This window comes from Phyllobates terribilis, unplaced genomic scaffold (assembly GCF_046119375.1).
Source record: "Phyllobates terribilis strain yellow unplaced genomic scaffold, ASM4611937v1 Scaffold_10__3_contigs__length_209671492, whole genome shotgun sequence".
NCBI classification, from domain to species: Eukaryota; Metazoa; Chordata; class Amphibia; order Anura; family Dendrobatidae; genus Phyllobates; species Phyllobates terribilis.
Genome location: NW_027362770.1, coordinates 68,894,472 through 69,182,829, shown reverse-complemented (window position 1 = coordinate 69,182,829; position 288,358 = coordinate 68,894,472). Strand labels below are relative to the sequence as shown.

Genomic DNA, 288,358 nt, shown 5'->3' with positions numbered 1-288,358 from the left:
TAATGTCCTTAAAACAAGTCAAAATGAGGTTCAGTATTGTGTGTGACCTCCACGTGCCTGTATGACCTCCCTACAATACCTGGGCATACTCCTGATGAGGTTGCGGATGGTCTCCTGTGGGATCTCCTCCCAGACCTGGACTAAAGCATCCGCCAACTCCTAGACAGTCTGTGGTGCAATGTGACGTTGGTGGATGGAATGAGACATGATGTCCCAGATGTGCTCAATCGGATTCAGGTCTGGGGAACGGGCTGGCCAGACCATAGCTTCAATGCCTTCATCTTGCAGGAACTGCTGACACACTCCAGCCACATGAGGTCTGGCATTGTCCTGCATTAGGAGGAACCCAGGGCCAACCGCACAAGCATATGGTCTCACAAGGGGTCTGAGGATCTCATCTCGGTACCTAATGGCAGTCAGGCTACCTCTGGCGACCACATGGAGGGCTGTTCAGCCCTCCAAAGAAATGCCACCCCACACCATTACTGACCCACTGCCAAACCGGTCATGCTGCAGGATGTTGCAGGCAGCAGATCACTCTCCACAGCGTCTCCAGACTCTGTCACATGTGCTCAGTGTGAACCTGCTTTCATCTGTGAAGAGCACAGGGCGCCAGTGGCGACTTTGCCAATCCTGGTGTTCTGTGCAAATGCCAAACGTCCTGCATGGTGTTGGGCTGTGAGCACAACCCCCATGTGTGGACGTTGGGCCCTCATACCACCCTCATGGAGTCGGTTTCTAACCGTTTTTGCAGACACATGCACATTTTGCAGGGCTCTGGCAGTGCTCCTCCTGTTCCTCCTTGTAGGCGGAGATAGCGGTCCTGCTGCTGGGTTGTTGCCCTCCTACGGCCCCCTCCATATCTCCTGGTAGCGCCTCCAGCCTCTGGACACTACGCTGACAGACACAGCAAACCTTCTTGCCACAGCTTGCATTGATGTGCCATCCTGGATGACCTGCACTACCTGAGCAACTTATGTGGGTTGTAGAGTCCGTCTCATGCTACCACGAGTGTGAAAGCACAACCAACATTCAAAAGTGACCAAAACATCAGCCAGAAAGCATTGGTACTGAGATGTGGTCTGTGGTCCCCACCTGCAGAACCACTCCTTTATTGAGGGTGTCTTGATAATTGCCAATAATTTCCATCTATTGTCTATTCCATTTGCACAACACCATGTGAAATTGATTGTCAATCAGTGTTGCTTCCTAAGTGGACAGTTTGATTTCACAGAAGTTTGATTTACTTGGAGTTATATTCTGTTGTTTTAGTGTTCCCTTTATTTTTTTGAGGAGTGTATATAATCTTGCATCTGCGGTTAGACAGATAACAAACAGGCAATCCCCGCTTGTATTGTAAGTGTTGTGACTTGTCTAACAGACAAAATAATAACATGCAGCCGCAGGGACTCTAATATATTATCCGAGCACTACAAGATACTCGGATAACACCCGAGCGTGCAGGGATAACAAGTTATCTGAGCACATTCGCCCATCACTAATGCCTTTATGTACTGAATTTTTAAAATAAAGAGAATTTTTTTTTTTTTTTATGGTTTACATGTAGGAAGGCCCCATAGATTGATTGCTTTGGTTGTTGATTGAAGGGGCTATGTGGGGGCTCGTACTGTATATAAGTTATGTCAGCATATTAATTCTGCTCAATATTAAGTGATTCAAATAATATTATTATTTTTGATATGTTAATATTGAGCAGAATTAATTTCAGCCTATTGTTCGGCCTCCACAACAGTCACGGTCTCTCATGTGTCCCCTTCTGAAAATTAAGAAAATTAATCTCCCACCCCTGCCCTATTATTTATGGCGCTATTTTATATATAGTTCCATATATAAGGGAAAAATGTGCGCGCCGCGATACACTCACCGCTGTTTCTGTCAGCAGGGGGTGGAGAAGGAGGGCAACCTTCTAAAGTGCCCGGGGCCCTGGCTACTCTTAATCCACCCACGATAACAAACCATGTGTAATTGCAATAATTTTGTGGGAAAAATACTTCATTTTCTGTAACAATTTCAAGGGTGCCAACACTTTTGGCCATGACTGTACTGCCCACTATACTACCCTTTCTAAACAGTATTCCCATCTCACACTGTCCGCCTACAGAGCATGATGGTCACCCCCATACGCATTATCACGTTCACTCCTAAAATACAGTATTTTGTGCCCCACTGTCCCCCATATAGTGAGATAGCCTCCCATACAGTATGATGCCCTCTACAGCCACCATTATACTGTATTATGTTCACCGCAGTCCCCCAAATACAGTATGGTCACAATTAGTCACCCATATGCAGTATGGTCACCACTACAGTATAATGCTCGCACAGCCCCTTAAACACAATGTCACCCACGGCCCCTTTGTGAAGGAAATCTATAATTGCAAGGGAAACTATAATATAAGTAAAATAACTAGTTAAGGCCGCATCCACATACTGTCTCTGCACAAATGAGATAAAATCTGCCTACTCTTATTGCAGGAACTGCGTACAACAGGGGGGTGGGGTCTCCTGGGAGAATACTAGGTGTCAAACATGGCAGCTCGGCCTGGACCACTCTCTTCAAAGATCTAGCAGATGGTTTGTAACTAGGAAAGAATATTTCCTATTGTCTGTAAAGAGACAAGGGGGAGGCGGGGGTAAAACACAGGTATTTGAAATGCCACAACTAAGCCCATCGTCCATTCACAAACAGCAACTTTTAAGTGGTTAATCTCGGTCATCCTGGAAATATGAGCCTATGGTCAGGACTATAAAAAGCTGGGTGACACAAAAAGAAGTGGTTCACATGTGAGGGCTGCCTAGGAGGCTGATGGAACCCATAATTTATTTCTCTTTCCCTCAAGGAAACAGAAGATAACTGTAGACGCAAACGTTTAGGTATTTGTTATTTCACCCTTTTTTATTTGATAACTGTTTAACATCATTTAATATCTTTTATTGCAAGCGCTGTATATTTTTATATTAAAGCTTAACATATTCAATGTTTGATCCTTGTATGCTCTAATGAACCATAGCCTTTCAGAGAGTGGGTGACCTTTTGATTGTCTGACAATGACATAGTTTGGGGACTCATCACCCCATGTGTTTGATGAGTGGTGGCAGCGTGTTAAGAAATCGGGGTGTGTGGGCTGTGTCTGGGTGTGATTTATGCTCACTTTATAGCCAAAAACAGAGGTTGAGAGCTGGATTGAGTGAGAGTAGATAAATTAACCCTTGCAGGCACATCCCACCTCACATGCTGAGAAGTGTGTACGTGACACCCTTATATTCATTATATTGGCCCTGAGAAGCAGTTTGTCCACCATAGCCCCCTTTACAGTATAATATCCCCCATAGCCCTCTATACAGTATGAGGTTACCATTGCACCATCACCCAACATTCAGTAGCCAAATAAGAAAAAAAGTATATTCACCCATTCCAAACTTACTGTCCTCTACTATCATGATTAGTGTCAGGGATTCATGCACCCCACAATCCCGATTACTCATTATGTAGCTATCAGCAAGCGAGCATTGAGCGTATGGTGTACACACCTCCGAATTACAACGCATGGAATATGTGTATATGCTCCCGTACGATCAATGCCAGCTTCACGATACACCAATTAAGATTATTCGCTGCCACCACCAATCAGTTTTAAATATTCAAATACCAGACAGTCCTGACTGTATGCCTGCTTTCTGGTAGCGTATATGGCTTTGGGGGAGAAACTATTACAAAACCGAAGAAACAGAACTACAAAATTTTATATTTAATTCAAAAGGGAGGCAGTGTTTATAAAAAATATACAAAGATTTTACAAAGGGGGAAATACAATACAAAATATACAGTTACACAAAATAAAAAGGGATTAACGGTAAAAAGTTACTAGACAGATCGCAGAGACGATTCAGTTTAGCTGGAAGGGAGGCGCTCCAATGGACCGTTATCGAACGGGACCCGTGCTTACAAAATATGTATCTCCCGGCATGAGTACAGACCCATCTTCAGCTGGATCTTTTATGCTGAAGGAGGGGCCCTGCCCACTCACTCCCCTGTGATCTGTGATGACCTCACATGGGCTGGTCTCCGCCCTTCATGGTTTTATTAAAATCTCCATTTTCTGTGATAACTTCTCGCTGGTTGATCGCAGAAGTTAGCAAGTTACGCAATATTTCTTATTGCGAATTTACCTTTCTTTAGAGACCAGACATAACCTGGCTGCTGTCCGTTATTTTGGTACTTTTGCGTGATAGCTCACTGGCAGGTCGTACAGATACAGAAAAATGTGTGTATTGTTCCTTAGCTAACCCTGCCGCTAAAAATGTGTCCCATCACAATCGGAATTATAGAATTCCAATATTCCATATTTCATGTCGGTGCCTACAAGATTGCAGATCGCACACATGTGCAAATGAGAATGTCCTGGCTATTGTGGAGTGTGAGATGGGTTTCCTTTGAGGCTTAAAGAGCGGTTTCCTCTTTAGCCCGGTGTCTACTCATCACAGGTCTCTGCTAATAAGAGTTACATTTGTATGGTAATTAGCCTGCACAATTGAGCTTGTCACCTCTCCTGTTTACTGGGATTTGCATAGAGACAGCGCTGTAGATTGCAAGCTCTTCTCCTTGCAAGTAAGATAGGGAAGTGGGGATGAGAGAGGGATTTGGAGGGGGAGAGAGATCTTCAAAATTTTGTATGACAATTAGCAATGGCACTGGGCAGGGCGATGCAGTGATGCCATTGCACTGAGTGATGTCAACTGTGTTGCACCGCCATTATCATACAGGACGCAGGCCAGAAGTATCCAGTGCTGGTGTAACCGGCAGAGCATGGAGCAGATTAAAGGTGGCGTTCACATCTATTGTATCAAGTCGCAAATACAATTGAGTGCAGGAATGGCACAACTGCCGGGTTGCAAGCAGAGAGCAGTGTTGGGGACTCATTGACAGTGCTCACCTGATCTGTGTTCTGAATCCTGCCGACACAACACTGCTTGTGATTTTATATTTATTTTTTTAAACTGCACCCTTCTCCACCCCCTACAAAATTTTTTGTTGGAATACGTTTCAAATTGCATATCACATTGGGGAGAGCACCCAAGGTGTCAAAACAGCAGAAACCTCCCACAAGTGAGCCAATATTAGAAACTACACCCCTCATCGAATTCATCTTGGGGTTTAGTGAGCATTATAAACAGACAGGTGAATCAGAGAATTTTATAACATTGGGACCACATTTTTATTTCCACAGCCTAAGTTTTTAATTCTAGCACTAATAGAAAACAGCATAATTTGTTACAACATTTCTTATGACTAAGTCAATACCAAAATGCGGTCGGTAACTATATTTCAGTCACAGCGCAAAGCTTAGGAGAGAAGGAGCACTATATTGGAGTGTCGACTTTTCTGCAATGGTTTACGAGTGTCAGGACACATTAACAGAACCCCCCCCATCCCAGTATTTTATACCATTTGGTAATGAAGAAAAAAATTGTTCAGTAGTGTGCAAAATAATAGCAGTCCAATATGACTAACCAGATTAATCACTGTTTTTGGTATAAATTATATTACCACATGTCAAACAATTTACAAGTTGGTACAGTAGATTCTAAGAAAACCAACAGACTCCACATTCATGATCTGCATGTTTTTGAGTTTGTGTTTTTGAATAATTAATTGAAACGGGATGTGTTCAAAATAATAGCAGTGTGGTGTTCAATTAGCGAGGTCAATTATTCTGTGAAGAAACAGGTGTGAATCAGGTGGCCATTATTTAAGGGTGAAGCCAGCACATGTTGAACATGCATTTCTCCTTGAAAGCCTGAGAAATATGGGTTGTTTGAGACATTGTTGAGAAAAACAGTGTACTTTGATTAAAAAGTTGATTGGAGAGGGTAAAACTTCTAATGAAGTGCAGACAGTGATAAGCTGTTCAGCTAAAATGATCTCCAATGCTTTAAAATGGAAAGCAAAACCAGAGAGAGGTGGAAGAAAATAGAAGACTACCATTTGAATGGATTGAAGAATAGCCAGAATGGCAAAGGCTCAGCTCCAGGATGATCAAAGACAGTCTCAAGTTAACAGTGAGTATTGTGACAGTTAGAAGATGCCTGTGTGAAGCTAATCTCTTAGCAAGAAGTCCCCGCAGTATCACACTGTTAAAAAAAAATAAATAAAAAAAATAACGACATGTACTGAAGCGGATACAATTGTTCATTTTGGCCACAGACAGTTCATCAGACGACCCCCCAAACTCTGCATGCAAGTCACAGTACACTCTGAAGACAGTGAAGCATGGTGGTGCAAGCATCATGATATGGGCATGTGTCTCTTACTATGGTACCGAACCTATTTACCGCATACCAGGGATCATGGACCACTTTGCATATATTAACCCCTTTAACCCCGAGGGCGGTTTGCACGTTAATGACCAGGCCAATTTTTACAATTCTGACCACTGTCACTTTATGAGGTAATAACTCTGGAACGCTTCAACGGATCCCCCTGATTCTGAGAATGTTTTTTCGTGACATAATGTACTTCATGATATTGGTAAAATTTCTTCGATATGACTTGCGCTTATTTGTGAAAAAATCTGAAATTTGGCGAAAATTGTGACAATTACGCAATTTTCAAACTTTGAATTTTCATGCCCTTAACCCCTTTATGCCCAAGACGTATTAATACGTATCTGCGTCATGGGCTTTAAGAGCCTGATACGTATTAATACGTCATTGCGATCGCGAGCGCACACAGGCTGTGCGGGCGCGATCGCCGCCGGGTGTCAGCTGATTGTCACAGCTGACACCCGGTGCTATGTGCAGAGAGCGGTCCCGCACTGCTCCCGACACATTAACCCCCGCAATGCTGTGATCAAGTGGCAAGGGGAGGTGATCGCAATACTCACCTCCTCTTCCGGCCTCCAGCGCTGTCTGCCGCGGCTTCCCGGATGTTGCCATGACGACCCGATGTCATCATGACAACATCCGGGTCACCAGACAGCAGGAAGATTTTTTGGTCATGCGCAGTGCATGACCAAACTATCTTCTCCCTGTGCAGTGCTGACAGCCTGCATAGCACAGGTATGGTGCTCCATTCCTGTGCTATGCAGGCGATCAGAATAAAAAAAGTGAAAGTCCCATAGTGGGACAAAGTATAAAAGTAAAAAAACTGTCAGAAAGTGTAAAAAAAAAATTGTAAACATATTAAAAAAATATATAAAAAAAAAGAATCCACCAAAAATAAAAATATAATGTACCCATCAATAAATATTCTGAAAAAACAAACAATAAAAGTACACATATCTGGTATCGCCGCGTCCGAAACGACCTGACCTATAAAATTGTCCCACTAGTTAACCCCTTCAGTGAACACGGTAAAAAAAATAAAAAAAAAAACAAAGCAAAAAACAATGCTTTATCATCATACTGCCAAACAAAAATGGAATAACATGCGATCAAAAAGATGAATATAACTAAAAATGGTACCGCTGAAGACGTCATCTCGTCCCGCAAAAAACAAGCCACCATACAACTCCATCATCCGAAAAATCAAAAAGTTATAGCTCTCAGAATAAAGCGATGCAAAAAAATATTTTTTTCTATAAAATTGCTTTTATTATGTAAAAGCACCAAAAACAAGCATACAAAAACAATATAAATGTTGTACCGCTGTAAACGTACTGACCCGAAGAATAAATCTACCTTATTAATTTTACCACACGCGGAGCAGAATAAAAAAATTAAAAAAAAAAACAATTCCCGAATTGTTGGTTTTTGTTAATTCTGCCTCCCAAAAATCGGAATAGGAAGCGATCAAAAAATGTCACGTGCCTGAAAATGGCACCAATAAAAACGTCAACTCATCCTGCAAAAAACAAGCCGTCAAATGATTCTGTCGGCCAAAATATGGAAAAATTATAGCTCTCAAAATATGGCGATGCAAAAACTAGATTTTACAAAAAAATGCGTCTTTTAGTGTGTGACAGCTGTCAATCATAAAAACCTGATATGATTCTGGCATCTCTGTAGTCGCACCGACCCGTAGAATAAAGTCGTCTAATCACTTATACCGCAGGAGGAACGGCGTTAAAAATAAACTCTCGGGTTAGGGTTGGGATTTTTTTCAAAAGTTAAAAAAAAAAAAAAAAAAGGTGACGATATGGCTTGAGCTCAAGTGTTCGCTACTTGAGTTTGCATCGGGTACTCGGGTATGCACTGAGTATCGAGGGTTCTCGAGTGACATGCTCAAGTCTCCGCCCCATATGCTTCGCGGCCAAAAAAACCTCGCAGGGATTGCCTGCCTTGCATGAGCGATCCCCGCATGTTTTTTTTTGGGTGTCTAATAACCGTGAAACATGCGGGCGGGGACTCGAGCACCCTTGATACATGGTGCATACCCGAGTACCCGATGCAAACTCAAGTAGCGAGCACTTGCGCTCAAGACTAATGACAACTTATTCAATATGATGACCTAATGTTATCAAATTCTGTGTCGTACCTCTGGGTTCAAAATGTTCACTATACCCCTTGATAAAATCCTTGAGGGGTGTAGTTTCCAAAATGGGGTCACTTGTGGGGGTTTCCACTATTTAGGCACATCACGGGCTCTCCAAATGCGACATGGCGTCCACTCTTGATTCCAGCCGATTTTGCGTTCAAAAAGTCACACAGTGCTCCTTCCCTTCTGAACTCTGCCGTGCGCCAAAACACTGTATTTTCCCCACATATGGGGTATTGGTGTACTCAGGAGAAATTGCACAAAAGTTTTTTGGGGTCCATTTTCTCCTCTTACCCTTGTGAAAATAAAAAAATTGGGGCTAAAACGTAATTTTTGTGGAAAAAGTTTGATTTTTTTTATTTTCACGACTCCATGTTATAAACTTCTGTAAAGGACTTTGGGGTTCAGGGTGCTCACCACACATCTAGATAAGTTCCCTGAGGGGTCTAGTTTCCAAAATGGTGTCACTTGTGGGGGGTTTCCACTGTTTAGGCACATCAGGGGCACATCCGCTAATTATTCAAGCAAATTTTACACTCAAAGATATGTCACAAAAAAGTTAGTAAATAACATTTCCCACATGTCTACTTTACATCAGCACAATTTTGGAACCAAAATTTTTTTTTGTTAGGAAGTTCTAAGGGTTAAAAGTTGACAAGCGATTTCTAATTTTTCCAACAAAATTTACAAAACCATTTTTTTTAGGGACCACATCACATTTGAAGTCACTTTAAGGGGCCTTTACGACAGAAAATAATGAAAAGTGACACCATTCTAAAAACTGCACCCCTCAAGGTGCTCAAAACCACATTCAAGAAGTTTATTAACCCTTCAGGTGCTTTGCAGGAATTTTTGGAATGTGGAAGAAAACAATTAACATTTAACTTTTTTCACAAAAATGTTACTTTAGACCCAATTTTTCATTTTCGCAGGGGTAACAGGAGAAAATGGACCGCAAAATTTGTTGTGCAATTTCCCCTGAGCACGCAGATGCCCCATATGTGGGGAAAAAACACTGTTTGGGCGCACGACAGGGTTCGGAAGGAGTGCCATTTGACTTTTTGAATGTAAAATTTGCTTGAATAATTAGCGGATGCCATTTTGCGTTTGGAGAGCCCCTGATGTGCCTAAACAGTGGAAACCGCTCACAAGTGACCCCATTTTGGAAACTACACCCCTCAAGGATTTTATCAAGGGGTCTAGTGAACATTTTGAACCCAGAGGTATGAGACAGAATTTGAGAACATTAGGTCATCATATTGAATAAGTTGTATGTATTGCAGGTGCTCGAGTGACATGCTCAAGTCCCCGCCCGCATGTTTCACGATTATTAAAAAAAAAAAAAACATGCAGTGATCGCTCGTGCATGGCAGTCAGTCCCCGCAAGGTTTTTTTGGCTGTATAACAGCAGTAAAACATATGAGGCGGAGACTCGATCATGTCACTCAAGCACCCGCAATACTCAGTGCATACCTGAGCACCCGGTGCAAACTCATGTAGCGAGCACTTGCGCTCAACACTAGTCGCCATATCGTTGTCTTTTTTCTTTAGTTTTGAAAAAATCCCAACACAACCCTAGCCCAACCCTAACACCAACCCTACCCCTAGCCCAACCCTAACACCAACCCTACCCCCCTAGCCCAACCCTAACCCTGGCACAGCCCTAACCCATGGGTTTATTTTTTAAGCCATTCCTCGTGTGGTATAAGTGGTTAGACGACTTTATTCTTCGGGTCGGTGCGATTACAGCGATACTAGCAGATTCATATCGGGTTTGTATGATTTACAGTTGTCACACACTAAAAAACGCTATTTTTTTTTGCAAAGGCTAGTTTTTGCATTGCCATATTTTGAGAGCTATAATTTTTCCATATTTCGGCCAATAGTCATGTGACGGCTTTTTTTTTTTGCGGGACAAGTTTTGATCGCTTTCTACTCCGATTTTTGGGAGTCAGAATAAACAAAAAACAACAATTCAAGCATTGTTTTTTTGTTTGTTTTCTTATGCCGTTCAGTGTGTGGTAAAATTGATAAGGCAGCTTTATTCTTCGAGTCAGTACGTTTACAGCGGTACCACATTTATATTGTGTTTTTGTGCTTTTACACAAAAACTATTTTATAGAAAAAATAAGTTTTTTTGTATCGCTTTACTCAGAGCTATAACTTTTTTCAGCTGAGAGCTGTATGGCAGCTTTTTTTATTTTTTTTACATTAGTCTTTTTTTATCGCGTTTTGTTCCATTTTTTGTTTGGCGGTATGAAGTATAAAGATAAAGCATCGTTTTTTGCTTAGTTTTTTATTTTTATTTTTTTACCGTGTTCACTACAGAGGTTAACTAGTGGGACCCTTTTATAGGTCAGGTCATTCCGGACGCAGCGATACCAAATATGTGTACTTTTATTGGTTGTGTTTTGTTTTGTTTTTTATAATATTTATTTATGGGTACAGTATATTTAAATTTTTTATTATTTTTGTCATTTTTTTTTATATTTTTACAATTTTTTTGTAAAAAAATTTTTTAACTTTTTTTCCTTTTACACTTTTCACTTTTTGCAGCCTGTCAGCGCTGCACAGGTAGAAGTTAGTTTGATCGCGCACTGCGCATGATCAAAGTAACTTCCTGCTGTCTGTTGACCCGGATGTCGTCACCATGGCAACGTCTGGGAGCCCGCATAGACAGCGCGGGACGCCGGAGAAGAGGTAAGCGGCGCTTACCTCCCCTTGCTTCCGGAATGCTGCGATAGACTTCGATCGCATTTTGGGGGTTAATGTGCAGGGAGCGGTGCGGCACCGCTCCCTGCACATACTATCAGGTGTCAGCTGTGACAATCAGCTGACACCCAGTGGCGACTGCACCTGCACAGCCTCTGTGCGGGCACAATCGCCAGGGCGTATTAATATGCATCTAGTCCAATAGGCCCAGGGCGCAGATACATATTAATACACCAGTCAGAAAGGGGTTAAAATACTTGAAGAGGTCACATTGCCTTACGCTGAAGAGAATATACTCTTGAAGGTGTTTCAACAAGACATCGACCCTAAACACACCAGTAAACAAGCAAAATCTTGGTTCCAGTTCAACAAAATTGAGGTTATGGAGTGACCAGCCCAATCCTCGAACCTTAATCCGATAGAACACTTGTGGGGTGACATCAAAAATACAGTTTCTGAGGCAAAGCCAACAAATGCCAAAAATTTGTGGGATGTAGTCAAAGCATCCTGGGTGGGAATAACAGTTGACAAGTGCCAGAAGTTGGTTGACTTTATGCAACATAGATGTGAAGCAGTTCTAAAAAACTGTGGGTATACAACTAAATATTAGGTAAGTGATTCAATGGAATGCTAAATACACACAAAAAAAAGCATACATATTGTGAGTTTGTAAAGACAAACACTGACATTCCTATTTTAAGTGACAGGGACAGTCTCTGGGTAAAAGGACGGGTACTCACGGCAAGTGACAGGGACAGTCTCTGGGTAGAAGGACAGCAGGCAGGTGGCTGGTGAGCGCTCCCAGGTGAGCGGGCGAGAGTCTCTGGACGGGCAGGTGGTCACGGCAAGTGACGGCAGAGCCTCCAGGTAGGCTAGCAGACAGGTAGCAGGTGAGCGCTCCCAGGTGAGCAGGCAAGAGTCTCTGGACAGGCAGGTGGTCACGGCAAGTGACGGCGGAGCCTCCAGGTAGGCTAGCAGGCAGGTAGCAGATGAGCGCTCCCAGGTGAGCGGGCAGGCTGGTCCATAGACAGACTGACAGGTGTCGGAAAGCAGACCGTCGGACCGCAGGCTTGCAAGCAGGTAAACAGATATCAGGCAGGAATCAAGCAGGAATCTGGCAGGTAACTGGCAGGTAACAGGCAGGAATCCGGCAGGTGACTGGCAGGTAACAAGCAGGAATCTGGCAGGTGACTGGCTGGTAACTGGTAACGGGACCTGAGGGCTGAAGCAGAGTGAAGGCTTTGCAACAACATTGCTCGGGCACCTCCATTTCGGAGGAGGTGCCTTAAATATGGGAAGTCCTCCGGCAATTGGCCGGGGACTCCTTAGGACGGCGCGCGCGGTCCCTTTAAGAGAGGGGGAGCGCGCGCGCGCGCCCTAAGCACACTGCCGGGGAAGGAGCGCGTGCCGGAACCAGCGGGGAGAGAAGCGCTGGAGGACGCCGCGCCAGGAGCGGGGAGGTGAGAGGGACGGCGTCTCTGCCTAGTACGGGGCAGAGACGCCAATGCTACAGTACCCCCCCCTTTAGGCCCCCTCTTTTTTTGGCCAGAAAGAAATTTTTCAAGGAGAAGCGGGGCGTTGATGTTCTCCCTGGGTTCCCAAGTTCTCTCCTCAGGACCAAACCCCTTCCAATCTACCAGAAAAAAGGTCTTTCCTCTTACCCTCTTGGAGGCCAGAATACTGTCTACCTCAAAGACGTCATCAGTAGAGATGAGCGTTGTTCTACTCGAACTGTTCGCCAATCTCAAATTCGAGCTGTTTTGGGCGGTGTTCGAGCCGTTCGGCGAACACGAACAATTTGAGAAAAATTCGGCTGTTCGAGGTTATGTTCGATAACTGTTCGTGCACCAAAATCATAACTGGATTTTTTCTCAGTAATGATGAAAATTAATGTTAATACGCAGTTTGAGTGTACAGCGGGGTGGGGGGAGGGGCAGGGGATGGATCTCTGCAGGAACAATGAAGATCTCCATTTTTTTTTTCTCTTTCCCACATTTACAGTGGGGAGGTGCAATCTGTCAGCCTATCAGCAGCGCACACACGGAGCCAAGTGCTTTTTTTCACACAAGCAAGGGCATGTGTCATTGGCAGTGTATGTCACATGTCCTTGCCCTATAAGACCAAGCTATTTTCCCCGTCGCCACCATTTTCTCACTGCTGCAGCTGCGTGTTCGACGGCACCGCTGTTGCTGTGTGCGCTATACCTTGTTAATTTCAAGCCAATTTTCGCACAAATCTACAGATAGCTTGGGAGTAGGGAATAGTTGTGATTGCAGTCCTTTTAAGGACTAGGTTACAGCATTTCCTATGACTTTTATCAGGCAGGTCTGTGCTCTTAAATAGATAGGTTGTGGGAGTAAATACTAATTGTAATTGGAGTCCTTTTCAGGACTAGGTTACATCAGTTCCTATCAGTTTTTGCCAGGCAGGTCTGTGCCAGTGCTGTGCAAGTTTTTTTCACAGCATTTGGCTGAATCTAGCAAAGCTAATCCTTTTTGGCCTATTGCAGAGTGTGTTAGTCAGTGGAGTAGCCTATCTGTGTTGCAAGATATACCACCTGTGTATAGAATACCAATTTTTTTACTGCACCTAGTGAAGTAAAATCTTTTGGGCATAGCATCATTCTATTAGTCCATCTATACTGACCTCCATCAGGTTGCAAATTGAATATAATTTTTTTCTGCATCTAGCTCTGAAAAAATATTGGGCTTCTAGCTGTGTGTGGGACTTGTTCTATTAATCCATCTATACAGACCTCCATCAGGTTGCAAACTGAATATATTTTTTTCTGCATCTACCTCTGAAAAAATATTGGGCTTCTAGCTGTGTGTGGGACTTGTTGTATTAGTCCATCTATACTGACCTCCATCAGGTTGCAAATTAAAAGTAATTTTTATCTGCATCTACCTCTGAAAAAATATTTGGGCTTCTAGCTGTGTGTGGGACTTGTTCTATTAGTCCATCTATACTGACCTCCATCAGGTTGCAAATTGAATATAATTTTTATCTGCATCTAGCTCTGAAAAAATATTTGGGCTTCTAGCAGTGTGTGGGACTTGGTCTATTAGTCCATCTATACTGACCTCCATCAGGTTGCAAATTGAATATAATTTTTATCTGCATCTACCTCTGAAAAAATATTTGGGCTTCTAGCTGTGTGTGGGACTTGTTCTATTAGTCCATCTATACTGACCTCCATCAGGTTGCAAATTGAATATAATTTTTATCTGCATCTACCTCTGAAAAAATATTTGGGCTTCTAGCAGTGTGTGGGACTTGGTCTATTAGTCCATCTATACTGACCTCCATCAGGTTGCAAATTGAATATAATTTTTATCTGCATCTAGCTCTGAAAAAATATTTGGCCTTCTAGCAGTGTGTGGGACTTTCTCTATTAGTCCATCTATACTGACCTCCATCAGGTTGGAAATTAAAAATAATTTTTATCTGCATCTACCTCTGAAAAATAAATAAATAAATAAAAAAATTTTTTTCTTAGCTGAGTTCCAGGCGAATTACGCACCCGTCCAGATGGATCTATCTGCTCTCGTTCCTGCGGATCCGCTACGTTACTATGGGGATCCAAGACAAAGTCGTGCATTTGTGGAGCAATGCATGCTACACTTCAAGTTCTACCCTCTATGTTTTCCCACCGATCGGGTTAAGGTGGCATTCATTATGTCTTGCCTGGCGGGTGATGCCTTGGAATGGATCAACCCCCTATATGAAACACAGGATCCGATCCTCCTGGACCTAATGGCCTTCCTGGTGGCCTTTCTAATGGTCTTTGATGATCCTAACCCGGAGGCTCCTGCTGAAGCTTCACTTCCCAATATCCCGGAGCAACCCCGATGGGTAATGTGTGTGGGTAGCGCAATAGTCCTCCAGCCCAATGAGACTACTGCCCACCCAGAATCCTCACAGGGTGATTACGCTTTCCGGAATACTTCTCCCAAACTCAAGAGGCAGTCCAGACGTGCTAGACGTAGAGGCAAGCCGTCACGCCAGGGTCTGTCCTCCCTGAGACCTCCTGACCCCAACCTTGAAGTCCCTACTGAAGCTTCATCTCCCTGTATCCCGGAGAAGCCCCAACGGGTAATGTGCGTGGGTAGTGCACCGGTTCTCCTGCCCGAAGAGACTTCTGCCCATCCAGACTCCACACAGGAGAACTTCCTGCACCCGGCATCAGATGCTTCACCCACTTTAACCGGTGTGCATGTCCAAGGATGCTCCAAAGCTGTGGTTACCTCAGAGTCTGTGCACCTCTACTACCTGGCGGAGGACCCCCTGTTGCCTCCTGAATCCTCCGGGATACCACTCGATGACAAATGGAGAGAGACTTCTCTACACCCGGTACTCGATACTTTGTCCGCTTCGTCCTGTGAGCCTGACAATGGGTACCCCAAAGTGGTAGTTACCCCAGAGTCTCTACACCCCTCCGACCAGGCGGAGGACCTCCAGTTGTCTCCAGAACCCTTCGGGGTGCTACCTGGTAGCGGAAGGACAGAGACCCTCCTATACTCTGTACCTGATACCTCACTCGCTTCGTCCAGTGAGTCCAACCTAGTGTACTCCGAAGCAGAGGTTACTCCCGAGTCTCTACACCCCTCCGACCAGGCGGAGGACCTCCAGTTGTCTCCAGAACCCTTCGGGGTGCCACCTGGTGGTGAATGGTCAGAGACTTTCCTATATCCTGGATCTGATACCTCCCTTGCTTCGTCCAGTGAGTCCGACCTTGTGTACTCTGAAGCAGAGGTTACCCATGAGTCTCTACACCCCTCTGACCAGGCGGAGGACCTCCAGTTGTCTCCAGAACCCTTCGGGGTGCCACCTGGTGGTGAATGGACAGAGACTTTCCTATATCCTGGATCTGATACCTCGCTTGCTTCGTTCAGTGAGTTCGACCTAGTGTACTCTGAAGCAGAGGTTACCCATGAGTCTCTACACTCCTCTGACCAGGCGGAGGACCTCCAGTTGTCTCCAGAACCCTTTGGGGTGCCACCTGGTGGTGAATGGACAGAGACTTTCCTATACTCGGTACCCGATACCTCGCCTGCTTCCTCCAGTGAGTCCGACCTAGTGTACTCTGAAGCAGATGTTTTCTCTGAGCCTCTGCACTCTTCTGACCCGGCGGAGGACCTCCAGTTGTTTCCTGAATTCTCCGGGGTACCACCAGATAACAAAGAGACAGTGACTTTTCCTCATTATGTACCTGATAACCCGTCTATTTCTTCCTGTGAGCTTGACAAGATGTACCTCGAAGCAGAGATTACCCCCAAGTCTCTGTCCCCCTCCAACCCGGTGAAGGACTTCCAGTTGTCTCCTGTACCCTCTGGGGTGCCACCTGAAAATATGTGGAGAGAGACTTCCTTGTGTGCTGTTCCTGGTACTCCACCCGTTTCGTCTGTTGCTGAGGATGGATGGATAGGAGGTAGCATCCTAGCTAACCAGATGAGATCAGTTTTTCCTGTGGACAGTGGAAGTGATCTCCTTGAAGTGAACGACTGGTCATCGAATTCCCTGCGGAAGATTCTGGCAGGCCTGAAGAAGAGGGGGCGTAAGGGGGGGGGGTACTGTAACATACCTGGCGGCGTCCTTGCATGGTGGTCCATCTCCCACTGTGCAAGAGCGCGCACTTGATCTCCAGTCCAGAATGTCTCTCTGGCTTACCTCCATGCTGTCTGTTTGTGTCTGTTTCTGCTGCTTAAGGGCGGCGCCCGATCACTTCCTGCTTTTTGTACCTGCTGTGGGTCACACCCCTTGTGCGTCCTCAGCCTATTGCTGTCTGTCACCTGGTATATAGCTCAGCTGCTCCCATCTATCCCTGCCTGAGCATAGTGTTTCATTCAGTGTGTGCTTGCACTCTGAAGGTGCCAGGTCCCGTTCTGTGTTCTCTTGTCTGCCTTTCCTGGAGGCTGTATTTCCAGGCCTGTCTGAACACGCTCCTAGCCTGTTCCTCCCGCCTTCTAGGGGCCGATTACCTAGACCCGCTCCTGTATCTTGTCTGTCCTGTCTGAACACGCTCCTAGCCTGTTCCTCCCGCCTTCTAGGGGCCGATTACCTAGACCCGCTCCTGTATCTTGTCTGTCCTGTCTGAACACGCTCCTTGCCTGTTCGTCCCACCTCTCTGGGGGCCGTATTCCCAGACCCGCTCCTGTATCCCTCTGCAGTGTCGGTCTCCTCCGTACACTCAGTTCCAGTCTGAACTCTCTCCTATCCTTTACCTGTTTTGCCTCTATGTCCGATGTCCGTTCCCTTCCTTTTTCTGCAGAGTCTGAACTCGTACCTAACTCCTGCCTGTTGTCTCTGTACTCCCGTTTGTGAGTTTGTGGTCCACTCGCTACTTCACTGCAAGTACCCTGTGGGTATCTGGCTCTGCCTTTCTCTTCCTGTCTGTTCCGTGTGAACAGAGCCCTGTCCCCCCTGCTCTGCCTTGCTCACCGCTCCGGCGGTTCTAGCCTGCTCTGACTCCTTTGCCCACTGCTCCGGTGGTTCTAGCCTGCTCTGACTCCTTTGCTCACCGCTCCGGCGGTTCTAGCCTGCTCTGACTCCTTTGCTCACCGCTCCGGCAGTTCTTGCCTGCTCTGACTCCTTTGCTCACCGCTCCGGCAGTTCTAGCCTGCTCTGACTCCTTTGCTCGCTGCTCCGGCAGCCTTGCTCCGCTCTGACCCTTTTGCTCACTGCTCTGGCAGTCTCGCTCCGCTCTTATCCTTTTGCTCACTGCTCCGGCAGTCTTGCTCCACTCTTGCTCACCGCTCCAGGCGGCCTCGTCCTGCTTTACTCTTGCTCACTGCTCCAGCAGTCTCGCTCAGCTCTGACCCTTTGCTCACCGCTCCTGGCGGCCTTGTCCTGCTCTACTCATGCTCACCGCTCCAGGCGGTCTTGTCCTGCCCTGTTCTCGCTCACCTCTCTGGGCGGCCTCACTCTGCTGTGTTTGTCCGCCACATCTGTGGTTCTGTTCCTGAGTCCCAGTGTGTACTGGGTCCTATCCCGCCAGTGTCCCTACCTGCTAGTGCCTCCCTGTCTGCACTCTAGCTGTGCTTGCCTGTACCCCTCTGCCTGTATTGTTCCTGAGTCCCAGTGTGTACTGGGTCCTATTCCGCCTGTGTTCCTACCTGCTAGTGCCTCCCTGTCTGCACTCTAGCTGTGCTTGCCTGTACCCCCCTGCCTGCATACCCGCCTGCCTGCATACCAGTCGTGCCTGCCTATACCCACCAGTCTGTGCGCCAGCCTAACCAGTCTGTTCCTGTATTCCCCTGTGTGGGTCAACAGCCGTGTCCGGGGTCTGTCCTGGAGTAGCACCTGGTCCCTCTGCTCGGTTCCTCCTTGGTGCACTGGCGTCGTATGCCGTCGTGCGACCCTGGTCGGATCGGGTGAATACCTAGTTACGCCCCTCCAGGCATTCACTCTCCGGCACGGTCCAGTGGAATCACTACAATCACACGCACACGCCGCTCAGCCCGGGCGTGTGCATTACAGAGATGTTATCCCTTCCGCATACGACTCCTCCTCTACTTCCTCCACCTCCTCTTGTCCCACCACCTGACTCCGAATTCTGTTTAACATGTGCTCCAGCATGTAAATCACCGTAATAGTCATGCTGATAATGGCATCGTCAGCACTAAACATCTTCGTCGCCATTTCAAGACTGTGCAGAAGGGTGCATAGGTCCCTGATCTGAGACCACTCCTCCAGCGTGATTTGCCCCACCTCTGGATCTCGTTGGCCCAGGCTATACGTCAGAACGTATTGCACCAGGGCTTGTCGGTGCTGCCACAGTCGCTGCAACATGTGCAGAGTTGAATTCCACCGTGTCGGCACATCGCATTTCAGCCGGTGAACTGGCAGGCCCAACGACTTCTGTAGAGATGTAAGTCGTTGAACTGCGGGATGCGAACGGCGGAAGTGAGCACACAGCGACCGTGCACTCTGCAGAAGGCCATCTAGTCCGGGATAGTGGGCTAAAAATTGCTGGACAACCAGGTTCAACACGTGAGCCATACAAGGCACGTGTGTGACATTGCCCCGGCGAAGTGCCGCACCCAGGTTTGCAGCATTGTCGCACATGGCCTTCCCTGGTTGCAGGTCCAGTGGAGACAACCTTTCATGAAACTGGGTCTCCAGAGCTGACCAAAACTCCTCAGCTGTGTGACTCACATTTCCCAGACATTTCAAAGTAAACACTGATGCGTTGAGCCCTGCTGCCAGCATAGTAAGGAGGTGTGCAGGATTCCTTCTGCGCAGTTAGAAAGCAGGTGGCATTACCAGACAGGCTTTGGGTGCAGGTGGAGGACCGAGAGGAGGTTGAGGAGGCAGAAGCAGTGGAGGAAGTTCGAGATAAAGAGGATTAACACACAACTCGTGGGGACGGTAAGACTTGGACAGCAGCCCCTTGTCCTGCTGTCACCATAGTTATCCAGTGCCCAGTCAGCGACATGTAACGCCCCTGTCCATGCCTTCTCGTCCAAGTGTCTGTGGTGAAGTGCACCCTGTCACACACAGAGTTTCTCAAAGAAGCGGTGATGTTGTGTGCGACATGCTAGTGGAGCGCAGGCACACCTTTCTTTGAGAAGTAGTGCCGACTGGGCATCTGGTACTGGGGCACTGTGACGGACATAAGGTCTTAAAAATCCTCTGTGTCCTCCAGGTGGAAAGGCAGCATTTCTGTAGCCAAGAGCTTGCAGATGGTGAAATTCAACCTCTTAGCTTTCTCATGGCTAGGAGGAAATGGTCTTTTACTTTTCCACATCTGAGGGACCGAGGGCTGGCTGTTGTGCTTAGACGGTGTTGAGTAGGGTGTCCCCGGCAACTGCCGGTCTGTGAGGAAGATGCAGGCGGACATGTTAGGTTGCCTTGATCCAAAGGTGGTGCTCTCGATGTCGGAGAGCGCTCAACACTAGCAGGTGTTTCCACTTCCCAATGAACTGACGACCTGCCAATCACACTGGCTGTTGCGGGTAAAGAGGTGGCAGGTCTGCGTCCAAAAACATGTGTGACTGCTGTCCCCCCAGTCACAGAGGATGAAGAGACTGCGGATGCACAAGATGGGGCAGACGGTGGTTGGCCCAGCCGGCTAGGCCGCATTGTAGCACAGTGAGCTTCCCACTGCAACTTATGCTTCATATCCATGCGACGGTACATGCATGAAGTACTCAAACTATGTATTTTTTGGCCTCTACTTAGCTTTTGCTGACAAATATTACAGATAACACGAGTTGGGTCATCCTTATCGATCTGAATAAATGCCCAGGCTATGCAAGGCTTAGAGCCCATGTGACCTGAAGAGCCACTACGACTTGTGGTCAGAGGCAGAGTTGTGGTTGAGGATGCAGTTGTTGACGTGCTTCCAGTACTCCGTCTCTGTTCAGGAAGGCGCAACCTAACCTCGTCGTCAATAGCATCTGTGATGCCCCGCTGCGCTTGGTATCACAGATCCTACAAGAGTGCATTGATGGAATCCTCCACAAGAGGCCCCCATAAACATTCACACATCTCCACCTTCCACCTCAGACCAGCAGAGGGAGCCCGTTAGGGATATAAATAGGGAAGGTGGAGCTAGGCAGTTCAGTTCCTCTGAAGAGTTCCTGCAGTAGAGAAGCCTAAGAGAGGTCAGTCTGCAGTGGAGCTCAGTCTAGTCTAGAGAACGCAGTTAATAGTTCAGCAGTGGAGCACGAGGCTCCTGCTTGCTAGATTCAGGGAGCCCAGATAGAGCTTAAGGTGTGCCGGTGCCGTAAGATCAGTGAAGCGCGGCAAGCTGCCGTTAGTGTGTATAGCCTAGTGAGGGCCCGAGTAGGCCGAAGGCGAGTGGCGAGTTAGTACATAAGGGGCAGAGGAGCTTATCCAGCTCACCCCGAAGCATTTACCGGACACAGGATCCGAGCTTACCGGTATCTCTATGACCCAGTAAGGCATAACCGGAATCCCTGGAGAACTACAAGTCCCAGGATCGCTAAGGTGCTGATATGTAACAGAGCCAGGAGACGCTTAGGCCCCACATACTGGGAGCGTGAACTCCAAGAGAAGGCCCTACCACAAGGTCAGCCAGCGCAGGACAGAGACAAAGTTAAGCCTAGCTCCAGGCAGGTCAGAAACTTACTACGCAGAGGCAAGAAACAGGAGGCCCTACACCCGCTCATTGGGGAGGATCCTGATATGCACCCTTCACCCTACAGTGCTCCGGGATGTGCCTGAATTTCCACCAGTAAAAGGTACTGAAGTGACTACCGTGTCCGTTCCCGTTCTTGCTCTGACCCAGCTGGGTCTCGCCTGTCCTGCATTCCCCCTGCATACGCTGCCCTGAGACCTAGCTCCACCAGTGCGGAGCTATACCATCGAGCTGCCTTATCACCGGCCTCAGTGGACTGCTGCAGCGCTGGTGCTTGTCACCAGATACCACAGGTGGCGTCATGAACTCTTATAAAATTAACAATTATCCACCCTTTTAAAGAGAGACCCCAGGGTACGGGCCAGGGAGCCGACCACCGCGACATCCCCAAGGCCAGGCAAATGCCCGGGTACCGAGTCATCCCCATCCCCAGGGCTAGTCACATCCTCCTCCCCCTCCTCTGCTGACCTCATCGACTGACTGTGGGTTGACAGTAAGTGGGATCTCCAACCTCGTCATCATCACCCTGTGTGTTATCACACCCGTCGCCCTCAGAGCCAACCTCTTCCTGCCCTGACCGAAAAGTCAAGTTGTCGCTCCAATCAGGTATTTGAGTCTCATCATCGTCTTCATTATTGTCTCCACCAACAGGAGTTACAGTTTGGGAACAAGGGTCTACATTATGCTCAGAACCTTCTTCATCTGGTCCTGGATCCAACTTATAAAGATTCTGGGCATCGGATCAGATAATTTCCTCATCTGGATTAACAGAAGCTCTGGAGCAGACCTCCGTTTCCCAGGCTATAGTATGAGTAAACAGCTGGGCAGACTCAGCCATCTGTGTTATCCCATACTCAGACGGGCAGCTGGAGACTTGGGAGCTGTGAGGAAGCAAGTGCGATTGGGGTGACACCTCTGAGGACTGGAGTATTTGTGATGTTGAAATTGAGGTGATGGAGAGCCCACTTGAAGGAGCACTTGATATCCGTTGAAGCACCTGCTGTTTTTGTGCCTCATCTAGAATTTGTAGCGATGGGCGTGTCCGTAAGAATGGGATCGTATCACATTGTCCACGAAAAGAAGTCGACATCTTAGTTTGGCTGGAAGATGGTCTTTCTTCTGCAGATGTTACTCCCCCCCCCACCGTGGGGGGCCTCGACCCACCGGCGGACAGGCACCAGTATTGGGATAGGGGGGCTGGCCGTCAGGGTCCACCGTGGCTCTGGCACAAACCCGGCGACACAGAGGTGGCACAGGCAGGAACGGACTGGCCGTGTCGGTTTCTCACTTTTTGGATTTTAGAAGGGCATGACATGCCTATATCTGTGTCTCCCCCTCCTTTTACTCCTCCACCTCTTTTCTTTTCGCATGACTATATGTACTTGTCACTTTTCCATGTGTTAGTTGTGTCTTCTGAGCAGTTTGTCAGCTTTTGGACACCTTTGAAGGTGTTTTCTATGTGTTTCTATGTGTTTTTGTTTGCCTGCCATTGGTTTTAACGGTGTTCGAAGGTGTTCGACGAACAGTTCGGCGAACACACAGGTGTTCGACGAACCGAACCGAACTCGAACACTACGGGGGTGGCTCAACACTAGTCATCAGCGGAAACCGGAGCAGGAGGGGCACCTGGATTATTGGAAAAAGAGTTAAAGACAACGGGTTTGAGGAGAGATACGTGGAAGGAGTTGGGAATCCGTAGGGTGGCCGGGAGTTTTAATTTGTAGGCCACAGGGTTAATTCGCCTGAGGACTTCGAAGGGACCGATGAATCGAGGGCCCAACTTGAAGGAGGGTACTTTGAGCCGCACATGTTTGGACGAGAGCCAAACCTTGTCTCCCGGATGGAATTGAGGCGGATCCAGACGTCTCTTATCAGCATATCTCTTCATCCGCTCAGAGGACAGAAGAAGAGCGGACCTGGTACTCTCCCAAATAGTAGAAAATTCGCTGACAAGAGACTCCGCAGCAGGGTTGTCCACAGAAACGGAGACAGGGAGCGGAATCCGGAGGTGCTGGCCATAGACAATAAAGAACGGGGACTTGGAAGAGGATTCGCTCTTGTGGTTATTATAAGAGAACTCGGCCCAAGGAAGGAGGTCCACCCAATCAGAATGGTGGGCATTAACAAAGTGCCGGAGATAGCTGGTAAGGATCTGATTGATCCGCTCCACTTGACCATTGGACTGAGGGTGGTAAGCGGAGGAGAAGTCCAGGGTGACGTCCAGCAGTTTACATGTGGCTCTCCAGAAGCGTGAGGTAAACTGAACCCCTCGATCCGACACGATGTGGAGGGGTAGGCCATGGAGACGGAAGATATGGCGAATAAAGTCCTTAGCCAGCTCAGGTGCAGACGGAAGACCAGGCAGGGGAATGAAGTGGGCCATTTTAGAGAAGCAGTCCGCGACCACCCAAATGACAGTACACCCGGCAGAGACAGGAAGATCGGTAATGAAGTCCATAGCGATGTGTTGCCACGGGGCAACAGGTATGGGAAGCGGCAGGAGATGACCAGCTGGTAAGTGTCTGGGAATTTTGTTGCGGCCACAAGATGAACAGGCAGAGAAGAAGTCTACCACATCCTTACGCAGGGTAGACCACCAGTAATGCCGGGAAATGAGTAGGAAGGTCTTCTTTTGGCCGGCATGGCCAGCTAGTTTAGAAGAATGACCCCAGCGAAGAACCCTCTCACGGTCTGGAGGCGCCACAAACGTCTTGCCAGGTGGAAGACGAGTCAAATCCAAGGGGGCCACATTCATCACCTTGGAGGGGTCGATAATGTGCATAGGCTCCTCCTCTTGGTCGGAGGACAGGAAGGATCGGGACAAGGCATCAGCTTTGACATTTTTGTCCGCCGGGCGGAAAAGAAGGATGAAATCGAAGCGGGCAAAGAACAAAGACCACCGGGCTTGACGTGGATTAAGTTTCTGGGCATTTTGGAGATATGCCAGGTTCTTGTAATCCGTATAGATGATCACCGGGTATAGGGCCCCTCCAAGCAGGTAACGCCACTCCTCCAGCGCCAATTTAACGGCAAGCAGTTCTCGGTCTCCTATGGAGTAATTGCGCTCAGAGGAGGAGAAGATTTTAGAGAAAAAGCCGCAGGTTACCATTCTCCCGGAGGAAGACTTTTGGGTGAGCACCGCTCTGGCTCCAGAGGAGGAGGCATCAACCTCCAGGTAGAACTGTTTGTTGCAGTCCGGACGGTGCAGCACAGGGGCAGAGGAGAAGGCTTGTTTCAGGGAAAGGAAGGCCTCCTCAGCTTCGGATGACCATACCTTGGGATTTGCTCCCTTACGGGTGAGCGCAGATATGGGCGCAGTCCGTGACGAGAAGTGAGGAATGAAGAGACGATAGTAATTAGCGAAGCCCAGGAATCGCTGTATCGCCTTCAAGCCCTCCGGACGGGGCCACTTTAGGACAGCAGAGAGCTTCTCGGGATCCATTCGCAAGCCTGTCTGGGAGATAACATAGCCCAGGAAAGGAAGAGAGGTCTGCTCAAAAAGGCACTTCTCGTATTTAGCATAGAGGTGGTTCTGCCTGAGCCTAAGCAGGACCTGACGAACATCCCTCCGGTGTGTGGGAAGATCCGGAGAGAAGACCAAGATGTCGTCCAGGTATACCACCACGCAGGAGTAAAGAAGGTCACGGAAGATGTCGTTGACCAGTTCTTGGAAGACGGCGGGAGCATTGCAGAGACCGAAGGGCATCACACGGTACTCATAGTGTCTGTCCCGGGTATTAAATGCTGTTTTCCACTCGTCTCCCTGACGGATACGGACCAGGTTATAAGCTCCACGTAGATCCAGCTTGGAGAAGATCCTGGCGCGTTTAAGATGATCAAATAACTCAGAGATGAGCGGAAGGGGGTATTTAATTTTAACCGTGATCTGATTGAGTCCTCTATAGTCAATACAGGGGCGTAGCGAGCCGTCTTTCTTTTTGACAAAGAAGAATCCGGCTCCAGGAGGTAGATTTCCGGATAAATCCCCTAGCCAGATTCTCTTCAATGTACTCAGACATGGCCCGGGTCTCGGCTGCAGACAACGGGTAGATACGCCCACGGGGAGGAGTGGTGCCAGGTACCAGGTCGATCGGGCAGTCATATGGCCTATGGGGTGGCAACGTCTCTGCTTCCTTCTTACCGAAGACGTCCGCATAGGGCCAGTAAGGAGCCGGGAGACCTGGTAAATTAGCTGGAGTAGGCGGAGGGCGAACTGGGCGGACCGGAACCAGGCAGGTCCTATGGCAGTCTGGACCCCATCGGAGTACTTCACCGGATCGCCAGTTCAATACGGGTTCGTGTGTCTGGAGCCAAGGTAGACCTAGCAACAGGAAGTGAGAAAGTCCGGACAACACATGGAATGAGATTTCCTCAGAGTGCAGCATTCCCACCTGCAGGGTTATGGGTTCAGTGACGAGCAGGATGGTCTCCGAGAGAAGTCTTCCATCCACGGAGGCGACTGATAATGGTTCAGCCAGGGACTTGGTGGGAATACGGTATCTCTCTACCAGAGACTGGGAGATGAGGTTTCCAGCAGCTCCAGAATCCAGGTGGGCAAGTTCAAAGTGACGGTTTTCTCCCCAAGCAATAGAGACCGGTAAAGTCAGAGACGGAGAGGGCTTACTTTTGTCTAGGACGACCTCTCCGAGCGGTCCTAGACACTGGCGTTTCCCGGCTTCTCCGGGCAGGAACGGATGAAGTGCTCCATACTGCCACAATAGAAACAGCTTCCCTCGGCTCGGCGAGATTCTTGGCGAGATTTGACCATCTTGGTCTGGTCGATCTGCATAGGTTCAGGCGAGGGCGCCCGCGGAGTGACTGATTGAGAGGCAGGTCTCAGGGAAGTAGGAGCAGAGCAAGGAAAGTCTTTCTCCCAGGTAGTCTCTTTGGCACGTTCTTGGATAGCTAGTGACACCAGGTCATCCAGAGTGGTAGGAATGTCCCGACCAGCTAACTCGTCCTTAATCCGACCGGAAAGACCCTCACAGAAGACGGACACCAGAGCCTCATTTTCCCAGGCAAGCTCAGAAGCGAGGGTGTGGAACCGTATGGCATATTGGCTCACGGTGAGACTCCCTTGGCGGAGACGTAGCAGTGAGGAGGCAGAAGAGGTTTTCCGTCCAGGTTCATTGAAGACTTTCCGGAAAGCAGCGAGGAAAGACGGCAGGTCGGACACCAGGGGATCCCCTCTCTCCCACAGGGGATTTAGCCATGCCAGTGCCTCCCCAGTAAGATGTGACATGATGAAGGCCACCTTGGCCCGGTCGGAGATGAACTGGTATGCCAATAGCTCAAAGTGCAGGGTTCACTGGTTTATGAAACCCCGAGCTAAAGTAGGTTCGCCGGCAAAGCGTGGAGGTGCCAGAAGCCGAGGTCCATAGTCGGGTACCATGAAGGGACTGGATTGCGGTACCGCAGGAATGGGCACGGCTGGACCAGAGGTAGACATAGACAAGTCACACAATGCGCCTAGACGAGAGTTAACGGACCGTAGATAGGACAGTACCACCTCCTGCTGAGTTTTCTGACGTAAGACTTCCTGGTGCAGATCAGAGATCTGGGGGCCACCGGGTTCCATGGCCCGAGCAAACTGTAACGGGTCTGGGAGGTGGAACCTCTGTGCAACTATACAAGGGGGCAGTCCTTGTAAGGAAGCGGGTGGCTCCCAGGGAAGACGGGCAGGTAGTCACGGCAAGTGACAGGGACAGTCTCTGGGTAGAGGGGCAGGTAGTCATGGCAAGTGACAGGGACAGTCTCTGGGTAAAAGGACGGGTACTCACGGCAAGTGACAGGGACAGTCTCTGGGTAGAAGGACAGCAGGCAGGTGGCTGGTGAGCGCTCCCAGGTGAGCGGGCGAGAGTCTCTGGACGGGCAGGTGGTCACGGCAAGTGACGGCAGAGCCTCCAGGTAGGCTAGCAGACAGGTAGCAGGTGAGCGCTCCCAGGTGAGCAGGCAAGAGTCTCTGGACAGGCAGGTGGTCACGGCAAGTGACGGCGGAGCCTCCAGGTAGGCTAGCAGGCAGGTAGCAGATGAGCGCTCCCAGGTGAGCGGGCAGGCTGGTCCATAGACAGACTGACAGGTGTCGGAAAGCAGACCGTCGGACCGCAGGCTTGCAAGCAGGTAAACGGATATCAGGCAGGAATCAAGCAGGAATCTGGCAGGTAACTGGCAGGTAACAGGCAGGAATCCGGCAGGTGACTGGCAGGTAACAAGCAGGAATCTGGCAGGTGACTGGCTGGTAACTGGTAACGGGACCTGAGGGCTGAAGCAGAGTGAAGGCTTTGCAACAACATTGCTCGGGCACCTCCATTTTGGAGGAGGTGCCTTAAATATGGGAAGTCCTCCGGCAATTGGCCGGGGACTCCTTAGGACGGCGTGCGCGGTCCCTTTAAGAGAGGGGGAGCGCGCGCGCGCGCCCTAAGCACACTGCCGGGGAAGGAGCGCGTGCCGGAAGCAGCGGGGAGAGAAGCGCTGGAGGACGCCGCGCCAGGAGTGGAGAGGTGAGAGGGACGGCGTCTCTGCCTAGTACGGGGCAGAGACGCCGATGCTACAGTGATGCATACCATTTTGGATAACTTTATCCTGTGCTCTATGCTGAGGACTTGCATCAGGGTCTCCATCTACAGCTGCATAATACGAGATTCAGACAGAACCCTGACAGATCCATTCCCTATAATTAGGCAACAGAGTTACTCTGGACTAAGTTTGGCCTCTATTCAGAGGGGTCTGCTTTTTCAGAGGCGCACAAAACTAAAGTAGACAGCGATTTTGTACATGACTAAAGAGACAGACCTTGTCGGATCATAGGTGAGATGGAGCCCAAAGTGACTCCATCTACCAAATAGAGAATGTTCTGTAGGGAGTTTTGTATCCGATTTAAATGGAAACTGATTGTAAAGCGCACAGGATAAATGTGAACTGAGCCTTATTGCTATCTTTGGGAGGCAGACTTAAGAGATGAACAGCATTTCAAGAATGGCTGTAATTTTTTTTTTACAGCAGTCACTGTTGTAAAATTGATATGACCGCTTTATTCTTCAGGCCAATACAATTACAGCGATGTCAGCTTAATATAATTTGATGTTTTGCAAGTCTGACACACTAAAAACCGCTTTACAAAAATTGCGAACTATAATTTTTCCATTTTTCTGCCAACACTCATCCCGCAAAGGAAAAAAGTCCTCCCATGACTATTTATTGGCACTAGGAAAAAATGGATTCAGCTCACCTGTTTAGGTGTGCGGTCAAAAAAAAGCTCAAAAAGTCCAAAAGGGTTACTGATTCAACATCTAATAAATCCAAATTTGCCAGAACCTTCTAATCTTATTTTCAAAACCACTATTCAGGCATGGAAAAAAAAATAGCTAAATCTAAGAATAGAAAAACAAAATTCAAACAAAATTAAAAATTTCCCACTGTCTTATCGATATTTTGTGTAAAGAAAAAAATCCTGAAGCTTGGTCAAAATTGGGAATCAAAACAATTAAGGACCTTTAAGATGGAGATTTATTCCCTTTTCGGAACTCAAATTAAAATATAAGCTACCTAGCACAGATTTTTTTCATTTCATTTTGGTTAAAGATACCATTCAGGTTCTTTTAAATAGTAAGTCCCTCTTCTCTGAAATTATTGGCCTACTTGTTGGAAATCCTAACTGCAAACTTTTATGCTATTTATATTCTCATTTTAACAATATCTCCCTCGAAAAACAAACCCATATGATTAAATGAGAACTAGATTTGAAAAAATCACTTTAGATCAATGAGAAAAAGGCTTTAAAACTTACATACGCTTCAAACATTTGCATGACTTTACATGAGCAGTATTATAAGATCTTCACTAAATGGTATTTTACACCAATTAGGCTGTCAAGAATTAATACAAATCTTCCCCCTAAATGTTGGAGAAACTGTGGATATAATGCAGACTTGATGCTTGTCTATTAAACTGCCCCAAAATTAAAAATCTCTAGTATCAGGTGTCTCAACTAATTAACCAACTTCTTAACTGGAACCTACATTTATTACCTCAAATGGCGTTACTCTCCATTGAAATGGACCAAGTTCCCCTTTCCGGACGGTTTATTCTTTTACATATTTACATATTTTCCAAGTTGTGAAAGTATCGATTGAATTTAGGAAATTACTTTTTCCATAAAGCTATGATATTGTTCAAAAAAGAATGCTACATAAAACTTATGAATATAAATTTGCAATTGAAAAACAATGTTTGAAAAGTTCCATAAAAAAAAATTAATATTTGGTCTCACGTATTTCCTTAATTTGTATTCTTTGGATTGTAAACCTAACTTTGTGATATGGATATTGAGATATTAGTAAATATGTTTTCTTTGATATTTGTTTGATCTGTATTCTTGCCTCAAAATTGTACAAATATGTTTGTAATCTTTGTTCTCCTTACTCCCAACCCTATCTTCCTGTTCTCTCCACTTTTTTCCTCCTTAATAAAAGTGATTCCTACCCAATTTTCCTTACCTTACATCCCCCCTCTTTTCTGTCACGGTCTCCACACTTTCCTTGTCTGCTAGGTTACTATTGTGTGGAGGCTGTCAGTCTGTTTTGGGTGTGCTGGGTTGTTTCTGCAATCATCTGTGTTCACTTCCCTTGATTAGTCTTCTACTTAAGCATGCTAGCTCCCTCACCCAGTGTCATTTGTACACTTGGTATTGCCTGTGTAGGACTGATCTCTCTGTGCCTGACCCAGTCTGACTATTTTCCCTTACCTGGATTTTGACCATTTGCTTGTTATCTGACTACTCTTTTGTCTGCTCCCTTTGTACTGCGCCATCTTCCTGGACTTGACTTTGGATTGTTTGACCTCCCTATTTTTATCTAGTAAGTAGCTCTAATATTATATTTCTTTCAGTAATATTAGTCTTTTCTCTCCTCTTCTGAGACTGTTATTTCTGTAGTGACTCGCGTCACATTACAATTGACCGTTCACTTTTTTTTTTCCTTTTTCCCACCTATGGATTCGTTACGTACTTTGTGTGATCAGGTGGCGAATCTGACTCAGTTAGTTCAGGATCTGGCCTTGGAACAACACAAACTGGCGTCCTCACAGGCTCAGTTACAAGACCAGATTTCTGGTACGTTTACAGTCCCTCAGAATCTTTCCTCTCCGACCACTGTCATGACTTCTGAACCATCTGACGTATCTTTGAGCCCCCCTGAACTGGCTATAGCACTCCCTGACAAATTTTCAGGGGAGAAAGATCAGTTCAGAACTTTCAAAGAAAGTTGTAAATTATTGTTTACCTTGCGTCCTCGGTCATCAGGGAATGAGTCACAGCGGGTGGGAATTATAATGTCACTTCTGCGCGGGGGTCCCCAGACTTGGGCATTTTCTCAACCCCCTTTTTCTCCTGAACATCTTTCTGTGGACGCTTTCTTTGACGCTTTAGGACAGATCTATGACGAACCTGACAGGGTCAAGGTGGCAGAGACAAGGATCATGAACCTGACACAGGGTAACCACACAGCAGAAGACTACTGTTCTGAATTTCGTCAGTGGTCTACTGAGGTTCTCTGGAATGACGCGGCTCTCAGGTGCCAATTCCTCAGGGGTCTTTCGGAGCCTCTAAAGGACGCTCTGGCTCTGCATGCTCCACCTGGTTGTTTGGGGGAGGCCATGACTCAGGCTATCCGCATGGATCGGAGGATGCGGGAGAGACGCAAGGTTCAACACGAGGTTCCATTTTGTCCACCGGGCCCGGGTCGTTTACCAGAGGTAGAACCTATGGAGGTTGGAGCTGCCAGCTCAAGGGTTAAGGAGAGGAGATGCCGCCTGGAACTTGGACTTTGTCTGTATTGTGGCCAATCTGGACATCTCTTAAAGGATTGCCCAGCACGACCTGCAACGAATAAGCCGTCGGGAACCGCCTAGGTCTGGGTGATTGTCGAGGAGGTCACCCAGACTTACAGGTACCCTTTTACTCCTCTGATAAAGTGTTGTTGAATGCTGAACTTCTGTTTCAAAAACAGTGTCTATCAACATTTACCTTTATTGACTGTGGAGCCGCGGCTAATTTCATTGATTCGGGACTTGTTCAGAAATTAGGATTAGGGACAGTTAAGTTAGAAGACCCTATTCAAATTGTGGCTATTGATAGAACACCGTTGCTAAAAAATCTGGTTCAGTTAGTTACGGTGGAGTTCACACTCAAGGTGGGGTCACTGCATACAGAATTAATCTCCTGTTATGTCCTGGACAATTTACCTGCTGGGATTGTGTTGGGTCTTCCTTGGCTGCGCATACATAATCCGATCATTGACTGGTATCAGAAAGATATTGTCAAATGGGACCCTCATTGTATTGAAAAATGTCTTAAATCTGTGCATGCTTGCTCCGTTAGTCTGGAGGGTCTTCCGGAATACCTGAAGGACTTCGGAGATGTTTTTTCGGAAGTAGAGTCTGAGATCTTACGTCCTCACCGTCCCTATGACTGTGCTATTAATCTCATTCCTAATGCCAAATTACCCAAAGCTCGCTTGTATAACTTGTCTGGCCCTGAGCGGGCATCCATGAAAGCTTATATTAACGAAAGTTTACGGAAAGGTCATATTTGTCCTTCCTCATCGCCGGTTGCAGCCGGATTATTTTTTGTTAAAAAAAAAAGATGGAGGTCTCCGTCCCTGCCTCGATTTCCGAGAATTAAACAAGATAACTGTTAAAAATACTTATCCGCTTCCACTTATCCCTGATCTATATAATCAACTTTCGGGGGCCAAATGGTTTTCCAAACTGGATCTTAGAGGGGCATATAACCTGATACGTATTCGAGAGGGTGATGAGTGGAAGACAGCGTTTTTAACTTCTGAAGGTCTTTTTGAAAATCTCGTCATGCCTTTTGGGCTAACAAATGCACCCGCGGTCTTTCAGAATTTTATGGATGATATTCTCTCTGATTATATTGGGAGATTCATTGTGGTTTATTTAGATGATATTCTAATTTTTTCACCTGATCTGGATATTCATTATAAACATGTCCGTTTGGTTCTGCAAAGGTTAAGAGATAATTGTTCGCTTGCCAAGATTGAAAAATGTACCTTTTCTGTTCAAGAAATATCATTCTTGGGCTTCATTGTGTCAGCCTCCGGGTTTAAGATGGATCCTGGGAAGGTTCAGGCGATCATTGATTGGGTTCAACCCAGCGACCTTAAGGCTCTGCAGCGCTTTTTAGGGTTCGCAAATTATTACAGAAAATGTATTAAAGGTTTTTCTCAGATCGTCAAGACTCTTACGGACCTCACTGGCAAAGGGGCGGAGCTAAAGGTTTGGTCGTCAGAAGCAGTCGGGGCTTTTAAAAACTTGAAGAAATGTTTTATGTCTGCTCCTGTACTTGTTCAACCAGATCTCCAGAGGCCGTTCATTGTGGAGGTGGATGCTTCCGAGGTTGGGGTGGGGGCTGTATTGTCTCAAGGTCCTAAAACTTTAACTAATCTGCGACCATGTGCCTTTTTCTCTAAGAAATTTTCTCCTGCTGAAAGAAACTATGATGTGGGTAATCGAGAGTTACTTGCTGTCAAATTGGCTTTTGAAGAATGGAGGCATTTTTTGGAGGGAGCCATTCATCTGGTCACCGTGGTGACAGATCACAAGAATCTAGCGTATATCGAATCTGCTAAGCGGTTGACACCTAGACAGGCCAGATGGTCTTTATTTTTTTCAAGATTTAATTTTTCTATTACGTTCAGGCCTGGGTCTAAGAACGTGAGGGCGGATGCCCTGTCTCGTAGCCTTGATTCTGTGTCCCCTCCGGAGCCTCCTTCCTCCATTCTTCCTCAGGGTATAGTTGTGGCCATGGTTTCCTCTGAGCTGGAAGCAGAAATTCGTACTGCTCAGTCCTTGGCTCCTTCCAATATTCCTGAATGCAAGTTGTTTGTCCCTGTGTATCTCAGATTACGCCTTTTGCAAGAATTCCATGATTCTGTGTTGAGTGGTCATCCTGGAGTTACTGCCACCCAGAAGGCAGTTGCTAGACTCTTTTGGTGGTCTGCTATGCGTAGGGACATTAAAGATTTTGTGTCTGCTTGTGAAACTTGTGAACGCGCTAAAGTGCAACATTGCCGGCCGGCTGGGGAATTAGCTCCTTTGCCCATTCCAGAAAGACCATGGACTCATTTGTCCATGGATTTCATTTCCGATTTACCTCTGTCTGGGGGGATGACGGCTATTTGGGTGGTAGTCGATCGATTCAGCAAACAGGCTCACTTCGTTCCATTATCCGGGTTACCCAATTCAGAGACGCTCTCCAAACTGTTTATTACTCATGTGGTACGATTGCATGGGATTCCTCTTAATATTGTATCTGATAGGGGAGTACAATTAGTCTCTAGATTTTAGAGGGCTTTCTGCAGAAGGTTGGGGATTGATTTGTCCTTTTCTTCTGCTTATCATCCTGAAACTAACGCTCAGACCGAAAGGACAAATCAGTCTTTGGAACAAATTTTAAGATGTTTTGTCGCTGATCAGCAGGAGAATTGGTCATCCTTTCTTCCTCTGGCTGAGTTTGCCTTTAACAGTCGGGTTAATCAGTCCACAGGAACCTCTCAGCTTTTCTGTAATTATGGGTTTCATCCTCATTTTGGTGAGTTCTCCAGGATAAGTTCTGGGTGTCCTGGGGTAGATGTAACCATTCAAGAGTTGGGGGATGTCTGGAGGGAGGTTAAAAAGAATATTGGGGTGGCTCAGCATCGGCAAAAACCAAAGGCCGATAGGAAATGCTCGTCAGGTGCCGCCTTCAAGGTGGGGGATAAGGTATGGCTATCCTCTAAGAATATTAGATTGAAGATACCCTCGCTGAAGTAGGGTCCTAGATTCATTGGTCCATATGAGATTCTGGAGGTGGTCAATCCGGTTTCCTTCCGATTACGACTCCCTCAGTCTTTCCGTATTCCTAATGTGTTCCACAAGTCTTTGTTGAAGGAATTTATTCCCCCTGTTCTGTCTCCCTCGCCCCCGCCTCCTCCGGTGTCTATTGAGGGAAGCTTAGAATATGAGGCACAAAAGATCATTGTTTCCCGTATGGTCTGGAATTCCCTTCAATGTCTTGTACATTGGAAGGGGTATGGACCTGAGGAACGGTCCTGGGTTCCGGCTCATTCTGTGAGGGCTGATCGGTTGGTCCGGGCCTTTTATCGGCGGTTTCCTGGGAGACCTGGGGGTCCGGTGGCCCCCCCTTGAAGAGGGGGTACTGTCACAGTCTCCATACTTTCCTTGTCTGCTAGGTTACTATTGTGTGGAGGCTGTCAGTCTGTTTTGGATTTGCTGGGTTGTTTCTGCAATCATCTGTGTTCACTTCCCTTGGTTAGTCTTCTACTTAAGCATGCTAGCTCCTTCACCCAGTGTCAATTGTACACTTGGTATTACCTGTGTAGGACTGATCTCTCTGTGCTCTGTGCCTGACCCAGCCTGACTATTTTCCCTTACCTGGATTTTGACCATTTGCTTGTTATCTGACTACTCTTTTGTCTGCTCCCTTTGTACTGCGCCATCTTCCTGGACTTGACTTTGGATTGTTTGACCTCCCTATTTTTATCTAGTAAGTAGCTCTAATATTATATTTCTTTCAGTAATATTAGTCTTTTCTCTCCTCTTCTGAGACTGTTATTTCTGTAGTGACTCACGTCACATTTTCCTTTTCCATTTAATTATGAAGGAAGACCAGCACTTGCCTCATATGTATAAAAACATATTTTTCATTGGTTACACATTTATTGGCACTATTTTGAGGTACATAACATTTTGAGATTGTTTTCTATTCTGTTGTTTAAAAAAGCCAGAATTTAACAAAAAAAAACCCCTTTAATACAGATTTTTTTAAAAATATTTTTACAGTGATACCTCATTTATATGGTTTTTACACTCAAAAATTTTTCATAGAAAAAAAGTTTTTGCATAACCATATTCTGAGAGCTATAACTTTTTATTTGTAAGTTGAGCGTTGTCTTGTTGTTTGAAAGATGAGATGACTTACAAATACAATTTTTATTTACATACTTTTTAGTTGCGTTTTATTTATTGTTCGATGGTGTGATCAAAAAACTTTTTTGCCATGATTTTATTTTTAATGGCACTGACCATAGGGGTTAAGTTGTTTTTGGTTTTTATATAAAAATGTATATTTATTGGAGTAATATTTTTTGTGTTGATCTTTTTTTTTTTATATTTTTACACTTTAAAAACTTGTTGTTTTTACTTCGTTTCTCCATGGGACTTGAACTCCCTGCAAAATAGGATGTACCAGTATGTCCAATACAGGGCCCAAGACATAATTTTCATCGGGCCGCAGTGCTTAAATGCATATTGGGCCACCTCCCAGTTTTTTCGACTGCTGGAACATTAACTTTTGTCAACAGAACCGTGCGCGTGTGCACACAGCGTTCTGTACTGAACGGTGCCACGCACAGAAGACTGGATTAAGTTAGACACTGACAAGTGCCAACTTCAGGACGTTCTTTGTTGGCGGAGTTAGCATGCTCTGCCCTCCTGTCCACTATCAAGTTACAAGCTTTGCAACTTCAGGGTCTCCGTATATCCCATGATGAACAGAGCATTCTACATGTCTCCTACACACGGTCAAAATTGTTGGTACCCCTCGTTTAATGAAAGAAAAACCCACAATGGTCACAGAAATAAATGGAATCTGACAAAGGTAATAAATTAAAAATCTATTAAAATGAACAAATGAAAGTCAGACATTAATTTTTTTTAAAATTCTGTGGAAGCAGGGTGGAAAAGCAAACTCATGAAATAGGCTTGGACAGAAATGATGGTACCCCTGAAAATGTGACAAAAGGGACATGTTAAATCAAGTTGTGTCCACTAATTAGCATCACAGGGGTCTACAATCTTATGATCAGAATGTGGAACTGTATATAGGGCTACAGATACTCACTGTGCAGTCTGGTGACATGGTGTGTACCACTCAACATGGACTAGAGGAAGCAAAGGAAAGAGTTGTCTCAGGAGATTAGAAAGAAAATTATTGACAAGCATGTTAAAGGTAAAGGTCATAAGACCATCTCCAAGCAGCTTGATGTTCCTGTGACTAGACTTGCACATATTATTCAGAAATTTAAGATCCATGGGACTGTAGCCAACCTCCCTGGACGTGGCCGCAGGAGGAAAATTGATGACAAATCAAAGAGACGGATAATACGTATGGTAACAAAAGAGTCCAGGATAACTTCTAAAGAGATTAAAAGTGAACTTTAAGCTCAAGGAACATCAGTGTCAGATCGCTCCATCCATCGTTGTTTGATCCAAAGTGGACTTCATGGGAGACGACCAAGGAGAACACCATTGTTGAAAAAAAATCATAAAAAAGCCAGACTGGAATTTGACAAACAACATGTTGACAAGCCACAAAGCTGCTGGGAGAATGTCCTATGGACAGATGAGACAAAAATGGAAGTTTTTGGCAAGGCACATCAGCTCTATGTTCACAGATGGAAAAATGAAGCACATCAAGAAAAGAACACTGTCCCTAATGAGAAACATGGAGGAGGCTCTGTTATGTTCTGAAGCTGCTTTGCTGCATCTGGCACAGGGTGTCTTGAATCTGTGCAGGGTACAATGAAATCTCAAGACTATCAAGGGATTCTAGAGAGAAATGTGCTGCCCAGTGTCAGAAAGCTTGGTCTCAGTCGCAGGTCATGGGTCTTGCAACAGGATAATGACTAGTGTTGAGCGAACATGCTCGACACTGCTCGGTACTCGCGCGAGCATCACGCTACTCGGGATGTTCGGCGAGCACCGAGCATTTCCGGGTTACTCGGGCGGGAGCTCGGGTCTCCGCCCTGCATGTTTGGCGCTCTTTACAGAGCCAATGAACATGCAGGGATTGCCAGCCAGTCACTGTAATGCTGCAGCCATGTTGGTTGTGGGCATTAGTGATTGGCTGGCCGCACAGAGTCACCTCGAGTATTTAAAACTGGGCGCCGCCATCTTGGACACAGTCACTCCGGATTAGAGAGTGTAGGGACAGCGCTGCTGATTTAGGGAGAGATATAAACTGCAAAATAGTTAGTGTAGGGTCTGTAAAGTCTGCCAGAACAAACAAACAGTCCTTTTCAGGACTAATATCCATCCCAGATACCAGGCAGGCAGGCTGTATAGGAGACACAGTGGTTATACCAGCAAATGCTGCATTACAGTCCTGTGTGCTCCTGTTGCTGAAATTGTTGGACTTAGCACCAGGTGTTGGGGGCCAGGAAAAATCCTTTTTTTTTCATCTAAATCCTCTTTTTTTCCTCCTTCACACTGTACAAATACCCATCTTATTAACCTTTTGGTGTGTCTCCCCCCCCCCAAAAAAAAGCGTGTCTCTGATTTTTCAGACACAAATATAACTGTTGAAAATAGTCTGGTGTAGGCTAGAGAAACAGAAGTGTTGTTTTGCACTTCCACGGTTCAAACCTCTGTATTATCCATTTTGGGCCATTTGTATCTAAAAAAAAAAAAAAAACTGTTTGAGTGTGTCACTCACTGTTCAGCCGCAAATCTATATATTTAAAAAAGTGTGGTATACCCCAGTAAACAATAACTGTGGTTTTACCATCCCACGGTAAAAAATCTCTATTCAGCTTTTGGTAGTTTTTTCCGTAAAGAAAAACAGTAGTGTGTGACTGTTGTGACACAAAAATATATCTGTTGAAAATAGTCTTGTGTAGGCCCGACATCCCAGTGTGGTTTCGCAGTTCCACGAGTCAAATCGCTGTACTATCCAGTTTTGGGCCTTTGGTATCTAAAAAAAAAAAAGCAGTTTGAGTGTGGCGCTCACTGTTCAGCCGCAAATATCTCTATTTAAAAAAGTGTGGTATACCCCAGTAAACAATAACTGTGGTTTTCCTCTTCCACGGTTCTAATCTACTCTTTATTACCCTTTTTCCATTGATAGTGCAAGTGTAAGCTATTTTACTTCATTTACAATGGGCAAGGCGTGTGGCAAGGGACGTGGAAGTGGACGTTCTGGTGATGGTTCGTGCAGAGGACGGGGCCGTGGCCAAGGTGAAAATGTGCCACAACCAACAGCCACATCTTCTCGCTCCCACTTCTTGACCGAATTACTAGGGAAGCGCAGAATAACACCAGTATTGAGAACTGATCAGTGTGAACAGGTTATTAATTGGATATCAGATAATACCACCACCTCCAGCTTGTCTTCCACACGGTCAACTCTTAGTAGCCGTGAGTCTCGACCGCATACTCCTCCTCACCCTGATGCTCCTTCCTCCCACCATGCCGAGTGTCGGCAGACAGCAAGTGATCCCACACTTGGACACTCTAAAGAGCTGTTCACTGGTCCATTTCCATATTTGGGCCCCTCGCCTGATACGCTTGAAGTGGTGGAAGAGGAGATCCCATGTTGCGATGCCCAAATATTTGAACATCCACGGCCACAGGAAGTCGATGTTGGCAATCTGTCACAAGAGGTGGACGATGACGAGACACAATTGCCAGGAAGTGAGGAGGAGGATCGTGGTGCACAAGTGGAAGAGGAGGAGGTGGTGGATGATCTAGTAACTGACCCAACGTGGAAGGAGGACATGCAGAGTGAGGCCAGCAGCACACAGGGGGAGGGAGGCAGAGTACGCCAACAGGCAGGAAGAAGCAGTGTGGTGGCCGCAGACAGAAGGCAGGCAACCGTTCCCCGTAACACCAACACGAGGGACGTTGCCAGTACAAGCGGTAGGTCTTCCAGAGTCTGGAATTTTTTTGAAGACTCTGCTGATAACCCCAAAAAGGCCATATGTTCCACCTGCCATGCCAGCATCAGCAGGGGTGACAAAACTACCAGCCTGACCACCACCAGCATGATCAGGCACATGGCAGCAAAGCACCCGACTTTGTGGGGCGAAAGCCAGGGTCCACGACCAGTGTCAGCGGGTGTCACCACTGCTTCTTCCACTGTTGTGCGTGCAATAGAACCCCCTGTTCTGTGTGCAAGGCAATCCCCTGTCCATACTGCATGTAAAGATGCCCCCTCCTCTCAGTCTTCACTTGTTATGGCAGTTTCTCAAGAAACAGCATCAACGTCCACGTCCCACCGCAGCGTTCAATTGTCCATATCCCAGACCTTTGAACGAAAGCGGAAATTCGCAGCTAACGCCCCACAGGCCACAGTCCTAAATTCGCACATTTCACGACTGCTTGCTTTGGAAATGCTGCCTTTTAGGCTGGTGGAGACGGAATCCTTCCGCAATCTTATGGCGGTAGCCGTCCCTCGGTACTCGGTCCCCAGCCGACACTATTTTGCCCGGTGTGCCATCCCCGCACTACACAAACACGTGTCCCAAAGCATCTGCCTTGCCCTCAACAACGCAGTTACTGGGAGAGTCCACCTGGCAACGGACACGTGGACAAGTGCTTGTGGCCAGGGACGGTACAACTCTCTGACGGCACACTGGGTAAACATAGTGGAAGCCGGGACCCAGTCGGACCTTGGGACGGAACACATCCTCCCCACACCGAGGATTGCGGGCCCTATTTCAGTCAGAGTTGCCCCCACAGTGTACAGCTCCTGCGCATCCTCCTCCTCCTCCTCCTCATGTTCAGCCTCCATCTCAGATAACACCACATCAGTTACAAGCTGGAAGCATTGCAGTACTGCCTCCGCCAAGCGGCAACAGGCTGTGCTGAAACTCATAAGCTTAGGTGATAAACCTCACACTGCTTGTGAGTTGTGGACAGCTGTGAAAGAGCAGGCAGATCTGTGGCTGAGACCGCTGAACCTACATCCCGGCATGGTCGTGTGTGACAATGGCCGTAACCTGGTGGCGGCTCTGAGGTGAGGTGAGATCACACACGTACCATGCCTGGCTCATGTGCTTAACCTCGTGGTTCAGCGGTTTCTTAAATCGTATCCCGAGTTGCCAGATCTGTTCGTGAAAGTACGCCGCCTGTCAGCACATTTTCGCAAGTCGGCTACAGCTTCCGCCGCCCTTGCTGTGTTGCAGCAGCGTTTGCAGCTTCCGGCACACCGACTGGTGTGTGATGTCCCCACACGTTGGAACTCTACCCTCCACATGTTGCAAAGGATTCTGTGAGCAGAAGAGAGCAGTTGTGGAGTACCAGCTGCAACAAGGCCGTCGATATTCAGGTCAGACTCCACACATAAGACCTCAGGAGTGGACCTGGATGTCTGACATATGTACCATCCTGACAAACTTTGAGGAGGCCACCAAGATGGTGAGTGGCGATGATGCCATCATTAATGTCAGCATCCCACTTGTCTGTCTTTTGCAATGCTGTCTGCAGAGAATTAAAGAGGAGGCATTGCAGCCAGAGTATGATGAGATGGATCAAGAAGCCGTAGCGGGCGATTACACACAGCTCAGCCTCATCTTATTCCAACGTGCATTGGGGGACAATGAGGGAGAGGAGGAGGAAGAGGAGGAGGAGGAGGAAGAACAGGAGCTGCTATCATGCGTTGTAGACGGTAGTACCTGTACAAGTGTCATACTGTCGGTTCAGCGTGGGTGGCCTGAGGACAGGGGGGAGGAGGAAGAGGAGGAGGAGGAGAGCATGGTCAGTCGTCATCTTGGTGAGGACACGGAAATCTTGCCCGTTACCAGTCTGGCATGAATGGCTGACTTTGTTACGCTGCCTTAACAGTGACCCTCGCGTTGTCAAAATGTTGGGTGACAGTCATTACTGGTTGGTGACACTTGTAGACCCCCGCTACAAGGAGAACTTTCACTCTCTTATTCATGAGGTGGAGAGGTCTACAAAAATGGGGCAGAACCAGAAGGCCCTTGCTGCAGAACTCTTAAAAAAATTCCCATCTGAACACGCTAGCGGCAGAGGTCACAGTTCGTTGCCCAACCAAGGCGTACAGGCGAGAGAGATGCAACTCCAATCCAGCAGAGGCAGGGGAACACTGTCAACGTTCTGGGAGTTTTCTGACACCCGCCCAGCTTACAGACCCTGAGGCACGGGGTACTCTAACAAGGAGTGGAAAGTTTCAAAAGATGGTGAGGGAGTACCTTGCCGACCGTACCAGCGTCCTCCGTGATTGCTCTGTGCCTTTTAATTATTGGGTATCCAAGCTGGACTCTTGGAATGAACTCGCTCTGTACGCCTTGGAGGTCCTGGCCTGCCCTGCCGCTAGCATGTTATCGGAGCGTGTTTTTAGTGCCGCTGGGGGAATTATAACTGATAAGCGCACTCGCCTGTCAACTGACAATGCTGACAAGCTGACCCTTATCAAAATGAACAAGGGCTGGATTGGGCCAGACTTCTCATAACCACCAAATGACAGCAGAGTAACAAAGTCAAATCCACTGTGTTATTTCGGAAGGTGTATTCCCATGCACCGCTTCACACCCACACATGGGTATACGCTTCCTTGTTTCGGCTGTTTTATCTTCTTCTCCTTATCCTCAGCCTCCACCACCACTATACCACCAGGGCGCCAGCATTGCAAGTTCCTCCGTCCTTATTTTTGGCAGCTTTTGCTTGCAAGGCATAAGCAAATACTATGGGAGACCCACTCCCCAATAATGGGACTTATGTTTGTAATATGCTGTACTGCATGGCTCTTGTAAGGGGCATTGCAAGTTGCTCAGTCTTAATTTTTGGAAGCTTTTGCTTGGAAGGCATAAGCAAATCCTATGGGAGACCCACTCCCCAATAATGGGACTTATGTTTGTAATATGCTGTACTGCATGTGACGCGCCCCCTGGGCCGTGTGTACACGTGTGTGGGATACCCGGTGCCAGGTCTCTGGGGTCTGTAGTCTCCATGGCGGTGACCCGGTCCCGTGGCTCAGGCTGGTCAAACCAGTGGCAGTCTTTCTTAGGTTTTGAGGCTAATTGTCCGACTGCGCCACCCGTGGATTGCGGTCAGGGAGTACCACCGCTGCGAGGCAGACCGCTGAGGCTGGTGTTGTATGCGCAGCAGAGAATGGGATAACTCCCCACGGGAGTATAGCCTCAGGGCAGTGAGTGTGGATGATTGGGGTGATGGTGCACGAGTGCAGCAGGAATGACTCAGTCTTTGCAGTGCAGTTCAGGGTCTTTACTGATGATTATAAGGTAGACCCTCCCGGGAGTACTGGCTAGCATAAGAGGCCTGGTCCGTCTGTGAGCAAGCAGGAGTTCCCCTGGCCAGGTGGAGTTGTAGGCCTCCCCGTCTGTCTGCACTCTTCCTGGCTACCTTGCTGTAAGCGGGTAGAAGTAGCCCACGTCCCTGAGTGTACCGTGTAGTGCTCACTCGTATGGCTGGTGACTTGGGGCCTTCTGTTAGCCTCCGCTCCACGACGGCGGTGCTGGTCCCTTGCTTGTGACTGAGCCTCCGGGCTTCTATGGCAGTGGACCTGAAATCCCATGCCGGCTGTTTTCTGCTGCTGGATATACAAGTCCTCTCAGCCTCGGACTCCTGTGTCCAGTTCCTATTGTCTTCTGCCAGGGCGAGCTCTGCTCAGCTTCCAGCCCCTGGTCTTTAGCTCCTACAGAGCTCCTTGCTGTTACTTTCCCTTGCTCTCACTCTGACTGACTGTTCTCTGTTCTGACTCACTCAACCCCGCCCCAGATCCAGTTTATAAGGGCAGAATTCTCCCCTCCCAGGACTGGGGCAGGAGGCTGTTGCATGTTTAAGGGATCCTGACCAGGAAACCTCCCCCTTGCTCTCCGACGTAATATCTCTATTACTGTGGTGACCATACCCCCTGGGTGCCACACATGGCTCTTGTAAGGGGCATTGCAGTTCCTCATAATTTTTGGAAAGCCTTCCATTCACTGCTTAGGCCAACAGTGCACAGGAGACCCAGTTGCTATAAATGGAAAAAAAGGTTTAGTTAACGCCCTCTGACCTCCATGTCATTTCCAAGGGGCATTGGAGTAACTCGAAATTTTTGGTAGGCATTGCACTCACTGTATGCCCTATAACTGTGTAGCCGAACCGCTCATTTCGATACAGAAACATATCCTACAAGACATCTGGTTGACTGGCCTGATATTGATGTGAATGGTCCCTGTTCCTCCTGCTCTTTCTCCTTTGCCACTACCTCATCCATCATTTATCACCTGAAGCTTTGTTTTAACGGGAGTCATAGAACTTGGATAGTAGCAGGATAACATCCAGCAATCCTCGGAGGAGGTATGATATGCGCCAAAACGCTGACCACCTAAGGCCTAGCCGCTACTACATACATGCGCTTGCATTACAACAAAACAAAGCAGATGCTAACTTCTATCATCCTCATCATGCTCCTCACCTTGGCACTCTCAACTCCCCTGATGGAGAAGCCAGGGCCCACCGGATTTGTCTGATAGTCCGGTGGGCTCGGCCAATGCTGCCCTAAAGCAGGCCAGGCTAAGAAAAGTGTGGGAAAGGTTACCGGGTCAAATAGGAGTGGCTGGGGACCGAGAATGGACACCCGGCCACCCCCTGGAGGCTGGGGAGCAAGCGGGGACACCCGGCCACCAGGCGGCTGGGGACTGAGTATGGATACCAGGCCGCCGACACAGCCATGGCGTGGTGGCCAGATTCCGCCTCCACATGCCTAAAAGGCCCAATTTAAAGTGCAAGCAAGCAGTATGGTATTGCAGCCTGGGGGTGGGTGGGTGGCAGGCTGCATACTTGCGCTTGCATTGCAAGGAATGGGAGAGGTACAATTGAACACTGCCCTGGGACAAGGACTTGAATGGGGATAGTTGCAAGTCTTAAACGACAGGTGCAAGGTGGGAGGCATCTTCGCATGTACCATGAACAGGGGTTTGGCATGCACACACTACAGCGGAATAGGCTCTCCTTCCCACTAAATGCACTGGGGAGGGCACAGGCAATGTTTTATTATACGCGCTTAATCTTATGTATAAGGCACACCAGGACAAATAGGGGCGGCTGGGGACTGAGTATGGATACCTCGCTGCCGAAGCAGCCATGAGGTAGTGGCCAGCTTCGGCCTCCTCCAAACTAAAAGGCCCCATTTCAAGTGCAAGCAAGCAGTATGGTATTGCAGCCTGGGGGTGGGTGGGTGGCAGGCTGCATACTTGCGCTTGTATTGCAAGGAATGGGGGAGGTACAATTGAACACTGCCCTGGGACTAGAACTTGCATGGGGATAGTTGCAAGTCTGCATCTTCTGATGCGGCAAGGATCACTTATGATGGGCACACTTTTAGACAGTGACCTGGGAGTCAGAGATGCTTCCAGGGGTCTTCCCCATGCTGTTCCCATGTCTTTTCAGCACTTTATGCATGTGTCACACAGCACATGGCCAGATAAGGTTGTAAAATGTTAAAATGACATTTCCCGGTGAATGCATTTGTCATAGTTGAAAGCAATACAAAAGTGCAAAAACGCATAAAAAATGCTACTTGTGAACATAGCCGAAGGTGTGGAGGAGTATTTTTGCTTTTGGTCATTTATTTTAACTTATACACAAGTCTTTTCCCTGGAAAGGATGTTCCTTAACATATTTCACAGGAAAAAAGTTTCACTTTCGTTTTTGAACGTTTTATTGTAAGCCCGTAAAAGTGGCTTAATACCTCTGACCACGTTGACAGCAGTGACCTGGGGGCCAGAAATGCTTCCTGGGGCGATCCCCATGCTGTCCCCATGTCATTTGAGCACTGTCACTATCGTTTTGGGCACTTGTTAGGCTTTTAAAAGACTGCCGGGGGTGCCACCGTAAAAATGTTCGAGTCTCCGATAGACTAACATTGGGCTTGTTGCTCGGGTCGAGCACCCGAGTATCACGGCGAGCTCGGCCCGAGCTTCGAGCACCCGAGCATTTTAGTGCTCGCTCAACACTAATAATGACCCAAAACACACAGCTAAAAACACCCAAGAATGGCTAAGAGGAAAACATGGGACAATTCTGAAGTGGCCTTCTATAAGCCCTGACCTAAATCCTATTGAGCATCTTTGGAACGAGCTGAAACATGCCGCCTGGAAAAGGCAACCTTCATACACGAGATAACTGGAGCAGTTTGCTCATGAGAAGTGGGCCAAAATACCTGTCGAGAGGTGCAGAAGTCTCATTGACAGTTACAGGAATCGTTTGATTGCAGTGATTGCCTCAAAAGGTTGTTCAACAAAATATTAAGTTAAGAGTACCATCATTTCTGTCCAGGCCTATTTCAGGAGTTTATTTATTTATTTTTTTTAATTCTGTGGAAGCAGTGTTGTATACAGCAGTCTCATATCTCCCATGTGATGTATATACAGCAGTGTGTCAGTGTATGTCAGGAGTCTTAAAACTCAGCTGGATAAACGGGCCGCGTTCTCTGCAAGAGATTACTTTTTCAGATAACATTTTTCTATACGACTGATAAAAATTGTTTGCATGTTTCTTACTCTAATGGTTTCTATCATATGGGTTATGGTACAGGCCTTTTCTTTTACATGTAACAGTATTTTTAGTGGCCAAAAATTATCTTTCTTTTACATTTTTTTTTTTAATGTTTTCTTTTTTGACCCTCAATCTGCCCCATACAGTAATCTAGTTTTCCAATTGGCCCATATAGCAATTCTGGCCCCATCCTGTAATTATGTCTCCAATCCTGTAATAACATCCCTCAGCCTGTTATGTCTCCTGTCCTGTAATAATAGCCTATGTTCCGTAATGTCCCCAATCCTGTAATGTCTCTCAGCCTGTAATGTTTCCGGTCCTGTAATAATGTCCAAGCTTGTAATGTCAGTCGTCCAGTAATAATGGTCTCCTATCCTGTAATATCATCCCCTTCCTGGTCCCATCTTCTAATACTTTTCCCATCCTTGTCACATCTTACAGTAATGTCCGCATCTTATAGAAATGTCCCCCATTCTGCAGCTCTTTACATACTCGATAGAAAATGAAAAAAGAAAAAAATGTCCTCACCTGACCTCACTCCCTCAGCAAACCGCATCCTCTTCTTGCTCCACAGCTGGGGCGCTTAGCAATGACGTCATGTGTGCCCGCGCAAGGACGCAGATGTCAGCTGCTGACCTCCGATTGCACCACAATAGCAGCCACTGGCCAGAGAGCTGGACGCAAATGTCTCAGGGGCCCGAGAGCCGCACAACAGAGCCCCAGGGGCTGCATGCGGCCTGCGTGTTTGAGACCCCTAGTCTATGTGATGGATATACAGCAGTCTCAGTGTTGCGTTTTATTCTACTTTTTCTATATTGGTACTTGCAATCTTTGGACCTGCTCAACAATTTTAATATAATCTTGATGGGCAGCTACATCATTTGTATTATGCACGGATTTTTTTCCTCATCTGTGGTGACAGAAATCAAGAAAATTATGTATTGCGACACAGGGAGGGGTATGGTGCTGGATGGGAGATATATTCCTTCCAGCAAGTGCCTCTCGCAGTGTGTGTGTGTTTTTGGTTGGAAAAAGCTGAGGGATGTTTTATGGCAACGTCAGACCTGAAAGTCCACGGCCTTTAATCTACGTGGTTTAAACAAGCTGGACGTCAGTTTTGTTCTCCTGTCTGCTGCAACTATTTTTTTCTGCTGCCAGTGTGCATAAAACACTGAGCCTGGACTGAAAACCTGTGTGCCTCTTTACTGCGTTCCTGCCACTGCCTACCAGAGTGAAGCCCCACAATATTTCATGTTAGGCCCAAGACAACTGTTCCACCATAAGGTTGGACACCCCTGGCCTTAACGATATCGCTTTTCCCTGAAGATACTTTTCAGGAAACTCCCAGGTTCTTAACATGATGTTGAATTAGTATAAGTATATGTATTCAACTTATGTTAATATACTGACAACACAAACTATGAAGAAACGTTTTATTAAATATTTGGGATGAATGGTCATTTTAACAAGAGGAACATAAAACAAGAACTTAAATTCAACTGAAAGTCATTATAGCCTGTATATGTAAAAATGGAAGGTATACCATTACCATTTCTTTTAAACAGGATTGTATGAAGCGATTTTTTCAGAGAGAGTAAGGCGGAAATATGCTTTTACAATGTAATGTCCCCAACATAAGTGGCATTTAAGAAAACAAATAACCGTAACTGAGAAAACATTAAAGGGGTTGTCCACTACTTGGACAACCCCTTCTTAAATGCTTTAAGTCTTCAATTGTAAAATAATGAGGGAACGGGGGGAGGGGGCTATGAGCAAAATTCTCCGACGACTGGTGCTGTTCTAGTGATGTAGGCGCTGTACCTGCTTTCTCACGTGACCTCATGTCACATGACTGATTCAGCCCATCAGCAGGTGGAAAGTGTTTTAATTAATGATTAGCATTTAAGAATGGTTTGACCAAGTAGTAGACAGCCCTTTTAAATTCTCCTGGGCATCCCAATCCAAGATTTAAATGGAGTTCAGCTGTATCTTAATTAACATATTTTAGATGTGCAGTTCCAAGAGGCGGTGATGTCCATGTTCCTGGCATGGCCTAAAAGCACAAGAAAAAAAAAAAGTTAAGTCACAAAAAAAAAACATTCTTGTTCTACAAATCACCTACAATAAGCATTCCTCCTGATCTCATGTGGGGATGCCTCTGCAGGCAATATAGAAATCTTCCTGCATCGTAAACCATTAGTAGAGAATACAATCCTGCATGCCCACATCAGTCATCCCTCACACTTGAGCTCAAACCATATAAAAGGAAGTTTATAAAAGGCATAAAATGCTCAAATGTCAAAACTTCTCACATACGATGCGACAATATAAAAGAATCTCCCATAGAAAAGAGAATATAAAGAATAGATGTTTGAGTGGGAACATGCCATAGGTAAAGAAAAAACTTCATTCCCAATTTAAAGGGAACCAGTCATGTCAAAAAATGCTGTTAACCTGCAAATATGGGGTTAATTTGCAGGTTAACAGCACTCTAATGCTATGTGGCTGCCACTACTACCGAGAGGAAATAACTTCATTCTTCCAGGCATCCTCTGGCTTTTACTCAAGAGGTTCAGCTTCAAGCACCGCTCAGCACATAGTGAGTGGTGGCAGCAACTACGCCCTGGCACTGACTGACAGCCACCTCACCACTGATGCACTGTAGAGTCGGCGGTCAGCCATTGCTGGGGTGTGGTTACAGCCACCACTCACTATGTACTGAGCTGTAACTAAAGCTAAACCTCTAGGACTGAAAGCTGGAGGCTGCCAGGAGGAATAAAGTTCATTTCCTCCTGGTCACTGAACTTTCAGTGTAGCAGCTGCATGGCTTTATATTAACCCTATATCTGCAGGTTAATAGCATTTAGGGACATGACTGGTTCCCTTTAAAATATCCTCAATTCCAAAAAAGTTGGGATGTTGTGTAAAATGTACAGAAAATATTGCAAATGATTTGGAAATCTTAGCCATTTTTATTCACAACAGAACAAAGAACACATCAGAAGGCTAAGCGTATTTCCATTTAGTCAAAAAAAAAAATACTAAGTCTATGTGCGCACGTTCAGGATTTGATTGCAAAAATTTGTCCAGCATATGTGCATCTCTTGGCAGGAAAAATGCTGCAGAAAAAAAAAAAAAAAACGCGGTTTGCCACGATTTTGACGCGTTTTTAATGCGTTTTTGTACATCAATGAATGCTTTTTGGAGCTAAATAAAGAGATTTGAAAAAAGAAACGTGTGACATTGCTTTAACCCTTGGATTACCATCAGACCTAAGGTGAGTATATTGGTTATAAATAATGTGTCTGTTGTATGTCAAATAAAGTGTTTTACTCTGTGTGTGTTTATTTAACTCTTTACTTAAATTCGGTTTAGTAATGAAAGGGTCTGACGGACACCTTTTCATCATCAAACAAAAGGGCTAGGTGTGTCAGCTAATCCCATACACCCATTCTCATTAGCATTTCCATTCAAGTCATTTCTGGGGCAGCTGAGAGCTAATATTTTTAGCTTAAGGGTTACGGATCCGGGTGGTGGAACCTCTGTGCCGCGGTGCAAGGAGGGACCCAGAGGGGCGTGACTAAGTATCAACTCAGACCGACCCTGGTCGTACGGCGGCTAACGACTCAGTGACCAGGGAGGGACCGAGCAGAGGGACCAGGTGCTACTCTGGGGACGACCTTGTAAGAGAGCAGGTAGCTCCCACGGGTCAGCAGACTGGGACTGACCGGAATAGCGGATGGACACAACAGGCAGGCAGAAGTCTGGATAGTTGACGGGTGGTCACGGCACGTGACGGCAGAGCAGGCCGAAGTCTCTAGGTTAGAAGGCGGGTGGTCACGGCAAGTGACCGCAGGAGCCTCCAAGTAGGCTTTCAGGTAACAGGCAGGTAACAGGCGAGTGCTCCCAGGTGAGCGGACTAGCAGGCACGGCAGGTATCTGGCAGGTAACTGACAGGTGCTTCCTGGTAAGCAGGCGGACTTGCCCATAGACAGACTGGCGGGTAGAACGGAAGGCAGACTGTCGGGCAGGAGACTAGTCAGACGGGCGGACTGGAACAGTAGTCAGGCTGGCAACTGGACCTGAGGGCTGAAGCAGAGGTAATTATACTGTGCAACAACTTTTGCTCGGGCACCTCCATATTGGAGGACGTGCCTTATATATGGGAGGACCCTCGGCTATTGGCCGGGGACTCCTTAGGACGGCGCGTGCGGCCCCTTTAAGAGAGATGGGAGCGCGCCCTAAGCACAGTGCCCGGGAAGCTGCGCGCGCCGGCAGCAGCAGGAAGAGGAGCGCAGGAGGATGCAGCGCGGGGAGGTGAGAAGGACGGCGTCTCTGCCTGGTAGGGGGCAGAGAGGCCGATGCTACAGTACCTCCCCCTTTACGCCCCCTCTTTTTTAAGCCAGAAAGAAATTTTTCAAGGAGAAGGGGGGCATGGATGTTCTCCCTGGGTTCCCAAGTTCTCTCCTCTGGGCCAAACCCCTTCCAATCAACCAGAAAAAAGGTCTTTCCTCTTACCCTCTTGGTGGCCAGAATATTCTCTACCTCAAACACGTCCTCAGCAGAAACCGGAGCAGGGGGAAGAATCTGGATTGTTGGAAAAAGAGTTAAAGACAACTGGTTTGAGGAGAGATACGTGGAAGGAGTTGGGAATCCGTAAGGTGGCTGGGAGTTTTAACTTGTAGGCCACTGGATTGATTTGCTTAAGGACTTCAAATGGACCGGTGAACCGAGGACCCAACTTGCAGGAGGGTATTTTGAGCCGAACATGTTTGGAGGAGAGCCAAACCTCGTCTCCCGGACGGAATTGAGGCGGATCCAGACGTCTCGTCAGCATGTCTCTTGATCCGCTCGGAGACTGAAGAAGTGCGGACCTAGCACTCTCCCAAATGGTGGAAAATTTGCTGATCAGAGACTCTGCGGCAGGTTGTCCACAGAAGTGGAGACGGGAAACGGAATCCGGGGATGTTGACCATAGACTATAAAGAACAGACTTGGAAGATGATTCGCTCTCATGGTTGTTGTAGGAGAATTCGGCCCATGGCAGGAGATCCACCCAATCAGTATGGTGAGCGCTAACAAAGTGCCGGAGGTAGCTGGTAAGGATCTGGTTGATCCGCTCCACTTGACCATTGGACTGTGGATGATAAGCAGAGGAGAAATCCAGGGTGACATCCAGCAGCTTACACGTAGCTCGCCAGAAACGAGAGGTGAACTGAACCCCTCGATCCGACACGATGTGGAGGGGTAGGCCATCGAGACGGAAGATGTGGAGAAAGAAGTCCTTAGCTAGCACTGATGCAGATGGAAGACCAGGCAGGGGGATGAAGTGAGCCATTTTAGAAAAACGGTCGGCGACCACCCAAATGACTGTACAACCGGCAGAGACAGGGAGATCTGTGATAAAGTCCATAGCAATGTGTTGCCACGGAGCATCAGGTACGGGAAGAGGCAGGAGATGACCGGCTGGTAGAGGTCTGGGAACTTTGTTGCGGGCACAGGACGAACAGGCTGAGACGAAATCTACCACATCCTTGCGCAGGGTAAGCCACCAGTAATGCCGGGCGATGAGCAGGAAGGTCTTCTTTTGGCCAGCATGGCCGGCTAGTTTAGATGAATGACCCCAGCAAAGAACCTTCACACGATCTGGTACTGCTACAAACGTCTTACCAGGTGGAAGACGAGTCAGATCCAAGGGGGCCACATTCATCACTTTGGAGGGGTCGATGATGTGCATAGGCTCCTCCTCTTGATCGAAGGATAGGAAGGATCAGGACAAGGCGTCGGCTTTGACATTCTTGTCCGCCGGGCGGAAGTGTAGGACGAAGTCGAAGCGGGCGAAGATCAAAGACCACCGGGCTTGGCGCGGGTTGAGTCTTTGGGCATTCTGGAGATATGCCAGGTTTTTGTGATCAGTATAGATGATCACCGGGTATAGAGCCCCTTCTAGCAGGTAACGCCACTCCTCCATCGCCAATTTAAAGGCTAACAGTTCTCGGTCTCCTATGGAGTAGTTGCGCTCCGAGGAAGAGAAGACTTTGGAGAAGAAGCCGCAGGTTACCATTCTCCCGGAAGACGACTTTTGGGTGAGCACCGCTCTGGAGGAGGAAGCATCAACCTCCAGGTAGAACTGTTTGTTGCAATCCGGACGGTGCAGCACTGGGGCCAAGGAGAAGGCTTGCTTTAAGGAAAGGAATGCCTCCTCAGCTTCGGGTGACCATTCCTTGGGATTTGCTCCCTTACGGGTGAGCACAGATATGGGAGCAGTCCGAGATGAGAAGTGCGGGATGAAGAGACGATAGTAGTTGGCGAAGCCCAGGAATCGCTGAATTGCCTTCAACCCCTCCGGACGGGGCCACTTTAGGACAGCAGAGAGCTTCTCAGGATCCATTCGTAGGCCTGTCTGGGAGATTACATAGCCCAGGAATGGAAGAGAGGTCTGCTCGAAGAGGCACTTCTCGTATTTTGCATAGAGGTGGTTCTGCCTGAGCCTAAGCAGAACCTGACGAACATCCCTCCGGTGTGTGGGAAGATCCGGAGAGAAGACCAAGATATCGTCTAGGTATACCACCACGCAGGAGTAAAGAAGATCCCTGAAGATGTCGTTGACCAATTCTTGGAAGACAGCGGGAGCATTGCAGAGACCGAAGGGCATCACACGGTACGCATAGTGACCGTCCCGGGTATTGAATGCAGTCTTCCATTCATCTCCTTGACGGATTCGGACCAGGTTATACGCTCCACGTAGATCCAGCTTGGAAAAGATCCTGGCGCCCTTAAGGCGATCAAACAACTCTGAGATGAGCGGCAGGGGACGGTTTTTACCGTGATCTGATTGAGTCCTCTATAATCAATACAGGGGGGTAGCGAACCATCCTTTTTGACAAAGAAGAATCCGGCTCCAGCCGGGGAGGTAGATTTCCGGATGAATCCCCTAGCCAGATTCTCCTCAATGTACTCAGACATGGCCCGGGTTTCGGCCGCCGACAACATGTAAATACGCCCACGGGGTGGAGTGGTGCCAGGTACCAGGTCGATCGGGCAATCATATGGCCTATGAGGTGGCAGTGTCTCTGCTTCCTTTTTATCGAAGACATTTGCGTAGGGCCAGTAAGGAGCCGGTAGACCGGGTAAATTAGCTGGGGTAGGTGGAGGACGAGTCGGGCGAACCGGAATCAGGCAGTTCCTATGGCAGTCCTGCCCCCACCGGAGTACTTCTCCGGATTGCCAGTTCAGCACGGGTTCATGTGTCTGGAGCCAGGGTAGGCCTAGCAATAGGGAGTGAGAGAGTCCGGACAGCACATGGAAGGAGATTTTCTCCGAGTGCAGCATTCCCACCTGCAGGGTTAGGGCCTCAGTGACGAGCAGGATGGTCACCGGAAGGAGTCTTCCATCCATGGAGGCGACAGACAATGGTTTAGCCAGAGGTTTGGTGGGAATTCGGTATCTCTCTACCAGGGACTGGGAAATGAGGTTTCCAGCAGCTCCAGAATCCAGATGAGCAATTTCAAAGAGACGGTTCTCTCCCCAGGAGATAGAGACAGACAAAGTCAGGGATGGAGAGGGCTTACTTTTGCCTAGGACGACCTCTCCGAGCGGTCCTAGATACTGAAGTTTCCCGGCCTCTCCGGGCAGGAACGGATCAGGTACTCTTTACTGCCACAATAGAAACAGCTCCCCTCGGCTCGACGTGACTCTTGGCGAGATTTGACCATCTTGGTCTGGTCGATCTGCATGGGTTCGGGCGAGTGCGCCCGGGGAGTGACTGGTTGAGAGGTGGGTCTCTGGAAAGTAGGAGCAAGGCGGAGGAATTTTCTCTCCCGGGTGGTCTCTTTGGTGCGGTCTTGGAACCGGATGTCAATCCGGGTAGCGAGTTAGACCAGGTCATCCAGGGTGGTAGGAATGTCCCGACCGGCTAGCTCATCCTTAATCCGACCGGAAAGACCCTCACAGAAGACGGACACCAGAGCCTCGTTATCCCAGGAAGCTCAGAAGCGAGGGTACGGAACCGTATGGCATATTGGCCCACGGTGAGACTCTCTTGGCGGAGACGTAGCAGAGAGGAGGCTGAAGAGGATTTTCGTCCTGGTTCATCGAAGACTTTCCGGAAAGCAGCGAGGAAAGCCGATAGGTCGGACACCAGGGGATCCCATCTCTCCCACAGGGGATTTAGCCATGCCAGTGCCTCCCCAGTGAGATGGGACATGATGAATGCCACCTTGGCCTGGTTGGAGATGAACTGATGTGCCAAGAGTTCAAAGTGCAGGGTGCACTGGTTTATGAAACCCCAAGCTAAGGCGGGGTTGCCAGCAAAACGTGGAGGTGCCGAGAGCCGGGGTCCATAGCCGGAGGCCATAATAGGACTAGGTTGTGGTGCCGCGGAAGTAGGCGCTGCCTGACCAGAGAAGGACACAGACGGATCGGATAATGCACCTAGGCGAGAATTAACAGACCGCAGGTAGGACAGGACCGACTCCTGTTGAGCTCTCTGACGTAAGACCTCCTGGTGCAGGTCGGAGATTGCGGGGGTCTGGGAGCCACCGGGTTCCATGGCCCGAGCAAACTGTTACGGATCAGGGTGGTGGAACCTCTGTGCCGCGGTGCAAGGAGGGACCCAGAGGGGCGTGACTAAGTATCAACTCAGACCGACCCTGGTCGTACGGCGGCTAACGACTCCGTGACCAGGGAGGGACCGAGCAGAGGGACCAGGTGCTACTCTGGGGACGACTTTGTAAGAGAGCAGGTAGCTCCCACGGGTCAGCAGACTGGGACTGACCGGAATAGCGGATGGACACAACAGGCAGGCAGAAGTCTCTGGATAGTTGACGGGTGGTCACGGCACGTGACAGCAGGAGCCTCCAGGTAGGCTACGGCAAGTGACGGCCAAGCAGGCCGAAGTCTCTAGGTTAGCAGGCGGGTGGTCACGGCAAGTGACCGCAGGAGCCTCCAAGTAGGCTTTCAGGTAACAGGCAGGTAACAGGCGAGTGCTCCCAGGTGAGCGGGCTAGCAGGCACAGCAGGTAGCAGGCAGGTAACTGTCAGGAACAGGCAGGTAACAGGCGAGTGCTCCCAGGTACAGCAGGTAGCTGGCAGGTGCTTCCTGGTAAGCAGTCGGACTTGCCCATAGACAGACTGGCGGGTAGAACGGAAGGCAGACTGTCGGGCAGGAGAGTAGTCAGACTGGCGGACTGGAACAGTAGTCAGGCTGGCAACTGGACCTGAGGGCTGAAGCAGAGGTAAGTATACTGTGCAACAACTTTTGCTCGGGCACCTCCATATTGGAGGACGTGCCTTATATATGGGAGGACCCTCGGCTATTGGCCAGGGACTCCTTAGGACGGCGCGCGCGGCCCCTTTTAAGAGAGAGGGAGAGCGCCCTAAGCACAGTGCCCAGGAAGCTGCGCGCGACGGCAGCAGCAGGAAGAGGAGCGCTGGAGGACGCCGCGTGGGGAGCGAGGAGGTGAGAAGGACGGTGTCTCTGCCTGGTAGGGGGCAGAGACGCCGATGCTACATTAAGAAGGTGACTTTAGACAAACATGCTCCCTGGCTATTAATAACAGCTCACAGCTGTTTTGTTAGCCGCTATGCCCCCACTATCAGCAACAAACAGCGCTTTGGAAGCAGCACATTTTTGCTGCATGCAAAACGCTGTGTTTTAATGCCGCACTTACATGTGGATCCACCGCATCTGACATTTCAAATCGGTCAAAATCTGCAGCAGAGACTAGCATGTCCGCTATAGAAATTGACATGCTGCGGGTGAGTTTGGGTACGTGCCCATGATGAGGAGCTGCTGTGGGCTTGAAGCTGCGTGTCTATGCAGAATCCAGATGTTACAGCATAGTGAATGTTATTTCTAGAAATCCCAAGTCCACTGTGCGTGCATCTGAGGCTGTGGATCACCCGCGGACACTGACATACGGTGTGTCTTTCAGGACCGCAGCATGTCAATCTCTTGCGAAGTCGCTAGTCTCTGCAACAGAAATTTGACCACTAGAATGTATTGAATGCGGAAAATCCGCATGGTTCAGTGAACACATGCGGATTTACCTGAATTCAATAGAATGCATCGTTTTGGACGCAGCAAAAATATGCTGCGTCCAAAGCGCTGCAACGTCCGGATAGTGGGCACAGCCTAAAATTTAAAAAAAAAATAAAAATGGCTTGGGCTCTCGCATAATTTTTATAAAAAAAGAGGGAAAGCCGACCGCTGGGAGCTGATATTAGGAGTCGGGGAAGGGGCCATTAGTCAAAACTGTTCCCTGGCTATTAATAACAGCCCACAGCTGTCTGTTTAGCCGTTACAGGCTAGATTACAGGGGGACCCCAGAAAAAAATTGACGTAGGGCCCCCTACAATATCTAACCAGAAAAGGCTAAACAGCTGCGGACTGATATTAAATAGCAAAGGAAGGGGCCATGGATACTAGCCCTCTCCGCGGCTAATATCAGCTCTCAGCAGTCGCAGAAATGGAGCATCCATAAGATGCGCCAAATCTGGCGCTTAGCCTCCGCTCTTCCCACTGCCGTGTAGTGGTGGCGAGTGGGGTAATAGGATTAGGATTCATGTCAACCTTGTATTGGCGGCTGACATGAAGCCCAGGTTAGTAATGGAGAGGAGTCTATAAGACGCCCCATTACTAACCCCGTAGTAAAGGGTTTTGACGCTTTTTCAATAAAGACACAGCCAGAATAAAGTCCATTATTGAAAAAAAAAAAAAAAAAAAACCACACACACGGTTTCAATAGTTTATTATATTTCCAATCCCCGAATCCCTAAGTCTCCTGAAAAAAATAAAGAACAACCAACCATGTCCCTCACCTGTTAGCCGTCATGATGTAATCCAGATCACTGATTTGACTGCTGTAGAAGACAGCACTGTTCACTGACAGGAGTGTAACGACTCCTGTCAGTGTACACTGTTGCTGCTGGATGAGGTCAAACGAGTTCATTAGCTGAAGATCAGCTAATAAGCTCCGGTGCCTTCATTTACTGCATCAGTGATGCGTGGGAACATTTGTGAGAATATTCTCACGCACAACCGATGCCGTAAAGGGAGTTCCCAGAGCTCGTCAGTTTATCTTCAGCTGATAAACTCACGTGACCTCATCCAGCAGCAGCCATGTACACTGCTGGGAGTGAGCGAGCTCCGGTCAGTGCACCGCCGGGTGATCGGGTCGCTGGGGGACATCGGGAGGACGCCAGAGAGGTGAGAAGAGGTGTTTTTTTTTTTTTTATTTCAAATAGATTTTTACTTTTTTTCACACCACTCAGCGGCTATAGGGCCTGTGAGACAGGGAGCCCTGATGTGAAACCGCATCGGACCCTTCCATCCCACATCACAATCTCACATACAATAGTATACTGCCAATGGCGGCAGGCCACGTCACTGCTATGGGATCCGTGAGCCGGGGGGTGGGGGGTGGTTTGGGGCCTCACCGAACCGGGACCAGCTTCCGCCCGTTAGCACTCCCACTGTCTAGCCACTCGCCCACCAGAATGATGGGAATGGAAATGTTTTCTGACACTTCCTCCTCCATCATCATTGCTCGCACTGACAGCTGGAGGTTGGGGGGCCAGTGCGAGCAATGATGATGGAGGAGGGAGCATCAGAAGACGTTTCCACCCCCATCATTCTTACTTGACATATGACGTCATTACTGGGCGCCCGCTGCTCTGATATGTTCAGAGCTTCACACTGCACGTTGAGGGGAATGGACCATTGGGAGAGGAGATGCGAATATTGTATTTTTCCTTTTTTAAATCAGTGACCGGTGGCCATAATACAGTATGAGGGGTGCATTACGCCGCATGGAGGACCACGGGGGGTGAATTGTGCCCCATGGAGGACCACGGGGGGTGAATTGTGCCCCATGGAGGACCACGGGGGGTGAATTGTGCCCCATGGAGGACCACGGGGGGTGAATTGTGCCCCATGGAGGACCACGGGGGGTGAATTGTGCCCCATGGAGGACCACGGGGGGTGAATTGTGCCCCATGGAGGACCACGGGGGGTGAATTGTGCCCCATGGAGGACCACGGGGGGTGAATTGTGCCCCATGGAGGACCACGGGGGGTGAATTGTGCCCCATGGAGGACCACGGGGGGTGAATTGTGCCCCATGGAGGACCACGGGGGGTGAATTGTGCCCCATGGAGGACCACGGGGGGTGAATTATGCCCCATGGAGGACCACGGGGGGTGAATTATGCCCCATGGAGGACCATGGTGGGCACATTATACTGTGTGGAGGACCATGAGGGTGCATTGTACTGTATGGAGGGTCATGGTGGGCCCGTTCTATTGTGTGCAGGGCCATGGGGATGCATTATACTGCATGGAAGATTATGGGGGTGCATTATACTGTATGGAGGACCATGGGGGTGCATTATACTGTGTGGAGGACCATAGTGGGCACATTATATTATGTGGAGCACCATGAGGGGTGCATTATATTCTATGGAGGACGATGGGGAGTGCATTATACTATATGGAGGATAATGGGGGGGTGCATTATACTACATGGAAGGCTATGTGGGGCCATTATAATGTGTGGGGGTCCATTATACTGTATGCAAGCAATTATACAGTGTGAAAGTTTGTGTGGGGTTCTTCATACTGTGTGGGGCCATTATACTGTTTGGAGGGCTAGTGCGGGCCATTATACTGTATGTAGGCCCACTATACTGCATGGAGGGCTGTGTGGGGGTTACAGTTGGGGTCACCATACTTTGCCTAGGGAGTTGAGCTGGGGTACAGTAGGATCATTATACTGTGCATGTGGAGGAATTCACCATGGGGGTATCATCCTGTGTTTGGGGGGCACTTTTACTATGTAAAGGCTGGGATGTTGTGAGATATGCTTTTCTGTGATACCAACAATTATTTTTTGGCGGGGGCGGTGGAGGGGGCAAATTACAACTTCTGCTATGGGGCCCCATGACTTCTATGAACGCCCCTGGCTGAGGAGACTACTACTCCCCTCAGCCGCGCCGCTCTCGCTGTTATCAGAAGGAGCTGTGGTTGGAGATTCTTCTTCCCCGGCCAAGGTACCATTCTTTGTAGCGTTTCTGCAGTACAAAGAATGGACATGCTGCGGATATTTATGTAATGACAATCCTGAGCGGAAAATTCCGCATCATGTGCACAGCACATCAGGATTGTCACTGCATTAGCTGGCAGACATATTACCTAGCATTTTTGGTGCATTTCCGCACAGAAAAACTGCCGCGAAAACGTATAAAAAACGCACAGTGTGCACATAGCCTAACTCGCTTAGAAATAGATGGCAGCAACACATCTCAACAAGTTGAGATATGGTTAACAAAAGGCAGGAAAAGTAAGTAATACAAATAAAAAACAGCTGGAAGGTAAATTTTTAAAGTGAGGATGTTGAGTGGCAGTGTCTCAGAAACAAAGATGGTCTGAGGTTCACCAATCTGTTAAAAACAGAATCTAAAAATTGTGTAACAAATAAGAAAATAAATTAAATGCTTCTCAACATAAAATTGCAAAGACTCCCATCTGAAAACCACGTGCACAAGGTTTGCTCATGCCTGGTCTTGAAGGCATGTTGTAGTCAGACGTGTTCGATTCTTAACAGGTGCACATCTTTTAATGAGTGCGCATCACCTCATTAGAAGTCAATTTGCGCATAGCCACAAATTTTACGCCAGTCAGTAACTGGAATAAGATTTGTTATTTAAGGAACACTGCAGCTAGCCATAAATTAGACGAGCTGTGGAGTCACAATCCCATCATCACCCATTTTGGCAAAGCTGGATGAAAATGGCGTAAATTTTTATTTTTTTTTTTTTAACTTGCAACCCCGCGTTGAGCAAAAAATGTGCAACTTTTCAAAGAGATTTACAACAGAATTCTGGCGTAATTGCTTTAATGAATCGGGGTCTATGTTCAGGAAGCGATGCAAAAAATAGAATTAGACTTACCGGTAATTCGGTTTCTAATAACCCACCACGACAGCAAACAGGAGGATGTAACCCCACCCTAATAGGGACAGGAAATAAGAAGAGGTTTAAATAACCCCTCCCACATCCTCCCTCCAGTGTTATTACAAAGGACCACAAGAGTATAGATGCTTCAAATTAATATTTTTATTTCTACTGATCAAGCTGTTGTAGAAACAATAAGCGAGGGGGAGGGAATTACCCGTGCTGTCGTGGTGGGTTATTAGAAACCGAATTACCGCTAAGTCTAATTCTATTTTCTCTAATAACCCCCCATGACAGCACACAGGAGGTATACCAAAGATATACTAGGGAGGGACAATAGCCTGAAGGACCTTCCTTACGAAGGCTAAATCTCCAACAGACATTAGGTCTAGTCTGTAGTGTTTGGAGAAAGTAGGAATTGAGGACCATGTGGCAGCCCTCAAATCTGTTTGATGGATGCGCTGGCTTTTTCAGCCCAGGAGACAGATATCGCCCTTGTAGAATGGACCTTGAGCTTTGCTGGAGGAGGTAGATCCTGGATCTGGTAAGCCTCCGTAATCACTCTCTTAATACAGTTGGCTATTGTGGATTTTGCTGCTTTCTTTCCTTTGTTTGGACCTTGTGTATGGACAAATAGGTTCTCGTCTTTCCTTCCTTCTTCTGCTTCCTGAAGATAGTGCAGTACTATTCACCGAACGTCCAGAGTGCGGAATTCCATCTCTTTTTTGTCTTTTGGGTTGTCACAAAAAGATGGAAGGATTATCTCCTGAGATCTGTGGAAATTTGAGACCACCTTAGGTAGAAATGAAGGGTCAAGTTGGAAAATTAGACGATCTTCCAGGATTCTCAGGTAGGGTTCGTTGACCGAAAGGGCCTGTAGTTATTGCCACCAGAAAAGCCGTTTTCCAGGTCAGCCTGTCCAGTCTTATGGTTGATAAGGGCTCAAAGGGTGGAAGGGTTAACCCTTTCAGAACAATGTTAAGGTCCCAGGCGGGAACCAGGTCGGTTACTCTAGGGTGGATGCGGGTGGCTGCTGTCATAAATCTTCTCACCCACTGATGTTCCGCTAGTCTTTGATCGAAGTATGAACTTAACATCGCTACCTGGACCTTAAGAGTACTAGGTCTGAGACCTTTGTTCAGACCTTCTTGTAAAAAGTCTAGAATCTGAGCCACATCAGCCCTATGAGGGTCTGGGCGAGTGGGTGCACACCACCTTAAGAAGGTTTTCCAGATCTAATAGTAAATGGTGTTCGTTACAGGTTTCCTGCTCTTCTGGAGAGTTTTGATGACTTTCTCTGAGAGGCCTCTTGTTTTTAATAACAGGAATTCAGAAGCCAGGCAGTTAGGTGTAGTCTCTCAGGATCCGGATGGTGAATCGGTCCCTGGAGAAGGAGATCCTTGATGGGAGGAAGGATTAGAGGGCTCTCCACACTCAGACTGGTTAACGTTCCGAACCAACTTCTTTTTGGCCAGCGAGGGGCCACTAGGATTACTCTGGTCCCTTCGGTCCTTATCTTCTGTAAGGTTTTTGAAAGGATAGGTAATGGGGGAAAGGGGCATACGCTAGTTTGAATTCCCATTTGTAAGCGAATGCGTCCACGCCCAGGCAAGGACCGTTTGGATCCAGGGAGAAATATTGAGGTACTTTCATGTTCTGGTGTCTGGCGAAGAGATCTACCTCTGGATAGCCCCATCTCTCGACTAACATCTGGAAGACGTCTGGGTTTAGGCTCCACTCTCCTGGATGAATCTTTGTTCTGCTTAAGAAGTCAGCCTGGATATTGACTGAACCTTTGATATGAAGAGCCGACAAGGCTAGATGTTCTTCGGCCCAGAAGAATATTCTTGCCGAGATTGCTTTTAAGCTTTCGTATCTTGTGCCCCTTGATGACGAAGGTGGGCTACCGTGGTGATAGTCTAAAAATATCTGAATGTGAGATTTCTGGACCAGAGGCTCTGCAGACTTCCTCTACGGCTTTTAGTTCTCTGAAATTTGATGAGCGTTGGCTCACCTCTTTGGTTCATATACCCTGGAATAGCTCTTGGGAGAGCATGGCTCCCCAACCCTTTTCGCTGGTATCCACCTTTATGGTTACCAGCGGATTCTGGATCCATGGTACTCCTCAGTTCAGATTTTTTCCGTTCAGCCACCAGAATAGAGAGGTCCTTACTCATGGAGGTATAGGGATTCTCCTGTTCTGTGACCGTGGGGGATCAGTCCCAATTTGTAAGGCTGTGCGTCTGTAATATTCGGGTATGCGACTGAGCCCAGGCCACCATCTGCATACAGGAGGTCAAAGACCCGAGGACCGACATGTAGTCTCTTAATGATACTAATCTTCTGCTCCTTAGGACATTGATTTTTGCTTTTATCATGACCTGTTTTTGTTTGGGCAGGAATGATATCTGGCTGTGGGAACCCAATAGTACTCCTAGAAATGTTTTTGTCATGGAGGGAACCAGGTCTGATTTTTTCTGGTTCACTTACCAGCCCAGAGACTATAGAACATCTACAGTTGACCACTCAGATCCTCGGAGTACTGGTACTGAGGGCCCGATTAACAGGTCGTCGAGGTATGGTACTATTGAAATGTTCTGACCCCTGATATAAGCCATGACTTCTGCCATGACTTTTGTAAATATTCACGGGGCTGATGAAATTCCAAATGGGAGAACATTGAATTGATAGTGGACTATTTGATCCCCCTGAGCCACTGCGAATCTTAGGAACCTCCTGTGAAGTGGATGTATGGGGATGTGGTAATATGCATCCTGGAGGTAGATTGTGGCCATGACATGGTCCTGTCCTATCAGGGGGACCGTCAACCTGATGGATTCCATCTTGAATCGTTGATAGTGGATATATGGATTCAGTGGCCCTAGATTGATTACAACGCGGTGTGAGCCATTTGGGTTTTTTTATTAGGAAGAGTCTGGAATAATGTCCTGTGCCTATCTCTCTTGTAGGAACCAGGGATATCACCCCTGAGGACAATAGGTCTGTAAGACCGGATTATCATGGTGGCCTGACGACTCAGAGGAGAGCGGTGTTAATCTTATCCTCTCTGGAGGATAGGAGGAGAAATTTATTTTTACTCCGAACTCGACAACCCTCAGGACCCGTGGGTCTGAGCAGATTTCTTTCCACTGAGGGAGAAAACTGGAGATGCGGCCCCCGACTGTCCTGACGTCATGGTCTGTTCTGATGTTGGTTTTGGGAGAGAAAGATTTTTGCCTCCTACGTTTTTGGTAGCTCCATTGTCCAGTTTCGCCTTTACCCCTATATTGAGGGGTCTGCTCTTGGGAGAGACGAAAAGGCCTCTTCCTCACATTCCTAGGTTCCGGGAGGGCCTTCTTGTCTGAGGCCTTCTCTAGAAGATCATCTAGGGCTGGCCCGAACATGTATTTCTCCTTAAAGGGGATGGAACACAACTTAATTTTTGATGCCACGTTGCCGTTCCAGGATTTCAACCATAGGGCCCATCTTACAGAGTTTGATAGCCCAGATGCTCTTGCCGCCACTGTCACAGATTCTGCAGAAGAGTCTGCTAAAAATCCCGTAGCTTTCTGTAGAAGCGGTAGGGATGCCAAGATGTCTTCTCTGGGGGTGCCTGAAACTAGGTGTTCCTCCAGTTGATCTAGCCAACGAGCCATTGATCGAGCTACGCCCGTAGAGACTGCGTGTTGCCGAGGTCTCCCAGGATTTTCTGAGTAGTCCCTCCATTTTGCGTTCCAAGGGGTCTTTTAATTGAGAGGAATCTTCAAAGGGCAGTGTGGTTTTCTTTGCTACTCGTGCAATTTGGATATCCACTCTTGGGACTTCAGACAAGCGCATTCTGCCGTCTCATTGTCTACAGGAAATCTATCCCTTAACTCTGTAGGGGTATTTAATCTCTTTTCTGGAGATTCCCACTCCTCTGAGACCAAGTCCCTAATACTCTGGTGTATAGGGAACACTAATTTTTTCCTGGAACGTAGCCCCCCAAACATCTGATCCTGTACTGTTTGGGGCACTTTTTCTTCCTCGACCTCCATAGTTCTCCTTACTGCCATGAGGAGTTCCTCCAAGCTATCTGATGGAAAGTAATATGTCTCTCGTTGGGAGTTATCAGGGGTTGGTCTTAGTTCACCTTCCTCTGGAAGATCTTCCGAGATATACATCTCCTGAGAGTCTTCCTCCCCTCCCTCTGGCGGGCTAATTTTCCTCTTTTTGGCTGCTGAGGGAGTAGATGTAGAACCCTGACTAGGTGAGGGCGTAGGGAGAGTGACCGAGGCTAAGGAGGATTTGATCTCTTGACATACAATCCCCTTTATCTCCTCCATTAAGGAAGGTTGTTCCTGCCTGATCATCTTCTCCGTACAGTCCTTGCATAGGGGCTTTCCATGGGAGGACGATAGTTTTTTGTACAGATGGGACATCTGCGTGACGGTTTAACTTTTACTCCAGTTGCAGGTTCCTTGTCCCCCTACAAGAGAGGGGAGAAGGGGAGGGGAGCTATAATCATTTTTTCCTGCATCTGGGAGATGGACTACCAGTTACTGTGACCGAACCGGCGCTGGGCTCTACAGATGCAGAGCAAGAAGCTTCAACAGACATGCTTTTGCCCTACCTCTAGATGTCTTCCTGTTCAGGGCTCCTTTTATTGGCGACCAGACCAGCGCCTCCCTCTGTTTAGAGGGCTACTCCCCCGGTGTCCAGGTGAAGATTTCTTTTCACCGGCGGCATTCTGCTCTTTTTCCCCCATAGCTTTTTGATGCGGTCCACAGTGGAATGCAAATTGCCGGAAGTGACATCATCCACCGCCCGACGTCACTTTCGGCACCGCGGAGTGCGCTCCACATCCTGGAGCCGGCATCGCCCACGCATCCAGCGGGGGAGAGGAGGAGGAGATGGACCGGAGAGCTCAGAGAGGCCTCCAGTCAGAAGATCCTGCAGACCTTGTCCGAGAGCGCGGACTGCAGGAGGGGGTCCCGAATCCGGAGGAGACGGGAGCAGCGCCTTGAGGAGGAGAGGTAAAGACCGCTCGATGCTCCGCTGCCCGGCTAGTAGCTTTCCCCCAGTGCCTGTCGCCGGCCCAGCACACCGGGGATGACCTGTTCATCCCTGATAGGGACAGGAAATAACACTGGAGGGAGGAAGCGGGAGGGGCTATTTAAACCTCTTTGTATTTCCTGTCCCTATTAAGGTGGGGTTACATCTTCCTGTGTGCTGTCGTTGGGGGTTTTTAGAGAAATTCAACATGTTTATGATGCATACTTTTAATAAACTTAAAATAAAGCTGTTTGGACTTTAGCCTTTTGCAAATGCTGGACATCTCTTCATGGGGTTCACGACCTTTTAAAAACTTATGATCTAGAACAAAAGGACTCTGGTTAGCCAGTAACAGACATCTTACCTCTACATTACATTGTAGTTTTTCATCCCTCCCTTATTTAACTGCTTGTACCCATATATAAAATGCTTCAGCAATGGTTACCACATTGTACCCTCTACATTCACTGGTAGTAGGGAAGTGGCTGCTTTGAATATGGATGAAATATCTTTGTTTTCACTCAATTGTGGTCAATGGGAAAACTTACAAAACAAACTTACTTTAGAAAAGTCAACAGTGCTTGACGTTGGTCGATGGAACCCAGTGGAAGGATGTAATACTCCATATTCATCCCTTTCCATATACTGGTGTAGTGAAAACACAGAGTTTTCTGGTTGAGGTTGATGGAATACTTGGGCATTCATGACTGGCTGAGACCACCCAGAAAACACTTCTATGTTAAAAAAAATAATAATAATTTCAGCAATCATACATTAAAGATCTTACATTGTATAAAACCATAAAATGTTTCTAAAAGTTATAAACCAGACTATTGCTCCTAAAGAAATCATTGGTTTCCATTCATCAAGTAGAAGGCATTAAAATAGCCAACTCTTCAGATGCAAGGTAATGAACACCAGTGAAAGAGCTAGCAAGTTGTTAGATTTCATATATCACTTCCTTAGTGCCACACGTATTCTGCTGGTGGCTCTTACGGTCTCCAAATGAACGCTAGAGCCATCATTTAAACCAGAAAGATTCTGAAAAGTCAGTTCATCACAAAGTATTCACTAAGATTCCCTGCGCTTTCTCCTTTAGACCCAGCACCAGGTATGACAACAGCACAGACTCATTAAGACCGTTTTGCATACCAGTCTAAATGAAGGGTCTGCTGGAGTAAGATGCGCCAGACACTAGATTAAATTCCTATCATAAATTCATGCCACATCAGTTGAGTAAATTATGAATTTGTTGGCCACACTCAACCACAAACCACTTTGCTAAGCACCACCCAAGAGTTGCTGGACATTGTGTAAATGCCAGAAATCCCAAAAATGTTTGTGCAACTATGTAAGGTTGTAAAATTGTTGCACAACTTGATCAGTTCTCCGAGAGAATTCTGCTACAATAGGTGCTATAAATATGGCACATGACCACTGTAGCCTGCACATTCTGGCCATCTGGAAACCAGGCCCGAGAGGACCACTGTATCATATCAGCCCATCAATAAAGGAAACAAGAGGCAAGCAAAGTCATTTTTTTTGTTTTTAATATTTGCTGGTGATTTGGGAAAAGCTGTGAACTTAAAACATTTTGTAATTGTTCAAATTCATACCTGGCTCACTGTTGACTCCAAATGACCATATACCATTTTGTCCAACAGAAGTCGAGTAGGTGTTCCCAACGGCACAAGAGCCACTCTGTCGAATTCGTGCTAGCCTCTCTGTTCCAATAGGAGGTGGTATTTTGCGATCATTAGTAAAGTTTATTGGCTGTATTGGGCCTGACAACTGAGGATCAGTTGACGATGGCAGTGGAGACGTAGAGCCAGACAGAGCTGATGGACCAAGAGAGTGACCTGAAATATAGACAATGCTTAAATGTAGCTAGAAGAAAGGTCTACTAGCAGGACTAAGAATTACATCTTAAAAGGAAACCTGTCAGATTCATGCTGCCCAAACCACGAGCAGCATGAATCAGAGCCTGGCTGTGTGATTGCTACCAGGTAGATTTAAAAACCTAGCACTTTACAGTAAAACAATCCAAGCTGCAATCGCACATTCAGGCTCGGATTCATGCTGCCCATTGTTTTTCTGTTTTAGCTGCAAGAATCTAGCGACAGGTTCCCTTTAAATATGGCTTTATAATTTGTAAATAAAAATCATGACCCTAATGTAATACCTACATGAATTTGAAGAATTAGTCCAAGGATGCGGTGAAAAGTGTTGTCTACCAAAATTAGGGGAGCAAACATTATGTCCTTGCAAAAATGTTTGACTTGCATAGAGATTGGTTTCCAAGCTGTTCATTGATGGTGCCGAAATGGGCAAAGAGTTGTCAGAATCAAAGGATGCTGGAACGAAAATAAACAGCTTACAACACCACATTTACAGAACAACTGTGAAGCTCAAATACCGATCAATTGATTTCAATAGGAGGTGCATGTGCAGTATCCAGCTGTGGCCACGATAAAAAAAAGAAGCAGCTCTGCAATTTGGAATTGCCGGCTGGTACTACCGACACCGAGCAGCTGATCGGCGGCAGCGCCGGGTGTCGGACCCAGACCAATTAGACATTGATGTCCTATCCTAGGGATAGGTCATCAATGATAAAAGTAGTTGACAACCTCTTTAAAAGGAAATGCTTACAGAACTTACCGCATTGATGGGCCTGCAAAAAATAGTTGTGGAAATCCACATTGTGGTCAAAGAGGTTAGTAATTTCCAGTTAGCTGTATGTAAAATGGAATATTAGTATCAACAAAACGGGAAGGTTATTAAAGGAGCATATATAAGTAGCGTAGGGAGGAAGTCATGGCCAACAAAACAAAATGGTCAGAAACAGGAATCAGTGTTTGTGACACAATGTACTAATCCAGCAGTTTATTTTTGTTTTTTATTTCACTATCCTTTATATCAGTAATATATGTTCAGTGCTTTTTCTAACATGGCTCTGGTTGTCTCCTGAAGCATGTAACTGCAGTTGTGACCAGCTGGCTCACTACGGCTTCCTCCTTGTGACCAGCAGTCACTTTCTGAATGTAATTCTATGGTACGCAGAAGAAGGCTTTCATAGCCTAACATTAAAAAACAAAGTAATGGTCAGCAGTGTGAGCGGGCAAGACAGCGATGCAGTCACAATGGATGATTGGGACCAGAACAGTGCAAAAAAGGTAGAGGACATTGACCGGTAATTATTTTAATGCATTAACTGTGCATACATTACTGATAGCTAATGGATAGTGAAATAAAAATAAAACAAAAATTGTTGGATTGGGACTTTAAAGAGTAACCATTTTACATTTTTATTTTCATAAAATCAATACAACACATGAAAACTGGAAACATTAGTAAGATCTATTTCAGGGAAATCTGCTTTTATCTACAGGGGTTTGAATAACAGCTCGGCGTTAGTGATTTGGTGGAGGAACCAGTGCTACGGCCAATTCTTTTAAGTGTCCAAGGAGCCATTTTTCAACACGACATCACCAGGTCCCATTTGGCTATGCTGCTGTGCGCATACTGCATGCCCTAAATGTATTACCATGGCCTGCAGTATCCCTGGACTTGTCTCCCATCGAGCACATCTGGGGCATCATTTGTTGGCAATTTCAAAAGGGAGATTCCAGCAGTGGATCTTGAGGATTTGTGTACCCAAGTGCATTCAGCAGGGCACGACATTCCTCAGGCAACTGATAATAACCTCCCTGATAGCATGCCAAGGCACGCAAGTGAGTATTTCTGCATGTGGCGCTCACTCTCTGCTGAATAAAAGGAGATGTTTTGAAAATTGTATCCATTTTTTTTTAATATTGTTTGCATATTATTAACATGTTTATTGTCTATCCTGCGATTTCTGTATTATCGACTTTTCCTTCTTGGTGTTGCAATTACAATGTTGAGGAATGTATTTTACGGTTTTCAATATGTTTCTATGTGGGAAAAGAATGCGCCATTCAAAACTACAGCTCACCCCACAAAATACAAGCCCTCATATGGCTATGTTGGCGAGAAAATAAGAAAAGGTTATAGCTCTTCGAAGAAGAGGAAGAAATAACTAAAGCGCAAAAATGAAAACTGACTCAGATGGAAAGGATTAAAAGTTAGAGACTGCTTCAGGGCACTTTTTACTAAAATGCATGCATTAGATAATTTTTTTTTCAGTTGGGCTTCATTAAAAAATGTGAACAGTTTAGTTTCTACAGTCTATATGCATCACAGTACATAGGTAAACAGTGAATCAGTCAGCGTGTTTGAAGGCAGGGTTTATTGCTATGTACAGTGACACACAGAGGCTGTTGAAGCCAAGCAGTTAAATAATTTTAGTTAAACCCTACTAAATATTTTGCATTTACCGTATATATTCAAGTATAAGCCGACTCGAGTACAAGCTGAGGTACCTAATTTTACCACAAAAAACTGGGAAAACTTGTCGACTCGAGTATAAGCCTAGGGTGGGAAATGCAGCAGCTACTGGTAAGTTTCCCCATCCTGGTATGCATGGCACACTCCCATCAGTGCACACACAAAAAAAATAAACACTTGGGCTGTGTGCCCACGATGCGGTTTTTAAGCGTTTCTGCAGCAGCAAAAACGCTGCAGAAACGCTTAAAAAAAACGCTTGGTAGAAGGCCTGCCATGTTCCCCAATGATTATCCACATGTGCTGTGCACATGCTGCGAAAATTTCCGCTGCGGATTATCATTTCGGAAAAAAACGCAGCACTACCAATTATTTTGCAGAAGTGCTGCGTTTTCGCCGCCATTGACTTGAATTAGACCGCATGTATTCCGCTTCACTAGATAAGCACATCCGGAATACATGCGTTCAATGTGCGAATGGTACCCAGGTCTAGAGGGGAGGACCCTGGTACCATAGAAACTGTAAAAAAAAAAAAAAAAAAAGAATAAAATAAAAAATAAATATGATACTTACCTTCTGATGGCCCGCGTTGCACTCCTCCTCCCTTGCAGATCGCGATGGACTGGAGGACCTGCGCTGACGTCATAGTCATGTGACGGGTCACGCGAGGCTGACGTCGGCAGGTCCTTCAGTGTACCGCGATCTGCCGGCAGTCAGCACCGAGCGAAGCAAGACTCCGGGGGTCATCGGAAGGCAAGTATAGATTTATTTTTTGACATTCTCTTGGGTCACACTATATAAATCCATGCCGTTTGCATGGATTTATATAGTGTAGCCAAGTTGACAAGCACTTTCCAAGTGATGCTTCACATCTGCATGTCCCTGGCAGGAAAACGCATGTACAATCCGCATGCATTTTTTTCTGCCAGGGAGATGCAGAAACGCTCAGGAAAAATCCAGAGCATTTCAGCATCGTGGGCACATAGCCTTAAACTCACCTTCATTCCTCCTCTCTGCTCCACAACTGCATCCTGTCTGCCAGTAGCTCATGTCAGCATCTGAGCAGTGTATGATGTCACTACTATGCGCCCTCAGATGCGGAGGTGAACTGCCGGCATATTCACTCAGCTCCACACTGGGACTATCGGCGCGGAGAAGAGTGAATATTAATTTCCTTTTAGCAGCGGCACACGTGGTAGCTGCGGCAGCGGCTACTACGTGTGCCCCGCTCCTCCTCCGCCGCCGCGCCCCCCCCCACCGGAATTTCTACATACTCGAGTATATACCCGCGTATAAGCCGAGGGGAGCTTTTTGAGTCCAAAACACCGTGTTGAAAAAGGTCGGCTTATACTCTAGTATATACGGTAAGTTTGCGTGTTAAATGAACCTTGTTTTTCATCATACCCCTGATTTTTTTAATTTGGCAAGATGTAAAAAAGCTGGGTGAACTTCCTCGAACTTTGGGGTACCATAATTTTTTCCTGTAGTTCTATGCAGTTAAGTTTCCTGTTGCCAAATCTGATTGCTTTTGTTAACAGATCTTGGTATAGGTTATGAAATCTATAATGGGTTTATTTGCCCTCTGAAACCTTAAGGCTATATTCACATGTGTTTTTGCTATGTTTTTTTCCCGCAGGCAACACCTGCTCTCTTGGCAGCAAAGAAGCGGCTAATAAAAAGCATGTTTTGCTGCCTTTTTCAGGATCCCAAAGTTAAGCTTTGCTTCCACCACAGAAGCATGAACACAGGTAACCAATGGAAGACACATGTGAAACCATAAAAACATTTTTGGAAAAAAAGGCAGTTTGATCAAATTATTTAGTGGAAAAACATTTTTATGTCTGAAAAAATAGTGACTATTCTGAACAAAAAAAGTTCATATACGAGTTAATGAAAAAAATACAGATTTACAGGTGTAACAGCAGGGGGAGATGAATTGGTCAGGAATAGCTTACCTATGACATTGGCAGAGCATTGAGTTTGTAGGCCCCCCTTTACTTTTACACTTTGAAAAGCCCTTGAGATGGTCAGGTATTGTTCAATTTCACACCTTGGTCAGCCAATGTTCACTTTGCACATATCACTAATTTAATTAAACTGTAGTAATCCTAATTAAAAATTGTAATAATCCTAAACTGCCTTCTCAGGTGATGAGACCAAGACATTATGGTTTAAACTTGGGGGGGGGGGGGAGGGGGGAGGGGGGAAGGAGGGTGAACCGAAAAAAATAAAAATAAATAATTGGTTTCACATACTGCTGTACCTGCTTTTCACTAAAAACCCAGCAGTACCTTGTGCTTTTTGCTGCGTTTTTGCACTTACTCATTGCTTTCTATGGGTGAAGAAACGCTGAAAGATGTGACATGCTGCAGTTTTCAAGAAACACAGGAGTTTTCCAATTCAGTCAGGAAAAATAACCAATGTGTGTGCAAGAGATTTCTGAAATCTCATAGCTTTTGCTGGTACTATGAAGTACAGCTTAAAATTTGCATAAAAACACAGCAAAACGTGCAACGTGTGAACATAACAGCCCATTCACCACTGTATATATTGCAAATATTGTATTATGTTGATAACTATATATTTGCTACATTAAGGCTGTGTTCACCCGATGCGTATTTCATGCGTTTCCGCGGCGTTTTTGCAGTTGCGTAAACGCCGCGGAAACGCATGAAAAACGCATGGTAGAAGGGCAGCAATGTTCCCCAATGGAAATCCGCATGTGCTGTGCCCATGATGCGGATTTTTCCGCAGCGTTAACGCTGCGGTCAAAAATCCGCAGCATGTCAATTAATTTTGCGGAAACGCGGCGATTTCGCCGCCATTGACTTGCATTAGAACGCGCCAATTCCGCAAGACTGCATTTGTACTTGCGTAATTGGTGCGTTCTAATGTGCGGATGGTACCCGGGTGTGGAGGAGAGGAGAGTCTCAGCCACACCCAGGTACCATTAAAAAAGCTGTAAAAAGAAGAATAAAATAAAAAATAAATGTATTCTTACCTTCTGTCGGCCCGCACAGCGCTCCCGCTTGGTTCCCGGCACTTGCAGTGAGTTGTAGGACCTGCGGTGACGTCAGAGTCATGTGACGGGTCACGTGACGCTGACGTCGGCAGGTCTTTCAATTCAAAGTTGCCGGCAGCCGGGAGAACGGAGTGAGCAGGACAGCGCGGGCCATCAGAGGTAAGTATATACACTCTCTCGGTTCACACTGTATAAATCCATGCTGTTTGCATGGATTTATATAGTGTGACCTAGTTATCAAGCACTTTCCAGGTGATGCTAAAATCGCCTGGAAAGCGCTTGTCAATCTGCATGCGGAAACGCATGTGAATCTGCATGTGGATCCGCATGTATTCTGCAGGAAAAACGCATGCACAATCTGCATGCGTTTTTTCTGCCAGGGAGATGCAGAAATGATGCAGAAATTTTCTGCTTCATTTCTGCATCGTGTGCACATACCCTAAATGTGAATAATCATTTAAACTATAAATTATGGGATAAAAAGGTTATTAGAAGTTTTGTGGAGTACTTGGTAGTAATGTTGCAGTTCAGTGATTACTAGGTTCATACTGTGTCCATTGAATGCCAGAAGAGTGACCTTCAGACATGTTTGACTATCACATGACATATATACCAGACAGACAAGATTGCTGTCAAAGCTGCTGAGGGACAAAAGTGCGTTCTCGGCGGATATAAAATCTTACCCACTGATCCAGATGAGCGTCTTTGCGGAGATCTGAAACCAGGTGGATTATTCACAATTAAAGAGTGAAAATTTTCAAGCATGGTGGTATCTGGACCAGGTGTTTGGTCAGTTAGGAACTGGTTAGTCGTTTCTCCAGATGAATGACATCCTCCCCAACCTTGACCGCTTGGTACCTGGTTAATGTGACTGGAAAACTGATTGTTAAGTGCAGGAACGAATGGTGGTGGCAACTGTGTACTTGTCAAATTCAGATGTACTTGGGAATTGTTCATAGACTGAGCTGAAAGGGTTGACTTGATATTTGCTTGGGGGAGTGAATCTTGAATATTACTGGACTGAGAATCTGTAACAAAGAGAGCATGTTCATCCTGGTGAATGAGTTTTGAGGGGATCATAGAGTTTAATGGACTCCTATATTGCATCCTATGCAATGCATATGGCTTATTAGAAAATTGTGGAACTCTGCAATTGTCGTCAAGTTCTGCAGCAGCTTCAGTCATATAAACAGCAACCTTTGGTTCATTCCTATCTGACATGGTACCCGAAAAGGTCTCCTCCTTCACATTTTTATGTGCTGATGAGGGACAAAATGGTATTTGGTCACTTGTAAATGAGCAATTATCGGGCCAATTCACCCCAGATGAGGAGCGGATTTCTGTTGACTGATCCAATGGGCGCACTGTTCTTTGGACTGTAGAAACACCTTTTGTATTTGAGTTGTTTTCTGCTTGCCCCTCAAAGACTGCACTAGTATTTACCACATCATTTGTGGTTGTAGATGACATGGAAGAAACTGAAGTATATTTGTTTGTTGTGTTAGAGGATATGGGCACACCATTGCTGGTTTTGGGGTTGCAAGAGAATAACTGCTTCCTGATGGATGAAGGGCTGTCTCTTATGCTTGAATGTTGAGAAATATCAGTTAACTTTGAGGTAGAAATTGAACTTCCAAATAAGGATTCATCAGTCTGTGCAGATTTATCAGTTTCTTGCAATGTATGTTTTGGAGAAATAATTTTGCTACTTGATCTCACAGGAAATGGTCCCCATGTACAGGGAGATGGTCTAAAAGAGCCTCCAAGCTGGGTAAATGGTAAGTGAGGGTGTCTGATTGGTTGCATGGGTTGGGCTGTTAGAAGCGCAAATTGTGGATGGCTAGAAGACATAGGAAGGGGTCCATGCAAAGGGAGGTGCAAATTTTCTTGGATGTTTTTGGTCTGTTTTGGAGACTGATAAGAGGTCAAAACTCTAGCCATAGAAGATGTTGCTGTGCTAGACATAAAAGAAGGACTTTTGTTGGTAGACACATTGCCTGCCCCAGATGAAGAACTTAGTGTCTTGGGAGCACGAATCAGTCCCTTTGGTATCAAGTCTTCAAGTTCTTTTGCAGGATCTTGAATCAAGGCATTAATCAGTTGTACCACGTATCTTGTGGATTCTGTACCACCTCTGAGGTAAAAAAAAAAAAAAAAAAAAATAAAAATTTATAGGTGATTAACATACAATAACCATATATAAACACTCACTGTGCAAGTCTCTAGCGCCTGACGACTGCAGAAAATGCACAAACCCCACAAAGGATATCAAAGCATTAATGAGACTGAGCATCAGATCTTTTCTGTTTCAGGCTTAAATAGAAATAACCAATAAAGTGTTCCTAGGTTAGGATTAAATAGACACTATGCTATCAATTTAGAAGAGAAATCAGTATTAGCACATCACTGAAATTTAGAAATTTTATGCGTTTTATTTTCTTGTTCTTTTTTGATCCAACAAGAACTTTTGTTCAATCTAGAATCCAACACTACATGCCTTAAAAGTCTGACCTCTTAAAGGGAACCTGTCATGTCCTAGCTACCTTCTACACTGCCCCCATAGCGTTCTTCGTGATGCAATGTGCATCACTAACAAGCCGTTTTCATGAAAACTGGTGCAGCTATAATGATTTTATAATCTTTAATATACTTAGATCCTACCTGCTCGTTCAGTCATAGGGGTGTGCTTGTCATATTCAGTCATGGGCGGGCGCAGCATTCACTCACTCCTGGCGGCGCCCATATATTTGAATCCTGCTCCCGGCAAGCGCTAATATTGTAAGGCGCAGGCGCACTGGTAGATGTCCGCCCGCTTGCTGTGTGATTACCAGCTACCACGCGCGGGAAACATAACTTATGCGCAGTGAAGCTGGTAATCACACAGCCTCACTGCACAGGCAGCAGGACATCTACAAGTGCGCCTGCGCCTCACAATATTAGCGCTTTCCTGGAGCAATATTCAAATAGATGGGTGGCTCCAGCAGTGAGTGAATAATGCGCCCGCCCATGACTGAATATGACAAGCACACCCCTATGACTGAACGAGCAGGCAGGATCTAATTATACTAAAGATTATAAAATCATTATAGCTGCACCAATTGAAAATGGAAAAAGCTCGTTAGTGATGCACATTGCATTACTAACAACGCTATGGGGGCAGTGTAGAAGGTAGCTAGGACGTGACCGGTTCCCTTTAAGGGCACCAGAAGGAAGCTATAGCATGAAAGTAACTTACATGGCCTCCATAACCAATGGGACTAAGGTTGTGGCTGCTTACAACTAGCTATCCGACAGGTAAAAATTAAGTCTAGCTGAATAAAAATATTCATTCATGACATGACTAAAACTGCATAAATTTACAGTTACACCAGAAACTTGCTTCAAATATTACATTTAGATCCAGCTTCAGTGAATCCACTTTTTTGCTTTCCAATTTACCAATTAAAGAAGCGCTCCTCCTCCCATCAAATTTTTTATCCTCTTGCTATATTGCAGTCATCATATTATATAGCTGTACCTGCAATTGCTCATTTTGCCTTTCTACTCAGCTAATTCTTCTCTTTTCTATCATTAGGTCTATTACATCACGTGATTAAAAAAGGACTAGCTGAATCCTTCTAAGAGTCAGTCACTGCAGAAGTGCCCGGCAGGGGAAGGAGTGCAGCAGCTGGGTCAAGAGTTGAAGAGGGGAATGATTTCTGCAGGGACAAGATACTCCTGTTTCTATATAGATCAGAGAAAAGAGAAGAACTAGCTGAGTAGAAAGGGAAATCAGCAATAGCTGGGCTGTGGAGTCGGAGTCTGTGCCCATTTTGGTGGAGTTGGTATAAAATGGAAAGACTCCGAAAATATATAATAAATTGGGTTAAGTAGTTCAATGCAGGATGTGCTGTAAATTTTTTCATAATAATTTGGGAAAGTTATGAAGTGTCCTATACAGGTCTGTTCTATTCCTGATCTAAGGATCTCTGCTTTTAGCGGAGATAAATCTGTGCTGCACTTTATGTACATGCTCAGTAGTGAAGCAGGGCTGTGGAGTCGGAGTCATGAGTCAGGGAAATTGACGAGTTAGTGGGTTGGCTAACGGATTCTCAGGCCTTGATTGCAAGTACACAGTGCAATATAATATGATGACTGCAATATATTAAGAGGATACACATTTTCATGGGAAGAGTGCGTCTTTAAAGGTCATGTCAGGTACTTGAACCTCAATTGAAGAATCTAGTCAGGCAACACACAGGATAAAGCTGTATTATAAGCATGTAGGACAACATCTCACTGCCATTACAAAATACATTATAATTATATACAGTACAGACCAAAAGTTTGGACACACCTCATTTAAAGATTTTTCTGTATTTTCAGGACTATGAAAATTGTTCATTCACACTGAAGGCATCAAAACTATGAATTAACACATGTGGAATTATATAGTTAACAAAAAAGTGTGAAACTGAAAATATGTCTTATATTCTAGGTTCTTCAAAGTAGCCACCTTTTGCTTTGATGACTGCTTTGCACACTCTTGGCATTCTCTTGATGAGCTTCAAGAGGTAGTCACCGGAAATGGTCTTCCAACAATCTTGAAGGAGTTCCCAGAGATGCTTAGCACTTGTTGGCCCTTTTGCCTTCACTCTGCAGTCCAGCTCACCCCAAACCATCTCGATTGGGTTCAGGTCTGGTGACTGTGGAGGCCAGGTCATCTGGCATAGCACCCCATCACTCTCCTTCTTGGTCAGGTAGCCCTTACACAGCCTGGAGGTGTGTTTGGGGTCATTGTCCTGTTGAAAAATAAATGATGGTCCAACTAAATGCAAACTGGATGGAATAGCATGCCGCTGCAAGATGCTGTGGTAGCCATGCTGGTTCAGTATGCCTTCAATTTTGAATAAATCCCCAACAGTGTCACCAGCAAAGCACCCCACACCATCACACCTCCTCCTCCATGCTTCACGGTGGGAATCAGGCATGTAGAGTCCATCCGTTCACCTTTTCTGCGTCGCACAAAGACACGGTGGTTGGAACCAAAGATCTCAAATTTGGACTCATCAGACCAAAGCACAGATTTCCACTGGTCTAATGTCCATTCCTTGTGTTCTTTAGCCCAAACAAGTCTCTTCTGCTTGTTGCCTGTCCTTAGCAGTGGTTTCCTAGCAGTTATTTCACCATGAAGACCTGCTGCACAAAGTCTCCTCTTAACAGTTGTTGTAGAGATGTGTCTGCTGCTAGAACTCTGTGTGGCATTGACCTGGTCTCTAATCTGAGCTGCTGTTAACCTGCAATTTCTGAGGCTGGTGACTCGGATAAACTTATCCTCAGAAGCAGAGGTGACTCTTGGTTTTCCTTTCCTGGGGCGGTCCTCATGCAAGCCAGTTTCTTTGTAGCGCTTGATGGTTTTTGCAACTGCACTTGGGGTCACTTTCAAAGTTTTCCCAATTTTTCGCACTGACTGACCTTCATTTCTTAAAGTAATGCTGGCCACTCGTTTTTCTTTACTTAGAATTTGTATTATGGCAAGAAAAAAGCAACTAACAGTCTATTCAGTAGGACTATCAGCTGTGTATCCACCTGACTTCTGCACAACACAACTGATGGTCCCAACCCCATTTATAAGGCAAGAAATCACACTTAATAAACCTGACAGGGCACACCTGTGAAGTGAAAACCATTTCCGGTGACTACCTCTTGAAGCTCATCAAGAGAATGCCAAGAGTGTGCAAAGCAGTCAGGTGTGATGGTGTGGGGGTGCTTTGCTGGTGACACTGTTGGGGATTTATTCAAAATTGAAGGCATACTGAACCAGCATGGCTACCACAGCATCTTGCAGCGGCATGCTATTCCATCCGGTTTGCATTTAGTTGGACCATCATTTATTTTTCAACAGGACAATGACCCCAAACACACCTCCAGGCTGTGTAAGGGCTATTTGACCAAGAGGGAAAGTGATGGGGTTCTACGCCAGATGACCTGGCCTCCACAGTTACCAGACCTGAACCCAATCGAGATTGTTTGGGGTGAGCTGGACCACAGAGGGAAGGCAAAAGGGCCAACAAGTGCTAAGCATCTCTAGGAACTCCTTCAAGATTGTTGGAAGACCATTTCCAGTAACTACCTCTTGAAGCTCATCAAGAGAATGCCAAGAGTGTGCAAAGCAGTCATCAAAGCAAAAGGTGGCTACTTTGAAGAACCTAGAATATAAGACATATTTTCAGTTTTTTCACACTTTTTTGTTAAGTATATAATTCCACATGTGTTAATTCATAGTTTTGATGCCTTCAGTGTGAATGTACAATTTTAAAAGTCATGAAAATACAGAAAAATCTTTAAATGAGAAGGTGTGTCCATTTTACTGGAAATATGAAGCCAATTAGCATTTCATAGGTAAGACACAGGCATTGCTAAGGTTCAAGCACAGATCAGCCTTTTAATGACACCTCTACAGTCATGGTTAAGTTTTGAGCCTGACAAAATTTATTTTTTGCAAAGTTTACTGCTTTGGTGATTAGAAGACCTTGTAGTTAGATGTTTCTCTGATTACTAGAGTACCATTATAAGAATTTCACAAGTTTTTACGCTTGTACTGACATACATCAAGTTTATGTAAAGTCAGTATTTAGAGCTGATCCTTAATTTTCAAAGATTTCTGCAATTTGCCCTGGAATGGATATTGGCTTCAGGGTAACATCCTGACTGATGACAGCCTATACTTACCCAATTAGTGCTTGGGAATTTATCTCAAATTTGTGTTTTTGTTTATCCACTTGCTGTTTGACGATTATGTTCTCAATGGGATTAAGATCTTGAAGTTTCCTTGCGATGAAACCAAAATTTCAATGTTTTATTCACGGAGCCACTTATCACTTTTGATCTTGGGGGATTTTTACATTACATACCAATCTTTATTCATAGCAGTGTTATTTAAAATTTGTGAATGAGCCCACTGTTGTATGAAAAGCCACTGCCCGCATGAATGTTCTCAGGATGCTTTACTATTGGCATGACAGAGTAATCCTGGTAATGCTCATTTTTTTCAGAAATTCTTCCAGATATCTCAAGCAGACTGAAGAGGGCTTAATCATAGAAAAAATATCTTTACCCCAGTAATTTATAGTACAATCCCTGTAATTCACTTCAAGAAAAACAAGCATGGAAGTGGCTTCTTTCCTTCTTTTCTTGACTCCAGGTCAGCCTCTAAAAGCCTTCATCTCACTGTGCCTGATGCCATTCGTGAGCAAGCTCTGCACTGGTGTTGAATCTATCCCGTAGCTAAATGCTCTTTAGGAGATGGTCATGGCACTTGCTGGACTTTCTTGGGTGCCCTGAAGCTTTCTTCACAGCAATTCAATCTCTCAGATTTTTGTGATTTAATAAATGGCTGATTTATATTTGCAATTCATCTGCTCACTCTTCATAATAATCTAGAGTTAATGTAAATTGCCACTATAAAACTGAAGCAGCAAACTTTGTGGAAAAAAAAAGTCTGACAGTCTAAACTTTTGGTGATGACTTAAGTAGAGTGGTACAACATGTAGTGTAGGACGTTACCCATATTTAGAAAAGTTCCATTTGATGTTTCCTGTACAAGGCGTCCCATACTGGACCCCTAGGAAGCTCAAGTCCTCTACACAAAGTCATTTTGAGATCTAAGCAGCTCTAATTTTTATATGTAAAGAAGATATATTTTTATTACCTACTTAATTTTCTATAATTATAATTCTATCATTTTTTATTTTTAATTATTTTAGGATGGAGATTTGGAAGCTTCGGAACCAATAACATTTTTTTTCCTATATACTTAGGGTCTCATGTTACAAAGTTTCAGCCTACAATGGGCATTTCAGTACAAACATGGTAACGTCAAGGACCACTGTACACTTATGATGTAATATATTCAATACATAGTAAAGTCCCTCCATAAAATACCTTATAGTAATCATTCGCTCTCCATTTTTATCTTTTTGTTTATCGACATCAATGTGGGCCCCAGTGACATCTTGAATTGCAGTGATATTACATCCACCTCTCCCCATTATACGAGATACTACAGAAGCAGGAACCGACAGCTTCTTTGATCTGTAAAGAGACAATAATCTCTACTAAAAGACTGAAAACATTTATATATGTATAAAAAAAAGTGACAAATCACTGACCTCCTAACAACTTCTTTCCAACCTTCTTCTCTCCGCTGTCCCCTTTTAGGGCTACACGTGTTCAGCTTCAGATTCGGTAATGTAAGTGGAGGGGCTTTGTAATTGGATGATGAGGGCGGCCTATTGCTCGAATCATTTTCACTTCTATATGTATGCAAGTTATAAAAATTAGAAGTTCAGGGTAAATCATTTCCACATTAGACCTAACAATGTAGAGTACTAATTGGTTACTGATTGCATAATACAATACACAGCCGTCGAACAGCCACCAATCCACTAACTATAAAAAGGAATTTAAGACTATATCTAAAAAGGTAAAATTTCTTAATCATGTGATCAAAAAAGTCAAAAGCATGAGAACATTTGTGCAGTGTGAATTGCAATTGTCAGTCGAGCTGCTGATTGATGTAGCTTTGCAAGTTAAAGGGGTTTTCAACTTTACAAAACTGGTCACAAAACGCTTGTATATTGCATACACATAAAACATAGCAGTACTCATCCTCCCAGGATCCAGCGCTGGCTGTCCGCCACTGCTCTGGTGATGTCACGACTACAGCTTACAGCCAATCACCGAGCTCAGCGGCTATGCTGATGTGGACGGCGGGAGTTTCTAAGCTCTGTGGTGTAGTCAGGACGTCACTGCTGCAGCAAAAACAGAGACCTGAGCAGAGGCAGAGAGCCCGCACTAGACTCCGGAGGGAGAGTACCTGCTGCGTTTGATATTTTACATGTATAAGAGCATTTCAGGACTAGTTTTACAGAGGGGTTTTCCACTGTAATATGTACAGTTAGGTCCATATATATTTGGACAGAGACAACATTTTTCTAATTTTGGTTCTAGACATTACCACAATGAATTTTAAACAAATCAATTCAGATGCAGTTGAAGTTCAGACTTTCAGCTTTCATTTGAGGGTATCCACATTAAAATTGGATGAAGGGTTTAGGAGTTTCAGCTCCTTAACATGTGCCACCCTGTTTTTAAAGGGACCAAAAGTAATTGGACAATTGACTCCAAGGCTATTTCATGGACAGGTGTGGGCAATCCCTTCGTTATGTCATTCTCAATTAAGCAGATAAAAGGCCTGGAGTTGATTTGAGGTGTGGGTCTTGCATTTGGAAGGTTTTGGTGTGAAGTAAACATGCGGTCAAAGGAGCTCTCCATGCAGGTGAAACAAGCCATCCTTAAGCTGCAAAACCAGAAAAAAACCATCCGAGAAATTGCTACAATATTAGGAGTGGCAAAATCTACAGTTTGGTACATCCTGAGAAAGAAAGAAAGCACTGGTGAACTCATCAATGCAAAAAGACCTGGGCGCCCACGGAAGACAACAGTGGTGGATGATTGCAGAATAATCTCCATGGTGAAGAGAAACCCCTTCACAACAGCCAACCAAGTGAGCAACACTCTCCAGGAGGTATCAATATCCAAATCTACCATAAAGAGAAGACTGCATGAGAGTAAATACAGAGGGTTCACTGCACGGTGCAAGCCACTCATAAGCATCAAGAATAAAAAGGCTAGACTGGACTTTGCTAAAAAAAAACATCTAGAAAAGCCAGCACAGTTCTGGAAGAACATTCTTTGGACAGATGAAACCAAGATCAACCTCTACCAGAATGATGGAAAGAGAAAAGTATGGCGAAGGCGTGGTACAGCTCATGATCCAAAGCATACCACATCATCTGTAAAACACGGCGGAGGCAGTGTGACGGCTTGGGCATGCATGGCTGCCAGTGGCACTGGGTCACTAGTGTTTACTGATGATGTGACACAGGACAGAAGCAGCCGAATGAATTCTGATGTATTCAGAGCCATACTGTGTGCTCAGATCCAGCCAAATGCAGCCAAACTGATTGGTCGTCGTTTCATACTACAGATGGACAATGACCCAAAACATAAAGGCAAAAGAAACCCAGGAGTTTATTAAAGCAAAGAAGTGGAATATTCTTGAATGGCCAAGTCAGTCACCTGATCTCAACCCAATTGAGCATGCATTTCACTTGTTAAAGACTAAACTTCAGACAGAAAGGCCCACAAACAAACAGCAACTGAAAACCACCGCAGTGAAGGCCTAACAGAGCATCAAAAAGGAGGAAACACAGCGTCTGGTGATGTCCATGAGTTCAAGACTTCAGGCAGTCATTGCCAACAAAGGGTTTTCAACCAAGTAATAGAAATGAACATTTTATTTACAATTATTTAATCTGTCCAATTACTTTTGGTCCCTTTAAAAAACAGGGTGGCACATGTTAAGGAGCTCAAACTCCTAAACCCTTCATCCAATTTTAATGTGGATACCCTCAAATGAAAGCTGAAAGTGTGAACTTCAACTGCATCTCAATTGTTTTGTTTAAAATTCATTGTGGTAATGTCTAGAACCAAAATTAGAAAAATGTTGTCTCTGTCCAAATATATATGGACCTAACTGTATTTATTTTGCCAAAAACAATATGGTCAATGTGGTAGTAAGGCCTAGTGCATAATAGGACATGAAAGCAGCAATCACATTTTAAAATGTAAAAAAAAAAAACACCTCACCTTGGGGAAATCTTAGGTGTTCCTACTTTGGGTTTTTCTTCCCACTTGTTGAGCAGTAATGAACACTTTTTTACTCTAGGCGTGTTGATTTCACAGTTGTTAAGTTCTTGGCTCCCATTGTGAACCTGGACTTCACTGGTGCAATCATTAGAATCCAAGATGACAAAGTCACAGATAACCCCTCCAGCAGCTTCTACATTTTCATCAGCCATGTCATTTTTATCAGATTTTTGCCGCGCTTTAGACATATGCTGGTCAGGGTCAATGAGCTGCATGTTTGAAGGGAGGTCTTTGATTTTGCTTTTTTTATTTTTCTGATTAGTGATTGGTGTAATGATTACATTGCTCCTTTTGCCAAACACATTTGTAAACGTAGTAGACGTTGCAGAGATGCCAATTGTAGTCATTGTTGTTGCACTTGGTGGCTCTAGGGGAAAGTCATCTTCCTCTATAGTAAGAAAAAAAAAGTGAGAGCAATAATTCAAGGTTGTGCAGGAGGGTTCTCTTCCTCCAGATCGGACATCGGGCATGGAGAAAGAGCTACCATAGCAAGTGTCCAACACCAGGCATGTCACGCATGAGCCCTATTCTAATTTTTCGTGTGTAGATAAAAACTGGAATGAGAATAAGCGCAATAGGGTCTTATCCGGATTACAAAAGAGTACAACGGGATTTGCTCACCTGGGTGTGGGAGGGTGGGGGTCTGAAAGTCATAACCCCTTTGTTAGCTTGTAAGCAAAGACAGCTGCTGCAGATCCACCAAACATACTAAGCAAACTTGGAGATGAAAGTGGATTGTCCTGATGAAGAGGTATGATCATCTCAAAACAAGTTGACAAATAAAACCACATCTATACCGCAACCACTCTCCTATCGTATATTGGATTCTCGGCAGCGCAGTTTTACATCCACTTTCATCTCCAAGTTTGCGTACTATTCTAATTTTTAGGACGCGTGCACAATACTTGCTGAGCAGGTGGTCACCTCAACCGCCAGGGTGCACAGCGTGCAATTGGGTCTCTCCACTCCCTGTGTCAGGTGAGTAGAAAGAAAATAACTGAACAAATTGTAAACTAATATTTTGTGCAAGATTACAATAATCCCAATTAGCTGTAAACATCACAGCATACCGACATTATCTTAAGTACAGTAGTTCACAAAATACCTAAAAAACATCTTGATGATATTTGATAAACCTTACCACTAGCAAGAGGGGACAAACCTTTTTTAATTGTTTGAGCCAACAAATAGATTTGAGATATTAAACCATTAAAATATCTTTACATAAAGAAAACCATCACCATCATCTTGCTTCAGCAACGCACTGCTCCTCTCTGCTTACTGGGGGGGGACTAACCCTGAAGAGTGAGTTTGGACCAGCATCACGGTCACACTGCTCGTCTGACCTGTATGTGCTTTCATGATGCAAGCAGAGGCAGGTCTGTCTCTATGGCAGAGTAATGTGCTGGCACTGAGCCCGGCATGATCCAGTGATCTGGCCAGCTTCTGAGCAGTACTTTCCTTCCACGCGTTAAAGTATACAGCATGAAGCGCACACTTCATGTATGGGAGACCTATGTAACGAGTAGTACACAATAGAGTATCCCTCTGCTCTTGAGACTCCAGACTTAAGAGCTAAATTGCAAAGTTGCTTGTTTTTACAAGTGCATTACAATTTTACCCATTTACTATGGTGCGACAACCCTTTAAAGAGAAACTTACACAATTTAATTTAAGCCCAGTACCTCCTCCAATTGCTGCCGCTCCACAGATTCTAAATCAGTTCTTGGTTTTCTGCTGCGACCTTCCATAACAGGTGCAAATTTTTGCTTTAACCAACTGGGCGTATACCACAGAACTGAGGTACACTGCTGAGTTTTGGATTGGCTAGCTTTAGAGGAAAAAAAAAAGCAAACTCCCACGGTATGCGCAGTTAGTTGAAGGGAAAACTTGCACCATTATTAAAAGGAAGGAGGGGGCATGACTTTGGAAAAGAGGAGCAACGAAGAATAAGAAAAATTGGATTATTTTTACTTAAACAGTGAAAGGCCCTCTTTCAGGAGATCAATAAGTGTCTTTGTAATGGGGCTGCCTTCACTGAGGCTTTGAGAGGACAGTTTTTATAAGGACTCGTTCACATGACTATTTTTAGGTCTGAGAACTGTCAGAAAAGAAGAAAAAAAAAAAAAAAAAAAGACAGCTTTCGGACCAGTGTTATTTAATGTGACAGTACAGATGAACAATTTTTTTCACAGACCAAATCTGCGTGTGGGGGAGGGGGTGGAATTGCAGCGTGCACTAGTTTCCCCTGTAAATTGGATGAGACTCACCCATTCAAATCAATGGGTGTGTGAAAAAGATTGGATGCCATAGACCGTATAGCATCAGAGTTTTATGGATAAATTGCAAATTTGTGGCATAGGAAACTGTAAATGGTCTTGTAAATTATTAAAGCAGCACTCCACCTTGGTTTTGCACTCGCAGTGCAATCCTATATACGCAGAGACAGGCAATGGAGGGGATGGAGAAATGACTTCCTCTTCCGCACCGGAGCTGTGATTCTGTTTTGCGAGAGGACCGGAGCACAGCGCACTGTCAGAGCAGAGCTGGAGCAGAGTGTCATTAGATTATCGCATCGGATGCCATATGCTATTGTGATTCCAGCCTAATAGTGATTTTCGCAAGACTAAGTCAAGTATACCTTTGGAAGGGGTGGCGTGAGAATAACTTTCAGCTATTTTTCCAATAATGTAAAAGTATTTTTTTATTTATATTTGAGCCCCAAGTCATATCGTGATGAATACTCTGGTGAGTTGTCCCTCGTGCTTAGGATTTCAGAATTCAGTACTGGACAACCACTACCTTATCACTTCAGCATACTCGTCTCCAGCAGTGGCACTGCTCCAGAAAAGGTGTGTGTTGCTATTCCCAGCAGGTCATGGGACCTTTGCAGCCAATCAGCAGCTGCTGATAGGCTGTGGCTCATCCATATTCTGGCGGACATCTGTTATGATAAAATGACCGAGGCTGCAGCTGATCAGTTTGGTCAGAGCGGACATCACATGACCAGCTGGTAATAGCGGTGCTGACATCAATGGAAAGGTGCCGCTGAGGGAGAGGAGTAGATGGTTTTAATATTAAATGGGGTACTGAAGTGATTAAGCACACGACTACAGCTGAGCAAAAGATACAATTTCAGCTTTAATGATTGGGTACAATTTAAAGGCCATTTGTCAGTAGGATCAACGTCTATATGGGCATGCAGGTCATAGGAAGCTGAGTAAAATTATACCTTGATATCTGTGATCAGATCTTTTATGTCAGAGAAATCCACTTAATCTAACCTCCAGTACACACTAGAAATACCAACAACTCATAAGAAAACCTTACCCTCACCACTGGGGGCATCATCTTCAACACCTAGCTCACACGTCTCTGAAAGTTTACAGTCATCATCTCCAAGTTTCTTTTTTTGCTCTTCCTTCTTTTTTTTCCTTTTCTCTTTTCGTTTCTCTCTTTTAACAGCAAGAGCTTGTTTGCGACTTTCTTCTCTTGACTTGTTTTGCAACAAGAAAAAAAATAAAAAGTTGTTTAACGTATTAATCTTAAAATCAATTGGCTTTAATGTAATCTAATATATATAATAGTCTTATCCCGTCTGTCTGTCCTTCTGTCCAGGAAATCCCACGTCGCTGATTGGTCCAGCCGCGGCCAATCAGCGACGTGGGATTTCAGAAAAAGATGGCGGCCGTTAGCGGCTCATCTGCCGCACGGAGGTCAGCGGCGATGCAGCCGGGAGATGACCGGGAGATGACCGGTGCGGCCAATCAGCGAATCATATTAGTGAGGACCGGGGAGCGGCGCTGCCTGTGCGGGTACTTCCGCTGTGAGCAGCCGGGAGATGACCGGCTGCTCGCAGCAGAAGTACCCCGACCGGCGGCGCCACTGACCTCCATGCGGCTACCGTCAGGAGAACAGCGGCTAGGGCCACTGATCTCCTGACGCCAAGTGTGAAGGGAGGACCGGTGAGCAGCGGCGCCGCCGGTCGGGATACTTCTGCTGCGAGCAGCCGGTCATCACAGGCAGCGCCGCTCCCCGGTCCTCACTAATCCGATTCGCTGATTGGTCGCGGCTGCTGGCCGCGACCAATCAGCAATATTGGGGCCAAATTTAAACACCGCTCTGCTGATTGCACCCGGTCGGCCACATACATATTCTAGAATATCAGATGCGTTAGAATCGGGCCACCATCTAGTCTCTAAATAATTATGTAACTATTTAAATGTTAATTTTTCTCATTCACTTCACATACTGATCCATTTTCTGGGTTGATTGCCTGGAGCAGCTCTTCAATGCCCTGACTATCATGGCACCATAGTCCTATTTCCTTTCCTTTTCCTGGCTCAGCATTTCTGCAGTCTATGTAACTGTCTATGACTCCCCTTTTACCTCCCGCGGGAGTGTGTAGTCACATGACAACCAGGTTCTCATCCGCTTCACTCAGTACGGCTACAGCAGTCACGATTCCACAGTCTGCAGCCACACATGTTCTTACCATTTTTTCTTTTTTAAAACTATAGCATTACTGGTAGCAATGAAAAGTAGATAAAAATGGCCTGTTTAAACAAATTTTCACTTTTCTTTGTGATGTTTCCCAGATCATTTTAAGGAAGTAGTGGAGATTTGGGAAAACAATAGGAGTAGTGATTAAAGAGCAGCAGAATAGCAGCAGTAGTAACATGGGAGTAGTGGTAATATTGGTAAAAAGCTGGCAGAATTAGCATGTAAACACTTAATCTAAGATAGAAGAACAGCAGTGCTATTTATTTTGGAAAACTCAAAAATGACAGAGTAAGTGATGGGAAGTACATTTTAGTGGCAGTAGTGCATTCTACAGCCTTGTACTATCTGCATACAGATGTTTTACCATCGGCATAAAGTATGATCCGTTACCTTTTCCAGGTCAAGCTCCTTCAGCAGAATACTGGCATTTTTATTTGCCTCTGCAGCCTGCTGGTCTTTTGCTTTAACTATTGTTTCCATGCACTGATGACATTTCTTCAAAAGATCCTGGAATATACAATTTTCAGATTTAATTTACATTAACATAGAAAAACAAATCAATATATGAAAAACCTTGCATTGAGGTGTCTGTGTGAGCTCCATGCTATACCTAGTAAATTCACTGCAATCCTCTGTGGAGACATTATCTCGCAAAATATGTTCCATAGAGAGGAATCTGCCAAGTACACTTGGGAAGCGCTCAGATGCCACCTTTGAGCGTAGCCTATAAAGGCAAGGTGAAGTCGTGGACTTGCATGGCTGATGACGCGCGACAAAGATCTTAGAGGCTGCCTACTTCACTCCCTGTACCAGACTGGCTTTTTGGAACCTAGGAATAGCCAACACCCCAGAGATGCTCCTTCGCACACTCCATACTCCGAGCAAATCACCTACTGAATTGTCAGGACCAAGGCAGATAGCTGTGAAGGCCTTGTCACAGGCGTGGTTAAACTCCTAAACTCTGCACAGCCCGATCGAGCCCTGAAGAAAACCACACTGCGGGAGCTAGTGTACCACTCTGATGACATGGAGAAGCATCTGTCTTTATGAGTGCCAATGCCGACCTGTCCGACCACCAGTAAGAGACTTCGTCCACTCAGTCTTCGAGAGCTTATTTGTTATAGATCTTGGGCACAGTTGGCAAACAGGGGCCCTTGCTAGTCTGTCGCCTACTGAATTTGCACAACTGCTTATATGTAACCTGGATAGTGGATTCCTTTTGAAATAGCATCCAGCCCAAGTATACACTATGCGCTGCTGCCATCTAGAGACACGGCTCCGTTACGGCTCAATGGACATTTTATACCTAAAGGCTGGCTGATAGTTTAGGACTTACAGGGTCTGCAGCTTAACACAACTTTGAAAGGTGCAGAAGCACTGCAACCAATTTTTGTTCTGTGCTCAGATCCTTGCCACCTTCATCTTGCATAAAGAAGCACTCCTTCTCTTCTCAAAGTTTTTATCCTCTTAATATATTGCAATCATATTATATAGCACTGTATCCTTACAATTGCTCATTTTGCCTTTCTACTCACCCAATTCTTCTCTTTTCCATTAGATCTATGACCTCACATGATTACAAACAGACTAGCTGAATCCTTCTAAGTTCTATGTAGTAAGAGGAGGTCAATGGTCCTGCCAACCGTTTCCAGGGGAGCAAACCCAAAAGGAAGACCTGACCACGGTCATCTTTCTTCCACTCTCTTGTATACACACCATCTAGGCCCATACTATCTTCCATAGCCTCTTTACAGAGATCCCTAGGAAGCTTTACAGTATCATAAATCATCCAAGCTCATTTGGTCTCAATACAGACACCAGTTCTGGCGGTGAAGCAAACGATAGCCTATGACACTCTAGCTAGATTTTCAAAATATGCAACTTGTCTGCATCCATCAAATTCTAGTCTATCCTTTGACCTATTACATATTGCACCATATTGACTCGTGGTTCCTTCTATCTCATCCTCCCTGTGCCCCCTCCCCCCAATCCCACCCCATCACTTCACCACCCTTCACACTGTTTAACCTCAACTTGATGCCACCCACCCCAGTATAAGTGTAGCAGTAACTAGATACTTTTTCACATAAATTGTTCAGTTATTTCCTATGATGCCGATTACCTTCCCTGATGTGGAGGGCTAATTGTCTTCTGTAATTCGCAATGCTTTACTATTGAGATTATCTGTTGTGTATAGGAACATTAGCTCGATTTGCAGATGACAAGAGATGGATGTCAAACTACTTCACTTAAAAGAAAATCCAAAATCCTTGAAGTTTGTTTTCTTACTGTGTATATTTGTGCATGTGCTTGCAGTCTCCGGTATCCAGCACAGTTACGCCGCTGCTTTTCAGACTCTACAGAACACTATGCGTGAGCCGGAGAGTCTCTTACATTGTCCGATTAGGAAGCCTCATTCTGACGCTCCATAGGTTTCCACTAAGAGCCACTTCCAAGTAACGCAGAGCAAAGTGTTAACTGGAGTTTGAGGAGCGGTGACGTCACAGGATACCGGAGAAAACAGCGGTAGGCGATTAAACACACACTACACTACATACATATACACAGATTTAGCAGTTAAAAAAAACCAAAAAAAAAACACTTCATGGGAAAGAGTCTTTAGAAAGAATGGGTCATTAAACGTATTAATGATTTTGTTATAACATAGGAAAAAACATTCAAAGTGGTTTGATATTTTCAACTCTTCAAGGGAATCTGTCAGCAGGTTTTTGCCATGTAATCTGAGGACCGCATGATGTAGGGGTTAAAACGCTGAATTCAGCTATGTGTTATTTATCAGGCTGTGTGCTGTTGAGCCACTATGGTGGTCTTCTCACTGTTGGCCTAGGTCTCCAGCAACCGCTAGCACGACTCCGCTATAAGCAGCTCACTGTCCATAGGGAGGCTGTGGTGCGGTCAGGGTTAGCTTTCTGAGCTCTGCTACATCTGAAAACTCTGTCACAACTGATGAACATAGTTGGAATCAGGGTCTCTCTTCCTACCTTATGCTGATCTCAGATGAGGTAGAAAAAACCTGGAGAGTTTCCCTTTGAAAAACACAAATGGTAGCAGTTGCTGACATTTGCCATGAAAGCATAGTATATTGGAGCGGATCTTACGATCGCAGTGAATGTGGTCTGTTGTCACTCCTCCCTTCTACTTCTGGGTCTTTGTTCTGTGATCCTAAACTTCGTTCTCCCTTATAATTTCGCAGACAATATTTTGGTGATTTAAGTGATACTGACATGTGGAAAGCATCACCGAGGACGGCCGGCAGCACAGATCCTGGCTTTCCTGCTTAGGCTGAAGTTGAAATGGTGTCCTTCCCCACAGTGCAGCATAATCCTACTGCTAGCAAACCATTCATCCATGGTTTCTTGTTTTTTTTGTTTGTTAGGTGGTGTTTTTTTTTTTTTAATTTTCTTTTACAACAGCCCAGTAAAGCAATTCTCCAGGTCAGTATCTCGGATGTTCTGGGACGCGCAACGTATTCATTTCTAGGTGGTCTTCTGTTTACATGGAGCGTTGACATGTATTGGTGGTACATATGAGGTTTGATCGCTTTTTATTGCATTTCTTTAGAAGGGTGTGGTGACAAAACTAAATTCTGGCATTTTGATTATTTTTTCTGCTTATAGCATTTTCCACAGGGAAGTGTTAATTTTGATAGACCAGGCTTTAACAGGAACGGCGCTGCGACTTTTTTTTTTTTTTTTTTTTAATGTATGCAAGTTGTATCTGTTCCTGAGAAAGCCGGTCCCAGGAACTAGGATCTTCAACTGCGATAAAAGAGGACGCGTTAAGGGGGCAGTTATTCAGATCTTTACAGAGATGTGAACGGAGCTGTCATATTGCGTCTGCAGTGCTCAGATCACAGTAATTACACAATTCAACAGTCAGTATCACACATGATGGATTAGATACACGGCCCAGATGACAATTATTGTGATCCAAGCACCATGTCATGCCATTGTGGCGCTCAGATCACATACTTGTCATTAAGTACCAGGGAGTAACAGGTTCGAAATGCATAAGAACACTCATCCCCCAATTCATTTCATTTTTCACATCAAACTTGAGATAAATACACTGCTCAAAAAAATAAAGGGAACACTTAAACAACAGAATATAACTCCAAGTAAATCAAACTTCTGTGAAATCAAACTGTCCACTTAGGAAGGAACACTGATTGACAATCAATTTCACATGCTGTTGTGCAAATGGAATAGACAATAGATGGAAATTATTGGCAATTATCAAGACACACTCAATAAAAGGAGTGGTTCTGCAGGTGGGGACCACAGACCACATCTCAGTACCAATGCTTTCTGGCTGATGTTTTGGTCACTTTTGAATGCTGGTTGTGCTTTCACACTTGTGGTAGCATGAGACGGACTCTACAACCCACAGAAGTTGCTCATGTAGTGCAGCTCATCCAGGATGGCACATTAATGCGAGCTGTGGCAAGAAGGTTTGCTGTGTCTGTCAGCGTAGTGTCCAGAGGCTGGAGACGCTACCAGGAGACAGGACAGTACACCAGGAGATGTGGAGGGGGCCGTAGGAGGGCAACAACCCAGCAACAGGACCGCTACCTCCGCCTTTGTGCAACGAGGAACAGGAGGAGCACTGCCAGAGCCCTGCAAAATGACCTCCAGCAGGCCACAAATGTGCATGTGTCTGCACAAACGGTTAGAATCCAACTCCATGAGGGTGGTATGAGGGCCCAACGTTCACAGATAGGGGTTGTGCTCACAGCCCAACACCGTGCAGGACGCTTGGCATTTGCCACATTACACCAGGATTGGCAAAGTCACCACTGGCGCCCTGTGCTCTTCACAGATGAAAGCAGGTTCACACTGAGCATATGTGACAGACGTGATAGAGTTTGGAGACACCGTGGAGAGCGATCTGCTGCCTGCAACTTCCTTCAGCATGACCGGTTTGGCAGTGGGTCAGTAATGGTGTGGGGTGGCATTTCTTTGGAGGGCCGCACAGCCCTCTATGTGCTCGCCAGAGGTAGCCTGATTGCCATTAGGTACCGAGAGGAGATCCTCAGACACCTTGTGAGACGATATGCTGGTGCAGTTGGCCCTGGGTTCCTCCTAATGCAGGACAATGCCAGACCTCATGTGGCTGGAGTGTGTCAGCAGTTCCTGCAAGATGAAGGCATTGAAGCTATGGACTGGCCCGCCCGTTCCCCAGACCTGAATCTGATTGAACACATCTGGGACATCATGTCTCGCTCCATCCACCAACGTCACGCTTCACCACAGACTGTCCAGGAGTTGGCGGATGCTTTAGTCCAGGTCTGGGAAGAGATCCCACAGGAGACCATCTGCAACCTCATCAGGAGCATGCCCAGGCGTTGTAGGGAGGTCATACAGGCACGTGGAGGCCACACACAATACTGAGCCTCACTTTGACTTGTTTTAAGGACATTACATCAAAGTTGGATCAGCCTGTAGTGTGTTTTTTCACTTTAATTTTGGAGGAGACTCCAAATCCAGGCCTTCAGTCGTTAAAAAATTTGATTTCCATTGATGATTTTTGTGTGATTTTGTTGTCAGCACATTCAACTTTGTACAGAACAAAGTATTTAATGAGAATATTTCATTCATTCAGATCTAAGATGTGTTATTTGAGTGTTCCCTTTATTTTTTTGAGCAGTGTATATATCTATCTATATAACACATACACACACCCACCCACCCCTGTATTTCCCCAAAAATAAGCCCTAGCAGGCTTAGTTAAGCCCTTGGAGAAGAGAAAAAAAGTTCAATTGCCCAGGCACCATTCCGAGGTTAAAACTCCTTAATGACATTTTGTGACATCAGTCACCAAGAGTTCTTTAAATACAGGAGTCTAGAGAAACTAAAGAGGAGACAGATGGTATCAGGGCCGATGTTAAGGGGATAAAACTGGGCAATTTCTCAGGGCACCAAGCATTTCTATTCAGAGGTTAAAACTACTTAAGGGCCTTTGGTGATGTCACGGTTATGTGACAATGTCACCAAAGGTTCTTTAACTGCAGGAGACAGGCTGGTATATACAATATGTGCAGTGTGTGTAAATTTACATATGCATCTGCAGTGTTTGATGTTATGATTATATTTGAACCAAGTCGATTTTTTTCTTCAAGAAAGCGAGCAAACGAGAACAAGCAAACGAGAACTGATTCCAAACATACAGCCAAGAAAATTTTCAATTGGTTTCAGAGAAAGAAAATAAAACTGCTAGAATGGGCCAGCCAATCACCGAACCTGAATCCAATTGAAAATTTATGGAATGAAATAAAGCTCAGAATTCATAGAATGAGCCCACAGAACCAGAAGGATTTGAAGTTTGTTTGTGTGGAAAAATGGGCCAATATCACACCTGAGCAATGCATGCGACTAGATTCTCCATACTGGAGGTGTCTTGAAGCGGTCATCACTAAAAAAGGTTTTTGTACCAAGTTTTAAATACATTTCAGTAGGCCTTTTCAATACCCCCACCACACTGTCATTTCTCAGGGAAAAATGGTTTGATTTATTTGCCTTTGTGGATTGGATGACATCTGGTGAGCATGTGAATAGCACCTTAAGAAACATTTAAAAAAATTAATTGATGGGTTACTGTGGTATATAGGAGCACAATACCAAGATCTTGAAAATTTCCTTTAGGCCTCGCTCAATACATGCTGTCTGAAAAAACGGACTGCATTTTTTTTTTTTTTTTTTTTTATAACATAGGAAACTGTAAATGGTCTTGTAAGCCATTAATAGCTGCTGGAAAAAAATGCACACCAACAATAGAGAAAAAATGATCCCTCTTATGTGGATGAAATTTTGAACAAATTTCTTATATGCTGTTGTGAATCTACCCCTTACAGAGAACATATATATGGTTTTATTTTCAGATTTTTTTTTTATTCAATTTTATGTGTCCTGTTCAGAAGCCATTGTGTAAGGGGGGGGTAGCCTTTTGTAAGATTTTATGGTTTTTTTTGTTATAAAGATCGTGATATGGAAAATTAAAACATTACTTTTTAATTTCTGGTTAACCACTTCGCGCCAGAGCCTGTTTTTGCCTTCGTGACCGGGCCAATTTTTTCAATTCTGACCACTGTCACTTTATGAGGTAATTACTCTGGAACGCTTCAACAGATCCCCCTGATTCTGAGATTGTTTTTTTGTGACATATTGTACTTCATGATAGTGGTAAAATTTCTTCGATATCACTTGCGTTTATTTGTGAAAAAATCGGAAATTTGGCGAAAATTTTGAAAATTTTGCAATTTTCAAACTTTAAATTTTCATGCCCTTTAATCAGAGAGATATGTCACACAAAATAGTTAATAAATAACATTTCCCACATGTCTACTTCACATCAGCACAATTTTGGAACCAAAATTTTTTTCTGTTAGGAAGCTATAAGGGTTAAAAGTTGATTAGCGATTTCTCATTTTTACAACAAAATTTACAAAAACATTTTTTTAGGGACCACATCTTATTTGAAGTGACTTTGAGGAGCCTTTATGACAGAAAATACCCAAAAGTGATACCATTCTAAAAACTGCACCCCTCAAGGTGCTCAAAACCACATTCAAGAAGTTTATTAACCCTTCAGGTGCTTCACAGGAATTTTTGGAATGTGGAAGAAAACAATGAACATTTAACTTTTTTTCACAAAACTGCTACTTTAGCCTCAAATTTTTAATTTTCACAAGGGCAGCCAGAAAAAATGGACCCCAAAATGTGTTGTGCAATTTCTCCTGAGCACGCTGATACCCCATATGTGGTGCAAAGCCACTGTTTGGGCGCACGGCATGGCTCGGAAGGTAAGGAGCGCCATTTGACTTTTGGAATGGAAATTTGACTGGAATCGATAGCGGACGCCATGTTGCATTTGGAGAGCCCCTGAGGTGCCTAAACAGAGGAAACCCCCCAACAAGTCACCCCATTTTGGAAACTAGACCCCTCAAGGAACTTATCTAGATGTGTGGTGAGCACCTTGAACCCCCAGGGGCTTCACAGAATTTTATAATGTTGAAGGGTGAAAATAAAAAAACACATTTTTAACACAAAACTGCTACTTTAGCCTCAAATTTTTAATTTTCACAAGGGCTGCCAGAAAAAATGGACCCCAAAATGTGTTGTGCAATTTCTCCTGAGCACGCTGATACCCCATATGTGGTGCAAAGCCACTGTTTGGGCGCACGGCATGGCTCGGAAGGTAAGGAGCGCCATTTGACTTTTGGAATGGAAATTTGACTGGAATGGATAGCGGACGCCATGTTGCATTTGGAGAGCCCCTGAGGTGCCTAAACAGAGGAAACCCACAACAAGTGACCGAATTTTACAATCTACTCCTCTGTATAAATTAATCTAGTGGTGGGAAAATAAGTAGATAGGCAAATGGTCACTAAACCCATAGATGAATTCCCACAGAGGTGTCATTTCCATAATGGGGTCACTTCAGGGGGGATTATGCTGTTCTGGCACTTTTCAGAGTACCAGAGCTAAAGAATCCCCCCTGAAGTGACCCCATTTTGGAAATGACACCCCTCTGGAAATTCATCTATGGGTTTAGTGACCATTTTAACTCGATGGATGATTTCCAGAAACAAGCACGCAATGGAAGGTTTAGATTCTGGAGAACCCCCCCCTGGAAATTAAGTGAGCTCTACTCGAATATGTCATTCACTAAATGAACCAAATGTTTGAATGACAAATTGGGATACATTTTTACAGTTTAAAAACGTGGTTCTGTGTGGTAGATTTTAAAGCAGTCAGTGACGCATAAGGCTGGCAATGATGGGCATTGTGGGCAATAGTAGCGGGTATCACGCCTCATTCCTCTCTTAGTACATACACGACATCTTTTCTGGGGGTTCCTTCTTGTTTCCGTTGCTGGAATAAGTGCAATAAAATGTCGCTCAGTGAGTCTTTTCACATCCTCAGATTCTAATGGATGAGCGGGGCTAACACTTTGAAAGACAAGATTTTCAATTACCTTTTCTTGATAATCAAGAAAAGGATCTGAATTTCCTGCTTTTTTGTACAACACAAAAGAATTGTATGTGGCCACCTGAAACAAATAAATAACCAACTTTTTATACCAGGTATAGGACTTTCTTGATACCTGGTATGGCTGTAGAACCTGGTCTGCAAGGTCCACACCCCCCATGTGTTTGTTGTAGTCAATGACTGACACAGGTTTTTGCTTCGGAGTGGTGGATCCTAGTTCTACAGTGGCCCTTGTGGCATCTGTGTGGATCGAGCTGAGGACAAAAATATCCCTCTTATCCCTATATTTCAGGGCAAGCAGCTCTCCGTTGCGTACAGCCCCTGACTGCCCCTTTTGAAACTTTTGGTTGACCAATGGTTGTAGAAACCCCTGACGGTTTTTACGGATGGTCCCACAAGCCCCGATGTTGTGTTCAACCAGACTTTTAAATAGGGGTATGCTGGTGTAATAATTGTCCACATATAGATTGTAGCCTTTTTGAAAAAATGGACTTATCAGCTCCCAAACAATTTTTCCAGATGTCCCCAGATAAGTAGGGCATCCTGGTGGGTTTAGTTGGCTGTCTTTCCCCCGAAAAGCGGATGTGTATCCGGTTGAACTTTCGTACATTTTATAGAGCTTTATTCCAAACCTTGCCCTTTTAGATGGGATAAATTGCTTGAGGTGCAGTCTTCCTTTGAATTTTACAAGGGACTCATCTATAGAAATATTTTGTGTTGGGCTGTAGAGGCTTAAGAATTTTTCTGACAAATTTTCAAAGATGGGTCTAATTTTATATAACCTGTCATGTTCTGGGGCATTTCTGGGCAGGCATTGACTATTGTCGTTAAAATGCCAAAACCGCATGAGCATTTCATAACGGGTCCTAGGCAGAATGACTGAAAACATAGGGGTGGCTTGAACAGGGTGGTTGGACCAGTAGGATCGAATGCTCGGTTTTTTAACAAGCCCCATGGCAAATGTAAGTCCTAAAAATTTTTTTATTTCCGGGACATTAGTTGGTGTCCATAAATTTGCCCTAGCATAGTAAGATCGGGGATTCTGGCTTATGAATTGGGATGCATATAAATTTGTTTGCACGACAATATGCTCTAGCAAGCTGTCTGTAAAAAACAAATTAAAAAAATGAATTGGTCCAAAATCTTCCACCTCCACATTTATACCAGGAGTGGCGTTGAAATCAGGGCTGAATGGAGCAGCCGAATCCGAAGCCTCCCATCTGGGAAATGCTAGATCATGTGGCAAAGCCCCTTGTACACTGGGGTGCGCCAATTCACTAGTAGCAGGGACAGCACTTGTACTGGGCAGTGTTCCCTGATTTGGAGACGTTTCTCCAGTAGCGCTATTTGCCCCTATTGCTGTACTGGTCCTTGGGCTTGAGGATGGAACAGAATCACTGCTCATTTCTGGGCTCTCAGTGTCGCCGCTACTAAAGCCCTCAAAATCCACATCTCCATCTGAGATTGCGCTGTCATCAGTGTCAGAACATAGCTGGGCATACACCTCCTCTGCGGTATAAGTCTGACGGGCCATTTTATTTTTATATTTTTTGACTGGACTGAACGGACCGGACTGACCGGACTGGACTGATAGATCTGACAGGACTGACAGGACTGATAGATCTGACAGGACTGACAGGACTGATAGATCTGACAGGACTGACAGGACTGATAGATCTGACAGGACTGACAGGACTGATAGATCTGACAGGACTGACAGGACTGATAGATCTGACAGGACTGACAGGACTGACAGATCTGACTGACTGACAGATCTGACTGACTGACAGATCTGACAGGACTGACTGACAGATCTGACAGGACTGACTGACTGATAGATCTGACAGGACTGACTGACTGATAGATCTGACAGGACTGACTGACTGATAGATCTGACAGGACTGACTGACTGATAGATCTGACAGGACTGACTGACTGATAGATCTGACAGGACTGACTGACTGATAGATCTGACAGGACTGACTGACTGATAGATCTGACAGGACTGACTGACTGATAGATCTGACAGGACTGACTGACTGATAGATCTGACAGGACTGACTGACTGATAGATCTGACAGGACTGACTGACTGATAGATCTGACAGGACTGACTGACTGATAGATCTGACAGGACTGACTGACTGATAGATCTGACAGGACTGACTGACTGATAGATCTGACAGGACTGACTGACTGATAGATCTGACAGGACTGACTGACTGATAGATCTGACAGGACTGACTGACTGATAGATCTGACAGGACTGACTGACTGATAGATCTGACAGGACTGACTGACTGATAGATCTGACAGGACTGACTGACTGATAGATCTGACAGGACTGACTGACTGATAGATCTGACAGGACTGACTGACTGATAGATCTGACAGGACTGACTGACTGATAGATCTGACAGGACTGACTGACTGATAGATCTGACAGGACTGACTGACTGATAGATCTGACAGGACTGACTGACTGATAGATCTGACAGGACTGACTGACTGATAGATCTGACAGGACTGACTGACTGATAGATCTGACAGGACTGACTGACTGATAGATCTGACAGGACTGACTGACTGATAGATCTGACAGGACTGACTGACTGATAGATCTGACAGGACTGACTGACTGATAGATCTGACAGGACTGACTGACTGATAGATCTGACAGGACTGACTGACTGATAGATCTGACAGGACTGACTGACTGATAGATCTGACAGGACTGACAGATCTGACAGGACTGACTGACTGATAGATCTGACAGGACTGACTGACTGATAGATCTGACAGGACTGACTAACCCTAACTCTTACTTTCTTTTTTATTTATTTTTTTTACTTTCACAGTGGCAAGGCTGACACCGCTCTTGTCACACTGTTTCTCCTCTGCTCTCTCACTGAGATCGGAGGAGAAACAGTGTATTTATCAGGCAGATCGCCCGGGAAAGTTTGTTGCTAAAACAAACTTCCCTGGTGATCTCTCTGATTGGCTGGTGTGACGCTGACATCATCGAGACCTGAGCCAATCAGGTCTCGATGATGTCAGAGGTCACAGCACCGGGATCCCCGCCGCTCCTGAGGTATGTGGGGGGTCCCGATCGCCGACCACCAGCTGTCACTATCTCTTAAATGCCGCGATCGCTATGGATCGCGGCATCTAGAAGATAGGAACAGGTTAACATCATGGGGACCTGATCCATTCAGGTCCCCATGATGCCACATGTCAGAGCTATCGCTCTGAACCGGTACCGCAGCGCTAGCAGGACCCTGGGGGTCCTGAGCGCTGCGGGACCACCCACCGTTTTTAAACGTCGGCGCTGCACAGAGCCCGGGCAGCGCCGACGTTTATGTACAGTGGGCGGTCCTGAACCGGTTAAACACTTGGATTTCAACAATAAGCAATTTACTGTAATTTTCCAAAGACAGTCCCTATAACTCATTTCCAGAACAAGGCCCTCTTCATGTGTGGAAAGAATGATTTTGGAATTCCACATGAATAGGTCTTTATTTTACACTTTGTTTTAAGAATGTAAGAAAACAAAAAATTGACCAGAGGGAAAAGGAAAAATAAGGGAAAAAAAATCACAATTTCATATGTTTTTTAAATTACAAAATGAAGATTAACTTATCCAGACAAAAAAAATTTCTGCACCATAATTTCCAGAGTCTCCCAGTGATCATACTGATGTACTTTGCCTCACATACATCATACTTCTAAAAAACCAAAATCATCATTTATGTTTACAAGTATGCCTTCTGCCGTGTGCACTCGTGTTCACAAAGCATCTATGCACAGAAAGGTTTATAGTAAATGGGTTAGGATTAGTGTTGAGCATTCCGATACTGTAATATCGGGTATCGGCCGATATTCGCGGTATCGGAATTCCGATACTTAATTCCGATACTTTTACAATATCGGATACCGGAATCGGAAGTTCCCATAATGCCTGCGCTCTGCAGTGTCTGTGAAGGATGACAAGTTGGATGGCAGCGCGATCCAGCCTGTCATCAGAATGCCATCCCAGCGGGGGAGAATTCTCCTGATTGTTTAAAAGCCGGCGCGCGGTATAAAGCCGCCGGCTTTTAAACAATCACACAGCCCCATACTGCTTCCCCGCAGCCTCCCACCCCGATCCTCCGCTCCCCTCGCCACCTCCCATCCCGATCGTAAGTTAGGACCGGGCGGGGAGCGCAGCTCCAAGGAGCGGGGAGTGAAGGACCCGGGCGGGGAAGCCGGCAGTGAAAAGACTTCACTGCCGGCTTTCCCGTTCTGTGCTGCGCTTTCCCGCCGGTTATTTCAAATGAACAGCTGAGGTATCAGGTGATGCCGATCAGCTGTTCATTTGAAGTAGCCGCGGTGCCCTCAGAGGGTTCATGTGAGTTCATGCTTGACTGCATGAACTCACATGAACTTTCCCACGGCCGCACAGGTCAGCCTCACCTCCCAGACCCGTCATGATTAGTGTGTGTGCGGGGTGTGTGTGCGGGGTGTGTGTGTGTGCGGGGTGTGTGTGTGTGCGGGGTGTGTGTGTGTGCGGGGTGTGTGTGTGTGCGGGGTGTGTGTGTGTGCGGGGTGTGTGTGTGTGCGGGGTGTGTGTGTGTGCGGGGTGTGTGTGTGTGCGGGGTGTGTGTGTGTGCGGGGTGTGTGTGTGCGATGTGTGCGATGTGTGCGGTGTGTGTGCGTGCAGGCAGACATAGGCCGATGTGACACTACTACTCCCATCGGCCTATGTCTGTCCCCCGTCCACTCCTGCCAGCAGGATCAGCTCGATGGGAGCAGTAGTTCCCATCAGACTGATCCTGCTATTTAAATTGCCCTACTGTGTCCCCAATAAATGTTAAATACATGTCATTGGTGGCCAGTGGTTACCTAAAAGAAATTAGTTCATACATTACCTGTCCCCGCCGATCGCCACCTAAAATAAAGTAAAAAATAAAAAACTACACCTATACTCACCAAGACACCTAATTCCCCGAAGCCATCGATCTCCTGTAATAAAATATAAAATAATAAACCACAACCTTATCCTTACCCCTCCGTAGCAGTCCACGAGTGTCCCACGAAGATCTCCAGTTCAGAGCAGCCACATAGAATGTGACCGCTCTGAACCGCTGCCGCCGCTAGAGTGACGGGGCCGTAAGGGTTCACCGGAGTTCAGGCAGCGCTGCTCCGGTTAGCTCCTTTACGGCCCTGCTGTATCGTGAGAAATTCCCACGGTACAGCAGTGCCGTAAAGGAGGTCTCCGGAGCTGCGCTGCCTGAATGCACTCCGGTGACCTCAGTCAGTGGCTCCCGCTGCCGGGAGCGGACGTGTTCCCGGCAGCGTGAGCTTACAGCAGCCATGCACAGCTGTCACCATCTCCAGATGTGACAGCTGTGCATGGGAGATCAGCGCAGGAACGTGGACAGGTAACTATTATTTTTAGTAAACTAAGAATTAAAAAAAATTGTGTGTTTTATTTCAAATAAATTATTTTTTTCTGGGTGTAGTGTGTGTTTTTTCTTTTTAACACTTTGTAGGTTAGTAATGGGGGTGTCTTATAGACGCCCATCATTACTAACCTGGGCTTCATGGCAGCTGGCGCTGACATGAACCCCACCACTATTACCCCCTGCCACCGCACCAGGGCAGCGTGGAAGAGCGAGGCTAAGTGCCAGAGTTGGCGCATCCTATGGATGCGCCATTTCTGGGGCGGCTGACGACTGGTGTTTCTAGCCTGGGAGGGGGCCAATATTCATGGCACCCTTCCTGGGCTATTAATATCAGCCCCCAGCTGTCTGCCTAGCCTTTGCTAGCTATTAAAATAGGGGGGACCCCACGTCATTTTTTTGGGGGGGGTCCCCCATTTTAATAGCTAGTAAAGGCTAGGTATTCAGCTGGGGGCTGATATTAGTAGCCTGGGAAGCTCCGTGGGTTTTACCCCCTTCCCAGGCTTCAAACATCTGCCCCAGCCGTCTGCTTAACCTCCGCTAGAGACTAAAATTATGGGGGATCCCACGCTATTTTTTTTTAAAATAAATCCATTATTTTAACACTAAATGACATTTGAGGAGATAATAAAGATGCAGTCCCTAAATTATTATTTATTTTTTAATTAATTTTTCCCAAAACTTTTGACGTGGGCTTCGCCATATTTTTGTATGCCAGCCAGGTACAGCATCCAGCTTCTATGAACGCGCCATTTTCCGGGGCGGCTGCGGACTGCAATTTTCAGCGGGGGGCAGAAAGCTTGGGCCTCCCTGCGCTGCAGATTCCATCCCCCAGCTGCCTAGTTGTACCTGGCTGGACACAAAAATAGGGAGAAGCTCCACGTTTTTTTTTTTTTTAATTATTTCATGAAATTCATGGAATAATTAAGAAAAAAAGGGCTTCCCTATATTGTTGTGTCCAACCAGGTACAAATAGGCAGCTGGTGGTTGGGGGCAGCCCGTTCCTGCCTGCTGTACCTGGCTGGACCCAAATATAGTGCAAAGCCCCACGTCAATTTTTTTTTTAATTATTTCAGGAAATTCATGAAATAATTAAAAAAAAAATTATGTGGGGCTTCGCCCTATATTTGTGTCCAGTCAGGTACAGCAGGCAGGAACGGGCTGCCCCCAACCACCAGCTGCCTATTTGTACCTAGCCGGACACAACAATATAGGGAAGCCCTTTTTTTCTTAATTATTCCATGAATTTCATGAAATAATTAAAAAAAAAAATACGTGGGGCTTCGCCCTATTTTTGTGTCCAGCCAGGTACAACAAGGCAGCTGGGGGCTGGAATCCGCAGCGCAGGGAGGCCCAAGCTTTCTGGGCCCCACCCGCTGCAAATTGCAGTCCGCAGCCGCCCCGGAAAATGGCGCGTTCATAGAAGCGCCATCTTCTGGCGCTGTACCCAACTCATCCAGGGCCCTGGTGCGGTGGCTCACTGGGTAATAAAGGGGTTAAGGCCAGCTTGGCATTATCAGCTGGCCCTAAGCCCGAAATTCATGGGGTCACGCCAATATTAGACATGACCACCATGAATTTCTAGTAAAGTATTTAAAAAAAACACAAACACCCCGAAAAAAGTCCTTTAATTGAAATAAACACACAATTCTTTATTGTTCTAAATTAAACCATACTTACAGTCACGCCCATTCCAGCTGAAGCCAACGATCTCCTGCAATAAAAGTAAAATAATAAAGCAACCTCATCCTTACCTTTCCATGGTTCCCAGGACAGCTTCAGCTCTGCTACATCGAGATGACAGGCTGGACCGCAGCAGAACGCTGCCATCCAGCCTGTCATCCCGCAGACACTGAGAAGCGCAGGCATGCTTGCGCTCCTCAGTGTCTCGCTGTGACGGCATCCAGATGAGCCGAGGTCATGTCCAATGAACTCAGCTCACCTCATGCACGTCACCGACAGCGTGGGAAAATTCTCCTGCACTCAGCGCTTCAGCGTGAGAATTTTCCCACGCTGTCAGTGACGTGCATGAGGTGCGCAGAGTTCATTGGACATGACCTCACCTCATGCACGTCACTGACAGCGTGGGAAAATTCTCACGCTGAAGCGCTGAGTGCAGGAGAATTTTCCCACGCTGTCAGTGACGTACATGAGGTGAGCCGAGTTCATTGTCGGCTCATCTGGATGCCGTCACAGCCAGACACTGAGGAGTGGAAGTATGCCTGCGCTTCTCAGTGTCTGCGGGATGACAGGCTGGATGGCAGCGTTCTGCTGCGGTCCAGCCTGTCATCTCGATGTAGCAGAGCTGAAGCTGTCGTGGGAGCCATGGAAAGGTAAGGATGAGGTTGCTTTATTATTTTTCTTTTATTGCAGGAGATCGTTGGCTTCAGCTGGAATGGGCGTGATGGTAAGTATGGTTTAATTTAGAACAATAAAGAATTGTGTGTTTATTTCAATTAAAGGACTTTTTTCTGGGTGTTGTGTTTTTTTTAAATACTTTACTAGAAATTCATGGTGGTCATGTCTAATATTGGCGTGACCCCATGAATTTCGGGCTTAGGGCCAGCTGATAATGCCAAGCTGGCCTTAACCCCTTTATTACCCAGTGAGCCACCGCACCAGGGCCCTGGATGAGTTGGGTACAGCGCCAGAAGATGGCGCTTCTATGAACGCGCCATTTTCCGGGGCGGCTGCGGACTGCAATTTGCAGCGGGTGGGGCCCAGAAAGCTTGGGCCTCCCTGCGCTGCAGATTCCAGCCCCCAGCTGCCTAGTTGTACCTGGCTGGACACAAAAATAGGGCGAAGCTCCACGTTTTTTTTTTTTAAATTCATGAAATTCATGGAATAATTAAGAAAAAAAGGGCTTCCCTATATTGTTGTGTCCGGCTAGGTACAAATAGGCAGCTGGTGGTTGGGGGCAGCCCGTTCCTGCCTGCTGTACCTGACTGGACACAAATATAGGGCGAAGCCCCACATCAATTTTTTTTAATTATTTCATGAATTTCCTGAAATGATTTAAAAAAAATTGACGTGGGGCTTCGCACTATATTTGTGTCCAGCCAGGTACAGCAGGCAGGAACGGGCTGCCCCCAACCACCAGCTGCCTATTTGTGCCTGGTTGGACACAACAATATAGGGAAGCCCTTTTTTTCTTAATTATTTCATGAAATAATTAAAAAAAAAAAATACGTGAAGCTTCTCCCTATTTTTGTGTCCAGCCAGGTACAACTAGGCAGCTGGGGGATGGAATCTGCAGCGCAGGGAGGCCCAAGCTTCCTGCCCCCCCCCCCGCTGAAAATTGCAGTCCGCAGCCACCCCGGAAAATGGCGCGTTCATAGAAGCTGGATGCTGTACCTGTCTGGCATACAAAAATATGGCGAAGCCCACGTCAAAAGTTTTGGGAAAAATTAATTAAAAAATAAATAATAATTTAGGGACTGCATCTTTATTAACTCCTCAAATGTCATTTAGTGTTAAAATAAAGGATTTATTTTAAAAAAAATTGACGTGGGGCTTCGCCCTATATTTGTGTCCAGCCAGGTACAGCAGGCAGGAACAGGCTGCCCCCAACCACCAGCTGCCTATTTGTACCTGGCCGGACACAACAATATAGGGAAGCCCTTTTTTAAAAAAATTATTTCATGAAATAATTAAAAAAAAATTGACGTGGGGCTTCGCACTATATTTGTGTCCAGCCAGGTACAGCAGGCAGGAATGGGCTGCCCCCAACCACCAGCTGCCTATTTGTACCTGGTTGGACACAACAATATAGGGAAGCCCTTTTTTTCTTAATTATTTCATGAAATAATTAAAAAAAAAAAATACGTGAAGCTTCTCCCTATTTTTGTGTCCAGCCAGGTACAACTAGGCAGCTGGGGGATGGAATCTGCAGCGCAGGGAGGCCCAAGCTTCCTGCCCCCCCCCCCGCTGAAAATTGCAGTCCGCAGCCACCCCGGAAAATGGCGCGTTCATAGAAGCTGGATGCTGTACCTGTCTGGCATACAAAAATATGGCGAAGCCCACGTCAAAAGTTTTGGGAAAAATTAATTAAAAAATAAATAATAATTTAGGGACTGCATCTTTATTAACTCCTCAAATGTCATTTAGTGTTAAAATAAAGGATTTATTTTAAAAAAAATTGACGTGGGGCTTCGCCCTATATTTGTGTCCAGCCAGGTACAGCAGGCAGGAACAGGCTGCCCCCAACCACCAGCTGCCTATTTGTACCTGGCCGGACACAACAATATAGGGAAGCCCTTTTTTTCTTAATTATTCCATGAATTTCATGAAATAATTAAAAAAAAAAAATGCATGGGGCTTCGCCCTATTTTTGTGCCCAGCCAGATACAACTAGGCAACTGGGGGCTGGAATCCGCAGCGCAGGGAGACCCAAGCTTTCTGGGCCACCCTCGCTGCAAATTGCAGTCCGCAGCCGCCCCAGAAAATGGCGCGTTCATAGAAGCGCCATCTTCTGGCGCTGTACCCAACTCATCCAGGGCCCTGGTGCGGTGGCTCACTGGGTAATAAAGGGGTTAAGGCCAGCTTGGCATTATCAGCTGGCCCTAAGCCCGAAATTCATGGGGTCACGCCAATATTAGACATGACCACCATGAATTTCTAGTAAAGTATTTAAAAAAGCACAACACCCAGAAAAAAGTCCTTTAATTGAAATAAACACACAATTCTTTATTGTTCTAAATTAAACCATACTTACCATCACGCCCATTCCAGCTGAAGCCAACGATCTCCTGCAATAAAAGTAAAATAATAAAGCAACATCATCCTTACCTTTCCATGGCTCCCACGACAGCTTCAGCTCTGCTACATCGAGATGACAGGCTGGACCGCAGCAGAACGCTGCCATCCATCCTGTCATCCCGCAGACACTGAGAAGCGCAGGCATACTTCCACTCCTCAGTGTCTGGCTGTGACGGCATCCAGATGAGCCGAGGTCATGTCCAATGAACTCAGCTCACCTCATGTACGTCACTGACAGCGTGGGAAAATTCTCCTGCACTCAGCACTTCAGCGTGAGAATTTTCCCACGCTGTCAGTGACGTGCATGAGGTGAGCTGAGTTCATTGGACATGACCTCACCTCATGTATGTCACTGACAGCGTGGGAGAATTCTCACGCTGAAGCGCTGAGTGCAGGAGAATTTTCCCACGCTGTCAGTGACGTGCATGAGGTGAGCTGAGTTCATTGGACATGAACTCGGCTCATCTGGATGACGTCACAGAGAGACACTGAGGAGCGCAAGCATGCCTGCGCTTCTCAGTGTCTGTGGGATGACAGGCTGGATGGCAGCGTTCTGCTGCGGTCCAGCCTGTCATCTCGATGTAGCAGAGCTGAAGCTGTCGTGGGAACCATGGAAAGGTAAGGATGAGGTTGCTTTATTATTTTACTTTTATTGCAGGAGATCGTTGGCTTCAGCTGGAATGGGCGTGATGGTAAGTATGGTTTAATTTAGAACAATAAAGAATTGTGTGTTTATTTCAATTAAAGGACTTTATTCTGGGTGTTGTGTTTCTTTTAACTTTGACTATGGGGTTAGTAATGGGGGTGTCTTATAGACACCTCTCCATTACTAACCTGGGCTTGATGTCAGCTGGCATTATAAGCTGACATCAACCCCAACCCTATTACCCCCTGCCACCGCACCAGGGCAGCGTGGAAGAGCGAGGCTAAGTGCCAGAATTGGCGCATCCTATGGATGCGCCATTTCTGGGGCGGCTGACGGCTGGTGTTTCTAGCCTGGGAGGGGGCCAATATTCATGGCTCCCTTCCTGGGCTATTAATATCAGCCCCCAGCTGTCTGCCTAGCCTTTGCTAGCTATTAAATTAGGGGGGACCCCACGTCATTTTTTTGGGGGGGTTCCCCCATTTTAATAGCTAGTAAAGGCTAGGTATTCAGCTGGGGGCTGATATTAGTAGCCTGGGAAGCTCCGTGGGTATTACCCCCTTCCCAGGCTTCAAACATTTGCCCCAGCTGTCTGCTTAACCTTCGCTAGAGCCTAAAATTAAGGGGAACCCCACGCCAATTTTTTTTTAAATAAATCCTTTATTTTAACACTAAATGACAAGTACAGTAAGCAACACTGTCACTGTACTTCTTATATATGTGGCTGACATGTTTCTATCTATCTAATCTATGTGTGAAGCTCTATTCTGTCTGTTATAAATTGTCGGGCACCGCTGCTGAATTGCCGGCCGGCTTTTTTAAAGAGACGGTGCACGAAAACACTAATATTTTTTTTAATAAATCCTTTACACTAAATGACAAGTACAGTAAGCAACACTGTCACTGTACTTCATATATATGTGACTGACATGTTTCTATCTATCTAATCTATGTGTGAAGCTCTATTCTTTCTGTTGTAAATTGTCGGGTACCGGTGAATGCCGCTAATGAATTGCCGGCTTTTCATGTCATTCTACATTATTCTTAGTTGTTTTACTTCATGTAGAATTAACCTACAAGGAAAGAAAGGGTTTATTTTCATTCCGATATTTGTGTCCCATTGACTTGCATTGGTTTCCGGTATCGGAATCGGCGATATCCGATACTTTTTGGGTATCGGCCCGATCCAATCCGATACGATATTTCCTGATATCGGAAGGTATCGCTCAACACTAGTTAGGATCTGAATAGAGACCTAGGTCCATCAAGTTCAACCTTTCTCCACCAGTTGCACTCCCCATACCAACACTACACTAACTTACTGGAACTAGGCCTCACAAATGAATTGCCATTTTTATTATTACTGCACTATTTCAAATAAACCAGTTTATAATTTTTTAGTTTTATTTTGCATTACTGTTATGGTATTCATAAAATCCCTGTACCTAAATCTGTTGATCCAGAAGAAGGCAAAACCCCCAGGATACATTCAGCCAATTTGCATCACAGGGAAAAATTCCTTCTTGACCCCGAGAAAGGTGATCAGTATAAGAACCCCGGATCAAAAGTACTACTATAGGTGTAACATTTTGTTTAATTTAACTGTAGCCCACTACATGTGTATCGAGGAAATCATCCAGCCCTTTTTTGAACGCATTATAACTTCCATGTGAAGTGTGTCCATGTCACAAGTTCTTTTTAAAGGGAAACAGCCACGTTGTACATGTAATTCAATCTGTGGACAGCATGGTGTAGAGAAGAATCTGAGCAGAATGATACACAAGTTTGTTGGAAAAGATTCGGTACACGTAATCTGAGTCCAGTGGGTGGTCATTGCATGCAGAGATAGCTGTCAAAGGCATACAGGGATGACTGTCAATCACTGATTAGGACCACCTTCTGGACACATACAAAAATAAAAGTATTTCAATGAATAAAGTGAAAGTTTAACAAACTTTTCCCACAAAAATGTAAATCAATCTGATCGGCTCATTCTGGTCTACAACATCCTACCTGATCAGAGACCATTCCAACATGACAGGCTCCTTTTAATGGGAGTTAAGGCAGTACTTGGCAGTGGCCACTAAACTATGCATGGAGCCGCGATATTCCACTCCGTACATTGCTTACGTTCAGCAGATGCTGGAGCGGATATCACCTGATTGGTGGGGTACTAAGTGTGGGACCCCCAACGATCTCTCCTGCACAGTCATCAATATGAGAGTCAGTAGGCTAGTCATTTATAACCCCCTTTAGCTTCAACCAAATACCAATCATGTTAAATGAATAGTGTACAGAAGTTGAGGCATGAGAACTCAAATGATAGGATGGGTGGTGGTATCCTGCAGTTCTCGGTGCAGCAGCTGCATTCACTCTTCCTAATGCATTAGGGGGCCTTCACAGACTACATTTTAATTATTTATTCATTTTTTTGATGGACACTTTTTTGCAATTCATTTTTAGGCATTTTATATGAGATTATCTTTGTATGTCATTCATTTCTGTTACCATGACGTAATCTACTAAACGAAGTTGCTACTGCCATACACTCCCATTATAAACAGTGTTACTTAAATCTGTTAAATACATGTGTGTATTAATAAGGATGCAGACAAGATGTCTTTAAAATGATCAGAAAACTTTCACTGTTTTTGTTGTACATTTCCTACAACACAATGGATCATAGAAATACTCACCTTATCAGTTATTGTTGCAATGTATCGCATGCATTCAATATCAGATGGAAACTGATTCACTTCCTTTACCAAGAACTGTACAACTTTTAGATGACCCTTTAAAAAAAAGAAAAAAAAACATCTGTAAATCTAAAACAAAAATAATCTCAAATCAATGAAATCTTTTACATGCTCCCAAGGAGGATCAGTTTAAAACGCTGAGCACTTGGGAAACAAGCAAAGACCTTGCTCCACGAGTTAGAATAGCAGGTTAATGACAGAAGATGGAGACGTCACTAAGTGTACCACCCATAGCATTTAACAATAACGCTGGGTACACCTTTTAGGATTGTAGTTTTTGTTTTTTTACTTGATTTTCCTTACATGATTGTTGGAGAGAGTGGAAGGGAGGGAGGAGAGTGCCAGCTTTCCTGAGCGGTTAGCATTTAGAGATATGCTTTACAATAGAGATTACAGAGAGTATGAGTCTAGTTAGAAGCCGAACAAGCCAGTAGCTGGCTTTTGGCTGAACAAACACTTAGCCAGCGGATAGCTCACCTGACCCCCCACTGCCCCCCCTCATAAAACAGAACATAGTAAGGTAGGTTGAATTAAGACCTAGATCCGTCAAGTTCAACCTTCCTCCCCCAATTGTACTCCCTACACTAACACTACACTAACTTACTAACTGGGACTAGGCCTCACAAATTTATTATCACCATTTATTTATTATTGCTGCACTACACGGTGTGCAGAATTATTAGGAAAGTTGTATTTTAGAGGATTATTTTTATTATTGATCAACAACTATGTTCTCAATCAACGCAAAAGACTCATAAATATCCAAGCTTAATATTTTTGGAAGTTGGAGTGTTTTTTTTTTAGATTTGGCTATCTTAGGAGGATATCTGTTTGTGCAGGTAACTATTACTGTGCAGAATTATTAGGCAACTTAATAAAAACCAAATATAATTCCATCTCACTTGTTTATTTTCACCAGGTAATCCAATATCCGTGCACAATATTTAGAAATAAACATTTCTGACATCCAAAAAAATTAGTGAGGAATATAGCCACCTTTCTTTACGATGACGTTCAACAGCCTTCCATCCATAGATTCTGTCAGTTGCTTGATCTGTTTTCGATCAACATTGCGTGCAGCAGCCACCACAGCCTCCCAGACACTGTTCCGAGAGGTGTACTGTTTTCCCTCCCTGTAGATCTCACATTTTATGATGGACCACAGGTTCTCTATGGGGTTCAGATCAGGTGAACAAGGGGGCCATGTCATTATTTTTTCTTCTTTTAGACCTTTACTGGCCAGCCATGCTGTGGAGTAGTTGGATGCATGTGATGGAGCATTGTCCTGCATGAAAATCATGTTTTTCTTGAACGATACCGACTTCTTCCTGTACCACTGCTTGAAGAAGTTGTCTTCCAGAAACTGGCAGTAGGTCTGGGAGTTGAGCTTCACTCCATCCTCAACCGAAAAGGTCCCACAAGTTCATCTTTGATACCAGCCCATACCAGTACCCCACCTCCACCTTGCTGGCGTCTGAGTCGGAGTGGAGCTCTCTGCCCTTTACTGATCCAGCCTCTAGCCCATCCATCTGGCCCATCAAGAGTCACTCTCATTTCATCAGTCCATAAAACCTTTGAAAAATCAGTCTTAAGATATTTCTTGGCCCATTCTTGACGTTTTATCTTATGTTTCTTGTTCAAAGGTGGTCGTTTTTCAGCCTTCCTTACCTTGGCCATGTCCCTGAGTATCGCACACCTTGTGCTTTTTGATACTCCAGTAACGTTGCAGCTCTGAAATATGGCAAAACTGGTGGCGAATGGCATCTTGGCAGCTTCACGCTTGATTTTCCTCAATTCATGGACAGTTATTTTGCGCCTTTTTTTGGCTAACACGCTTCTTGCGACCCTGTTGGCTATTTGCCATGAAACGCTTGATTGTTCGGTGATCACGCTTCAAAAGTTTGGAAATTTCAAGACTGCTGCATCCCTCTGCAAGACATCTCACAATTTTGGACTTTTCAGAGCCCGTCAAATCTCTCTTCTGACCCATTTTGCCAAAAGGAAAGGAAAGTTGCCTAATAATTAAGCACACCTTATATAGGGTGTTGATGTCCTTAGTCAACACCCCTCCTCATTACAGAGATGCACATCACCAGATTTACTTAATTGGTAGTTGGCTCTCAAGCCTATGCAACTTGGGAGTAGGACAACATGTATAAAAAGTATCATGTGATCAAAATACTCATTTGCCTAATAATTCTGCACACAGTGTAGTACAATTAAAAATATACCCGTTGAGAATTATTTTAAATTAATTTTATATTTTGTATTACTCATAGGATTCTAATAATGGTATTCGTAAAATCCCTATGCCTAAATCTGTTGATCCAGAAAAAGGCAAAAAAAAAAACCAGGACACATTCAGCCAATTTGTGCCACAGGGGAAAAATTACTTCTTGACCCTGAGAAAAGGCGATCAGTCCTAGAACCCTGTATCAAACCTAATTATGTTACTAGTTATGTAATTACTATTACCGTACTAAGTGTACTACTAAAGGTGTAACAATAACCCACAATGTTATGTGTATTGAGGAAATCATCCAGTTTGGCCATTTATGCATTTTCAATGGGGTGTGGGGGTGAAAAAAAGCCATCACCTGGAGAACAAAGGTGTTGGGCAATGAATTCAAAGTGTCCTACCCTCATTTTTCTCATTGAGACATCAAAGTAATTGGCTGACCCATCATCAGTTCTTCAAATTTAAAGCGGTACTCCAGGGAGATGAAATGGATTTCAATGCAAATTCTGCATAAACTACAGAGGCTCCTATTCCTTTTACTGTTCTTCCATGAATTTTAAGATATTACAGCTACTAAATGTGACCTCGCACCAGAGCACTGCTCCTGCTGTTTGAGAGGTCTGCCTCACTTCTGGGATGGTACGTCACAAATCAGGGACTTGGCTTACTTCTTGCACCTTATGCAAGCCAGCTAATTTACCAAACCTCATCACAGGCTGTGGGTGGGTTTCATGTCCCCACCCTCCAGCTCTCTGAGGTCTTGCATGGTCATGCTTCTATGTCACATAGGAGCTACGGAGGAACAAGTTCTGATATGGGTAGTTCTTCGCTTCCTCTCTGATCCTTCACAGCTTATGTGGCACCTCATGGATCCCTCTCCTGCATGCTTCTGAAATGTCACATACAAGCTGTGAGAGGTTTTTGGTAGCTAAAATTCAGCAAAGCCTTGAAATGAAAAATATCTTTCTGGATGCAAATAGGGGAATAAAAGAACATTTTTAAAAACAACCTTTTGTGACGCTCACTTTTAAAACACATGCCTAAACTCTAACAGTAATAATAAATGTTTTACCTTCCGAAATGCTGACATTAAAGGAGTTATTTTCCGATTATCAGCAGCATCAACATCAGCACCAGCATGAACAAGAAGTTGAACTATGTCAAAATGTCCTCCATTAGCTGCAAGCCAAGTAGGCGTGTTCCCTTTCTTATTTCTCACATCAATATGTGCACCTCTAAAAACAGAAGAAAAGGGAAGAATTAAGCATACTACATTTGGCAAAGAAAAAAAATACAGACAGAACTTTGTGAATGCATAGGTTTAAAGTGCCATAATCATCTGCTAATAGTGCATGAACAACTTCACGGTGGAGGTAGGCAGAGTCCAGAACCAGTCTGTACACTGTACCTCGCAGCGCACTTACTGTAGGGGTTGTTACAGTTATGCGAATGTTAATTGTGTCTACAGTAAGATGCCCAGGCCGTGATGCAAGAGTTGCCACAAGTCATAATTTCATCCAAAATGCATATTCAAACAGTGAAATGTTCTCTTTTCATAACCAGAAGTCTCGTTTTCTGATAACCACATCAATTGTGTCTAATAAGTGTGTTCATTGCTGCTCTAAAAGTACCCACAAACTGAAGATGGCAAGAATAGCTTGGCTGGGTTAGCCGGTGAATTCCAGAGTGCAAGAAACATGTGGAGAAAAAGAAGAGTGCGATACCACCAGCGGCGTGTGAACGGGGAAGAAGAGTATATGAACTCACCTGAAGGTGTTGTCCAGCAGGCACAGTACTGAGACAAGTCTGATAGCTGCAGCCTTTGGGAGTTTGCACTACCTCCATGCAGTCCTGACAGGCAGTCAGGACTCCGGATAATTTTGCACAGGAATAAAAAAAAAGCGGCGTCTCTGTGAGCGCTGCCAGTGAAGCAGTGACTGTGCTTTTTTATTCCTATTCAAGAGTGAAAGAAAAGTGCTCATCAGGTGCTCGAGAAAGCTGGATGGCAAGTGTCCTAGTGTGTGACCCAGTGCAGACAACTAACTAGCCTATCGAAATGGCGAGTAGTGGCAACGAAAAGTGTGGTGTGGATGTGAGAACTGGCTGTGGGGTGAGCATAGCTCAATGTCAGCCTACTGTAATAGGTGAGTGGACGAGAGAGTGTGTGAAGCTGAGTCTTCCTCTACAGTAAGATCCAAGGCACGCATGTCATGAGTAAGTGGTGTTGGTGACAAATCGGAGGCAGCGGGAGTGCAGATTCATGACATCTACTTGTCTGAACAAGGAAGCTTAAGATTTAGTCGTGGTGATATCATAAATTTCACTAAACACGACCAAACCATCTTAACCCCTTCACAACACGCGGGAAGTGCGTTGCTGCAAACTGCAGTAGAAGTATGGCGCCACAATTGCACCGGCTCTCTAGCAGAGCTGGCACAATCATCAGCAGATGTCAGCAATACATCATAGCTGACACCCTGCAGTAAGGCCCACGATCGGTGCTAGCGCTGAACGCGGGCGTTTAACCCCTCTGATGCTGCTGTCAATAGTGACAACATCATCTATCGGCTTGCAGAGAGGGGAAACTCCCCCTCTGCTCTGATCGGCACAACGCGATTGCGATGGTCTCCATGGTCACCCCAGGCAGAAAGATGGCCGTGGAGTCACACGTATGGTGGCCTTTAAGTTTGTGCGGAGAGCAGGAGTTAACACACCTCCTGCCTGTGTACGATTCACTGATCGAATACCCTGCAATGCAAAAGCACTGCAGAGTATTAGATCAGCGATCAGGACAGGGAAAGCTTGTGTTTCTGGGACAAGGAATTCTATAATAAAAAATATAATAAAAAAAAAAAAAAGTGCATATTTGGCATCGCAGTGTCCGGAACGACATGATGTATTGAACTGTCAAACTAGTTAATTCCTTCAGTAAACACTGTAAACATAGAAAATAAAAAAATAAAAGAACGAGACCAAAACCTATGCATTTTCATCATACCGCCGAAAGACACATGATCAAAGGTCGAACGTAAATATAAATTGTATCGCTGAAAACGTCATCTTGTCCTGCAAATAAACAAGCCGCAATGTAGCTACAGAGAAAAAATAAAGCTATAGCTTTCAGAATACAGCGATGCAAAAATATTTTTTTATACAATAGTTTTTATTGTGTAAAAGATGCAAAACAAAACAAAAAAAGATATAAATGTGGTATCGCTGTAATTGTACTGACCCAAAGAATAGATCTGTTTTATCACTTGCCACACGGTGAATGGCGCAAAAAAAACGTTGAATTGCTGATTTTTGTTCATTGCGCCTTCAAAAATCGGAATAATTTTTTTTTAAAACGTTTAAAATATCCAATAGATTTTGATCCACTTCACGATTGTGTCCCACTTGTTGTTGATTCTTCCCCAAAAAATTTGAATTTTATCTCTATGTTTGAAGCCAGAAATGTGGCAAAAGGTAGAAAAGTTCAAGGGGGCCAAATACTTTCACAATGCACTGTACATTTTGTTGAAAAAATTAGAAATTGCTGATCAACTATTAACCCTTATAACTTACTAACAAAGAAAGTATGTTTCAAAAATGATGCTGATGTAAATAAGACATGAAGTAAATGCTATTTTTCTACTTTGCGTGACATAACTGAAGTTTAAGTCCGTTCTGACATATCTATACGTCCCTGCGCCTTAATGACCAGGTACATATAGGTACGTCTCACGGTTCGCAAGCACACAGACTGTGCGCGCACGATCACGGCCAGGTGTCAGCTGATTCTGACAGCTGACACCCATCACTCAGTGATCCTGCACTGCTATGCTTCATAGCAGAAATCAGACTGCAGAAAGTGAGAGTCCCATAGTGAGACTCAGGCCACGGCCCCACTATCAGTATTTGGTCAGTATTTTTTCTCAAGAGTGGGAGCCAAAACCAGGAGTGGGTGATAAATGCAGAATTGGTGACTTGTTTCTATTATACCTTTTCTCCGATTGTTCCACTCCTGGTTCTGGCTCCCACTCCTGAGAAAAAATACTGCCCGAATACCGATAGTGGGGCTGTGGCCCAAGTAAAAAAGTTATAAGATCTATCGTAACCATAAATAAATATTATGCAAAAAAAGAAATCAATCAATAGAAGTATATATTTGTTATCGTTGCATCCGGAACGACCGGACCTATAAAATTGTCCCACTAGTTAACCCCTTTAGTGAACACGGTAAAAATAAAAAAAACGAAGCAAAGAAAGATGCTTTATCTTCATACCGCCGAACAAAACGCCATTAAAAAGACTAATCTAAATAAAAATGATACCGCTGAAAACGTCATCTTGTCCCACAAAAAACAAGCTGCCATACAGCTCCAGTCGAAAAATAAAAACAATTTTATAGAAAAAAAATGCATTTTTTTTGCATAGCTTTTTGTGTAAAAGCGCCAAAACATAAAAAATATAAACGTAATATTGCTGTAAACATACTGACCTGAAGAATAAAGCTGCCTTATCAATTTAACCACACGCCGAACGGCATAAAAAAAAACACCAAAACACAATTCCTGAATTGTTGGTTTTAGTTTATTCTGTCTCCCAAAAATCGGAATAGAAAGCGATCAAAAAATGTCACGTGCCCGAAAATGGTACCAATAAAAAAGTCAACTTGTCCAGCAAAAAAACAAGCCCTTACATGACTGTCGGCCAAAAAATTATAGCTTTCCAAATATGGCGATGCAAAATCTATTTTTTTTTCCAGCAAAACAAGCATTTAGTGTGTGCAGCCAAACATAAAAACCCAATATAAATGTGGCATCCCAAAGATCGCAGTAAGGCTCGGCGCATTCTTATCCTCCGCTCTGCGCTTACAACGGGGTTTCCATGTAAATCTCTGAAATACATGATTTAGATGGAACCCTGAGCAGAAGATTCCCTGTAATGAGGCAGATGGAGGCACAGTCGACGCCGTGTGGCCTGTGATCCCACGGTGTCTTTTTATTAGGCATGCATAAAAGTTTTGTGAACCTCTGAAAAAAAGGACACCACTAAACAGAAGCCAGACTGAATCCAGAGTAACTCTGCTGCCTCATTATAGTGAATGGATCCCTCGGGGGTTTCATCTGAATTACGTCACTCAGATTTAAATGGAAACCCTGTTAACAGTGCTCAGCGTAGAGCACAGGATAAATGGCAACATAAATGGGTCAGTCTTCAGTTAACGGAAATATAGGGGGCTTCCAAGTTACTAGTAGCACAAAGGCTCTGGAAAACTGAAATGGCTCTTGCCCCCCAGAAGAAAGTCAACAAATTCTGTGCTCCCAAATACAAATGCCCACCTCTCTTTTGAACCCCACAGTGTGCCTAAACCGCAGTTCGTGTCCACATGTTTGGCATTTCTGTAGTGATGAGAGCCCGCTTAGTTTACGGGTGAGTGTCTCCAGAAGCACAAGCTGGGTATAACGTACTGGTCACCACAAAGAGAGTTTGCAATTTTCACTCCACTGCTGCTGGTTTCCGGAAAACACCCATATAGTTAAAATCCTCACCACACCTGTAGATAAATTTCCAAAGGGGTATAATTTCCAAATTCTGCTTGCTCTACTAGCACTTAGGGTCTCTGTATATTGAGTCTGCATACTATTCTAGGAAAATCTGCGCTCCAGGAGGCAAATAGCGCTTTGTCCCTACAGAGTGTCGCCGTGTGGTTAAGCAGTACTGTACAGTCACATATGGGGTATTTCTACATTCAGCAAAAAAAGTGACACATTTTGGTGCCATTTTTACCCATTTACCAGTGTGAAAATGTAAAATCTGGGGCGAAAACAAAACTTTGGTGGTAAAAAAGTAATTATTCTTTCTTCACCGCCCAAAAATTCTGTGAGGCACATGTGGTGTCAACATGCTCACTGCACCCCTAGATGAATTCATTGAAAGGTGTAGTTTGTAAAATGGGGAAGGATGGGGGGGGTGTGGTTCTGATATTCTGCCACTTTAGGGGCTCTGCCAATGTGACACGGCACTGTCAAACCAGCCCAGCAAAATATGAACTCCAATACTGCGCACCTTCCCTTCTGAGCTTTGCACCGTGCCTCAAAAAAGGAGATTTTTGTGTACTCACAGTAAAATCTCTTTCTCTTCGCCTCTAATTGGGGGACACAGGACCTTGGGTGTTATGCTGCTGTCCACTAGGAGGCGATACTATGCTCATCTGAAAAAGATTAAGCATGGCTCCTCCTCCGCAGTATACACCCCTGGACGGCATCAGCCTACTCCAGTTTTGTGCAAAAGCAGTAGGAGGAACGAAACAGATAACATAACCATGCCTATAAGAAGGCAACTATGTAAGAACTCAAAGGAAAACCAATATGAGAACTCAACTTAACGGCCCGGAACGGGCAACAGGGTGGGTGCTGTGTCCCAAAATTAGAGGCTACGAGAAAGATTTTACGGTGAGTACAAAAAAATCTCCTTTACTCTGTCGCCTCATTGGGGGACACAGGACCTTGGGACGTCCCAAAGCAGTCCCTGGGTGGGAAGCAATGGACGAATATTGTGTAGACAAGTCCCTACAATTGGGGCACCAAGGCCTGCAGAACACGTCTGCACAGGCTCGCATCTGCTGAGGACTGGGTATGAACGTTGTAGTGTTTTCTAAACGTGTGTAGGCTAGTCCAGATGGCTGCCTTACACACTTGTTGTGCCGAAGCCTGGTGCCGAAGGGCCCACAAGGCCCCTACCGCACGTGTAGAATGTGCTTTAATACCTGCTGGAATAGGCGAATTTTTGAGGCGGTAGGCCTGTTGTATGGTGGATTTGATCCACCTGGCAAGGGTAGCCCTAGAAGCTGGCAGACGCTTGCAGCCACCTTCCAGAAGGAGGAAAAGAGAATCAGATTTCCGGAAGGGCGCAGTCCTAGACACATAGATACGCAGTGCCCTGACAAGGTCAAGCGTATGCAAAGCCTTTTCCACTCTATGAACCGGAACCGGACAGAGGGATGGTAGTGAAATTTCTTCATTGAGATGAAAGCTGGAAACCACCTTGGGGAGGAAGGATGGAACCGTACGGAGGACTACCTTGTCCTGGAAAAAAATCAGGAAGGGCTGTCTGCAGGAGTGCCTTGAGTTCAGACACTCTGCGTAGCGAGGTGATTGCCACGAGGAAAACCACTTACTGGGATAGAAGACGGAGTGGGACTTCCCTAAGGGGTTCAAAGGGTGTTTTCTGTAATGTTGTCAGCACCAGGTTGAGGTCCCACGCTTCTAGAGGTCGTCTGTAGAGGGGAACCAATCTGGAAACCCCCTGGAGAAATGTTCTTACTTGTGGTTTATGAGCAATGCACTTTTGAAAAAGCACTGAAAGAGCTGACACCTGGCTCTTAAGGGAGGCCAGGGATAGTCTGGCTTCCAGACCCGATTGGAGAAAACCGAGTACCCTGGGTAGGGAATAAGGGAGTGGGGTCTGGTTACGAGATTCGCACCAGGTAAAGAAGGCTTTCCAGGTACGGTAGTAAATCTTGGCAGAGGTTTGTTTTCGTGCTCTGATCATGGTTTTAATGACATCTGGCGAAAAACCTGCCTGGGTTAGAACCCAGGTCTCAAAGGCCAAGCCGTCAAATTGAGGGCCTCTAAGTTCTGGTGGTAAAACGGGCCTTGTGACAGAAGATTCGGGCGGTCGGGAAGACGCCAGGGTACGTCTGCTGTGAGTCGTACGATGTCGGCGTACCATGTGCGCCTGGGCCAGTCCGGTGCGATTAGGATGGTTGGAACTACCTCCTGTTTGATCTTCCTCACCACTCTGGAAATCAGGGGGAGAGGTGGAAAAATGTACAGGAGCTGGAACTGGGTCCAGTCCTGAACCAGGGCGTCCGCCGCTAGCGCTCTCGGGTCGCGTGTTCTGGCCATGAAGTTGGAGACTTTGGCATTGAGGTGAGAAGCCATTAGGTCCACGTCCGGAGTGCCCCAACGCTGGCAGATCTGTTGGAAGATTTCGGGATGGAGAGCCCAGTCTCCCGAGTCTATTCCTTGTTGGCTGAGGAAGTCTGCTTTCCAGTTGTCTACACCCAGAATGTGGACCGCCGAGATAATGGAGCTCGTTTTCTCCGCCCAGTGGAGGATGCGTGTCACCTCTCGCATCGCTCTGGCACTGCGGGGTCCCCTTGGTGATTGACATATGCCACGGCCGTGGCATTGTCCGATTGTACGCTGATGTGAGAGGCAGCCAGTAAGTGATGGAAGGCTCTCAATGCCAGGAGGATGGCACAAATCTCCAGGATGTTGATGGGGAAGGTTGTTTCCGCTGGGGACCACTTGCCCTGTGCTCTGTGGTGTAGGTGTACTGCACCCCAACCCGTCAGGCTTGCGTCGGTGGTCAGGACCTTCCATTGACCTGGGAGAAAGGATTTCCCTTTTGTTAGAGAGGTCCGGTTGAGCCAACAGTGAAGAGACTTCCTGGTTGACGACGTCAGCTGGAACTTCTTGTCGAGAGAAGAAGGGTTCCTGTCCCATGACTTGAGAATGTCTAGTTGGAGAGGTCTGAGGTAAAGCTGGGCAAATGGAACCGCTTCTATTGCCGCCAACATCCTGCCAAGGACTCATGGCAAACCGGAGAGATCGAGGGGGTTTGCTGAGAAGGGTGCAAACTCCTAGACGGAGAGGCAGTGCATTGTCTTTGGGGAGAAGCACTAGGCCCTTGGAGGTATTGAATAGCATTCCCAGGAATGTCAGAGACTGGTTTGGGGCTGGTGATGACTTTTGTAGTGTAACGGGTCTGGGAGGCGGAACCTCTCAGCTACTATACAAGGGGGCGGTCCTTGTAAGGGAGCGGGTGGCGACCAGGGAAGACGGGCAGGCAGTCACGGCAAGTGACCGGGGCGGTCCTTGTAAGGGAGCGGGTGGCGACCAGGGAAGACGGGCAGGCAGTCACGGCAAGTGACCGGGGCGGTCCTTGTAAGGGAGCGGGTGGCGACCAGGGAAGACGGGCAGGCAGTCACGGCAAGTGACCGGGGCAGTCTCTGAGTGAACGGGCAGGAGGTCACGGCAAGTGACCGGGGCAGTCTCTGAGTGAACGGGCAGGAGGTCACGGCAAGTGACCGGGGCAGTCTCTGGGTGAACGGGCAGGAGGTCACGGCAAGTGACCGGGGCAGTCTCTGGGTGAACGGGCAGGAGGTCACGGCAAGTGACCGGGGCAGTCTCTGGATGAACGGGCAGGAGGTCACGGCAAGTGACCGGGGCAGTCTCTGGATGAACGGGCAGGAGGTCACGGCAAGTGACCGGGGCAGTCTCTGGATGAACGGGCAGGAGGTCACGGCAAGTGACCGGGGCAGTCTCTGGATGAACGGGCAGGAGGTCACGGCAAGTGACCGGGGCAGTCTCTGGATGAACGGGCAGGAGGTCACGGCAAGTGACCGGGGCAGTCTCTGGATGAACGGGCAGGAGGTCACGGCAAGTGACCGGGGCAGTCTCTGGATGAACGGGCAGGAGGTCACGGCAAGTGACCGGGGCAGTCTCTGGATGAACGGGCAGGAGGTCACGGCAAGTGACCGGGGCAGTCTCTGGATGAACGGGCAGGAGGTCACGGCAAGTGACCGGGGCAGTCTCTGGATGAACGGGCAGGAGGTCACGGCAAGTGACCGGGGCAGTCTCTGGATGAACGGGCAGGAGGTCACGGCAAGTGACCGGGGCAGTCTCTGGATGAACGGGCAGGAGGTCACGGCAAGTGACCGGGGCAGTCTCTGGATGAACGGGCAGGAGGTCACGGCAAGTGACCGGGGCAGTCTCTGGATGAACGGGCAGGAGGTCACGGCAAGTGACCGGGGCAGTCTCTGGATGAACGGGCAGGAGGTCACGGCAAGTGACCGGGGCAGTCTCTGGATGAACGGGCAGGAGGTCACGGCAAGTGACCGGGGCAGTCTCTGGATGAACGGGCAGGAGGTCACGGCAAGTGACCGGGGCAGTCTCTGGATGAACGGGCAGGAGGTCACGGCAAGTGACCGGGGCAGTCTCTGGATGAACGGGCAGGAGGTCACGGCAAGTGACCGGGGCAGTCTCTGGATGAACGGGCAGGAGGTCACGGCAAGTGACCGGGGCAGTCTCTGGATGAACGGGCAGGAGGTCACGGCAAGTGACCGGGGCAGTCTCTGGGTAAAGGGTAGGTACGACCTGTGATGGCAGAGCCTCCAGGTAGGCTAGCAGGCAGATGGTAGATGTGAGCTCCCAGGTGAGCGGCCAGGAGTCTCTGGAATGGCAGGTGGTCACAGCACGTGACGGCGGAGTCTCCAGGTAGGCTAGCAGGCAGGTAGCAGATGTGCGCTCCCAGGTGAGCGGGCAAGCTGGTCCATAGACAGACTGACAGGAGTTGGAGGGCAGACCGTCGGACCTCAGGCTAGCAGGCAGGTAAGCAGAATATCAGGCAGGAATCAGATAGCAAACTGGCAGGACTCTGGCAGGAATCAGGCAGGTAACTGGCAACGGGACCTGAGGGCTGAAGCAGAGTAGTGAACAAGCCAACAACATTGCTCGGGCACCTCCATTTTGGAGGAGGTGCCTTATATATGGTGAAGTCCTCCGGCCATTGGCCGGGGACTCCTTAGGACGGCGCGCGCGGCCCCTTTAAGAGGGAGGGAGCGCGCGCGCCCTAAGCACAGTGGCCGGGAAGGAGCGCGCGCTGCCAGCAGAGCGGGAGGAGGACGCCGGGCTCGGAGCAGAGGGGTGAGGGGAACAGCGTCCCTGCCTAGCAGAGGGCAGGGACGCCGGCGCTACAGTACCCCCCCCCTTTAGGCCAGAGAGAAATTTAGCTAGGATGAGAGGGGCATGGATGTTCTCCCGGGGCTCCCACGTTCTCTCCTCAGGACCAAACCCCTTCCAATCTACTAGAAAAAGGGTCTTCCCTCTTACCCTTTTGGTGGCCAGAATGTTCTCTACCTCAAATTCGTTTTCAGCGGAAACCGGAGCAGGAGGCGTACCTGTAGACTTGGAAAAAGAGTTAAGTACCACAGGTTTGAGGAGAGATACATGGAAGGAGTTAGGGATCCGCAAGTTGGCCGGGAGTTTCAATTTATAGGCCACCGGGTTGATCTGACTGATGACCTCCAGAGGACCGATGAACCGAGGCCCTAACTTATAGGAAGGAATCTTGAGCCGGACATACTTGGACGAGAGCCAGACCTTATCCGCTGGACGGAATTGAGGAGGATCCAGACGTTTTTTGTCAGCATGTCTTCATACGCTCGGATGACAGAAGGAGTGCAGACCGGGTACTCTCCCATATGGAGGAAAATTTGTTAACAAGAGATTCCGCAGCCGGATTGTCCACCGAGGTGGAGACGGGAAATGGGATCCGAGGATGCTGACCGAAGACTACAAAAAACGGGGATTTGGAGGAAGATTCGCCCTCGTGATTGTTGTAAGAAAATTCGGCCCATGGCAGGAGATCCACCCAGTCTGAATGGTGGGCATTAACGAAGTGCCGGAGGTAACTGGTCAGGTTCTGATTGATCCGCTCCACTTGACCATTAGACTGTGGGTGGTAAGCGGAGGAGAAGTCCAGGGTGACGTCTAGCAGTTTACAAGTGGCTCTCCAGAAGCGTGAGGTGAACTGTACCCCACGATCCGACACGATGTGGAGGGGCAGGCCATGAAGACGGAAGATGTGGCGGATAAAGTCTTTAGCCAGCTCGGGTGCAGACGGGAGGCCTGGCAGGGGAACGAAATGAGCCATCTTGGAAAAGCGGTCAGCGACCACCCAAATGACCGTACAACCGGCAGAGACGGGGAGATCAGTTATAAAGTCCATTGCTATATGCTGCCAGGGGGTAGCAGGTACTGGGAGCGGAAGGAGGTGACCGGCTGGCAGATGTCTCAGAACCTTGTTGCGGGCGCAGGACACACAGGCAGAAACAAAAGTCTATTACGTCCTTGTGCAGGGTAGGCCACCAGTAGTGCCGGGTAATAAGCTGGAGGGTCTTTTTCTGACCGGCGTGGCCAGCTAGTTTAGACGAGTGACCCCAGTGTAGGATCTTCTCCCGATCAGGTACTGATACGAACGTCTTACCGGGAGGGAGACGATTTAGACTCACGGGAGCCACCTGCATTACTCTGGCGGGATCGATGATGTGTTTCGGTTCTTCCTCGAGATCAGACACCAGAAAGGATCGGGATAAGGCGTCCGCCTTGATGTTTTTGTCAGCCGGGCGAAAATGAAGAATAAAATCAAAGAAAGCAAAAAACAAGGACCACCGAGCTTGGTGCGGGTTAAGTCTCTGGGCATGCTGGAGGTAAGCCAAGTTCTTGTGGTCAGTGTAAATTATTACCGGGTGAAGAGCCCCTTCGAGCAGGTAACGCCACTCCTCCAATGCCAGCTTGATGGCCAATAACTCTCGATCTCCTATGGAATAGTTGCGCTCAGAAGAGGAGAAGAGTTTGGAGAAGAAGCCACAAGTTACCATTCTCCCGGAAGATGATTTTTGGGTAAGTACCGCTCCGGCTCCAGAGGAGGAGGCGTCAACCTCCAGGAAGAACTGCTTGTTGCCATCTGGGCGATGCAGCACCGGGGCGGAAGAGAAGGCCTGTTTTAAGGAAAGAAAGGCCTCCTCTGCTTCGGGCGGCCACTCTCTGGGATTAGTGCCCTTACGGGTGAGCGCGGAAATTGGGGCAGTCCGGGAAGAGAAGTGCGGTATGAAGAGGCGATAGTAGTTGGCGAAGCCCAGGAACCGCTGAATGGCCTTCAACCCCTCCGGTCGGGGCCATTTCTCGATGGCAGACAGTTTCTCTGGATCCATTCGAAAGCCGGTCTGAGAAATAATGTAGCCCAAAAACGGAAGCGAGGTCTGCTCAAAGAGGCACTTCTCATATTTAGCGAAGAGGTGATTCTGCCTGAGCCTGAGCAGGACCTGACGAGCATCCCTCCGGTGAGTCTGGAGATCCGGAGAGAAGACCAAGATGTCGTCCAGGTACACCACTACGCAGGAGTAGAGAAGATCCCGGAAGATGTCATTGACCAACTCTTGAAAGACGGCAGGAGCGTTACAGAGACCAAAGGGCATTACCAGATATTCATAGTGGCCGTCCCGGGTGTTGAATGCAGTCTTCCATTCATCCCCTTGACGGATACGGACCAGGTTGTACGCCCCACGGAGGTCCAGTTTGGTGAAGATTCTAGCCCCCCTCAGACGATCAAGTAATTCTGGAATGAGCGGAAGGGGGTACTTATTCTTCACCGTGATCTTTTTAAGGCCTCTATAGTCTATACAGGGACGGAGAGAGCCGTCCTTTTTTACGAAAAAGAAGCCTGCTCCCGCCGGGGAGGTAGATTTACGGATGAATCCCCTGGCCAAATTCTCCTCAATATATTCGGACATCGACCGGGTTTCAGCAGCGGACAATGGGTAAATACGCCCACGGGGAGGCGTAGTACCGGGTAACAGGTCGATAGGACAGTCGTATGGTCTATGAGGGGGTAATGTCTCTGCCTCCTTTTTATTAAAGACATCAGCAAATGACCAATAGGGAATCGGAAGTCCAGGTAGATTAGTTGGGGTAGGAGAAGGACGGGCGGGATGAACAGGAACCAAACAAGTCTTATGACAGTCCTGTCCCCAGCGAAGGACTTCTCCGGTCTGCCAGTCAAGCACGGGTGCATGTCTCTGGAGCCAAGGTAGACCTAGTAAGAGGGCGTGAGAGCGTCCAGGCAGAACATGAAAAGAGATGCTCTCAGAATGCAGCATTCCCACCTGCAGAGTTATGGATTCGGTGATGAGTTGGATGGGACGTGATAAGAGGCCCCCATCCACAGCAGCGACAGATAATGGTATAGCCAGAGGTTTGGTGGGAATGCGGTATTTTTCTACCAGGGCCTGTGAAATAAGATTCCCGGCCGCTCCAGAGTCAAGTTGGGCTAGTTCGAAATAACGATTCTCCCCGCAGATAATTGAGACTGACAGCAGCAGAGATGGAGAGGATTTATTCTTGTCTAGGTCGACCTCTCTGAGCGAACCTAGACACAGGCGTTTCCCGACCTCTCCGGGCAGGTACGGATCCGGTCCTCCTTACTGCCACAGTAGAAGCAGCTCCCCTCGGCACGGCGTAAGTCCTGACGGGTTTTGACCATCTTGGTCTGGTCGACCTGCATAGGCTCAGGAGAGTGTACCTGGGGAGAAACGGAGGGAGTGACGGATTTCTGAAAAGTAGGAGCTAGACATGGAAACCTCCTCTCACGGGTGACTTCTTTGGCACGCTCCTGGAACCGTAGGTCAATCCGGGTGGCAAGAGTTATTAGGTCATCGAGAGTGGTAGGAATGTCTCGACCGGCAAGTTCATCTTTAATACGGCCGGACAGACCATCCCAGAAGACAGATACCAGAGCGTCGTTATCCCAGGCCAGCTCCGAGGCAAGGGTACGGAACCGTATGGCATATTGGCCCACGGTGAGACTTCCCTGACGGAGGCGTAGCAGAGATGATGCGGATGAGGTCTTCCGTCCAGGTTCGTCGAAGACTTTCCGGAAAGCCATGAGAGAGGCAGGCAAGTCGGACACCAGGGGGTCTCCTCTCTCCCATAGAGGATTTAGCCAGGCCAGGGCCTCCCCGGTGAGATGGGACATGATGAAGGCAATTTTGACCCGGTCGGAGTTAAACTGGTGGGACAAGAGTTCAAAGTGCAGGGTGCACTGATTTATAAAGCCCCGAGCCTGAGCGGAGTCGCCTCCGAAGCGAGGAGGTGCAGAAAGCCGGGGTCCGGGGTAGGATACCATAGTATTGGTGGGCAGCGGAGCTGCCGGATTGCGAGTCATGGCTCTGGCGGTGGAGCAGTCAGAGTGTCCAGGCGAGTATTGACATTCCGCAGGTGACCCAGGATGGACTCCTGTTGGGACCTCTGACGGGACAGTTCATGACACAGGTCCGAGAGTGAGGGAGCTTGGGTGCCACCGGGTTCCATGGCCCGAGCAAACTGTAACGGGTCTGGGAGGCGGAACCTCTGAGCTACTATACAAGGGGGCGGTCCTTGTAAGGGAGCGGGTGGCGACCATGGAAGACGGGCAGGCAGTCACAGCAGGTGACCGGGACAGTCTCTGGATGAACGGGCAGGAGGTCACGACAAGTGACCGGGGCAGTCTCTGGGTAAAGGGTAGGTACGACCTGTGATGGCAGAGCCTCCAGGTAGGCTAGCAGGCAGATGGTAGATGTGAGCTCCCAGGTGAGCGGGCAGGAGTCTCTGGAATGGCAGGTGGACACAGCACGTGACGGCGGAGTCTCCAGGTAGGCTAGCAGGCAGGTAGCATTTGTGCGCTCCCAGGTGAGCGGGCAAGCTGGTCCATAGACAGACTGACAGGAGTTGGAGGGCAGACCGTCGGACCTCAGGCTAGCAGACAGGTAAGCAGAATATCAGGCAGGAATCAGATAGCAAACTGGCAGGAATCTGGCAGGTAACTGGCAACGGGACCTGAGGGCTGAAGCAGAGTAGTGAACAGTGCAACAACATTGCTCGGGCACCTCCATTTTGGAGGAGGTGCCTTATATATGGTGAAGTCCTCCGGCCATTGGCCGGGGACTCCTTAGGACGGCGCGCGCGGCCCCTTTAAGAGGGAGGGAGCGCGCGCGCCCTAAGCACAGTGGCCGGGAAGGAGCGCGCGCTGCCAGCAGAGCGGGAGGAGGACGCCGGGCTCGGAGCAGAGGGGTGAGGGGAACAGCGTCCCTGCCTAGCAGAGGGCAGGGACGCCGGCGCTACATGTAGGTTGACTAACCAACCTAGGCGACTCAGGCTGTCGATTGTGATTGAGACGCTGAGCTCGCAGTCCTTGAAGGTAGAAGCCTTGACTAGAAGATCGTCCAGGTATGGAGAGACCACTATGCCTCTGGAGTGTAGGAAGTGCATGGTGGCTGCCATGACTTTGGTAAACACTCTGGGAGCCGTGGCAAGTCCGAATGGGAAAGCCACGAACTGGTAATGGTCCTGGTCGATTGCGAACCTGAGAAATCTCTGATGGGCACGTGCAATCGGTATATGTAGGTATGCATCTTGTATGCCTATGGAGGCGAGATATTCTCCTTTTTCCATGGATGCAATGATTGACCGGAGGGACTCCATACGGAAGCGACGTACTCGCACATATTTGTTGAGTTGTTTTAGGTCTAGTATGGGCCGTACCCCTCCTCCTTTCTTGGAGACTACGAAAAGATTGGAGTAGAACCCTTGGAAGCGCTCGGCTGCGGGGACAGGTATTATGACTCGTGCTTGAAGAAGCGATGAGACCGCTTGGTGGAAGGCGCGAGCTTTTACTGGCGGTTTTGGGGGAACAGATAAGGAGTCTGTTTGGTGGGTTGGAGGCGAACTCTATTTTGTATCCTGAAGACACTAGTTCCCTGACCCACCTGTCTTCTGTAATAGGTAGCCAGACTTGATGAAAGAGTAAAAGTCGGCCGCCTACGGGTGGGGTGTCTTCCTGAGTCCGTGAGTCATGATGAGGAGAAATTCTTAGATTTTCTTCCTTTTGATTGTGAGTGGCCTGCCTTTGACTGCCAGGATTTGTCCGACCTTTGTGTCGGCCTCGAGTCTTCCCTGCGTGTGAAGCGGCTGTTATTTTGTGGTGGCCGTGAAACGGACCAGCCGGAAGAGTTCCGAAATGATCGGAAGCGAGCTTGGTTACGCTTGCTATAATTGCGCTTGGGTTACTCTTACCCCCGGTGGCATTGGATATTATCGTGTCCAAGCTTTCACCGAAAAGTCGACCGCTGAGGTATGGAAGGTGCGTGAGGGACTTCTTTGAGACTGCGTCCGCTTTCCATTCTCGCAGCCAAAGGATACGCTGAATTGTGATGGCGTGTGATATTGCCCCCGCTACACCCCTTGCAGAATCCAGATCTGCATGAAGCATGTAATCAGCCACAACTGCTATCTGAACTGCTTGGTCCGACAGTTCAGGGGCAAAAGCTTGGAGGCCAGTTTGTATATTTTTTGCCCAAGCAAGTATGGCCTTGGCTGCCCAGACTGAAGCTAACGCAGGGGCTAGGGAGGCCCCTGTGGTTTCGCAAATTGAGCGAGCCATACTTTCTACCTGCCGGTCTGCTGCGTCCCTAAGGGTTGAGCTATCTGGCAGTGAAAGAAGTGTCTGTGCTGCCAGCCTGGAGACTGGGGGGTCCACTGCTGGTGGGTCTGTCCATTCTTTGGTGGTTTCCTTTGGAAATGGGCAACGGGCCTCCAGAAACTTGCGATTGGTAAGCTTCTTGTTAAGCTGTGAGAATTGTTTTGTGAGGATAGATTTAAGTTCTGGATGATCCAAGAAAACCTTAGGCGGCTTCAGAGCTCCTTCAAATGAAATCTTATTTGGTTGTGCGTCCGGGATCGGATCAGAGATGTCCAGCACCCGATGTATGGACGAGATTATGTCCTCAACTAGCGCTGCATTGCTAGGTGGGATTGGAGTTAGGGATCCATCAGTTTCCTTGTCTGAGTCAGAATCGAAGATGCCTTCTGACTCCTGTGTATTATTAAGGTGTCTCCTAGGTGACCCAGAATGGGGGATTTCTCTGGACAAGGAATGGTGCGGAGAAATATAATGTCCGTCCCTGGTAGGGGACTGTGTAGATGACCTGGGACTACGGTATCTCTCCCTAGACAGGGATGACCGTGTGCTATGGGATGACGCAAATGAGCGTGACCTGTGGGTGAACTTGCGTCCTGACCTTGACATGGATGTGCCTGGGCCAGTATGTGACCGAGTCAGACTTTCCCTTTGTTGGGTAGCATTCATAGTCGAGGTATGGCTTTGCAGAGCCTTAAGTAATTTGGAGGTCATGTTATCTATGGACTGTGTCATAGATTGTGACATTTGAGTGACCCATTCAGGAATAGCATTAGACACTGAAGGGTTGGTAGGGGCTACATGGGACTCTGGCACAGTAGTCTGAGTACAATCCTTGCAATGCGGATATGTGCTGCTGCTGGGAAGAGCATGACTGCAGGCTGTACAGAAAGCGTAAAAACCGTCCTGCTTGGTTTTCTTAGACTTTGAGCCCGGCATAGTGCACCTGGAGGGGCTATGCAAGGGGGCTAACTGTGCAGAGGAGGAGACAGAGTAATAAAATTCACAGCTGAGGTAACTCAGACTGTGAACTTACCCCACCAATATGCCCCTGTGAACAGCGCTGAAAGAGCCTGGTCCTGTGCCCCCCCGGAGACTTGGCTGGCCTGTATGCGTCCTGCAGCTTATTATGGCCGCCGTAGCTCTTCTCCAGCTTGCAGAGATGAAGGAGAAGAGGGGCGGAACGCTGCAAGGACGGCAGTTGCTATGGAGATGCGCGCCCTGCAGCCTAGATCCGCCCCCTGTCTGACACAGCAGTGAGTCAAAATAGTCATCGGGGGGGGGCGGAAAATGGGCAGCTGCTTCGGCTAGGCTTGGCGGAAAATGGGCGGCGGCTTCGGCTAGGCCGAAGCCGCGGAGTAAATTTATTTTCTATTCCCAAAAGGGCTCCAGGCTAGCGCGGTAGTCCGGGGGGGGTTGGGTCGGATCAGAACCGGACCCCCCCCCGGATTGAAAGGCAGAATGGTGGTGGGGGCATAAGTGGAAGGGGGGCTCTGAAAAGAGTCCCCCTTAGGCACTTAAGATGTAAAGCTGCCGCAGGTACAGAGCCTGTGAAGGCATGTGCCTGTTTGTGCCATGGCTGCCTGCACTCCCCCCGGCTCCTACAGGGTCCCGCAGTCAAGCTGGGGTTCCTGTATTGCTGCCCATCCTCGGCTGTGGTGTGCTGGCTGGTAAGAGCTGCAGTTGCTGCCGTCCATGCCCTACCTGATGGTGTCTCAACCTAATACCCCTGGGGGGGGATTAAGGAGGGTGCTGCGGTCACCGTCAGAGGGCTTTTTTCCTCGCCTCAAGTTCGACCCAAGACCGGAGGAATTGGAGAAGGAGGGGGGGTCTCAACTTCGAGCCTGAACCTGAGGGGCCAGAGAAGGAGCAACATGGGGAATATGCCATCTCGACTTCAACAGTGCACCCCTAGAAGGGGGCAGAGGAAGGAGCCATGCCGGGAGTCTCTTAAGAGACCCTCTTTTCTTCATCTGTAATCCTGTGCTGAAGCAAGGGACGAGTGAAGGTCTGAGGTGTGCCTCCTATGCGACACTAAGCGAAAACTGGAGTAGGCTGATGCTGTCCAGGGGTGTATACTGCGGAGGAGGAGCCACGCTTAATCTTCTTCAGATAAGCATAGTGTCGCCTCCTAGTGGACAGCAGCATAACACCCAAGGTCCTGTGTCCCCCAATGAGGCAACAGAGTAAGTAGTTTTTCGACGTTCTCAGGAGAAATTGCACAACAAATTTTGGGGTTTATTTTCTCCTGCTATTCTTTTGAAAATGAAAATACTGGGGGCTAAAAACAACATTTTTGTGGGAAAAATTTTTTTTCTTCATTTTTACAGATCCACATAAAATTCTGTGAAGCACCTGGGGATTCAAGGTGCTCACCACACATCTAAATAAATTCCTTGAGGGGTCTAGTATCCAAAATGGTGTCACTTGTGGGGGTTTCCACTATTTAAGCACATCAGGGGCTCCCCAAAGGCGACATGGCATCCGCTAATTATTCAAGCAAATTTTACATTCAAAAAGTTACGGCTCCTTCCCTTCAGAGCCCTGGCGTGCGCCCAAACAGAGGTTTTCCCCCACAAATAGGGTATCTGTGTGCTCAGGAGAAAGTGCACAACAAATTTTGGGGTCCATTTCTTCCTGTTACCCTTGTGAAAATAAAAAAAAAAAACTGTCAAAAGTAAACATTTTTTGAAAAAAAGTTAAATGTTCATAGTTTTCTTCCACATTCCAAAAATTCTTGTGAAGCACCTGAAGGGTTAATAAACTTCTTGAATGAGGTTTTGAGCACCTTTGGAGGGGTGCATTTTTTAGAATGGTGTCACTTTTGGGCATTTTCTGGCATAAAGCCCCTCAAAGTCATTTCAAATGTGACGTGGTCCCTAAAAATCAAGAATCAGTGGGATCCGTTGAAGCGTTCCAGAGTTATTACCTCAAAGGGACAGTGGTCAGAATTGTAAAAATTGGACTCGTCATGAACGTGCAAAACAGCCTTCGGGCGTACAGGGGTTTAAGGGCATAAAATTAAAAGTTATCGATATTTTCACAAATAAATGCAAAAATATCGACCTAAATTTAGCACTAAAAGTACAATGTGTCAAGAAAATACTAGATCAGAATCGCTGGGATCCGATGAAGCGTTCCAGGAGTTATCACATATGAGTACGTGCCCACGGTCAGGAGCCATTGTGGGTTTGACGCTGCGTGTCTATGCAACGTCAAATCCCACAGCGGCCAGATGTTACAGGATAGTGGATGGGATTTCTAGAAATTCCATGTCCACTATGCGAATCTGGGCACCTGTGGATCACCCGCAGAAACTGACACGCGGTGAGTCTTTCAGAGTAATCGTGGAAGACTACCCAAGGACCACCACAAAGTTTGCATGATGCAGAATTATTTCATGGGAAAGAATTTACTACAACTGACACGCCAGGAGAGTTAACAAGTAGTGATGAGCGAGCATTCCCGGATAGAGTTATCGGAGTGTACTCTGGTTCAGATGGAGTAGCCGGCGTGCTCGAGTCAAATGCTTGTGTATCCGCAAGGGTAGAGGCTGTGTATCAGCCACAATATATGCACCGCGGGTACACGAGCATGCCGACTACTCCATCTGAACCAGAGCACACTCTGATAACTATGTGAACATGCTCGCTTATCACCATTAACAAAACTTCTTAAAAGGAAACCGGTCACGGTGAAATAGTATCTGATCTGCAAGCTACATGTTATAGAGCAGGAGCAGCAGGAAAGATAGTTCAATATAACTTGTACTTTGTTCAGTGAAATCCCAGGTGTTTGTACGCATGAGTCAAATGGGCGGTCAAACTCAATGACTGCATGTACAGTCATACAAAGACGAATTAATTGCGTAGGACCGCCCCCCTGGGCTCATACATACAATCACCAGGGGTTTCAATGGATAGTATAAAATAAGTTATACTAAAACTCCTCCTACAGACCTATATACCATTCTGCTCAGCTTCTCCATCTCTATACCATGCTGTCCACAGAGATGACTGTATGTACAAAGTGACAGGTCCCCTTAAAGTATAAGTTTTATTTTCATTCAGTAACTCACCGATTAATAAGAAGCTCACAGAATTTGTAATGTCCTTTATCTGCAGCTATAGTCAAAGCAGTATCTCTTGACGAAGGCACAGGTGGAGAGTTGACATCCGCTCCTTTGTCTAATAGCACTCTGCCCACCTCAGCATAACCTCCAGAAGCAGCTTCCATCAGAGGAGTCAGGCCAGTCTATTAAAAATAATAAGATGGTTTAGAAAGGACCTGCCAGAAGACAAATGTGAAATAAAAATATAGAAGGAACGGTCAGCCTTTGGATCAAACTGTGGCCACTGTGCAACTTGTATTAGTAGTGAAAAGGGAAATCATCACAACTTGAAGTTTATGGAACCCAGATGGTAAGATTTGGAATGTTCAAGTTGACAATTTTGTATGAGAATCATGACCATAGATTCTCAGATTAATTGGATGTGTCATAAATGTTAGGTCAGTGGCAGTCTGACTGCCAGGACCCAAATCTATCCCAAGAAAAGGTGGAAATGTGAATTAATTTTCTTGGAGTCGAGACCTTATCTGAAGTCCCAATGATGACCAAAGTAGATCATCACTGTTCTAAGCTCAAATGGAGCCACCTCAGCTCAACAGATACCACTTTCTTCAGGATGTTTAGTATTGGCATGGGAGCTCAAAACCTTATCAGACTTCGAAAAAATATATTACTAAAATTACATGATCACCTGATAATCACAACAATGAGTTTGCTATAAGTGTTAATTTTGTGATGTCCCCCTTTTTTGATTTGGCTAGATGCTACCACTTTAGTTGGCTCTTTGGTGTTGCCACTGAATGTCACCTTAATTTGTCAAGAAATAATTCAGTAACGTCCACATGGGACTATGAAACACTTATTAGTCAACTCAACTGTTAAGTTACTTTTGAGAAACTGAAAATGGAGGAACTGTGTGGCCAGCAGTAGTAATATTTTTGTAAAACCCCTTGGACTGAAGATGGAAATCTACATTTCAATCAAGCACACATTGATGGTTGTTATACTGGCATACAGTGGTTCCATTATGAAAATCCGGTCACCAACCATGGACCCAACCACATACAATTTCCTAATTCACAAGTGCCTTGGGACAAGAGGCAAATTATTTACTAAAGCTTTGAAAGAAAGTGCTGTAGTTATCAATGAAAGATGCATAAAACTAGTTCAGTGAAAAGCTGTGCGATTATACTACCATGTCTGTAATGTGAAGATTCTCTATTATGGAGCCATATTTCCCTGCGAGTTAGGAATGCAATGTTTATTACAAAACCTGCAGAAAAGCATAGGCCCACTCCTATCCCCCACAATGTTTACCCGATAACGACCATGAATTTATGATGCTTAGGCCAGAGCTTTAAATCCCACTCTACTGAAAGTTTACAACATGGAATTAAAGCTCCTGTAGTCAAGCAGGAGCAGGTCAGGTCTCTGGCAGTAAGGCACAGCCAAAGACCCATAGGAGAATACAGAATCAGTTTATTACTGTCCAATAACTGCATTAACATGCAGCTATAGGGTTCGTTTTCAAGTTAATAGCACTATGAAGTTGCCCGCAGGGCTGCGCAGCGGGAGTCGGATTCGTGGAGTCTGAGTCGGTATAAAATGTACTGACTCCAACTTCTAAAATATATAATAAATTGGGTACAGTAGTTCAATGCAGTTTGTGGGGAATATTTTTTCATAAGAATTTGGGAACGTTATGAAATGTCCTATAAATGTTTGTTCTATTCCTGATCTAAGGGTCTAGACCAGGGGTCTCAAACACGAGGCCCCTCCGGCTGCTTTTTGCGGCCCGCAGGCACAGACCCCGTAACGATCGCGGCTCTCTCCAGCAGCCGCCATCAGCACTGTAGTCCAGTGTATTGCCGCGCAGAGACCGGCTCTCTGCACAGCAATACCAGTGTCAGCCGCCGGCCTATCAGAGGCCAGCAGCTGACATCTGCGTCCCAGCGCAGCGGCGTATGACGTCACTGCCATGTGCAGATGTCAGTTGCTGGCCTCTGACAGGCCGGCGGCTGACACTGGTATTGCTGTGCAGAGAGCCGGTCTCTGCGCGGCAATACACTGGACTACAGCGCTGATGTTGGCGGCTGCTGGAGAGAGCTGCGATCGTTACGGGGTCTGTGCCTGCGGGCCACAGGTGCATAAAGGACGCCGAGGGAACGGAGGACTGGTGAGAATCTTTTTTTTTTTCTCTGTCATGTGAAATACAGGGGACGGGGACCCTGACCGCAGTATGGGGGGACGGGGACCCTGACCGCAGTATGGGGGGACGGGGACCCTGACCGCAGTATGGGGGGACGGGGACCCTGACCGCAGTATGGGGGGACGGGGACCCTGACCGCAGTATGGGGGGACGGGGACCCTGACCGCAGTATGGGGGGACGGGGACCCTGACCGCAGTATGGGGGGACGGGGACCCTGACCGCAGTATGGGGGGACGGGGACCCTGACCGCAGTATGGGGGGACGGGGACCCTGACCGCAGTATGGGGGGACGGGGACCCTGACCGCAGTATGGGGGGACGGGGACCCGGATGGGAGACCATGTCTGCAATAGGGGGGACCTGGATGGGAGACCATGTCTGCAATAGGGGGGACCTGGATGGGAGACCATGTCTGCAATAGGGGGGACCTGGATGGGAGACCATGTCTGCAATAGGGGGGACCTGGATGGGAGACCATGTCTGCAACAGGGGGGACCTGGATGGGAGACCATGTCTGCAACAGGGGGGACCTGGATGGGAGACCATGTCTGCAACAGGGGGGACCTGGATGGGAGACCATGTCTGCAACAGGGGGGACCTGGATGGGAGACCATGTCTGCAACAGGGGGGACCTGGATGGGAGACCATGTCTGCAACAGGGGGGACCTGGATGGGAGACCATGTCTGCAACAGGGGGGACCTGGATGGGAGACCATGTCTGCAACAGGGGGGACCTGGATGGGAGACCATGTCTGCAACATGGGGGACCTGGATGGGAGACCATGTCTGCAACATGGGGGACCTGGATGGGAGACCATGTCTGCAACATGGGGGACCTGGATGGGAGACCATGTCTGCAACATGGGGGACCTGGATGGGAGACCATGTCTGCAACATGGGGGACCTGGATGGGAGACCATGTCTGCAACATGGGGGACCTGGATGGGAGACCATGTCTGCAACATGGGGGACCTGGATGGGAGACCATGTCTGCAACATGGGGGACCTGGATGGGAGACCATGTCTGCAACATGGGGGACCTGGATGGGAGACCATGTCTGCAACATGGGGGACCTGGATGGGAGACCATGTCTGCAACATGGGGGACCTGGATGGGAGACCATGTCTGCAACATGGGGGACCTGGATGGGAGACCATGTCTGCAACATGGGGGACCTGGATGGGAGACCATGTCTGCAACATGGGGGACCTGGATGGGAGACCATGTCTGCAACATGGGGGACCTGGATGGGAGACCATGTCTGCAACATGGGGGACCTGGATGGGAGACCATGTCTGCAACATGGGGGACCTGGATGGGAGACCATGTCTGCAACATGGGGGACCTGGATGGGAGACCATGTCTGCAGTATGGGGGACCTGGATGGGAGACCATGTCTGCAGTATGGGGGACCTGGATGGGAGACCATGTCTGCAGTATGGGGGACCTGGATGGGAGACCATGTCTGCAGTATGGGGGACCTGGATGGGAGACCATGTCTGCAGTATGGGGGACCTGGATGGGAGACCATGTCTGCAGTATGGGGGACCTGGATGGGAGACCATGTCTGCAGTATGGGGGACCTGGATGGGAGACCATGTCTGCAGTATGGGGGACCTGGATGGGAGACCATGTCTGCAGTATGGGGGACCTGGATGGGAGACCATGTCTGCAGTATGGGGGACCTGGATGGGAGACCATGTCTGCAGTATGGGGGACCTGGATGGGAGACCATGTCTGCAGTATGGGGGACCTGGATGGGAGACGATGTCTGCAGTATGGGGGACCTGGATGGGAGACCATGTCTGCAGTATGGGGGACCTGGATGGGAGACCATATCTGGAAGATGAGGACCAGTTCAAAAAGGTGTATAGAAAATAAAATGGTATCACTAAAAATGTCACTTTGTCATGCAAATAATGCGGCCCCCCCCAAATTAAATGTTTTTCCGTGTGCGGCCCATATGCCCAGCTGAGTTTGAGACCCCTGGTCTAGACTTTTAGCTGAGATGAATCTGTGCTACAGTAAATTTATCACTTAAACATGAGCCATGTATGAGGGAAATGGAGCCATGGAAATTGAGGAGTCGGAGGTTTGGCTTACCGACTCCATAGCCCTGGTTGCCCGGCCGCCGTAATGAAAGTACGGCATCCGAGATAAATTTATTTCTCCCGGAAGCTGACAGCTTTCAGCCATGCATGGGTGCCAGCATGACTTCAGTCATCACTCACTATACTGTGGGCAACGGCTGTAAGCACGCCCCAGCACTTTGGCTGACCGCTCGCTCAGCAGTACATCAGTGCACAACCGGCTGTCAAAGTGCTGCTTACAGCATGCTGAGTGATGACAAACTGTGCTGCCACACCTGCATGACTAAAAGCCAGCGGCTCCTGGGAGAAAAAGCTCATTTTCCCACGTTGCTGCACTTTCAACACAGAGGCTGGGCACCTTCATAATGCGATTAACCCTTTATTTGCAGGTTAATAGAGTTATCAGAACTGACAGGTTTCCTTTAGGGGATTAAAATTGCTTTTGGTAAATATTCTAGTCTAATATACCCAGTTACGGTCATGCTCCTGCTTTGTGACTTGCCTCCACTTTTTGAGCCTTGTGATTCCTTTATAAGCATTACAGGGGCTGCAATTTTTTTCCCCTTTCAAAGCATACAATGCATCAGACCTTGTCCAATTGCCTACCTGCCCTTAAAGGCTCGCTCACACTGGCTTCTCACATGCGAGAGAATCGGGCCCATTATGGTAATGACACTCGGCTCAGTCTGGGAGAGTTTGATCAGAGTCATCTTACTGAGATCAGATTCGGTTACATGAGAGAATCGCAGCACAGGTGTGGAGAAGATGGAGAATGTCATTTCTCCATCTTCTCCAATGTCTGAGCGTACATTGCCCTGCACATGACAGTACAGTCTGATGTTTCATACGCACCCACACACTTGTATGGGTGTGCGTAATCCAAATATTACAGCCACTCCGCATGCGGAAATGGTTTACTCATGCCAAAATCGGTATGAGAAAACAATCGCTAATCTGCACTCCCCATAGCATAACATTGGGCCAAGTGTTATCTGATAAAACATTCGATACCACTCGGCCGTGTTATATGCCAGTGTGAGCGAGCACTTACTGAAAGCCTGTCTGTCTGTTATATCTGCATGTGCTTTGGAGAGACAGAAGTGAAGAAAATCCCAATATTGTCCATTAAGTGCATCATCTATGCAATTAAATCAAGTTTTTTTGAGCATACAGTGATCATTTACTACAAAACACCATTTCAGCAAATCTCTTCTATGTAGGAATATTTGTCTCAGTAATAGAAAATTTGCTCTTTGGAAAAATGCAGGCGGAGCAGATTTTTCAGATTTGATTATATCCACCAACATTTGATAATCTGCCTATTATGTACGGCTATTGTAAGTAAAGAAAGGTATACTTTCCTAGAACATATGACATACCTTGGCTCTGTGTTCAACATTAGCTTTTCTATCCAGCAGTAGACTCACGACTTCAGCTCTTCCCTGAAAGCATGCTAATGTGAGCGCTGTATTGCGATTTGTCTCAATCTGAGCATTAATGTCCGAGCCCATGTCAAGAAGCAGTTTAACTGCAGGAACGTGGCCATTCATAGCGGCCAACATTAGGGGAGAAATGCCCAATTTACTGCCAGTCCTGGAAAAAAACAAAAACACAACTCATAAGACATAAAACATTAGCAGAGAATTAACAGGAGAATAGAAGTACTTGTAAAACAGTAACGTGCAGACACAACCATTACCTAGAATTAATTTCTGCCCCAGCATTTAACAAAATCTTGATAATATTGACATATCCACCAGATGCGGCCAGACTGAGCGGTGTATAGTCTGAAACATTTCGGTGCTCCTTGTTGGCTCCTCGAGACAAAAGCAGCTCAACAACCTGTCATTAGCAACAGAAAAATACATTTCTTGGTCAAAAAGGTACTTTCCTAATGAATCTGAACATTTTAAGTTTCTAAAATCCATGACAAGACGGTATGACTGCTAATGGATGCCCCAATCAGGCCACACTACAGCACATACAGAGCACCGGGGAAGAGATTATGGACTCACCTCCTGACGACCCCCAGAACATGAGAGAGACAATGGTGTATCCTTGGTGCGCTCAGACTGGGCCTCAATATCAGCACCCTTATCTAAAAGGATTTCAACTACTCCTGCATGTCCAGCTGTAGCTGCCAAAATCAGAGGCGTGAAACCTGAAAGACAAAGCAATTACATGGAAAATGGCAAATAAAAACTGGGGCCAAAACATTTAGTTAATAGACTTCAATAAAAGTATAAGTGTGTTAGTAATAGGGGTAGCAAGGGTTCAGTATTTGGGTCCCACTTACATGGACAATGGGGGAGGACTGACTTACTTTAAGGCCCCGTCACACTTAGCGACGCTACAGTTATCCCGACAACGATACGACCTGTCAGGGATCGTTGCTGCGTCGCTATGTGGTCTCTGGTGAGATGTCAAACAGTCAGATCTTCCCAACAACGAAGCAACGATGCGGCAACCTGTAACGATCTGTATAACGATGCACGCCTATGTGTCTCAGTTCTGAGTCGCCAACAAGGTCGTTGGTAAGGTGTCAAACACACCGATGCATGCTACCCAGCGGGGCCTCAACGATCAAAGAAATGTCCAGACCATTCCGACACGACCAGCGATCTCACAGCAGGGGCCTGGTCGCAGCTAAGTGTCAAACGTAGCGAGATCACTACTCAGGTCGCTGTTGTGTCACAAAACTTAGCTTAGTGTGACGGGTCCTTTACTCTGCCCACTCCAGTATAGCAGAGGCATATTCTCAGAGGCATAAGCCTATTAGCAAACACGTCTTGCCTGTCTATGTATCTAAGGCTTAGTGCCCACGATGCAGAAATGAAGCAGAAATTTTCCTGAGCATTTCAGCATCTCCTTGGCAGAAAAACCATCCGGTTTTTACATGCGTTTTTGACGCGTTTCTGCATGCGGATTTGCCATGCGTTTTTCCAATGCATTGTATAAGCAAATACGCATGCAGAAACGCACAAGAATTGGTCATGTGCGGATTTTTTCTGTGAGTAAAATCCGCGCAGAAAAAATCCTGACCATGTGCACAGAACTTGCAGAATGTCATAGGAAGTCATGAGATAAGGTATGCAATGCGTTTCTGGAGCGTTTCCGCGCTTCAAATCCGCACCAAAAACGCATTGTGGGCGCACAGCCTAAGACTACATGTCCTAGTGCTGTCCGTTTCTTTCTCAGACAGCACACTGACCCATAGAGTTTCGCTTATCCACACACACAGCAGTTTTACAAATGGGTCCTTGTCTTCGGTCTGGGAGACTCAGAGCATGTCCTGTTCTCATCAGTTTTGTGGCTCAGGTTTGGCCATTAAAGCGTACATGGATCCATGAGACCACTGAATCTAGGAAGACTGACTTTGTACTTCAGGGGTCTATTTTTTCTATTTTTAATGGATACAGTTAGGCTGTCTGACCTTTTTATCCCTTGTTTACTATCAAAAAACCCCAAAACAGATGAGAAACTAAAGTGATGCAACTAGTATGACATCTTAGGAGGAGGAGGAGGGCATGAAGAAGTCCGTCCACTTCTCTCACTACGTCAGCTGTGGACTGACATGGATTTGCAGTGTGACTGAATATGAGCCAAGCTGCTGTTCTTGGCCATGGCGTGGGTCGTTCAGTGTGCCTGCTGGATGTGCGACATGATTCATTTTTGATTGGTTGAAATGAAAGAAGATTTTTTAACTGCATTTTCGGCTGGATGCTCCCATTTTTTCCTCATTATGTCATGTCCAGTCGGGTCCCAGACTACTGTGCAGAATCTACATGAGCTTCTGGTGTGCACGTCTCCGGTGAGCTGACTTATCCTTTTCCCCCTGCCTCCGCTTGCATTTGGCTAAAAACATACAGCACTGTGCTGTTCTGATCCAATAACCATTTACAACCGGAGACGATGCCGATGACAACTGATTGTTGGGTGGTCCAACACACAGACCAATCTGAAAATGATCACATAGCTTAAGGATAGGTCATAAATATCAAAGCAGTTGACAACCCCTTTATGAGAAGCACATATCTGTAGTTGACGTTTCTTATGCCAGTTTTGATTAACTGTGCACTGGAGTAGGATGCGACTAATTCATTAAAAGGTGTATGCCGCAGTGAATTTGGTGCATCTTTCAAATGCTGTGAGCCACCTCCATACGTTTTTACTCCAGTCTGGTACTGGAATATATTTTTATAAAACAATGACTCTACTTTACTGGCGTAAATTGTCATGAAGGAGCAGGGTCACGTCCCATCCTGCCCACTTTTCTCAAAGTTGGTGGCGCATGCCAACAGTGAAAAGAAAACGCTAAAAGTAAAAAAGTTTTAGATGAAATTGAAGCTGTGAAAATTTTTTACAATATTCACAAGGTATGCCAGAATTCTGGAGAAACATCTTGATGTCGGGCTCTTAGTCTATTATGGTCTTGCAGACAATACATACATGTGTTTCTACAGACCCTAATGGCTAAGTAATAGGTTAGCCAGCTTATGACATTCCCCTGCACAATTACTCTTTGCATTGTCTTTGGTCAATTACCTAGCCAAGCGGAAGTCTCTCCCACCCTCCAACCAAGCCACTGGGTTACTAAAGCAAGGCTGGTTTTTGGCTCACCCATTCTTTCAAGAAAAAGCAATATGAATACCATCAAACCCATAATCCTCCACTTGCCATGTCCAAGAAACTGGATGCAAGACCAGCAGGTGCGGATTACCTGGTGAGCATACTACGCCTTGGCCATTAGGTTCTGTAGTAATATATGCATACATGCATTTTCAGCAAGACCATGACGAGAGAACTCTATTACATATATTACATATTTTAATGAGGAACCTTCAGCAGCTTTAGCATCTTAAACTGGCCATATCATGAAATACGGCCATGTGAGGGCTTATTTTTTGCGGGACAAGTTGTACTTTTAAACCCCATCACTGGTTTTACCATATAGCGTACTGGAAAACGGGAAAAAATTTCCAAGTGCGGTGAAATTGCAAAAATTAAAAATAAAAAATACAATTCCACAGTTTTTTGTTTTAACCACGTTCACTGAATGCTAAAACTGACCTGCCATTATTATTCTCCAGGTCATTACGAGTTCATAGACACCAAACATGTAAATATATTTTTTTTTTATAGAAGTGTTAAAAAAAAAAAAAAAAAAAAAACAAACATTTTTTGAGACCCGTAGCGTCCCCACTTTTAGGAATCTGGGGCTGGGTGCGGGCTTATTTTTTGCGTGTTGAGCTTACGTTTTTATTGATACCATTTGGGGTAGATCCGATGTTTTGATCGCCTGTTCTTGCATTTTATTGCAATGTTGAGATGACCAAAGAAAACACACTTTCAGCTTGCTTTAATAGTCTCCATAGGAGACTAGAAGCAGTAGTTGTCTGATCGCCTCTGCTGCATACAAGCGATGAGCAGATCGCTTGTATGCAGCAGAAATGCTCACTTGCTATGAGCGCCGACCACTGGGTGGCTCTCATAGCAATTGAGACATAACCGCCACAAGGGTCTGCTGCAGACCACGGGTTGTCATGCCCACCCATCGGTGACCCGCGATCACGCGATGGGTCACCGATGTGCGGAGTTAGTGACGCGCTTCCGACGCGGTGATGTTAAATGTCGCTGTCAGATTGACAGCGGCATTTAACTGGTCAACAGCCACAGGTGGATCACGACTCCACCAGCGGCTGTTGCGGGCACATGTCTAAATCAGCTGACATGTACCCAGTTCAGTGCGGGCTCAGCGCCGGAGCCCGTGCTGAACCGGGTTTAAAAAAAAAAGTTTTCATTTTCTCGTCTAGTTTAAGAAGTCATTAGGTTGTAAAGTTTAGATTCTAATTTCCCCTTCACCCAAGGGGGCATTATCGGTTATTCGTCTTTGGTAGCGTTGACTTCTTCCCTTGCATGACATTGATCAATCTTAAGCAGAAGCCATCAAACAGGGGGAAAAATAAAACACCTAGAGAGTATGTCAGACCTGTGTGTGAGACAAGTAATGACACAGATCTAGTGTGGGAAGGGCAGTAGAGTAGAGCGGTGTCTCATTACAAACACCTAGAGCAGCTCTCCTCTCACAGCATTGCCAGCACTGCTCTAATTCAACTCTTTCCACACTAACAGCACTGCGAGAGGACATTTGAGATTTTTTTTTCTTGTGACTTGCTACCGTTTTCTAGTGCATTAAGGAAAAAATGTTTAATTGTAATTTAAATACAGCAGAACAGTGCCAGCTACACCATATCAAAGATAAATGATAGGGGCTGCAGAGATTAACTTAATTTTCTCCCTGTAGCGGCACATCGAACTAGAAAGCCACATACAGTTTAAAATGTATTTACCTGCCAATTAGCACCAAAGCTGCAGGTAAACACCATATTTTTTTGCTGACAGGTTCTCTTTTAAATACCCTTAGCTACAGAAGCAATCAAAATACACGGATTTATATTTAATCTTGTGGACTCCAGTGTCACTCGTACCATGCAAGACTCAGGTAGGGTTCCACAATGACAAAGGGCATGCAGCGGGTTAACCACGTCCACGTGAAGGGCAAATTTGTTGGCAATCCCTCAGTATTACTGTAATTGCTTGCCCTGATTTACCTCTGCATGTGAGCAAGCCTCAGTATAGCCCAGCATTGGTAAACTGTTTAAATGCACTCACCTTTTTTGTCTCGGTGCTCAATATTAGCACAACGAGTTATTAGGACAGATACAAGCTCCTCATGGCCTCCAGCACAGCCAAGCGTTAATGCAGTATCATGATTGCTTTCAGTCTGCAGAAAAACAAAATAGGAAACTGTCACATTCCAACCCAAGCTACAGTAGTATACAACATTTTGTTTGTAACTTACGTGTGCATCTATATCCACTGATGTAAAGGCTGGTAGCAAAGCATCTTGACTTCCATTTGCTGAAGCTGACTGAAGTACAGAAGAAGAAACTGTTGCAGATGGGTCACTACCAGACACAGAAAATATTTTGTCCGATACACCTAAATGGGAAAATAAAGAATAAGTTGGTATGTACAGAAATTCAGACAAACCTGAAAACCCTCATCTTATGATTCCTAATGGCACAGCTACTGATTGTCAAACAAAGTATTCCTTAACCATCTTAGGACTTGGGATCTTGGAGATGGGAATTCTCTCTATCCCAATACATAGTAGCAGTAATAATATTAGCAAATACATCCAATTAGAAATGTAGTATAGTTCTTCTGATACGCTATGTCGTTTAACTCATGTGCAGGGCATTGCATTAGCTTAGGTATCCATGGTTATCACCACTCATATAGTGACAGACAACGCTTAACGGTCGGAACCATGGATACCCAAGCTACTTCCATGCCTGCACATGAGGTAAGCAACATATTGAATCAGAAGAACTATACTAAATTTCTAATTAGATGTATTTGCTAATATTCTTAATACAAATACTACATATCAGGATAGGATCTTGGATATGGGAATACCCCTTTAAGTTTAGATCTGATTTTACCAAAACTTACGGTAATACAACCGTGCAGATGAATTGCAGTGCTGTAAAAAAAATTCAAGATTCATTAGACTATGCTCAACCTATGCGCCATTTCAGTGGCTATACAAGTAATGCGTCTATCTTCCAGTTGTAATCATGTGTATGGGTCTCCATAGTACCAGACAACACGCTAACCATGTGTAGTCTGATCCTGCAGTCATACGCCTTCCATCTGTCTCCTACTTTTTGCTAAACGACTGAATGAATTTACGAGAAGTAGACGACAGATTAGCTACAGAATCAGACTCCACCAAGCCTGCACAGGACACATACTGGTCTGGACACACAATAGAAAATTAACAAAATTAATATAAATTCATTGGAACAACAAAAAAGAAGAAATTAGTTAAGAAGGTAGACATTATATACAGCTTTCATTTCTCTTCTATACAATCTCCCATCTGGATAGACTTGGTTGCCTGTGCAAACACTTGACTTCTAATGAGGCCTTCAAGGTTATGTCTACAAATCACATAATGTGACCCACTACCACAAAAGTGCAGATGCCGAAAAATCTACAATTGTTACATACAGAATTTTTCCTTTCAATATTTTTTCCCACCAGACAGATTTACCATGCAAAACACTCCTTCCACTTAAGCATTTCATATAGACTGGTTAATTGTTGCCAGTTCCTACCTGCCATAATGTCATCAAGAGTATCATTCAGCATTTGGGCTGGAGAAGCAATCATTAAATTTTCTGCAACTTGAGCGGACATATTACTACTGTCAAGCGGCTGTTCCAGGGCGACGTTACTGCAAGATATGACCGGTTCACTAGAGCCTATTCCTGAAAGGCCCAGGTCATTAGATAATTTTGGCGCCATGTCCATGGGTGGAAACACCCTCTCTCCTTCACATGACTGCAGAAGTACTGTGTTGCAAACTGTACTTAACTGATCCAAGTCCTCACACTTATCTGGAAAAACCACCTCTTCGACTATTAATGTCGATTGGCTAGGTAGAGAACATGGGGGGAAAACAACAGTTTCTGACAAGTCAGGAGCATTTTCCAAGTTCTCTTTGCCAACTTGCTGCTGCGTTTTCATCTGTAATTGCCTTTCTACTTTTTGAAGTTCTTTTAGGATTTTCTTTTTCTTTTGCACCTGTTCTTCCCTGTTCTTTTTTAATTCCTCAATTTTATCTTTATTTAATGGTTCGCCCTGAATCAGTTCCAATGATTTTAGTTGTGCTCTTTCAATAGCACTAATTCGCTGACCAAGTTCGTTGAGCTTTCCTTCGGTTTCCTCCACTGTGCAATCTGGAGGTGGATATGGCTGGAGAGGACATTGGGTTTCAGTGTCTGAAGAGTGGAGATTATAAGGGGTCTTCTTGGATACACCTGTGCAAAAAATAGAGTTTGCACACATTGGTAATAGATTTTTCTACAATGTTAATATCATTGATCAGATTAGAGCTAACATTTTGTATGCCAGCTTTACAGTAAGACGAAATTTACAAGACACTATGTAAAAGAGGGTGAACTATGCTCAGATCAGCTAGCATTTAAAGAGTTATTTCCAACTTGTTTTTGGCATAGTCAAAGAATGAGTGGTGATAAGGATTTACCTGTCAGATATTGCAGGGCAGCCTTATTCTACTGACCTGTTCAGACAGTCCATGGACAGCATTTCTTGTAAAACAGACTAATACTTTTAATACCCCACACATGTAGATGGAGATCCAACAGAAGGGGGTGTGGGATTCAGGTGTAAAAGCTGCAAATAACTGGGCATTACCATGCTCCTTGTCATTCACAGAACAGGATCAGACTGTATGGAGGGACATGCCCTAATGACAAAGGTAACCATATTAACCCCTAATGTAAAGCGGTGCTGCGTCGCTTTCGATTAGTCAGCACCCTCTTCACACAGAACCAGATTGAGTGTGAATATAATCCAATGTTGATGGCCTAAAAGCCATCCATTTTATCCCTTACCCACCACAGCCAATTTTTGCGTTTGTACTTTTGTTTCTCCCTTTGCTTTATTTTTGGTATTCTTTTGTCATACATAGTCATAACAGCTTGGTTTTTGCAGGATGAGTTGTAGCTTTGAAATTTCCAAGTGTGGTAAAATCGCCCCCAAAACACCCCCACTTAATTAGATTGTTATAGGGGTTTGATTTTATGGTATTCATTATGTAATTAGTGACCTGTAAATCTGATTCTCTGGGTTACTATGATCATGACGATACAAAGTAATAAAAAATAAAAAATTGTGGTAAAAAAAAAGTTCAGGAGTTTGTATTGAAAATAAATGCAAAAAAAATTACAGGCCTCAGAAAATGGTGACACAAACCACATTTTATTTTTCTATTAATGAGATGTGCGAGCAATGTTTTTTGCAGAGCAAGTTTAATTTTTTTTTGTGGGGGGAGGGAGGGGAGAGTAAATACAATGTTTTGATTATTTTTTATTGCATTTTTCAATGAGGACCGAAAAACAGCAATTCAGGCATTTCTAATTTTTTTATTATTATTATTTGCTTTACGGCGTTAAACATTTATTATTTAACCATATGTTAATGTTTAATGTTTTTATTTAGAAAGGGGTACAAAGGTTTAGATTTTGCAATCTACTGATTGCTTTCTCTACATACTGGAAAACCACTGTATTGCAGATTCCAGCTTAAATGAAGGTCTGCTATGAAGCTCACATAGGAGTACACACAGGAATACCAACATGGCAGCCACAGGGCCTGCAGCAGGTCTTTCTCCCTCTGATAGTTTACTTAAGGGGGTCAGAGCACCACTCGCTATTCGATTGAGTACCCTGAAGCAGTGCCGAGCATGCTCACCCATCACTAGTGCGGACACCTGGTCCGGGATGTAGCGTCTCAGCAGAATATGGTGAAAATGGAGCATTTCACATTTCCTTTAAATTGATTAATTCCACCTTCCCATTTTCTACAATATTTATATGAAAGAATCGTGTAATTTGGAATTGATATTTATCATAGAGAAACATTGCAAGGAAAGGGCCTTTGTACGGACGTTTACTTGATTGATTGTGCATAAATCAGCTTCGGAGAGCTGTGCAGCAGGGCCAGAGTAACAAGCCGATAAATGTGTGACCCAAGTTCTGCACTGCCGTTAAGTCTGGACCCCTTTAAGACTTTCATAGTCCACATCAAACAGTGTACTACCAAAAACGATTCGGTGCCATAATTGCTTTTGTGTTACAAAGTGAATCACCACAAAATAAATACAATTTTGGCCAGTGACCACTTAAGTGCTTACCTTTCCCCAAGTCAATCTGGTCTGGAGGCTTATCTGGTTCTTGAGGTGGCACAACCATTGCCAGCGTATGCATTGGTACACAAGAAATCTACAGCAACATAAAGGGGTGACATTTCATAGCTGTTCAGTTTGTAACAGATACAAGATACGCAGTTCACTGTGGAAATTGAAAACAATCTTTTATTTCAACTTGAAAAACTTAAGGCCAAATTCAGATTTGCTTTGCTGCACATGCTGCTTGTCACTTGCCTCATTTCTTCGGAAAAAAAATAAATAAATTGGGAGAGGCAGATTTACCAATATTGTCGTCTGACATTAGGACAGCATAAAACGCACACAAGGTAGTCACATTTATCATCCTGGCAGTTTCATTTAGGCTTTTTTCCCCACCGCCTGTCTGGTGGTTACTTTAGACTTTTCTTTTGAGGCTAAAACGACCACAAACCAATAATGAATGTGACGTTTCAACACAACTGCACCTGCATTTCTAGAGACTACTAAAGTATCCAGAAAAGTGCAAATATCTATTCTCTTAGGCTCAAATAATAACATTTGTCCAACATGATTTGCTTCCTACTTTTGGCATAACTAATGCCAGGATTCTGGCACAACAGAAAACGTTTGGAGCACAGAAAAATCTGCATGTTTTTTTTATGCTTTTTTACATACTTTTTTTTCCCTTCGCATTTACGGTATTTGAATAAAGTAAAAAATGCTGAAAGAATTCACATGCTGCAGGAAAAAAATGTTGATGCTCAAATCCAGAAAGGAAAAATGAGCAGTGTGCGCATGAGACTTCAGAAGACTCCGTCACTTTGCTGGTACTGTAAAGTGCAGCCTTTTTTACCCTTGAAAAATTCACAAGACAAAAAAACAACAAACACGGCAAAAACAGATTACAAAAGCCCCAACATTAAATCTGCACCAAAGTTCTAGCAAATGTTCCTAAACCATTTTCTACAGAAAACTGCATTGATATTTTAACTAATTGCCTCCAAGTAAAAAAACAAAAAACTCTGCACTTAAACATAAATGAAATAGATGCAAATTTTATTCACATTTATGTACAAACTAGAAAAAGTCTCTAAGAAGTACGCATTGTAGAAAATACACGTGATCTTTCCTCTATAGCAAGAAAACACAAATATACTGTACAGGAAAGTAACTTACAGCAAAGGGATCCTGAAGCGCAGAGGTCAACTGACTGATATCAGTAGGGGGAAGAGACAGGGCATTTTTCGGGTAATCCAACAAATAAGAAACCACGTTTGTATGGCCACCTTTTGCAGCTTCTATCAGCATTGTGGATCCATCCTGAAAAACAACAAATAACTCCTCAAAGTTCATCTAACAGTCTTAGACCTAAAATGTAATGGTGCCATGGTTTGTGGTCATTTTATTTTTAATGCAGTCTATATCATACTAAAGGTTTTTGCAACTTGGTTATATTAAAGTGGTTACCCCCCACCCTCCCCCATTTAAAAAATTGGGCCTTAAAATAAGAATATAGTTGCCTCCCTACAGGAGCCCCAGTGTTCTCGCATACCAACTACAATGTTCTCCACGGGTCTCACAGATGTCACGTGATCGCAGTGACCAATCATAGCTACTGATGTAGTTTAGACTATACTTGAGCCAGAAAGGACAGTCTCCTCGTTCTCTTCTAGTTCAGATGGAAGGTCAGAGTTTGTCAACTCGGTGGCCATTAGACATCCTCTCCCAAAATGTAGGGAGGAGACCAAGACAGCCGGGAATATAGACAGCAGTGTGCAGAAACTGCACACCACAAACTTCTCAATGTAGCCATAGAAATGCAAGTTCGGTCTCTATGGAATACTTGCATTGTGCTCATACTGTGGTTTTACTTGGCAGCACAGCATATAAACATAGGCCCCGATTCAAAGTTATGCCAGAGAACACTTCAAGTTTTGGACCTTTGGAGCGTTTTTAGACCAGTTTCTGGCAGCTGAACAAAATAGCTTGGTGTTGCCCACAAAAATAGGTTAAGGACTTTGGCGCATCTTATTCCTACATTCTTCTCATTAAGTCTGGCATATGAAAACGTCAGTCTTAATAAAATGGGTGACATGGTTTTGGGGGTACTTCGCACAGAAAGAAAGCAAAAATGGATCAGGAACTTCGTCCTTGATATTTCAGCATGATATTACATTTTTATTACAAGACTTGAAGTAAACAACCCTCATGGTCCATTCAGAAGGGCCAATAATCAAGGAATGGGAGTTTGTGAGAATCCATATTGCAGACTATTGGCCAGTCTAAACAGTCCAGAAAATGCCTAACAACCTGTCAAAACACTTGTTTGTTGGGTGCAATAATTTTTTTTCTTGAAAATTCCTCTGCCTGTTTAAAACCGCAAGTAAACAATCGCCAATTGAAGGTTGTTTGATGGCCTGGATCATGCCATGTAAACAGCATTTAGGCCAACCCACACGTCTTCTCAGCATGCATGCCCTCCTTGTCCAAATCCTGATGAAGCTGTGGTGATACATGTGTCAGGTCTCTTGATGGGTGAGCTGACCACATTTAGCTATTATTGATAGTTTGTGTGTATGCCCTTTGCAACTCTTCCTCTTCTTTTTCTTGTATTTATTCTCTACAATGGATTATACACATTATTCCTCTTAGAGGGGATTCACCTGTAATTGTGATACACTACTAACAGCTGCCATACTTAAGGCCCTCTAGATAAGCTTTAGCAGTGTAGGTGAACCAACATGTGTTCTCTTATGTTACTATGAAATGTAACTCATGGCGATTTGCTTTTGGTATACCCATGTACTTAATCTTCTATGTGATTAGCTCACTCTGCATTTTTCTTTGGTAAATAGAAAAAAAAAATAAAAGCAAAAAATGTGGTCATGATGCACGGTTATGGCAGCCCCAGCCAGGTATGCATGGCATCCCCATCACAGTGCACACAAAAAATAAAAGGATCCTACTCACCTTTGGCATGGGGAGCAGTAAATATTCATCTTCTTTTAACAGCGGGCACACGCAAGAGCTGCAGCCGCCGGTTCCTGCCTCCTATGCCCCGCTCCTCCGCCGCTGCTGCCCATCCACAGCCAAAGCAACAAGTACACATTCGGACTACTAGGACGCACCCCCCACTTTCCAAAATTTGAGGAAAAAATGCGTTTTATAATCCAAAAAATACAGTAATCTAAAAATTTGGGTTAAATTGAGATTTATCTGATAAAGTTTTCCGACCTACAAAGAATAGAGAAGAAGCCTGTAATTGTTATCGTAGGTACACTTCAACTTTGAGACAGAATCTAAAAAAAGATCCAGAAAAATCACATTGTATGATTTTTACATAATTAAATTGCATTTTATTGCATGAAATAAGTATTTGATCACCTACCAACCAGCAAGAATCCTGGCTCTCACAAACATATTAGGTTTTCTTTAAGAAACCCTCCTACTCTGCATTACTTGTATTAATTGCGCCTGTTTGAACTTGTTACCTGTATATAAAAAGACACCTGTCCACACACTCAATCACACTTCAACTTCTCCACCATATCAAAGACCGAAGAGCTGTCTAAGGACACCAGGGACAAAATTGTAGACCGGCAACAGGCTGGGATAGGCTACAAGACAATAGACAAGCAGCTTGGTGAGAAGGCAACAACTGTTGGCAAAATAGTTAGAAAATGGAAGAAACACAAGATGACTGTCAATCTTCCTTAGTCTGAGGCTCCTTGCAATAGCTTGCCTCGTGGGGCAAGGATGATTCTGAAAAAGGTCAGGAATCAGCCCAGAACTACACGGGAAGACCTTGTCAATGACCTGAAGAGAGTTGGGATCAGTCTCAAACATTACCGCTAACACTACACCATAATGGATTAAAATCCTGCAGGGCACACAAGGACCCCCTGCTCATGCCAGCACATGTCCAGGCCCATTTTAAGTTCACCAATGACCATCTGGATAGTATGGGACAAAGTTGTGTGGTCAGAGGAGATCAAAATAGAACTTTTTGGTATCAACTCCACTCTGTATTTGGAGGAAGAAGGATGAGTACAGCCCCAAGTACAGTCCCAACCGTGACGGCACCATATTGAAGGGAGGATGGATGGGGTCATGTATTGCAAGATTTTGGCCAAAAACCACCTTCCTTCATTAAGAGCATTGAAGATGGGCCATGGCTGGGTGTTCCAGCATGACAATGACCTGAAACATTCTGCCAGGGCAACTAATGTAACAAGTACTTCAAAGTTCTGAAGTGACCTAGCCAGTCTCCAGACCTGAACCCAATAGAAAATCTTTGGAGGGAGCTGAAATTCAATGTTGCCCAGTGACAGCGCCGAAACCTGAAAGATTTGGAGAAGATCTGTATGGAGGAGTGGGACAAAATCCCTGCTGCAGTGTGTGCAAACTTGGTCAAGAACCAGAGGAAACGTCTGACCTCTACAATTGCAAACAAATGTTTTGGTATCAAATATTAATTTCTGTTTTTCTATTTCATCAAATACTATTTCATGCAATAAAATGCAAGTTATTTAGAAATTAAACTGACTTTCTGGATATTTTTTTTTTTTTTTTTTTTTTTTTTTTAAGATTCTGTGTCTCATAGTTGAAGTGTACCTAAGATAAAAATTACAGACCTCTCCATTCTTTGTAGGTGGGAAAACCTGCAAAATCGGCAATGTATCAAATACTTATTTCCCCCACTGTAAACATGTTTTCTTTACGTCTCCTTCGGATGTCCAGTTCTTTCTCACATGTGCTGTCAGTGATTATCAGACTTTTACTGTCGGCTCAGCTGCTCCTCTTGGACTCCGTTCACTATTCCATGTACAACAACACAGTAGTATTACAGCAAGTTGAGTTCCTTGGTTGTACTTTAGATAATCCATTCATTAATGTTTGCACTTCTACAGTAGCATTAGAAACTCACTTTAAGTCTGTGTGTTGGATCTGCTCCTTTTGCCAAAAGCAGCTCAACAACAGCAAGATGTCCACCAGCGCACGCGAGGGACACAACGGTGTGATCATTATTGGCAGTTGCTTGATTAATGTTGGCTCCTAGAAGGTGGGGGAAAAAAAAACAAAAACAAAAATAAACATACTAAACCAGTTCAAGACCAGGCCATTTACTCCACCACCCCATTCCCAACCAGAGACACTTTAAACAAAAACTTCTTTTTTTTTTGCTCATTTTCTTTGTAACTGGGGCCTTGGCTACATGGAAATTTCAGCATTTTGGCTGCATAAAAGACATCTGGGTTTCCTAGGACTTAGTAGCTCCTGTTCTCTCCCTACACTCGGTGATCACATAGTCACAGGGTTCGGAGATGAAAGCACAGCGAGTGCTTCCTAATCTATACACACAGGGCAAGTTCAGTGCTGTGCATACTGAGATGGAGAAGGTAGACCTGGTAATGAACCATATTTAGCCAGACATCTCAGAGGGAAGAGGTGTGACTGTCGGATTTGTGCCACCACAGCATCACAATCTAAGGAGAGCTGCTTAGACTGCAATGACGCTTTTAAAGTCATCAATGCAGAAATAAGAGAACTGCTCAGACATTTAGGCTACGTTCCCACAATGAGTATTTTGAGAGTTTTTGAGGTTATAGATTTTCCGCAGCATTTCTTAAGTAGCTAAATTAGGTTACTTGCATTTTTTTTTTCCCATTGACCGTCTTTCTACATGCATTTTTAAATCACCTTTTTTGTTGCATTTTGGGGTGTCATGTTTTAAATAAAGCCGCTTTGTTTTTGATACTTCCTGGTATTTGGCTTTGAGAAAGATATTGATACAGACATGCTCGGGATCCCATGCGTTATTTTTAGCACGTTTTCACTGCAGAAACTTTAAAAATCCATGCTTTTTTTTTTTTACCTACATTAATGCAATTCTATGGGGAAAATCTGCACATAAAAAAACTCTGAAATACGCAAAATGTCAATTTCTCTTGTGGGTGCTATGCAGCGTAAAAAATAATAAAAAAAAAAAGGCACAAAGCACCGTGGGCGTCCCAACAATTTCCCTGGAAATGTAAGACACAGCAATTGGCTTGCAAGTTCAACTATGGATTTCTCTTAAAGCAAAAAACTAAAACTAATTTCTCCCAGAAAGGTAAGAATTTACTCAGCATAAGCCTGTGTGCCCATGATGAGTTTTTGAGGCGAGGTAATTTAGTTGAGTCAAAAAGTGCAGCATCTTACAATTCCAGCAGAGTGGAGAGGATTTATAGAAATTTCATGCCCATTGTGCTTTTTTACTCAGTGTAAATTGACCTGCGATGCGTGTTTCAAATCCACAACATGTGAATTTCTCTTACGAATATGCTGAGTTTTAAGTGCAGATTTTCCCCAAACCATTATTAGCTGAAGAAAATCGGCAGGTAAAAAACATCCATGCATTTTTAGTGTGTTTCCACAGTGGAAATGCATCTAAAACGCATGTAAACCACACATTACTATCATAAAGTTTTGTCAAAGCCAAATACCAGGAAGTATCAAAAACAAAACAGCTTTATTTAAAACATGCCATACCAGAGACAAAAACCTCAGATTCAAAACTCAAACACTCATCGTGGGAATAATGTCTTAGAAGCGCCTTTACATACATGCCATTAGTTTGGGGTATAAAAGCCTGATGACAAGTTTTGTTTGAAGCACCACTCGAGCAGGTGTTTTATTGCAGCGCTGGAGTGGCTCTTCTAATGTAAGGTCCCTGCCACTACTCTCATACTTACCAGCTTCTGTCTTCACTTTCCATCAGCGCCACTCCTGTCAGTCTCCAGCAGTTTGTGACCTACCGGATCGTTCCGGTGTCTTCAGCAGCTAGCCGGAGGTCACAACTCAAGTGCCTCGTTCTGGCTTTCAGACTTGCATTGAGAGCTTGTGATGTAGCTTCTGACTTCAGTCAGTTGTGTTCACAAGATGTCGCCGTGGGACTGGAGCGGAGCCGAAAAAAGGTGAAGACAGCGGCAGGCAAGTATGAGACAGGAGTCAGGGACCTTTGTTTAGTAGCACCACTCCAGTGCTAATAAACAAACGCTGGAGTGGTGCTTTAACTGCTTGTCCTTACGTCCTCAAAAAGGGTCCAATGCCATCAGGAACACAAATTAAAGTGTATGTAGAAAATATACATATTGTATGAATGTCAACAAAGCTTCTACATAGACTGCACAAACATGTCTGACATCCAAGTGATGGGGAAATGAAAGGAGGATACAACCATTGAAATCTTGAAATATCAACTAACATCTATAGTCCATATTTTAGTGCATGTAATAGCCTGCGGCTTGTGTTCCTTCCTAACGATTAACCTTGGCATGGGATCGCTAACCATATCACTGGCTTTATTTTACTTTAAGGACTTTCAGTAGTAATAACTTTATGGACTATTTTTGTCTCTAAAAGTTGATTTATGTACCAGCCCTATGAAAGGTTAGCCCAACTAAAAAGGCGGTTAGTTGGAGGTCATCAATTACACAAGTCATATTAGAAGTGAGGAACAGCTATGTAAATTGGATAGAGGTTGGTTAAAAGATTAAACAGCACTTGTAGTAGCCCATAGCCTGCACTGACAGAACACAATCGAAGATCATGCGTACAAAACCAGTATTGACAGGTTAAGTCAAAATTCTACCAACAGTGGACTGGTGCCATCAGGTAGGTGCTGAAAAGGTTACAGACTTTTTAGGAGAGGAGAAGCAATATAAAGTGTATCTGCTAAAAAAAAGTATTCATGTGAGGCATCTTTACACCCAGCAGATATGGGTTTGTTTTGTTTGTAGTTAATACAATAAAATAAAAAAATCTGCTACAACATTTAAGACAATGCAAGTCTCCTGTGATTTGACTCCTCAAAATGTGCTTAAATCACCATAATTAAAGTTATAATCTTTAAAAAACAAAAAAAAAGTATTGGGATAGGAAGATATTTTAATGAAGACATACCTTTGCTTATAAGAAACTGTACAGTACACAGGTGCCCTGCTCGTGCGGCTTTCATCAGAGGAGTTCTGCCTCCTTCAGATTCATGTTCCTACCAAAGACAAATGATCATATTTGATATTGGTATCCACACAGACCTCAGATTAAAGTGTTATTCCAGCATATACTAATACTTAAAGCGAGTAACATTTGTTTTCATTTTTATTCCATAAATCAACAGTACAGGTGAAAATAAGCAACTTTGTAAAATAAGTTAACAGCCAGAATTGATCAGTCATTATCAAAATTCTCAATTTTGACCAATAATCTGTATTCAGTGAATACAGACTTTCCCATTACTGAGAAATGACAGCGGACTTCTCACTTGTTCAAATAAATAAATAAATAAAGGACTTAAAATACTTAGTAAAAGTACCTAGTTCTAGTAAGTTAGTGTATTGATAGTGTAGGGAGTACAATTGGGGGGGGGGGGGGGGGTGGGAGGTTGAACTTCATGGACCTAGGTCTTTATTCAACCTATGCTACTACTATGTTACCTGAGCTCCATTGCTTCTGCTGTGCTTCTGCAATTTGCGCTTTGGCAATTGCTGACCAATGACAGGGGACAAGTCTGGAGATTCTGCAGGCCATGGTAGCTACACAAGCTGATCCAGTCCGTATTGCATGTGAAATTAGACATCACATACCAAGGCTCAACAGCGTCTACACAAACCATCAGGAGGTGTTTGCATGATATTTGGCTACAAGCCAAAATGTCCAGCTACAACTTTTCCAAAGACCTCATGCCACCAACCTCAAAGGCCATCATGGCATTAAGTAAAGCAGCAATAGAGGCTGGAATGGAGGTGTAACTTTTTCAACGAGTCCCGCTTTCGACTTTCATGCAATAATAGCTGGAGATTGGACTTTAGACCATGTGATTTCCCGACCAGAGACCCTCACGAGGGAAAGTTACACCGGTCCTTGTCCCACAATTATGGTGTGTGGTGGCATAATGTACGGAGCTGGACCTCCATTGTCTTTATTTCAGCTACATCAACAGCTTGGCATTACATTAATTTGGTGGTGGAACCAGTGGTAAGGCCATTTCTTCACAGTGACCCTGGAGCAGTTAGTCAACATGACTATGCCAGGTCACATGTTGCTCATGTCACTGTAAGCAGCGTGGCCTAAACATTTTACCATGGCCTGCAGAGTCTCTGGACTTCTCTCAAATGTGCTCGATGGGAGTAGTCTTTGGTTAGCAATTGCAACAGAAGCTACTAGAAGCGAATCTTCAGGATTTTGCATTCAGAGTGACAGAACATTCCTCAAATAAACGCATACTTAAAGTGGAAAGAATCAAGATAGATTGAAAATTTTGGTTCAGTTTTTCATCATTTGATATCATTAACATGTATATCTATCCTGCGATTTCCATAATTCCACGACTTTTTATCCTTGGTGCTGCAATTTCAATGTTGAGGTGTATACATAAACAAAATACACAACAACTCAGTATGGTTAAAGCTGAAAGTTTAACAAATAATCATTTAGTGAATTAATGTGGACGAAAGGTGTACCTCGCATTTAGTATGACAATTTAGAAAATGGAAAGAAGGGTGGATTAGCATTGCCCAACCTGTGGATCTACTTTCTAGCTTCACAGCTATGAAGGGATGGAATTTAGAACAAAATATAGGGTTTATGGCCTGACTGTGGCTTACTCAGACCAGGGGTGCGGCATTGTTGCCTTCTTTGGATGCTGGTTTTCCCAAACCTGGCTAATGAAAAATATTAATTTGAAGACAAAAGTCGGGTGAAAAGTAAACTGCGGATGGGGGTAACATGTATCCTGGTGGCATAATCCGAAACGTCCAAATATCTTTAGGCTTGGATGTTTTACCCCATGGGAAACAGCATGAATCCAGTTGTAATGAGAGCTACAGAAAAACTGCGTGTTTAAAAACTTCCAGCAACTTCACGAAGAATATGGGCTCAGCACTGTGCTGTTCACTTTTTTATTCTGCCTCACAAAGATCACAGTATGGCTCGGCTCACATTTATCCTGTGCTCGACTCTGAGCGCTTACACCAGGATTTCCATGTAAATTTCTGAATTTTCCGTGATTCAAAAGGAACCCCTGACGGAAGATTCCCTATAATGAGGTACATGCAGTCACTGTGGACTGTCTGGCCTATGATCAGGCAGTGTCCGTAATTTAAAGAGTGCATAAAAGTGAGGTTGACCACAGTTTTGTGCACCTCTGAAAAGGAGGACATCGCTAAACAGGCTATACAGAGTCCAGAGTAACTCTGCTGCCTCATTATAGTGAATGGATCCCTCGGGGGTTTCATCTGAATCATGTAATTTAGAGATTAGATGGAAACCCCAATGTAAGTGCTCGGCGTAGAGCACAAGATAAAGGTGATCCAAAATGTTATGTAAAACGTTCCAAAATAAAAGCTTCAACCAACTCAATTCACAAAAAAGCAGGTCTCCACTTAGGACAGTCATCTGTCAATGGATATATAGGGGGCTTCGACGTTACTAGTAGTACAAAGGCTCTGAAAAAGTTCTATGTCTCCTCGCAACTTTTGGCAATTTTCTGTCACTTCAAACGTGATGTGGTATCTAACAACCACGTTTTTTTTACATTTTGTTGGAAAAATTATAAAATTGATGATCAACTTTTAACCCTACTAACAAAAAAATAAAGTTTCAAAACTGATGCGGATGTAAAAGTAGACATATGGGAAATGTTAATAATTTATTAGTTTGTACAGAATGATTAACTGGTTTATGGATATAAAAATTTAAAAGTTTGAAAAAAATTGCTAAGTTTTCACCAAAATGCTAAAAAATTTCCACTATCAAAGTACAATGTGTCATGGGAAAAAAAAAAACCCACAAATCTCAATCACTGAGATTCCTTGAAGTGTTCCAGAATTATTACCACATAAAGGGACACTTATCAGAATTGTAAAATTTGGCCTTTTCAGGAAGGTGAAAAACAGGTTCGGTGGTTAATTAATCCTACTCCTTATACCCCAGGGAGCCTTGCTACAAATGAGTAGCATAAAAAAGGAGAACCACTTATGAATTTGGCAGGTGAGCAGGAGCCATGCCCCTTCCCATTGTGTCTCTTCCCCAAATCAAATCATTTTGTCGGAGCGGTTTAAACTTAGTGTGAAAATGACAAAAGTTGCAAAGTTTTCAGTGTTTTTGATGAATTGCCTGTAAATGTAACCAAAATAGACAAAATATCACATTATTCCACATGATTACTACAAAGAGGAGACTTGTTGCGGAGCAGATACAGGGTTCCTTATCAGTTCGCCCTTTGTCTTGCTGGGCACCCATCTATATTATCCTTCTTCTGGATGAAGTGGTTGCCATTTGATGTGGGAAGCAACTTCCATGTGCTCTGAGGAAACCCACGCAAACATAGGGAGAACATACTGAGGTTGCTGTACTCAACACAGCCCAGAAGAAGGAAAAAAAAAACAGCTATAATAATATAAGTATTATTCTAGCCTGACTTTTCTGTTAGCAATTTTCCTGCCAAATTGAGAGTCAAAGGAAACAACTACTCCAATTGAGGCCATGGCTTAAGGGTCCACAGCCCCTCATGCTGCTGATTGGGCTCCTCCATGATATTCTCAGGTTTGCCTTAGACACACTGTTAATTGGCAGAGGGTCTTGTTGTGATTCTCATTCTTTTGTTCTTTGCCATGTTGCACTGGACTTGAATGTTTAGTTTACCTTTAAAGGGAATCTGTCACCAGGTTTTTATTATGCAATTCAAGAACAGCACAATGTAGGGGCCAAGACCCTCAATTGCAGCAATAGATCACTTACTGGTCTGCTTGCTGTCATTTTGATACAATCACTGTTTTCTGTTGGAAATCCAGCAGTGCTCAGAATAATGAGCCCTGTATAACCCTCCCTCTCCACAGATTAGTAGTTTTCCATGTACACAGTATATTGATAAAAAGCTGCTAATCAGCGGAGAGGGTGTAGTTACACAGAGCAGGACTACATAAAAAGATCATCTCCTGCTGATAACAGCCTAGTAAATTACATTGCAGGAATCAGGGTATCAGCCCCTACATCAGTGGCCCCCAGCCTTTGTGACCTTGAGAACCACACATTCAGCACTAAGAGGGTCGTGAGCCACATGCAGCTCACACCCACCTCATTGTAGTGCCAACCAAAGCTCCCATTATGGATATACTGATATCCAAAGCTTTTCCACTGAAATCACCCCGAAGCAATATACAAAGATCCAGGGGTTCTTACAAATACCCCCATTCAGTATTCTACCAAAAAGCACTCCCAACAATGTCGCATCCAGCTTCAAGCACCTCCTCTGACAGGTAGTATCATCCTGTCTCCAGCGTACCATACTTAAATCTCTAAACCCCTAAGACCAGTATATGTGCATTCAGATCTGTTCTGTGTAGGGCTAGTCACAATATTCAACATTTTGAGACGTGCTCTTCATACCTGTTTGCTAGACCTGGAGCCAAGTCACCAAGCAGGCAGAGGCCACGAGCCACAATTCATGGGACCACGAGCCACAGGTTGGGGACCCCTGCCTTACATCATAGCAAAAACTTGCTGACAGATTCCATTTAGTACATTAATCTCTTGCTCTAGTATTAGTTGTTTGGTAGTCCTGTGACAAAAGGATTTCTTCTGTTCACTAATGGTCTCCCTCCCATCTTTCCCACTTTTCCCTTTTACTTTGAGGTTTGTTTTATTCTCCTCTTACTTATCTCTACACCCATTGTCTGGTTTACACTGTGGTTGGCAAGTTCTCTGGAAAGGTGTGCATAGATTGTATGCCTGTATGTATGCCTGGTTTTTCTGCTTTCTACCCACTCCTACTTTTCTGGTCACAACTGCCAGGCTTCCCCTCCTTCATAGCTAATGTATTTGAGATGATAAAATGATAATGACCAAGATATTGGCCTTAAACATAAGAGGTATGAATTCTAAAAATAAAAACCATTGTATATGACTTTATAAACCAATAGTCCAGTAATGTGATGTTTACACAAAACTCATTTGAAGGGGCAGAAAGTCCATGTTCTTAAGAGCCTGGATAGTCCAAAAGGTTTTCACACCACTTACTCCAATTATTCCAGGGGTTGAATCAGTCTAGTGGTTCAATCTCTGGCTCTGGAGATGATCCAGGTGGTTTACAACCATTTCCACAGATTTATAATCATTAATTGCTAAAGAGTTTTTTTTTTTTAATTAAAACTATTGCTTATGCCCATGTCCACCTCCTTTTAACCTGACAGTTCTGGCCAAAAATACAGTGAAAAATTATGAGCTTTCATCTTGCCCCAACTTTGATGGCAACTTTAATGCAGTACTGGACCCTTCTCTAGACCGTAGGAACTTATTTGATTTCAGCACTACTGCGTTAGCGAATTGGTGTACTGCATATATTTAGATATTTGGATATCGAGGTTTTCCAGTTGAAAATCTTCTCTGCCTTGTGCAGATTTGTCCTTGACCTCCCCAGATTTTCCTCCACTGGAAACTTATATCAAAAACTAGATGGTGGCCCGATTCTAACGCATCGGGTATTCTAGAATATGTATGCGGCAGACAGGGCGCAATCAGCAAAGCGGTTTTTAAATTTGGCGACTATATCGCAGATTAGTCACGGCCGGAAGTCGCGACTAATCAGCAGAGAGGGGGTTTAAATTTGGCGCCAATAATGGTGATTGGGTACTGGCACAGCTCATCTCTCGGCTGCGTCGCCGCTGATCTCCCGACGGTGGCCTGAGTGTTTAAAATCCGGCGCCAATTCGCGGACGTACTGCGGTAGTCGCTGATTGATTGTGGCCGGCTGGGAGCGACCAATCAGCGAACCGTGTTACTGAGTACTGGAGAGCGAGTTTAAATTTGGCGCCCAAATCGCTGATTGGTCGCAGGCGGCTGGCAGCCGCGACCAATCAGCACAGCATTGTTTAAATTTGGCGGCAATAATGCTGATTGGTCGCCGGCCGCAACCAATCAGCAGAGCGGTGTTTAAATTTGTCGGCAAGATCGCTGATTGGTCGCGGGCAGTGTCCGCGACCAATCAGCACATCAGTGTTTAAATGTGACTCCAAGATCGGTGATTGGTCGCGGCAGCTATTTAAGTGTGGCGCCCAAATCGGTGATTGGTCGCGGGCAGAGGCCGCGACCAATCAGCACAGCGGTGTTTAACTTTTGCGCCAAGATCACCGATTGGTCGCGGCCGGAGAGCGCGACCCATCAGCGAATCGTATTGGTGAGGACGGGGGAGCGGAATCGTATTAGTGAGGACCGGGGAGCGGCGCTGCCTGTGCGGCTACTTTCGCTGCGAGAAGCCGGGAGATGAGCGGCTGCTCGCAGCAGAAGTATCCCGACCCGCAGCGCCACTCCCCGGTCCTCCCTTCACACCCTAGCCGCATGGAGGTCAGCGGCGCCGGCGGTCGAGGTCCTTCTGCTGCTACCGGCCGGGAGATGATCGCCTCGCGCCGGTCATCTCCCGGCTGCATCTCCGTCCCGCAGATGAGCCGCTAACGGCCGCCATCTTTTTTCTGAAATCCCACGTCGCTGATTGGCCGCTGCCGGACCAGTGAGTGACGCGGAATTTCCTGGACAGACAGACGGGATAAGACGATATATATATATCCCTCAAAGCATTTCTGATCACTCAGCAATAGTACCTACTGTTTAGGTTGGTGTGTGCTCAAGGCAGAAGCTATGGAGACAACACTCTGCTTAAATGCAGTCGTCCTTAAGGCTCATTCAGGTTTTCCTCATACGAGTGATAGTGTTTTTCACAGATAGCATTCAGACCTATGAGTCTTTTTTGGCTGTTAACAGGACCATGTTTTTTTGCAGACTGAGGGGTTGTGCAAAGTCATGGAGACATGTCAGATATTGACCCTAGTGCCTGCTGAAACTTGGCAATGTAAGTCTTTGGGTCCACGAAGAGGGAAAAAAAAAAATATATAAAAAGCGGATGCATCAGTGTGCTGTAAGTTTTTCATGTACTGATAGAAGGTGAAAGCTGATGAAACTGTTGCAAATCTGATCAAAAATCACTGATGAAACTTGGTCCGTTTTCCTCCTATGTGAAAGGAGCCCTTCATTGTAAAAAAAAAAAAAAAATAATTTTATATTTCTGCTCAAAGTTTTGGGTCTTTATAGGCTTCTATCCTCCCCCCCACTTGTGCCCCTGACTCTTACAGTTTGACCTTTGTGGAACTCTTACTAAAATTTTTGCCAAAATACTGTCGATAAAACTAAGAAGTAATCTTGTATCTGATTCACCCAGATCAGACCGGGTTCATGCCGGGTAAGGCTACCATTAATCACTTAAGGAGTGAGAATTTTTTTTTTTTTTTCCCCCACTGACAAAGCCATGTGAGGGCTTGTTCATTTGTTTTTTTTTTTTTGAGGGACTAGTTTAGTTTAGTTGTAGCTTTGAATGACCCCATTTATTTTATCATATGGTTTACTGCAAAGTGGGAAAAAAAAAAAAAATCTAAGTGAAGTGAAATTGCAAAAAACAAACAAAAAAAAAAAAAACCAACAACGCAACTCCACAACTGCTTTTTGGGTCTTATTTTCTCGACAATTATTCTGCAGTAAAAATTACCTGGAAATATGACTGTCCAGGTCAGTAGGATTACAACGATGCCAAACTTAAATAGAATTAGTCTTATCGGTAATTCGGTTTCTAAGACCCTCCACAACAGCACCACCTGGAGGTTGCCTCCCCTTCCTAATTAAGGACAGGAAACACTACGTTAATAGCCCCTCCCCTATACTATCCCCAGTGTTTTCAAAGGACCACACAAGATGAATGCTTCAATAATATTTTATTAACACTAAAGGAGTTTTTCTCATAAGTCAAGAAGGGACGGGAATTACCCATGTTGTCGTGGAGGGTCTTAGAAACCGAATTACCGGTAAGACTAATTCTATTTTCTCCAATACTCTCCACGACAGCACCACCTGGAACAATACCAAAGAATGAATTAAGGGAGGGACAACCGCCTGTAGAACTTTCCTTCCAAATGCTAGGTCTCTATTTGACGTTAAATCCAATCTATAATGTTTAGCAAAGGTACGGACGGATGACCATGTAGCTGCCCTGCATATCTGCTCGACTGATGCGCTAGCCTTTTCAGCCCAGGAGACAGACATAGCTCTGGTGGAATGAGCTTTCAAGGATTCTGGAGGAAGTAAATCTTGATTTTTGAATGCCTCACAAATCACTTTTTTAATCCAATTTGCCAGGGTGTTTTTGGAGATTTTTTTCCCTTTGTTGGGGCCTCCATATTGTACAAATAGGCTCTGATCCTGTCTCCAGGACTCAGTCTGATTTAAGTAGAAGATGATAGTCCTTCTAACATCCAGTGAGTGGAACTCCTCTTCCCTGCTATTTGATGGATTCTGACAAAAAGATGGAAGGATTATAGGCTGAGACATGGAATTCAGATGAGACTTTGGGAAGAAATGAAGGCTCCAACTGGAGGATGATTCTGTCTTCCAGAACTCGAAAGTAATGCTCTCTGATGGAAAGTGCTTGAATTTCCCCAACTCTTCTAGCTGTAGTCAGGGCTACCAACAACGCTGCTTTCCATGACCGCTTGTCTATTTGAGATTCAGATATTGGCTCGAAAGGTTGTTTGGTAAGACCTTTAAGAATCGTATTGAGATCCCAAGGCGGAACATTTCTTGCTCTCGTCGGGTTCATTCGTGATGCAGCCATCATGAATCTCCTAATCCATCTGTTTTGGGCCAAATCCGTATCAAAATAGGAGGAGCTTAGGGTCGAGATCTGGACCTTAAGAGTGCTTGGTCTTCATCCTTTAGATAGACCGTTTTGCAAAAAATCCAGAATCTTAAGATATATTCGACTGAAAGGGATCTAGTGTGAGGGTCATACCATAGCTTGAAGGTCTTCCAGATCTTTCCATAAATGGAGTTTGTGACCTACTTCCTGCTTTTCTGCAGTGTATAGATCACCTCCTCTGAAAAGCCACTGGCTTTTAGGATGGTGGCTAAGGAGAGATTTTGAGGGGTCGGATGGTAGATCGGACCCTGATGCAGCAGATTGTGTATCTGAGGAAGAATCAACGGATCTGCCACCTTCAAACTGTTCAATATTCCGAACTTTGCCCTTTTGAGCCACATCAAAGCTATGAGGATTGTTTTTATTCTAGGTTCTCCAGAGTAGCCACCTTCCTTTGATGACTACTTTGCACACTCTTGGCATTCTCTTGATGAGCTTCAAGAGGTAGTCACCGGAAATGGTTTTCACTTCACAGGTGTGCCCTGTCAGGTTTAATAAGTGGGATTTCTTGCCTTATAAATGGGGTTGGGACCATCAGTTGTGTTGTGCAGAAGTCTGGTGGATACACAGCTGATAGTTCTACTGAATAGACTGTTAGAATTTGTATTATGGCAAGAAAAAAGCAGCTAAGTAAAGAAAAACGAGTGGCCATCATTACTTTAAGAAATGAAGGTCAGTCAGTGCGAAAAATTGGGAAAACTTTGAAAGTGACCCCAAGTGCAGTTGCAAAAACCATCAAGCGCTACAAAGAAACTGGCTCACATGAGGACCGCCCCAGGAAAGGAAGACCAAGAGTTACCTCTGCTTCTGAGGATAAGTTTATCAGAGTCACCAGCCCCAGAAACCGCAGGTTAACAGCAGCTCAGATTAAAGACCGGGTCAATGCCACACAGTTCGAGCAGCAGGCACATCTCTTCAACAACTGTTAAGATGAGAATTTGTGCAGCAGGCCTTCATGGTAACATAGCTGCTAGGAAACCACTGCCAAGGACAGGCAAAAAGCAGAAGAGACTTGTTTGGGCTAAAGAACACAAGGAATGGACATTAGACCAGTGGAAATCTGTGCTTTGGTCTGATGAGTCCAAATTTGAGATCTTTGGTTCCAACCACCGTGTCTTTGTGCGACGCAGAAAAGGTGAACAGATGGACTCTACATGCCTGGTCCCACCGTGAAGCATGGAGGAGGAGGTGTGATGGTGTGGGGGTGCTTTGCTGGCGACACTGTTGGGGATTTATTTAAAATTGAAGGCATACTGAACCAGTATGGCTACCACAGCATCTTGCAGCAGCATGCTATTCCATCTGGTTTGCGTTTAGTTGTACCATCATTTATTTTTCAACAGGACAATGACCCCAAACACACCTCCAGGCTGTGTAAGGGCTATTTGACCAAGAAGGAGAGTGATGGGGTGCTACACCAGATGACCTGGCCTCCACAGTCACCAGACCTGAACCCAATCGGGATGGTTTGGGGTGAGCTGGACCGCAGAGAGAAGGCAAAAGGGCCAACAAGTGCTAAGCATCTCTGGGAACTCCTTCAAGATTGCTGGAAGACCATTTTCGGTGACTACCTCTTGAAGCTCATCAAGAGAATGCCAAGAGTGTGCAAAGCAGTCATCAAAGCAAAAGGTGGCTACTTTGAAGAACCTAGAATATAAGACATATTTTCAGTTGATTCACACTTTTTTGTTAAGTATATAATTCCACACGTGTTAATTCATAGTTGTGATGCCTTCAGTGTGAATGCACAATTTTCATAGTCAAGAAAATACAGAAAAATCTTAAAATGAGAAGGTGTGTCCAAACTTTTGGTCTGTACTATATTATATATATATATATATATATATATATATATATATATATATATATATATATATATATATATATATATATATATATATATATATATATATATATATATATATATATATATATATATACACACACACACACATACATACACACATACATATACACAGTGCCTACAAGTAGTATTCAACCCCCTGCAGATTTAGCTGGTTGACACATGCGGAATTAACTTGGCATTGTGACATTTGTACTGTAGATCAGCCTGGAAGTGGGAAATGCACTGCAGCAAATTTTTTTTTTTTTTTAAAACGTTAAAAGTTAATTCAGAGTGTCATTTATTATTCAACCCCTCAAACCACAAGAATTCTGTTTGGTCCCCCTAAAGTATTAAGAAGTAGTTCAGGCACCAAGAATAATGAGCTTCACGTGTGGATTAAAGATCTCTTTTGCCAGCCTTTTCTGACTATTTAAGACCCTCCCCAAACTTGTGAACAGCACTCAGACATGGTCAACATGGGAAAGACAAAGGAGCATTCCAAGGCCATCAGAGACAAGATCGTGGAGGGTCACAAGGCTGGCAAGGGGTACAAAACCCTTTCCAAGGAGTTGGGCCTACCTGTCTCCACTGTTGGGAGCATCATCCGTAAGTGGAAGGCTTATGGAACTACTGTTAGCCTTCCACGGCCAGGACAGCCTTTGAAAGTGTCCACCCGTGCCGAGGCCAGGCTTGTCCAAAGAGTCAAGGCTAACCCAAGGACAACAAGGAAGGAGCTCCGGGAAGATCTCATGGCAGTGGGGACATTGGTTTCAGTCAATACCATAAGTAACGTACTCCACCGCAATGGTCTCCATTCCAGACGAGCCCGTAAGGTACGTTTACTTTCAAAGTGTCATGTCAAGGCTCGTCTACAGTTTCCTCATGATCACTTGGAGGACTCTGAGACAGACTGGTTCAAGGTTCTATGGTCTGATGAGACCAAGATCGAGATCTTTGGTGCCAACCACACACGTGACGTTTGGAGACTGGATGGCACTGCATACGACCCCAAGAATATCATCCCTACAGTCAAGCATGGTGGTGGCAGCATCATGCTGTGGGGCTGTTTCTCAGCCAAGGGGCCTGGCCATCTGGTCCGCATCCATGGGAAGATGGAAAGCACGGCCTACCTGGAGATTTTGGCCAAGAACCTCCGCTCCTCCATCAAGGATCTTAAGATGGGTCGTAATTTCATCTTCCAACAAGACAACGACCCAAAGCACACAGCCAAGAAAACCAAGGCCTGGTTCAAGAGGGAAAAAGTCAAGGTGTTGGAGTGGCCTAGTCAGTCTCCTGACCTTAACCCAATTGAAAACTTGTGGAAGGAGCTCAAGAATAAAGTCCACATGAGACACCCAAAGAACCTAGATAACTTGGAGAAGATCTGCATGGAGGAGTGGGCCAAGATAACTCCACAGACCTGTGCCGGCCTGATCAGGTCTTATAAAAGACGATTATTAGCTGTAATTGCAAACAAGGGTTATTCCACAAAATATTAAACATAGGGGTTGTATAATAATTGACCCACACTTTTATGTTTAAAATGTAATAAAATTCAACTGAGCAACATAAGATTTATGCTTCTGTTCATAAAACCTACTCTCGTTTGCAGTTTGAAGGCTCTAACTTATTTGCATCTTATCAAACCAGCTAAATCTGCAGGGGGTTGAATACTACTTGTAGGCACTAATATAAATAAATATATATATATATATATATATATATATATATATATATATATATATATATATATATATATATATATATATATATATATATATATATATATATATATATATATATATATATATATATATACACACACACACATATACATACATACACACACACATACAGATGAATGTACAGTTGAAACCAGAAGTTTACACCATTACTGTCCCATTGCCAAACTGATCATGCTGGAGGATGTTGCAGGCAGCAGAAAGTTCTACACGGCGTCTCCTGACTCTCACAAACGTCTGTCACATGTGCTCAGTGTGAACCTGCTCTAATCCATGAAGAGCACAGGGCGCCAATTTCGAATCTGCCAAATGCCAATCATCATGCACGGTGTTGGGCTGTAAGCTCAACACCCACTTGTGGAAGTCGAGCCCTCATACCATCCTCATGGAGTCAGTTTCTGACAGTTTGAGCAGACACGTGGATGATAGTGGCCTGCTGAAGGTCATTTTGCAGGGCTCTGGCACTGCTCCTCTCTGAACTAAGGAGGTGATAGCGGTCCTGCTGCTGGGTTGTTGCCCTCCTATGACCCCCTCCATAGCTCTGGGTGTACTGGCCTATCTCCTGGTATCTGTTCCATGCTCTGGACACTGACCGACACCGGTAGCCTTCTTGCCACAGCTCGAAATGATGTGCCATCCTGGATGAGCTGAACTACCTGAGCAACTTCTGTGGGTTGTACTGTAGACACTGCCTCATGGTACTGTACCTCTTCTAGGGGTGAGAGCAATTACAGAATGCAAAAGTGACTAAAAACACCAGCCAAAAAGGATGAGAACATAGAAATGGTCTATAGTCACCACCTGCAGAACCACTCATTTATAGGGGGTATCTTGTTAATTGCCGATCATTTCTACCAGTTGTCTGTTCCATTTGCACAACAGCAGGAGAAACTGATTCACAATCAGTGTTGCTTCATAACTGGACAGGTAGATTTTACATCAGTGTGATTGACTTGGCGTTAAATACAATGTACTGTAAGTGTTCCTTTTATTTTTTTTGAGCAGTATATACATACACATCTACACTTTTGTTCTTTTTTTTTTTTTATTGTCCTGAAGAAATAGTTTTGGTGCAATTTCAAAATGTTTTGACAGTAAACTACTTACTACTTCATCCAGTTTTTGAATCCACATGTCCATTCAGCAGCGCAAGTTTAACCCCTTCTCTTCCTCCAGCATTCATCTCCTCCTTGTGGGTCTGCAGCAGACGTTTTTTTTAAAGTGTCATCTGTGGTTGTGGGTACACAACTCTAACCAGGTGATCAAGTTCTCATATTTCATCATTATTTTTCCTGGATACAACCCCATTGCGCTTTTTGGTCCTTCCAGTTTTATACAGAGATCTCGTGGAGAGATTCAAAATAATCTCTGGCTTGAGTGTTAATTGGCCAAAATCTGCCCTCTTTCTGATGCTGGCTGAAATCCCCTTCTCTGGGTGAGCTGGTCAGTTTGTCTCAGTTCATAGATCTCCCCTATTCTACAGTAGTATAGGCAGTTAAACTTTGACTCTTTAGGACAGGGTTCCCCAACTCCAGTCCTCAAGGCCCACCAACAGGTCATGTTTTCAGGATTTCCTTAGTATTACCCAGGTGATAATTGCATCACCTGCACAGGCAATAATTCCATCACCTGTGCAATACTAAGGAAATCCTGAAAACATGACCTGTTGGTGGGCCTTGAGGACTGGAGTTGGGGAACCCTGCTTTAGGAGAGGCTACAAAGAATAACCCAAAAGGCGTGGTCTTCGATTATCCCTGTTAGGTAAAATTAATATCTATAAAATAGGTCTATCCAGCTATCTCTTTCTACATTCCTATGGACCTTCCCCTTGGAGTTCTTCGATCGTCCTGTTAAGATTTTACCCTCATTTTACTGGTAGGGCAGATCCCCCCCAGATTGAGGCTAGCGACCTTGCAGTCCCACAAGGAGGTCTAGCAACTCCTCATATGCATAATTATCTAGCAGCACAATTAGTATATTGCTCTACTTCCATATGAGTAAGCCATATAGAGCTCTCCTTGGCCCTTAGGAGGAAGCGGATTTCTCAGTCAGTGGGAGGCAAATAGCTAAACAAGATGAACACCGCAATTAGATTAGAGCAAGTTGTATACAAGAGATGTATAACTAAGATGAGCTTTGGGGAGAGTGGAAAGCTTACCCTGGGCAGGCGATTACCTGATAGCTTCTCCCATTGTCTCATGTACACCTTGATCGTTTAGTCTGCTGTACCGATTCTTTTTAAGGTAATATTTGATCTAGGGTGCACCGGTATAACTTTGAACATACTGGGATATTATTTAAATAAAATGTTCTTGTCGTCTTACTGTTAGAATTGGGAATGTGTTTTTTTTCTGCTGTATTTCTTGACTAGATAGGATGGGTTTGGGGGTAGAAGGATAGGGTAATGTTCATCTTTATGCTGTATGTATTTAAAACATCCCTAGAATTATTTTATGTAAAAAAGGGAAACATTTAGCAAAATGTAACAGTAGTCGCTGATTTTCCCCAGCAATGATGCAGCAGTGCTCCCAGTCTTTGCTTTCTTGCATCCGACAAGTGGCTGGGGCTGTCATGTGCTGGCCACAAGTAACCAAACAGAAGGAACATTGCTGGAAGGTCATTGCTATATTGTGGGGTTGGGGTGAGAAATAAAACTATTGTTTCATTTATATTTATCCATGAGCGTTTTAGAAAAAATTAATTTCACGTGCCACAGATATGCACAAGTTTCCATAGTGAAATAAGGTTTCTGTATTTAGTGTACACTACTCCTATGGATTGATATAGAAATTGCTATAGTTATTGAAAAAGCTATTATGGAAGAAGTTTTAATATATTGCATTATAATAAGTTGCATTAAAGTTAACTGCTTTAATCAAACTTACCAGATCAGCTCCAGCTTGAAGCAATGCTTCTGCCACATCTGTGTGGCCATTTTCACATGCATATGTTAAAGCGGTGTCTCCTGTGGCCGTGGAGGCATGGACATTTGCACCTTAAAGTAAAAACACCAGAGTTTTGTGTCTGCAATATGCAATATCTATGCAGTGGGAGATTAAAGGGATGGTGGAGGAATAAAAAATTAGGTCTTTCTTCTAGAATTGTGAAACACTCCTGTCCTTGGGTTGTATGTGCCATTATAGATCACCGCTAGAGGACCCCCATATATGGAGGTCTATATACCCCATTTACAGCCCTATAAATGCATGCATTTTAGAAGTGTGTAAACTGTTCATAACGATGCCAACCATAATTTTAACCCCATCACGACCTCGGACATACTTGTACGTTAAAGTAGTGTCCTGCCTTTGATTTGGGCTCGCACGCCGAGCACCCATCTTTCCCAGCCTGTGACGGCTGATTTAATCAGCATTCAAGCGCCTTTAACAGCCGTGGGTCGAATGGAGCTCCGTGCACAGCTGTAAACCTGTTAAATGCTGCTGTCAGTCCCTAAGGGGGACTAACACGTACAGTAAATTGTGAGAAAAAAAATAAAGTTTTTAAAGATCTGAAAATACAAAAAGTTCAAATCACCTCCTTTTTACCCCATTTAAAATAAACCAATAAAAAAAATATATATATACACATATTTGGTATCGTTACATTAGGAAAAGTCTTCTAATATAAAATAAATTAATCCGATCGGTAAACGTGAAAGAAAAATTAGGTTTTTTTTGGCTGCCACAACATTGCTATACAATGCAATAGGAAGCCATCAAAACCTTGTATTTACCCCAAAATTATATCCGTAAAAATGTCTACTCTGGGCATAAGCCATCACACAGCCCTATATCCCGAGAAACGATAATGTTACAAGTCTCGGAAAGTAGAGACAAATTTTTTTTTTCCCCCTTACAAATTTATTAATTTTTTTTTCCAACACTTAAAAAAAACACACACACACAAACATTCTACACACTTTTGGTATCTGCGTACTCATACTGACCTGGAGAATTTTATTGCCTTGTCTGTTTTACCATATAATGATCATGTGAAAAACACCCAAAAAAAACAAATTGTGGAATTGCATTTTTTTTTTTTGCAATTTCAGCACATTTGGAACTTTTTTCCCGCTTTCCGATGCATCACATGATATAATGAATGAAGTCCTTCAAAACTACAATTTTTCCCGCTAAAAAGCAAGCCCTCATATGGCTATAATGACGAAAAAAAAAAAGTAATGGCTCATGGAAAGAGGAAAAAAAAACTAAAATGGAAAAAAAAAATGGCAAGGTTGTGAAGGGGTTAAAAGGACTGGCTACTTTTCCTTTAACATGGTGTTGTAGACATGATTTTATGCCACTTAGTTCTCCTCCTGCACTTGTTAATCTTTCCTCACAGATGCACAGCTCTCCAGTCCATACAATGGCTGCTTATGCAGGAATATGTGACCAGACAAGTCCATCAGCCTCCTCAAATAGAAGAACAGCTCTCCCATGTAAAGGGATTTTCTATTGGAGGAGGCTGATTGACCATTCTGGTCCCATGCTCCTCCACCAGCAGTCATTTCTGAGACTGAACAGCTGTGCAGAAGGAGAACTTGTAATACTGATATTTTAACATATGCTGGGGACATGCTTTTGTGGACAACCCATTCATGTCTAGGGGAAAAAAGAAGACCCCAAGCCTAAAGTTATAAAACACATACCAGCAGACAGAAGATACTTCACTAGTTCAAGATGTCCTTCCTGAGATGCTTCCATGAGAGGAGTTGAGCAACCAAGCTCTACATCTGCCCCGGATTTCACAAGAAAATCTGTGACTTCAGCAAATCCTCCGCAGCATGCCAGCGTAAGAGCAGTTTCCTGGGTTTCTTCAGTCTGAGTATTTATGTTTGCACCTACAATATTAAGTTGCATCAGCATGTAGCAGTCATAATTTCCATGAGCAAAACATGGGAATATTTGGCAAATTTTTACTTTATAGCATTTTATCTATAGATGATCAAATGGACATAAAATTACCTTGTGCTAAAAGAAGTGCCACCATTTCCTCATGTCCTTCTCGCGCCGCTTCCATCAAAGGTGTGTAGCCTTCATCATTCACCTCTTCAAGATTGGCGCCTCTTTCTATTAAAAGAGCTGCTAGCTCTACATGCCCGCCACAAGCAGCTAACGTGAGGGGGGATTCAAAAGAATCTGCAGGCATATTGACCTGAGCTCCACTATCAAGTAGTAAGCGCGCTACCCCAACATGTCCATCCTAAAAAGGCAAAATATAAGAGATCAAAGTCACGCAGCACGGAGTGGAGTCTACAATAGTATTTACAGGGCTGGAAAAGCAATCAGAATCCTACTCATGCATTGTGAGAGGTTACTCTGTACAACGCTGCACCATATTTAATGGGTTTGTCTGACAGACTTATGCCATATCCAGATTATATGGATTCAGATTCCACCTCTGGGACCTACATCCATCTCCAGGAGTCCCTTGATGTCAGGACGGATGCCCTGGCCACATTTAATGGAGGAGAGGCAATGTAGAACTTTTTTCTGAAAGGAGGTTCCCGGGTCTTCCATTCCGATGGGTGCTCCAGTGCTGCCGTGACAAAGGTGGCCATCTCCATTCACTGTTATACTATAGCACATGTACAAACATTTTATTTTTGCGGCCAGGGCAGTAGTCCTAATGAGGCATCAGGGGACCTCCTACTGAAGATAGGTGGGACTCACATCAACGGCAGACCCTGTGGATATGCCACAAACATCTGGTCAGGAGTATTCTAACATAATAGAGCAAAATATCACTTAACCGGTTCCCGACCGCCCACTGTAGATAAACGTCCGCGCTGCCTGGGCTCTGTGCAGCGCCGACGTTTAAAAACGGTGGGTGGTCTCGCAGTGCTCAGGACCCCCAGGGTCCTGCAAGCACTGCGATTCCGGTGCAGAGCGTTAGCTCTGACAGGGTACATCATCGGGACCTGATTAGATCAGGTCCCAGTGATGTTAACCCTTCGCTGACTTCTATATGCTGCGATCTATAGTGATCGCGGCATATAGGAGACAGCAGGAAGAGAGGGGGTCGTCTTACTTACCTCCGAAGACCTCCGCTTCGTTTGAGGACCTGGGGTTGCTATGGCAGCTGGAGGTCACATGACCGCCTCCAGCTCTGCCATATATGGTGTTCTTCCTGTCTGGCTTCAGCCTGTGTGTAGCTGATGCCAGACAGGAGACTGACTGAAACAGTCAGTGAAGATCTCATGTAATGTAATATATGTCTATTACATTACATGAGATCAGTGATCAGAAAAATAAAAATTAATGTCCCATACAGGGACTAAGTAAAAGTGTAAAAAAAAGTAAAAAAAAAGTTTTTAAACTATTAAAAAAAAAAAAAACACAATAAATAAAAATAAATAAAATATTAAACCAATAAATCCGTATATTACTACAAAACCAAAAAAAGTACACATATTTGGTATCGCCGCGTCCGAAACAACCCGAGCTATAAAACGGTCACACTAATTAACTCCTTCTGTGCACACCGTAATAAAAATAAATAAAAAACGGAGCAAAAAAATATGCTTTTTCATCTTATCGCCAAACAAAAAGTGGAAAAAAATGCGATCAAAAAGCAGAATAGAAATAAAAATGGTACCACTGAAAACTTCATCTTGTTCCGCAAAAAAAAGCCGCCATACAGCTCCAGCAGCCGAAAAATAAAAAAGTTATAGCGCTCAGAATAAAGCAATGCAAAAAAAATATTTTTTTTTCTATAAAATTGTTTTATTGTGTAAAAGCGCCAAAACATAAAAAAAATACAGTAAGTGTAGTATCGCTGTAAACGTACTGACCCGAAGAATAACTCTGCCTGATCACTTTTACCACACGCAGAACGGCATAAAAAAAAACTCAAAAAACAATTCCTGAAGTGTTTGTTTTTGTTAACTTTACCTCCCAAAAAACGGAATAGAAAGCGATCAAAAAATGTCACGTACCCAAAAATGGTTCCAATAAAAAGGTCAACTCGTCCCGCAAAAAACAAGCCGTCACATGACTATCGGCCGAAATATGGAAAAATTATAGCTCTCAAAATATGGTGATGCAAAAACTAGATTTTGCAAACAAAAGCGTATTTTAGTGTGTGACAGCTGTCAGTCATAAAAACCCGATATAAATCTGGTATCTCTGTAATCGCACCGACCCGAAGAATAAAGTAATCTAATCAGTTATATCACACTAGGAACGGCATAAAAAATAAATAAAACAAATATTATTCACCTGCTACTGATTTGTTTATTATGTCTAGTAAGGCTCTGCTCACATTTATCCTGTGCTCTGCGCTGAGCACTTACACCAGAGTTTCCGTGTAAATCTCTGAAATACGTGATTCAGCCAGAACCCATGATGGAAGATTCCCTGTAATGAGGCAGATATAGGCCACTGTGGACGCCGTCTAGCCTGGGATCCCACGGTGTCATTTGTTTTAGGCGTGCATAAAAGTGCGGTTGGCCACAGTTTTGTGCACTTCTGAAAAAAAGGACACCACTAAACAGAGGCCAGACGGAGTCCAGAGTAACTCTGCTGCCTCATTATAGTGAATGGATCCTGCAGGGGCTTCATCTGAATTACATCACTTGGAAATTTAGATGGAAACCCAGATGTAAGTGCTCAGCCTAGAGCGCCGGATAAATGTTACGTAAAATGTTCCCAATAAAAGCTTCAACTCAGTCCTCAAAAAAAGCTAGTCCCCACTCAGGTCCATCATCTGTTAAAAATATAAGGGACTTCCAAGTTACTGGTAGCAGAAAGGCTCTGGAAAAGCAAAATGGTCTTTGCCCCCCAAAAGAAATTCAGAAAATTTTGTGGTCCCAAATCCAAATGCCTATTCTACAATAATTTGTTCTCCAATTGTCAAATAGCACTCCGTCCCCCCCAGATCTCGCCGTATGGCTGAGCCGTACGATACAGCCACATATGGGGTATTGCCACTTTTAGAAGAAATTGTGTGACACATTTCGGCACCATTTTTACCCATTGCCCTGTGTGAAAATGTAAAATCTGAGGGTAAAACATTTTTTTGTGGTAAAAATATAATTATGCTTTTTTCACTGCCCAATGGTATAAATTAAAAAATTAAAAAATGCTCACTACTTCCCTAGATGAATTCCTTGAGAGGTGTAGTTTACAAAATGGGGTCACTTGTGGGGGTTTCTGCTGTTTTGGCATGTCAGCGACTCTTCAAATGTGACATGGTGTCTGCTGCCTATCCCAGCCAACATAGCACTTCTTTCTCTTCCGAACCCTGCCGTACACCAATACAGTGGTTTTCCCCCACATATGGGGTATCGGCGTACTCAGGAGAAATTGTACAACAAATTTCATGGTGCAATTTATCCTGTTACCCTTATGATAATGCAAAATTAGGGAATGAAAAACATTTTTTATGGGAAAAATGTGAAAATTTTATTTTTACGGCTCAATATTATAAACTTCTGTGAATCAGCTGGGGGTGCAAGGTGTTCACCACACATCTAGATAAGTTCCCTAAGGGGTCTAGTTTCTAAAATGGTGGCACTTGTGGGGGGTTTCCACTGTTTAGGCACATTAGGGGCTCCCCAAATGTGACATGGCGTCCGCTAATTATTCAAACAAATTTTACATTCAAAAAGTCTAATGGCGCTCCTTCCCTTCCGAACCCTGCTATGTGCCCAAACAGTAATTTGCCTCCACATATGGGGTATCAGCGTGTTCAGGAGAAATTGCTTAACAAATTTCATAGTGCAATTTATCCTATTACCCCTATGATAATGCAAAATTAAGGGATGAAAAACGGTTTTGTGGGAAAAATGTGAAAATTTTATTTTTACAGCTCAATATTATAAACTTCTGTGAAGCACCTTGGGGTTCAAGGTGCTCACCACACATCTAGATAAGTTCCCTAAGGGGTCTAGTTTCCAAAATGGTGTCACTTGTGGGGGGTTTCCACTGTTTAGGCACATCAGGAGCTCTCCAAACGCAACATAGCGTCTGCTAATTATTCAGACAAATTTTACATTCAAAAAGTCTAATGGCGCTCCTTCCCTTCCGAACCCTGCCGTGCGCACAAAAAGTGGTTTTCCCTCACATATGGGGTATCAGCACGCTCAAGAGAAATTGCACAAAAAAATTTGGGGTCCATTTTTTCATGTTACCCCTGTGAAAATAAAAAAAATTGGGTGTAAAGTAACGTTTTTGTGAAAAAAGTTAAATGTTAATTTTTTTCTTCCACATTCCAAAAATTCCTGTGAAGCACCTGAAGGGTTAATAAAGTTCTTGAATGTGGTTTTGAGCACCTTGAGGGGTGCAGTTTTTAGAATGGTGTCACTTTTGGGTATTTTCTGTCATAAAGACCCCTCAAAGTGACTTCAAATATGATGTGGTCCCTAAAAAAATGTTTTTGTAAATTTTGTTGGAAAAATGAGAAATCGCTGGTCAACTTTTAACCCTTATAGCTCCCTAACAAAAAAAAATTTTGGTTCCAAAATTGTGCTGATGTAAAGTAGACATGTGGGAAATGTTATTTATTAACTATTTTGTGTGACATATCTCTCTGATTTAAGGGCATGAAAATTCAAAGTTTGAAAATTGCAAAATTTTCAAAATTTTCGCCAAATTTCCGATTTTTTCACAAATAAACACAAGTTATATCGAAGAAATTTTACCACTATCATGAAGTACAATATGTCACGAAAAAACAAACTCAGAATCAGGGGAATACGTTGAAGTGTTCCAGAGTAATTACTTCATAAACTGGCAGTGGTCAGAATTGAAAAAATTGGCCCGGTCACGAAGGCAAAAACAGGCTCTGGCGCCAAGTGGTTAAAATACATAGGTTTACAAGATGCACAATGTATGATTGACAAGCTGCAGCTTGTCAGGCACTTTATTATTCCTTATTCTACCTTATGGCTGCCATGCTTTACACCACAGCTCCCTTAGCCCTTTGTACTGTACACGGAGTATTAAAGATAAACAAGTTGTGTAGACCAGAGCTGAGCAAAGTGCGGCTTGGGGGCCACATCCGGCAGTCTGGCAGTTCCAATACGGCCCGGGGACAGAGACAGATGAAGGACGTGGCCCATGGGCGTCACCATACCCTCGCACGCCGTCACTGCTATACGCATACTCAGGATGCTGACAGCGGAGAATACTAGCAGCTCCTTCCACCAAGTAGCGTGTCCGGCAGACAGCAGACTGACGTCATTTCATCGTGTCTGCTGTGCGAAGAGTCAGTGCACCAGAGACCAAAGCAGAGCGCTGCAGGAATGGGAGCAAGGGGAGTATGGTTTTTTGCCTATATAAGGGACAATGTGGGGCTCCCACTGTATATGAGGCAGCTATGAATGGAGCAATGGTAACTAGGGATGAGCGAGTATGCTTGGATATAGAGTTATCAGAGCGTGCTCGGATTGCTGCAGCCGCATGTATCGTGGCTGACATTCTCCGCATGTTTAGCAGCAGTATATCAGCCACAATACATACAGCCACGGCTAACAGAGCATTTGAGCACGCCGGCTCCTCTGTCCGATCAGAGCACGCTCGGATAACTTCATATCAGAGCATGCTCACTCAATCCTAATTGTTACATATAAGAACTAATACTCCATTCACACATGGAACTTTGGGACCTTATTCTTTGGATCGGCAGGGTTCTTAACGGTTGGACCCAAAAGGTTACACATTTATAACCTACCCTCTGTGCGCTGAGCTGTGCATCTATACCTATAATGTTCCAGACATTGTCAATGGTAAAGGAGGATGTTTTAAAGTCAGGTTGATGAAGAGTTTTTATAATATTGTGTTTCGGAGTTGATCCAATTCCTTCCTCAGATACATCATGAGGTGCATCAACTCCGTAACACGTAATACATTAAAAATTCATCAACCTGACTTTAAAACATCCTTCACCAACTGGCAGAGCCTGGAATATCCCACAAGTTTGTCCTGATTCTCAAGCCTTCATTCCATTCCCAGAAGTATATGCCTAGGAACCAGAGATTGGTGCTGCAGCCGTCTCTAGTGGACTCACGCGCCCTCTCCAGCGTTGTGACGGCTATGAACAACCTTCCCAGGTGAGAGGTGCACGATCTCGTATTGTAACTAGACCCCAGAAAAACAAGGATTGCTTTCTCTATTTCTGTAATTTTATGTGTAACACAGTCTGGGTATCTAATCCTATTTGAGTTGTGATACAGTGATCAGTGAAACTAACTAACAAAATAGTCACTGCCAGCAGTCCTCAGTGACACGGTCCACAAGTCCGTATCACTTTGCAGTCAGCAACAAAACATCTCTGCACTGTAATCCTAAGCTCCATCCTCTTATCCTTCTGCAAACACCCAGAAGGCAGTGGGAGGAGTGAGATCATACCCGTGAACAGATCTCGCCCATTTTTATACGGTAAGCATGTAAAAACCATCAATGTTTTACATTTTATCACTTATTAGAAAAAAAAATTTGATGATCCATTAAGTAACTAAATAAGTTGTATAGTCTTCTACAAGTACATACCATGCAGGCCTCCATTAAGGCAGTGTGCATTTCATCCGTTTTATGCTCTTGATCAGCACCAGCATCCAACAAAAAACGAACCATCTCTAGATGTCCTATGGAGGAAGGCAAGAGGGCGAAACAATTTAATTTAGGATTTAAAAAACAAAAAACAAACAAGTATTAACAGAATGCCTCTGTACATGTTACAGCATAGATCAGACCAGTGTAAACTGCGGCCTGCGCACCACATCTGGCTCTTTGGCTCTCGCTTTCCAGCACTCTGACCTGGACACCCAAAGGGCCTGAAACCATGGCACAAAGGCCACATCATGTAGCTGCACCCTCTCCCCTCCCTCTCACCCCCGCACGGCGTCTTGATTTTACTGGTATATAAAAGGAGGGGGGGCGCTGTCGGCCATACATTGAAATTGTAACACCATGACGGAAATCACAGGATCGAGAGACATGTTAAATTATATCCAAAAGATAAAATAAAATGGGAAACATTTTCAAAATCTCTAATTATTCAGTATTATGTATGAGGACCACAATAAGAAATACACAATTTTGCAATAGCTGACCAAGCCTGTATGACCTAAACATATTACCATGGTCTATATTATAGGTCATCTATAGGCAAGTGGCTACACCTATCAAAATCTAAACCTACAACTTGCAAAGTGGAGTAAAAAAAAAAAAAACGCCAAAATAATTAAAAATTCAAACTATATTAGCATCAATAAAATACAATGTAAAAGGAGACATCACACAAACACCATACAGATCGGCTCCAATCTTCAGCAAATACAGCAGGGATAACTACCAAACCCTGTCAAAAAGTAAACGCCGTGCATAAGACAGAAAATTTACATCAGTATATGCCACACAATTGCACAGACATGTAAACCATACTTTGATAAAGGACTATGTCCATTCTGACTATCTTTATGGGACATGTAGGGCTGCATGCCAATTATTATGGTTTTCCTTTTGTCTATTATTCCTCCCATTTAGGGAAATGTGCTAATGGCTCTACAGTGCCTAGCAGGACCTTCAATGTTCATGTAAGCAGTACTATTATGTTATAGGACCACCATCTATCGGCTTCATGAAGCCCTACAGGTCCCATACAGATAGTCCTTTATCAATGTCCATTCTGACTAAGTATGGTTTACACGTCTGCAATTGTGTGGCATATACTGATGTAAATTTTATGTCTTATGCATAGTGTTTTAGACTTTTTGACATGATTTAGTAGTTATCCCTGCTGTATTTGCTCAAGATTGGAACCGATCTGTATGGTGTTTGTGTGATGTCTCTTTTTACACTGTATTTTATTGATGCTAATAAAGTTAGAATTTTTAATTGTTCTGGCAGTTTACGCCACTTTGCAAGTTGTAGGTTTAGATACTACCATGGCCTGCACATGCTCTGGACTTATCTCCCTGTTGAGCACATCTGGGACATCACTGGTCGGCAACTGTAAAAACAGCTGCCAGCAGTGGATCTTGATGATTTGTCCAAATGCATTCAGAATGGCAGAACATTCCTCAGGCAGCCATTAACATTTAATTAACCCTTTAGTGATCAGGCAAAAATTTTCAAAACTGACATGTCACTTTGTGGCAATAACTCTGTTTTAACATATCCCAGTGATTGAGACTTTTTGTGACATTATAATTTTAGAATTGTAAATTTAAAGTTGATATTTTTAGAATACAAAACAAATTAAAAATGTGAAAATTAGCAATTTTCAAACTTTTGATTATCCCTTTAATCTAGATAGTCATACATCACAAAATAGTTAACATTTACCTCATGTCTGCTTTGCATCACCGCCATCTATAAAATGTTCTTTTCTATTATTAGTATGTTAGAAGCTTTAAAATTAATGAAGTCATTTTTCATTGTATTCAAGTTGATTTTGAAAACTTACTCAGTTTTGAAGTGACATTGGGGGACATAAGAAAACCCCCAAAATAGATACCATTTTAAAAATAGCACCCCCTCAATATATTCAAAATTGCTTTCAGGTTGTTCATTAACCCTTCAGGTGCTGCTCAGGAATTAATGCAAAGCGGCATGACAATAGTGAAAAATGTTATTTTTACTACCTAAATGTTGCTAACTTCTGAATAGGCCGCTATAGCTGGCTGATTCTAAGGCCATTAATTGCCATGGTAACCAACAGGACCACACAACAATGATCTCAGGGTGCTGAAAGGGTTTTAAAGATGGAACCCCCACCCTCTGTTAAAGGGACTGTCAGCACAGAACGACTGTACAACTCAAGTACACGCGCTTGGGGCTTCATGGCGGGGCCAATCATTAAATACACCGTCCCACCAGCTTGCTTTCAATCTCCTGCCTTCTCTAGCTCAATGAAGCCAGAGCTGTAAAAGAAGAGGAGGGGTAAAGATTGAGGGAAAACAAGCAGGTGTGAAGGTCTAATGATTGGCATGGAGCACTGAGACTTCATTGAACAGTCCTTCTGTGCTGACAGAGTCCCTTTAACTATCTAGATGCCATAGTCCCTATTAACAGCATCTAAAAGGTGTTAAACAGCTATGGTCAGAGTCAACACCAATCTTGGCTGATATAAGAGGGTGTTCGCTACAGTGTACAGCTGACACTCACTGCATTTTCACACATCGAGGGATGCTATGCACATATCTCAGGTCACTTTTAAGTCGTATTGACGGTCACTAAGGGATTGTAGCCAAGTTGTGTAAGTTTGTGTGGCCCTCATGCTTAATAGTAAATAATTCAAGATGTTTTAAAAAAAAAATATTTTCATTTTCTCATCATTAATTTGTTTAATTGATCCTTGGCGTTGCAATTTCCATGTAGAGGAGAGTAGTTTCTGTTCAATGGAATCTGACTTTTTTTGTTTACAAAGAAATTAAAGTAAATCTATCAATGTTGAGTGTGGTACACACCATGTCACCAAACAGCACAGTGAGTATCTGTAGCCCTATACACAGGCCCACTGACTGGTTACAAGATTGTAGACACCTGTGATGCTAATTAGTGGACACAACTTCATTTAACATGTCCCTTTTGTCACATTATTTTCATGAGTTTAATTTTTATTTTTTAAATTCTGTGGGAGCAGGGATGAAAAGCAATGTCTGACTTTCATTTGTTCATTTTCATAGATTTTTAATTTATTATTACTTTTGTCAGATTCAAGTTATTTCTGTGACCATTGTGGGTTTTTCTTTCATTAAACGAGGGGTACCAACAATTTTGACCACATGTGTAAGTTTAGTTAACCCTCGATGGTTATTTTTCTTTGACGTGGAAACTCAGTTGGAGTGAGACTAAACTTAGAAGTGAATGCTAACAGTAGACAGCCTTGCCCATATTTCAGTCTGCATGATATTGCACTGTTTATTCCTAAAAAAGTCTAGCAGGAATTTTGCATTTTCAGCTCTTATAAACCCATTTTAGCACAGCTTACCAAACGGGATAGTGTTTAACAATCTTAGAAACCGCCCCTCAGCAGTAGGATGCAGCTTGTCCTAAAGCATGGCCCAGTGAAAAAAAACGGATGTCCTCCATGTGCTGTCCATATTTTATTGTTTTAATGTGTAGATGTTTAGTTCAATACTTAAAAGACTGATGCACCAATTATGGTAAAAATTGACTCCCAGATCAAAAATGGGTTCAACAGAAAAAAAGCAAGGATTATTTTTTCATGTATGACTAAAGCAGATTTGAGACATACCGCATTTTTCGGACTATAAGACGCACTTTATTCCTCCAATATTTTGGAGGAAAGTGGGGGGTGCGTCTTATAGTCCAAATGTACTATATTATACTGTTGCTGTGGGTGGTGTGACAGTGGCGGAGGAGCGGGGCACAGAAGCCTACACTCTGCCCGGCGCTAAGGAAAATGAATATTCACTGCTCCCCTTGCCCATGGGCGTGTGGAGCACTGACTGTTCATTCTCCTTAATAGCAGGTGCATAGTGTCGGCAGCAGCCATCGGCTCCTGCAGCAGCTCGGCAGTCACGTGTGCCCGCTATTAAAGAGCATGAATATTCACTACTCCCATGGGTGTGGGGAGTAGTGAATATTCATGCTCTAATAGCAGGCACTCGCGATCGCTACAGTGTGCGCCCGCTATTAAGGAGACTGAATAGTCACTACTCCCCACACCCATAGTCCCAGCGTGGGGAACAGTGACTATTCTGGCAGCTCATCTCAGCATGTGAGGGCGCATGGCAGTGACATGAGATGCTCACACGGTGAGATCAGCTGTTGGCAGCAAAACAGGACGCAGGGCAGGAGCAGATGGGAGGGGTGTAGAATCCTTTGCTTTTTGCGTGCAGTGTGATGAGGATGAAAGGTGCCATGCATACCAGGATGAGGATGGGGGCCACATATAACAGGAAGAAGGGGGCCCATATATACCAGGATAGGGTTATTAGTACAGAATTGAGGGACATTACCCCTCTCTAACAGTGTCAGCAGCAGACCCCCTCCCTATAACAGTGCATCATTAGTGGTCAGCCATCATCCACTCCGCAGTTATGACCAGGAAAAAATGGCAACTAGACAGAACGTGGAAAGGGGCAAATGCTTAATCTCTTATTTACACAGCCAGTCTATTCTTTATTTCTGGCTACACCTTAAATGTTTTTGTAACAAACAGAGAACTTCCTAATAAACATCAGTTTGCATGGAGTGGGCAGTCCCAGAAGCTCCATTTCCTGTCTGTGCATGACATCAGAGAGTTCTTGGCATTGAGACGCCATCAGTTCTGTGAATGGGGCTGGCTCATTTCAGCAGCTAAGCCAGCCCAATTCTTGTTCTAGGACTCCGTTGTTCCAGATATGAGCAGGCATGCCAAGCAGAAACTGGAAATGAAGCTGCTGGAAACTCACATTTTTTAAGTAAAGGATCCATTTTTAGAAATATTTTTAAGAATTTTTTTTTTTCAAATTGACAACCAAGTAAATCATTGCAGAAATCGCTAGCGTATATTTTATCTCTTCTCAACAAACCTTTATAGCATGCCAATGTCAGTGCACTCTCTTTAAATTCATTTGAATGAGTGTTAATGCCAGCTCCATTTTCCAGCAAAATCTTTGCAACCTCAACATGACCAGCACTGGCAGCTTCCATTAATGCGGTGTGTCCATTTTCATTATGCTCTTCTATATTGGCACCTTCTTCCAACAAAACTTTAACTACGTCAACAAATCCTCCAGCACAGGCATAGGTTAAGGCTGTATTTCCTAGAAAGAAAATAATTGTGCAAATAATGAACGCCAACAATCATTGTAAAGTAAGAGAGAGCCAGAGACTTGAGTTACCCACCAGTGGAGGAGCGAGCATTGACATCGGCAGAATGCAGAAGGAGAACCTTTACAATATCCACAAATCCACCACTAGCTGCTGCCATTAAAGGAGTGATGTCATTTTTATTGCCTCGATCTTCAACATTCGCATGCATTGCAAGCAGCACCTGGAAGTTTTCAAGAGCATGTCAAATCATAAGAGTCTTGTGGGAAGATTGTAATAGTATGACAAACACAAGTGACTCTCCCGCAACCTTATATTATGTGGCTTGTATTCTGCAGTGTGTCTACTGCCCCTATAAAGTGTCTCAGGAAACTGGACCCCTATAATACATGGCACTATTCTGCAGCACTGCCCAGGTCACTCAGCCCTTCTGATGATTTGCAGTTCTTTAAGGATGAGACAACCCTTTAAAGATCACATCCACCCCAGATAATAAAAAAACAAGATTTGCAGCTTACATGCTGTTAACCCCTTCCCATAGTGGGCAATTTTTAGGTTTTCACTTTTTTTTTCCCCTCAAGTTTCCCCAAGAGTCATAACTCTGATATTAGTCTTTAGCGCTGTGTACACAATGATAGTTCATTGTGTCTGTGCCTTCTTTCGGGTGACTCCAGTGGTCTCTGACAACCGGACCCCCGCTTCCACAGCTACACAGTTTAGAAGCCGTTATTAGATTTTCAAAATACAGACTTTTGCAGACATGGCAATAAATAATTATTATTATAAAAGGGGAGATTCAAACATCCATAAATGGCCCAAAGAACCTTCATAAGTGCAATTGCATGCACTACATAGTGCAATACCTTTATTTTTCACTATACATTGCAAAAGTAACTCCTTTGAAGCCCACCCTGTGTAGAAAGATGGCGGAGATGGGTGCCTTCACAGCATTCATTAATGAAATGGAGGACATCTACAGTACATATTGGTAAAAACATTAGAGAAATTTTTTCCTTTGTGCTATACTCACTTGTACCAGTTCGTAATATCCAGCTGAACAAGCCAAGCAAAGAAGACTTTCGCCTTCTTTAGTATGCTCATTTACACTTCTACCTTCATTTAGGAGTTTACGGACGGCATTTACATCTCCATCTGAACAAGCTTCAGCTAAACTGCGACTGTAAAACAATGTATTTGTTAATGGATTTAAAAAAAATTAAAAAAAATGATGTTTTATTTGTAATCAATCATTTTCTGTTGCAATCAGTAACAAATCTGACTTTTTCTATGGTAAATTTAAAAAAAAAAAAAAAAAAAAAACACCAACCACTGACCTTTACCCTCATTAAGAATCCTCTCTGCTTTTGAGAACAGAGGGATTTTCTCTTTTGTAGTTTCCAGCTCGTTTCTGGCCACCTCTGCAGTGCATAAGAGGTGGCCCATTGCTTTAGAGCCTGCAAGCACTGCTCGGAAACTGGGCGGATAGCTGGGCCCAACAAGCTTTGGCAATGATGGGCTCCTCCAGTTGGAGGTAAGACGAGGCAGTAATGACAACTCTGCATAGTGCTTAGAAGAAAACGCGGCAAAATAAGGAAAGGATGTATAATCATAGAAAACTTGGCAAATGCAAAAAAAAAAAAAAAAAAAAATTTTAGTTACCCTATAAAAGGAAACAAGAATAAAACCTGCACATCTGCCAGGTTGGTCCCAATATTTGACACCAGCACATGTAGACCAGTGAGCCAGTCCCCTAGATACCACATTTCATGAACGGCTTCTCCAACTACAAGGACAGACTTGCATCCAACTAGAACAGTGAGCTGGAAACCGGCACAAGGACGCTGCCAGCACAGAAGGTCGTTTGGAGGCCTACCATACATACTTTACCAGTGTTTCCAGCTACCTACACAGCCATGTGTACTGTGGCAGCGGACTTCACGCTTGTGCTGGTTTGGGCACCATGCACACAGCTTCCTGTGCCAGTATGTGCCACCAAACCACATCACAAAGGTAATATGGGAAACCACTATATATAAAGGCATGCCACGGAAAGCAAGGCTCTGGGCTCTTCACCATGCGGGCCCTTCTCCTCTGGCATATAAATGGCAATATCAGGGATCTGCAGTAAACGGCATAAATTATTAGATATGGAGCAAGTCAAGGTGGTGATTTTTTTTTTAGCGTTCGGCCTCTGTACTATAGAGGGAAAGTTCTGTAGTAACTGCTGGTAACTGTAGGTGTGAGCAGTGGTAAATTATGGTTTTCGATTAATCGTTATCCAGAATGCTAATAGAAGGATTATTTGAGCTACTATATTTCCTTGTAAACCAGATACAACTATTATTATACATTGTCTGTCACTTAGTCTCTGAAAAACATTAATTTAAATGATTTCTTTTTTGAGGGTTGGCAGACGGGGATGAAAATTCATTGGCCAACCATTACATGTCCTGGTGGGAGGAGAGTAGTATATACTGGACCACAAATCCATCGACGTCCACACGTATATGGCGGGGAGAGCAACAACAAGTATTTGGTTTTGATGAAGATTCAAAATACTATAAATTTAGCTTTCACAGTGCAACAACATTGCGACCCTGGGTGTTTTCTTAATTAAGTTGACATGGAGATTTTAGTGATGGCTCCATTAAGAATCCACTATATAGAAAGCAAGTCAGAGGGAATACCGTCTTTCATGCTGACAGTTTCACCCTAAATGTACAACTAAATACCTACCAATAGATTCATTTGTTCAGGCAAATTGTGCCCGCATAAAAAATGCAATATAACAAGAACGCAAAATCATTACTTATAGGCTCAACACCGTGGTTACAGCAAAGGTTTTAAATAAAGTAAAACGCACCGTTGATTGTCAAGCAAAGTAATTATTTCTTTCCCAATTCCAACAGTCAGAACATTAATATAGTTCTTTCTTCTTGCTCTTTTTATTACAGACTATGAAGACCACAATTACTGGGCTTAGAGCTTTCACTTTTAGGCTAAGTGCCCACGATGCAGAAATGCTCAGGATTTTTTCCTGAGCGTTTCTGCATTGTACATGCGGATTGTACATGCGTTTTCCTGCCAGGGACATGCGGATGTGAAGCGTTCTTCACTTGCATTTCCACATGCGGGTTGACAAGCGCTTTCCAAGCGATTTTAGCATCACTTGGAAAGTGCTTGACAACTTGGTTACACTATATAAATCCATGCAACTGGCATGGATTTATTTAGTGTGACCTTAAAGAATGTTTAAAAATAAAAAAATAAATCTATACTTACCTTCTGATGGCCCCCGGAGTCTTGCTTCTCTCCTTCCTGGCTGCCAGCAGCTCGCGGTACACTGAAGGACCTGCCGTCACATGACTAAATTACTTCAGTGCAGGTACTTCAGTCCACCGCGATCTGCCGGCAAGGGAGGACAAGCGTAGGGGGGGCCGTCAGAAGGTAAATATGATATATTTTTTTTTTTACAGGTTCTACTGTACCAGGGTCCAGAGGAGAGTCTCCTGTCCTCCACAATCAGGTACCATCCGCACATTGAAACGCATGGAATCCGTATGTACAGATCCAGTGATGCGGATTCCATGCATTTCAATGCAAGTCAATGGCGGCGAAAACACAGCGCTTCCACAAAATAATTGGTAGTGCTGCGTTTTTTTCCGCAATGATAATCCGCAGCGGAAATTTCCGCAGCATGTGCACAGCACATGCGGATTATCAATGGGGAACATGGCAGACCTTCTACCATGAATTTTTTAAGGGTTTCTGCAGCGTTTTTTCCGCTGCGGAAACGCTTAAAAAACGCATCGTGGGCACACAGCCTTAGAGTAACTGGTAGGTATAGAAAACATCACTTTTCTAGTGGAAGCGTATCCTGCAGAACAAATCAGGTAGGACTAAGGCTATGTTCACACATTGTGTTTTTGCTGCAGCAAAACCTGCTCTCTTGGCAGTGAAGTTACCATCTCAAAAATGGAGGTTTTCCTTTGACTTTGCTGCATTTTTGGTGCAATTTTTACTTCGGTTTTATCAGTGTACATGCTGATCAACTTTACTGGCAAAAAAAAAAAAAATAACCCAATTTAAAGTTCCTCAGGTTTTGGCACCAAAAAAATGCAGCAAAACCTGATCACTGCGCTTTTTCAGCGTTTTTTCCACTACCCATTGCTTTCAAAAATGCTGAAAGTAGTGACATGCTGCATTTTGCAAAACCCAAGGTTTTACACAAAATACTAATGACAAAAAACACAAAGCTGTGTGCATGAGATTTCTGAAATCTCATTGATTTTGCTGGTACTGTAAAACACAGATAAAAATTAGCATAAAAAACTGCTGAAAAAAAACAACGTGTGAACATAGCCTAAGGCTTATATTTTTCAGAGTGTTGTCATATTTCCAATAATAAAAATCTGTGAATTAAACTTCTATAGAGCAGCAGTTTTAAAGCACAATCAATGCTGCTCCTTTAAGAAGGACCTGTCAGTTGCTCAAAAAATGTAATTAAATACCTTGTAAAAATGCCTGAGCTCACCCGATTCGGACTTTGTTTTATGCTGCGTTGCTCCGTGGCAGAGATTCACATTTATTACTTTTGGAGCGGAGTATGTGAAATCTCTGAAGAAACACCTGGTAGGACTGCAAGCTAGGAATTCACATCCTGAGCTCCAGAAGAAACAAAATATTATTCTCTCTGCAATGGAATGACATAACAAAACTGAAAAAAGCAACAAAAACAGGGGACCTCACGGATTTTCACAAGGTATTTATCTCAATTTTTGAGAAAAGACAGGAGTGAGGAGGAACAGGATCTTCAGATTGATTGCCAGGGCTTTAACTTGTGAGCAGGGATGAAGATCTTTCACATGAAAGCCACTTTAAGATGGTCATACAAAGTAGCTAAAAAGCCTGTCACTGGCAACCACTAGCTGTACCGTCAGTTGTTCTAGACCTCTCTGCCATATTTCCCAGAATCATTTTAGTGTTCATTCAAAAACATACATTTGTTTTACACTTTCACACACGGCTAAAGGATAGGTGTCATCAATATACAAGTCTTGGACGAGCCCTCTAAGGTTTACATTTAAAAGTGTTATTGATGCATAGTGTATGCTACAGAGCATTAATACATACTTGTCTACTTGTCCCATATGAATGTTGTCCGCCCTCATCCGGGTCAGCGCAGCAGCAGCTTCATCCAAAGCACAGCTAACTGATGAGGTCAATCTCTGAAGAACTTCAGGATCCGCAAAGGCTTTTCCATCAGCAGTAGATAGTTTTCCAATCCCTGTATTACACAGCAAAATCATGTGACCATAAAAAACAATTCAGTAAAATCTAACACAAGGGGGACGAATCTGTACCCTTAAGAAGGCCACCCAAATTAGACTATTGGGGTTTTCCTAAGTATAGTAAAGACTTTACTTAGGAGAAGTCACCAATATCAAATCTGTGCGTGTCCGAAACTCCCACCAGTCAGCATTGACCAGCTCCGGTAATGGCTAGATGTAAACGGTGTATAGAACACCAAAACTAAGTCATACTGTTTAGTTACTGCTTTAACACTCATCAATATTACACTAGAGGAACCTGCTTAATGCTGACCAAACCCACCAATTACTGTTGGACTGTCCTACTGTCTGCACTAAAAGCAGATTTTGGAGGAAAGAAGGGAATGCCATGCTGAACTTGAACATCCCTCATGCCCTTGTTCTCTCTGAAGAGAAGCCAACAAAGGAGGTATTATACAGCACAGCAGGTTTATCCTCTCCCCATTGCGACAACACACATGCGAAGCCATGGCCTGCATGCGTATGGGGTGGGAGGTTGTTAGGATGAATTGCACCCTTCTTGGCCAACGGATATCTAAAATGTCACCACCATTATGACAAGTAGTAAAATCTGGCAATACAAACTACCATCTAGTCCCTTCCTAGCAAGTAATATGGGTCAGTGGGAGTCCGGATCCAGAGATCCTCCATCTATCGCTTATCAAACCGCACTGCAGCCCACTGCTCAGCATGGAAAAAGGAGCAGAGCTCCAGCATATATAAATAAATCTAGTGATAATGTACACCAACACATTTTTGATATAGATAATATACTCGAGTTAAGCATCCATTTCGTACTCGTACAAAACAGATATTGGTTGGGGGTTTGAGATCCGCTATTTTGGACTTGTTTTCCCCGATTGAATGAACAATCCTTCCGCGCATCATACAGACCATTGCTTGTTTGACATTTTTAGAGGATTTCTAGCTTATTCACATTGTAGAGACCGGACACTAAATATTTAATGTTGAGAATAACCAGTAATCTATTCATAGGAAAGGTGATAACTTGCAGAATTATGGGGGTCCGATTGATGGGGCCTCGACCAATCCCTGAAACAGGGCTCTGAAATTCCCAATTGGAATGGAGAAGTAGCTGTTCGGCTACTTTCGGCAGTCCCATAGAGCATGAAAGGACGGGGAAGAGAGGTAATATGCACGGCCATTACTCCATCCCAATAAGACATTACAGAGCCATGTTGTTGGAATTGATGGAGGTTTTAGTGGTCGAGCTCCCACTGATCTGCAGGTTATCACCTATCCTTTGGATAGGCAATGAAGTGTTACTGCAAACATTTAAAAGTTTTCAACTGTCCAAAGGATAGGTGATAATTTGGAGACTGTGGGGACTCGATCACCAAACCCCTACAAATTCAGAATTTTGGCCTCGAAATGTCCAGTTGGAAGGGAGCGGTGGCCGTTCACCACCTTACAATATATCCTCTATGGGACTGCTGAAGATAACCAAGCAAGTTTTCTTTTTAACCCCATCCCAGCATATGATGTACCCTAATTTTGGCTATCTTGAATTTTCTCCGTTTACGTTGTCTACCGATCTGGTTAATTATTTTTATAATGTGATAGATCGGAATTTTCTGAATGCTGCCACTTGTCTCTTATGGACACAGAGTGGCAGCTCGCTTTTAATCGCTTCCATGGTGGTCTGTTTTTTTAGTTTGAATGCTTAAACCTTGAAGATTTTATAAAGATGTGATAATCCACTTTTTTGCATGTCTGCATACCTGCTGCCTCAAGTAAAGCTTCTAAACGTGCTTGTGTTGCTGGATCGACTGTTCTCAGGTCCGCTACTTCTGCAGCAGTTGATAAAAAAAGTTCTGATGCGGTTTTCAAAACGGAATTGTCCTCTTGGTCCAATATAAACGACTCCACCTATTGGAGGGGGGAAAAAAAAGGGAATCTTAAAAGACGGCAACAGAAGAAAACTTTCCATCATGGCACTCCCCACCCGACTACTCCCCTCTGGCCCTGTGTTCTGTACAGTGCCAGCCAGCGTCCGTACACTGCATACATTAGAAAGCACTGCGCATGATGGTCCCAGAGGATACAAGCTGGAATCTATCAGGGGGCAAAGCTACATTTTACAAGATGGAGTGCATAGACAAGCACTATCCAACAATACCGATCGATGCAGAGTGAAATAACCTTGGCGATAGTTTTTATACAGTTTTAAAACTATTACCACACAGATGATCTATCCTTGAGGTAGCGGATCAATATTATGGCCTGATGTCCCCGAAAGGAACGCACCTTTAAAGGGGTTATTGATGGGGTCAGAACAGAATATGCGAGTAGCTACAAACCCTTCAATGTTGGATTCTACACTTACAAATATGGGTACCGCACAGGTTTATAAACTTGACCCTTAACTAATGCATTTTATTCTCAACCTTGTTAACACTACTCTATTTAGAAAATGCCTATGGAAAATATCAAAGAAGAGCGCAGAACAGTGTATATAGGTGCTATAACCAGGTTTATTCACCCTGTACAGATGTGCGAGCATCAGGCACAACACTGAGAATCCAATCTCCTCTTGGCTGCTCTTCCGGTGAGACCGACTGACGGTCTAATGGTGAAGAGTGCAGGGAAGTGACTGGAATATTGGAGCGCTGCCACATGGAGCACACTATCTTTTGCAAAAAAGAAAACTTACAACATGTTTCAAAGCCAATCAGATGTCATCTTCAGGCATCAATTCTTTTTGCAAAAGATTGTGCGTTCCATCATTCAGCGATAGGTTTAATCCGGTCTCTTCCCTCCACTACGAAGGGTAATCTTTACAAGATGAAAAAGGAGTTTGGAGCAGTGTCAAACCACTGCAATACTCTACATTTTTTGTGCAAGATTATGCTCTTGTACACAGACCACCACTTAACTCAAGCTGAATGATTCAATTTTGGTTGCGCAAACATCAATTATTGGATATGAGGGTCTCCCAGTTTTAAGAGTGGCCCAACATGGTTGAATGTGGCCATTTTTTTTTTGCTGGAACCATAACTTTGGGAACCATTCTGGCATACACATTAATTTAAAATGGGGTTATCCAAAACAAAACTTTTTTTTTTTTTTTTTTTAATTTAATAATTGCGGTCACTAGTTAGAAAAAAAAAAAAAATCCCTGGCGTTAATGGCATTTGCACCCATGATGATCGTAGCATGGCACATTACAGGTGCAATGGCCACATGCAAGAGGAGTGACACCAGATCAATTGGAGGGTTGGGACTACAGTAACCATTGTTGCTGTAAAAATGATAAGCTTGATTGCTATCAATTTTAGGTTTATGCAATTTTTTTTTCCTTTGGTGGGGGGAAGGGGGGAGAAGGGTATGTGGCAACTAAAAATAAACCTTTTTTCCTTTTTTTTCGCATAACAACATTGCCCCACAAGCGTTTTCCCTTGCCAGGTCAAGCACCTGCGCTACGCTGCAGCCTCTCTCTCTGCAGCATGGACATCGCATCAACAGCGCTGCAGCCAATTCGTGATCTCAGCAGCTCCTATCAGCTACACTATGAACTTTGGTCTCTTTTTCAACCATTCTATGTAGTAAATAAGAATACTTTTTAGTCCCCATAGGGAACTTGAACCTGCAATTGTCGCATTATATACCGGAAAACTTCAGTACATAGTTAAAACCAAGATTTACTATGAAGTCAAGCCACATGCAGGGCATGATAGCAGTACAATCATGGCAGTGAAAGGCGCCTTCTGGCTGCTATGGCAACCCATAACACCAACCCCCACACACAAATCGCATCACCGGAGAAGATGAACATCCCACTGGTGCAGGCCTGCTACAAAGTGGTTAAATAGCAGTGATCAGAGCCAGCTGTGATCCCTGCTGCTTGAAGAAGGTTCTGGCAGTGCAACCCAATGCCACCCACTTGCCTTGTATGGCGCAAGTTTAGTTTCTGAGCCAGCTCCATACACTTGCACCTGGCACAGGCTGTACCTCTACATCCTACATCAGTAAGGGGTTACATAGTAACGTAGGTTGAATAAAGACCTAAGTCGATCAAGTTCAACCTTTCTCCCCCAATTGCACATTTTGTCTAAATTAACTAACCCACAATGTTACGTGTATCGAGGAAACCATCCAGCCCTTCTTTGAAAACTGTAAGGCTATGTGCCCACGATGCAGAAATGAAGCAGAAAATTTCTGCAGCATTTCTGCATCTCTCTGGCAGAAAAAACACATGCAGATTGTTCATGCATTTTTCCTGCAGAATACATGCGGATCCACATGCGTTTCCGCATGCAGATTGACAAGCACTTTCCAGGCAATTTTAGCATCACCTGGAAAGTGCTTGACAACTAGGTCACACTGTATAAATCCATGCAAACAGCATGGATTTATACAGTGTGAACCGTAAAAATAAAATAAAGCTATACTCACCCCCGATGTCCGGCGTGGCTGCAGCGCTCGTTCTCATCTGGTTCCCGGCTGCCGGCATATCGCGAGACAGAGCGGTGAAGGGCCTGCGGGTCACATGACTGTGACGTCACCGAAGGTCCTTCAGCGCTGCCGGCATGCAGAGAAGCCTTCGGAAAGGTGAGTATAAACTTTACTTATTATTTTATTCTTTTTTTTACAGGTAGAATGGTACCCAGGTCTGGATGAGAGTCTTCTCTCCTCCAGACTTGGGTACCATCCGCACATTTAAACGCATATAGAATCCGCTTGTCAAATGTACAGACGCGCATTCTATGCGTCTCAATGCAAGTCAATGGCGGCCATTCCGCTGCGCTTCCGCAAAATTAAATGACATGCTGCGGATTTTTGTACGCAGCATAAACGCTGCGGAAAAATCCTCAGCATGTGCATAGAACATGAGGAATCCCCTTGGGGACCATGGGGTGTGGATTACCTAGCGTTTCACAAGCGTTTACGCTGCGGAAATTCCGCAGCATAAACGCTTGAAAAACGCTACGTGGGCACCCAGCCTTATAGTATCTGCCATCACTACCTCTTGCATTCCACAGTCTGACTGCTCTTACTGTAAAGAACCCTTTCCTATTCAGGTGCCGGAATCGCCTTTCTTTCACCCGTAAAGGAGGTCCCCCTGGTCCTTAGTATGGTCTTTAGAAGGAATAAGTCATGTGCTAGTCCTTTGTACTGACCACACATATATTTATACATGTAAATGAGATCTCCTCTGAGGCGTCTTTTTTCTAAGCTAAACAAGCCCAACGTTTCCAACCTCTCATCATATGAGAGGCCTTCCATTCCTTGTAATAATCTGGTTGCCGCCTTTGAACTGACTAACTTCTGAATATCCTTTTTAAAATGTGGAGTCCAAAACTGGATCCCATATTCCAGATGTGGCCTCACCAGTGATTTATAAAAGGGAATTAGTACGTTGGGATCGCAAGATTTTGCTTCTCCTTTTATATATCCTAAGGCTGCGTTCACACATTGCGTATTTCCCTGCGTTTTTTTTTTTTTTTTTTTTACGCGCGCGTATTTTCCTGCGTTTTTTTACGCAGGTAAAAAAAGCACCTCCATTCACACACTGCGTTTTTTCCTGCGTTTTCTTACGGAGGTGCAGGAGAAATGAAGTGTGAGGAGCATGGACACCTGTATGTAATGTATGTGTCTGTGTGTCCGGTCTGTGTCTATGTGTCGGGTGTGTGAGTGTCCCCCTAGCAGTGTATGTACAGACAGCTTCTGGCTGCAGTACATACACTGCTTTAAAAGGAAAAAAAACTATGGATACTCACCTATCCGATGGATGGGAGAGCAGTCCGGTCCGGTCCCGCGGCTTCTAGCATCTGCTGTGAAGCGATCAGCTGACTGTCAGCTGACCGCGGCCGGTCAGCTGATTTACAAGCCGGTAAGCTACAGTCAGCTGAACGGTTCACCGGCAGATGCTGGAAGCGGCGGGACCGGAGAGGACACCTCTCCCATCCATCGGATAGGCGAGTATCCATAGTTTCTCCTGCGCCTCCATAAAAAAAAGAGCTGGAATTACGCAGTGTGTGAACACTGCTGCGTAATTCCATCGCTTATAATGGGCACAATAGAGAGAAAGCGCAGGACGCAGCTGCGTAAAGAATGGACATGCCAATTCTTTACGCAGCTGCGCTTTCGCGCTGCGTAAAATCACACTGTCTGAACGGCAAAGTGAATTTCCCATTCACTTTGCTGGCAGACAAGGCACATTGCGTATTTTGAAAAAGCGCGAGCAAAAAAGCGCGCGAAAATACGCAATGTGTGAACGCAGCCTTAAAACTTGTTTGCTTTTGCGGCTGCTACTCGACAATAAGTACTGCTGCTCAGCTTACTTGTAACCAGAATACCCAAGTCCTTCTCCTGTTCTGTAGTCCTGAGAATACTCCCATTTAATGTGTATGCAGCAATAGGATTACTCCATCCTAGGTACATTATTCTACATTTATCTACATTAAACCTCATCTGCGAAGAGTTTGCCCAGTCATCTTATCCAGATCATTCTGCAGTACTGTAATGTCAAGATCAGACTTTAATATCTTACATAGTTTGGTGTCGCTAGCAAAGACAAGACACTTTACGCTCAATCCCATCCCCAAGGTCATTAACAAAGAGGTTAAAATGAATCGGTCCTAGCAGGGCTGTGGAGTCGGAGTCGTGTAGTCAGAACCCACTTCGGTGGAGTCTGAGTCGGCACAAAATGGACCAACTTCAACTCTTAACCCCTTAAGCCCCGGAGCATTTTCCGTTTTTGCTCCCCTTGTTCCCAGAGCCATAGCGTTTTTATTTTTTGGTCAATATGGCCATGTGAGGGCTTATTTTTTGCGGGACGAGTTGTAATTTTCAACGCCATTAGTAGTTTTACCATATCCTGTACGGGAAAAAAATTCCAAGTGCGGTAAAATTGCAAAAAAAAGTGCAATACCACAGTTGTTTGTTTATTTTTTTTACCACATTCACTCAATGCTAAAACTGACCTGCCCTTTTTATTCTACAGGTCATTACGAGTTCATAGACACCAAACATGTATAGGTTCTTTTATATTTAAGTGGTGAAAAAAAATTCCAAAATTTGGTTAAAAAAAAAAAATAAATAACGCCATTTTCTAAGACCCGTAGCGTCTCCATTTTTCGTGATCTGGGGCTGGTTGATGGCTTATTTTTTGCGCACCGGGCAAACGTTTTTATTGATAACATTTGGGGTAGATCCGATGTTTTGATCGCCCGTTATTGCAATTTTGCGGCGACCAAAAAACGTAATTCTGGCGTTTATAATTTTTTTCTCGTTACGCTGTTTACCGATCGGATTAATTCTTTTTTTATATTGATAGATCGGGCGATTCTGAACACGGCGATACCAAATATGTGTATGTGGGGTTTATTTTTTAGTATTTTATTTTGAATGGGGCAAAAGGGGGGTGATTTAAACTTTTATATTTTTTTATATTTTCTTTTCTTTTTTTTTTTTTACTTTTTGCGTGCTTCTATAGTCTCCATAGGAGACTAAAGCAGCAACTATCCGATCGCCTCTGCTACATACAGGGGACAAGCAGGTCCCCTGCATGCAGCAGAAATGGTCCTGTGCTATGAGCGCCGACCACTAGGTGGCGCTCATAGCGACAAGATCATGACAACCACAGGCGTCTGCTGCAGACCCTGGGTTGTCATGCCCACCCATCGGCGACCCGCGATCACGTGACGGGGTCGCCGATGGGCGGGGCTTATGACGCGCTACCCGGAAGCGCGCGTTAAATGCTGCTGTCAGAGATTGACAGCGGCATTTAACATGTTAACAGCTGCGGGTGGATCGCGATTCCACCTGCGGCTGTTGCGGGCACATGTCAGCTGTAAGAATCAGCTGACATGTGCTCCGTTCAGTGAGGGCTCAGCGCAGCAGCCCTCACTGAACGGGCAGTACGCAAATATGCGTACTAATACGTCCCCGGTATTTCAGGGGTTAAAATATATAATAAATTGGGTACAGTAGTTAAATGCAGTTCGTGGAGAATATTTTTCATAAGAATTTGGGAAAGTTATGAAATGTCCTATTCCTGATCTAAGGGTCTAGACTTTTAGCGGAGATGAATCTGTGCTACAGTAAATTTATCACTTACACATGAGCCGCGTATGAGGGAGTCGGAGTCATGGAAATTGAGGAGTCTGAGTCGGAGGTTTGGCTGCTGACTATATCCCATTTAGAGAAATTACCATTTATGATGACTTTGTTTCCTATCATTTAGCCAATTCCTTACCCATCTACATACAGTTCCCCCAAGTCCTCGCTTCTGTAGCTTCAGTATAAGGCTGCTATGTAGTACAGTATCAAATGCCTTTGCAAAGTCCACATAAATCACATCAGCCGCATTACCAACATCCAGATTTGCACTTACCTCCTCATAGAACCCCAAAATGTTGGTTAGACACAATCTATTTTTCATGAATCCATATGGATCATCATTTATTATATTCTCTGCAATATAACTCTGCAGGTCATCTCTTATGATGCCCTCAAAAACATTACACACTACCAATGTCAGACTTGCTGGATGGTAGTTACCTGGATCCACCTTCTTACCTTTCTTAAATATCGATATCACATCGGCTATGCTCCAATCCTGTGGCACTACCTGTTACAAGAGAGTCTAAGAATAGGAGATAAATGCCATCTGGGCCAGGGGATTGGTCAATGTTTAATTTGCTCAGACGCATGCATACTTTTTTGTGTTAGGCCAAGTGCCCACGATGCAGAAATGCTGCAGATTTTTTCCGCATCTCCCTGGCAGGAAAAATGCATGCGGATTTAACATGCGTTTTTCCTGCCAAGTAGAAGCGTTTGTCAAGCGGTTTTAGCATCACTTGGAAAGTGCTTGACAACTTGGTCAAACTATATAAATCCATGCAACCAGCATGGATTTATACACTGTGACCAAGTTAATCGTTGAAAAAAAAGAATAAAAATGGTAAAAAATAAATAAAAATAAAATTAAAAATACTTACCTTCTGATGGCCCCCGGTCTTTTCTCCGCTGCGTCCGGTCTCTTGTACGGCTCGCGGTGGTGTGAAAGGACCTTCCATGACATCATTTAGTCATGTGACAGGTCACGCGACCGCCGACGTCGGCGGTCACATGACTAAATGACGCCATGGAAGGTCCTTTTACACCATCGCGAGCCGTCGGGGAGCCAGGACGCATCATACAGGAGACCCGGGGGGGGGGGGGGGGGGGAATATCGGAAGGGGAGTATATTTATTTTAAATTCTTTTTTAAATTTTTAAACAGGTTCTATGGTGCCCGGGTCTGGATGATCGTCTCCTCTTCTCCAGACCCGGGTACCATCCGCACATTGAATCACTTAATATCCGCATGTGCACATGTAGTCATGTGGATATTAAGCGATTCAATGCAAGTCAATGGCAGCAATTACGCTGTGTGTCCGCAAAATTAATGGACATGCTGCATATTTTTCCGCAATGATAACCCGCAGTGGAAATTTCCGCAGCATGTGCACAGCACATGCGGATCATCATTGGGGACCATGGGGCACGTATTACAAAGCGTTTTCGCTGCAGAAATTCTGCAGCAAAAACGCTTGAAATACACATAGTGGGTACACAGCCTAAAACTAGTTCTATCAGGTGGTGAACTTTGATTTTTGCCCTGTTGAAAACTCCCTGGAACAGACTGTTTGTTATTGAACATGGATGAAGAGTGCCTGTTTAATATCTCAGCCTTTTCTTTGTCCTCTATAATTATCATCTTTTAAAGAGCCTATACCATCTGTTTTTTTTCTTTTCGGCATTGATGCATTTATAAAAAAAAAATGTGGGGATTTATTTTTTTTAAGGTTTCTGGCGATTTGTTGCTCTGTAGATAACTTTGCTAGCTTTTTTTACATTTCTTATTTAGGTCTTTATACTCTTGAAATGCCATTTCTGTATACTGGTCTTCAAGATTTTGACTGCCCTTTGTTTTTGTCTTGTTAAACTTTGTACTGTCTTAATTTACCCATAATGGTTTTTTTATTCCTGTACAATTTTATTACCAGAGGGTATAAGTTTTCTACAGGATTCTAGTAGTATTTCCTTAAACCTATCCCATTTATGTTTGGTATCCCCAGTTACATTACCATGACATGGTCCCAGTCTACTCGATTAAGCTCTTCCCTTAATTTGTTGAAATCAGCTTTCCTAACGTTCCAGGTTTTGGCATTTCCTTTTTTAAATGTTTTATTGAATATTACATTGAAACTCACCATATTATGGTCGCTGTTTCCCAAATGCTTCTGGACCTGTATATCTGAATGTATCTGGTCTGACAACCAGATCCAGCAGATTAACTCCCCTGGTTGGTTCAGCTACCTGCCGAGAGAGGTAACTGTCCAGAACTGTGGATAAGAACTTGCAGCTTTTAGCACAACTGGAAGATTCTATGTCCCATTGAATGTCTGGATAGTTAAAATCCCCATAATAAAGGAAACTATTATTTGCTGCCTTTTTAATTTGTTGCAGCATTTCATCCTCTACCAGTTCTGCTATATTAGGAGGCTTGCAACAAACTACACTGTGTTCCAAATTATTATGCAAATATTTTCGCAGATTTTCCCAAATTACCTATATGAATTGTAGTCATTGTAATTTTCCAGTCAAATAACTATTAGGCTGAGTTCACACGATGCGTTTTTCATGCGTTTCCGCGGCGTTTTTGCAGTTGCGTAAACGCATGAAAAACGCATGGTAGAAGGGCAGCAATGTTCCCCAATTGAAATCCGCATGTGCTGTGCCCATGATGCGGATTTTTCACCGCAGCGGTCAAAAATCCGCAGCATGTCAATTAATTTTGCGGAAACGCTGCTCTTTTGCCGCCATTGACTTGCATTAGACCGCATGGAATCCGCATCACTGTATATGTTGATGCGCTTTTCATGCGGTCTAATGTGCGGATGGTACCCGGGTGTGGATGAGAGGACTCTCATCCAGACCCAGGTACCATTAAAAAAAAAAAAGAATAAAATAAAAAATATATACCGTATATTCCGGCGTATAAGACGACCTGGTGTATAAGACGACCCCCCTACTTTCCTGTTAAAATATAGAGTTTAGGATATATTCACCGTATAAGACTACCCCTTTTCCAACGCATACCAAACACCGGTAAAAATTAAAAAAAAACAGATTTGAATTTAACATGGTCCTTTTTTTAATTTAAATTCTTATGACATGCAGGTATATAGCAGGAAAACTGTCACTCATAAACATATTAAAATAGGGGGGACCCCACGTCATTTTTTGGGGGGTCCCCCATTCTAATAGCTAGTAAAGGCTAGGTATTCAGCTGGGGGCTGATATTAGTAGCCTGGGAAGCTCCGTGGGTATTACCCCCTTCCCAGACTTCAAACATCTGCCCCAGCCGTCTGCTTAACCTCCGCTAGAGACTATAATGATGGTGGATCCCACGCCAATTTTCTTTTTAAAAAATCCTTTATTTTAACACTAAATGACAATTGAGGGGTTAATAAAGATGCAGTCCCTAAATTATTATTAATTTTGTAATTAATTTTTCCCAAAAATGTTGACGTGGGCTTCGCCATATTTTTGTGTCCAGCCAGGTACAGCAGGCAGGAACGGGCTGCCCCCAACCACCAGCTGCCTATTTGTACCTGGCCGGACACAACAATATAGGGAAGCCCTTTTTTTTTTTTTTTTTTTTAATTATTTCATGAAATAATTAAAAAAAAAAAAGACGTGGGGCTTCGCCCTATTTTTGTGTCCAGCCAGGTACAACTAGGCAGCTGGGGGCTGGAATCTGCAGCGCAGGGAGGCCCAAGCTTTCTGGCCCCCCCCCGCTGCAAATTGCAGTCCGCAGCCACCCCGGAAAATGGCGCGTTCATAGAAGCGCCATCTTCTGGCGCTGTACCCAACTCATCCAGGGCCCTGGTGCGGTGGCTCACTGGGTAATAAAGGGGTTAAGGCCAGCTTGGCATTATCAGCTGGCCCTAAGCCCGAAATTCATGGGGTCACGCCAATATTAGACATGACCGCCATGAATTTCTAGTAAAGTAATTAAAAAAAACACAAACACCCAGAATAAAGTCCTTTAATTGAAATAAAGACACAATTTTTTAATGTTCTAAATTAAACCATACTTACCATCACGCCCATTCCAGCTGAAGCCAACGATCTCCTGCAATAAAAGTAAAATAATAAAGCAACCTCATCCTTACCTCTCCATTGTTCCCAGGACCGGTCCAGCTCTGCTACATTCACATGACAGGCTGGACCGCAGCAGAACGCTGCCGTTCAGCTTGCCATGCGGCAGACACTGAGAAGCGCAGGCATGCTTGTGCTCCTCAGTGTCTGACTGTGACGGCATCCAGATGAGCCGAGATCATGTCCAATGAACTCGGCTCACCTCATGCACGTCACTGACAGCGTGGGAAAATTCTCCTGCTCCCCGCATGCACAGTAGAAGTTTCCCACGCTGTCAGTGACGGACGTCCAGGAGGTGAGCTGAGTTCATTGTCGGCTCATCTGGATGCCGTCACAGCCAGACACTGCAGAGCGCAAGCATGCCTGCGCTTCTCAGTGTCTGCGGGATGACAGGCTGGATGGCAGCGTTCTGCTGCGGTCCAGCCTGTCATCTCGATGTAGCAGAGCTGGAACCATCGTGGGAACCATGGAAAGGTAAGGATGAGGTTGCTTTATTATTTTACTTTTATTGCAGGAGATCGTTGGCTTCAGCTGGAATGGGCGTGATGGTAAGTATGGTTTAATTTAGAACAATAAAGGATTGTGTCTTTATTTCAATTAAAGGACTTTATTCTGGGTGTTTGTGTTTTTTTTAACTTTTACTATGGGGTTAGTAATGGGGGTGTCTTATAGACGCCTCTCCATTACTAACCTGGGCTTGATGTCAGCTGGCATTATAAGCTGACATCAACCCCAGCCCTATTACCCCCTGCCACCGCACCAGGGCAGCGTGGAAGAGCGAGGCTAAGTGCCAGAATTGGCGCATCCTATGGATGCGCCATTTCTGGGGCGGCTGACGGCTGGTGTTTCTAGCCTGGGAGGGGGCCAATATTCATGGCTCCCTTCCTGGGCTATTAATATCAGCCCCCAGCTGTCTGCCTAGCCTTTGCTAGCTATTAAATTAGGGGGGACCCCACGTCATTTTTTTGGGGGGGGTCCCCCATTTTAATAGCTAGTAAAGGCTAGGTATTCAGCTGGGGGCTGATATTAGTAGCCTGGGAAGCTCCGTGGGTATTACCCCCTTCCCAGGCTTCAAACATCTGCCCCAGCTGTCTGCTTAACCTCCGCTAGAGACTAAAATTACGGGGAACCCCACGCCAATTTTTTTTTAAATAAATCCGTTATTTTAACACTAGATGACAAGTACAGTAACCAACACTATCACTGTACTTCATATATATGTGACTGACATGTTTCTATCTATCTAATCTATGTGTGATGCTCTATCTTTCTGTTATAAATTGTCGGGTACAGATGCTGAATTGCCGGCCGGCTTTTTTAAAGAGACGGTGCATGAAAACACTAATATTTGTTTTAATAAATCCTTTACACTAAATGACAAGTACAGTAAGCAACACTGTCACTGTACTTCTTATATATGTGACTGACATGTTTCTATCTATCTAATCTATGTGTGATGCTCTATTCTTTCTATTCTAAATTGTCGGGTGCCGGCTTATGCCGCTGCTGAATTGCCGGCTTTTCATATATTGTCACAGAAGCGATGCGAACTTCCCTGCTCCGGACACAGCGCACCGCTTCTGTGACAAGTGAAAGCTGTTGACACAGAAGCCCTGCGCTGTGTCCGGAGCTGGGAATACGCAGCGATGTGTCAGTTTCAGCACAGAAGCGCTGACTGTCTGGACCTACCGCCGCCGTATTTTAACTCCCTCCACCTTATATTAACTCCGACATGGCAGGGATACGGCCACGGCAGCTTATTAACACCCCCAGAGTATCCCCGCATGTCAATTTCTGAAAGTTCAAAAGCATTACCGGCGTATAAGACGACCCCAGACTAGACAGAAGATTTTTCAGTCTTCAAAAGTCGTCTTATACGCCGGAATATACGGTATATTCTCACCTTCTGACGGCCCGCGCAGCGCTCCTGCTTGATTCCCCGCACTTCGCGGTTGAATGAAGAAGGACCTTCGCTGACGTCAGTCATGTGACCGGTCACGTGACGCTGACGTCGGAAGGTCCTAAAGTCTTCACTGCCGGCAGCCGGGACCGAGCGAAGCCGGACACCGGGGGCCATCAGAGGGTAAAGTATATATTTATTTTTTGACATTCACACACTATATATATCCATGCCGGTTGCATGGATTTATATAGTGTGAAGTTGACAAGCACTTTCCAAGTGATGCTAAAATCGCTTGGGAAGCGCTTGTCAACCCGCATGCGGAAATGAAAGTGAAGACCGCTTCATTTCCGCATGTCCCTGGCAGGAAACCGCATGTACAATCCGCATGCGTTTTTTCCTGCCAGAGAGATGCAGAAACGCTCAGGAAAAAATCCTGAGCATTTCTGCATCGTGTGCACATAAACCTTTCAATTGTACTCTAAGGGTTTGTACAAACTGCCTATGATAACAGTATATTTAAAAAAAAATAAACTCAAACTGCACTCAAAATGCATGTTCCAAATTATTATGCACAGCAGAGTTTTCAACCTTTTCATTTTAATAAAGAACAAAAAAATGGTCATTTTTGAAATTATAAGCATTAGCAGGTTATTACAAACTGAAATCAAACAGTTTCCAACTCAAAACTTTATTCTAAGTGGTGTTACATTTGCACATAGGACCCCTTGTTCGAAAGGAGCTTCTGAACTCTCTCGTCCATTGAATTTGTCAGGTTTTGGATGGTTTCTGCTTCAATTGTTTTGCATGAGGACAGAATACCCTCCCAGAGCTGTTGCTTAGATGTCAACTGCCTCCCGCCATCATAGACACTCCTTTTGATGATGCTCCAGAGGTTCTCAATGGGGTTGAGGTCAGGGGAGCATGGGTGCCACACCATAAGTTTGTCCCCTTTTATGCCCATAGCAGCCAGAGATGCAGATGTGTTATGTGCAGCATGAGACAGGGCATTATCATGCATGAAAATGATCTTGCTGCGGAATGCACGGTTCTTCTTCTTGAACCATGGAAGGAAGTGCTGTTTGAGAAACTCAACATACATTATGGAGTTCATCTTTACCCCTTCAGGGATCCTAAAAGGGCCGACAATCTCTCTCCCCATGATTCCAGCCCAAAACATTACTCCACCTCCTCCTTGTTAGCGCCGTAGCTGTGTTTGCATGGGGTGTCCATCAACCAGCCATCCTCCACTCCATCCATCTGGACCATCGAGATCATTTCATGCATGATAATGCCCCGTCTCATGCTGCACATAACACATCTGCATCTCTGGATGCTATGGGCATAAAAGGGGACAAACTTATGGTGTGGCACCCATGCTCCCCTGACCTCAACCCCATTGAGAACCTATGGAGCATCAAAGGAGTGTCTATGATGGCGGGAGGCAGTTGACATTTAAGCAACAGCTCGGGGAGGGTATTGTGTCCTCATGCAAAACAATTGAAGCAGAAACCATCCAAAACCTGACAAATTCAATGGACGAGAGAGTTCAGAAGCTCCTTTCGAACAAGCAGTCCTATGTGCAAATGTAACATCACCTAGAATAAAGTTTTGAGTTGAAAACTGTTTGATTTCAGTTTGTAATGACCTGCTAATGTTTAGTTTCAAAAATGACCATTTTTTTGTTCTTTATTAAAATGAAAAAGGTTGAAAACTCTGCTGTGCATAATAATTTGGAACATGCATTTTGAGTGCAGTTTGAGTGTTTTATTTTTTTAAAAATATACTGTTATCATAGGCAGTTTGTACAAAAACCTTTCAATTGTACTCTAATAGTTATTTGACTGGAAAATTACAATGACTGCAATTCATATAGGTAATTTGGGAAAATCTGAGAAAATATTAATTTGCATAATAATTTGGAACACAGTGTAATTAAAAGCTTTCCATTATTGCCAACCAGATGTACATTTACCCAAACTGCCTCTACATTGTCGCAGCTCCCCACAATGTCATCATTGAGCACAGGTTTTAAGATGGATCTGACAATACACACCCCCCACCCTTTTTGTCTTTTCTAAATGTAGCATAACCCTCTAGGTTTGTCACCCAGTCATGGCTTTCATCCAGCCATGATTCCGTAACCGATATAATAGTCTCCCAGTCCATTTATTTGGTTTGCGAGACTTCTTGCATTTGCCAGCAAACATTTAATACTATTAGCGCATTTGTTACTCCAACTCCGCTCCCTACTTTCCTTGCGTATCCCAGCCCCCTTAGATCCTCATTAACCCGTCTCACTATTTATTCTATCCCCTTATTAGCACAACTACCCTCCCTCAGATCCTAGTTTAAAAGCTCCTCCATCCGTCAGACCATTTCACACACACACCCCCCCCCCCCCCCCAGCATAGCTGCACCCTCCCCAGTGAGGTGGAGCCCGTTCCTACCGTAGAGCCTGTAGCCGACAGCGAAGTCGGCCCAGTTCTCCATGAACCCAAACCCTTACTGCACCAATTTTCGAAGTCACTTATCTACCTAAACTCCCGCTGTCTTTCTAGTGGGATATGTTTGATATATGATATATTCAATAACCACTTTAAGCTCTTTGAGTTTTCCAATTAAAATTTCAAAGTTTACTAGCAAGTCTATATTTCACCTTTCACCACATGAAAGGGAATTCATATTGATAATTTGTTTTGTTACTTTTTGATCTATTAGGATACATACACTGTACATTGAACGGCCACTTTATAAGAAACAAGCATATACAGTTGAAACCAGAAGTTTACATACTATTTAAAAAGACACATGCATGTTTTTCTCAACATCTGACTCCTCAATTTCCATGAGACTGACTTCAACTCAGACTCCCTCATACGCGGCTCATGTATAAGCGATAAATTTACTGTAGCACAGATTTATCTCAGCTAAAAGTCTAGTCCCTTAGATCAGGAATAGGACATTTCATAACTTACCCTAATTCTTATGAAAACCTATTCCCCAAAAACCCGCATTGAACTACTGTACCCAATTTATTACATATTTTAGGAGTCGGAGTTGGTCCATTTTATACCGATTCAGACTCCACAGCCCTGGTTTTAAGGCATTTTTATTACTTACTGCAAAGTCAAAGTTTACATACATTTCATTAGTATCCTTCCACAAGCTTCTCACAATAGTTGGTCAGAATTTGGGCCCATTCGTCCTGACAAAACAGGGGTAACTGATCCAGGTTTGTAGGTCGCCTGCTCGCACCTGCCTTTTCAGCTTTGTCCATAAATTTTCAATCGGATTGAGTTCAGGGCTTTGTGATGGCCACTCCAAAACATTGACTTTGTTATCCTTAAGCCACTTTGTTACCATTTTGGCAGTATGCTTCAGGTCATTGTCCATTTGAAAGACCCATTTACGCCCAAGCTTTAACTTCCTGGCTGATGTCTTGAGATGTTTTGTCAGTATGGCCAAATAATCTTCTTTTGCATGATGCCATCTATTTTGTGAAGTGCACCAGTCCTTCCTGCAGCAAAACAACCCCACAACATGATGTTGCCACCCCCGTGTTTCACAGTTGGGATGGTGTTTTTAGGCTTCCAAGCTTCTCCCTTTTTCCTCCAAACATACAGATTAAAATTGAACTATTTGGGCATAATGACCGTTTCATCAGACCACTGGACTTGTCTGTAAAAATACAGGTCTTTGTTCCTGTGTGCATTTGCAAACATTAATCTGGCTTTTCTATGTTTCTTTTGGAGTAATGGCTTCTTCCTGGCACAGTGGCCTCCGCAATCATCTTCGCAAGGTCTTTTGCTTTAGTCTTTGGGTTGATATACACATGTCAGACCAAAGCACGTTCATCTCGGGGACACAGAACCAGTCTCTTTCCAGAGCGGTATGATGGCTGGACATTCCCATCTTGTTTGTACTTGTGTATAATTGTTTGTACAGATGAACGAGGCATATTCAGGTATCTTGAAATTGTACCCAAGGATGAGCCAGACTTCTGCAAGTCCTCAATTCTCTTCATGAAATCTTGGATGATTTCTTTAGACTTTCCCATGATGCTACACAAAGAAGCAGTGTGTTTCAGGTGCGCATTAAAATACATCTACAGGTGTCTCTAACTCAGATCTTGCCAAAAAAAAAAAACAGAAGCTTTTAAACACATGACATCATATGGGCAGTCCAGTAAAATAGGAGGCAGGTCAGTGAAGGGACAGTGAGCTGTCATACGAGCATATAGCTGAATATGTAAGCAGAGCACCAGATCGGGACAGCAGGTCTCCATCTGGTGCTCTCCTTACATATTCATCTGTATGCTCTTATGACAGCTCACTGCCCTTTCACTAACCTGACTATTTTACCTAGCCCCGCACTACTAGATGCATTATGTAAAATAGGAGGCAGGTCAGTGAAGACACAGTGAGTTGTCATAAGAGCATATAGCTGAATATGTAAGCAGAGCACCAGATAGAGCCCCCCCACAGGCCGCCCTAAAGCACGAGCACATCATTATCTCCAAACTGAAAGTAAAGTTTACACAAGAACCACAGGATTGATTTCATCAAACAAGGTATCATATTAATCAGTGTAATGTCACCCACCTGACAGTGTATGTAGTTTACTGAGCACAATCCTGTTGACAGGTGCGCTTTAAAAGGCATAGTAATCTTAATGTAATCTTTTGACTTTGCAGTAAGTAATAAAAATGCTTTAAAACAGTCTCTCTCTCATTCTGGCATTTTGGCAAATATTAAATACTATGGTAATCCTACTTGACCTAAAACGGAAAAGTTTTATTCTGATTTCATGTCAGACATTAAGAAAAACATGCATATGCGTCTTTTTATATAGTGTATGTAAACTTCTGGTTTCAACTGTAGAAGCACTTTTGGACGACCCATCACCTTCACAACCACAGCAATTCATGCAAGATGGATTTCAACATCAAGTGACATTCTGTAATGTAATTGATTCACACTAAAATGGACCCAGAGAAATCTCTTGTTTCATTACACTGGGTCACATCTAACATTTTTTACACAGGAAGACTCTTATTGTGAATGGGCAGATGTATCCAAAGCTAGTTTGGCATAAGTTGAAATGACAACCTGCAGTATGTTGGTATTGTGAGGTATTGGTAAGTATGGCCTTTTTTCTGTGAAAGGAATGTATAGTGGCTTGCAAAAGTATTCACCCCCTATAATCAGATGTGTGTGTGAAGCATCAGCACTAAATAGCCTAAGTTGGTAAGTGAAGTGAGAAAAACACAGGCATAAAATAAATTTACGGGATCAAATAACTAAAAGTTGGCATGTGCATATGTATTAACCCCTTTTGCAATGAAGCCCCTAAAAATTTCTGGTGCAAGCTATTACCTTCATAAGTTACATGCTTATTGAAAGATTGCACACAGGTGGACTTCCTAAGTGTCACATGGTCTGTCAGTATATGCAGACCTTTTCTGAAAGAGCATAGAGACTGCATCATCATTAAGCAAGAGCCACCACTAACCAAACAACACCATGAAGGCTAAGTGCCCACGATGCAGAAATGCTGCGGAGCGTTTCTGCATCTCTCTGGCAAAAAAAACGCATGCAGATTTCACATGCGTTTTTTCTGCCAGGTAGAAGAGTTTGTGAAGTGTTTTGAACATGCGATTTCGCATTTGGGTTGTCAAACGCTTTTCCAAGCGATTTTAGCATCACTTGGAAAATGCTTGTGGTCACACTATATAAATCCATGCAACTGGCATTGATTAATGTTGTGTGATTAAGTTATGATGCTGCAAATGCAGCAGAAAAAAAAAAAAAAAAAAAAGAATAATAAATTGTTCAAAAATAAAAAAATACTCCCCTTTCGATGGTGCCCGGTCTCCTTCTCCGGTGCGTCCGGTGTCTTCAGCTGCTCGCCGTGCTCTAAAAAGGACCTTCCATGACGTCATTTAGTCATGTGACAGGTTACGCGACTAAATGACATCATGGAAGGTCCTTTTACCAAAGCAAGCAGCAGAGGAGCCAGCAGCGCCGTCGGGAGCAGACAGGGGGCCATCAGAAGGCAAGTATATGTTTTTTTTTATTTTAATTCTTTTTTTTAAACCACAGGTGCTATGGTACCCGGGTCTGGAGGAGAGTCTCCTCTTCTCCAGACCCGGGTACCATCCGCGCATTGAATCTCATGACATCCGAATGCATGCGGTTCGATGGCGGCGATTTCACAAAATAATTGGTAGTGCTGCGTTTTTTTCCGCAATGATAATCCGCAGAAGAAATTTCCGCAGCATGTGCACAGCACACGTGGATCATCATTGGGAAACATGGCAGACAACTTAACATGCATTTTTAATGTGTTTTCTCGGCAGAAATGCAGCCGCGGAAACGCATTAAATTCGCATCGTGGGCACGCAGCCGAAGACCAAGGAGATTTCCGAACAAGTCAGACAGCTGTTGAGAAGTAGAAGTCAGGTTTGGGTTATAAAAAATATCCCAATCTCTGATGATGGATTTGATGGTGCTCTGGGGGATCATCAAATGGAAAAAGCATGGTACTACAACAAACTTGCCAAGAGAGGGCTGGCTCACCTAAACGCTCAGCCTGAGCAAGGAGGACATTAATCAGAGGCAGCACAGAAACCAAAAGGTAACCCTGAAGGAGCTGTAGAGTTCCCAAGCAGAGACTGGAGTATCTGTCCACACGACTACAATAAGCCGTACACTCCCTAGAAGTGGCCTTCATGGAAGAGTGGGCAGAAAAAAAGTCTTTACTTACACATAAAAATTGTAAGGCTCATTTTGAGTTTGCCGAAAGACATGTGAGAGACTCCCCAAATGTATGGAGGAAGGTGCTGTGGTCAGAGGAGACCAAAATTTAACTATTTGGCCACCAAGTTAAATGCTATGTCTGGCACCAAACCAATACAGCTCATCGCCCCAAAGAACACCATTACCACAGTGAAACATTGTGATGGCAGCAGGGACAGAGAAAATGGTCCGAGTCAATGGGAATATGGAGGGTGCGAAATGCAGGGATATTCTTGTGCAAAACCTGCTACAGTCTGTCAGTGATTTGAGACTGGGACAGTCTGGTTTAAGGGGAAATGTGTACATGCTTTGAGTAGCCTAGTCAAATCCCAGACCTTAATCCAACTGAGGATCTGTGGTCAGACATTTTCTCTGTTGTTCACCAGAGAAACCCATCTAACTTGAAGGAGCTGGAGCAGTTTTACTTTGAAGAATAGGCACAAGTATTAGTTGCAAGATGTGGAAAGTTCACCAAGACTTCTCCTAAGAGACTTGCAGCTGTAACTGCTGCAAAAGGAGGCTCTACAAAGTATTGACTTTATGGGAATGAATAGTTATACACTCTGAAGTTTTCAGTTATTTTGGCCTATTTGTTGTTGGCTTCACAAAAAGAAAACCAAATATATAGGCATGTTAACAAGAATTGATGCAACCCATCAAGCAGTGAAAGTCCAGGTTGCGAGTTAGCAAAAGAAGAGTAATGCCATGGGGGGGTGGGAGGGGAGAACTTTAGTAAGCCACTGTATATATGACAACATATTAGCATGCGCATGTAGCGCTCACAAAGTCACACCCTGCAAGATCTACCCCTACTATTCTGCTCTTCGTATTATCCACAACATCAAAAGGGGTAAGATTCAAAAGATCAGAGGTTTCTTCAATATCAAAAATTTGTGTCCAGGAATCTGTGTGCAAAATTTCTTAGGCTAGGTACAAATTGCACACTGTTGGGCATATACATTTTCTCAGGTGAGATTCAAATTGCAAAATGGGACCTGACTGTTGGTATGGGATAAAAAGTACAATAATGTTCAATTTAAATAAGGAGGCGGGGAACCCCCCCCCCCTCCCCCCTTTCCCCCCAGGAATCTATATAAATTTTGCTCTAGGGGTTGTTTGTTTTGGGGGTTTTTTTAAAGAAAGAGACTTGAGCCCATGATATCTTACTTGAATTTATAAGCTTTACAAATTACATTGGGGCAGAAGTATTTAACCATGGCAAATGGGAGGTGTTTGGCCCTAGATTGCAGCATTAACCCTTTGGCCTTATCACCATCAAGCTGATGGCATGACAGACTAAGCACCTATACCTCCATCAGACTCTTATATGCTACAGTTGCACCGTGGTTAAACAAGCATAATAGTCGGTGATTGATAAAGAAACTGCCATCATAAGAATATACCATTACATCCTAGTTTGGTCGGAAACCTGCAACTAGAACATATTAGTACGCCCAAATGCAGGAAAGGATTAAAAAGCTTTAAAACAGGTAAGTCAATGGTGCAAATATGTATACAGGGTGGAGTTTACTCTTTAAAAGTAAACCACTCTCACTTCAGGTTTAATGGCCTATAAATACAGAACACCTTATTATGAACAGGCTGAAACAGTAGAACAAAAGCCTTAAAAAAGTGCTAGCACCGAATTAAGAATGATGTAACATCAAGGACCCAGCAGAAGAGCAAGTGATATAGGAGAGAATCATAGCATAGACGACTATGGAAACAAACACGTGGCCAAGTTTAAAGGGGATGTCCAACAGAAGAAAAAAAAATAAGCCAAACATTTATCTGGATAAAGGAAAAACTCCTTTAAATCTTACATTGTAGTATGTTTTATAAAAACATAAAACCCCACACAATCTTACGGATTTATAAAGATTGTAAAAAAAAAAAATAATAATTAAGTACCCATCTCATTTTTTGGCCAGTCACCCTCCAGGCTCTTTATACATGGGTACAAAATGTACATACATGTACAAAAGTTTTCTGTCATGTGTTATTCCGTTTCAACTGTTCATTCTTTTTGAAAACCCGACTGCAAAGACTACAAAAAGGTTTATTATATTTTAGAGATCCACTAAGTTTAACCCCTAAAGAATGTAGATTTTTAGGCCTAAAGACATAATAAGTTATCTTTCATTACTGCATTTTGAAAGCCATGCGTTTCCAATTAAATGTGATCGGTAGTGCTGGGCAATTTATATATAAAGATTTTGTGTTGCAGTTTTAACATACAGACATAATATAAAAATCTATCTAGATCCATCTTCATAAACAGTTATAGGTTTGTCTTAATAGATGCATGTATTATGTATTTAAGAGAATTACCATATTGAGATCAGTTCTGAGGGAGGGGAAAGGCGATGGAACCCTTCCCTCTAACCACTTCGATGCATGGGTCGTGATGGACTTTGGCAGGCATGTCAAACTCAAATACACAGAGAGAAATAATTAAAAATTTGGACTAAGTCGCAGGTCAACCTTAGAAAAAAAAAAAAACGTACTAGTCGGTGGGGACCACAAGAACATATCTCACAACCTTGCAGCCCTTACAGAGTAATTTTCCTCCTATTGAAGCCCATAAATTGCCCCCATAAAGTATGATGCCAACAAAAGTGCCCCCCAAACACAGTATGATACACCCAGAGTGAATTCCTCAACAGTACTAGCCACAAGCACGCTATGATGACCCTACTGTACCCCCCTCATCTCCCCTGGCAAAGTATGGTAACCCAAACAGTATGATGCCCCAACTGTGACCCCAATACAGGCCTCCACACAATATAAACGGCAACACGTAATCCTCCATACAAAATAATGGCCCCACATAGTCCTCCATATGGCGTCGTGGGCCAAATATAATCACCCCCGAGGACCAAATTTGGCCCACAGGCATCAGCTAGTTAAACATCCAGAATTAGCATGGTCTTCAATCACAACTAAGATGCGCACAGTTACAAGCAGATAAATGTAGAACTGTACAAGGAGAGTCGACTAAACTGTCCAAATATTTTACTTAAGTCTCTATTTCTTTGTGTTAATAGTGTGAGAGTGTGAGAGTGAGTGAGTGAGTGAGTGAGTGAGTGAGTGAGTGAGTGAGTGTGTTGTGAATAGCCGTAATACTTCAGAATATTTAGAAAATATAGTGACGTGGAAAAAATAAAAAAAATTCTCTACAGAGGATATAAAAGGTCTACACGCCCCTGTCAAAATGACAGCTTTGTCATGGGGGTGGGGGAAGCCCTTTCAATACGACCCACATGCAAAACTTATTTTTAATTCACTAAAGTAGCACTTCAAAAAACACCAAACAAAATACATATCCTAAGATATCAGGTAAAAAAATATTCAGATTTGGATCACTTGAAATGGAATTACCCAATAGAAGACAGACAAATAAGTGAATGTAGTCTTAGTACTACCGGTAGCTAGATATCAAGTAGGTCATCATGACAGACCCTGAAAGAACATCTATCTCCACCCATGCAAGAACAGAAACAAAAGGATAAAAAGCACCAACTGCCTCTAACCTCCAGTGCTTTCATAATAATCGTCAAGATTCTTTAAATCTTGATAGAACAACAGAAGAACAATTACTTGGTTTCTATGAAAATAAGTTGCTGACTTCAGGAGGAAAGCAGGATCCAACTTTAAAGAAGTTGTCCACTACCTTTTCATTGATGCACTATCCATAGAATAGGGCATCATGTTTGACTGACCAGGGTCCCGCACCCGGCATCCCCACTGATCAGTTGTTATCGGTGCCGTAGGCACCAGGCAGGAAGTACTTGCGTGCGGTGTTGGCAGTCTAGCTGTAGTGGCCGCTGCGGGGTACATCTGCTTCCTATTCAATACAATCCTCATTTTTGCTAAGAATTTTTAGGCTGAGTTCACACGATGCGTTTTTAATGCGTTTTCGCAGCAATAGAAATCCGCATGTGCTGTGCCCATGATGCGGATTTTTCCGCAGCGTAAACGCTGCGCTCAAAAATCCGCAGCATGTCAATTTTGCGCAAACGCGGCGTTTTCGCCGCCAGTGACTTGCATTAGAACGCGCCAATTCCGCAAGACTGCATTTGTACTTGTGTTATTGGCGCGTTCTAATGTGCGGATGGTACCCAAGTGTGGAGAAGATGAGACTCTCCTCCACACCCAGGTACCATTTGAAAAGCTGTAAAACAAGAATAAAATAAAAAATAAAGATATATTCACCTTCTGACGGCCCCCGGTCTCCTTCCCTCTGCTCGAATGCAAGACTGAAGGACCTTCGGTGACGTCACAGTCATGTGACCGCAGGCCCTTCAGCGCAGTGTCTCGCGATATCCCGGCAGCCAGGAACAAGCCAGGAAAGAACGCGGAGCACACGCCGGGCCATCGGAGGGTAAGTATAGCTTTATTTTTTTATTTTTAAACATTCTTATACGGTCACAGTATATAAATCCATGCTGGTTGCATGGATTTATATAGTGTGACCTAGTTGTCAAGCACTTTCCAAGTGATGCTAAAATCGCCTGGAAAGCGCTTGTCAATCCGCATGCGGAAACGCATGTATTGCGCAGGAAAAACGCATGTACAATCCGCATGCGTTTTTTCTGCCAGGGAGATGCAGAAATTTTCTGCTTCATTTCTGCATCGTGTGCACATACCCTAAAGGTCGAGTTTTCCCCACATTAAAGAAACTAACACTAAGTGGGTACTTACCCTCCCCCTGGGGCTCCGACTGTTTTGCTTATCGCAAGGATGTCACATTGACATTGGATAAAGCAGTGCTGCGCAACCACAGCAGCATGTTTCATACACCTTGGAACAGCCGCTTAGCTCAGTTATTGACTACACCAAAAGTTGTGCGCCATCAGCGTGTGGTCAAAGATTAAGTTAAAGTATCAAGATGTAAGAGTGATGGGGATCCGACGATGGACCCGCACCGTACCCAAAAGATATTGGCTGTCACATCATCCTGCAACAGCAGCAAAAGTAGCTTGCACCAATCGCTGCCATCAAGTCACTGACAGCAGCATTTAATTAGAGTGATAGTATCACATCCCCTGCAACATGACCACGGCCTGCCAATGAGATCTAGCAGCCCTCGGCCTCCTGACAGCCCTATGGTTGCAATCTTAGACTTCTAGAGGAGCCCAATCCAGGTGGACAAAAGTTTTAAACTATATAGTACAGTATATAGAAAAACAGGTTATAGCAGGTTCAAGTGCCCTAAATAAATATATTTGAATACATCCATACTGTTTACCACATGGGATAATTTTTTTTCCGATAGTACATTTACAGACAGTCATATCATGTGTGCTCTTCCCTTTAAAAATAAAAATGTTACACTATGAAAAAATGCCAGCGGTTTCCTTGAGGAATATGCGACAGCCAAAAAAAATGTAAACACGATCAAAATGTCTTCTGTACTTCAATGTCAATAAAAGTCAGCCTCTCATGCAAAATACAAGCCCTCACACAAAAGTACAACTGATCAAAAAAACACTCATTGGAAAAATCAGACAAAAGCAAAACCCAAAACAATGGCTGAACACCATTTTTTCCTTCTCCTCCATCACAATTTCTTTACACTTAGAAAAGAATTCTAATTTCAGCACATACCATGCGAAACAAATGGTATAATTCAAAACTACAAGTTTTCATGCAGAAGAAAAAGAAAAAAAAAAAAAAACTAATACGGTTGCAAAGGAAAAAAATTCTTGGGAGAAAGACGTTGAAGGGTAAAAGCAAAGAATCGCCCTAGACACTAAAAGAAAAGGAGACAAACTATGAACCTCTGATAACAGCAAATCATTGGTCTACCACAGTTCTTGGTTTGTATACACCGCGTGCAGAATTATTAAGCAAATTTTGATCACATGATACTTTTTATACATGTTGTCCTACTCCAAGCTGCATAGGCTTGAGAGCCAACTACCAATTGCGTAAATCTGGTGATGTGCATCTCTGTAATGAGGAGGGGTGTTGACTAAGGACATCAACACCCTATATAAGGTGTGCTTAATTATTAGGCAACTTCCTTTCCTTTGGCAAAATGGGTCAGAAGAGAGATTTGACGGGCTCTGAAAAGTCCAAAATTGTGAGATGTCTTGCAGAGTGATGCAGCAGTCTTGAAATTTCCAAACTTTTGAAGCGTGATCACCGAACAATCAAGCGTTTCATGGCAGACAACAGGGTCGCAAGAAGCGTGTTGGACAATAAAGGCGCAAAATAACTGCTCATGAATTGAGGAAAATCAAGCGTGAGGCTGCCAAGATGCCATTCGCCACCAGTTTTGCCATATTTCAGAGCTGCAACATTACTGGAGTATCAAAAAGCACAAGGTGTGAGATACTCAGGGACATGGCCAAGGTAAGGAAGGCTGAAAAACGACCACCTTTGAACAAGAAACATAAGATAAAACGTCAAGAATGGGCCAAGAAATATCTTAAGACTGATTTTTCAAAGGTTTTATGGACTGATGAAATGAGAGTGACTCTTGATGGGCCAGATGGATGGGCTAGAGGCTGGATCAGTAAAGGGCAGAGAGCTCCACTCCGACTCAGACGCCAGCAAGGTGGAGGTGGGGTACTGGTATGGGCTGGTATCAAAGATGAACTTGTGGGACCTTTTCGGGTTGTGGATGGAGTGAAGCTCAACTCCCAGACCTACTGCCAGTTTCTGGAAGACAACTTCTTCAAGCAGTGGTACAGGAAGAAGTCGGTATCGTTCAAGAAAAACATGATTTTCATGCAGGACAATGCTCCATCACATGCATCCAACTACTCCACAGCATGGCTGGCCAGTAAAGGTCTAAAAGAAGAAAAAATAATGACATGGCCCCCTTGTTCACCTGATCTGAACCCCATAGAGAACCTGTGGTCCGTCATAAAATGTGAGATCTACAGGGAGGGAAAACAGTACACCTCTCGGAACAGTGTCTGGGAGGCTGTGGTGGCTGCTGCACGCAATGTTGATCGAAAACAGATCAAGCAACTGACAGAATCTATGGATGGAAGGCTGTTGAGAGTCATCATAAAGAAGGTGGCTATACTGATCACTTTTTTTTGTTTTTGTATGTCAGAAATGTTTATTTCTAAATTTTGTGCACGGATATTGGTTTACGTGGTGAAAATAAACAAGTGAGATGGGATTATATTTGGTTTTTATTAAGTTGCCTAATAATTCTGCACAGTAATAGTTACCTGTACAAACAGATATCCTCCTAATATAGCCAAATCTAAAAAAAAAAAAAAAACACTCCAACTTCCAAAAATATTAAGCATGGATATTTATGAGTCTTTTGGGTTGATTGAGAACATAGTTGTTGATCAATAATAAAAATAATCCTCTAAAATACAACTTGCCTAATAATTCTGCACACCGTGTATAAAGACGGCGACAACCCCTGATAATGTCTGTAAAGCGCTGTTAACACTATAAATGAGTAGAATAGAAAAATAAATTAACAAAGCTGCAATTGGGGTCACCCAGACAATTGTGTTTTCCATGAAAACTCATACTTTTATTTATCAAATGAGTTGCAAAATGATTAGAAAATACAGTCCAGACATTGACAAGGTTAGAAATAATGATTTTTATTAGAAAGAATAATTTTCTCCTTCAAACTTTGCTTTAGTCAGAGAATGCTCCCTTTGCAGCAATTACAGCATTGCAGACCTTTGGTATTCTAGCAGTTAATTTGCTGAGGTAATCTTGAGAAATTTCACCCCATGCTTCCTGAAGCCCCTCCCACAAGTTGGATTGGCTTGATGGGCACTTTTTGCGCATCATACGGTCAAAGCTGCTCTCACAACAGCTCAATGGGGTTGAGATCGGGTGACAGCGCTGGCCACTCCATTACAGATAGAATACCAGCTGCCTGCTTCTTCCCTAAATAGTTCATGCATAATTTGGAGGTGTGCTTTGGGTCATTGTCCTGCTGTAGGATAAAATTGGCTCCAATCAAGCGCTGTCCACAGGGTATGACATGGCGTTGCAAAATGGAGTGATAGCCTTCCTTATTCAAAATCCCATTTATCTTGTACAAATCTCCCACTTTACCAGCACCAAAGCAACCCCAGACCATCACATTACCTCCACCATGCTTGACAGATGGCGTCAGGCACTCTTCCAGCATCTTTTCAGTTGTTCTGCGGCTCACAAATGTTCTTCTGTGTGATCCAAACACCTCAAACTTTGATTAGTCTGTCCATAAAACTTTTATCCAATCTTCCTCTGTCCAATGTCTGTGTTCTTTTGCCCATATTAATCTTTTCCTTTTATTAGCCAGTCTCAGATATGGCTTTTTCTTTGCCACTTTGCCCTGAAGGCCAGCAACCCGGAGTCGCCTCTTTACTGTAGACGTTGACACTGGCGTTTTGTGTGTACTATTTAATGAAGCTGCCAGTTGAGGAGCTGTGAGGCGTCGATTTCTCAAACTAGAGACTCTAATATACTTGTCTTGTTGCTCAGTTGTGCAGCGGGACTCCCACTTCTCTTTCTACTCTGGTTAGAGCCTGTTTGTTCTCTCCTCTGAAGGGAGTAGTACACACCGTTGTAGGAAATCTTCAGTTTCTTGGCAGTTTCTCGTTCTTAGAAATGAATTTCTCCATGCAAGTATAGACTGTCGAGTTTCACCTGAAAGTTCTCTTTTTCTGTCCATTTTGAGAGTTTCAAAGAACAAACAAATGTAATGCTCCAGATTCTCAACTAGCTCAAAGGAAGGTCAATTTTATAGCTTCTCAAATCAGCCAAACCGTTTTCAGCTGGGCTAACATACTTGTGCAAGGGTTTTCTAAACATCCATTAGCCTTCTTACACAGTTAGCAAACACAATGTACCATTAAAACACTGGAGCGGTCATTGTTGGAAATGGTGGAAATGGGCCTCTATACACCTATGTATATACTGCAATAAAAACAAGACGTTTGCAGCTAGAATAGTCATTTACCACATTAACAATGTATAGAGTGTATTTCTGATTCATTTAAGGTTAGCTTCTTTGAAAAAAAAAATGTGCTTTTCTTTCAAAAATAATGAAATCTCTAAATGACCCCAAACTTTTGAACGGTAGTGTATATGTTTTTTTCTATTGTTTATGCTTTACTAAGGTGTCATTTTGTTCCTTAATTTGTCATTTGAGGGGTTATAGTTAAGGGTCTCACCCCGTATTTTACAGATAGGCTATATTGGTTACAGCCTCTGAATACATTGGGGGATGGGATGTTTTTTTCTCGTGCCTTACATTGCATTCTTAAATATTTTTGCTATATTTTTTGGTTATTATATTTGCATGTGTACATAGGCTTCTTTGAATGTGAATCTTTTTGTTTGGTATAGCAATGAGATAGCAGAAGCAGACTTACGCACTACTGGGACATTATGTGGCCTTATAGTCATATAGGAAGAGGGGAATCTAGAAATCCATGGGAATGTTTGTTTTTTTCTCTTTTTTAAATCATGGGATAACCTAAATAATGGAACAGGGGACAACTGGATTTAGAGTTTTCAATTGTCCATGAATTTACAGACAGTCAAAAGAGAGGGTTTTTTTTTTTTTTTAAGATTGTGCTTTGCTCTTTTCTGTGCTGGCAGTCTGCACCTTCCATCATCTTCACGCTCCTCAGAGTCAGGAAGCTCAAAAGCAGAAATACTAGCCAATGAATGACTATATGGCAGTCACTCCAATACTAGTCTGACTGACAATCATTGGATATAATCTGGTGTATCGGAGACAGATACAGAACAGTCTGCGTCCATCTTCATGTCTCCAGAGTCAGCCATCATGACTTCGCCCGAGAAGACTGCTTGCTCTATAGGTGATCTAACCTACAACCCAAGGCAAAAATTATGGAATCACTGGGCTCGGAGGATGTTTATTCAGTTGTTTAATGTTGTTGAAAAAAAAAGCAGATGACAGACATGGCACAAAACTAAAGTCATTTCAAATGGCAACTTTAGGGCTTTAAGAAACACTAAAAGAAATAAAAATGTGGTACCCAGTAAGGGTAATTTTTTTTCAGACCAAGCAGAGAAAAAAATTATGGAATCACCCTGTAAATTTTCATTTCCAAAACTAACACCTGCATCAAATTAGATCTGCATCTAAAAAGGAGTGATCACACCTTGGAGAGCAGTTGCACCAAGTGGACTGACATGAATCATAGAATCATCATAGAATCATAGAATGGTAGAGTTGGAAGGGACCTCCTGGGTCATCTGGTCCAACCCCCTGCTCAAAGCAGGATTCACTAGATCATCTCAGACAGATGTCTGTCCAGCCTCTGTTTGAAGACGTCCATTGAAGGGGAACTCACCACCTCTCGTGGCAGCCTGTTCCACTCATTAATCACCCTAACTGTCAAAAAGTTTTTTCTAATATCTAATCTGTGTCTCCTCCCATTTAGTTTCATCCCATTGCTTCTAGTCTTTCCTTGTGCAAATGAGAATAAAGATGATCCTTCTACAATGTGACAGCCCTTGACATATTTGTAGACAGCTATTAAGTCTCCTCTCAGTCTTTTTTGCAAGCTAAACATTCCCAAATCCTGCAACCGTTCCTCATAGGACATGGTTTGCAGACCAGTCACCATTCTGGTCGCTCTTCTCTGAACTTGCTCCAGTTTGTCTATGTCTTTTTTAAAATGTGGTGCCCAAAACTGTACACAGTATTCCAGATGAGGTCTGACCAAAGAGGAGTAAAGACCGATAAGGACTTCACGTGATCTAGACTGTATGCTTCTGTTAATACATCCCAGAATTGTATTTGCCTTTTTTGCTGCTGCATCACACTGTTGACTCATGTTCAGTCTATGATCTATTAGTATACCTAAGTCTTTCACATGTACTGTTGCTTAGCTCTATTCCTCCCATTCTGTATATGCTTTTTTCATTTTTATTGCCCAGATGTAGTACTTTGCATTTTTCCCTGTTAAAAACCATTCTGTTGGTTGCTGCCCACTGCTCCAGTTTATTTAGGTCTTTTTGAATCCTCTCTCTCTTCTCTAGTATTAGCTATCCCTCCTAGCTTTGTGTCATCAGCAAATTTAATCAGTTTACCCTCAATTCCTTCATCTAAATCATTGATAAAGATGTTGAACAATACAGGTCCCAGGACGGAGCCCTTTGGTACCCCACTTGAGACATTCATCCAGCTGGATGTGAAGCCATTTACAACCACCCTTTGAGTCCGATCACTAAGCCAGTTATGAATCCACCTAACAGTTGCCTGGTCCATTGCATACTTGGTCATTTTTTCAATAAGGATGGTGTGAGATACTTTGTCAAATGCTTTGCTGAAGTCAAGATATACTATATCTACAGCATTTCCCTGATCCACCCAGTCAGTGATTCTGTCATAGAAGGAAATTAAGTTAGTCTGACATGACTTGTTAGTTACAAACCCATGCTGACTCTGGTTAATCACTTCATTCTTATCCATGTACTTACATACATGTTGTTTAATAATTTGTTCAAAGATCTTTCCTGGTATAGAAGTCAGACTCACCGGCCTATAGTTCCCTGGGTCCACCTTCTTCCCCTTTTTGAAGATAGGAACAACATTTGCTCTTCTCCAGTCTTCTGGGACTTCTCCTGTTCTCCAAGAATTTTCAAAGATTATGGAGAGTGGTTCTAAAATTTCTTCTACGATCTCCTTCAGTACTCTGGGGTGTAATTCATCTGGACCTGGAGACTTGAACTCATTTATGTTAGCTAAATATTCCCTCACAATCTTTCTGTTTACAGATAACTTGGATTCTTCTATTCCTTTAAAAGGACAGTGAAGATCAGTTGATGTTACATTTTCTTTCTGAGAGAAAACAGATGCAAAATAGGAATTAAAAAGTTCGGCCTTCTCAACATCCTCTCTTACCATTTCTCTATTTTCATCCTGTAAAAATCCTATAGCATCTTTGACTTTTCTTTTACTTTTGACATACCCCCAAAATCCTTTTCTATTGCTTTTGACATCTCTTGCAAGCCTTAATTCATTGTCAGCTTTAGCTAACCTGATACGTGCCCTGCAGGATCTGCAGACTGCATTATAATCTTTTTTAGATATGCCTCCCTCTTTCCATTTAATAAACATTTCTTTCTTTCTTTTTAGCATGTGTTTAAGTTCTGTGTTCATCCATCCTGGTTTCCTTAAATGCTTCCCATTCTTCCTACTTTTCGGGATTGTTAACGATTGTGCTTTGAGAATCTCATTTTTAAAAATTTCCCATCCTTCCTGGACATTTTTGTCCTTAAGGACATCCAGCCATTGGATCCCTCCTATTCTCTTTCTGAGTCTCTTAAAATCTGCCTTTCTAAAATCTAACCTTGAAGTTTGAGTCTTCACATGTCTTCCTCCTCTAGTTATCCAAAATTCTATAATAGCATGATCGCTGCCTCCTAGGGTCCCAGCCACCTTTACCTCCTCAACCATTTCCTCCCTGTTTATAAGGATTAGATCCAAAGTAGCAGATCCCCTTGTTTTCTCCCCTACCTTTTGGAAGATAAAGTTGTCAGCAAGAGAGGATAAGAATTTGCTTGACCTGTTAGTTTTACTTGAGAGAGATTCCCAACAAATGTCTGGATAGTTGAAATCTCCCATGACCACTACGTCATATTTTTTGGAGAACTTGGTCATTTGATACATAAAGAGTTCATCCATATCTTCAGCTTGCCCAGGTGGCCTGTAGTAAATGCCTACAATGGTGTCCTTTCCGTTGTTCTCTCCTTGTATTCTTACCCAAACAGTTTCCACAGAACTCCCAGTCTCTGAAGCTTCAATCTCTGTGCAGATATACGCTTTTCTAACATACAATGCAACACCTCCTCCTCGTTTATCAAGTCTGTTTCTTGCAAATAAGTTGTATCCTTTTAGCCTTTTATTCCAATCATGTGTATCGTCCCACCAAGTTTCAGTGATTCCAATGACATCATATTCCTTTTCCTGCATTAGTAGTTCCAATTCTCCTTGTTTGTTGCCCATGCTTTGTGCATTTGTATAAAAACATTTTAGTTTGTGATTGGTTTCTCTTCCTCCCATATTTTTATTATTTAGATTTGTTTGTCTTTGTTCTTCTTTTCCAATTCCAGTAGCAGAGATCTCAATAGTATTTGTCAGCTGTATGGCTTTTTCTGGCCTTTTGCTTCCCTTCCCACATTGTTCTAGCCATGAATCATGGCTCCAACACGAGAGATGTCAATTGAAACAAAGGAGAGGATTATCAAACGCTTAAAAGAAGGTAAATCATCACGCAATGTTGCAAAAGATGTTGGTTGTTCACAGTCTAAAATCTGGACCAAATACAAACAACATGGGAAGGTTGTTAAAGGCAAACATACTGGTAGACCAAGGAAGACAAAGTGTCAAGACCGGAAACTTAAAGCAATAGGTCTCCAAAACAGGAAATGCACAACAAAACAAATGAGGAACGAATGGGAGGAAACTGGAGTCAATGTCTGTGACCGAACTGTAAGAAACCGCCTAAAGAAAATGGGATTTACATACAGAAAAGCTAAACAAAAGCCATTATTAACACATAAAACAGAAAAAAATAAGGTTACAATGGGCTAAGAAAAAGCATTCGTGGACTGTGGATGACTGGATGAAAGTCATATTCAGGGATGAGTCGCGAATCTGCATTGGGCAAGGTGATGATACTGGAACTTTTGTTTGGTGCCGTTCCAATGAGATTTATAAAGATGACTGCATGAAGAGAACATGCAAATTTCCACAGTCATTGATGATATGGGGCTGCATGTCAGGTAAAGGCACTGGGGAGATGGCTGTCATTACATCTTCAATAAATGCCCAAGTTTATATTGATATTTTGGACAGTTTTCTTATCCCATCAATTGAAAGGATGTTTGGGGATGATGACATCATTTTTCAAGATGATAATGCATCCTGTCATAGGGCAAAAACTGTGAAAACATTCCTTGAAAGAAGACACATAAGGTCAATGTCATGACCTGCAAATAGTCCGGATCTCAATCCAATTGAAAATCTTTGGTGGAAGTTGAAGAAAATGGTCCATGACAAGGCTCCAACCTGCAAAGCTGATCTGGCAACAGCAATCAAGAGAAAGTTGGAGCCAGATTGATGAAGAGTACTGTTTGTCACTCATTAAGTCCATGCCTCAGAGACTGCAAGATGTTATTAAAGCCAGAGGTGGTGCAACAAAATACTAGTGATGTATTGGAGTGTTCTTTTGTGTGTTTGTTTTTCATGATTCCATAATTTTTTCCTCTGAATTGAGTGATTCCATAATTTTTTCCCTCTGCTTGGTCTGTAAAAAATTACCCTTACTGAGTACCACATTCTTTCTTGATTTCTTTTAGTGTTTCTTAAAGCCCTAAAGTTGCCATTTGAAATGACTTTAGTTTTGTGCCATGTCTGTGATCTGCTTTTTTTCAACAACATTAAACAACTGAATGAACATCCTCCGAGCCCAGTGATTCCATAATTTTTGCCAGGGGTTGTAGTAGCACTACTATTTAAGTTTATACACACACATACCTCTTGCCTATTGTGCTCCTCAACAAAAATTAAAAAGAGTGGAATTGTCAAGATGTGTACAAGAGTAGTGTCTGTCTACACCACTTCTCCTGCCTTGTATGTTGGGTGTGGCTCAGTCGTTTCCAATTGATTCATCCACAGGGACACGCATCTGGCCACTGATGAATACAGGGTCGGGACAAAGTACTTTGGTGCCCTAAGCAAATGAAGCCGATGGGTCCCCCATGTGAACCCTCAGGCCACATGTAAAAGAATGGGTCAGACTAATTTAAAAGGACCCCACAGCATCTCCCCACCTCCTCCAATGGGTCAGGTAACAAGCTTAGACAACCACTTCCGCTAGAATTGGTACCTGTTTCACCAAAAAATACCAGCAAAATTTATAAAAAAAAAAAAAAAAAAGTGTACTTTAGAGGTGAGGGTCAACAGGGAGTGTGTTTTCATAGTTAAATATGGGATCATTCATTGCTTGCAGACCATTTATACACTTATGGACAGAGACAGAAAAGGGTCCCTGTGCAAGAGCAATATTTGGACCCTTTGCAGCCCAAGAGCTCCGAAAATGCAAAATTGCACCTGCTCTAGAAGTAGAAATGGGCCCCTGTGCGGCCGCACAGGTTACACCAATGATATGTCCGCCCATAGCTTCCACATTGCCTACCTTTATGAGCTACACCTGGCACACTGTCTTAATGAAGTATGCCATTTTCAGCTATAACTGCCACAATGTCTGCCCCTATGACCGACCCATGGCTGTCCATTCTCCAGCTCTACACTGTCCCCTCCTGCCATGCTGTACCCCCATTCCACGCTGCCCCTTCACCATATTCATACTGTGCCACTTTTTCACACTATGTCCTCATCCTGCCCACCATGTTGTCCTCTCCAAACTGGACCCACTCCTCACACTGTCCTCCTACACAGTATGATTGTCACCATAGTATAATATCCACTATGATGCCCCCTAGTCACCAATACAGTATAATGTCCCCCACAGCACCCCATGCAGTATGATATCCATAGCCCCCAATATAAAGTACAATGTCCCACACAGCCCCCTATACAGTATGGTCGCCACAGCCTCCAATATAAGGTCCCCACAGGCTCTAGGTATATCCTCCATTCATTAGGAAAATATGTTAATAAAAGCATACACTTACCTAATCCAGACTCCGTCACCTCTTCCTTCTGGTATGATGAACGGCTCCTCGTGCCTGCGTAGTGAGGCTGTGTACTTTCCAGCTTCACTGTGCATACGCTATGACGAGCTGCTCTAGCTGCAGACAGTGAAGCTGGAAGCTTCACTGCGCATGCGCAGTTAACAGCCTCAATATGCAGGCGCGGAGAGCCGCTCATCATAAAGCATGCGCGGCTCCCAGAGCTTGAAACTTTACTGCCTGGCCGTGATACTGCATAAGCATTTCATAACCAGCGCTCGACTGAATGTGAGCAGGTAGAATACAAGTACATAAAACATTATATACTTATTATATTACCACTAATTTTAATGAAAAAAAAGCATGTTAGTGATGCACATTGTATCACTAACAACGCTATGGGGGCAGTTTACATAGCAGATAAGACATGACAGGTTCCCTTTAATAAACTTCTTGGGTGTGGTTTTGAGCACCTTGAGGGGTGCAGTTTTTAAAATGGTGTCACTTTTTGGTCATACAGACCCCTCAAAGTCACTTCAAATGTGATGTATTAACAAAAAAAAAAATTGTACATTTTGTTGCATAAATGAGAAATTGCTGGTCAACTTTTAACCCTTCTAACAAAAAAAATTATGTTTCAAAAATTGAGCTGATGGAAAGGAGACGTGGCAAATGTTATTTCAACTAGTTTGTGTTACATAACGGATTTAAAGGGCATAAAAATGAAAAGTTTGAGAGACAATTTTAGCCAAATTTCAGATATTTTCACAAATAAATGCAAGTCATATCGAACAAATTTTACCATTAATTACAATATGTTACGAGTAGTGTTGAGCATTCCGATACTGAAATATCGGGTATCGGCCGATATTCGCGGTATCGGAATTCCGATACTTAATTCCGATACTATTGCAATATCGTATACCGGAATCGGAAGTTCCCATAATGCAATGAGACATTTTCATTTTATTCAGCCAATGAGGATCCTAAGAAGTGTGGGCACATCCTGTTAGGCATGTAGGCATCTTAACTAATGGCATGGCTGTGATTGGCTGCTGAAATGATGTCATGATGCACTATAAAAGCCACCGCCGCCATTTTGAGCTCACTCTGCTGTGAATTCAGTTAGGGATAGGACGCTGTTGTTCTGAGGGACAGTTTTAGCTACCTATTTGCTCTATACTGCTTTACCCAAGCTACTTTCTAAATCACTGTGCCTTGCAGTGCTAGTGCACAGTTCCCTGTGCTGTTCACCGCTATCTGCAAGGTCTGGTGTGTGAGTGCAGCTCACCCTGTAGTGTGTGCTTCAGCCAAGTCTGGTTGTAGTGCACTCAGTGTGTGTCACTGCCTCATACATTGTCCTTTTTTGCCAATTCATAATTTTTCCTGATATCTCCTATTAGTGTGGTGGTTCCATCTGTATTCAGCTAAATTGGTTCCAAACACACTATATAGGAGTAGATAGAGAAATTTTTTTCCGTCTTGCAGCACTAGTGCACAGTGCTCTGCATCTGTACTGTTCACCGCTGTCTGCAAGGTCTGGTGTGTGAGTGCAGCTCACCCTGTAGTGTGTGCTTCAACCCCGTCTGGTTGTAGTGCACTCAGTGTGTGTCACTGCCTCATACATTGTCCTTTATTGCCAATTCATAATTTTTCCTGATATCTCCTATTAGTGTGGTGGTTCCATCTGTATTCAGCTAAATTGGTTCCAAACACACTATATAGGAGTAGATAGAGAAATTTTTTTCCGTCTTGCAGCACTAGTGCACAGTGCTCTGCATCTGTACTGTTCACCGCTGTCTGCAAGGTCTGGTGTGTGAGTGCAGCTCACCCTGTAGTGTGTGCTTCAACCCCGTCTGGTTGTAGTGCACTCAGTGTGTGTCACTGCCTCATACATTGTCCTTTATTGCCAATTCATAATTTTTCCTGATATCTCCTATTAGTGTGGTGGTTCCATCTGTATTCAGCTAAATTGGTTCCAAACACACTATATAGGAGTAGATAGAGAATTTTTTTTCCGTCTTGCAGCACTAGTGCACAGTGCTCTGCATCTGTACTGTTCACCGCTGTCTGCAAGGTCTGGTGTGTGAGTGCAGCTCACCCTGTAGTGTGTGCTTCAACCCCGTCTGGTTGTAGTGCACTCAGTGTGTGTCACTGCCTCATACATTGTCCTTTATTGCCAATTCATAATTTTTCCTGATATCTCCTATTAGTGTGGTGGTTCCATCCATATTCAGCTAAATTGATTCCAAACACACTATATAGGAGTAGATAGAGGAGCCTTTCTGCAGCATTGGGCCCTGCAGCCCCAGCCAGATTAGTATTAGCCTATTTTTTGCAGCCTCATCTATTGCATTGTAGGTTACCTTCCTACATTGTAATAGCTACAAAAAGTTTGTGATACTATCGTTATTACATCTTTAGGCACATCCAGTGTCTTTTTGTGACAAAAAAAACCTAAATAAAGTTCACCAAACACTCCACTTTACAGTTGTGTAGGCCACATTAGCTCATATTAAAGTCTAGTCCACACTTTATAAAATTAGTGTTTCTTATACCTGTTAGCAGCTGTTCAGGAATAAGCACACTAAGCCCTTAGTACTTTTCTGCCTATCTTTATCAGTCTACCAAGATGAAGAAGGCAGGGAGTAAGGCATGTGGTCGTGGTCGTGGGCGTGGGCGTGGAGTTTCTGCAGGGAGAGGACGTGAGGATTCTGTGCCTGCAGGGAGAGGACGTGGGGATTCTGTGCCTGCTGCGGGCACCAGTGACTCAGCATCCCCCAGTTTTACCAGGGAACAGTCCTTTATGCGCAGCTTTGTAGGAGCTAGCCGTACCCCACTGCTGCGCGAGGACCAAATTGAAGCCGTTGTCGGATGGATGGCAGCTAACGCATCGACTTCAATTAGTTCCAGATCCTCTCAGGTCCTGAGCACTGAAGAGCACCCATCTGTCTCTTCACCACCTGCCAAATTGCCCAGGCAGTCAGAGAGCCCTGGACAGGAGCCATCTCTACTTCTGTTCTCTGAATCTCTTGGCTTGGAAAGAGGGGGCCAGCCAAGCAGAATTCGAGAATTTGAAGAAGAGGTAGTATGCAGTGATGCGCAACCGTTTTGTCTCTCTGAATCTGAAGAGGCGGGTGGGCCAGTGCCTATGGTCAGCAGCACACCTCAGTACGCATCTGATGATGAGACTCAGGTGCCACTTTCTGGTGCGTACTGTGCTGTCGAGACTACCCAGGAGAAGCAGTTGTTTGAAGAGGGTGGTGTAGATGATGAGGTCCTTGACCCATCATGGCGTGAGGGACAGGAAGGTGGTGGGAGCAGCTCTGAGGAAGAGATTCCCCGAACGGCCCAAAAAGGAGGGAGAGGGAGGGGGCAGACTTGGTTGCCTGTAGCCTCCACTTCGGCACCCATTAGGAGCATGGCTCTTCCAAAATCCAAAGCGGGCGCTCCCAAGACTTGCAGTGCCTGGTCCTTTTTTGACACAGTTGCAGATGACATTTGCTTTGTCAAATGCAAGCTGTGTAATCAGAAGGTGAAAAGAGGGAAAAGTGTCAGCAACCTCAATACCACAAATATGTGGAAACATGTGCGGACCAAGCACGTGGTGGAGTTACACAAACACACTGAAGACCTAGGCCAACCTACAGCGCCACCTACCACCTCTTCAGCTCGTGTTGTAGCCTCTTCCTCCAGCTCACACACAGCTGGTTCGGCTTCCTCACAGGATCGCCATGGAAGAATCTCTGGCACTGTTGTACAGAGACACAGTGTAATTCCACCCACAGCACCACTTTCCCAGTCATCCTCACACTCCCAGGCCAGTCTACAGCCATCGTTAGCACAGGCATGGGAGAAAAGGCGCCCATACTCGGCAAACCACCCCCGAGCACAGGCTCTGAATGCTGGCATTGCTAAACTACTGGCCCTTGAAATGCTATCATTCAGGCTGGTGGAGACTGACACATTCCGTAACTTTATGGCATTGGCAGTCCCACAATACAACGTGCCCAGCCGCTTTTATTTCAGCAGGCAAGCCGTCCCTGCCCTGCAACATCATGTGGAGGGAAAAATTAAACATGCGCTACAAAACGCCGTCAGTAGCAAGGTCCACCTGACCACTGATGCGTGGACCAGTAAGCATGGACAGGGACGATACCTTTCCCTCACTGCCCATTGGGTAAATGTTGTGGAGCCGGGTACAAATCTTGAGAGTGGCGCTGTACGTGTTCTGCCAACTCCAAGGATTGCAGGAATCCAGTCTGTACACATTGACTCCTCCTCATACTCCAGTTCCTCTGAATCAGCGCTGCAGGAGCCGTCACGGTCTACCTCCACATCGACCCGTGAACGGTTACCTGTTATGATGACCGATATGAGCACAGCCGTGGCCAAACGTCAACAGGCCGTATTAAAATTAATTTCTTTGGGGAATCGAAGCCACACAGCGCAGGAGCTCTGGAATGCCATCAAGCAGCAGAGTGACGTGTGGTTTGTGCCAGCGAATCTCCAGCCAGGCATGGTAGTGTGTGACAATGGCCGAAATCTGGTGGCAGCTCTGGGCCTAGGCAACCTCACTCACATCCCATGTCTGGCACATGTGCTCAACTTGGTCGTGCAGAGTTTTTTGAGGGACTATCCGGATCTTGATGCACTGCTTCACAAGGTCCGCATAGAGTGCGCTCACTTGCGGCGTTTCAGCAATGCAAGATCACGCATTGCAGCTCTGCAGCGCCGATTATGTCTTCCGGAACATCGCATCATATGTGACCTACCCACCAGGTGGAATTCAACGTTACATATGTTGGAGAGGTTGTGTGAGCAGCAGGCAGCAGTAATGGAGTACCAGCTGCAGCAGGCGCAAACAAGTCGCAGTGCGCGCCGTTCACACTTCACCACCACTGAGTGGGCCTCTATGAAGGACATTTGCCACGTTTTGCGTGCCTTCGATTATTCCACGCGGATGGCGAGTGCAGATGATGCACTAGTCAGCATGACTATCCCCCTTATCTGCCTGCTTGAAAAAACACTGCAAGCACTAAGGGACGAGGTTTTGGAAGAGGTGGAGGATGAGGAGTCACAAATGCCATCTGCTTCTCTACAGTCTGCGCAACGTGGTTCCTCACAAAGGCCTAGGCAGGGGACACTTTGTGAGGAGGATGAGGAGGAGTCAATGGATGAGGAAGACATCTGTCCAGAGGAGGGAGGTACACAATGCTCTAGTAGTCAGTATCTAGAGCGAGGGTGGGGTGATGCAGAGCAGGCAGAGATCACGCCTCAAGCAGGGGACAGCGTTTCTTGGCCAGTTGGCAGTCTGCAGCACATGGTTGATTTCATGCTGCAGTGCCTCAGAAACGACCGCCGCATCGCCCACATTCTCAACACGGCTGATTATTGGGTGTCCACCCTCCTAGATCCTCGCTACCGGGACAACTTACAAAGCCTCATAACACCATTGAACCGGGAGCGTAAAATGCGGGAGTACCAAGACGCACTGGTGCATTCCATCATGTTCTCCATTCCAACCGAGAGCAGTGCTGCTAGTGCTTTACAAAGCAGCTCAGTGCGTCGAGGCAGTGGAGGAAGCTCTGCACAAAGAGGGAGCAGAAGCAGCGCCTCAGCACAAGGCAAGACCAGTATGGCCGAAATGTGGCAAAGTTTTGTGTCCCCGCCGCCACAAATGTCTACACCATCACAGACAGCTCCAGTCAGCAGGAGGCAACGTTTCCGTCAGATGGTGACAGACTACATGTCTTGCCCTCTTAGTGTACTCCCAGACGGCTCTTCTCCCTTCAAGTTTTGGGTCTGTAAGCTGGATACATGGCCAGAGCTTAGTCAGTATGCACTGGAGGTGCTAGCTTGCCCTGCTGCTAGTGTATTATCGGAACGCGTCTTTAGTGCCGCAGGTGTACTAACAGACCGTCGCATGCGACTATCCTCCGATAACGTTGACCGGCTTACTTTTCTCAAAATGAACAAGGCCTGGATCTCTCATGAATTTGCCAGTCCTCTTCCAGAATAAATAATTGGTTGGCAACAGTATCCAGGTCTCCTGTTCTGTTCATGTTTCTACCACCTGAACTGTAATCCCTGAGCTCCAACACCGCCAGTTGGCGCTCGGAAGTGCCGTCTGCACAGTCAACACTTGCTGCCGTGTTATTGGGGTTCAGTAACGTCAGCTGTTCTCCTGCTGTGCGGACGGCAATTTCTCCTGATTTGTCCACATCCACTGTACTACACATTTTAAAGTTGCTCCAATTACTCCTCTGGCTCCTCTGTTTTCATTCTTATCCCTGGGCGCCAGCACCGCCAGTTGGCGCTCGGAAGTGCTGTCTGCACAGTCAACACTTGCTACCATGTTATTGGGGTTCAGTAACGTCAGCTGTTCCCCTGCTGTGCGGACGGCAATTTCTCCTGCTCTGTCCACATTCTCACTACTACAGATTTTAAAGTTGCTCCAATTACACCTCTGGCTCCTCTGTTTTCAGTATTATCCCTGAGCTCCAACACCGCCAGTTGGCGCACGGAAGTGCCGTCTGCACAGTCAACACTTGCTGCCGTGTTATTGGGGTTCAGTAACGTCAGCTGTTCTCCTGCTGTGCGGACGGCAATTTCTCCTGATTTGTCCACATCCACTGTACTACACATTTTAAAGTTGCTCCAATTACTCCTCTGGCTCCTCTGTTTTCATTCTTATCCCTGGGCTCCAGCACCGCCAGTTGGCGCTCGGAAGTGCCGTCTGCACAGTCAACACTTGCTGCCGTGTTATTGGGGTTCAGTAACGTCAGCTGTTCTCCTGCTGTGCGGACGGCAATTTCTCCTGATTTGTCCACATCCACTGTACTACACATTTTAAAGTTGCTCCAATTACTCCTCTGGCTCCGCTGTTTTCATTCTTATCCCTGGGCTCCAGCACCGCCAGTTGGCGCTCGGAAGTGCTGTCTGCACAGTCAACACTTGCTACCATGTTATTGGGGTTCAGTAACGTCAGCTGTTCCCCTGCTGTGCGGACGGCAATTTCTCCTGCTCTGTCCACATTCTCACTACTACAGATTTTAAAGTTGCTCCAATTACACCTCTGGCTCCTCTGTTTTCAGTATTATCCCTGAGCTCCAACACCGCCAGTTGGCGCACGGAAGTGCCGTCTGCACAGTCAACACTTGCTGCCGTGTTATTGGGGTTCAGTAACGTCAGCTGTTCTCCTGCTGTGCGGACGGCAATTTCTCCTGCTTTGTCCAAATCCACTGTACTACACATTTTAAAGTTGCTCGAATTACACCTCTGGCTCCTCTGTTTTCATTCTTATCCCTGGGCTCCAGCACCGCCAGTTGGCGCTCGGAAGTGCTGTCTGCACAGTCAACACTTGCTACCATGTTATTGGGGTTCAGTAACGTCAGCTGTTCCCCTGCTGTGCGGACGGCAATTTCTCCTGCTCTGTCCACATTCTCACTACTACAGATTTTAAAGTTGCTCCAATTACACCTCTGGCTCCTCTGTTTTCATTCTTATCCCTGGGCTCCAGCACCGCCAGTTGGCGCTCGGAAGTGCCGTCTGCACAGTCAACACTTGCTACCATGTTATTGGGGTTCAGTAACGTCAGCTGTTCCCCTGCTGTGTTCACGGCAATTTCTCCTGCTCTGTCCATATTCACTGTGCTACTTATTTAAAACTTGCTCCAATTACACCTCTGGCTCCTCCGTTTTTAGTATTTACCCTGGGCTCCAACACCGCCAGTTGGCGCTCGGAAGTGCCGTCTGCACAGTCAACGCTTGCTCCAGTGTTATTGGGATTCAGTAACGTCAGCTGATCCCCAGCTGTGTGTCCGGCAAATTCTCCTGCTTTGTCCACATCCACTGTAGTACGGATTTAAAACCTCCTCCAAATACACCTCTGGCTCTTCTGTTTTTAGTATTTACCCTGGGCTCCAGCACCGCCAGCTGGTTCTCGGCAGTTCCATTGGCTCTTGTACCTTCTGCTACCCATCCGGGTTCCAGTACCGTCAGCTGGTTCTCGGCAGTGTCTTTGGCACGGGTACTCCCTCCTGCCCAGCCTGGTTCCAGCACGCCAGCTGTTTCCGGGTAGTGTCAACGTCACTTTGCCTCCAATGCGTTGTCCTGTCGTGTTGCGGTCGGGTTAGCCGACTCTATGGTGCCTGCAGTTTAGGTGACTCCTATGTGGGCTGCGGGATCTGGCAATGAAGGCTGGTTCCATAGTGCCAATAGGACAAGCACCCTCTGTAGGACTGTGGGTTTTGGTAACTGCGGCCGGCTCGCGGCCTTGAACTTTTTTTTTACATGGGTACCTTCTGCTACCCATCCGGGTTCCAGTACCGTCAGCTGGTTCTCGGCAGTGCCTTTGGATTAGGTGCCTCCTTCTCGGTATCCAAGTTCCACCAACGTCTGCTGGTCCTTGGTAGTGCTTTCTGGCACAGGTACCTCCTGCTTAGTAACCGAGTTCCAGTAACATCAGCTGGTCCTCGGTAGTTCCATTGGCTCTTGTACCTTCTGCTACCCATCCGGGTTCCAGTACCGTCAGCTGGTCCTCGGTAGTTCCATTTGCTCTTGTATCTTCTGCTACCCATCCGGGTTCCAGTACCGTCAGCTGGTTCTCGGCAGTGTCTTTGGCACGGGTACTCCCTCCTGCCCAGCCTGGTTCCAGCACGCCAGCTGTTTCCGGGTAGTGTCAACGTCACTTTGCCTCCAATGCGTTGTCCTGTCGTGTTGCGGTCGGGTTAGCCGACTCTATGGTGCCTGCAGTTTAGGTGACTCCTATGTGGGCTGCGGGATCTGGCAATGAAGGCTGGTTCCATAGTGCCAATAGGACAAGCACCCTCTGTAGGACTGTGGGTTTTGGTAACTGCGGCCGGCTCGCGGCCTTGAACTTTTTTTTTACATGGGTACCTTCTGCTACCCATCCGGGTTCCAGTACCGTCAGCTGGTTCTCGGCAGTGCCTTTGGATTAGGTGCCTCCTTCTCGGTATCCAAGTTCCACCAACGTCTGCTGGTCCTTGGTAGTGCTTTCTGGCACAGGTACCTCCTGCTTAGTAACCGAGTTCCAGTAACATCAGCTGGTCCTCGGTAGTTCCATTGGCTCTTGTACCTTCTGCTACCCATCCGGGTTCCAGTACCGTCAGCTGGTCCTCGGTAGTTCCATTTGCTCTTGTATCTTCTGCTACCCATCCGGGTTCCAGTACCGTCAGCTGGTTCTCGGCAGTGTCTTTGGCACGGGTACTCCCTCCTGCCCAGCCTGGTTCCAGCACGCCAGCTGTTTCCGGGTAGTGTCAACGTCACTTTGCCTCCAATGCGTTGTCCTGTCGTGTTGCGGTCGGGTTAGCCGACTCTATGGTGCCTGCAGTTTAGGTGACTCCTATGTGGGCTGCGGGATCTGGCAATGAAGGCTGGTTCCATAGTGCCAATAGGACAAGCACCCTCTGTAGGACTGTGGGTTTTGGTAACTGCGGCCGGCTCGCGGCCTTGAACTTTTTTTTTACATGGGTACCTTCTGCTACCCATCCGGGTTCCAGTACCGTCAGCTGGTTCTCGGCAGTGCCTTTGGATTAGGTGCCTCCTTCTCGGTATCCAAGTTCCACCAACGTCTGCTGGTCCTTGGTAGTGCTTTCTGGCACAGGTACCTCCTGCTTAGTAACCGAGTTCCAGTAACATCAGCTGGTCCTCGGTAGTTCCATTGGCTCTTGTACCTTCTGCTACCCATCCGGGTTCCAGTACCGTCAGCTGGTCCTCGGTAGTTCCATTTGCTCTTGTATCTTCTGCTACCCATCCGGGTTCCAGTACCGTCAGCTGGTCCTCGGTAGTTCCATTTGCTCTTGTATCTTCTGCTACCCATCCGGGTTCCAGTACCGTCAGCTGGTTCTCGGCAGTGCCTTTGGATTAGGTGCCTCCTTCTCGGTATCCAAGTTCCACCAACGTCTGCTGGTCCTTGGTAGTGCTTTCTGGCACAGGTACCTCCTGCTTAGTAACCGAGTTCCAGTAACATCAGCTGGTCCTCGGTAGTTCCATTGGCTCTTGTACCTTCTGCTACCCATCCGGGTTCCAGTACCGTCAGCTGGTCCTCGGTAGTTCCATTTGCTCTTGTATCTTCTGCTACCCATCCGGGTTCCAGTACCGTCAGCTGGTTCTCGGCAGTGCCTTTGGATTAGGTGCCTCCTTCTCGGTATCCAAGTTCCACCAACGTCTGCTGGTCCTTGGTAGTGCTTTCTGGCACAGGTACCTCCTGCTTAGTAACCGAGTTCCAGTAACATCAGCTGGTCCTCGGTAGTTCCATTGGCTCTTGTACCTTCTGCTACCCATCCGGGTTCCAGTACCGTCAGCTGGTCCTCGGTAGTTCCATTTGCTCTTGTATCTTCTGCTACCCATCCGGGTTCCAGTACCGTCAGCTGGTTCTCGGCAGTGTCTTTGGCACGGGTACTCCCTCCTGCCCAGCCTGGTTCCAGCACGCCAGCTGTTTCCGGGTAGTGTCAACGTCACTTTGCCTCCAATGCGTTGTCCTGTCGTGTTGCGGTCGGGTTAGCCGACTCTATGGTGCCTGCAGTTTAGGTGACTCCTATGTGGGCTGCGGGATCTGGCAATGAAGGCTGGTTCCATAGTGCCAATAGGACAAGCACCCTCTGTAGGACTGTGGGTTTTGGTAACTGCGGCCGGCTCGCGGCCTTGAACTTTTTTTTTACATGGGTACCTTCTGCTACCCATCCGGGTTCCAGTACCGTCAGCTGGTTCTCGGCAGTGCCTTTGGATTAGGTGCCTCCTTCTCGGTATCCAAGTTCCACCAACGTCTGCTGGTCCTTGGTAGTGCTTTCTGGCACAGGTACCTCCTGCTTAGTAACCGAGTTCCAGTAACATCAGCTGGTCCTCGGTAGTTCCATTGGCTCTTGTACCTTCTGCTACCCATCCGGGTTCCAGTAACATCAGCTGGTCCTCGGTAGTTCCATTGGCTCTTGTACCTTCTGCTACCCATCCGGGTTCCAGTACCGTCAGCTGGTTCTCGGCAGTGCCTTTGGATTAGGTGCCTCCTTCTCGGTATCCAAGTTCCACCAACGTCTGCTGGTCCTTGGTAGTGCTTTCTGGCACAGGTACCTCCTGCTTAGTAACCGAGTTCCAGTAACATCAGCTGGTCCTCGGTAGTTCCATTGGCTCTTGTACCTTCTGCTATCCATCCGGGTTCCAGTACCGTCAGCTGGTCCTCGGTAGTTCCTCAGCTTTCTTGTACCTTCTGCTACATTTCCAAGTTCAAGCTTTTTGAAATGGTTCTTGGTAATCACTCTGGATCTCCCTGACGAGGACCCTGAAGACGAGGACCCTGAAGACCAACCCTAAGAAGACGAGGACCCCGAAGACAATGACCCTGAAGACGAGGACCCTGAAGACCACCCCGAAGAAGACGAGGACCCTGAAGACCACCCCGAAGAAGACGAGGACCCTGAAGACCACCCCGAAGAAGACGAGGACCCCGAAGACGAGGACCCCCGAAGACGACGACCCTGAAGACCACCCCGAAGAAGACCAAGAAGATGACCCTGAAGAAGTTGACCAAGAAGACAAAGAAGAGAAGACAAGCACCAAGATACAGAAAAACAAGAGACAGAAAACCAAGAAGCAGAAATACAAGAAGCTGCAGAACAAAAAGCGGAAGAACATTAAGCATAAGACTAAAAATCAGAGCAAAAGATAATATCTAAATTATAAGCAGAAGATGACTAAGCAGTGTATGGGGGTGAGTCCGTTCCTCCTCGTGGTGCCCCTGGAAAAGACCTGCTGCTGCAGGCCAAACTGAACGCGGACAAATCCTGTTGTAAATCTTTTGTGACGGGCAGAACGAAAGGTGTAATGTCCAACCTTTTATAGATAACTACAGGAATGCCTGTCACAAATAAGAATATGATGAAGAAGAAGAATATGAAGAAGATGAAGAAGTAGAATATGAAGAATGTAAAAAAAAGAATAATACGAAGAAGGTGAAGAAGAAGAAGGTGAAGAAGAAGTGGATGAAAAAGATGCTGAGGATGATGAAGGAGAAAGTGTGGGAGAAGTAAAAAAGAAGGTGAAGAGCATGGAAGTAGTGAAACATAAATATCTGACAAAATATAAAAATACTTAACATAGTTAATATTTCCGTAACTCAGAACATAATAAAAAAATATTAATTCCTGCTATTCCATTTGACTGGGCTAAACCTCTATGCCTTTATTGTCTCCCCCACCTCCCCCAATACATTCTACATTATTCTTAGTTGTTTTCCTTCATGTAGAAATAACCTACAAGGAAAGAAAGGGTTTATTTTAATTCCGATATTTATGTCCCATTGACTTGCATTGGTTTCCGGTATCGGAATCGGCGATATCCGATACTTTTTCGGTATCGGTCCGATCCAATCCGATCCGATATCGGAAGGTATCGCTCAACACTAGTTACGAGGAAACAATCTCAATCAGTGGGATCCTTTGAAGTGTTCCAGAGTTATTACTTAAAAGTGACAGTGGTCAAAACTGAAAGAAATTGGCCTGGTCATGAAGGTGAAAACAGGCTTCGGGGTGAAACCACATCAATTTTATTCTCATGGGTCAGTATTATATGTGAAAAATCTTCAAAAAAGGATAACAGTCTCCTCAATGACTGTGGCTATTAGAGAATCAATTTTTGGGATTGTGTCCCAGACCTTAGTGTCTTTAAGGCTATGTGCCCACGATGCAGAAATGCTCCGGATTCTTCCTGAGCGTTTCTGCATCTCCCTGGCTGAAAAAACGCATGCGGATTGTACATGCATTCTTCCTGCCAGGTACATGCGGATGTGAAGCGTTCTTCACTTGCATTTCCACATGCGGGTGTCAAGCACTTTCCAAACGATTTTAGCATCACTTGGAAAAGTGCTTGACAACTTGGTCACACTATATAAATCCATGCAAACAGCATGGATTTATATAGTGTGACCCAAGAGAATGTCAAAAAATAAATCTATACTTACCTTCCGATGGCCCCCGGTGTCTTGCTTCACCGTCCTGGCTGCCGGCAGATCGCGTTACACTTAAGGACCTGACGACGTCAGCGTCGCGTGACTCGTCACATGACTATGACATCAGCGCAGGTTCTTCAGTCCATCGCGAACTGCCGACAAGTGAAGAGAAGGAAAGCGGGGGCCGTCAGAAGGCAAGTATATATTTATTTTTTTTTATTTTTATTAATTTTTTTTTACAGTTTTCTATGGTACCCAGGTCCGGAGGAGATTCTCCTCTTCTCTAGACCTGGGTACCATCCGCACATTGGAACGCATGGAAAGCGCATCTACATATACAGTGATGCTTAATCCATGCGGTCTAATGCAAGTCAATGGCGGCAAAAACGCAGCACTTCTGCAAAATAATTGGTAGTGCTGCGTTTTTTTCCGCAATGATAATCCACAGCATGTGCACAGCACATGCGGATTACCATTGGGGGGACATGGCAGGCCTTCTACCATGTGTTTTTTAAGCGTTTCTGCAACGTTTTTGCCGCGGCGGAAACGCTTAAAAAACGCATTGTGGGCACACAGCCTAAATCTCTTTTTTAGTCCATCTTGCCTGAGGGAATCCAGCGGCCCAATAACTTTGCACACCGTGATAAAGGGTGTTGTATCCTTATGCTGCACCCTCTCTCATTACACAAATACACATCACCTGATCTGCTTGATCCAGTAAGCATTCAGGTTTATACAGCTTGGTGTTGGAAAATCTGCATAAAAATTTTCTGGTCCAAATACTCACATGTCTAATAATTCACCTGACCCACGGCTGCAGCCGGCTCGGACATCCACTGAGGTCATGTCAAGTTCTGGCTGCAGCTGGGCGTGACCCAGTGACGCCCCCCCCCCCCCTCCGATTGATGGGCTGTGGGCAGGGTTCCACCGCATGTCATAGCCTAGCATTCACTGCATTCAGTGGGAAAGCGCACGGTGGATGCTGGGCTGTGAAACCCTGCCCACAGCCTATCAATAAGGAGGGTATGGCGGGGGAGCAAGTCACCGGGTCACGCCAGGCTGCAGCCGGAACTTGACGTGACCTCAACGGATGTCAGAGGCGGCCGCAGCCGGGGGTCACGTGATGCCTGTGAGTGGTCAGCGATAGCGCCGCTCACAGGCAAAAATCACAAGGCATTTACAAAAAAAAACTTATTTCCACCTTTTAAATCAACAGGGGCATTTTCTGCAGTAGTGGACAACCTCTAACACAGTTTTGACAATACCTGATGCTGACACTGGAATCAGTTTGGGTGCTTTTACATAGAATTTTTCCACACATTCCTTGGAAGCCCCCCTTCCACCGCAAAACGTGATTCAGGAGTATGCACCAAGGGGGCCATAGACTATAATGGAGCCAACAGAGTGAAAGTGCGCTCTGTCGTGTATAATTTTCGGCCATATAGGCCTACTGGAGGCAGAAACTCCGACGTAGTAGGGGGGGGGGTGGTTGGATGCAAGCCCCAACGAGACCAAGGAACGAGTGACAAAACGCTATGTGTAAGCACCCTTAAAGAAAAACTGATGCCAGGATCTAGATTCTCCAACATTCCCTCACATAGCTATTACTTTCATGTAGCCTGGTCCCATCAGTCGTCACTCTGGCAGCCCAGCTACCTCTGCTTGGATGTGGCGTTTCTAGTCACATTCCAATTGTGCTCCCATGGCATGGAGACCGGTACTTCCACCCGGACTCCTTCCTCTATAGACAAATGCTCTGCACCAGAACTGAACGGTGGACACTGTGCACCACAGTTATACAGTTCAGATCAAGCGACTCAGCTAATGCCAGTAGGAAGATCCAGTGAATACAGGCCCAGGGTGAAGGAGCATAGTGGAACAGCCCCAGAACCAGAAAAGCTTTGGCACAAGCACATGGACCTCCTAATGTAAGAGATATCGTCCAATTAGCATCTAGGGAATCTATTACTAGAGAGGAGCTAGCCAAGTCCCAGAGAAGACAGAGGGAGGCAGAAGCCCTCAACCCTAGTCAGGCCTTGAACTATTTAATCAAATATGGAAAATAAATTATAAAAGTATGCATTTAACTTTTAAAAACCCCAAGTGTGACCTCTTATGCATCTGTCTTCTATAGAGACAGGAAAAACACTGGAGGGTGGAGGAGGGAGGGGCCTTTTAACCTGCCTGTGTTCCTGTCCCTACAGAGTCAGGGATAGTCATCATCCTATTGAGATGTCAGGAGAGTTAGTATACCACTGATACAATGACAAACAATTAAAGAGGCAGTTCTGTACTAACATATTGATGAAAAATGCATAGATCGTTGGGGATCCAACATCAATCTGCTGATATCTGCCCTGGAAACCCCCAGATGTAAGTAACTAAAGGCAAGGAACACCAGAGCTCCATACTCTAATGGTCACTGATGAGTACTTCATTTTGTCTCCAAGTACATTTCTCCACACATTGCTTTCATCCAGTTGCTGCTGATGCAGATATCAGCTGGTCAGTGTGGTGTCCGAATGATCTCACACTGAACACGTAGCCTATGGATAGGTCAACAATCAGCGAGATCCCTGATAATTCCTTTAAAATGCTCAAGACATTTACAAGATTCAAATCCTTCTTCAGATTCAATGGTAACCATCAGACGGGACTTCAAATAAGAGGCAATAACACTACACAGCAGATATCACCGGAGCAAGCATTCACAATTGGTTTAGTCACAGTTCACCTGCTCCCCCTCCCTTCACAATGAACTTTTCCCTAACCAGAGCATGCTAATGCCCAGTATATTTTCCTTGGAAAAAAACACGAGACATTTCAGAGAAAATGTATATTAGAGATATGATTGGGAACAAAGCCAGTTCCGCTCTTCACTGCGCCTCTCCATGTGATTGACAGGTGTCTCACAAGAGGGAAAGATCTCTCAATCACCTCTAGCAGCACTGGGAAGAGCCAGCAGAAAGGGCAGCCAAACTAGCCTTGGCTTGATTTTATATATATATATTGAAATATACATGCAATTTTGCAGCCAGGTCCTAATTCGTCATGGTTTTGGACACCATAAATGAGATGACAGGTTCCCTTTAAAGTGTCAGAATCAGAGAAAAACATACTTTTGAAGCTGCAAGTGACAGAGTCATGTTGTTGATAGTCAGAAAGACAGGTCCCTGGAAGCTTCTTCCCACACTCTTGCCTATAGTGACCAGGGCTGTGGAGTCGGTAAGCCAAACCTCCGACTCCCTCATACGCGGCTCATGTGTAAGTGATGAATTTACTGTAGCACAGATTCATCTCAGCTAAAAGTCTAGACCCTTAGATCAGGAATAGGACATTTCATAACCTTCCCAAATTGTTATGAAAAAATATTCCCCACAAACTGCATTGAAATATTGTACCCAATTTATTAGATATTTTAGGAGTCGGTCCATTTTATACTGACTCCACAGCCCTGAATTAGTGACGGGTCTCTCCCTGCATGTATATATAGGGAGAGACCTGTCACTACCGGGGAAGTGGCTGGGAAAAGCTGCTGGGGACACCTGTCCAACTAGCGACCAGGTCAGCTTTTATAGCATGTTTTTTTTCCTCTGAAACGTCGCAACGTTTCACAGTCAAATATACAGCCAGAATCTGATACATGCTGCCCATGGATCAACCTCCATGCGAGGGTATGTGCACATGGTGCGGATTTGCTGTGGTTTTGACGCTGTGTTTTTATGCAGCATAAAAACTGCAGCGGCCAAATGTTACAGCATAGTGGATAGGATCCCATGCCCACTATGCGTTTTTTGTGCACCTGCGGATGACCCGCCGAAACTGACTTGAGGCGCGTTTTTCTCTTGCGGAAACACATGCGGATTTTCCCATAGACTTGTATTAGATGATGAAAATCCGCATGTGTGTTTCAATAGCTTTTCCGCAGCGGAAACGCACACAAAAACGCTACATGATGATCAATAAAGTTTGTTTGAAAAAAACCTAATTCTCTGAAACTGAAAATTTCAACATGAAGAAATGAAAAACGCATGCGGCAAAACCGCATGTAAAAACCGCAAGTAAATGGTGCAGAAATACTGCAGGGTCAAAACCACAACAAATCCGGACCGTGTGCACATACCGTAACAGCTGACAGGTTCCCTCTAAAGCACAGTTGTAATATAAATTCCAAAAGGTACAAAGCTGTGTACCTCACTGGAGCACCTAGGCCCCGGCTTAGAAAGGATCTTCAAGGGTGCAGTCGGCTCCTGCCAATATGGGCTGAAGGACAGCATTCATAGAAGTATTGCCATTTAAAAGCATGACCATATTTGGCAAAACCAAGAACAAAACATATGCAAATACACATCAAGTCATATGTTTTTCTGCCGCAGGTTGGTATATGGTTAACCAGAACTGCTGGTAGGAACATCACCCAGTGTATCAATGCAAATGGGCTCAGAGATTACAAATGGACTATAGCAACAGCAGACAATCCTAACACAATACCCACTTATCAGGGTTTAACTGTCCCAAATGGGTTAAAGGGGTTATCCCAACTGAAGAGCAGGGCTCAGACATGTCCCACTGGAATACAGCAGTGGCCTCCATTCTAAATGTAAGATTTCAGAGTCCTGTTCTTAGACTAGTTGGGGACCCAGCAGGGAGGACCCCCAGTAATTAGCATATCATTTCATATACATACCTAAAGGCCCCGTCACACTTAGCGACGCTACAGCGATCCCGACAACGATACGACCTGTCAGGGATCGGTGCTGCGTCGCTATGTGGTCGCTGGTGAGATGTCAAACAGTCAGATCTTCCCAACAACGATGCGGCGACCCGTAACGATCTGTATAACGATGCACGCCTATGTGTTTTTGTGTCCGAGTTGTCAACAAGGTCGTTGGTAAGGTGTCAAACACACTGATGCATGCTACCCAGCGGGACCTCAACGATCAAAAAAAGGTCCAGACCATTCCGACACGACCAGCGATCTCACAGCAGGGGCCTGATCGCTGCTAAGTGTCAAACGTAGCGAGATCACTACTGAGGTCGCTGTTGCTGCTGAGTCACAAGTTCTGTGACGCGATCTAGTGTGACAGGGCCTTAATAAAGGTTTGTTCCAACTTGGCAACTTAAATTGGGAGTCCACTACTGCACAACCCATTCTTAAATGCCAAGGGCCCCAAAGATAAATAAAAGAAAAAACAGGCATCTCAGACCAATCCTGTCCCAGCCATGTTGCCACTGGGTTGCCCGACAGTCACATGACACTATGTCTTATGACCGCTGCAGCCTATCGGTCGCCACTGATGGCCTGCAGCCTTCACAGTTCCATCAGCCAGATAGAGCCGACACCAACATCGCTGGAATAGCGCCGATCCAGGGGAGAGTACTTTTTTTTTTCCTGGGGGACTTAGGAGCATGTGAATTACTGGACAACCCATTCTGAAATCGTAAAGGCCCCAGCGTAAAATCAAATAAAAAAATCTTGTACCTAACTTGATAAGACATGCGTCTCAACAATTCCAAGGTCAGCAGAACGACAATGAAGTGATGAGGGGGCATAACAGTGTACAGCGACTGAGTAGTGCCCACTCAGATGACTGGAATACAGCAGGATAGGGAAAATAGAATGTTCTATGACTTCAGCATTGCCCTGCCTTTACTTAGGGCATTTTGGCCGAAAGGATCCCTTTTGGATCACTTGTATTTGGGTGCAGTCTAATGACCCTAGTCACATTAACACTTGCGGAAACAGCTGACCATATGATGTATCTGGTAGCCTTTCTATCATGCCCCAACAGATAACATCAGTGGAGACAAGGATTGGGCATGTTGATTTAAAAAGTCTGATCCTTTGGTTCTACCAGCAGATAAGACACAAGTGGTGTGGGGCAGCGGCTGCAGCTTACCATATACATGAGAACATTGGGTCGACAGACAGCGTTCTCCCGACTCCTCCATACACGAGTGCTCGGCTCAGCCAAATGTTCATGTGTTTTCAAGAGGGGAGAGGAGAAGGCTTCAGCCAATCATGGCTGACCTGAAAACAAGAAGCGTGAGTGCTCGAGATCCAAACTTCTAGCTAACATGTATTGCGGGGGGGGGCTTTACTCCACCTTCACATGCAGACACCAATGGCCTCACTGCCTATGCCTGCATGCGACAGCTGAGATCTGTGATTGGCTGCTAGAACTGGTGGGGACCACCAGTTAGGTGATGCTGGAGGGGCTGCAGACTGATCAGATGAAGGTACGTGTATCAGGGGCCTTACTCCACCCTCATGTGCTGTACACCAATGGCCTCACTGCCTATGCCAGCATATAAGGCACGTGACAGCTGAGATCTGTGATTGGCTAGAAGAACCAGTGGGGATCACCAGGGCGGCGGTGCTGGAGGGGCAGCAGGCTGATCAGATGAGGGTACGTGTATCGGGGTCTTACTCCAATGGCTTCACTGCCTATACCGGCACGTGACAGCTGAGAGCTGTGATTGCCTACAAGAACCAGTGGGGATCACCAGGGTGGCGGCGCTGGAGGGGCAGAAGGCTGGTCAGATGAGGGTACGTGTATCGGGGGCCTCACTGCCTATGCTGGCATGTGACAGCTGAGATCTGTGATTGCCTACAAGAACCAATGGGGACCACCAGGGCGGCGGTGCTGGAGGGGCAGAAGGCTGGTTAGATGAGGGTACGTGTATCGGGGGCCTCACTGCCTATGCTGGCATGTGACAGCCGAGATCTGTGATTGGCTACAAGAAGCAGTGGGGATCACCAGGGCGGTGGTGCTGGAGGGGCCAGGCTGATCATATGAGGGTATGTGTATTGGGGGCCTCACTCCAATGGCCTCACTGCCTATGCCGGCACGTGACAGCTGAGAGCTGTGATTGCCTACAAGAACCAGTGGGGATCACCAGGGTGGCGGCGCTGGAGGGGCAGAAAGCTGGTCAGATGAGGGTATGTGTATCGGGGGCCTCACTGCCTATGCTGGCATGTGACAGCTGAGATCTGTGATTGCCTACAAGAACCAATGGGGACCACCAGGGCGGCGGTGCTGGAGGGGCAGCAGGCTGATCAGATGAGGGTACAGTTTATTTTTTAGAAAACCTGTGCAGAAGAATAGAAATGGTGAGTTAGTTTGGCAGGAGCTGGCAGAAGAGGTCGCGTCAAGGACTTCTGCGGCTTGGGATTTTAGGGTTTCCCCATCACCCTGGAGGAAGAGGCCGACAAGGAGAACCCTGGTGAGAGGGGGCTTCCTGTGCAGCCGAGTCCCAGCAGGGAGCAGCCCTCCAGCACTGCCACACTCAGGCCTAGGCACTGGGAGCCAGCCAGGTCCCAGCACAAGTCACACTGGGCTCCACCAGCACAGCTGCCAAAAATAGGAGTGCGAGGAGCAGGCCCAGAGGAAGCGGCAGGGCGAGCGGCGCCACTTACTTCAGAGACCTCGTCGTCGTCGCTGCCTGAGCCCACACCGGAGGACAGCACGGCCGCTGCCGCCAACTTAAAGTCCAGCGTGTCCCCTCCCGCGGGCAGGTCGGCGAGGAAATGCACCTTCTTTCCGGGCAGGAAAACTTCAGCCTCTATGCCAAGGGGCGAGAGCGGAGTCACCGAGTCTATCTCATGCTCGTAGCCGCCGGTGAGCATTCCCGTGCCGAGCTCCGCATTCTGCATGGCGCCGTGTCTGGAGGGGGCGCAGCGAGGGTCACTTTCCGGGGCCCGTTACACACAGCCCGACACGGAACACATTGGAAGTTCGCGAAAAAAAATCCTAAAACGTCTCCCCATGAACTTCTGCCACACTATCTTGCTGTTCTGTAAGCACCGCCCCTAGGCTGCAAAGTGCTCATTGATTGGTGGCGACCAGAGGCATCCAGCTTCTGATTGGCCGAGGAGCCTGTCACTCCTAATAAAGTCAGCCTCGCTTTCAGCTTGAGTTTACTGCCCTTACATCCCCTGGGGTACCGCCCCTCTTCCTGAAAGACATGCGGATAAGGTACGCCAATCACGTGACGTCAGAGCGCACGGCATTTCTGCAAGTCTTTCAGGTAACGCTTGCCCCGCCTAGGGGCGGGGCCGGATCCGCGGGACCTAGTCACGCAGGGCTGTGGAGGCAGTGCGCATGTGCGCGTCAGTCAGGAGGCTGGCTGTGCCCAGTGCTACCTGTGTTCCTCACAGCGCGCTGTCTCCGCTGACACTGTCTGCAGTGTGGGCGCCATGTGCCTGTCACTCACATTCTGAGTGCGGCCTTTGCCGTCACTCTGACCACAGCTATGTGGTACGTGTTGCCATGGGTTTTCTGGCCACTTATTAGCAGGTAAAACGCGTTAATTGTCGAAACCACGTAAAGACTGGAAAAGTGGTTTGTGGTAAAAGCCGCAGGTGTTAAGGACAAGTTCACACATCAGTTCCGGTGGATTCCGTTTTGCTGCATATACTGTTTTCTCGCCTGTTTTTATAGCTGACTGGGATGAAACCGTGAAAGTAACGTGTTTCCTGTTGTCACTTAGTAATGGATCAGGTAACGGTGTGTATCCCCCAGGAGCAGCGGCGGTGGTGCCCTCCAGTCATTGGGGCTGCTGGCGACGTACAGCGCTCCGCCATATCCAGCAGGCCCAGTGGGTGGTGCAGAGGCAGAGCACATGCATCTCCAGACAGGCCCAGCTCCCTGATCACTGCAGGTCCCTGTTTCAGACCTACTCTGTGGATAGGGGATATATTGGGATTTTGGGGGAAACCTGTCTGGCATCTCTGCAGGCAGCATGAATCGGAGCCTGGCTGCAGGATTCCAGCCAGGTCTATTATGCTCTGGTGTTTCTGAGAAAATATAGTTACAAGATCCGGCTTTTCCCAGCATTGCTCCAGGTGATTGACAGGTCTCTTCCTAGGTACACATGATGGGGACACCTGTCAGACTAGTCTGCTCTCCAGCTATGGTCCCCAGGAAAATCTTCAAAGTATATTTTCTCTGAAAGGCCATAGCATTTCGGAGAATAATGTGCGTAGCCGTAATGGTGCAGCCGGGATCCCATTTATGCTGCCTGTAGTTTGAGCATGAATTGCCTGAAAGGTGATGTGATTAGTGAGTGTAGCCGCACCAGCACGCCTGTATGACTGAAAACCAGTGGCTCCCAGGAAGAATAAGGTTTCTTTTCTCCCGGTGGCCAATCTCAGGGTAATTGCGTTATCCGACATGACAAGTTCCCTTTAAGTCTGACACCGGCAGGAGGATAGGCAATAACATGTATAGGCTAGAATACCCAATTTGTTCATGAAAAGAGAGACATCACTGGACTGTCCATGTGATCTAGAGTTCTCCGTCACAAGGGCATGGGAGCCCCAGACTCCAGCTTCATTAAAAGCTTTATCTGAACAGGAAGGTTCATTTGACCGAATTACTATATTTTTGTGTCGGTTTTTTTTATACAAATTATCGAGGCAATTCCCAAGACCAACCTGACTGAGTCTCATGATTTGACCACACACCATCGCAGGCATAGATCATTCTGTTGGTTTCTGTCATAAGATCATCGGTTGGGCCTAAAATTGGTACGAAAATATGGATGACAAAATACAACCATAATACAACCATGTGACCCTTTTCTAATTTATACTCTAGTAATTTTCTTGCACCCTGGTGGTCTTGCAGTGATTACTTTTTTACCATTCCAAAGGGACTGCTGCAGCCCATCATAACTTCCCCTGTGGTTATATACCGACGATGCTACAATCACAGCGTTAGGCTGTCACTGGCATGTCATTTGTCATGGGTTTCCTGCGACAGAGAGGGGCCAGAAGACCGCAGCATCTGATTTCACATGCTCCTGCACTGTATAGAAGCACTTCTTCATATTAAAAAGTGCAGGTTCCTCTTAGCAGTGCAGGGGTTAAACTGTTCAGCTTAGAGTCTCTGAAGCCTCCCTGCTTGCATGATCTCAGCAGTTCAGTATTGGCCACTTGCCTCTGGCAATCTGGACTGCCAGTGTTAGTCTTATACTGCTTGGTGTGGGGTTGAGGTGTTGGTTGTTGGTAGAGGCGTTTGGAGTGTAGACCTTGAGCTTGGTGTTTTGGCTGTGTGCAAATCCACATCCTCTCCTATTTGGTTTTCCTTCCTTTTCTCCCTGATGTTCCTCTCTATTGTCTGTGAGTGCATATTTGTATGATTGGTATTTTGATTTATCCCTGTACATCCTCCCTAGTTTGTCTGGTTTGTGTATTGTGACAGAGTCACTGGTTTTATGTGCGAGGGGAAGTATGTGTCACTCAGGATGCTCTCCTGTCTGAATTAAGACCTGCGGAATTTCTGCCAGCATGTTATATGTTGGGGGTTACCTCTTTAAAAGGGTGTGGTTTTATGGGAATGACGTAGAGAAGGGAAGGAAGTCATTTCCCATACCCCCCCCTCAGGGTGTGGCTGAACAGGGTTTAAATCAGTGTTTCCCAAACCCCATCCTCACGGGCCCCCCACAGGTCATGTTTTCAGGATCTCCTTAGTATTGCACAGGTGAGAGAATTCCTGATGCCTTGATGATACTTCAATCACCTCTGCAATACTAAGGAGATCCTGAAAACATGACCTGTGGGGGGCCGTGAGGATGGGGTTTGGGAAACACTGGTTTAAATGTTCAGTCAGTTTGTTTTCCTGTGTGGAGTGTGTGTTGTGGAGATTGACCTTTCCAGGCTCTGTGTGGCTGATGCCAGAGAGCAACACTGGTGTTACTGAAACTTCACAGGAGTATCTGCAGCCGCCAAAGGCCTTGCTGGCTAGAGGACTCTGTTATATTTCATCTTTTGTTTTCCCGTTAATCCCAAGAGGGACTGTTTATTTTTATGGGATGCTGCTGGACTTTATGCCGCAGGAAGTTTACCCAAACCGCATGTCCTGTGTCTGCCTCCGGAGAGCCGAGCAAGTCGCTTTACCACAGTTGGTGTGAGAGAGCGTGCAAAGATCCAGGAACACGTGTACCTGCCACAGAGAACGGTGGATGTCCTGGGTGAAGGCCGTCAGCCAACCAGAGATGTCCAACAACATGGAGGAGCTTATTAAGCATTTAGTCCAGAGCCAGCAGCAGCAACACCAGCAGCACCTGCAGCAATTACAGCAGCATCGGGAGCTGCAGCAGATCCTGCAGCAGCAAACTCAACAGGAGACGACCAAACTGTTACTACAACAGATCCAGTTGCAGCAAAAGGCACATAAACATCAGATACAGCTTCTGGCGGATGCCATCCAGGGCAGAGCGACCGCCCCAACTCGAGGGCCGAATGATGACTTCTACGTCAGGAAGGCGGTAAGACGGACCATGCAGAAGATGACCCTCAGGGATGATGTAGAAGCATTTCTGACAGTCTTTGAGAGGGTTGCTGATCGGGAGAGACTTGCACCAGAACAGTGGGCAGAGATTCTGGCACCATATTTGTCGGGGGAACCCCAAAAGGCATATTATTACTTGGCACTGCAGGATGCCAAGGAATACACCAAGCTAAAGACAGAGATCTTAGCACGCCTGGAAGTAAATGTGGTGAGAGCCCAACGAGTCCACCACTGGGCGTATGCCAGCAACAAGCCCCCTCACTCGCAGATGATTGACCTACTGCATCTCGTTCAGAAGTGGTTGCAGCCAGAGTCCTCCACTCTGGCCCAGATGGTCGAGTGATTGATAGTTTCGGGCACTCCCTTTCCATGCCAGCACAGACTTGGGTTGCCCAGGGCGATCCCCAGAACGCACATGACTTCATCGGCCTGGTAAAGAGCTACCAGGTGGTTGAGAAATCCCTCGGTAAACCGGATATAGTCACTTCTCCATACTGGATACCCAAAAGGGGGTGGGTTCACCATGGAAGGAGTCTAGAGCCACCTCTGGGGGTGTCCCACTCCTACTGAAGGTGCCACAAGGACTGTTGCTAAAGATATAGTCTGTTGGCGGTGTCACAACACTGGACACGTAGCAGCCAGGTGTCATATGTCCCCTGAGCCCATGGACTGCTGCCTAGGCAGACTGGTCTCCTATTATGCTTATTCAGCCTGCAGTGTGGACTGTCGACCCGCCGAGGGGCCGCAAGCGTGTGCCATGTCCGTTAATGGGGTAAAGGTGCTTGGACTGTTGGACTCTGGGAGTCTGGTGATCTTAATCAGAGCTACCCTTCCCCTCCAGTTGGTCACTTCTAAAACTGTGGGCGTTTGGTGCATCCATGGGGACGCCAAGGATTATCCTGTGGTGACAGTGGTAACTGACTGTGGTGCCCAGTCCCATGAAATCGGGGTGGTTAAGGACCTGAAACATCCTGTCATACTGGGCCGTGATTTTTCTTTATTTTTGGTCTTGTGGGGGAAGGGAACCGGACTAAGTAGCGTGGGCAAAAGCCAGGTCCCTGGAGAAAAACCCCTGATGAAGTCTCAGGTGGATGAGTTTTGATGGTGACCGAGGAGGCCAATCTCCCTGAGTTTGAGTTTGATATGTCCAGAGAGGCCTTTGGGATTGCTCAAGTTTGATACCTGACCTTAAAAGGGGCGTTTCACCATGTTACTGTATGTAATAAGGTTGCCCAAGAGGCGGGGGCCAACACCTATGTTCCCCCACTTTGCAATGCAGGGGGAGTTGCTGTATCGGGTGGCCAAACTAAGGGGCGGTGACATAGTGGAACATCTGTTAGTGCCGGGGCCATACAGACGGAGGGTACTAGATATGGCCAATTCACATGTTCTGGGGGGGGACACCTAAGGGTCGAGAAAACTCAGGAGAGGATATTAAGAAGGTTTAATTGGCCAGGATGTTACTGAGAAATTCAGAACTATTGTAGGTCCTGCCCCACCTGCCAAATAACTGCTCCCTCTTACTACTTCCGTAGTCCATTAGTTCCACTACCAGTGATGGAGATCCCCTTTGACAGGATTGTTATGGACACCATTGCGCTTCTGTACCACTGGCTTTGATGTGGCCCTTAAACTTGGTAAGATCGACTAAATCTACCTGCATTGCATTTTTTTATTGGCATCCCTACAACATTGGTCATCCATGCAAATACACGCTATTGCATTTGGTCTAGTCCCTTACTATCTATTTGAAACATAGCACTGACTGTTGATCTTATTATAGGACTGGCCTAACTTCCTGCTTTATACTTATTTGTGCCGTATTCCTTTTGCTCTACTATTGTGCATGGGTATAATCCATTGATATGATTACGGGCTGAAATGCCAGTGGTTACTGCTACTATCTGTTTGCACTTTACCCTAATTGTTGTTTGTATCTCTGTACTAATTAACGTTGAAAATAAAATGCGTATTTTTAAACCGTCATGACTTCTTGTATTCTCCATATTAAGTATTGTTATGGACCTAGTAGGACCCCTAGTCAAATCAGCCTGAGGCCACCAATATATCCTGGTGATCATGGACTATGCGACCCAGTATCCAGAAGCAGTGCCACTAAGGAACTCGTCGAGTAAATTCATAGCCAGGGAGCTCGTCCATATATTTGCCAGGAACGGTCTGCCGAAGGAAATCCTAACGGACCAAGAGACCCCATTCATGAGCAAGGTAATGAAGGAGCTGTGCAAGGTCCTCCAGATTACCCAGCTTCAAACCTCCCTTTACCATCCGCAGACTGACGGCTTAGTAGAGCTCTTTAACAAGACCCTGAGAGCGATGCTCAAGAAAGTCATAGAGAAGGATGGACAGGACTGGGACTGTCTGCTGCCCTTTCTGCTCTTCTCGGTAAGGGAGGTTCAAACGAGCCTCTACCTGTTTTTCTGTATTTGAGCTCCTGTATGGACGACATCGCGAGGGCTCCTGGACATCGCTAAGGAAACCTGGGAAACCGAGGCTACGCCACACCGGAGTATCATTGAACATGTTGGCCAGATGCAGGAAAGAATAGCGAAAGTGATGCCGATCTTAAAAATGCATCTCCTCCAGGTGCAGGTGCTCAGGCAAATGTCTATAACCGTTCGGCGAGGCTGAGGCAGTTCCAGCCTGAGGACCATGTTTTGGTGCCTACACTTGACAGCAAGTTCCTGGCCAAATGGCAAGGTCCGTACAAGGTGGTGGAGAAAGTCAGCGAGGTTAATTATAAAGTCCACCAGCCTGGCCGAAGAAAGCCGCACCAAATATACCACGTGAACTTGCTCAAGCTGTGGTGGGACCGGAAACTTGTGGAAATTCCTTGCCTGAGAGCCGCACCCGAAGGCAAGATGGAGGAGGTCACTATAGCAGAGACTCTAACACCAGCCCAGAAGCAACAGTGTCGAGAATTACTACAGCGGAATCGGGAGCTGTTCTCAGAGTTGCTGGGGCATACTCGGGTGTAGAGCACGACGTGCTAACAGAGCCACACGTAAGAGTGAGTCTGAAGCTGTACCGAATAACGGAAGCACGCCGGGAGGTGATCTCGGCCGAGGTGAAGAGGATGTTAGACCTCGGGGTGATAGGAGTCAAAGAGTGGGTGGTCGAGCCCAATAGTCCTTGAGCCAAAAGCCAATGGAGAATGAAGATTTTGTAATGACTACCGCCGGTTGAATGAGGTATCCAAGTGTGAAGCGTACCCAATGCCCCGTGTCGACAAACTCATCAAGAGGCTTGGACTGGTGAGGTACATCACCACTTTTGACCTGACAAAGGGCTACTGGCAGATCCCCATGTCCCAGATGGCCAAGGAGAAGATGGCTTTCTCGACACCTGATGGGTGCTTCCAGTACATTCGGATGCCGTTCAGACTACAGGAGTGCCCCAGCCACCTTCCAGAGGGCTATGGATCGGATCCTAGCCCCACATAAGTATGCCGCGGTGGTGGGCTCACATACGATAAACCTGACCGCATCTTCCTGGCCGAGTCTACGCTAAGTCAGCTTCAACAGGCTGACGGCCAGCGAAGGAGTATTGCTTTGAGTTTTGGAGGTGGTCCACCATTATAAATGGAAAGATCCCGCAATCCAAACCCAGTTCTATTTAGGGTTATCTGTAAGGGTAAAGGAAGTCTCTGTCCTGCATGAGACCCCGGTCTTCCTTGAGGCGGCCATGTCTCTGGCCATCTGTGTGGATCGCCATCTTCATCAGAGACATAAGGAGTTGCTCCAATTTACGGGGGGGGGGGGCGGAGTCGAGAGAAACTGGGTCTGAGTCAAGCAAGCAACCCATGCAGTTGGGTGAGGCGGCACGTTCTGTTGGTCCAACGGTAGTTCAGCGCAAAGGGGGAGTGTATTTCTTCTGTGGTGGAAAGGGTAATTTTGTGGGTGTTTTCCCACAGCCACCAGAAAACTAAGGAGTCCGGGTTGCGGGGATGTTGGCAATCCGGGTGTACTTATTTCCTCTGTTGGTACATCTCATTTTTTACTACCGGCCGAGATCCATCTTGGCAAAGATAAGGTTGTCATTTCTGGACAGTGGGGCGGGGTTTAATTTGATCAATGCTAGGTTCGTCCAGGCCTCAAACCACAACTGTTGTCTAGATCAATACCCATTATCGCTCTTTACTCAGGGTATTTTACTCAGGTCATTCGTATGTTGCATTTACAGGTAGGGGCCATGCACTCTGAATTTATAGACTGTTATGTGCTAGAGGGCTTGCCCTCTCGTGTGGCTCTTGGACTACTTTGGCTTATGCTGCACAACCCTGTGGTAGACTGGCTGCCTCGGAAAGTGATAAAAAGAATCCAGTATTGCCAAGAACACTGCTGGCAAATGCAAGAAGTCTCGCAAAAAAATGAATGAACTGGAGACTCTTATATAGTTCACAGAATATGATGTGGTTGGTATTTCGGAAACCTGGCTGCATGAATGCCATGACTAGGAAATGCAAAAACCTGGAACTTTAGGAGAGCTGATTTCAACAAATTAAGGGAAGTTCTTAATTGTGCAGACCGGGACCATGTGATGGTAACTGGGGATACCGAATGTAAATGGGGCATGTTTAAGAAAATACTACTAGAATCCTGCAGGAATAAAAAGAAACCATTATGGATAAATAAGACAATGCAAAGTTTATTAAGACAAAAACAAAGGGCATTCAAAATCTTGAAGGCCAAGAATACAGAAATAGCATTTCAGGAATATAAAGACCTAAATAAGAAATGTAAAAAAAGAAATCAGGCTAGCAAAGTTATCTACAGAGCCACATAAAAATAAATCTCAAAAAATGTTAGAAATACCATCTGTTTTTTTGGTATTGATGTATCAGCCCCTAAAAAGATGATAATAAGATATTTATAGAGGACAAAGGAAAGGGTGAGATATTTAGCAGACACTTTTCATCCATGTTCAATAACAAACCGTCTGTTCCAGGGATCTTTCAACAGGGCAAAAATCAAAGTTTATCACCTGATATAACTACTTTAAAGGGAATCTGTCACCCCTTGGCACTTTTCTGACCTCTATTATGGGCATACAGGTGATAGAAATGTGAATCTGTACTTACCTGTATGCCTCATATTAGAGGTCTTGTTGGTGTGAAATTGCTTTTTATTTTTTCTGACTTATGTGTTCCCGTCTGGGGGACAGGAAGAAATACCGCCTACTGTTTTAATTAAAATATTTCCCCCCTCCCGTGCACATCACACTGCCATTTGATGTGCAGTCTTCATAGCCAGGTCCCGCTCCTGCTCACTTCCACCTTTTTCTGCAAGGCGCATTTCTAGATTTCAAGATCCCTGCTCTTGTGCGCAGAGGGTGACAGATTCCCTTTAACACAAAAAGAAGTATGCCTGCGTCTGAGCAAATTAAACATTGACAAATCCACCGGCCCAGATGGCATTCATCCACGGACACTGAGGGAATTGAGCTCAGTAATAGACCGCTGTATCTCATATTCTTAGACTCTCTTGTATCAGGGGTAGTGCCACCGGATTGGAGGATAGCCGATGTGGTACCGATATTTAAGAAAGGTAAGAAGGTGGATCCAGGTAACTACCGTCCAGTAAGTCTGACATCGGAAGTGTGCAAAGTTTTTGAGGGCTTCATAAGAAATGACCTGCAGAGTTATATTGCAGAGAATAAATATAATAAATGATAACCAGCACGGATTAATGAAAAATAGGTCATGTCTAACCAACATGTTGGCGTTCTATGAGGAGGTAAGTGCAAATCTGGATGTTTGTAATGCAGCTGATGTGATTTACCTGGACTTTGCAAAGGCATTTGATACTGTACCACATAACCAGGGCGGTGGAGTTGGTATAAAATGGACCAACTCCGACTCCTAAAATATATAATAAACTAGATGGTGGCCCGATTGTAATGCATCGGGTATTCTACACTGTGTTCCAAATTATTATGCAAATAATATTTTCTCAGATTTTCCCAAATTACCTATATGAATTGCAGTCATTGTAATTTTCCAGTCAAATAACTATTAGAGTACAATTGAAAGGTTTTTGTACAAACTGCCTATGATAACAGTATATTTTTAAAAAAATAAAACACTCAAACTGCACTCAAAATGCATGTTCCAAATTATTATGCACAGCAGAGTTTTCAACCTTTTCATTTTAATAAAGAACAAAAAAATTGTCATTTTTTAAATTATAAGCATTAGCAGGTTATTACAAACTGAAATCAAACAGTTTTCAACTCAAAACTTTATTCTAGGTGATGTTACATTTGCACATAGGACCGCTTGCTTGAAAGGAGCTTCTGAACTCTCTCGTCCATTGAATTTGTCAGGTTTTGGATGGTTTCTGCTTCAATTGTTTTGCATGAGGACAGAATACCCTCCCAGAGCTGTTGCTTAGATGTGAACTGCCTCCCGCCATCATAGACACTCCTTTTGATGATGCTCCAGAGGTTCTCAATGGGGTTGAGGTCAGGGGAGCATGGGTGCCACACCATAAGTTTGTCCCCTTTTATGCCCATAGCAGCCAGAGATGCAGATGTGTTATGTGCAGCATGAGACGGGACATTATCATGCATGAAAATGATCTTGCTGCGGAATGCACGGTTTTTCTTCTTGAACCATGGAAGGAAGTGCTGTTTGAGAAACTCAACATACATTATGGAGTTCATCTTTACCCCTTCAGGGATCCTAAAAGGGCCGACAATCTCTCTCCCCATGATTCCAGCCCAAAACATTACTCCACCTCCTCGTTAGCGCCGTAGCTGTGTTTGCATGGGGTGTCCATCAACCAGCCATCCTCCACTCCATCCATCTGGACCATCGAGATCACTTTATGCATGATAATGCCCTGTCTCATGCTGCACATAACACATCTGCATCTCTGGCTGCTATGGGCATAAAAGGGGACAAACTTATGATGATTAAGTGCCTACCCGGACCGACCCTGGCTCCACAGCGGCTTAGTCGACTCCGTGAACCAAGGAGGGACCAGGAAGGTAGACAAGGTGCCACTCAGAGACCGACCTCATGTGAGAGCAGGCGACTTCCACGTGACCGAAGCCAACCGGCACGGCAGATGAGCACTGCTGGAAGGCAGGCAATACAGGTAGACAGGCGACTGACAAGAGGACACGCCTGATGGACAGGCTGGCGGGCACGGCTGGTAGACAGGCTGGCGGGCAGCACTTGGACCTAAGGGCTGGAGAGAGTGTTTAGCACACAAACAACTTTGCACAGTCACCTGTTATGATCTGTCACATAAACTAAGGAAAGAATGGGAAAAGCTGTCCCTACAGTAAGACTAAGCTGAATCCCTACGATGTAGCGGGCAGCCTGTTCCTTGTGAACAGACCCGCCTTCGTCCTCGGCTAGTCTGAACGGAGACCTATAGAATAAAGGGAGGGGTCCCTAAAAGAACTAAGGACTGGGGTAAAAATGGGACACCCCTTAACAGAAGTTGTTGCAGAGCAAAAAGACAAACTGACAAAAAGTACTAGAGGTCCCAGAGGACCAAGCAAACTAGACAGCGATAGGCACCGAAGCACCTGGCTAGAGAGACTGGCAAAAAACACTGAAGTCCAGCAAAGCCAGAAGGGCGGAGCTGGAATATATAGGCAGCTGGTCACGTGACCGCAAAAGACAAGATAGCAAAAACTAACAGGAGGGTTCTAACAGCACCTCCATTTTGGAGGAGGTGCCTTAAATAGGGGTAGTCCTCCGGTCATTGGCCGGGGACTTTTTAGGACGACACGCGTGGCCCCTTTAAAGAGGGAGGGAGCGCGCGTGCCTTAAGTACAGTGCCCGGGGATCTGCACGCAGTGCACGCACCCCGGGCAGACTCTACGAGGGAGCCAGAGGGAGGAGCGAAGGACGCCGTACCTGAGCCACAGAGGTGAGGGGATCTGCGTGTCTGCTGGGCAGGAGGCAGTGACGCCGACGCTACAGTGGTCTTTCGGCTGAGATGTGTCCCCCTCAATTAGGTGCCATTTGATTGCCTCACAGTGGTAAGTGATCTTCATGAAAGTGGTAATGTGTTTTTTTCTTTCTTTCTTGTCATTTATTGTGAGGGAAAGAAATGTGTGGCAAAGTCTAAGCACAAGGAGTGTGGGTTTTGTAGAATGGTATTGCCTGATTGCTATCAAAAAAAGACTTTGCCAGACATGTATAGAACAAACTGTAGAAGAAGAGACCCCCTAACTTCGCCACTGATTTAAGGTCCACCATCAGGCAGAGGTCAAAGAATCCCTAAGATCCCTCTCTCAAAAAGAGCTTCATAGAATAATAAAAAGGCAAGGCAGTTTTCCCGTGTCAGTCGCTTCTAGTAAGTCAGAGAACGATGACTATTCCTTAGATTCCTCCTCATCAGCCTCTTCTTTGGACATCAATACAGGGTGTCTGTTTCCCTATAGAAGAGACAGATAAACTAATAAAAGCTGTCAGAGCCACGATGGGGATAGTGGATTCCAAACCAGAGAGGTCGGTGCAGGGAATTATGTTTGGGGGCTTAGATCAAAAGAAACGTAGGACTATTCCATTAACTGAAAAGATCCAGGCACTAGTCCAGAAGGAATGGAAAAGACCCAAGAAGAGACGCTCTCTTCCCCATCATTAAATAGGAAATATATTTTTGATGAGCCTTCCTCGTCTATCTGGGACAAAGCCGAAACATTGGATGTGGCCATAACAAAGGCTTCTAAAAAAAACTTCACTCCCCTTTGATGATATGGGAATACTGAGGGTTCCCCTCGATATAAAAGTGGACATTATTCTTAGAGATACGTGGGAGACGTCAGCCGGGGTCCTAAAACCAGCAGTGGCAGCAACATGTGCAGCCAGATTTTTAATGATCTGGCTGGATAACCTAGAAGCCCAATTGAAGGACAAGGAGACAATACTTTGGTCACTATCCAACTTATTCAAGGAGCAGCCGCATTTCTATCTGATGCTTCGGCTGACTCTGTACAAGTGGCGGCAAGATCAGATCAGCCCTTTCGAATGCGGCCCATAGGGCTTTGTGGTTACAATATTGACCAGGAGATATTAAGGCCAGAACAAGGTTGTGTGCCATTCTATGTGAAGGAAAATATCTGTTTTCCCAGCTTTGGATGAAATGCTGGAGAAGGCTGGTGATGTCAAGAAGGGATTCCTTAAGCTATCCATCCCAACTTACAAGCGATCCTTCCGGAAGAGAAAGTTTAGCCAAAGGAAGCTCTCCAGAGAACAGGATAGATGGAAGGACTCAAAGGGAGTAACTCAAAAGAGTTACTAGCAGTAGAGCTGGCAGTAGGCAAACTCCTGGTATCCCTAGGGTCATCCATGTCAGAATTCTCTCCGACAATCAGGTGTCAGTGGCATACATAAATCACCAGGGGGAACCCAATCCAGACCCTTGATGGTGGCAGATTGCTTATTCCACTTAGCAGAGTGTCATCTCCTTTCTTTGACGGCTCTTCATATAAAAGAAAACATCAAGGCGGAGTTCTTAAGCAGCAGTCAACTAAGGCAAAGGGAATGTGAGCTAAATCAATCCATCTTCAACCAAATAGTGCAGATGTGGGACCGTCCATACATGGATCTATTCGGCAGCAAACTAAACAGAAAAATGGAAAGGTTCTCTTTGCCTGAATCCCAGGGAAGGTGTAATGCACACGCCCGGGCTGAGCGGCGTGTGCGTGTGATTCCACTGGACCATGCCGGAGAGTGAATGCCTGGAGGGGCGTAACTAGGTATTCACCCGATCCGACCAGGGTCGCACGACGGCATACGACGCCAGTGCACCAAGGAGGAACTGAGCAGAGGGACCAGGTGCTACTCCAGGACAGACCCCGGACACGGCTGTTGACCCACACAGGGGAATACAGGAACAGACTGGTTAGGCTGGCACACAGACTGGTGGGAATAGGCAGGCACGACTGGTATGCAGGCAGGCGGGTATGCAGGCAGGGGGGTACAGGCAAGCACGGCTAGAGTGCAGACAGGAAGGCACTAGCAGGTAGGAACACAGGCGGGATAGGACCCAGTATACACTGGGACTCTGGAACAGAACCACAGATGTGGCGGACAAACACAGCAGAGTGAGGCCGCCCAGAGAGGTGAGCGAGAGCAGGGCAGGACGAGACCGCCCGGAGCGGTGAGCAAGAGCAGGGCAGGACGAGACCGCCTGGAGCGGTGAGCAAGAGCAGGGCAGGACGAGACCGCCTGGAGCGGTGAGCGAGACCGCCTGGAGCGGTGAGCAAGAGCAGAGCAGGACGAGACCGCCTGGAGCGGTGAGCAAGAGCAGAGCAGGACGAGACCGCCTGGAGCGGTGAGCAAGAGCAGAGCAGGACGAGACCACCTGGAGCGGTGAGCAAGAGCAGAGCAGGACGAGACCGCCTGGAGCGGTGAGCAAGAGCAGAGCAGGACGAGACCGCCAGGAGCGGTGAGCAAAGGGTCAGAGCTGAGCGAGACTGTCGGAGCGGTGAGCAAGGAGTCAGAGCAGGACGAGGCCGCCTGGAGCAGTGAGCAAGGAGTCAGAGCGAGACTGCCGGAGCAGTGAGCAAAAGGATAAGAGCGGAGCGAGACTGCCGGAGCAGTGAGCAAAAGGGTCAGAGCGGAGCAAGGCTGCCGGAGCAGTGAGCAAAAGGGTCAGAGCGGAGCAAGGCTGCCGGAGCAGTGAGCAAAAGGGTCAGAGCGGAGCAAGGCTGCCGGAGCAGTGAGCAAGGAGTCAGAGCAGGACGGACAGGGCTCTGTTCACACGGAACAGACAGGAAGGGAAAGGCAGAGCCAGACACCCACAGGGCACCCGCAGTGAAGCAGCGAGTGGACCACAAACTCACAAACGGGAGTACAGAGACAACAAGCAGGAGTTAGGTACGAGTTCAGACTCTGCAGAAAAAGGAAAGGAACGGACATAGAGGCAAAACAGGTAAAGGATAGGAGAGAGTTCAGACTGGAATTGAGTGTATGGAAGAGACCGACACTGCAGCGGGATACAGGAGCGGGTCTGGGAATACGGCCCCCAGAGAGGCGGGACGAACAGGCAAGGAGCGTGTTCAGACAGGACAGACAAGATACAGGAGCGGGTCTAGGTAATCGGCCCCTAGAAGGCGGGAGGAACAGGCTAGGAGCGTGTTCAGACAGGACAGACAAGATACAGGAGCGGGTCTAGGTAATCGGCCCCTAGAAGGCGGGGGGAACAGGCTAGGAGCGTGTTCAGACAGGACAGACAAGATACAGGAGCGGGTCTAGGTAATCGGCCCCTAGAAGGCGGGAGGAACAGGCTAGGAGCGTGTTCAGACAGGACAGACAAGATACAGGAGCGGGTCTAGGTAATCGGCCCCTAAAAGGCGGGAGGAACAGGCTAGGAGCGTGTTCAGACAGGCCTGGAAATACAGCCTCCAGGATAGGCAGACAAGAGAAACACAGAACGGGACCTGGCACCTTCAGAGTGCAAGCACACACTGAATGAAGCACAATGCTCAGGCAGGGATTGATTGGAGCAGCTGGGTTATATACCAGGTGACAGACAGCAATAGGCTGAGGACGCACAAGGGGTGTGACCCACAGCAGGTACAAAAAGCAGGAAGTGATCGGGCGCCGCCCTTAAGCAGCAGAAACAGACACAAACAGACAGCATGGAGGGAAGCCAGAGAGACATTCTGGACCGGAGACCAAGTGCGCGCTCTTGCACAGTGGGAGATGGACCACCATGCAAGGGCGCCGCCAGGTATGTTACAGTACCCCCCCCTTACGCCCCCTCTTCTTCAGGCCTGCCAGAATCTTCCGCAGGGAATTCGAGGGCCAATCCTTCACTTCAAGGAGATCACTCCCACTGTCCACAGGAAAAACTGGTCTCATCTGGTTAGCTAGGATGCTACCTCCTATCCAGCCATCCTCAGCAACAGACGAAACGGGTGGAGTACCAGGAACAGTACACAAGGAAGTCTCTCTCCACATATTTTCAGGTGGCACCCCAGAGGGTACAGGAGACAACTGGAAGTCCTCCACCGGGTTGGAGGGGAGCAGAGACTTGGGGGTAAACTCTGCTTCGAGGTACATCTTGTCAAGCTCATAGGAAGAAATAGACGGGTTATCAGGTACAGGATGAGGAAAAGTCACTGTCTCTTTGTTATCTGGTGGTACCCCGGAGGAGTCAGGAAACAGCTGGAGGTCCTCTGCCGGGTCAGAAGAGTGCAGAGGCTCAGGGAAAAGATCTGCTTCAGAGTACACTAGGTCGGACACACTGGACGAAGCAGGCGAGGTATCGGGTACCGAGTATTGGAAAGTCTCTGTCCATTCACCACCAGGTGGCACCCCGAAGGGTTCTGGAGACAACTGTAGGTCCTCCGCCTGGTCAGAGGGGTGTAGAGACTCATGGGTAACCTCTGCTTCAGAGTACACTAGGTCGGACTCACTGGACGAAGCAAGCGAGGTATCAGATCCAGGATATAGGAAAGTCTCTGTCCATTCACCACCAGGTGGCACCCCGAAGGGTTTTGGAGACAACTGGAGGTCCTCCGCCTGGTCGGAGGGGTGTAGAGACTCGGGAGTAACCTCTGCTTCGGAGTACACTAGGTGGGACTCACTGGACGAAGCGAGCAAGGTATCAGGTACAGAGTATAGGAGCGTCTCTGTCCTTTCGCTACCAGGTAGCACCCCGAAGGGCTCAGGAGACAACTGGAGGTCCTCCGCCTGGTCGGAGGGGTGCAGAGACTCGGGAGTAACCTCTGCTTCGGAGAACACTAGGTTGGACTCACTGGACGAAGCGAGCGAGGTATCAGGTACAGAGTATAGGAGCGTCTCTGTCCTTTCGCTACCAGGTAGCACCCCGAAGGGTTCTGGAGACAACTGGAGGTCCTCCGCCTGGTCGGAGGGGTGTAGAGACTCGGGGGTAACTACCACTTTGGGGTACCCATTGTCAGACTCACAAGACGGAGCGGACAAAGTATTGAGTACCGGGTGTAGAGAAGTCTCTCTCCATTTGTCGAGTGGTATCCCGGAGGATTCAGGAGGCAACAGGGGGTCCTCCGCCAAGTAGTAGAGGTGCACAGACTCGGAGGTAATCACAGCTTCGGAGCATCCTTGGACATGCACACTGGTTAAAGTGGGTGAAGAATCTGATGCCGGGTGCAGGAAGTTCTCCTGTGTGGAGTCTGGATGGGCAGTAGTCTCTTCGGGCAGGAGAACTGGTGCCCTACCCATGCACATTACCCGTTGGGGCTTCTCCGGGATACAGGGAGATGAAGCTTCAGTAGGGACTTCAAGGTTGGGGTCAGGAGGTCTCTGGGAGGACAGACCCTGGCGTGACGGCTTGTCTCTACGTCTAGCACGTCTGGACTGCCTCTTGAGGTTGTGAGAAGTATTCCGAAGAGCGTAGTCATCCTGTGTGGATTCTGGGTGGGCAGTAGTCTCTTCGGGCAGGAGGACTAGTGCGCTACCCACACACATTACCCGTCGGGGCTGCTCCGGGATATTGGGAAGTGAAGCTTCAGCAGGGGCTTCAGGGTTAGGGTCCTCGAAGACCATACGAAAGGCCACCAGGAAGGCCTGCAGGTCAAGGACGACAGGATCCCATGCTTCCCATAGGGGGGTGACCCATTTCAAGCCATCACCCGCTAGGTAGTCAATCATAAAGGCCACTTTAGCCCAATCGGAAGGAAAATAGAGAGGGTAGGCCTTGAAGTGTAGCATGCATTGCTCCATAAATGCACGACTTTGTTTTGGATCCCCAAAGTACCGTGGCGGATCCGCAGGAACGAGTGCAGAAAGATCCATCTGGACGGGTGCTTACTTCGCCTGGAACTCAGCTAAAGAAAAAAAAAAATTATTTATTTATTTTTAATGCACGTATTCGCTGGAAAAAGTCTCAGAGAGCGAACGCCGTGGGGCTCAACGGGAACCATGGCCTGAGCATGCTGTAATGCACACGCCCGGGCTGAGCGGCGTGTGCGTGTGATTCCACTGGACCGTGCCGGAGAGTGAATGCCTGGAGGGGCGTAACTAGGTATTCACCCGATCCGACCAGGGTCGCACGACGGCATACGACGCCAGTGCACCAAGGAGGAACCGAGCAGAGGGACCAGGTGCTACTCCAGGACAGACCCCGGACACGGCTGTTGACCCACACAGGGGAATACAGGAACAGACTGGTTAGGCTGGCACACAGACTGGTGGGAATAGGCAGGCACGACTGGTATGCAGGCAGGCGGGTATGCAGGCAGGGGGGTACAGGCAAGCACGGCTAGAGTGCAGACAGGAAGGCACTAGCAGGTAGGAACACAGGCGGGATAGGACCCAGTACACACTGGGACTCTGGAACAAAACCACAGATGTGGCGGACAAACACAGCAGAGTGAGGCTGCCCAGAGAGGTGAGCGAGAGCAGGGCAGGACGAGACCGCCCGGAGCGGTGAGCAAGAGCAGGGCAGGACGAGACCGCCTGGAGCGGTGAGCAAGAGCAGGGCAGGACGAGACCGCCTGGAGCGGTGAGCGAGACCACCTGGAGCGGTGAGCAAGAGCAGAGCAGGACGAGACCGCCTGGAGCGGTGAGCAAGAGCAGAGCAGGATGAGACCGCCTGGAGCGGTGAGCAAGAGCAGAGCAGGACGAGACCGCCTGGAGCGGTGAGCAAGAGCAGAGCAGGACGAGACCGCCTGGAGCGGTGAGCAAGAGCAGAGCAGGACGAGACCGCCTGGAGCAGTGAGCAAGAGCAGAGCAGGACGAGACCGCCAGGAGCGGTGAGCAAAGGGTCAGAGCTGAGCGAGACTGCGGGAGCAGTGAGCAAGGAGTCAGAGCAGGACGAGGCCGCCTGGAGCAGTGAGCAAGGAGTCAGAGCGAGACTGCCGGAGCAGTGAGCAAAAGGATAAGAGCGGAGCGAGACTGCCGGAGCAGTGAGCAAAAGGGTCAGAGCGGAGCAAGGCTGCCGGAGCAGTGAGCAAAAGGGTCAGAGCGGAGCAAGGCTGCCGGAGCAGTGAGCAAAAGGGTCAGAGCGGAGCAAGGCTGCCGGAGCAGTGATCAAGGAGTCAGAGCAGGACGGACAGGGCTTTGTTCACACGGAACAGACAGGAAGGGAAAGGCAGAGCCAGACACCCACAGGGCACCCGCAGTGAAGCAGCGAGTGGACCACAAACTCACAAACGGGAGTACAGAGACAACAAGCAGGAGTTAGGTGCGAGTTCAGACTCTGCAGAAAAAGGAAAGGAACGGACATAGAGGCAAAACAGGTAAAGGATAGGAGAGAGTTCAGACTGGAATTGAGTGTACGGAAGAGACCGACACTGCAGCGGGATACAGGAGCGGGTCTGGGAATACGGCCCCCAGAGAGGCGGGACGAACAGGCAAGGAGCGTGTTCAGACAGGACAGACAAGATACAGGAGCGGGTCTAGGTAATCGGCCCCTAGAAGGCGGGAGGAACAGGCTAGGAGCGTGTTCAGACAGGACAGACAAGATACAGGAGCGGGTCTAGGTAATCGGCCCCTAGAAGGCGGGGGGAACAGGCTAGTAGTGTGTTCAGACAGGACAGACAAGATACAGGAGCGGGTCTAGGTAATCGGCCCCTAGAAGGCGGGAGGAACAGGCTAGGAGCGTGTTCAGACAGGACAGACACGATACAGGAGCGGGTCTAGGTAATCGGCCCCTAGAAGGCGGGAGGAACAGGCTAGGAGCGTGTTCAGACAGGCCTGGAAATACAGCCTCCAGGATAGGCAGACAAGAGAAACACAGAACGGGACCTGGCACCTTCAGAGTGCAAGCACACACTGAATGAAGCACAATGCTCAGGCAGGGATTGATTGGAGCAGCTGGGTTATATACCAGGTGACAGACAGCAATAGGCTGAGGACGCACAAGGGGTGTGACCCACAGCAGGTACAAAAAGCAGGAAGTGATCGGGCGCCGCCCTTAAGCAGCAGAAACAGACACAAACAGACAGCATGGAGGGAAGCCAGAGAGACATTCTGGACCGGAGACCAAGTGCGCGCTCTTGCACAGTGGGAGATGGACCACCATGCAAGGGCGCCGCCAGGTATGTTACAGAAGGTCCCCAAGTGGTAGATTCCATCCTAATTCTGTGGGATTTCGACCTGGCATACGCCTTTCCACCAGTAGCCTTAATCCCGTTGGTTATAAGGAAGATCAGGGAAAACAGGGTAATCATTGTTTTAATTGCTCCCTTTTGGCCCAGAAGACCATGGTTCTCATGGTTAAGGATAGTGACCATTACCAATCCATAGGTACTCCCAGAGATTCCAAATCTCCTCTCGCAGGGGCTGGTGCACCATCCACAAGAAGCCAACCTAGATTTAACGGCATGGAATTTGAGACGCTGTTGAGAGAAGTTTTTCTACTAATCTTTTTTCCACCCTACTTCAGAGTAAGAAGGCAACTACGACAAGAATATATGCTAGAACTCTTCAGGGTCAAAAATAGAGGATGAGGCGCCAGTGGGTTTTATTCTGGAGTTCCTGCGAAAAGGTCTATATACCAGTACCCTCAAAGTTAAGGTGTCAGCTTTAGGGGCTCTGTATTAATGTGATTTAGCAGAAAATTATTGGGTGTCGAGGTTTAATAGAGCTTCATCTAGATCTAGGCCCATTTTAAGAGAAATATTAGTGCCATGAGTTTTAAATCTAGCCCTAACAGCCATGACGGAGTTACGGTTTGAGCCCATAGAATCAGCGTCCCTTATAACCCTTCTGGTAGCTTTAACATCTGCCCGAAGAGTTAGTGACATTCAGGCCCCTTCCATAATTTCACAGTTTACTCAGATACTATAATACAGAGTAAGTTTGAAGCACGATCCATCCTACCTACCTAAAGTAGCATCCCGGTTTCATAGATTACAGGAGATAGTTCTTCCTTCATTTTGCTCTAGTCCAAACAAATCAAAAAGTAGAAAAACTTCATACTCTAGATGTTAAAAGATGTCTAGTTAGATACCTGTCTTTTACAGAGGCCTGGAGGAAAGATCGTTCATTGTTAGTGTCCTTCCTGGGACTCAGGAAGGGACTTAAGGCTTCAAAATGCACAATAGCTGGGTGGATTAGGGAGGCCATTTCTTTAGCTTACTCAGCAAGTGTCAAAACAGTTCCAGAAGGTTTTGAAGTCTCACTCTACCAGGGCCGTTTCCACCTCCTGGGCGGAGAGATCGGATGTCTCAATCGAGCAGATTTGTAAGGCGGCAACCTGGTCTTCTCCTTCCATGTTTTATAAACATTATAGACTGGATATAGTTTTGTCTTCCGACCTCCCCTTTGAGAGAAGGGTGCTCCAGCTTGTGGTCCCTCCCTGAATACTTATTTCTCTGTAATGCTCTCGTGGTGCAGTCATGTGTGATCAATAAAGATTCTTCAGAACCCATGAGAACACCCTTATAAACACTCCCGTCACGTGTGGGTGAGCACTTCTTTTGCTAGTGTTATAAGGTCACGTTTTAAGTTGTGAGGTGGTGTTGGTAAATTTGAATTGTTATAATAACCATTGGAGGTCCTCTTGTGCTCTGTAATCCAACTGATGCGAGGGAGAGGTACCGCCCTTTTCAGCCTGTAGGTTTCCTGTCCTTGGAAGAGTGAATCCTCTTTCTCATGAGTTCCGAAAAATCCCATTACCGGTAAGTAACTAAGTCTTTTAGCACCAAAATTTTGTTTTAGCCCCAGATTTTACATTTTCAGATGGGGAAATGGGTAAACTTGCCACCAAAATTTGGCACACAATTTCTGCTGAATGTATAAATACCACATATATGGCTGTACAGTACTGGTTAGCTATACGGAGAGATTCGGGAGGGACTTAGCACTATTTGCCTCCTGGAGCCAGATTTTCCTAGAATAGTTTGTGGACTCCATATTCCGAGCCCTTAAGTGCTAGAAGAGCAGAATTCCCCCTCAAGTGACCCCATCTTGGAAATTATATCCCTCTGGGAATTTATCTACAGGTGTAGTGACGATTTTGACTCCATGAGTGTTTTGCAGAAACAAGCTGCAGTGGATGTTGCTGAGTGAAAATTGCAAACTGCCATTGCAGTGCCCAGTACGTTGTAGTCCCCAGTAGGTTGTAGTGCCCAGCTCATACTTCTGGAGACACGCACACGTAAATTAGGTGGCTTCTCATCGCTAAATAAATTCCAAACGTGGACACTAAATGTGGTTTTGACACACTAGAACGCAGAAAAGAGAGGGGAATTTGAATTTGGGAACGTAGAATTTACTGAATTTTCTTTTGAGGGGCGAGGAACAATTTAGCTTTTCCAGAGCCTTTGTACTACCAGTAACATGGAAGCCCCCCTATACTTCCATTAACAGATAACGGACCTGATTGGGGACTTGCTTTTTTGGTGGATTGATTTTAAGCTTTTGTTGAGAACATTTTACAGAACATATTTGGATCATATTTATCCTGAGCTCTACATTGAGCACTTACTTTGGGGTTTCCATCTAAATCTCCGAGTGACGTGATTCAGATGAAACCCCCGTGGGATCCATTCACTATAATGAGGCAGCAGAGTTACTCTGAACTTCGTCTGGCCTTTGTTCGTTGTTGTCCTTCTATTCAGAAGTGCACAAAACTGTGGCAGACCGCGCTTTTATGCACGCCTAAAAAGATGGATATTGCCAGATCATAGGCCAGACAGCATCCATAGTGGCTCCATCTGCCTTATTATAAGGAATCTTCCGCCGGGAGTTCCGTCCATATATCAGAGATTTACATGGAAACCCCTGTGTAAACGTTCAGTGTAGGGTGCAGGATAAATGTGAGCCAAGCCTTACTGCGATCTTTGGTAGGCAGAATGAACAAATGAGTAGAGGGAAGAAACAAAGGCATAATCAGGTAACGGTCTGAGGTCAAAATACAAGGAAGATAGCGGATCAGAACAAGGGGGTTAAACAAACAGATGGTCAGAACGAGGTCCAAGGCCAGGCAACAAAAGATCAAGAAGAAGAACACAAGGCACAGAGAGGGAAACGACACAGAGCTGAATGTACGTCTGGCAGAGGTCTGGGCCTACTAGCCCAGCTAAGTAGCAGTGCAATCACCTGGGGCAATGGCAATGAACACCTGGAGACAGCCAGTACTTCCTAGTCTCAGATTGGATGGCCGAGCTGTCAATCAAAACACCGACACCTCAGCATGCCCCTGCACCAGACTGGACACTGAGCTGTCAAAGTACTGACCGCTTCAGCACGCCCCTGTACCATATTGGATGTCTGAGCCGTCGGTAACTGCATCCCAGACACACTGAAGTGTGGAATCGTGACACTTTGTACTTCAGAGTTCTGTCCGCATTTCACCTTTTTTTAACCCCTTTACCCCCAAAGGTGGTTTGCACATTAATGACTAGGCCAATATTTACAATTCTGACCACTGTTACTTTATGAGGTAATAATTCAGACGCTTCAATGGATCCCACTGATTCTGATTTTTTTTCCTGACATATTGTATTTCATGATAGTGGTAAAATTTCTTCAATATGACTTGTTTATTTGTGTAAACATCTGAAATGTATCAAATTTTGCAATTTTCAAACTTTGAATTTTCATGCCCTTAAATTAGAGAGATATGTCACACAAAATAGTTAATAAATAACATTTCCCACATGTTTACTTTACATCAGCACAATTTTGGAACTAAAATGTTTTTTGTTATGAAGTATTAAGGGTTAAAAGTTGACCAGTGATTTCTCATTTTTCCAACAAAATTTACCAAACCATTTTTTTAGGGACCACATCACATTTGAAGTGACTTTGAGGGGTCTTTATGACAGAAAATACCCAAAAGTGACACCATTCTAAAAACTGCACCCCTCAAGGTGCTCAAAGCCACATTCAAGAAGTTTATTAACCCTTCAGGTGCTTCACAGGAATTTTTGGAATGTAGAAAAAAAAGAACATTTATTTTTTTTCACAAAAATGTTACTTTAGACCCCTTTTTTTTTATTTTTGCAAGGGCAACAGGAAAAAATGAACCCCAACATTTGTTGTGCAATTTCTCCTGAGCACGCCAATACCCCAAATGTGGGGCAGGAACCACTGTTTGGGAGCACGGCAGGGTTCGGAAGGGAAGGAACGCCATTTGACTTTTTGAATGTAAAATTTGCTTGAATAATTAGCGGATGCAATGTTGCATTTAGAGAGCCCCTGATGTGTGGTGAGCACCTTCAACCCCTAGTTGCTTCACAGAAGTTTATAACATTGAGCCGTAACAAAAAACTTTTACATTTTTTCCACAAAAATGTTTTTCAGCCCCCAATTTTGCATTTTCATGAGGGTAACAGGAGAAATTGCGTCATACAATTTGTTGTGCAGTTTCTCCAGAGTAATACCCCATATGTGGGAGAAAACCACTGTTTGGGCGCACGGTACGGTTCGTAAGGGAAGGAGCGCCATTTGACTTTTTGAATGTAAAATTTGCTTGAATAATTAGTGGACGCCATGTTGCGTTTGAAGAGCCCCTGTTGTGCCTAAACAGTGGAAACCCTCCACAAGTGACACCATTTTGGAAACTAGACCCCTCAGGGAACTTATCTAGATGTGTGGTGAGCACCTGGAACCCCCAGGTGCTTCACAGAAGTTTATAAAATTGAGCCGTGAAAATAAAAAAAATCAAACTTTTTCCACAAAAATGATGTTTTAGCCCCACATTTTTTATTTTCACAATGGTAAGAGGAGAAATGGACAACAAACATTTTTGTGCAATTTCTCCTGAGTACGCCGATACCCCATATGTGGGGAAAATACACTGTTTGGGTGAACGGCAGAGTTCAGAAGGGAAGGAGCACTGTGTGACTTTTTGAACACAAAATTGGCTGGAATTGAGAGCGGACGCCATGTCGCGTTTGGAGAGCCCCTGATGTGCCTAAATAGTAGAAACCCCCCACAAGTGACCCCATTTTGGAACTTAGACTAGACCCCTCAAGGATTTTATCAAGGGGTATAGTGAACGTTTTGAACCCAGAGGTACGACACAGAAATTGATAACATTATGTCATCATATTGAATAAGTTGTCGTTAGTCTTGAGCGCAAGTGCTCGCTACTTGAGTTTGCATCGGGTACTCTAACCCTAGAGTTTATTTTTTTCACCTTTCCTTGTGCGGTATAAGTGATTAGACGACTTTATTCTTCGGGTCGGTGCGATTACAGTGATGCCAGATTCATATCGGGTTTTTATGATTGACAGCTGTCACACACTAAAAGACACTTTTTTTTTAAAAGACTAGTTTTTGCATCGCCATATTTTGAGAGCTATAATTTTTCCATATTTCGGCCGACTGTCATGTGACGGCTTGTTTTTTCCGGGACGAGTTGACTTTTTTATTGGTACCATTTTCAGTCACATGACATTTTTTGATCGCTTTCTATTCTGATTTTTGGGAGGCAGAATAAACAAAAACCAAAATTTCAGGAATTTTTTTTTTTTATGCCGTTCTGCGTGTGTTAAGATTGTAGAAACCAAAAATTGATGACCCATAACAACACTATATAGAAAATGTATATCAAGTTTATTAGTAAAAATAGATAAGAATAAAACAGGCAAAAGGAGATACCCAGCAAAGGTGGCATCTAGGGTATATATAGATGTAAGCGGAATAGATAACAGTAACAAGCATCAGTATACGATAGTCAAAAAAAACCACATTAGTGTGTCACAGGAAACATAACATATGCCATCCCATAATCAGATATAAAGTCCAAAGCTTGAGAAAGTGCCAGTGCTTAATACAAATCAATTAAGTCAGAGCAATTTGTCCAACCTGATAGGTAGATGGCACAGCACATCATGTCCACTGAGGCACACATGTAGGAAAACAATGTCAATAGATATAAAAAAGGGAGAGGGTAGAAATCAAGATGAATACTGACCCCAGCGTGCCACCGCTCATCCGACGCGCGTTTCGCCGTATGCTTTGATCCTCGTCCTTTGGCTGACGGAGCTGTAAAGCGGCTTGTTTTTTGCGGGACAAGATGATGTTTTCAGCGGTACCATTTTTATTTACATTCGTCTTTTTGATCGCGTTTTATTCCATTTTTTATTTGGCTTTATGATAAAGCGTCGTTTTTTGCTTCTTTTTTTATTTATTTTTTTGCTATGTTCACTAAAGGGGTTAACCAGTGGGACAGTTTTATAGGTCAGGTCGTTCCGGACCTGGCGATACCAAATGTGTGTACTTTTATTGTTTTGTTGTTTTTTTGTTTCAGCATAATATTTATTCATGGGTACAATATATTTTTATTTTGTTGGGATTATTTTTTTCATTTTTATTTAATATTTTTACAATATTTTTTTTTTTTTTTTACTTTGATTCTTTTTTTAGCTTTTATACTTTGTTCCACTATGGGACTTAATTTTTTTTCACCCAGATCGCCTTTATATCATAGAAATGCTGCAGCAGCATCTCTATGCTATGCAGGCTGCAGCCCTGCACACACAAGTTAGTTAGACCGTGCACTGAGCACGGCCAACCTAACTTACTGCTGTCTGGTGACCCAGATGTCTGACATCGGGTCACCATGACAACCACCGGGACCCCACACAGACAGCGAGGGAGGCCGGTGAGGAGGTAAGTATCGGCGCTTACATCCCCTTGCCACTGGAATGCTGCTATTGACTTCGCACATAGTACAGGGGGTCAGCTGTGACAATCAGCTGACACCCGGCGGCGATCGCCCCGCAACGCTTTTGCGGGCGTGATCGCATTCTGCGTAATAGTACGTCCCTGGCCCAATAGGCCCAGGGCACAAGGACGTACTATTACCACATATGTCAGAAAGGAATTAACCGATACATTGTTAAAAGTCAATGGATAACAAAAAGTTCAGACAGTTGACCTACTTCAATGAAAATGGAAGCAACTTGGATGATATCTGAGAAAAAATGTATTTTGTTTTTCACGGAGGTAACACACAGAGTGTTACCTTACTTTGAAAATTAAGGGACTGAATTTCAACAGATGAAAGTATCTCTTCCTCTACAAGGTTAGGTCCTTAAAGGGGTTGTTCTGGCTTGTGGACAAAGTAGTTGTGAATCTTCACAGTACAGTCACAGGATTCTCTGGTACCAGCTCTGGAAGGTCATGTGACTGCAAGAATGCGATTTGCATATTTCCAGCCACATTCTGACTAGATGTGTCTGGCTTTACTTAATTCACTTGTATTGCACATGTATGCAAATTGCATATTTGTGGACATGCGACCGGTTGCTCCTGGCACCAGAGAATCTTCAGTGTGCAGACTGCGCTATGAGGATTCACAAGTTTGCAGTCACATAGAATGACTGAAGATTTTAATTCCATGCCTGGACAACCCCTTTAAAATTTTGTTTCCATGAACAGATAATTGTTCAAATAATGAAAAATACGATTGTTGCTTACCACTCGCAAATGATGTCAGACAAGTGTATATATAGTATGAAAGTCGCGAATTAAATGGTTGTAGAGCAATGATTATATTGTAACGTCGAACATTGTGCACAGTGTTCATACAGACAGGTCTGAAGTATAGGTGTCCTCAACATTTAGATCCCATAAGTGATACTATTCCTCTTGAATACATTAATTCGTAAATGAGTGAAAAAAAGATTTTCATTGATATTGTACAAAGAAAATTTAATCGAATTAGCTAAGTGAAAATTTCAACTACAAATATTTCCTCATCCTAATACTCCATGTGTTACAGAACTTTTGCCTTGGAACACGATCAACCCTATTTATGACTTGAAGGTCCACTCTTACTTTTTGCCGCTCGAATAGTTAAAGTGGTTTTCCCATGAATAAAAGTTAATTTTAATTAATAGATTTTGGAATAATAATTTCCACAATTGGATGTATTTCAATTAAATGTCCCCTGAGATAATCTTATAAATGTGCCCCTGCTGTGTAATGGCTGTGTCTGAGCGTGCAGGAACACTATTTGATCATACCACATCTCCTGGGCAGGGGAGGAAGCAAAAGAATATACAGACAGGACAGCAGGGGATCACAGCTGATTCTTTCTTTAAAGAAAAACATTATTTAAAAACAGGCAGGGGAATGCTTTACTTCACAAAAAGAATCAGCTGTGATCCCCTGCTGTAATATCTGTATACTCTTTTGCTTCCTCCCCTGCACAGGATATGTGGTATGATAAGACCATGTTCCTGCACGGTCAGACACAGCCATTACACAGCACACAGCAGGGAAACATTTATAACATTATCTCAGCACAGGAACATTTTATTTAAACACATCCAATTGTGAAAGTTTTTATTTTTCCAAGATCTATTAATTAAAATGTACTTTTGTTCGTGGGAAAACTTCTTTAAGCAATCGAACAATCTCCACTTACATTACACCCCAACCCCAGCCCTAACCTTAGCCCAACCCTAACCCTAGAGTTTATTTTTTACGCCGTTCCTCCTGCGGTATAAGTGATTAGACAACTTTATTCTTTTGGTCGGTGTGATTAAAGTGATACCAGAATCATATGGGGTTTTTATGACTGACAGCTGTCACACACTAAAAGACACATTTTTTTTGTAAAATCTAGTTTTTGCATCGCCATATTTTGAGAGCTATAATTTTTCCATATTTCGGCCGACAGAGTCATGTGACTGCTTGTTTTTTGCAGGACAAGTTGACATTTTTATTGGTACCATTTTCAGGCATGTGACATTTTTTAATCGCTTTCTATTCCGATTTTTGGGAGGCAGAATAAACAAAAACCAACAATTCAGGATTTATTTATTTTTTATGCTGTTCCGCGTGTGGTAAAATTGATAAGGCAGCTTTATTCTTCGGGTCAGTACGTTTACAGCGGTACCACATTTATATCGTTTTTCTATGTTTTGGCGCTTTTACACAATAAAAGCTATTTTATAGAAAAAATTATTTTTTCGCATCGCTTTATTCTGAGAGCTATAACTTTTTTATTTTTCGGCTGATGGAGCTGTATGGCGGCTTGTTTTTTGCGGGGCAAGATGATCTTTTCAGCGGTACCATTTTTATTTATATTTGTCTGTTAGATCGCGTGTTATTTCATTTTTTGTTTGGTAGTATGATGTTAAAGCATTGTTTTTTTGCTTAGTTTTTTATTTATTTTTTTACCGTGTTCACTAAAGGGGTTAACTAGTGGGACAGTTTTATAGGTCACGGCGATACCAAATATGTGTACTTTTATTGTTTTGTTTTTTTTTTTCATAATAATATTTATTGATGGGTACATTTATTTTTATTTTTGGTGGTTTTATTATTTTTTTTTTTTTTTATATATGTTTACTAATTTTTTTTTTTTTCGTTTAACACTTTTTTTTACCTTTATACTTTGTCCCACTATGGGACTTTCACTTTTTTTACTCTGATCACCTATATAGCATAGCATATAGGGATGGAGCACTATCCCTGTGCTATACAGGCTGTCAGCGCTGCGGATGCAGAAGGTACTTTGGTCATGCACTGCGCATGACCAAAGTATCTTCCTGCTGTCTGGTGACCCGGCTGTTGTCATGACTACATCGGGTCGTCATGGCAACATCCGGGAAGCCGCGGCAGACAGTGTTGGACGCCGGCAGGAGAGGAGAGTATCTCGATCACCTCCCCTTGCTCCTGCAATGCTGCGATCGATTTCGATCACAGCATTGCGTGGGTTAATGTGCCGAGAGCGGTGCGGGACTGCTCCCTGCACATAGCACCGGGTGTCAGCTGTGACAATCAGCTGACACCCAGCGGCGATCGCGCCCGCACAGCCTGTGTACGGGCGAAATCAACAAGGCGTACTAATATGTACCTCTCTCTTAAAGCCCAGGGCGCAGGTAGGTATTGGTACATCTTGGGCTTTTAAGGGGTTAAATTTATATACCAGAAACACACAGTAGGGCTAGTTTCACACTTAAAGTGCCTTGAAAAAGTATTCATACCCCATGAACTTTTCCACATTTTTTCACGTTACACCCACAAACTGAAATGTTTTTATTGGGATTTTATGTGTTAAACCAACACAAAGTTGCAAGTATTTGTGAAATGTAAAGGAAATGATATATCATGTTCTAATTATTTAAAAAATAAAAGTCTGAAAGTTGTGCTGTGCATTTGTAGTCAGCCCTCTGTAGTGTCATACCCCTAAATAAATTCCTGAGTGACAAATTGCCTTCAGAAATCACATAATTAGTGAATTGAGTCCACCTGTGTGTAATTTATTCTCAGTATAACTGCAGCTGTTCCTTAAAGGCCTCAGAGATTTGTTTGAGAATATTAGGGATCAAACTGCATCATGAAAACCAATGAACACACCAGACAGGTCAGGGATAAATTTGAAAAGAGTAAAGCAGGGTTCGGTTCTAAAAAGAAAATAGCCCAATGTCTGAACATCTCACGGAGCAATGTTCAATCCATCATCCAAAAATGGAAGGAGTATGGCACAACTGCAAACCTACCGAGACATGGCCGTCCACCTAAACTGACATCCCAATCAAAGAGAGCACTAATTAGATAGGCAGTCAAGAGGCCTCTGGACTCATGGTCACTCTGGAGGAGCTGCAGAGATAAACAGCTCAGGTAGGAGAATCTGTCCACAGGACAACTATTAGGCAGCGTTCACACGTTCACTATTTAGTAACTATTTTACATTAGTATTTTTATGCCAAAACCAGGAGTGCATGAAAAATGTAGAAGTGGTGTACATGTTTCTATTATATTTTTCTTCTGATTGTTCCACTCCTGATTTTTGCTTACAAATACTGAACATGTGAACATGCCTTAGTCGCATACTCCACAAATCTGGCATTTATGGAAGAGTGGCAAGAAGAAAGACATTTTTTAAAGCAAGCCATAACACAGCCTATTTTCATTTTGCATAAAGCCATGTAGGGGACATAGCATGTGTTATTAGGTGCTCTGGTCAGAAGAGACCAATGTAGACCTTCTTGGGCTAAAATGCAAAACTCTATGTGTGGCAGTAAACTAACACTGCACATTACCCTGAAAACACCATCCCTACCATAAAACATGGTGGTGGCGGCATCATGCCATGGGGTTGCTTTTCTTCAGCAGGGACAGGAAAGCTGGTCAGAGTTAAAGGGAAGATGGATGGAGCTAAATATAGGGCAGTCCTGGAGGAAAACTTGATAGAGGCTGCAAACAACTTGAGACTGTGGTGTAGGGTCACCTTCCAGAAAGTTAACGACACTAAACATACTGCCTGAGCTACAGTGGAATGGTTTAGATCAGTGGTGGTGAACCTTTTTTCTGCCAAAGTTCATTTGGATATTTATACCATCATTCGCTGGCCGCATAAAATTATCGACTTGCTATATTTGGTAAAAAAAAATAATAATCAACGCACCACTAATGTGATGGCTGGAACTTCTTATCTTTAGTGCGGCTGTGATGTTATGTGGTAATGATGATGTTGCTACTTGCAAATGATTTTCCAGGTCTGGAGTGCAGTCAACTCTTTGATAAGTTTTGTAATGAACTGATCAGAGCAGTAATATGTTCTGAACAAAGATGCATATTACACTGCAGTTTTCAAAGTGGGAAATTCATCACTGCTCAAGTAACATTTATAATTCAAGCAGTGGGATACACCAAGACAGCTGTATATATATCACATACGATACACTGAGACTGGAGCATACATCACATAGGAGACAGTGGGGCTGGAGCATACAGTCATGGTCAACAGTTCTGTTGTCCTCTTTCTGTTCTCCATGCTTATTGTGTCACACACAGACACGCAATGAAAAGATTGAGTCAGCTTCTCCCCTTTTTATCCGGTTGCAGGTGTCTTTTTCACATTGCCCACACCTGTTACTTGCCACAGGTGAGTTTAAGCGAACATCACATGCTTGAAACAAAGTTGTATACCCACAATTCTGGAAAGGTGCCAACAATTTTAACTGACACATTTTGGGGGTTTTGTGTGAAATTATGTCCAATCCCCCCCCACCTCCGCGCCCCCCCCCCCCCCTGTTTTTTGGTGCTGTTCCAAGACACACAAAGGAAATAAACATGTGTATAACAAAACGTGTAATTGTAATAATTTTTTGGAAGAAATACTTCATTTTCTGGAACAATTTCAAGGGTGCCAACACTTTCGCCCATGACTGTACATCACGGGACACACTTTGGGACACTGGGGCTGGTGCATACATCACAGGAGACACTTTGGGTCTGTAGCATGTGCATGACAGTCTCTGGGGTTGCCGCTGCTGTCTTCACCTGTGGTATGGGAGAACATCACTTGCAAACTATGCCCACAAAGTACATCCAGATGCTGGCCATGACGTAATCCTTCATTGCATGCACGGCAACGTTCAATATTGATAACAAACCCAGAAAGGAAAAATTAAGGCATAAGGACAACAGACAGGGACAGAGTAGGGACAGCACTGCCCCTGAAACAAGCTTGTTTCAGGAAGGGGGGCAGAGGCTGTGACAGTGACCACACACTCTGCCCGCAATGAGGCGTCATGTGAGTATCCCAGCATGCACTGGGGATACGCAAACAAATAGTCATCAGACAGGAAATAAAAAAATACAAAAGCTGTTATATAGTGTAGTTAGGGAACAGTAGGGAATTTTTAAAGCAAGTATATTAGAAAATAGCTTAGAATTATGGGAATACATAGATAGGGAGTTAGGAGAAAAATGCTTTGCCTTTGGACCACCCCTTTAACCCTTTCCCGACCTTGGAAGTACTTCCCGACCTATGATGTACTGGGTACGCCATAGCGATGTTGCGTGCACAGGAGCTGTGCACGCACGATCGCCACCAGGTGTTCAGCTGATATCACAGCTGACACCTGACACTCACTGTCAGGAGTGGTGCTTGTACAGCTCCCAGCAGTTTAACCCCCTAAATGCTGCGATCAATATCGATCACAGCATATATAAAGCAGAAAGAGGGAGGGGGCTCCCTCTGCCCTCTGATAGGCACACCCAAGGCTCCTGTACATCTATTATGCGCACACCCTAACTGGGAAGTACAATTACGGTACTTTGCATTAAAGGGGTTCTTTGATGAAAACAAGTTATCAGTGATCCACAGGTTAGGTCGGTAATAACTTATTGATCGGTGGAATCAGACCATTGGAAACCGCACCAATGGGAAGAATGGGGAACTTTTATCACTGATAGGGCACTTTTATCCCCATTTTAAAATGAAGCACCAGGTTAGATGTCTGACTGCAGCTCCATTCATCCTTTTTGGGGGTTTCCAGAAAAAAAACAAGTGCGGCGCTCGGCAGTCACTTAGGGAATTAATGGATCAGTGGTTGAGTCGTACATGCTGCTCCTTACTAATAGGGATAAAAGTTGCACATTCTATCAGTCGGACCCCCACAAATCAATAACTTATCACTTATCCTTTGGCCACGTTCACACGTTCAGTATTTGGTCAATATTTTACCTCAGTTTTTGTAAGCCAAAACCAGGAGAGGAACAATATAATCGAAACACGTGCACCACTTCTGCATTTTTTAACCCATTCCAGGTTTTGGCTTACAAATACTTATTTAAAATCCTGACCAAATACTGAACATGTGAAAGTGGCCTTAGGATAGGTGATAACTTGTTTTCACTGTAGAAACCCTGTAAGTGCATATTTGCTACTGTGTAATACTAACAGGACAGGGACGGCTTAGACATCTTAGTATTTAATCTCTATTGGAAATCAAGAATCTTTCCCTTATTGATATCAGAGAGAACAAGTAATCTCCATACACAACATAATCTGCTATACCAAGACCATTAATACCACATACAAGAGACCAGACCACATATTACCTCCACATAGTGACAGAATAATCCCACATACAGGGGATAAATACCGCCACACCATGACCAGATCACATATTACCACCACATAGTGACCTAATAATACCTCAAACAGGGGATAAATACCACCACCCAATGACCAAATCACGTTACCACCAAACAGTGACCGAATATCACAATATTGATCATTAATAGAAACCAACAATACTAATAACACTAATATTACCACTGGTGACATTTTACACAGGAGCTCTGTATACAGTTGTGCTCAAAAGTTTACATACCCCGGCAGAATTTTTCCTTTCTTGGCTTTGTTTCAGAGAATATGAATGATAACAAAAAAACTTTTTCTCCACTCATGGTTATTGGTTGGGTGAAGCCCAACACGACTGTGCTTTCTCTTTTTAAATCTTAATGACAACCAAAAACATCCAAATGACCCTGATCAAAAGTTCACATACCCTGGTGATTTTGGCCTGATAACATGCACAAAATTTGACACAAATGGGTTTGAATGGTAACTAAAGGTAACATCCTCACCTGTGACCTGTTTGCTTATAATCAGTGTGTACATAAAAGCTGAGTGAGTGTCTGGGATCCAGACAGACTTTTGCATTCTTCAACCAGCCACTGACGTTTCTGGATCGGGAGTCATGCGGAAAGCCAAAGAATTGTCAGTGGATCTACGGGAAAAGGTAGTTGAACTGTATAACACAGGAAAGGGATCCAAAAAATATTCAAAGAATTTTTTAATGCCAGTTAGCCGCGTTCAAACTGTGATTAACACATCGAAAAATCAAGGGCTCTGTAAAACCAAACCACGATCAGATAGACCAGGGGTCTCAAACTCAGCTGGGCATATGGGCCGCACACAGGGTCCCCGTCCCCCCCCATACTGCACACAGTCCTCCCCCCTATACTGAGCACAGGTCCCCTGTGCTGTATTTCACATGACAGAAAAAAAAAAAGATTCTCACCTGTCCTTCGTTCCCTCGGCGTCCTTTATGCACCTGTGGCCCGCAGGCACAGACCCTGTAATGATCGCGGCTCTCTCCAGCAGCCGCTGACATCAGCGCTGTAATGCAGTGTATTGCCGCGCAGAGACCGGCTCTCTGCACAGCAATACCAGTGTCAGCCGCTGGCCTATCAGAGGCCAGCAACTGACATCTGCACATGGCAGTGACGTCCTACGCTGCTGCGCTGGGACGCAGATGTCAGCTGCTGGCCTCTGATAGGCCGGCGGCTGACACTGGTATTGCTGTGCAGAGAGCCGGTCTCTGCGCGGCAATACACACTGCATTACAGCGCTGTCCATTGATTGGCCCCTTCATATGTCCCCTACTTGCCACTATAAACCAATGTATGTTCCTCATCCTGACCCCCATATGGTAATTGTCACCCCTTTAATAATGTCTCAGATCCTGGGCCCCTTTATTTAATGTCCCCATCCTAAGCCCCTATCACGCCGTCTTGGCCCCTTTACAGTAATTATGTCTCCCATCCTGGCCCCCATACAGTAATCTCACCCATCCTGGCCCCCATACAACAAGTATGTCATTATTAAATAAAATTATGACCCCATCCTGGGCCCCTTTGTTGCCCCCATCCTGGGCCCCTATGTTGCCTCCATCCTGGGCCTTCGTGTCTGCTTTAATAAGGTCCCCTTTATTTAATATTGTCACCATCCTAGGCCCCTATGTTGCCCCCATCATGTGCCCCTATGTCAGTCCCTATGTCCACAAGTACCCTGCTGTGACTATACAGCTTCTAATCTTAATTAACTAGACGTCTAGATTTGTTAGGCCAAGAGAAATACATTATTGTTTGTGTTAACTTTTGAATGTATGTGTTTCTTTGGCAGGTAAAGAAGGACAGTGACTCAGGGTAGAACAATAGTGTTTGTTAATATGCCAGCTAGTTGTTGATTTACAGAGCAGGGGGATACAAACTATGTAAATTGATTAAATGCTCAAACAATGAGATCTGAGCCCTGTTCCTTTCCCTCTGACCTGCAAATGATGACCTGAGCCACAGAAAGATATAAAAAGGGATTTCTATCTTGCTGCAAGGAGAATCAGAGAATGAGAGAGACTCTTCAGGACAATAGTTTGATAGCATGGCTCCACCCAGAGAGAAACAAATTTGGATTCTACAGGATTCCAGCCTAAGGGTACACGGCCCTGGCTGGAAGGATACAGATCTGCTCCATTGACCATCAGAGAACCCATGGATACATTTGGAGAAATCAGGTTGGGACAATGAGGTCACCTGACCTCATGGAAATGTTTGGGGTTGCCAGGTTGGGACCATCTGGTCACCTGGAACCTATGGAGACACTCGGAGAAAGCCAGGTTAAGACAATGAGGTCACCTGGAATCCTTGGAGTTGTTCAGAGAGGCCAGGGTGGGACCCTCGGGTCTCCTGGTCTTGTACCTCAAGGACGGTCAACTTCCTAAGCTTGCCGCTACCTCCTCTCTGTGGGTGCCCGCCAAAAGCGGGGGGCCACTGGTTGAGGTAGTTGGGCCTGGAAGTCCCAAAGTCGCAGCTGATCTTTTCCCAGCGGGCCAGCGGAAGGGTGAGACTGGTGTAATTTTGTACCATCTTGGGTATTTGCTGGGACTATTCTATATGTTTGTTGTCTGTTTGGTGGTTCAATAAAATATTGCCACACTGTTTTACCCTCACCCTGTGTTGTCTGAGTAGTATTGTGTCCACGGAAGACCCCAAATCACACCTGCCCAACCTGGGGGGGTGGAGGGGGAGAAGGAAAGATTCTTCTCACCTTCCTGAGCTCCCCCAGCATCCTCTTGTGGCTTCATATTCGGCACGCTAGTTAAAATGGCCGCCGACCCATCAGAGGCCGCCGCGCACTGATGTCACACATCAGTAATATTGAAAGGCTTCAGGCCTATCAAAGGCCATGGGTGTCAGCGCGTGGCCTCTGATAGGCCGGCAGCCATTTAACGTCACTGCTATGTGACGTTGGTGCGGGGCCTGTTACAGGCCAGAGCGCCCTATCACAGCTGCAGCCGTATCTTGATGTGCGGTGGGTCAGGTAATGAATGGAACACTGCGTACGTGTGGCCCTGCACATAAGCTGCCTGCGCTTTTAAAGGGCCCGTGCCCCTAAAAACGTTTTCTTTTTTGTTTTAGTTTTCTTCCTCTCTTTCTCGGGCCCACCGGGCATTTCACCAGTAAGCCACCAGGTCAGTCCAATCCTGATTGATATTTTCAAGATACTTTTATTGATTAGCACTGTAGGGTTTGTACTCACTCTGCTGCGGTTGAGTAGGCATAGGAAGCATTTTCATTGGAATACCCAGGCTGGTTTATCAACACAGCATAAACCGCTCAGGAAGCAAAACACAAAAACAGACTTTTTCGCACAAAGTGGAAACACATAGTAAAATGTCCATATAATATTGCGGGTCGCCCTCTCAAGTCAGTGTCCACTTCTCAAGTCCTTAGCACAGACCAACACACACCAGGGTGGGGATATGTGAGCAGCTATTGTCACTGATCTCTTATGACTGCTCATAGAACCTGCCGTGATATGCCCTATCAACCCTCTCAGCACTATACATGCTGGAGCATGCTTTTCCGGGTTTACATCACTGAAGCTACCAACCTCGATGATACATATCTCCCCTCAAGGACCTGTCCCGCGGCCATCTTACATACCTCCCCCTCTGCCCAAAGCCGGGGGGCTTGGCACCTTCCGCTATCAAGCAGTGGACCCTCAACAGTGCATCAGCATTGCCATGCAGCTTCCCGGGCCTATGCTCTACATGGAAGCTAAAATCCTGAAGGGCTAGGAACCACCTGGTCACTCGGGAATTGTTCCCCTTCTTCTCCCTCATCCACCTTAGTGGGGCATGGTCTGACACTAGCCTGAACTTCCTGCTTCAGAGGTAGTATCTTAGAGTGTCCAACGCACACTTGAGGCCATACATTCCTCCTCCACTATTGAGTAATTCTTCTCACAGGATGTCAGCTTCCGATTTAAATACATTACGGGGTGCTCTTTCCCGTTCACCTCTTGTGATAGGATAGCACCTAGCTCGACATCTGACACGTCTGTCTGGACCACAAACCCCTGTGAGAAATCTGTTGCCACCAGCACTGTCTGTTTACACAGAGCTAACTTTATTTCCTGGAAGGCAGTCTTAGCTTCTGGAGACCACTTAGCCATAGCCAACTTTGACCCTTTAAGGAAGTCTGTCAAAGGGGCAGCTATCATTGCAAAGTTAGGGATAAACCAGCGGTAATAGCCCACGATGCCCAGGAACGCTCTGACCTGTTTCTTTGAGAGGGGTTGTGGCCAACTCTGGATCACGTCGACTTTATAAATTTGGGGGTTTATTTCACCTCTCCCTATGACATAGCCCAAGTATCTTGCTTCCTCCATGCCCATGGCACATTTTTCAGGTTTATGGAAAACCCCGCCTTCGGTAGAGCATCAAGTATCGCGTGGACTTCCCCAATCCTGGCTGTAGATCACGATGTCATCCAGGTAGGCTGCTGCATACTTCTTGTGGGGAGCTAGGATCCGGTCCATGGCTCTCTGGAAGGTGGCTGGTGCACCTTGTCACCCAAACGGCATCCTTGTGTACTAGAAGCATCCATCTGACGTTGAGAAGGCAGTCTCTTCTTTGGCGTCTTGGGACATGGGAATTTGCCAATATCCTTTCGTGAGGTCAAGGGTGGAAATGTACCTGGCCGGCCCCAACCTTTCAATCAGTCAGTTCATCTACCCTGGACATTGGGTAGGTGTCGAACTTCGAGACCTCATTGAGCTTACTATAGTCATTACAAAACCGCCATTCTAAATCTGGCTTCGGCACTAAGACTATGGGACTGGACCAGCCACTCTTGGACTCTTCACTGACTCCCAGAGTCAGCATCCACTTCACCTGTTTCAAGATCAAGAAGTGTGCTGTCTTCCAGGTGCCCAAATTAAAAATATGTGTCTGATAGGGTCTCAAGACACTTCAGTGCTACTGATGACTACCTATTTATAATCAAAATAGGAGTCCTATAAATATGCACTACTCAAAGCTGTCTGTGCAAATATGAAGATCAAAGGGGTAAGCATACAAAATATGCCGCAGCCCTGAACCTACCCAACCCACAGCAGAGCAACAGTATATTTGAATAGAAAGACCTTTATTACAAAACGGGTATTGAATGCAAGATACACAAACTAACGATTAAAATAAGCCTCACACTGTGAGGGACATTGGCAGAAACCACAAGTTATCCATAAAATGCATGTCACAAGAGAACTGCAATCAAAGTGAAGGTGAATATAACCAATAATGGATACTATGAGCCTACAGTGGTGGCCAAAAGTATTGGCACCCCTGCAATTCTGTCAGATAATACTCAGTTTCTTCCTGAAAATGATTGCAATCACAAATTCTTTGGTATTATTATCTTCATTTAATTTGTCTTCAATGAAAAAACACAAAAAGAATTGTCCTAAAGCCAAATTGGATATAATTCCACACCAAACCTAAAAAAGGGGGTGGACAAAAGTATTGGCACTGTTTGAAAAATCATGTGATGCTTCTCTAATTTGTGTAATTAACAGCACCTGTAACTTACCTGTGGCACCTAACAGGTGTTGGCAATAACTAAATCACACTTGCAGCCAGTTAACATGGATTAAAGTTGACTCAACCTCTGTCCTGTGTCCTTGTGTGCACCACATTGAGCATGGAGAAAAGAAAGAAGACCAAAGAACTGTCTGAGGACTTGAGAAACCAATTTGTGAGGAAGCATGAGCAATCTCAAGGCTACAAGTCCATATCCAAAGACCTGAATGTTCCTGTGTCTTCCGTGCACAGTGTCATCAAGAAGTTTAAAGCCCATGGCACTGTGGCTAACCTTCCTAGATGTGGACGGAAAAGAAAAATTGACGAGAGATTTCAACGCAAGATTGTGCGGATGGTGGATAAAGAACCTCGACTAACATCCAAACAAGTTCAAGCTGCCCTGCAGTCCGAGGGTACAACGGTGTCAACCCATACTATCCGTCGGCGTCTGAATGAAAAGGGACTGTATGGTAGGATACCCAGGAAGACCCCACTTCTTACCCCGAGACATAAAAAAGACAGGCTGGAGTTTGCCAAAACTTACCTGAGAAAGCCTAAAACGTTTTGGAAGAATGTTCTCTTGTCAGATGAGACAAAAGTAGAGCTTTTTGTGAAAAAGCATCATCATAGAGTGTACAGGAAAAAAAGAGGCATTCAAAGAAAAGAACACGGTCCCTACAGTCAAACATGGCGGAGGTTCCCTGATGTTTTGGGGATGTTTTGCTGCCTCTGGCACTGGACTGCTTGACCGTGTGCATGGCATTATGAAGTCTGAAGACTACCAACAAATTTTGCAGCATAATGTAGGGCCCAGTGTGAGAAAGCTGGGTCTCCCTCAGAGGTCATGGGTCTTCCAGCAGGACAATGACCCAAAACACACTTCCAAAAGCACTATAAAATGGTTTGAGAGAAAGCACTGGAGACTTCTAAGGTGGACAGCAATGAGTCCAGACCTGAATCCCATAGAACACCTGTGGAGAGATCTCAAAATGGCAGTTTGGAGAAGGCACCCTTCAAATATCAGGGACCTGGAGCAGTTTGCCAAAGAAGAATGGTCTACAATTCCAGCAGAGCATTGTAAGAAACTCATTGATGGTTACCGGAAGCGGTTGTTCGCAGTTATTTTGGCTAAAGGTTGTGCAACCAAGTATTAGGCTGAGGGTGCCAATACTTTTGTCTGGCCCATTTTTGGAGTTTTGTGTGAAATGATCAATGATTTGATTTTTGCTTCAATCTCTTTTGTGTTTTTTCCTTGCAAGCAAATTAAATGAAGATAATACCAAAGAATTTGTGATTGCAATCATTTTCAGGAAGAAACTGAGTATTATCAGATAGAATTGCAGGGGTGCCAATACTTTTGGCCACCACTGTAGGTGAAAAAGATAATGAACTAATCACCTAAAAAGGATAAAGTGCATACATTTATAGAAAAAAAGAAAAAGATTGATAAAAATGTGCAAATAATTAGGAATATATTCAATATAAGATATATATTTA

General features: G+C 45.2%; 1 protein-coding gene across 1 annotated transcript; it reads right to left on the bottom strand.

Moving 5' to 3' along the window:
• Window positions 1-47,097: 47,097 nt before the first annotated feature.
• LOC141164394 (ankyrin repeat and KH domain-containing protein 1-like) lies at window positions 47,098-248,080 on the bottom strand. The gene is made up of 33 exons (XM_073649568.1): window positions 247,660-248,080; window positions 192,486-192,633; window positions 190,547-190,700; window positions 186,444-186,591; window positions 185,489-185,636; window positions 185,173-185,406; window positions 180,179-180,273; window positions 173,651-173,888; window positions 173,335-173,526; window positions 171,572-171,681; window positions 156,266-156,353; window positions 153,249-153,376; window positions 149,498-149,641; window positions 148,328-148,415; window positions 145,725-146,429; window positions 144,401-144,540; window positions 144,211-144,322; window positions 139,554-139,699; window positions 139,238-139,380; window positions 138,918-139,131; window positions 133,248-133,423; window positions 113,178-113,340; window positions 109,807-109,902; window positions 87,652-87,768; window positions 86,089-86,254; window positions 82,699-83,146; window positions 80,157-80,300; window positions 79,930-80,079; window positions 72,690-74,140; window positions 66,809-66,976; window positions 66,239-66,481; window positions 65,184-65,356; window positions 47,098-47,691 (listed from the first exon to the last, which is right to left on the bottom strand). The coding sequence occupies exons 1-33, from the start codon at window positions 247,894-247,896 to the stop codon at window positions 47,629-47,631; spliced, it is 7,170 nt and encodes a 2,389-aa protein (XP_073505669.1). The 5' UTR covers window positions 247,897-248,080; the 3' UTR covers window positions 47,098-47,628.
• Between the last annotated feature and the right edge of the window lie 40,278 nt (window positions 248,081-288,358).

Bases quoted from the DNA above. Each gene is read 5' to 3' on its own strand.
- LOC141164394 (XM_073649568.1), bottom strand. From the start codon at position 247,896: ATGCAGAATGCGGAGCTCGGCACGGGAATGCTCACCGGCGGCTACGAG. The intron at 185,407-185,488 runs GTGGGTAACTCA...TTTTCTTTCTAG, and splicing joins CAATGCTCGCTCCTCCACTG to GAAATACAGCCTTAACCTAT. The intron at 144,323-144,400 runs GTAAGTTACAAA...GTTTTTCTGCAG, and splicing joins CAGTGGATATAGATGCACAC to ACTGAAAGCAATCATGATAC.